This window comes from Thunnus maccoyii, chromosome 5 (assembly GCF_910596095.1).
Source record: "Thunnus maccoyii chromosome 5, fThuMac1.1, whole genome shotgun sequence".
NCBI lineage: Eukaryota > Metazoa > Chordata > Actinopteri > Scombriformes > Scombridae > Thunnus > Thunnus maccoyii.
Window position 1 is genome coordinate 10,001,124 of NC_056537.1, and position 288,358 is coordinate 10,289,481.

The 288,358-nt window shown below is 39.0% G+C and overlaps 14 protein-coding genes and 1 pseudogene across 29 annotated transcripts; all 15 read left to right on the forward strand.

Moving 5' to 3' along the window:
* The first annotated feature begins 7,562 nt into the window (after positions 1-7,562).
* On the forward strand, positions 7,563-18,777 carry hmg20a (high mobility group 20A). 4 transcript variants are annotated; one of them, XM_042412547.1, is made up of 9 exons: positions 7,563-7,669; positions 10,715-10,805; positions 10,953-11,162; positions 13,469-13,601; positions 14,152-14,189; positions 15,664-15,739; positions 16,091-16,306; positions 17,715-17,847; positions 18,199-18,777. In XM_042412547.1, the coding sequence occupies exons 2-9, from the start codon at positions 10,740-10,742 to the stop codon at positions 18,200-18,202; spliced, it is 876 nt and encodes a 291-aa protein (XP_042268481.1). In that variant the 5' UTR covers positions 7,563-7,669; positions 10,715-10,739; the 3' UTR covers positions 18,203-18,777. The 4 variants fall into 4 exon arrangements, with proteins under 4 accessions (XP_042268481.1, XP_042268484.1, XP_042268483.1 ...); XM_042412550.1 differs by having other exon boundaries at positions 15,667-15,739; XM_042412548.1 differs by having other exon boundaries at positions 7,566-7,642.
* Positions 18,778-24,990: 6,213 nt separating this feature from the next.
* On the forward strand, positions 24,991-135,830 carry peak1 (pseudopodium-enriched atypical kinase 1). Of its 8 annotated transcripts, none has more exons than XR_006096146.1 (8): positions 25,228-25,475; positions 44,953-45,062; positions 79,907-79,983; positions 103,940-107,460; positions 116,817-117,064; positions 126,257-127,083; positions 131,290-132,988; positions 134,419-135,830. XR_006096146.1 is itself a non-coding variant. In XM_042411160.1 (8 exons), the coding sequence occupies exons 5-8, from the start codon at positions 104,075-104,077 to the stop codon at positions 132,679-132,681; spliced, it is 5,853 nt and encodes a 1,950-aa protein (XP_042267094.1). In that variant the 5' UTR covers positions 25,228-25,475; positions 28,190-28,265; positions 44,953-45,062; positions 79,907-79,983; positions 103,940-104,074; the 3' UTR covers positions 132,682-135,830. The 8 variants fall into 8 exon arrangements, 7 of the variants coding, with proteins under 7 accessions (XP_042267096.1, XP_042267094.1, XP_042267093.1 ...); XM_042411160.1 differs by adding an exon at positions 28,190-28,265 and having other exon boundaries at positions 131,290-135,830; XM_042411159.1 differs by adding an exon at positions 97,050-97,118 and having other exon boundaries at positions 131,290-135,830.
* A 581-nt stretch (positions 135,831-136,411) lies between these two features.
* Positions 136,412-164,905, forward strand: syt12 (synaptotagmin XII). 2 transcript variants are annotated; one of them, XM_042412320.1, is made up of 9 exons: positions 136,412-137,044; positions 139,050-139,280; positions 150,800-150,860; positions 151,615-151,808; positions 152,414-152,818; positions 161,766-161,981; positions 162,670-162,790; positions 163,330-163,463; positions 164,292-164,905. In XM_042412320.1, the coding sequence occupies exons 3-9, from the start codon at positions 150,815-150,817 to the stop codon at positions 164,463-164,465; spliced, it is 1,290 nt and encodes a 429-aa protein (XP_042268254.1). In that variant the 5' UTR covers positions 136,412-137,044; positions 139,050-139,280; positions 150,800-150,814; the 3' UTR covers positions 164,466-164,905. The 2 variants fall into 2 exon arrangements, with proteins under 2 accessions (XP_042268254.1, XP_042268253.1); XM_042412319.1 differs by lacking the exons at positions 136,412-137,044; positions 139,050-139,280 and adding exons at positions 147,334-147,387; positions 147,484-147,590.
* Positions 164,906-169,932: 5,027 nt separating this feature from the next.
* Positions 169,933-185,429, forward strand: cat (catalase). The gene is made up of 13 exons (XM_042411457.1): positions 169,933-170,117; positions 171,495-171,666; positions 172,932-173,042; positions 174,138-174,268; positions 174,563-174,667; positions 174,805-174,930; positions 175,030-175,221; positions 176,095-176,247; positions 177,695-177,833; positions 178,812-178,942; positions 180,822-180,929; positions 182,576-182,659; positions 184,074-185,429. Exons 1-13 carry the CDS (start codon positions 170,052-170,054, stop codon positions 184,137-184,139), a joined length of 1,584 nt encoding a protein of 527 aa, XP_042267391.1. The 5' UTR covers positions 169,933-170,051; the 3' UTR covers positions 184,140-185,429.
* Positions 185,430-186,058: 629 nt separating this feature from the next.
* On the forward strand, positions 186,059-188,577 carry LOC121897145 (dispanin subfamily A member 2b-like). Its single transcript, XM_042411459.1, has 3 exons — positions 186,059-186,200; positions 186,636-186,838; positions 188,121-188,577. Exons 1-3 carry the CDS (start codon positions 186,188-186,190, stop codon positions 188,310-188,312), a joined length of 408 nt encoding a protein of 135 aa, XP_042267393.1. The 5' UTR covers positions 186,059-186,187; the 3' UTR covers positions 188,313-188,577.
* Positions 188,578-189,579: 1,002 nt separating this feature from the next.
* Positions 189,580-192,296, forward strand: LOC121897144 (annotated as a pseudogene).
* A 5,031-nt stretch (positions 192,297-197,327) lies between these two features.
* Positions 197,328-200,083, forward strand: LOC121897143 (dispanin subfamily A member 2b-like). Its single transcript, XM_042411458.1, has 2 exons — positions 197,328-197,646; positions 199,342-200,083. Exons 1-2 carry the CDS (start codon positions 197,431-197,433, stop codon positions 199,555-199,557), a joined length of 432 nt encoding a protein of 143 aa, XP_042267392.1. The 5' UTR covers positions 197,328-197,430; the 3' UTR covers positions 199,558-200,083.
* Positions 200,084-206,602: 6,519 nt separating this feature from the next.
* Positions 206,603-208,662, forward strand: LOC121897146 (dispanin subfamily A member 2b-like). Its single transcript, XM_042411461.1, has 2 exons — positions 206,603-206,957; positions 208,226-208,662. Exons 1-2 carry the CDS (start codon positions 206,742-206,744, stop codon positions 208,382-208,384), a joined length of 375 nt encoding a protein of 124 aa, XP_042267395.1. The 5' UTR covers positions 206,603-206,741; the 3' UTR covers positions 208,385-208,662.
* Positions 208,663-210,982: 2,320 nt separating this feature from the next.
* LOC121897649 (dispanin subfamily A member 2b-like) lies at positions 210,983-214,164 on the forward strand. 2 transcript variants are annotated; one of them, XM_042412291.1, is made up of 3 exons: positions 210,983-211,001; positions 211,221-211,518; positions 212,608-214,164. In XM_042412291.1, exons 2-3 carry the CDS (start codon positions 211,303-211,305, stop codon positions 212,797-212,799), a joined length of 408 nt encoding a protein of 135 aa, XP_042268225.1. In that variant the 5' UTR covers positions 210,983-211,001; positions 211,221-211,302; the 3' UTR covers positions 212,800-214,164. The 2 variants fall into 2 exon arrangements, with proteins under 2 accessions (XP_042268225.1, XP_042268224.1); XM_042412290.1 differs by lacking the exon at positions 210,983-211,001 and having other exon boundaries at positions 211,044-211,518.
* Positions 214,165-222,292: 8,128 nt separating this feature from the next.
* LOC121897697 (mannose-binding protein C-like) lies at positions 222,293-225,759 on the forward strand. The gene is made up of 5 exons (XM_042412380.1): positions 222,293-222,369; positions 222,761-222,918; positions 223,427-223,549; positions 224,332-224,397; positions 225,098-225,759. Exons 2-5 carry the CDS (start codon positions 222,786-222,788, stop codon positions 225,478-225,480), a joined length of 705 nt encoding a protein of 234 aa, XP_042268314.1. The 5' UTR covers positions 222,293-222,369; positions 222,761-222,785; the 3' UTR covers positions 225,481-225,759.
* Positions 225,760-226,991: 1,232 nt separating this feature from the next.
* LOC121897698 (pulmonary surfactant-associated protein D-like) lies at positions 226,992-230,532 on the forward strand. Its single transcript, XM_042412382.1, has 5 exons — positions 226,992-227,064; positions 227,454-227,611; positions 228,124-228,246; positions 229,281-229,346; positions 230,039-230,532. Exons 2-5 carry the CDS (start codon positions 227,479-227,481, stop codon positions 230,419-230,421), a joined length of 705 nt encoding a protein of 234 aa, XP_042268316.1. The 5' UTR covers positions 226,992-227,064; positions 227,454-227,478; the 3' UTR covers positions 230,422-230,532.
* A 1,748-nt stretch (positions 230,533-232,280) lies between these two features.
* LOC121897301 (mannose-binding protein-like) lies at positions 232,281-235,240 on the forward strand. The gene is made up of 4 exons (XM_042411706.1): positions 232,281-232,358; positions 232,659-232,853; positions 233,978-234,020; positions 234,822-235,240. The coding sequence occupies exons 1-4, from the start codon at positions 232,281-232,283 to the stop codon at positions 235,199-235,201; spliced, it is 696 nt and encodes a 231-aa protein (XP_042267640.1). The 3' UTR covers positions 235,202-235,240.
* Positions 235,241-238,187: 2,947 nt separating this feature from the next.
* On the forward strand, positions 238,188-243,163 carry LOC121897850 (collectin-11-like). Its single transcript, XM_042412604.1, has 6 exons — positions 238,188-238,285; positions 238,633-238,793; positions 240,249-240,347; positions 240,713-240,763; positions 241,870-241,914; positions 242,427-243,163. Exons 2-6 carry the CDS (start codon positions 238,655-238,657, stop codon positions 242,807-242,809), a joined length of 717 nt encoding a protein of 238 aa, XP_042268538.1. The 5' UTR covers positions 238,188-238,285; positions 238,633-238,654; the 3' UTR covers positions 242,810-243,163.
* Positions 243,164-246,887: 3,724 nt separating this feature from the next.
* On the forward strand, positions 246,888-252,632 carry LOC121897734 (interferon-induced transmembrane protein 5-like). Of its 3 annotated transcripts, none has more exons than XM_042412436.1 (3): positions 246,888-246,956; positions 249,474-249,887; positions 251,473-252,632. In XM_042412436.1, the coding sequence occupies exons 2-3, from the start codon at positions 249,681-249,683 to the stop codon at positions 251,692-251,694; spliced, it is 429 nt and encodes a 142-aa protein (XP_042268370.1). In that variant the 5' UTR covers positions 246,888-246,956; positions 249,474-249,680; the 3' UTR covers positions 251,695-252,632. The 3 variants fall into 3 exon arrangements, with proteins under 3 accessions (XP_042268370.1, XP_042268371.1, XP_042268369.1); XM_042412437.1 differs by lacking the exon at positions 246,888-246,956 and adding an exon at positions 247,481-247,562; XM_042412435.1 differs by lacking the exon at positions 246,888-246,956 and adding an exon at positions 248,891-249,361.
* A 5,796-nt stretch (positions 252,633-258,428) lies between these two features.
* On the forward strand, positions 258,429-272,376 carry LOC121897669 (uncharacterized oxidoreductase YjmC-like). 2 transcript variants are annotated; one of them, XM_042412326.1, is made up of 12 exons: positions 258,429-258,476; positions 261,366-261,548; positions 266,708-266,856; positions 267,177-267,365; positions 268,096-268,157; positions 268,328-268,381; positions 268,584-268,682; positions 269,263-269,398; positions 270,139-270,257; positions 270,700-270,795; positions 271,414-271,524; positions 271,707-272,376. In XM_042412326.1, the coding sequence occupies exons 2-12, from the start codon at positions 261,541-261,543 to the stop codon at positions 271,770-271,772; spliced, it is 1,089 nt and encodes a 362-aa protein (XP_042268260.1). In that variant the 5' UTR covers positions 258,429-258,476; positions 261,366-261,540; the 3' UTR covers positions 271,773-272,376. The 2 variants fall into 2 exon arrangements, with proteins under 2 accessions (XP_042268260.1, XP_042268261.1); XM_042412327.1 differs by lacking the exons at positions 258,429-258,476; positions 261,366-261,548 and adding an exon at positions 265,258-265,301.
* Positions 272,377-288,358: the final 15,982 nt, after the last annotated feature.

The window sequence follows — 288,358 nt, forward strand, 5'->3', positions numbered from 1 at the left end:
TCCTGCTTTACGTAATCTTGAGGCCCTGTACTGTACAGGTTCAGGATGTCAAAATCTAGCTTTCGGACATTTTTACTGTGCTAATATTGTGCATATTCCCATATTCCCGAATTAATTTGCGTTTAATCTTATTACCACACAGCAAATATAGGGTTATATAATATCCCAACATAGGAATACAGTACACAATGCACAGAGAAGGGGGAAATGGGGGATTTGTAGGAGCCCAGTGGTTTATTTTTGCACTGAGGCCACCAATCAGGTTAATCCAGCTATGGATCACTGAGCATCTAATTTTCTTTACTTATGTTAAAATTGTGCCTTTAGTTTTGTGCGTCCTGCAAGAGAAGACAATAAATACACAATTAAAGAGTATTGTATTCTTTTGTATATTAGTTGGGGTTTTTTTCTAACCCAATGCAAAGTGTTAAATCTAATGTTGCATAAACCTCCGAATAAGGCTCATGACCATCCTCCACAAAGTCAATACGGTATGCGTGAGAATAGAGCGCATTCATCAGCGCTCATTGCCATTGCCCCGTGTTTCATTCAGTAAGATTTTCTTGCTTATTGATTTTCTTTTGTCCATTATAAGCCCGGCGCTGCAACAAAAATGATAAACGTGACATGGTTGGGAGAAGCACTGTCATTGTGTATGAATTTAGATAAGACATTTAAAGCTTACTGCAGAAGCGTCATACATCAAGTTATTATCCATTGTCATCTCCTCTACCCTCTTTATCCCTTTACAAAGGGCAGTCTAGTCACTTTCGAGCCATCATTTGAAATCTGGGTTGCCTCACGTTAAAGGTCTTATCTGGTTTATTTAATCTGCCTCTATTGTGTGTTTCTGTGAAAATATGCGCTACCGAAAACATACGTCTTTAAAGTTATTTCAGTGATTCAACATAATTGTGTTTAGAGAAATCAGGTATCATCACTGTGTTTATCGTCAAGACTGTTGGGTAATTTAATGTTTCATCTTTATATGTACTCCTTTATTTTGATGAAATACCACTTACATTTCCTTTATTCTCTGCATCTCTTTGCAACTCTAAGTTCTGAGAAGCCTTTCCTTTTGTTTCCCAGCACTGCTTTATAAGTGTTGTAGCTTATTTTGTGTAGCCTCTTTGTTGAACTTGTTCACCTGTTTCAAATGCTAATTTTATTCTGGTGGTGATTAGCAGGGCGTTTTCCTTTGATAAAGATTCAGATTTAAATTTTATGAAGCATTGTTCTACATGTAAAAAAACACACACAAACACGATGTGAGGAGAGCTGCAAAATATAATAGTGCATCATACAGGGCCCTGAATCACATTAAAATTTACATTTCAATCAGTAACATCATCATAATATTAAAGGTCAAGTAACAGCATCTCAGGTAGGTGCTGAACCACTATGAAGAGAGCGTTTGTTGCACATTGGTGTGCCACTCATTTAAATGGATGTAGGGGGGAGGGGTGACCCAGGCTAGCTGTTTACCCCTGCTGTCAGTCATTATGTTGGACTGAAAGCTGAAAGCTTGAAAGTTATCAATCTTCTTATCTCACTCTTGAGAAGAAACTGAATAAGTTACTATTCCTTTAAGAGTAACTTTAACAAAAATCTTCTACTCATTACTACCTGTTTTTTTTACATCATGGAAACAAACATTTGTATCCTTTGAAAACCTTCTAAATCAAATTGCATCGATCTGAAATGTAAAGTCAGAAGTCATGAAAATAGTTCTCCTGGGAGAAAGTAAACTTTTCTGCCATTTTGTCATAAAGGCTCGACTACATGAGCTGCAAGAGCGACGGGATCAGGGGATGATGATAATGACAGTATTGAGGTAATTTAAGCTTTACCCATTGTGGTTGTGATTACATATGATACCTTTTTTAAAGGTATCTGAGCCCTTTTTTCCTGGAAGTTTCACTGATTAGCTTCAACCTGAGAGGAGATACTAATCACTGAAATCACCTGGCATAGTGTTTGATTGCAATGAAATTCTGCATACTTGGCCCTCTGTGGCACATGGCTGCACATCTGCGCTTTAGCCACAGCTTTTAGATCATAGAAAAAAAAACACCTGAGAAGACGTCATCTACCCACATCCATCCATCTTTCCTATTCTTATTTTCAATATCATGCCCCTTTGATTCATTAGGTTAGCTACCTAAGACTAATTAGATGGTTGCTTAGCAACAAGATGATGCAACAGTCCTTGCACCCTTTGAGCTCTTGTTCCCTCTGGTATTTGCAAAGCTCACAGATGCGCTTTGTGTTTGTGTATGAGAAGCAAGAGGCACTTGAGCTTCCTAATATCCTGCCATATTCACCATCATACACTGAACCATAACCAGTTATGCTGATGAGGTCATTAACTAAGCTAATGAATGCATTACTTAGCATATGTTGACACACTTGTTTTCAAACAACACGCGCTGGTATTAATATTAACTACCAATCTTAAAGCAAGAGGGCATGAGGAAGCTGCAGAGTTATTCTCATTAATATCCAAATGTATTCAGCAAGATGCTGAAAAATCGAAGCCAATTATCTACTCTATAGGGAATGGCTGTAAGCATGATCTTTATTTCATGTGATGTTTGTGTTAGTGTTCATATGGATGTGGCATCTGCATCTACATGTAGACACACCATGACAGCACCATGACTACACAACGTTGCATTCATAATGGCATGTATGTAAATATATTTGTTCTCTGCTTCACACTGCTTTTTGATGGAAAAAGAAAACATGTGACTACCCAGCATATATTAACCTCTGAAGCTGTATAACCCAATAAGTCTCTTGTTCAGATTAAAAAGGACCTTCCAAGGTTCATTTTGTATTCACTATCATTAAGCAAAGTTTCTATATGAATGTTGGCTGTACTTATATCTTTGACATAGGTCTCATGTTATGTATGTTCTCACATTGTTACTGTGTCCTACAGTACATGTTGTTACACCATGCTTTCACTTTTTCCACGATCCACTTGTCGTTACACAGCCAGCGAATGCAGGTAGACCATGCATGATGTTGTGTGTACAACTGGTAATGTTCTCCCCAGTACAAATTCAAAGACTGTTTTTTGCCATTGAAACTGTTGTTCACGTTGAAAGAGGTGGAAATTACCAATCACTTTGCTGAGTGGAATCGTTTCATTCAGCTCAGTTTGTTTCAGTCCAGTAGTAGTTCAGTCTCTTGTTGGATATTCAAGCTGTTACATTCAGTTCAATACAAAATTAGGCATACACAAGACCGGTTCATAAGGTAAATAGCTCAGCTGCCCACTATTTGTAACAGAGTTATCACATCATGATTGTTTATGTGGCTTTTGTGGTCTTTCAGCAACTTTCTAACCAGGCAGTAAAACACATGCCACACCTGAGCTGTCAACTCTCAGTCACCACTCAGAGGAGCTCCACGGTTAAAATCCATTGCTTTGGTCTGCGCCGAAGGTGATTCATTATGGTCCATTCAATTTTAAGATTCTGTGTTAAAGATTAGTTTGTACATGTATTGAAAAACACAAGTTCAAATCTGCTGTCTTTTGAGCACTAGCTCGCCACGATACCAAGAGCGTTTCATGGCTGAATGTGAGTTTCACATGTATTTCATAGCTGTCAAAGGTGATTTTGTTTTGGTGACTCAGAGCATTAAGAACACTCACAGCAGCTTAAATCAGAATTTCTCAAGAATCCTTGTAAAATAAAGGTAAGAGTGTGGTCTTAGCTCATAGAGTGGTACATCACACTTATTTACTCAGTGGCATCATTCTTAAAAAGATACTTCTCTGATTCACTATTGACCATCTATCCTCACCCTACCAGCATGTCATGTGACATTATCACCCTTGATATCCGCAGGCATGAGGAGGGCTTGATGCGTGCAGTGTGGGTGTCAAAATGTTGCCACTTTCCAGGCCACACAGGCGGACTGGCAAGGACATATGATCAACCCACAGAGGGCCAGTGGCTGGAAACCTTTCCTCTGCACTAAACATCTCAGGCTGAGACCAGATGATTTGACGTGGCGTGACAAGTGGATAACGGTACAGGGGACAGCTGGCCACTGTGCCCCGCAGGCCTGCTGGGATCTGAAGAGTCTGTAGTTCAGAGCTGATTGAACCTGGCTCGCTATTTCCTAAGCTTTGTTTGCTGTGCGACTGCCCACAATGCAGTGACTACTGATGCTGAATAGTAACAAAAAAAAAAAAAAAGGAAAAACCAAGCCAGACATGCTACTGCAGGGAGTTGAACAGCTGGCCTGCACCATTTCTGTGTTCCAAGTCAGCCAATTAGTGACAAACATGATTCCACAGTCATTGCTACCTCTTATTAATTCATGACTCTTGGAGAACTTGAATGTAAAATGTCTGCTGGCAGAGATTACCATATTATTGGCAGATGTTTTTTTTTCTGTTCGCCTCAACTAAAAGTTATCACAGTTCATTTGTGGACCTCTTGTAATTATTAGTAAATCCCCATAAGAAAACTACAACCTTAGCTAAAACAGCTTCTAGCATCTTTTAACATTTCTGGGCTGGTTCGCAATTTGCATTTTCTTTTCTTAAAATAATATAATTTGAAAACACTTCGAAAACTGTGCAGCTTCAGTAAAGTTTTAAAGCAGTTTTTTTTCCAATGTCCAAAACAAAAATACCAAATGTCATATGTTGGTGTCAGCGCTGTAGATTCACACTGATGTTCAACAATCTAACAAGAAGAATTCCATGGTAGAAAAGTCAAACATGTCAGTTTTTCCACTTACAGCAGCCTCTGAGTGCAATGCAGCCACAAGACATTTGACTAAGGGGCTGTAACTCTGCTTTTTTAACCACTGGGGGAAAAAAACGTTCTTGCTCGAATAATAAAATCGATTACATCACACTATGCAAGTACAACTAACAGCCAGATGCAGCAAGTTCAGGCCAGTTCTCAGGGGGTCGTTGAAAGGTTTTCTTGGTAATTAAGGACATTGAATCTACCTTTAGCAAATGTAGGCAAGAGAGACTTAGGAAATGAGGACAAACCAAAGTAGTAACTTTAACTTTAAACATTACATTACACAGTTTTTTTTTTTCTTAAAGCTCACTGACCCACAGGTGGACACATCATTTCAAATTAACAATGTGCAGCCAAGAAATGTTAATCTGCACAGAACCTTATGTTAAATTCTAGATGACACCTCAAGGTTTCCAAAGATACTAAATATGTCCGGCTAAATCTTTGTTAAATGTGTATAAAAGACGCATAAGACATCAAGAATATGATGGAATGGTGCACCTATAAAGAGATCCAACTCTTTTATCCTTAATGAAAATGTACATGTTAAAACAGAATATATATATATATATATATATATATATTGTTGTACAGTTTAATTTTTTTTAAATTTCTTGTTGGGAAAACAAATGAGGTTAATAAAATAAATTGAGGCTGAGCAGCTTCAAATTTTGTACAGTATGTTGATGCTGAGATGTTTGCTATTTCTTGGCAGCCTGTTTTTCTGAGTCATCTCTCAGAGGATTTTGTCTAAAGTGACATACAAATGAGGTACAATCAAAGCTACAGATCACCAGAGTACAGTCGAATATTTTTTGATTAGATTATCTATAAGATATGTAAATAAACACATGTTTTAAATGTCACCAGAATTCCTGGCTAAATGTCTTGATTTTGTTTGATACTTTACTTTCTAAACTCCGTGTGGTGGCTGGATGTACCCAACCTGTATGTAATGAACCTGAGAATTGGGTTGGATTAGGTCACTCCTGCCTGTATTGATTTGGATTTAGTTCATTTGGAATTAGAGTATTATTCTTATATTTTTCTCCCCCTCTCTCATGTTTGGGGAGGTTTTTTGAGTGGGGACCTTCATTATTTATCTTGTGTATTCTGTATTCTGAAAAGTAATGTGTTACTGAATTTTCATTTCGAATAAACCATGTTAACCCACAGAGACAAAGCTGTACTGAAAGGGGCAACAAGTCATAGAGCAGAGTGTATGTATATTCACAAATTAATAAAACATTAATGAATGTACGGGGAATGCTCAGTGCAATATGAGTATTTTATTGTTTTCAGAAGATGACTGTACCCCAGGGTTGCCAACACTGTAAATATTGCTGCTGACGAGATGTGTGTATGTGTATGTGTATTTGTATGCGTGTGTGGCACTGGCAAACACTCACACACACACACATAAACAGAGATGAGGATATCTTGAAATAACAGGTAAGGGCAGTATTACAAGTTGCAACTGCTATATAGGTATTAAGGATTGAGCTATAAAAAAATTTGAACGCTTGCCAGGCCTGCTGCAAGCATCATTTTGCTTGAACAACCTGCAAAAGTATTTTTCTGGAAAACTAATCCATCAAATGAACATGTTCCTCATCTCACCCACTTAATACTTCTTAGAAGCTACATCTGATAAATAAGGCCTGGAATTTCTCAAGGGAGCAAATGTGGAACATATAAAACTATGAACATGTAATACAGAAAATTAACAGTAGGGGGAAGCAACACCCTAAAATGCATTGGTCTCTTGTTACACGAAGAAAACGGTGACGACAAGGGAGCATAGAATTACAATGACTAGAACAATTCCCTCAAATGGGATTCAATAAAAGGAGGGGTTCACAATTTTTCAAGTCTGTCTTAAAACAATAGTCAGGTGCCCAAATGATATTTGAAACATTTGTTTTTCTTGCTGCACTCATTCCTTCTATCATACTGGTCATTAGAGGATCCCCTCATAATGCACTTGCAATGTAAGTGATGGGTGCCAAAATCCACAAGCCTCCTTCTGTGCAAGAATGTATTTAAAAGTTTATCTGAGGCTAATACGAAGCTTCAAATCAAATGGATATATTTCAACATTACAGTCTTTTTAGTGCCAGAGTCCCTCTTTTTGTTTCTATACTTCCACCACAGCTCAACCTGGGAAACTCTGTCCGAGGAAACAACAAAGATGGAATTTGATGTTAAAAAGACTGTCAATGTGGCAGATATCCACTTGACTAACTCATGACTAACTCGGACTGCTGAAGCCTCATATAAGCTTCACATAAATTTTTAAATGTATTTTTGCACAAAATGACGATGCGTACACACTGTGGATTTTGTCCCCCATCACTAACATTAAAAGCACATTTGAAGGGGATCTTTTAATAGCTAGTATGAACAGGAGGAATGATTACAGCAAGGAAAATCTCTTTCAATGTTTATATGGACATCTGACTGTTGTTTTAAGCCACACTTGAAAAATTGTGAACCAATTCTTTAATTTGTTTTTCTGGTGTTGATTATTATTGACTTTTGGTAAGCACATGATGTAGTATATGCATTTATAAAATTGTTGGTTTTGGTCTGTACCCATTAAGAGCTCTGTTAGAGATTTGTTAAAATTATAAAGGACAAGCCAACATTTTAATGTCTTAATTTATCTTTTAAAATTTTGGAGATTCTGTGATCGAATATTTCCTCGCCATTATGATATCAAACAAACACAATTAATTATTAAAACGTACATGGAGAAATTGGCAGAAAATGTGCAGGTCGAAGGACACGTGCCGATCTATGTGTTGTGCTTCTATGCAGTTGCTGCTGTATTGTTTTGATTAGGAAAATAACCATTTGGACAGGTAGAGCTACGCTTTATAGTATCTAAGGTTAGTTTCAATTAAATGCTTTTAATATGTGTATATTAAATATATCAGATAATGATGTTTCCAATCGCATGTTGTTGAGCAGGCGTTAACTAGCGGACCGTTGCTAGCATTAGTGCTAACATTAGCAGCACTAGCTATTAGCCGAGCAGTGTAATGCTAGTGCTAGACCTTTGTTTCTTGATACTGTAATTAAAGTTCAGTGTACCTTTGAGTTTCAAGGTTAACATTAGTCGTAATGATTGTCAGACATTCAGTGGCCGTGCAGCAGTAGCTTACAGTGCAGATGAAGACCGCAGTTAATTCATTTTAGTTGTTTAGATTGACGTTAGCTCGTCTAAGTTAGCTAACATAACAACGGAGCGGTTTGCCAGCTGCCCACACGGTTTGAATGAATTTCGTCAACATCTCAGTGTAATTTTACACATAATCAAGTAAAATAGGTTTATTTTGGACACTCAATTGACTAGAATATATTTGAACATATTGATCATAGCGCCTGTTTGCATTAACGTAGCGTAATGTTGACGTCAACGCTAGCCGATGTTATATACCACCGATGAGCGTAATCTCAACCGACATACAACGTTAAATTCTAACATAGTGACGCACTGTGGTGTTTATAATGAAGTCTAGCTATTTCTATGGATTGTAAAATAAAGGAATAGTTCGATCTGTGGCCTTAGGTCCCCTTGTAGTCATCCTATTTAGTTAGCCTATTTTGGGATTCAGAATTTGAAATAATGTGAGGTTAAAACTTGAATGTACAGAAGTCATGTACCATTTAAATATACATAACTTTTCAGAGTTTAAAGAGGGAAAATATCGAATATCACAAACTGGCAAACACTGATATTACATTATTCAATCTAGATAAAATCCCAAACTGATTATTATTGAATCTTGCATTGCGGACTCTCATCCAGCAGAGGACACTGCAGCTGCACTGAATTGTTTGAAAGCAGAGCAGTTGGAGTAAAGTGAATTTTATGCCGTTTTTTCTTTTTTTCGTAGCTTCTGTTTTTTGTTGTTGTTGTTGTTGTTGTGAGCATTTTACAGTTTTACCTGCAAGATTGTTGCTGAATATGTGACTCATTATGATGAAGGCATTCCTAGGCATCCAGTGGTGGAAAGTAACTAAGTAGAATTACTCAAGTATTGTACTTAAGTTCAATTTTGAGGTACTAGTACTTTATATGAGTATTTCCCTTTGACGCTACTTTATACTTCGACTCTACAACATTTAAGAGGGAAATATTGTACTTTCTACTCCACTACATCTATTTAACGGCTTTAGTTACTTTTCAGATGAAGATTTGACACAATGGATAATATAACAAGCTTTTAAAATACAACACATTGTAAAAGATGAAACCAGTGGTTTCCAACTTTTTAGCTTTTGATGTCTCAAAAAAAGCAGTGTGTAGTCGGGGTCACATTTCAGATGTTTATGAGTTGTTAACAGCTCTACCAAATAGTGATTTTTCCCTCTAAACTTCACACATGGTTTCATTTCAATAAATGTTCAAATGATCCAATATTTCACATAAAATCAAAGATTAGAGAAAAAGTCCAAAAACTGAAAACAGATTTGTGTTTCAGAACTTTGTTTTTTCTTCTTTCCTCTCCCGTTAATCATCTTATGACCCCTCAGATTTATCTGGTGACCCTTTGGCGGGGACCGACCCCTAGGTTGGGAACCACTGGACAAAACTATGTAACTGCATATAAAGTAGTTGAAACTAGCTCCACCTCCAGCAGCTACAACAGTTATGTTCTGCTTACACACTGATGCTTCAGTATTGATAATCTAATGATGTCATATATAATAATATATCAGTCAGAGGGATGAAATGAGCACTTTTACTTAAATAGTTTAAGTGTATTTTGCTGATAAAACTTATGTACTTCTACTTAAGTAGGATTTTTTTATGCAGGACTTTTACTTGTAACAGAGTATTTTTACAGAACTGTATCGGTATTTCTACTGAAGGAAAGGATCTGAATACACCACTGTAGACAGCACTATCAGCATTTCTGAAACAGTAAGGTCTGGCATGACAGAAATGTTTGAAAAAAAACTCCTGCTTACCTTAACTGTGTACTGTAGAGGGGATTTCCCCTTATATTCTCTTTCCAAACGGGATATTTGTGGTGAATTGGCTAATTCCTCTGTGACTTTTTCCCACAGTATTTAGTGGCGGGGGGGGGGGGTGAAACCACATCCAGGATACTGAGACTCACTTCCCACGCAGTGATTTAGAGGAGGTTAAAGGTTAAAACACAATCATATTGTTATTATTTTCAGAGTTCAACCTGTTTTGTTTTTTTTCAGCCTATTGTTTTCTTCAGTCGGTTTTAAGAGTCAAACTAATTTTTATTCAAAGCTAGAATTTAACACTACTAAACAGATTTCCTAATGCTGATATTTTGACTACAGAGTCTCTGTAAAGCTTAATGAAACTTCACTTCAGAGAACATTTTAGCATGTAGGCGTTCTCTTATCTCTAATTACGAGGCAGTACCAAAACACTACTTATTTCCTCCTTTTGAATATAGGTTACACTAGCATCTGAGGGGTAAGTGCAATGTGTTTTTTCAATCACTTGCTTAATAGTGATTGATAGCAGCGAGACATTTCTATTAGAGGAAATGTGGCTGGCCAAGATGGGTTGCGGAGCCAAGTTTGGGAGGAGTTTGGGAGGAAAAGCAGAAAAAGCGATACCGCTGTTGAGGGAACAGTCTGCTCTCTTATTTCCTGACCGGACAGCATCCATGGTGACAATGCGTACACATGTCAGTCCGACCATGTCTCAAAATGCTTTGAACCTACGCTCATCGAGCAGCAATAAGTGTCCCTGTTTAGCGTATCCAGCTCCTCCAAATGGCACAAGCCTTACTGTAACCAATCATCGGCCTTTCTAGATCTTATACATCTCAGTTAGATCTGTAGCTCAACTTTTTATATGTCCAATAAAAAAATGTTAGCCCTCGCTGTGCTGGTATTAGATGTTTCCTATTCTAACATCTCCTACTTTTATCCTCCAGATCTCTTCTGTTAGATTTAGAAGTCATGGATGAGCTGACAGGATCTCCTGCAGCCAATCCTGACAACAACAGCCAGAGAAATGGAGACGAGGTAAGAGGTGAACACACAGATATCAGATGGCATATTTTTCAGTTTTTTCCCCCCATTCAAAGTCCCAAGAATGTCTCATCAGTGTATATCATGGGGGGATTGCTACCTGAATTTTCAGAACATATCTGTTTTTGTTATCTTTTTCAGAAGCCTCGACGTGGCAGCTGGCCCAAGGGGAGGAAGAGGAAGAAGCCAATGAAGGACAGCAACGCACCCAAAGCCCCCCTAACGGGCTACGTTCGCTTCATGAACGACAGACGGGAGCAGCTACGGGCAGAGCGTCCAGACGTGCCCTTCCCGGAGATCACGAGGATGCTGGGCAACGAGTGGAGCAAGCTGCCGCCAGAGGAGAAGCAGGTCAGTGAAAAAGCTGCAGAAAGGATTACACACCGAGCAAATAACATAGAAGAAATGTGTCAGAGTTTGAGAATTTCTTTCCTTTCCCACTTGTATGTTGCATGATTGCATCCAAAATCCTTAAAATGTACATAGTTTTGTGCTGCAGACGTAAATAATCATTGTTATTGTTCTGAAAAAGCAGTGAAAGAAAATAAATAGACCAGAGGCGGCAGCAGCCAGCAGCAAAACCTATTTAGGTTTTTGATTAACAAGATGGTGGATTTTTAATTGTCATTACTTTTGGCTTTCAGTAACTGCAGCCACTGTGCCCCAAAGGACTGGACTGAAATATCCAGTTAGTCAAAATGATGCAAGTTTCCCCAAACAGATTTAACACTCTCTGAAATCAGCAGACACATTTACATTCATTATGAGTTTTCTCTGTGCACAAGAGCCAATGTAGGGAAAGCCCTCATAGTCTGCCTCGAAGGTGACAAGACACTGACTTACACGTGATTATTGCTGCGTTTACATGGATTCTGGCGTAGCAGACGAGAGCAGGATAGTAAAAGTAGGTGAGGCTGGCAGAGAATACTGGCAATGGTAACGGTAGACGGCATTGACGGAATTTACAACCGGATGTTACGTAGCTCCCTCACACAAGAAGAATGAGGACAACAAGAAGCTAATAATTCAATCAGAGCTTGAAATCTTTCCGAGATATTACAAGAAAATCTGAAAAGTTTGCAATCGAATATTAAGAGAAAGCTACATTTTATAGCTACATGCGTTACTAGAATAATAAAATAGACACAAAATTATTTTATTTAATATATGTTATTCCATTCTTTGTAAACAATACAATATCACCATAGCAACATATCGTCATGCGTGTGTTGTTTCGCCGTCAGACCGTTTGTTAGTTTTTCACCGTGCCGTCCAGAAGGTGTTGTCCATCTGCCGTCTACCGTCTGCTTGAATCCATGTAAACGCAGCCTCTTGATGGCCTCTTGCAGTGTTTCCTAGATCTGCCCTAAACTGTTACCAAAGAGAACAGGTGGTATAATGCTACTCACTTAAAACACAAATCACATACTGTAAGTCACTGTTGTTATATTAATATGTGTTGCTCCACTGCAGAGATACCCGAGTGTGTATGTTTCACTCAGGGAACACTTGGATGCCCTTTTAAAAATATCACAAACAAGAGGTAAACTGAATCATAATCAGTTTTACTAGTTTTGTGTTGCATTTTATCCTGATAGCACATACGCTAATCAGAAAAACGTCATGGTTATGTTATGACAATAAATTCTCCATTAGACATCTGTTGGAAACTAATATATAAATGTTTCCTTTGACTGTGCATTTAAAGCTGAAGTACAGAAACATATAAATGAACATTTGTTACATTGAAGCCCTCGCCAAACAAGTTCACACAATGCAGATTAAGCCCATCACCGCCAGGTAGATCTCTCTGTATTTCACAGTATACAGAGATTGATGCTAACTTGATGCTAACTTGAATGGGAATAAAATAATTTAATCATACAGCCTCTTCTAGACTTTCCAAATGTTATCACACCAAATGGATCAACTTCTGATAGTGAAACGAGTCATTTCACGGGGGTTGCGTGACGCTCAAACCATTTTATCCACCATTTTACAGTAACAGAAGCCTATGATGTAAGCGCGTCAACAGTGTTTTTGTAATTACTCTCACTGCCAGAAGGGGGAGACAAAAGTCCTGCACTCCACCTTTAACATGATACTAGCCCAAATGTTTCACACTGTCAGGTAACAAAATTCCTCAGGCATAGCTGCTAAAGTATTTATTATATTCAAAGTTAGAACCCGCAGACTTCTTGCCTTTCTTTCCAAAGAAGATTTGAGAAGTCTGGACATGTTTTGTTTGTAAACACAGGTGGAATAGAGCTCAGGTAACTTGGCTGCTGGTTTGTACCATGTTGTTGTCTTCCACAGAGTTCAAAACTGGGTCAGACTTGTCAGTATCTTGGGACCAGTTCTTAGTGTGAAAGCAATTTTAGTAGCTTTTCCTCTAATTCCTAAACTAATTATATTACAAGATGTTTTTTTTACAAGCCTTGTATGAAAGTAGGTTATTAATATTGGAAATTACTGATGTTTGTCAATTGAAATGGAGATCCTCAAAAACTAATCCTGATTAGGAACAATCACTCCCACTCATTGTGCCATCTCAGCCACAATTCCCCTCCATCCCGACTCACCAAATCTCATTTTCCTCCCTTTTGTTGTCTTCATTTATTCCGGCTTCTCCTCACCTTTCTTTCTTCTCTCGCTAGCGATACTTGGACGAGGCGGAGCGAGACAAGGAGCGCTACATGCGGGAGCTGGAGAAGTACCAGAAGACGGAGGCCTACAAACATTTCACCAGAAAGGTCCAAGAGAAGCAGAAGGGCAAGCGACACAGGGGAGGTGAGATTCGGTTAGAAAAGCAGTCGGGCGGCAAGCTAGCAACAGCCACTGAAAAGTGCAAATACTGCAAAGGCTTGGAAATGATTTTCGACTTGGGTTATTCACTCAAAAATGATTAAATTTTCATTATTTAGTCCAAGATAATTCATCATTCGCTTTGCATAGTCAAAGGAAATGTGGCGAGGAAGGGGAAACTGCATGAGTTTGTGTTAGGCAGGGTTATAAGTTATAGATCAACTAAAGGCCAAGGAGCTGTCACTTTGCTCACAACACATGGTCTATAAATGTCAGTCTTAATATCAAAAATGTAAATGACATAAACAGTTTTGCATTAGAAAAAAAATGAAAGAGAAATCTGCCCATCTGAAGAAGATATTCTGACTCATTTCAGTCGATTCACTGTATCTCCTATAGTAGAGCGCAGAGATGGGATGTTTTTTTGATTACTGTCATTCATTCTATCAGTTCCCAACGTAGTAAAAGCATGCTGTGCCGGGGGAAACATGAATCATCCGCTGTCTTCTTCCTTTATTCTTTCCTTCCTCTCCAGATGTTGGGCACCAGGTTGCCAACGAGGCTCTTCACGAGGTCAGTAACTCTTTCCTGCCCCGCCACTCTCACAACCACTTCCCTCCAGAAGAAAATATCATATTTAATCGAGCGAATAAATCCTCGTCTGACTGTCAGAATATAATATACGTTTACACCGCGATTTCCGTCCGACGAAGGAAAGCACAGGATCTCATCAGAATGACTCGACTCATTAAGTTCAGATTCATCTCATTTAGTAGCAGCAGCTTAAATAAACAGTACAGTGTAGAAAAACGTATGTACAGCCAACAGTAATCCTACACAGCGTTGCATTCGGTGTTGTTGCAGCTGCATAAAGGTGTTGCAAACTGTCGGAGCACTATGTCCTCGTGTTCAGTAGAATAAATCAATGACATTATTCACAATCCGTCTTATTATCTCATAGCGTGTGTGACAGTGAAACTGCTAAATCTCCGGTTATGTTATAAGTGAATAACCTTTTGCTTTTGTTTCATTACCATGTATAATTTGTGCTGATGTAACATCTTTTTTTCAACTTTCAGAGACACAACGTTCTTACTGCCTTGTTGAGAACTCAGACAACAAATACAAGTAGATTCAGATGGTTAAATAGGAAAAATAGCAGCAGAGGCTACGAACTTTCAAAAATTAAAATGATAATGTCCTCAAAAATGTGTGAAATCGCTTCATCAACATGAAACCTTAAGGTTGGTTTTGAAAATTACATCAAAAAACTCAACTGAACCTTTGCAAACAGTAAAAACTCACTAATCACTCACTAATTTCAATGATTTAGAGTTTGTGTAATCACGGTAAGAGTTTCATTTTTGCTATTTTCACACAGAGGAAGCTAGATCCGTCGTGTTCTTGTTCTTATTGTTGCATCACTAAAGCCGCCTTTAATCCGCTTTGGTGCTACGTCTGTGTTCATGATCCAAAACACTTGGCTTCTACTAAAGTGTGTAATTCATTTTTATTAAGTTCTGCATGTAATTAAGAGGTTTCCTTTGTAAGCGTTTCAGCATACTCCGAAGGGGTTACAGCCAAGGTGACTTTATTGGAATCAGCATTCCTCTGGGGATACCAGTGTTTCCCCCCCTTTTAGATTTCAAAAGGACGCAGGATTCAGCATAAATTTCATTATGTTAAGAAAGGAGGAAGGATGATGCAGGCTTTCATAGGATGGAATATATAAACGAAACCTGCTCTGTATCTCGTGCTGCTATTGTGAAGCACGTTTTTTTTATTGCAAATGTATTTCAAACCATTTCAGAGCCTTTGATATCTTAGCAGCGTTGTTGATGAAATTACTTCTACCTCCTCATTTCTTAACCTGTATAACTGTATTTCCCCCACGGCCAGGTATGAAATCAATTATCCACCCACCTACAGCCCAGCTAGATAAATGACCGTCTCTCCCTCTCTCTCTCTCATCTCAGTCTGTGTGGCCAAACATTTTCACTGTTGAGCTCATCTCTCTCGCTGTTACTTTGTCTTTGGCTGCCATTAGAAGGATGCAGAGGGGAAGGACAGAACTGTGTTTGACATACCAATCTTCACAGAGGAGTTTCTCAACCACAGCAAAGGTAAAAAGCCTGAGCACAGCCAGCTGTTTGTTGGAAAATGCGTTTTTACTGGGTGTGCTGTGACTTTTTTAAACCTCCATTTGTCTTAAGTGTTTCAAAACACATTCCTCTGCTACCTCAAGAGAACCCAGTTTATAGAGCTCCATTGTCCCAAAATAGTCCCACAGTCCGATGAACTCAGTGATGTCTTGAACTTTAAAAAGAACGCACCTCTCCGAGCAAATTAAAAATGCATGACGGCGCCAAGTGCCGTATCCCATTGTATCATCTCTTTGGACTTCTGCTCTGATCTGCCTTTGTGTCTGGTTCTCTGTCTGGATTTTTATTTTTTTTGTTTGTATTCCTCAACAGCACGTGAGGCCGAGATGAGGCAGCTGCGTAAGACCAACATGGAGTATGAGGAGCGTAACGCGGCTCTGCAAAAGCACGTGGAGAGTATGCGTGGGGCGGTAGAGCGGCTGGAAGGCGACGTGATGCAAGAGAGGGGACGCAACGGGCTCCTCCACCAACACCTGGAGACCCTGCGTCAGGCGCTCACATCCAGCTTCTCTTCTGTACCTCTGCCAGGTGAGAACCAGTATCGCTTAAGTCAGTGATCTGCGTCCATTTTATGTAGCGGAACCTTGATTTTCATCTCTATTTTTTAAAATAAAAATAGTATAAATGACTCAACACTATCCTCTATGACTTATTAATATAGAGACAGAGCACAATTAAGTCCCGCACAATTCATTGCTCTCCATTGACTTTGTATTGCGTCACTTCTGTCTGCTAGCAAACAACAGAAAAATGCCTAAAAGCTGCTTTGAGGTGGGATGCACTTCCAACAGGGTGAAGAACCCAGAACTATCTTTTTATAAGCTGCCAAACTGGAAAAACTGAGTCTTTAAGAAGACAAAAGTGGATACCGTTACAGAGCTGTGTGCCGTGCGGTGAGAGACAGACAGACCCGACCTTAGCAGCACATACAGCCTGCAGCTCCAAAACCTCCGTAAAAATGACCATTAGTTTTTGGGAACTTGGACTTATTTCTTAAAGCGTGCATGTAGCTCTCGGGCTTAAAATTTGTTGATACTGATGGATGCACATTATAAACTAGTATTGACCTGATATCCCACACCAGTAATCCATCCCAAGACACAAACATAAATACTGTAGTAGTGTCCTAGTTAAAGTCGGTGTGACATCAATAATATCGTTGGTGTGTTCATACACCTACAATATATTTACTGTGCTTATAACTCCGACGTCTCTCTTCCTGGATGCCCATATTTAAACCGCTTACCGTTTACAGTCTTTTACAGACTGCTCAGGTAAATCAGGCTTTGAACCCACATTCATTTTAACATGTTTATTGTTTAAATTTCAGGAACGCGCTCCTACTTTGTTCCCACTTGTTTAATCCACGTACAGAACCTGTGCTGAGCTCACACCCACAGATTTTTCTCTCTTTCTGTTTTCTTTCACACCTATTTGAATTCCTTGCAGCAGAGACACAGACTCTGCAAACAACACAAATTGGCGTAATTTCATAAAAGCTTGATGATGAAAGATGATTGCGAAATCCACTAAGACCTCGCCTCAGGGAAACTTGTCAGGCAGGTTCTGTTTAGAAGAAGGCACCTATATGTAAGTAACATCAGATGTGTACCTCTGATTTCAGGCTGGTTCTTTCTGTAATTGTGCCATTTCTATTAATTAATTGACAGCTCGGGACATGGTTTGATTTTGCTCGGAGCAATAACATCGGTATCGATGAGGCTGGTGTTTTTGTGCTTGGTTCATCCTACTTCTGATCTGTTTTCATTGATTCCAGCCCCCGGTGCTCAGCGGATACTTCGCTAAAAGTAAAAGACAAGATGTCAACCGCAACCTAATGACGTTGTCTCCCCCAATTTGAGTGATATAAAATCGAACTTTTGTTAGCTTATGAATATCTCACTTCTTATCACATCACACACCTGTTGTCCTACAGGCAGCGGAGAGATGCCCTCTCTTGAAACCATCGACTCCTACATGAAGAAGCTCCACAGCATCATCGTTAGTAACCCCCAAGAAAACGAGAATCTCATCAACACCGTGAGAGACGTGGTCAACCGTTTGGACAGGTAAGAGATTCTTTCCTTTAATCTAGTGTTTTATTTATTTATGAGTAGTTGTCTAGTCAATAAAATGAAAACAATAAAAATAAATACTACTCTCAAGGTAACAGGGCTTAAAAGCAGGCCTTGACAAAGCTTTCTCAGTCTGACTAATGTTACAAAATCTCAAAGATAAACCTGTTATCTGTATTGTTATTAATGAAATTTCTTGATTTTCTAATTGGCAAAACAGTCTTACATCTTTTAATCATCTGTTCTGGAGCTGATAATTGGTTGAGAGCTACTAGAATGTTTTTTGTCTTAGTCGACAAAGTAACATGACTACAAATCACAACACCAGTATGTCTTTTGCCCTAGATAATTGGACAAAGTCTCATCTTTTTGACGGATTGGGATTCACAGCGGCGCTAAGTAGACGTCATTTCCAAGTCGACGCCCGACTCCTTGACGGCGAACCTTCTTTTCGATCTGTCATCCCAAACGATTTTAAAACGTCTTTTATTACTCTGCTAAGGTGGCGTAGGTGAAGGTGATGTAGCGTCTCATATTTATTTATTGGTTTTTTTGTTTTTTTTATATACTTTCAAGCTGTTAACAATTTATTAATATAGCTGTAGTTTGTTTTTATAAAATAATCCGATGACAGAACCTGAAACCTTAACATAAACTGTTTCCTGTCACTCATTGCTTCTGTTCTGTTCTCACCGTCCATTTCTAGCAAACGCTTCCACAACAATATCTAAACTATTGTCCGACATGTTGTGTCCGATTGAAGAGAAATGTGACTTTGAAGTTTGTATTTATCATCTACACCAAGAAATATTGCTTTTTTTTTTATGCTCTGTTGAAGAAAAAAACGTGCCATTTCTTTTTTTTTCCTTTCTGTGTGTAAAAAAAAGTGTTTGTGTTTTCAATAAACTTATTTACATCATGTGAGGAGTGAGTCTCTCAGGAAAGGTTTATGACATGCTGGGAATATTCTTGCAGAGAAATGAAAATGAAAGTTAGATACACAGGGTATCATAATGCCGTAGTTTTATTGTTTTATCTCATCCAAAAAGGTCCTTTATATAACAGCCACTATCAAGTATAACAGGATCTCTCTTTGATGGCGTATCTAAATTATGCAGTGTAAATGTCAAAGCAGCTGGTTGTATTATTTGCCGAGTAAATGCTGCATTTCAGGAACGACATCAAAAAGAAATACGCTGCTAACCGTAACTTTTAAAGGTGCTCGGTGAGTGCCGAAGCTTATTTACTCGCAGCGTACAGTAGATGTGGTGTCAAACAGATTTGGTCTGGTTAAGTTAATTGAGCGGCTCTACAGTAATTTACTGGAATCTGGAGAAATTACTTTGCACTCAGCAGCTCATTTCTCAGCCACTGAGCTGCACACAGCTTTGGGAAACAATAACCTACTGTATCATGTTTGAAGGTTTCCCCCCTCACATAGCAACACTAGACCAGAGGAAAACAGCTGAATAAGGAAAAAAGAAAATGACCATGGAAGTCTCTGACACAAATCCTTTTAAATAAATCATATTTTTATTATAATTCACTTTAATTTAAAATGAATGTTCCCATTTCTTTGATCAGTAGCTGGCTAATTAGCTTGGATATGAAGTATCGAGTTGCTAATGTAGTACTGTATTTGTTTTTGACTTGACATTATGAGCCCTTCCTGTTTCCATTCACTGATGCCCTTTTCCTCTTTGCCAGCTGAGACTTCCTGTCCACAACGGCTACATGTGTCACAGTGTTATATCCAAAAATGGGCAACAATGTCCATAACAGATGATCTGTTCCCGCAGGAGAGTATGTGAGTCCATACAGTGAAGAAATAATATACAGACTCTGACTGCTACATTATACTGAATGCATGAGCGTTGGCAGAATCCATGTTTCTGTTTTACATCCACATTGCACAAGTACAAGCTCATCTCTGTCATGTGACGCAGTGCGGAGAGGACTTTGACAATTTACAGGTCGTTATGAAAGTAACATTTACAACCCGAAACCTGTCTGAATTTGATCAAATGCCAGCTTGTTTTGGTAGTAATGTCAGTTAAATGTCAAAGGTACAGTATGAGCTATAGATTTCCAGCAGTTTTTGTAGGCATTATGTATTTTAACAAGACTTTCTATAGCTATGCGAGCACCTCTGTGAGGCTATACTTCGGCACAGCAGTGCTTTGAGCTAAATGCTAACATGCTCACAATGACCATGTTGAGCATGCTGATGCCGTGGGTAGGTAGTGTTTACTATGATCACCATCTTAGTTTAGTGTGTTAGAATGCTAACATTTTCCAATTAGTACAACACACAAAGTACAGCTGATCATCATGTAGTTTGGTTTGCAGGTATTTGACCATAAACCTAATTATTGGACAAATTAAAATTTTGACCCGATGACGCCACCAGATGAAAAGCTGGGAATTCACTGAATCTGTACTCATCAAATTTCATGGCAATCAATTTAATAGCTGTCTAGACGTTTTACTCAAAACCATAAATGTGAATCTCAAGGTTGCACCAGGGGGAAAAGTTAGGGGATTGTAAAAGTCATTAGAATGAATCCTCTGGGCAACATGGATATCTATACCAAGTATAATAGCAATCCATCCAAAAGTCGTTGGGACATTTCACAAAAAAATAAGAACATCAACCTCAGGAAAAGTCAGGGGATCATTCTCTGGGGACTATGAGTGTCTGTGCAAAATACCATTGCAATGCATCCAATAGGTGTTGAGGTATTTCAGTATGAACCAAAGTGGTGGATAGACCACCATTACCATCCCTAAAACCATGCAGCTAGCTTGGCTAAACATTCAAAATGTAGAGAAATACTAGCTCTTGTATGTGGTAGATGTACTATGAGACATAAACTACTTCCAGACAAGCTCTGTGACCAGTGAGACACTCACTACCTTATTAGAGTTGTTTACCTTTTCACTTTTGGGATCATCTTTCACATATGTGCTGCTTGGTGTGTGCAGTAGGCACCAAAGCTCATTTATATAATGAGCTTAGCCACAGCCTTTATTTCGCTTTGATGTTGGCCCAAAGCTGTAAAAAAACAACAGAACTATTTCCGTCGGGGGTGGAGGGTGGAGGGTGGGGGGGGATTATAAATGGTGCAGAGTAATGCATCATACCTCGAGTTTTAAGTCCAGACGTGACCCGTTTCTCTCCACTCCACACACACCCAATCTGTGCTCTGTGATACCAAATCAAGCGGAAAATCTATAAATCTATTTTACGACATGACAGAATCGTTGGAACGGAGAAACAGTGATGTCAGCCGTGATGTCCCACCTCTTGCCCTCATCTCGCCACACCATCACACCCAGTCTTTGTCCTCACAAAGAAACACCCACTGAAATACAAACAGCCTCTTCCTCCTTATTTGGGTTGTGTCTGCATCCTTGGCCAGTTTCCTGCTCGAGGAGTGGCGGGTTGACATTAGGATAGAGGAGCCAGCTCCAGCAGAGAGCCACAGATCCTGAACCGGAGGAGGGAGGGAGTGACTCAGAGCAGGGAGGATGAGTCAGGCGACATGTGCTGATTGAGCTTTCAATGGCCTCAATGTCCTGAATGGTTTCTGTTAGCTCACACTATCACGGTTTAAATGAGACACCTTTCGTCAGTGTATTCAGACGTGGTCAAAACAGCTGATGATGTGGCTTCGCCTTGCCTAATCTATGTGGGCCAATAAACATTTATGGAAGATCTTTTTTATAATCAACAGGGATTGATTTTTAAAAATGTTTTCTAATGGCACAAACCCCCTACTTGTTTAATCAATAAAGTATTCAATTATGTGAGTCACTGCTGAAGGCCAATGTTGACCTCTGGGGTTGAGAATGATTATTTGCTGAGAGTAGCTTTCTCGTGACCTTTTTTAGGACACTTTCTGTAATTTAGTCATACTTTTACATGTGTAGGCATCAAGTTAAAGTTCCTCTTTTCAACCCCTGCAACCTCTATGACCTATTCTAAATGATTCACATGTTCTGAAAGTGTCTTTTCAAAAATAAGAAACAGATTCAGTGAGAAAGTTTTTATTATGCCCTGTTGACTTTCCTAACAGGACATTAAGATCAGACATGACAGTCAGCCGCAGAACAGCTTCGCTGCAGCTGGTGTCTTGCTCAAGGATACTTCAGATGCTTGCAGTAACACGGGCTTGAACCCAGTCTTCTTAAAGTACTATTTAAGTCTATAGGTTGTTGCCCCGGTGGCAGTTTCTCAACACATCTGAAGAAAATGAGTAAAAGTATTTGAAAGGAGACAGATATCTCCTCCAGTCTGAAAAGAAACGATGATATGAGTACTTTGAAACACAATCAGAGCACGGCATGTTGGCATTACAGTGAACAAAATATTATATAAAGGTGTAGGAAGAATAATGAGGTACAGAGTAATGAGGAATGTCTGCAAATCTATCAGAGAGAATCTTTTAGTTAAGTCTGTCAGCATGTCTTTCTTTCTTAACAGGAACATTATTGAAGATTTATTTTAAATTCTGTTTCATTATCGGGGACAAAGTCCTTTCAACTGTACAGCTGACATGAGTCAGATCAAACGTCATTACCTCTGTGTTCCAGCCAACCCTCATGGCGCCCTGTCTCTCTCTCTCTGTCTCTCTCTGTCTGTCTGGGACTGAGCTCCACCTGCGTATCAGTATTTTCTGACAATATGCACTCTACTCATAAAAAGTAATGGAAATTTTACATGGCGGCGTGTCTGGGTTTCACTCTACGTGGGTTGCTTGTATTAACGTCCTTGCGTGATTTTGAGACATCAGTTAGAGTGATTATGATGCCAGAACTCATTTTCACAAAGAGATTTTCTCAAGGATTTCAGCTCTGTTTAGTTTTCTGCACCCAAAACAAAAAACCTCATTATTCTGAGACTATTTTAAGGCTGTGACATTTGCACTTGGAGATACATTTGTGCTTTGAATGAAACACACATATACACATATTGCATGCTCTCCAAGAAATGAAAGAATTGCCTTGTACTTTACTTTTACTTTGCTGACTTGAATGAATTTACTTGGAAAGTGTTTGTTCATACAGAGAAATGTATGTGGGCACTGAAAATTATATTTTTTGCTGTAAATGTCAAGGTACATGGCTCTTTTTTTCTCCATAAAATACTGATGATAATACTTATGTCATCAAATGTAGAGCTAATAATGTGTCTGAAAAGAGAATGATGATGAGGAGGAGAAGGAGGAGGAGGAGGATTTGTCCACATGATAAAATTGTCTAAAATAATCTATTTGATCAAAACTGTACCATAATATTTCTCAGGCTAGTTGTTTTGACTTTACTTTTCTAAGAACATGTATCCCCACTATCTCATTACCCTTTAACACAGAGGAGGAAGAGCTTTTTTTTTTTTGATTTCCTGCTCTATCTTTACAATTTGTCCTGCAGCAGTGTAATAATCTCCATAGATAAGCATGTTAATCTGCTTACAGGTGAGGGATGCAGACCAGTTATACAAAGCATAGAAAAGAAATCTCACTCAATTCATTCAGTTGCAGAAACAGAGAATTACTCTTAAAAAGGCAAAAGAGGAAAATGCGAGTCATCCTCCCTCTTCCTTGATCCATCATCCGCTCCATCTCCCCCCAGCCCTGGAAAATCCTTGGCCTCAGTGCCCAGGACCGGGGCAGGGAGGAGGAGGAGGAGGAAACAATGCTTGGAATGTGCAAAAAAACTTGAGTCATTCCCACATGTCAGCCTCTGGCTCAGCTCCTCCTCCTCCTCCTCTTCCCAAACGCCTTTTCCAAATGAACCCTATCTCGCTTGTTTCACCCAATGTTACTGCTGTCTGAAACATACTGTCTTGCTTTACTGGACTTTTTTTTTTTTTTTTCCAAGGAAAGACTTACAAGAGCAGCAAGTTTAAAGTTTTCACAAACTGGGTGTGATCTTAATCTCATATTGCTTTGTGATCAATTTGAAAACATTAATATAACAATTAATCGCATCATTTGTTACATCTGCTGCCTTTATCCAAGCCTAAACATTACCTTCTGAAACTTGAGTGCCAAGTGGGCAAAATGGAGAAAATAAAAGACAAGAGTTACACTTACCACTGATCTGTGCTTTTCATGTGCACTTAGCTTTTAATTATGATTTGGATATTTCCCACAGCACCTGAAGGCAGCAGGAGAGGAGGGGATTTCCTCTCCTGTGGTCATTACCCCTTATGAGAAGCATTATGTCAGCGAGACACGCTGACTGCACTCAACGCTTTTCAATAAGTGAAAAGTGAGTGCACACACTCACTGTGGTCTATTATACAAAGACATATTAGCAAATGGGAAAAAAAGTCAACACGAGTCTTTAAAACATATTTTGAATGTATATATAAAAATTTTACATGGAAGTTCATTCATGACCATAAAATAGTAGTTTGACAAATAAACAAAAAGACAAAACAAAACAAAAAAACTCAGGATTCACTTACTGGCTTTTTCCAGAGCTTTCAATCACATCTCTTCCTCAGCAGATGGAATTTACTTAGTTGTCATGGAGATAGCTTAATTGTCAACAAGTTTCACACTTCACTTCGCATGAGATCAAACTCCATCTGCTGAGGAAGACCATGAGATGTGGTTGAAAGTTCCAGAAGAAGCTATCAAGTGAACCATGCATTAGTATTTTTTAATCATTTGAAAATTAAATAATGCATGACATAATAATACAATTAACTGCCATTTATAAAGGTAATGTCATAACGTTTTGTTTTTTTAATAGAAACATTTAAAATTATCTGCAATTAATCACTTTTGTGTTTTAAAGTGCTTCATTTTTTAAATTTATAATCAGACAATTTACAATGCAAGAGTAAAAAAGTGCAGAATTATCTGAATGGCACATTTCAGACTCTTTTTAGTTGTATTTTCAACCTTTTCACACACACACACACACACACACACACACACACACACACACACACATACATGTTTATGTATATATTTATTATACTGGGATAAGGAAGCTGAAGATGAAGCTGCCAGGCAAGAGGGAAAGAGGAAGGCCAGATAGGAGGTTTATGGATATAGTGAGGGAAGACATGCAGGTGGTTGGCACAACAGAGGAAGATGCAGAGGACAGGAAGAGATGGAAACGAATGATCCGCTGTGGCGACCCCTAACGGGAGCAGCCGACAAGAAGAAGACTTTTCGACCTTGTCACAGAGTAACTGCTGCAGAAGAAGAGGTACGTGGTATTGCAACCTCTTATCTCATAACCTGCTAGTCTTTTTTTTAAATGACAAATAGAGAAAAAAAAACAGCTTAATTTTCTTGAGTGGATTTCCACATTCAGTTTAAAGTCTCTTGTAAATTGCGCGTTCACGCGGGTTCTCCTGGCCAGCCCAGTATCCCAGTGCGCTCGCCCCCGCGTCAGGCTGTGTGGAAAAAACTGCAGCGGCTGTTACCGGAGCCACGCAGAGAGGAGCTGTGTGCGAAAAATCACTCGCACTGGCACAAGAGTTGAGCTGTACACACTCGGACTGTCGTTGTTACCGCCGAACACGACGTTGTCAAAACCGGGATTTATGGTTGCTAAGAAGCCGTAGTATCGACGGGGAGATCTCCGGCGTCTCAAAGGTATGGAAAAGTTAGCTAAGTGTTCCTTTTCCCCCCCAAAATTGAAAGTGTCTCAGCCACAAGTCTCGTCTCGGCTGCCAAGTTCCAGTTTGTACAGTAGGGGAATGCCGTGTCTTTGCGATTAAGCTAACGGCTCAGTGGGTTGTAACGTTTACGCTTATTGTCAAAATTTATGCAGTTCACATGCAGGGATGCGAGTACAGACAGCGGAGAAGTTTGCTAGCCGTTGTTTGCTTCTCAACAAATTGAATGATATCTGCGTGCCGACTTCGTAACGTTGCAACATAGCTGCTCCTTTGCTGCTGTCATAACTTGAGTGAGGGCTAAAATACCGAGAGGCAACTCAGGTTTGTTCAGAAATGTGATGCTGCTCGTCTTTGGTTTTGTTTTTAAAAAAAAGTTAGTTTGGCGTTTGTTTAGGAATGAGCCCACACCAAAAAAAACCTCTCAATGTTTACAGAATGAAATAGGCAGTTTAAGTTAGCGCTGCTGACCGAACAGGGGTCCTGGGACCACCAGGGGTCTTTTAGAGGGTAACAGTGGGGAAACGGCTTTATGTTCGTGCTATTTCTCTTCACAAAATGTTAATGTAATAAGGTAATGAGAAGAGTGTGAGTGGAAAATGAGTGTTTCACCGTTGCCAGGATCGGAATCAAAATCAGATTTATTGCGAAGTAGGTAATCAGATTACATATACGGAATTTGTCTCAGCGGTGTTGTGGTGAGTAGCAGTCAAAAACATATACAAAATTAAGAAATAATAATATAAAAAAGGAAAGACTTTACAATAGAAGAAAAATGTTAAATATATAGTATACTCTGATGAGAGGAGCAGCTACAGATTGAATTTTGAATATTAAATAATTAGATGGTTGCTCTCCTACCTGCAGAAAATACATTTATTTAAGTTATATGCAACAATCTTACAAAAAGTTATCCATTGCCAGGTTATTAAAACTCATACAAAATGTGCCTCTCCTCTCCTGTAGATTTTTATTATTTGACTGGCATATTTGTAAAAAATAATTCTTCATTTAAAAATATAGTTTACCTGTAAACAAGTGAAGGGCGTTATACTGCCTTGTCCTCCTTTTTTCCAATCAAAGAACTGTCTGTGCTCCCTAACCTAAACTTCCTAAACATGACGACCTTTGTTTGGCCCATGACGAGCCATTTACGCAGGACTGCAGAGTGGAACATGGGTTAGCTAGTGCCTTACATACAAAAGCTGCCAATGTTTACATTACATCAGGGTTTGATACTAGCATTAAGTGTATTGCATGGCATGTTTCTGCCTCTGTATATAACCGACAGTGTGAAATAACACACACAAAATGTACCCGAATGAGCACTGCATTGAATGTATCAATAAAAACAGCTTCTCTATGTTGCTTGTTAACTTCTAACTAAAAATGGAAATCAGGCATGAAGGCTCTGACAAGTGAAGACAGAAATTAAGTTTTAATGCAGGTGTTTAAATGAGCCAATTAAAAAATGTGAAAGTTTTATTTTCACCTGTCAATATCTGTATTCCCAGGTTAGTGTTGAACCGTCTTTATCTGAGAGGCTTCTACTAAAAGATTCAAGACTAAATCTTATAGTGCAGTCAGTTTAATGATAAGGCCTTATCATGAATTTAAAAAAAAGTAGCTCAGGTGTGATGTACGCATTTTAAAAGTTTAGTTTTGTGTTCTGAGCGGCATCGGAAAATATTTTGTCTTTACGTCAGGTGGTAAACAATGAAAAATGCACATCACATCTTCCTGGTGACATCTTCAGATAGCTTGTGTTGTTCGACCTACCGTTCAAAGCAACAACCAGCCAATGTTTGGCATTTTAATGACTAAAATATAATGAAAACAGCTGCAGATGAATTTTACGTCAGTCGTCTAATCAATTAATTGCCTAAACATTTCAGTTCTAGGTGTTGAGAGCTTGACAGTGAGCAGCGGAGAGTGTAATGTACACTGTATATACAGTATGTCAGCCGGCTAATTGCTCATCCAGCGTCATCAAGTCATCTGGCAGATATTTCCACAAAAGTCACACATGTGCGGGACAGGCTCGGACCTCAAGGTGGGATGTCACTTTAGTCAGCTGTAGAGAAAAAAAAAACATCATTATCAGACTCCAAAAACCCATAAATGTCAAACCCTGTGCAGCTGGAATCTGCAGTATCCTTTATTCTCTCATTAATACGCATTCAACCCCTCAGTTTAGGTCATGTGAAGAATGTGTTTGTGAAAGTGAAACATGCTTCAGTTTCAGTGTCAAAAGTTCAGGCCAGTGAAAGTTGAAGTGCATCACCGCTCGTAACTGTCCGTTCTTTGGAAACAGACACCGGGGCTCTTGATAAAAAAACGAGATCTTCTTTGTGTGCGACTGTAGTTTTCAGTTCTTGTTTTTACTTGCTCCCTGCTCTTGTTTTGATTACCACTGGTGAGTTGACAGTGTCAACAAAGGCAGGCGTCTGACATTGTTACTTCTTCACCTGTTTAAAGCGGATGAGGGGTGGGGTGGGGGGGGGGGGGATTTTGCCGAGATTTGCCTTCTGATAATTGCCCCGCGGATGCCTGTTCCCAAAGTATGCGGAACAAATATTTGTTGGATTATTTCCGAGATTTCGGGATTGTGAACATACCTGACATTCTTTGCGGTGAGCGATGGGGGAAGATAGTGATTTTGTGGTGATGTTTATCTATTGTATTCCGCAGGGCTGCAGAGGTGTCGTGATTTGCAGGATCTTTGAATGACATGAGATGGAGTCTGACATCGAAATACAGTCGTGGGGTATATTTCTAAATGATATAAGTGATTTTCACGGCAGCTGCTTAACAGTCACTGTTTTATTTGCCTTTCACCTTTTTGTTTGCCTATCACAGACATTCAGCCGTAGTATTGATCTACCCTGTGACAGCGGCGTGTTAGAAGAGATGACATTAATCTGACATAAATTACCTTTTTCATTACAAAAGGCTCTTTTTTTGTGTGTGTGTTATACAGGAATGTCATGGATGACTCACTGCGGCCTCCAGGCATATCTTGAAATGGCAGTGCAGTGAGATGTTCACAATGTGTCCCGTCACATTGTGAATTGAGATGAAAGTTGTTTCTGTTTGCCAGAAAGATCAATGACCCGGAGCTTGAGCTTATCTAAGGCTTTCCACTGTTTGTTTTTCAAATAGATACCCCATACATGCTTAGAAAGAGACTAATGCTAGTCACTTGATGAAAAAACCAAAAAAAAAAAATTAGCTTGTTTTGTTCAACTGAGTCCACGACCCGAAGGTAGAGCCGCAGAGGAGTAAGAGAACGATATTGTCTTTGGAGAAGTCTTAGAAACGACATAAACAACTGTCAAAATTAATTTGACGCTCGGAAACAGTTTGTATCGATTAATTGACGTTCAATTAGCTTCGACCCACAACAGGTGCAACCTGAGTAGCGGATCGATATTTCTCAAAAGCTCAGTATGTGCAGAGTCTCCGACCGCAGCTGGTTGTGTTTTACTTCACTCCATCATGCAGATACATTACTTGTGTTGCGTTTAATGTTTGTTTTTCTGAAAGATGGAACAAATGTTTCTATCTTCTAATACACTAATCAGCTTGAAGCTCGAAGTGTGATGGTGCTGGATATTAAAGCATCATTACTGCACAGCAAATCTGCTCTATGAAAACACATTCTGCTGTATTTTTGGCATCGAAGCAAAGCGTGTTTATTGGTTAATTTGAGTGTAATAAGCCATTTTAAGACGTTTGTGTGCAGCGCTGTGGTGCTTTTGAATCTATGCTTTTAATTTTAACACATTGATTTCCAAATGGAATATATATTCCTAAGACATAGCTAATAGTATTTTTGAATTAAACTATTGAATTATACATGTGTGCAGGCTTCAGTCTACTTGATAAACATGAAATAATGCACCACCCTTCAACAGTAAATAGTGCAAAACCTTTCAGGAATAAAAAAAAAAGTGAATTATGATAGGTAGAAAAACTGTGTGTTCCAGATAAAAGGGACGTTGCAAAACTGCAAAATGTATGATATCAGATGGAGTTTTCAGCTCTGGTATAACTGATCTCAGTGTACCTTATTCGTGCACACTCTCTCGGATTATTTGTAGCCTGGGATTAAAGGCAGTGCATGATATTAGACACCCATCATTCCAAACATGTTTGCTGGCAAATAAGAAAAAAAATGAATCTCAGAAACAGTTGTTGTCTAGAGAGCTCAGTGACATAAATAACAGATAATTCCTCGGTTGACAGAGTGCATGTGTACGTGTGGGCTCTGAAAAAGATCTGTGAAGGAAGTGTCATGTGACACCGTGACCCTCGACCTCTCCCTTTGCCCTCAGCCAGAGTTTGAGCTAGGTAACAGGTGTGACCCGGAGGTTAAGGAGCCCACACTGGCACACAAAGAGAGGCCAGTTGCAAAAGAACAGTAGTGTTACTCACACCAGATGCAGATCTCATTAATGTAGTTTTTCAAAATTGGATTTCTGTGACGCATATCCCTCATGTGATGTTTTATCCAAGTCTCTGACTCAAGCCTTTGACTTCAGCAAATAAGTCTACTTTGTGAGCTGTAATAACTAGTGTGATATCATTTAAAATGAATGGCCTCTCAATCCAAGTTCATACAGCTCTCTTTCTAAAATGTCTTTGAACAAGGCGGTGGATCTCTACTCACCCCAGGACCGCTGTTTCTGTAGCTAGACCAGCGCTGTGAAACCACCTGTGGAGGGGGACAAGTCGAATAACAATTTCTTCATGAAGATCAGCGGAGTGCCACATGAATATCTTAGTTTCTGATATTCTTGCTATTCATCCCAGTATCCCACTCTGCGGTTTTTCCCCTGTACACATGAATAAATGATCAAATTGAGCAGAAAATGTTGTAAAAACTCTCATTAGTTGACTGAAAAAAGCTGCCGTCGCTAACTGATAGGTTTGTTAAAAATGTTTAACAAACATGTGTGAGATGGGTAATTAGGCTAAAGGTCTAAAGATCAGTATAACACTCCAGCATATCTTGAATTCAACCCCTACAAAGCAAAACCGCAGTTAGGTCTTTCCAAATGTCACACTGCTTTTCGATAAACAACATTGTTCTCGTTTTACACCATCAGGAATTTGACCATGTAGTTTACCCTCAAACAAAACACTCCAGGTTTTAGAAGGTCAGTGGAGCCTGATAAAAGTGCAGTTCGGGCTGGAAGCCACGTCTAAAAAACTTCAGCTCTGTCTGCAATCAAGGCAGAGTCGGAGCCCAGTTGCGTTTTGTTTTGGCTCTCTGGCCTTGATATAATTCGTGTTGGCAGCTCCAGGTCGTGGCTTACACAGAGTACATTTTGCAGCTATCAGGCAATAACACGGCACCTACCAAAAGTCGGTGTAGTGTCATCTTAGTCATCCAGGTGGGAAAATGTCAGAACAAATTAAAGTAACCCACTGGACTCCAGGAGTCACTCAGATGAACGGTGCAATTATCATATTATTTGTTCGACACATCCAGCAGATAATAGATGTATTTGGATTACCAAAAGCCTTCTTTTTAATGAAATATAATCTCTGTTTCTTTATGAAATTATTTTTATGCTGGACTTCATCAACTGTGTAGTAATACAACCTGATCAGATGAAGATACAGTTGACATTTTCACTTGACTACTTGTATGTGACATGGCAGCAGTGTCATGCCGGGTTCATACAGTCTCAGCGTCATGAGTAATTTTCATATCAGTCTTCGATCTGCGGCTCAGAAGAAGATGGTGGATGATGAAGGAGCGGATCAGAGTGGCACTGGGATCTTATCTCAAACCAGAAGGCATCTACTCTTGTCAGGGTATTTGATCTGAGAGAGAGAGAGAGAGGGGCATTCATCACTGTCTCACCAGCCTCCTTATATTTGCTCATGTCTCCTTGTGTGTCTGTGTGACCGTTAGCGTGCTCATACCGATGTTGTAAATGTGCTCAAACAGGCATTAAAGCAGTAAAGTGAGATAAGGGCTTTGAAAAAGCTTGGCAAAGATTTGTTCCTGAAGGATGCACGTTCCCATATAACTAGCAAATTTAAATAGCAAAATAAATAGCAAATTTTCTTCTACAGTATTGCAATAAATGTGGAATTTTTACTACTAGGAACTATGTTTTATTCTTGGGATTTCATTCAATGTAGTCTAATAAGGTAGATATTAATTATCAGGTTCTGACATAACTAATGGCCCTATGGCCCAGGGCCAATAAAAGTTTATGTAGGGTAAGTTGATTGGCCAATCGGAGACATGAAAGAGAATTAATTGGGGTCACTGGCCAGGCTGCCTGAGCATGAGACCAGGTTTATGTCACCGCTAAATGATGAACGCCACTGCTGAAATTTCACATTGTACATAATAATCACAACGCATGCGAACCATGCGCACTATCTCCACTTCGAGCAGCTGATTGGAGCTAGTGGGGAGAAAATGCCGTGTTTGCCTCTCCGTCTCTCTCCTCTGCTCTCCGTCAGTGTGTGTATGCACGAGGGCGGGGAAGGGGACTTTACTGTTGTTTGTATTATCTATACAACGAATAAATCACCAAAATTATGGAAAAAAGTTATTATCAGTTTTTGGCTGCCGGGCCGGTGAAAAACTCTGATCTACTGCCAATGTTACATTGGACACTGATTATTGATAAGCTTGATAGTCAGGTGTTTTCATTCCGAAGATGACTTGCAGGTATTAATGCCACTAATTTTTACTGCATGACTTTGTTTTCTTTGTAGCATGAGAGCTGATCAGTTTTAAATAGTTTGAAATGTTTCTGTTTGACCTTTTAAAGGAATGTTGACTCGGTAATCATTAGTGAATATCTGGAAAACTCAAGGTTATGCCTTTGCTGATAAGCTATTAGCTAAGGTGTTGACCCTGAAAATTTCAGTCTAATTAGCTATTAGTTGAGGTTACAATTTTGTAATGAAATAAATAAACTGTTGAATTAATCAACAGCAATGCCAAACTGTAGTTAAGATACTCATATCTAAAAAATACTTTTACGAGTAGATTGCAAGTAGATAGGTGAAGTTTTTCTTTAATGAGTTATAATGCATTTTTCTAATAAGTCTTTGTGCCACAGCTGTTTTGTTATGCATACATATGAAGGCTATAAGCTTATGTGTTGACCTTAATGATTTAACTCAGCTTAAAGCTGGACGCTGCTGCTAACCCCCTTGTCAAACTTTGTCCTTTCACCAGAGCGTGTGATTTAAAACCGTGTCTCCTCCTCTCAGGGCAAGCAGAGTTCAGCTATTCAGGATATCGCAAAGTGACTTAATGGGCTAAAGCTGTTGGACTCAGTGATTTAATGGTGTCAGATATTCTCCTTTTGAACTGAATAGTGGGTGTGGGATAGACTACTCCAACCATCATCATCATCCTGTGGGGTCCATAAAACAAAGCTGAACCACGGCCAGCGGGTGACGTAAGGCCTTTTCATTGTTGACGTCTTCCAGACCTCTCACCTGTCTCTCCGCTTGTAAAAAAACACCATGATGTCTCGTTAATGTCTGTTTAATAGCTGATTGATGTGGGTCATGTCAGACATTACGTTAGCTGTTGCTTTTGGCAGTCAGTGGAAAGCCTAACTGATGATAACGTGGCAGTACGTAGACCGAATGCCATTTCTGATTTGAAATGACCTGATGATTCATTTCTCTCTGAAAGCCTTCTAGGAGCATTTACATGTTTGAATATGTTCAAAGGAAAACTGTAGATCTTGGCAATAGGTTGGATATATGTTTTATATATACATATATATAAGTAGCAGTGTCAGGAGGCTGTCAGCCTGCTCTTCAGCACCGGTGGCGGTGGCTCGCACAGGGCCGAAGATGATAGTGTTCAAGTGCCTCTCCTGGATTTTGTAGAGTTTAGAAATTCTCTGCTCCAACTCAGATTATCTTCTCACCGAGACAGACTCAGCTCTCTCAGCCAGACGGTGAGGTAAAGTGGAGTCATGGCTCCTTGAGCGCATTTTACTCGGACATCTCAGTAACAGCACTAATTATTAGAGACTTCACTAATTTGTATTCTTCGCATGCATCCACACACTGTATATACACACACACTCTGGCTTCAAGTAGACTCTCTGAACCTCAAAACCAAAAACTTCATTTGGAGATTCCTTCAAGCATCCACTCCAGCTGTGTCGCATTCCAAGCTTGATATGTTCTGTTATGTCTCAGGCTCCCACTAACTAACACAGCAGTAGACTGGGAATATTAAGTGATGTTGTGGCTGAATAAAAAGTGATACCATATTGCCTGGTCTGTTTGTCTGACATGGGATCCCTGTAAGTTTTTAAATGAAATGCCTATTCCTCAACAGTAGAAACTTAAAATGGGAACAACTGGTTTATAATATGTTAGTTAACTTTGCCAGCTAGCGTGCAAAAGGCACAGTCTTGTTTCTTTAGTAATTGTCCATGATATAACAGTGATAGTACCCTCTGAAGATGCCTTGTTCTGCAGTACTGCATATTCAGCTAATTGACTTAGCATAAGCAACATGCATACTCAATACTGACTTACTCTGTAAAGCATCAGCAGAAGCTGGCGAACGTAACCTCAGTGTCATCTGATGGCCAGGAGCCATTTATTATTGATTGGTTTGGATGTTTAGGCCACAGTTAACAACTCATTGACTGGTAACAAAATGACCATACAGTCTATTCAAATATCCCACCTATAGTACAAACTCAACTAGACATTAAAACCTAAAACAACTGTTGTCTGATGTCTATAGCTTGCTTTATTTCCAACTGTTGAAATAGTGTCAGAATAAAATATTGTTTCTCAGAGTTTTGCAATCCCAGGGCCTTCTACTTCCCTCAATCTGACAACTAACAGAGCTGACACCCTGAGGCTGGAACAAGAGATGGCCAATAAAAACCTAACAATATGTGGTGAGAGATCAAAATCTCTCTATGAATCCAGTTTCCAATTTCATGTAAAAGTAAAACGCCTCGAGGCTCGGTCCCACAGTTCTGCATTTCTGGCGATTAAATCTGGGTGGGGATGGATATGGGGTAAAGCAAATAACTATGAAGTACAAATAAAATCCACTATCGACATTGTGCTTAAAGGGACATGCAGCCACATGTATTTTAATCTTACCTAGCATGCATGCACACCTTCACGTTTACTCTTTTAAATTTGTAACGCTGCTATCATCATGTCTCTCTGGAACAGGTGAAAAATATCCCCCCCCTGCACAAATTGTGTTTCTCCAGTTAGGCTTTTGATCTCAACTTCTCCAGTTAGGCTTTTTTTTGAGTGTTGGCACCAGTCTGGCCCAGTAGCTACTGCTTTCAGGGACTTTTACACTGGAGAAAAGTGCTACAACTCTCCAGACAAAGCCTGTGCAGGGAGAGAATGCCTTCTCTGACTTGGGTATGTTTTCATTATAAAGCAATTTCTCACATTTCTGTGCTTCATCTGTTTTATCTGTTATCTGAATTTTTTGGTTAGAGCTTGAAAAGCAGTTTAGACAAAAAAAAAAAAAAAAAACCCAACATGATTTCAAACTTTCAACTGCCTTGACACTGTATTGAGCTCCATATATGGTAGGATAAACCTCCCTTGCAGGATATGTGATGATCTATCTACACAAGTATTTGTTTGAGTTAAGGCAAGGCATCCGTGATTGGTTGTGGCAATGATGAGGCTAAAACAATTCTGGCTCGCTCAAATGTGCGAGAGCACAGCAGGGCACTTGTTTTTGGCCACGTTTTGACCTCACTAACTCTCCTGGACTCACCCCTGCAAACCTAAAATAACTTGCTACGTGTTGTGCTGAAATCTCTCAGACATACCTTGCTGATGTTGGACTTGTTTACCATGGTGAACCTGAGCTCTGCCTGCTGTTAGAGATTACAGGCCTGGATGAGGGCTACGTACAAGCTTCAATACTATCTCCAACATTAATCTAAAGCACCCATCTTTCAAGATGAAGTGTGGAGGGTTTTCGGAGATGGCTTGTGTGAGTCTGTATGTGTGTGCTTGTCGGTTATCAGAACATTCATCAGTTACACAATTTTGCAGTAGGAAACTTCAACTGTGCTTTTTTTCGGAGCTTGATTTTTGCAGAATTTCCTTTAGTCGTGTGGATTTTATTCTATGAGGTCTAAATATTCCGTATCGTTGTTAATTTGCATCTTGATGAAGCTCAGTGGAATACAGAAGTCTTATAAATTACAGATGAGATGGATGGAGGCGGTGGGTGTGGTGCTTCTCTGCAAATCCACACTTATTAATGGCTCTTCCTGACACTGCAAATGTACAAAAACCTTCCTCCACTGTTCTGAACGCTAAACTAGGTCATCGTGACTCACTTATTTCCATCCAAATGTGAACTATAGAAACGCTTTGCTTCTTCTTATCTCTTGTTCTTACAATAAGACCCCTTGTCTTTTTTTTTTTTTCATGGCAGTTTCTAATCTTGTCCTAATTCAGTGATAGACAAGGATGACTTTAATACAGCTGTGCCTCAGCTTCGGCTGATTCAAGTTATTAGGAACATTGTACCAAGTAAGTTTTGAACCGCATAGCTGACAGAAATAAACGCTGCCAGTGCAGTGTGGCTACTTTCTGATCACAGTATTATTACTATATCAAGCTGCAGAGACCATCAAGCAAAACATAATGACATATTAACCCAACATGATTTATACTGTGGGCCAGTGTTGGCACTGTTAGAATATTGTCACCCATTAAAATAGTAAGGGATACTAGGAATTGTTAGGTAATATGGCCACTATCCCAGTATTCATGAGAACATATTCAGAACCATTATATATTGGCTTATGTATACAAAATTGTATTTGTTATTGCACTAAACTGTAAAGCTGGATTTATATATCAATTGTTGGTGGAACCACTGCAATACTGGTCAGATGTATTGTATATGACCAGTTATACTTCCCACAGTAACTGGTTCTTCAATACACTTTGTGATATAGATATATAGATATATATATATAAAGGGAAAGTTTTCCTTATCTTACTGAATAGGAGACTATTGTTGTGCAGTTGTGTGTTCTTTCATTCACTGTGATAAAGTACATACAGTGAGCAGAGGGTTTGCAGTGGCTTTGCTATGTGTGTTATTGAAATGAAGACAATTACTGACCGGTTTAAACTTGCTAAACTTCATCGTCACTATCAACAGTCTCCATCGGAAACTTCAAGGAGAGAACACACGCATCCAGAACTGACCAGTCACAATTATTGCGGTCTTCACGTGGTATCGCCGTAACTGCCGGAGCCCTGACGTGTAGTTATATTTTTGAGGGTTGGCATGTCAGCTATGGTATATCCTACAGTGTGGCTATAGAGCCTGTGCACGTAACCCCTTAAGGCAGAGCTACAGTTTAAACTCCCCTTGAGCCTACTGGAAGCAATCATCTTGTAAAATGCTAAATATTCCTTAAAGTGTTTAATTCAGAGTTGTGAATAGTGTAGACAACAGAGTATCACAATATTAAATCGTCACAATTAAATTCCAGTGGTAGACACATTGTTAATGAGTGCACACACACATAGATTTGAGAAATTTAGATTTTCAAATGAGTGTCAAGCTCAATAAAGCAGGAAGGCTCTGATCATTGAAATTATGCTTCTTTTGAATATGAACTGAGAGCAAAGCAAAGGCTGTGCAGCTAGAACAATACATTTAGTGGCAAAACATAGAAAAATCACACCTTACATTATTTGTCACCCAGCATTCCAGAGTTGTTAAGAGATTACGCAACATTCACAGCGAAAATGCATCTCAGCATTCACTACCTCACCACTTGTAAACAAACATCCCCTGCCTGACCTTGCCTGACACAGCAAGACTCTTTTCCGCAAATAATCTCGTTGGTGCTGCTCAAATTAAATTTGCAGACTCACCCCATTTTCAACCGCCCGACTGAGTGAGGGCTCATCTCAAATTACCTGTTTAACTCATAGACCCCCCCCCCACCCCTCCCCTTTTAGTCTCTCTCTCACACACACACGCACACACACAGCCCCTCCACGCTGTGATCTCATTAGCTATAATAGTGCACGCCGTACCTCTGTGACAGTACCTCCCCCCCCCCCGCTTGTGTAAGTACTTGTCGATAGGTGCGACATGATCTGGATCACATGGCGATCGAAATGGCCAGAAAACTAACAGTCCCATTCCTTCAGACCCTGGCCCACACCCCAGCCCATACCACAGCTATATCAGGCTGGAAGGCCGACGGGGGGGTGGGGGGGGCTCCTGGCTGATTGTCCGTAGGGGATGAGACGAGCGTGACGTGTCTGTCTGAGAATGGTGTGAAAGAGGGCACGTAGCCCTTTGAGGAAAGAAGAAACGGAAGTCTTTATTCAGATTAGAGGAGCAAGTTTGCTGATTCGGTGTTTTGAAGTGACTGCTTAGTTGTGAAACTTCCATGTGCGTGAGTGTGTAACTGCGATAGCAGGTGGGTGTCCTGCCCAGATATTGGCATTCAGCCATTAGATCTGGGCCACGGAAGGAGGAGGAAGAAGAGGAGGAGGAGGAGGAGGAGTTTGGAGCACTATGATCCAGAGGACTGTTGACTGACAGGAACAGTGGCTGTGCACAAACCGGCCAGCGAACATGTGGCTGGCAAACAAGTCTACAGCACATTAAGCTCCAGCATTCATATGATTTTATACGTCTGGACTCATATTGTAAGATCAAAGTGAAAACGCGATGTTGAAACATAAGGATCGCTTTATCCCTCGGTTTCTCTCTGGCACCGTTAACGCACGCTAAAGGCGGAGTTCTAGTCTAAATTGTGAAAGTGTGTTTGTTTTCTTTGCTGAAGAAGAGAAAAGATGTAAATGGAGAATATATAAACACACACACACACACTTATATTTACTCTGGCATGCATATTTCTCCCTTGTGCCAACACATCTTCTTCCCTCTGGGCAAGAGTAGAACACCTGCACCGACACGTGATGGGAACTCGGAGAGATCAGAGGAAACCCTTTCTGTGTTTGTTTTTTTGTAGTGTTAGGAAAGCACGATGGCTCTTTTGAGGTGGATGGAACACTTGAAAGGACTGAAATACCTAGGTTTGGAGATGATAACATTTCTTACACCATAAAACGTCCCTGTTTGTGTTATCGTTTCTGTTTATCGTGCCGTTGGGAATGTAAAACATATCCAGTTGTTTGTGTAAACGTAGTAAAAAAAAAAAAAGAGTGAAAAGCACCAAAACAGTTGAAAACGACTGTTTTCTTCTTCAGGGTCATTGAAATCTGCTTTTTAGACTTGCTAAACTCTATTAACTTCATTTATATTATATTATAATATAACTTAAATGTGATCTGGTTTAAATTAAACATTCATTTCCTGTATTACTGTGTAGAGAAAACACTGATTGAGCCTAAGTTAGTCCACTGTTTTTAAAGGAGCTTGAAATTGGCTAATTTACACAAGCGTGCACACACTACATATAGCCATACTCACCCTATATGCACCAACACTCCTTTTAATTAAAAGCTATCTCTTTTGCGCACATGCTCACGAATCCCCCCTATTACATCTCAGCTACTTAAGCAAGACATGTTAATTTATTTTTACTGTCTAAGCGAAAATTAGTCTCGTGTGGAAGCATGACAGAAACGAGGACATGCATATTAATCAAGCTGACTTTCTTCATAAAAGGGCTTTAATTAAACAGGTTTGTCACCGAGTCGATTTATGCGACAGTAAAGGGCATAAAAAAACGAATAATGACTAGAGCAAACACATCAAATATTAAATGAGGTCAACACTTTTGTTTCTTAGTGTGTGTGTGTGTATGCATGCTAAAAACCTAAATTTGCTCCTTGTGGTTTCAATTCAATGTCAGTTACATTTGCAAATCTCTCTCCTCCTTTCTTATTGTAATCAAATGCATCACCGTTCTGGATAGATTATATATAGATTATAACCATTGGTGATTGCTTTCAGATAATTTGCTTTCAACCAAAATAAAAGTGGCAGGTAGCTTGTATACTACAGCTTCCAACCAGCATAAATCAGAGAGCAAAGTGTAACATGTCTTAGTGTTTAATTGCTAAGCAGTGCGTTGCAGTGCATGTGCTATAAACACTCTGTTTGCTTTCGCTGAGTTTTCTTGTTGACACCTGATGCCGTTCTTTTAGTCAGCTCAAACAAGCAGCCTTGTGCAACAGGCTGCTTCTTTTCACTCACAGCTTTTACTGTAGCTTTAGCCATTCCATGTTTTATGTCCCCTTCTTATGCTGTCTACTATTCACACACATCGCCACCTCCGGTGTGTGATTGGCTATTAACTTGTCAGTCAAATCTTTGTGGGGAATAGAAATTATACACCCACGGTTGTCAAGATGTTGTGTAGATGTTTAAAAAAATGTGGGTGCATGAAACAAGTAGCCAAGGTTTTAAAGTTGTTTTTTGTTTTTTGGAGAGAGGGTAGAGAATGGTGTTCTCAGGCTGGATACAAAAACCTGTATGCCACAATACCGATGTATATTTTTGTGAAAATAACAGCAAAAAACATGTTTGTTTTTTTTTAAGAGAAACAAAAATCTAAACCCAAATCGATCTCTTTTAAAGAGTGTACTCTCTTATTAGCAGGTTGCATCTTCTGCGGGCTGGATTTTATTAGGAGGTGATGTTATTATCTCTCCTTGCACAGCAAATGGGAGTCTGTAAAAGAATATGGCTGATGATTTTCTATATTCTGTATTTAATGAGATGTTTAGAAATGGCTCCAAAGCTGTTATTAGTCATTGGAGCCATTTTTACCTAAAACTACCATAATCATCATGGTCACCAAGTGCAACGATGTGGTTCATTGACTTATTTTTAATAGTTTTTGGACAACAACAGAAGTCTACAGCACAGAGGAATATGATATATTAGGCTTTGGATGCACACATAATACATGTAAGAAGTTTGAGTCCATTGTTGGTTTACTCTGCACATGAGATTTGTTGACAATAAGAAAAATATAGAAAATTGCCGTCTATATCCTTTGAGCTTCCAACATGGCTCCAGCCTTTGAATTCCATTACTGATTCAGAATTACCAACATGGGTCTTTCACAGGCCTCTGAATTCATAAAGACATCTAGTGCAGGGATTCCCTGCAAAAGAAGCTCTTTTAAGAAGCTCAGTGCAACTTTGCTGAAAAAAAAAACTATTTTTCTGGCACGATAATGATTGTAAAGTGAGACATGGAGCTTGAGGGAGAGAGGGGGATTATCTTTGCAATTAGCTTTACAACAGCCCGTAGTGTGAATTCAACTCCACACATTGATACTCCATACGAAGGCTACATCACGCCTCCGGGTAGCAATAAAACTGCAACATTATGGCCTTGCACAAGTTAATAGGCTTCCCCAGGGAGCGTGTGCTTGATCCTGATTGATGTCTTTAAGCCACCCTATTGAGTTTACATCACTCCGTGTTTTATCTGCCTTGCTTCAAGTGGAGACAGTTTTAATGGTCAGTCTGTGTTTTTCTGTCTAAACCAGTTCTGCATTTTCTTTGTACTAACTGGAGTTTCTAGAGCTCTGGCGAGTCTGGCCGATCTGTAATTAGTGCCAACCATGAACAACCGGAATCCCGCTGAGCGCTGCCACGGGTGGCTGCCCTCACCACGACAATCTGGAGTTACCCTTTTGTCCTGGGATGTGTCTGATGTAGAGCCAGCTGCCCGCCCTGGGAGTTGAGCAGTGGGACCGATAATATGGAGAGAGGGGAACAGAAAGCTGGGGAGTTGTGAAGAGAACAGGGATGGAGAAAATGTATAAATACTACTGAAAGAAGAAGAAATGGAGGGAGGGGGGAGCTGAATGTACCTTGTAAAGACTGTGTTAAAAGAGGCACTTGTTAAGTAACTTGTATCCAGGAGATGTCAGAACCCTTTTCTGTCCTCCTGCAGAATCACATTTAAATATAGTGTCTGATGCCATCTAAATGTGATGCAGGTCCTCGGCTCTTGGAACAGCACGGATGCTTTTTTCTGCCCTGGCTCCAAGATGCACAATAATGACATCATGGTTAATGCACAGGGGTAGCTCTCCATTCCAGTCGTTTGTCTAGTCGCTCGGCTCACACGCTTATTCTTTGACAAATATTAAATCCACTCAGTCACTTGTCACGGCCTTACCCAGGCTGTATTTTCCTCTAGATGCTTGAGTCATGACATAATCCTTTCACCATGGAGACAGGTTGGCTGGCTTATTGGTGGGCTAGGTTGATTTGTGTCTGAGTCTTTTGTTAGTGGTCATTTAATATATCTTTTGTTTGTTTATTTTTGGAAGGGGGTGCAGTTTTACATCTCAGAATACTTATTTTATACTTAGTATATTATCTATTAATCACAGTACTATATGAAATGCATTTTAGATGTAGACACTTGATATAAGCTGGGATGCCAGATCAGAAACATTTGAAAATTCTTTCTTTGCAGCTGCATTGTTTCTCAAACCTTTTTTCTTTTTTATCCGGATTGTCCAACTTTCCAAACTCTCGTAAAGGTCACGCTGAACCGTAGGTTGTTGTTGTCGTCTTGGGAACAGGGTCCTGGCCTAAAGACATGCTCCGTGGACCATTGCAAACAGTCAGCTGTCCCTCCGGTGGCCTCTCAGCCCACTTAGTCTGCACACACACAACCAATCTAGTCACATTGCTGAGAGGAGGAAACATCTGTGCAATTCATGCAGACACCAGAATGTTTACTGAATGTTGAGGAGGTGCACTGTTTCTGTTCCTGTCTGTCGGTGTAATTTGATGTCTGAGAAGATACTGTATTTGTGTATATTTTCTAGGAACTGCAGTTAGCCTAGTTGTAGTTAGGACAAAATGCAACATTTTTCCTAATAACAGTTTTAGTCAAGTCAAAAAAATGAATCAGTTTCAGCTGCAGGAATTCCAGATAAAAGCTGAGCGGCATTCAGCTTAAAAATACCCAATCGCATCTACGACTGTTCTCTCCCAGAACTTTCTACTAATTTTCTAAAACTCATATTTCTTTGCAACGGTCTGTCTTTCATGAATAGGATCGTGATAAGGTAGCATGTCAATGTCTTTGAAACTTTCTCTTGCCTCACGTTCCCAACTAAGTACGATAATGTCGTTTGTGGTTTGGGTGCTAAGTAAAGTCTTTGATTCAGGCTCTGTTGAGCTTGGCATGTTTCCTTTCCATGGGGATCGCTTAGTCTTAGCTGGAGTCGAAGATCAAAGGCCCCAGTGCATGTGCATAATGTCCAAGGCTCAGGTCTTCAACTTTTTAAAACCTTTCACACTCAGCTATCCCGGCAGATCGACTCAGAATCTCGGTGACGGTCTGAGAGCGATAAAATTTTATGTGGGAAAATTGTCCGTCATGACATCATAACAACAGCTTGTGAATCAAGAATGCCTGGAGAGGCGTTATGATACAGGCACAGATTAGCGAGTGGGAATGCTATAATGCTGCTGGGATGCAGTAAAACAGTCTGCATCACAATAGCGTTAGCCTGGTGCGCACAGCTCTGTATCTGTCCTGATTGCCATTGCTTAACTGCCATACAGGGACACATGGAGTTGTTTAGTTTGCTGCCTCGTGTAGAAATAGTGCACAGTCAATTAGAGCCAGAGGAAGGAAGTGGTCACAGCTAAAACCAGGAGCAAAGGGAAGCCCAGGGGAGAATTGGCATGACTGTACTCATATTTTTTAATTTTTTCTCTTTTTAGTTATTATATGTAGGGCATTGCTGGACTTCTAGTTTGCAGTTGAACTTGAAAGTGATCGCACTGTTATTGGGACATTTGGTTGCGCTTGGTTTCTCTTATACTGTTTCTTGGTCAATCTCTCAGTGTATGATTATGTTTTACTGCCTTTCTTAGTAAGAATAAACCTCAAACATCAGTCCAATTATAAAACAGTGCCATTTTAAGCCATTAGCATGCTCTGCAAAAAGGTGATCAAGGTATTAAACACTGTCCATTAAAGTGTGATTGAAATATTATATGTACATAACATTAATTTAATCAAAATTGCAATTTGCAAATACTAGGACTCACCCAAATATGGCCATGTGCACAACACTTACACCTGCATGTGTTCACACAAACATACCCTGTTCACCTCCCCCCCCCCCCCCATCCTGCCCACCGGCAGCCAATATTAGTGTTGGATTATGCATTAAAGCCTGAGTCATGTTTAGCAAGTGGACCCTCTTAAAACAAAAAATAAAAAAGCTTTCAGTGTAAACAGACTCCCCACCTCTAAACCCTTGGCTCTAATAGTTTAGAGCCACTAGCTGTGCTCAACACTAACAATTCCTTATATAGCTTGATTTCTTGCCTGAGCAGACTACAGTATGAAGTGGGCAAAAGCAGAATGCCATGTCTGCAGGGATGAATTTAGGGCAGGGGAGTGGTTCTTGTCTAATTTCTGTTGACTCATGGCTTTTAATGAGAATTGGGACGTGACAGCGTTGCGGAGAATGGCTTTGGAATGGTTCGCTAGTCCGCCGGCGTTATTAATGCACAGTGGCTTTTTGGCTAGCTGATGTGAATGTTTATGAAGCTTATGTAACATCAAGTGGGTGCAATGTGTTGTCATGGCTCATTCTCAGCTTGGTGCCTCGTAGAGAGGAACTGCCCATGAAAAATCCCTTTTTCATAACAGCTAAACATGTGATGAGGTCATTTCAAGATGATGTGTGACCGTTTTCTTGTGGAAAAGGGGAAATTCTCTTTTTGTCACTTTTTTGCCCTCACAGATTATGTTCTTTTGCTCATAGTGACAAAGCAGTCTAGCTTTATATCATATTGAGCTGTACATGCTTGACTGGCAGCAGCTTGAAGCAGACAGGTTTTATAGGTTAGTTCTGTTATGAAATATAGGACCATGATACCTCCACCCCAGCACTGTTAACCCTCACTCCAGTCTCTTTTTCTTGTGGGAGTGATCCACATAGCACGGTACCCGCAAGCCCTCAGTTGTTGTACGAACATCACAGCTCTCTCTGTTGCTCACTTTTGTACAGTCTAAGTTTTACATACTCAAGACTTTTGAAAACAGCTCAGTTGCTCTTTCCTTGTATAGAAATTTAGATTATAGAGTAACCCAGAGGCCAAACCCTTGTGCAGGAATTACCTTTATGCACTGTTGTAATTATAGGAATTGAAGCAGTGGCACACGCTGTACCTTTTTGTGAATTTGTTTGTAATACTACAATATACTTGTCCCTGAAATTTTCTTTAGCTTTTGCTGTATTGACTATTGAGGCATTTGTGAATCATAAATTGTCCCGTGCTTCTCTTGATTTAAATGTGAACGTTAAGTCAAAAGTCAAATCTTTTTTAATGAGCCTTTCTCTGTTACTCTTCAGAAATACGTGCTCATCAGGAGCGCTTAATGGTGACATTAAGCTGACATCTAACCTCTTGTCTCTTGCTCTCCTTGTTTGCAGGCAAATTGGCTGCAGCCTTAGGATGCCCTGTGGCTTTGTCTGAATCAGCTACTTTTGTGACTTTCAGGCCAATAACACTCAAGACAACAGGGAGTCGCATAGCCTGGCAGGTGAGTCGAATCAAACTTTCTATTACCTCTTATTATCTGCAGTAGTGCTGCACAATCAATGATATTAAAACTGCAGGTTTGATTAAACCGTTATACAGTCCTTTTGCTACAAGACATTGGTTCTGTTATTGTTGAATTTGCAAGCAACTTTCTCCCTTAGCAACACTAAAACATGACAAGACTGTGTTACACCATTTAATATACTGAGGGAGTTTTTATAGAGTTTTCCCTTTTTTCTTCTTTAAGAGTTTGGTTTTAAAACCAAATTGTTACTGTTGTGGGCCTGTAAAGGCTGTTGAGACATTGTGTGATATTGGGCAATACAAATAAACTGCAACACCACAGCAAAACATAACTAATCTAAATTTGTATGTATGCAACCACCTTTAACATCACCACAACTACGCTAGGAAAATTTAGGAAAGTACAGTTTACCAGAAAATTCCTGCCGCCCGGCCACATATAACAGGAGCATAAACAGTCCGTCACATGTTTTTATTTGTTTTATTGTATTTTTGCAGAGACTAACACTATTAAAATTAAAATTAAGTATTGTACCGGAAATACTGTAGCACATTATTGGCAAAAAATAAATAAATCAACACCTTCAGCCTTGCTCTTCATGTTTTGATGTGTTATTCGTTCGGTTGGCTTTGACACCGCATAAAAATTGGAGTAGACTTAGTCTGTTATACAAATGGTTAGTCATCCTTGGACAGGGACACTCAAAGGCCATATTGTTTGTTTCAGTTTCCGGCCACGTTGCCTGGGCTGATGTTTGTTAGTCCTTTGCCTTTGTCAATGGACCTCTATAAATCTTCCTTTCTGTAACCAGTATTTTCGTGCTCCGGCACAGAAAAGGAACTACAAAGCAGTCAGATTGTTGTCATACTGCTCATGCATCACAAAGCGATAGCACCCGTGACTAAGGGGAGAGAAAGGTCAAGAATATGTCTTGGTACTTTTTTTTGAACCCACACATTTCCATCACCACAATGAGAAGAGATGACAATATTTTATTTACCTTACTAATTAACATATTGTTAAGATTTCCCCCTCCCCCGCAGTTTGATTCAAGCCAAACTCAAATATGGAGCGATTATTTTTAGTATACACTCATCTCCACCATTCTGGGAAATGATTTCATCCATTCTGACTTCATGACCAAGGTATTTCAAAATTGTAGCTTTGCGTCACCTACGAAGCTCAGCAGCTATTTTTGGACATTCTTTGTTTTTGTTCTGTTTTGGTGGTTATTACCACCTCTACTTTGATAGCTGAGACTGCTGTTTTGTGTTCTGCATTTAATGCCAACATACTTGTCATTGCTGTTCTATTTCACATTCACAATACATATTTTCCATTCCTTTGCTTCATTCCTCCTCCTGACATACTTGATCTGTTTTGTCTCACAAACATACTGTTTATCTTGTTACAAGAAGACAGTTTGATTGGTCGATGTCAGTCGGATCGTCTGTCTGTCTGTGCTGCACATGTTGAGCATCTGCTGTTTGCTTGAAAGATTTACTTTCAATGACATGACATGTTAGTTGTGATAGAGGTTTTAGCTTTTTTTATATGATGATCCCATTTAAATGTGTTTTTGTCACTAAAAATATTTAGTACTTCACTATTTCAGGGTCAGTTTGATCCAACTATTGTGGTAATGTCATGTGCATTGTGAGGTCTCTCATAATTCCAAGCCCCTAATTAGCACCATAGCAAAATCCCACATTTGTCTTTAGATGCACTTTGAAATGGCTTGAGTATAATTGGACTTGCCAGGTCTTTGGCTGAGTCCAGGCCAACCACCACACATCCCTCTGTGTTCACAAGCTCCCACAGATAGGCCCTGCGCCATCTAGTCTCATGGAGGATAAGGGGGCTCTTTGGGGATGGTGGGGGGAGAGCTTTGAGGGGTTTGTTTTTGACATAATTATCTTCTGAATGCTGATTTACTGATAGTGCAGTCATTAACTTGAATGTGCTCAAGAGGATGCAAGAATGTGGCATCCACATCTCTTCTTGATTTCCTCTGGGGAACCTAATTAGTGAGTTTGGGGAGGGCGTCTGGGGTAATAATTATCCACGAATATATGATAGCAGCAGTGGTTAGGTCAGAGCTGCAGTACAGTTTCCAAAGCTTAAATATGTACTGTAGTTGAACAACATTTACTGACAGTACAGAGTGTATTTGAAGAAAGAATTCTCCAAGAAAAGGTGTATTCAAAACCTAGACATAAAATAATTTAGTTTAAATAAATAAAAGTCTCTGCCTGCTTCTTTTCATGGTTGTTATTGCTCGGAAGTTATCCCCAAGCATCTTCAACTCTTCAGTCAATATGTGCACAAATGTATTATGGACTGTTGATGGTTCGATTTGGCTACTGAAGGGAAATGCTAATTACTTGCTTGCTAAACATGAGGATACTGCTCGAGGCAGTTTAGAATAGACAACAGATGACTGGACCAGTGAAGTTAGATGACATGAGAAACCCTTATTATTTTACAAAAAAATTCAGTGTTTTTATTTTTGTTCTGCCTGCAGTATATTAACAATCGCAGAATTTCAAATCAGCAGAGCTAGAACACCATCCAACTATTTTCATTCCATCCTGCTCGTACACTCTCTCTCTCCCTCTTTCCTCCATATCCAACATCTTTCTGGATACAAAACAGATGTAATAAAAAAAACAAAAAAGCTAAACACACAACAAATGAACACTCAAGTCCGGGCCCATCAACTCCCCTCATTTTGAGCTAATCCCATGATTATGATTGTTAGAGCAAATGCAGTGTAAACACTTAGCTCGAACCTGTCCCTTTTTGTGAACAGTTTTTCACATTTTAGGAGTGTTTAAGCAGATGATGTATTTGAACAGATTTAGAGCTGCTGTAGGTTAGGTTCATTCCCACTGGAGTTGATAGAGCTGTCAGGGCCAGTGTTTAGGACTGGACCTCTGAAATGGAGTTGCTCAGCTGATCAAGGGCCATTTTTTAAAGATGTTTTTCCTTTGAAGATGTAGGTCTTAAAGGACATTTTAAATGGTGCAAACTGTAGAGCTGCAGTGATATATTGGCAGACAGTGTTGGCAGACTAAAAGCAATACTGTTATAGGTCAGTTGAAGAAAATTCAGAATAAGAGAGCCATAGTTTGACACTTTACTCAACCTTATGTATTATGGGTTTGGTTATGATTATGAATACAGGTGACTTCCATTACTACTATTGGTTAAAGGTTATATGATTCCCATAGAAATCCATAAATATAAACCCTTTAAGAAATGATCAACACCCACAAGCAAGTCCCATACTTGAAAGTGGAAGCCAGTGCTTTCAAATGAAACCTATCATGTATCATATCAACATCATATACACGTGAACACACATATCTGTGAGAAAGTTACTATGCTGCATGGCAAAAAGCAAATCATACTTTATGATATGAACATCTAAAGTACTGGAATGCACATACAATAAAACTGACACAATATAGCAAGGTTTCTCAACACTGGGACCCCATGTTGGGTCACTTAATTGGCAATGTCTACCAGCACATCTACCACCACAGTTCCAGTATTCTTACTAATGTGAATATTTGACCATAATAAATGTGGGAGTGGGATTTTGCTGACCTTTTATTTTACATGATTTAGCACTGGAATAAAGTAACATCCTGTTTATATCCTGTTTTTTTTTAGTTGAAAGTCACTTCATTATTTTAAGATAGCCACGTGTATCACCATGGCAACCAAAAGTACAAGATTTAATTTGGTGTTTGTGTTGCAGTGGGAGAGAAGCTCCTCTTATGAGGAAACACTGGCTCATACTGGCTGCCACTCCTCTTTACTAAATAGACAATTGACTGTGAACTTCACTGCCCGTGTGATTAATGTGGACTTCCTGCATTTTGCTTGAGCTTTTTATGTTTATCTCACAGCCTCAGATCTGCCAACAGCTTGCTCCTCCGGGCCCCCAGTGCTAAGATGTTTATGATTGTCTGTGATTGTTCTTGTGTGTGTTTCTTTTAGGGTACCTTGGTGCCTGTGTTTTGTTTCTACGTTGACTTTATCTTGTGGCTTATGCTTTTATTGTTTGTATGTTTTATGGTCTTATTTTTAACTTTTATTCTTGTGAACACTTGGTCAGTGTTTAATGGGTCTCTCATTTGTCATTCTGGCAGCAGTGACACACCAGGGTAAACAGGCTAACTTGGCTAAGTCGGCTAGCATACATCCACGAGGATGCTACAGCTAAGTGGTGCGCTGCCAAAATGTTCTGGGTGGAACTTGCACGCTAGAATTATTGTTCCACATGTCGGAGTAAGTGGATTATTAAACTATTTTGACAGTGATTGTTTGGGTCATGGTGCATACCATACCCAACATCCTGTACAGTATGGTTTGGGACAAATACACGTACTGTCACACCCCTAATGTAAGATGATTTATCTATTTACCTGCAGTTTACATGAAGTCAATAAAACTGCATCAGTATCAGCTGATTTGAGTGGTAGAATGTCAGCATTGGCCTTAAATAGAAAAAGCAAACTAATTACTTCATCCCAAGGTTTTACCAGACTTGTGTTCTGTTTAGATGCCTATGGCTTTGCTACAGAGGCCAAGTGTAGCATTTAAGTCTCTGTGGAATTTGTGAGCACTCTGAAAGTTGGGGTGTATTGACTGGTAGTATATATATGTATAGAACCATTAAGATTACATGCTGTTGACTCATGGAAGCTCTTTAAGGTACTCTACTTATTGATTGCTGCATTTCCCTGCTGTGATTGTCCTTGATAAATGGATTAGGATGTGCCCTGTGCTTTTTTCCTCTAGAGTTACCACTTCTAAAACGCTCACTAAAAGTGCCCTTGCAATCTAGCCTCAACAGTAAACAATGTAAAGTTTTCCCATTAGGACCCCATTGATAAGGTTTAAATCAATTAAGCCATAGAAAGTATCTAACTTCCGGAGAAATGTAATGTGAAAACGGAGAAAGATAGACCTTGGATAGCGGTCTGTCCTTGAAGCCCATCATGTCAGTGGAGGCAAGGTCAATGGATCAATAAGTGAGTGGGTGTCTGGAACATGTATTCCCATCACACTCTTGCTCGGCCCCTCTCTCTCTCTCTCTCTCTCTCTGTCTTTCAATCCCTGACTTTCCCTTAAGGCCCCACTAAGTTGACTGTGGAAACCAGCAGCTGTTGGAGTTCCCATCAGAGCAAGAGCGAGAGTCACAGAAGTCTCAAACATCAATATCAAATGATCTATGGGTCAGCTCTCTGCTCCATTTTTTTAACCATTAGTCAGAGTGAACCTCAGAGGGATAACCAACTTCACACAGGTTCACTGGAGCTACATATTTTGTTATTGCCACATTTTTCAAATGACATATTTGCTTGATGAACCTAAAATAGGCTGACACAGTACAACTTTACAAAATGCATTTTGGTGTGAGTATACATACATAAGCACCTGATAAATGTAAAAAAGCTAAAAAGTCATATAATTCTGAAACAAAAAATGCAATGATTTACAGTCAAATTGGAGTAATCCACTTGCTTTACCCATCCACATAACATATGGATGGTTTGTTTTGAAAATAGATGCCAATTTTGCTAGTGCATGTCAACGTATTTTTGCTTTCTCTTGCCATCACCTGCTAGTGGAACAAAGGTCAAGCGGTAGAATGACGTCAAGTGACTTCCTGAACCATCTAGGTCCAGTGGCAGTCTAGGTGGATTTAGGCAGCCTATTCAAAAAGGTTTGCGAGGGGTGGGTGGCAGTCTCCCCTATATTCCACCAAACTGTGACCCCGTCCCCTTCACGCTGCTTGCTATAGTTGTCCCAGGCCTGTTTCAACTTAGTTATGACAGGAATGTGGCATTGCATGAGAAGAGGTCATCAGTCCTCATGTCCTACCATGGCTCTTCCCCCAGTCCTTAGTCAAGGCTGCTAAGATACAGACATGCTTTCCCACGCATGCAACCACCCTCCTATTCATCATCGAAGAATGTGGATATATATCATGTAGAGAGCTTAACTTTGCTTAATCCAGGCTATTTAGAGGAAGTATCAGTGTTATCTTTTTCTCCGCTTACCCATGCTATGTGGTTTCTAAATAAAGCTATGCTCAAGTTTATTGTTATTATCAGGGTAACTTTAACTTCAAATCAGCCTTAGATGTTCTGTGGTCTCCCTGTGTTAGTTATTTAATATTGTCATTTTAGAATTAGACATTTTTTATTTCTTCATCTGTGGCTCACACACCTATACACATGCCTATACATACTGCTCCTCCAAAATGCCACCAAGTCATCTTGAATGCCCTGATCTTTTTTCTGTGTCTCCATCTTGCCGGATTAAACGCTGGAGTGGATTTTGTGTGTGAGATGCTCTGGGTAATAAGCCAGCTCAGGACCTTCTAAATCTTCCGCCATTGGCTCTGGTGGGAACAAAAGCAGCAACATTAGGTAAAGCTTGTGAAGGTTAATGGTGTTTTTTCATATGTATGACAGTGTATTTACACTGATGTGACTGAAGACAGGGATATTAGTCATAGTTCAGTGAGCCCCATAATTGTAGGACTTGATATTTAATGGAATGGGTTAGTAATTTGTCCTTGTGCATAAGGAAGCAATTTGGTTTTCTCTCTAAAAATCGTGTTACCTTGGTTACCCTGTGTTTGTATTCCCAGTACTGACTATTGCTAATCATTTGAAAATGAACTGGAATAAATTGTTATGAATCGTCTAAATGATTATTAATCACTGTCAATGTTGAACAAAATCAGACTGTAAGGTCAGCTACAGAACTGCTATCCTGGAGCTGGTACATACTCAGGTCTTTTGGTCAAGCACTCTTCAGGAGGATGAATAGTTTATGTCATGGGTTGGTTGAACGTGGACTCCCAGGTGCAAGACTGGTCTCTCCAACCACTAGATTATACTGTCAGATCAGATTTATAGATTATTTTTCCAGCGTTTGATAAATTGCAGTCATAAAGTAAGCTGCAGATTAGCTTGATTAAAATTCACAGTGAGTACTAATCTATCACGGACATGGCTTTATTCTCTTACGCTATCTGCCAACCTCAAATCAGCACTCAAGGCTAATGTAGAGGTCCTTTACTTTTGAATATATATCTAGTTACTTCACTTGGTGTCATGTAATCTGTGTTTCAGATTTATTGGCCACTAGTCTGCCCAAAGACTTTCAACTTGATCTTTGCCAAGCCCTTTAGTCTTGCCACCTATTGTTTCACTGTTTAGTCAACCTTGTCTTGCCTGGCTCTTCAAACAGGCTAAAGTTTCAGCTGTTCAGCCTGTGCCCCCTGTGTGGTTTGTGCTTTGAAGATGGAATGGAACATTGGATTTCATGCTTCGGAGTTGATATTCAAGTTAAAATGGAAAATGTCTTTAAAAAAAAGTGACACTGTTTTCCAATTGAACAATGCCTCTGGCTGTCCAATCAAATAGTATTTGCTTTATTTCAGCAGTGTGGTCACAGCTCAATCAACAATCTTCATCACGTCATATTTGTGATGTTTTTGTACAACCTTACAACAAAGCTATGTAGCATCTATATTTTCTTGATTTAGGACTTCTTTATAAAAATGCTGTAGGATATTTTATTTATTTACACTATTTTGATTTTTGTGGAGAATTAAACAGCTTTAAAACACATTTATGAGGCTTTTAACACCAGAGCTTATTGACCATTTTTGTCAATAGCCCCAATAATGGTGCTCTTGTGAAATGGGAAACATGATTTCTACTTAGCTTATATGCCTCCTTCAGGGCTTAATTGGTTGAATTCAAGCTAAGATGTCTCTGTTAGCACTCCTTTGGCAAAGTTTAGTAAGACTGCCAATAAGAATGTATAGAAACTGTGAAGCATCTGATGGAAAACAACTGTAAAAGTTTTGCCATCCTCAGTGTGCATCGTACACTTACACACTCAAAGTATTTTCCCCGCTATTTAAAGTTTTTGAGCGGACAGACTGGCAGGGTCGTACTTTTACCACATGACTCGCGTTCACACAGGCACACACACAAACAAATATATGATTGATGTCACTCAATATCAGAGGTGATGTTCAAGGCCAGATGAGGAGGTGATAGAACATTGCAAGGGATTTATCATCCTGTCAGTTTTAAAGGGATTTACCTAGAATCACATTCCAATTGAAAGAAGTACCTAAACACATGTTTGGGTGCAACCAGGTTTAGCGACATCTGTACCACCCAATTGAATGAGACAACTGAAATTGTAGAATCCTGTTTTACTGGAAGGAAGTTTCGAGAGGCTGATATTATGTAGGCCTAAACTACATTGCTTCCCAGAACAGAACTCGCATGCTTTTTTAAGAAAGGGGGGGATGGTGTACATGTAGAAACTGCCTCCTCCCTCCACAGACTATAGAGTTACTGTATAATCCCTCTGTCACAATCTTATTAAGCCTTTAGCATGTGAAATACTGGCTCAGAGCAGTGTAACTACTGACCATTGTCATCAGGGAGGATGTGTGAGAGAGAGAGAGACTTACTCCATATGTAATTCTGCCTTGCTGTGACTCCTCTGCCCCCAGCCAAACCCAGTTCATCCCACCCTCTGTTGCATGTTTTTTTCTCCGCTGTGTTTACATGCCAGCTCTTCAGAATGATTGATTGATGGGTGGGGGTGCATGCCTTCCTCTGTAACAGACTTCTGACATCTGTCACGGCTTTCCATCATTCATGTTTCTCCGTAACTTTTACATAATGTATAAATGGCACTTTTAAGCTTATGTACACCTTTTTTTAAGGAAAATTATATTTTATTTATTATTTTTTTCTTTTATTGTTTGTTTGATGCTCATTTCAAACTAATTTCTGGCTTTCACATCAGAGATTTCATCAGAAGGCACTAATGACATTAATGTAGTCACATCATAATTCCTTTGATTTGCAGTAGCTGCATACTAATGCTGCATACTATGAAAAATTAGAACCACATTTTTTGAGAAGGATAGATGGTTTAACTAAGGTTGTTTCTGAGAATCTGAACAACCTTTTATATGAGTTAACTTTAATATCTCTAGTTTTTATTTAAGAAAACTTTCTTAATAAATTCAATGTTTGTAGAATTTAAATAAGGAATAGTTACTTGATCTTTTCATATCCTTTTTAAAAGGTAGAGTCAGTCATTCTGGAGAAAGAATATTAACTTAACACCCAAACAAATACGGCCCTCTCTTCGTGCTCCTTCAGAAGCTCCGCCCCCCCCAAATTCATGAACGTGCATTGCCATGGCAATGACCAGAAGAGAAATATGGTGGAATCCAGAGTGATGTGTCAGCTGTAGAGTCACTTCTGTTCCTCTCACACATCTGTGAGACTGTCTGGGATTCATTATAGATTGATACATTTAATCAAACGGAAGCATATCTGTACAGCCTCTCTCTCTCTTCAGTTCGCCAGCCCTCCTTCGCCATTCAACAGGCGCTGGAGACGGGAGACTGTCATGTCCTCACACAGACAGCTGCTCTGATGACTTCCCCCTGTCCTGTGCACAAGCACAAACGCCCCTTGCTGCAGATTGGCCGGAGCAGTGTTGAGCGGCTCACTTCGAGGCACTGTGTTTACTTGCCCATTTACAGAGCCAGAGATGTGTATGAACACCAGATTTTTTTTTAAATGCTCACACACAGAATGGACAGCTAGCAGACTGTGAGGAGATACTTGCTGAATTTGACAAAAAGTGTATTGGATTAGAATTGCTGACTTTACCTTTAAATCTGGAAGTGCCAGTCTACTATGTGATGTCTGACTGATAACATATAAATGAGATAGCTCAGATTAATCTACCTCAGAAATATTTGGATGACTTAATTCCCCCATAAACGTTTGTTGGTGACAGAACGATTGAACTGCACTGGAGGGTAAATATTCTTAATGCTGACCTTCCTCTTCTCATACATATTTCCTTCACGGCAAATAGTGCAAACCAATCAGTCAGTTAGCAAAGAAGAGAGGCATCTTAACTACATGCATTATTGAGGAGTGTGAAAATTGAGCCTCTGAGCTAAAAAGTAATCTTTCATCTGTGGTATACAGCACATTAAGTATCCTCGATCTATGAGAGCCTGCACCTTGGCCCACACCCCGCACTCCTGCTCTGTTATTGATCATTTGCGCTCTAATTTGGCCCGTTTCATGTAGAATAAATGTGCAATCTGTATGCATGTAATGCAGTAAAGCAAGGGCCTGGGAATGAAAGAGTTTGGGGGAACAGGCAATCTGTGGTGATAGATCGCCTCAAAAGGGTCAGTCAACCCCCAAGGAGATGTCAGTATGGTCACCTTCTTTCTTTCCATTTTGTTGAATTCACATCCCCATAGAAGAGTATAGGAAAATGGATTTTCTGAAATCTTTGTGAAGGTCCTGCTCATTGATATATATAGTCCACTACAGCAAACCTGTGATTTGAAGGATTTAAATTGGATTGATTCCGCATGAGTTTATGAAATATATACAACTGAGTATTCCGTTACCCAATTAATTTGATTGGTTTTGCTTTTGAGGTTATTTTGTTTTATGCATTTTAAGCATGAACTCTAGACTAACTAAGACTTAGTATTATACTGTGGAGTTGCCGTAGTTAGTGACTGTTTGTTTTGGACTTAATAAACTTTGACAAAGAGTTTTTGCACATGTTGTAGTGTAAAAATAAATTCTGCACCAATATAGTTGTATTCCATCACAATATTCCTAAGAGCAACTGTTAATGGTGTTTGATTTGACTTTGATTCTCAGTTTATGCACGCATTACCAGTCTTGGAGTCACTTAGGAGATGTTTCACATATTCGTTTATTGTAATGCAGTGCATTAGTTGAGCATTTCAGTAAATTGAAGGTGCAGTATGAAGCAAACTAATGGAACACAGTACCTGATTAGCGTAATGATCTGCTAATAGAGCGTCACATCATGAAGTCTATTCATTAATCATATTTTTATGTTGCCATTTAGTTCAAGCAATCATGACAGCACAGGTCATTTTTCAAATAAAGATGGACATTTTTGAAAAATGAGCGTGTTTCTAATAATGGCTGAAACCAGATGGTGACTCGAACTGATAATGTCATCAAGATGTTAACACTGAAGCTGTATCACTGAGAAAGAATGAGAGATGATTAAGACAGAATGATTTTTGGAGGAGAAATTGTACCTTTTTTGGTTCTTTTCTTGTATCATGAGGATAAGCTTATAAAATCAGGCTCAGGGGTTTAACGTTTTGAGTTCAAGATGTGAAGGTTGCATTTGTCTCTCAAAAGAACATGTTCTGCTGCCAAAGATGTCTTGCATGACCTCATTAGTCAGAGTAAAAATAAAACATCTTTATTTTCCATCATGTACAATGTAACTAGTAATCTTTTGTGTTGAGATGAAACCGTTGGCCTTCATGTTAGTTCAGATTGACATTGATATTTATTGGGAAATAGAGACCTGTTGTTTAAGGGCCAGTAATGGCAGATGTCTGTGACCTTCATCAAAAAAAAAAGTATAGCAACACTGATGTCATGGTTGTCATGGAATTTTAGAAATATTGGTTTGAAACCCTTCAATCCAAAAGTTTTCACAGTATCGGCTCATTCACTTTCCACAAAAGGTAACTGTGAATGCTGAGGATTATGACTGCAGGTCACGCCAGCAGGCCCCAGTGAATTGGCATGTTTAAGTGAATAGCCAGAGGCCGACTATAATATTTAAATTAATATGAAACGTATTGTAATTTGTGCCAGTTTGTGATACAAACATTGAAATACGCTGCAGCACATAATCACATATCTCCATAGAACCTTGAAAGAACATTGGACCCAAAGAATGGCATTGTTTTCAGAGGGATGACGACCAATCTGTAAAAATGTTATGTAAATGACTATGTCACGTCTCATAAGAGTTAAGATTATGGCTTCATTCCTCCAGTGTCACAAGGTAATAACATCCCGTCCATGGATTGATATTCTGTCCCTTTTCTTTGGCTATGTTGTGTGTTACCTCTTGCCAGAAGGCCCACAGAGCCAATCTTCAGATGCCAAGAGGCCAAAATGAAATTCGATTTTAGAGAGCTTGGTAGGGAGAAAGGTGAAAAAGCAGAAACTATTTTAGGAAAGAAAAGTGGGACAGGGTTAAAAATTGACCAGAAATATCAAGTAGATGAAAAGGAAATTTTGCACATAATAAAAGGTAAATCTCAGATGAAAGATACCATCTACTGCAGCAGTTTTTTTGTTGCGCTGAAGCATTACCGAACACTGAACTACTAAGCCTAAACCTAAACCTTTTGTACTCCCAGACATCCAATATGGGTTGTGGGCTGATAAAGGACCCTTCTAGTGCTCTATTCCCACCAACTACTGCCATGATGGCTGAAATCTAACTTGTCAAGACTTGAATATCCCAGGGATCAAAGGGGGAAGAAGCTAGTAAAACTCTATGATAGAAAATGATAGAAAAAAAACCTGCCATTGTCAAAGACTGTAGTGCTCCTCTACTTTGGAGATGTTATGGTTGTGAGATGTGTCAAGGATGTGTAGTCAGTCCCTCCAATGAAGACTAGAGGATCTTTTTGAAGCAGTGAAAAAAAGTTGACCTTAAAAGTTCACCTTGACATTGTGCCTAATTTCCAGATATATATACACAGATATAAAACAACAGTTGCTAGGAACTAGTCGGAGAATGAATTGAGGTCCGACCTAGACTAGCACAACGAAGAGTGTTGCATTTGCCCAGAGGTTGCACCCGCCCCAGACACACATCTGTCCAGCAAGCTGAGAGAGAATGGCTTGTAGTGATGCATTTTGGTTCGTTTGGCTTTGTCTCTGTTGGAAAAGAACCCGATCCAAGGGTAAAAACGCAAAGTTTACCAACTGAACCTACTTTTTCGGACCAGAACAAACGAACTAGAGGTTTGAAAATGCCCAAAATCAGTGGATAATGATAAAGCATGCATGTATAAATGACTTCCTTAGAAAACTTGGTAGCCATTTTGGCCTTGTGAGGATACTGTGTCAATGTTGATCATTTAACCTACAGAGGTATATATCTGAATTCAGCTGGATCTTGAGAAACCTGCTCTTCAAATCTAGTGCATTCCCTCAGTGGATCCAGATTTACATTCCAAATGATGTTGGTTTGATGTCAAAAGGCAATCCACAGTGCTTTAATCTCATCAAGACATTTCAAAGGGTAAAATTCACAGCGGTCCAGAGCTACATTGTTACGAACCCCCAAACCCTGTCAGGTTGCAACGTGATATGGCTCTTAAAGCCTTCATCGCCTGATCCATGGTTCTGGCTGCGTTGTGGCGTCCTGTTACTGCATGTCTCTCACAGTCTCAGCTGTTGGTGGAATGCAAGGCTGGTTGAGTTGAAATATTTTCTCGACAGACTGGCATAGATGTGCGAGCATCTGAGTGTACCACATCATGCCGGAGTAAAGCAACCAAGCAACAGAGGCTTTCACAAGTTTCCGGAAACAAAATACGCACTGTGTCTGAAGTTTTGGTAACAGTTTGCAGTGTTTCAGATATAGGGAGTGTGGGCACAATAGAAACGTGTACAATATCACTCAAACCCTGTTTTATTAAATCTTTTTTTCCTTCTCCCTTTTTTTTTTTTTAACAGCTGTTCCTGGAACTAACGAGTGTTTTACATCATCTTTCCATAAAGGAGTATTATTTTATTGTGGAAATGTGAACTTCTCATCCTCTTATAATTGGCTGTCGGTATACTGTACTTTTCTTGTTGAAATTAACGAGAGGACATTTGAAGTGCAGTGCTTGTTTCCCGACTAGATTGTCTTAGTTTTTGACAGACCAGAAGCAAACACACATAATGTGTAAAAATATCTGGCAGCAGCTTCCTTTGCAAACTCGTGTTCAGCAAGCCCCATTATCTCAGAACTCATTTCATTTTCCACACTGGCCTTTTGGATTATATGTACAGTGCTGCTAAAACTCATGATCCCGCTTTCCACTTGATCCACAGCGCAGCTACCAGTGACTTTGCTCATTATTTGCTGCTCTGTGAACATTACGAATTACACTTTAAAGAACTAATTTGGGCCTGACATCCTATAAATAGAACTGAGCGACACAAAGCTGTAAAACACAGCATGAATTGCCTTTGCTCACTGTTCTAATGACTTCATTTCTATGCACTGGGAGTGGCGCTGATGGATTTTGATGTCTTTCTGCTCTTTGTGATGACTCAGTCATCACATCTATGGCACTCATCATGAGGGTCAAAGTATTCTGCTTTAAGACAGTCATGTGACTTTTTAATGACTATTCAGAAAGTGGCACAATGACTATGACATGCAGTCTCACCATTTTCTTCTCGTAACCTGTCTCTACTTGTCTCATTTATTGAATAACTATCTGCTACTGTTTGAATGTCAAAGGCAGATGCAGCTTTAACTATCTGCTACTGTTTGAATGTCAAAGGCAGATGCAGCTTTCTTACATCCTCTCCAGAATTCTTTGTGAGGGCAGAGATTATTCAAAAAATCTATTTTTCGTCACATTTTTGTGAAATTCGCTCTTTGAATGAAAAATATGGCACCTGCGTGTAAATCTGAGGGCATAAGACAAGTCAAAACACATGTACCTTTTTGTTTTGTAAAATACACACTGATGGGCATCTTGACATGCATTGATGGTTGAGGATATGCTGATGTCCTCTTCCTCAGCAATGACACGCAGCTCTCCTGAAAAGCAGCAATTTTCCAACATTTGTTCCCGAGATGAGTGCACCCCCCCGCTACTGAACCTCGTATGGTGTGTCTGATATGCGATGCAGGGAACAATTAACACACATTAAAACGAAGATGTGACACGGCCTGCGTGTCGCACTCAAGTGATGGAGTTGTCAGCCATCCTCGAGTCCGGCAGAGAGAGAAGTGATCAAGTGAGAAAAAACGGCAAGAAAGAGACACATGACTGAGAGGTGAGAACAAGCGGTTGACATCTCGGTTCAGAAGTTCAGTACTGTTCTTTTCATCACACTTGTTTCCAGACCTAGAAATTGTTTTAATCGTCTCCTGTACATTAGGTTTCCTTTTCCATGTCCTTGGATGCCACACTCGGAGAGCGTACTTTAAATCCAGCAATGTATTGTGGAGACAACAGATTGGAGAGTCTCTTCTGGCCCACTTTTGCCGTTCTTTGTCTTCCCTCACAATCTTTGCATCTCGACCGCTGCCTCTTTGTATCTGCCTCATTTTGTTTCCTCCTCTTACCGTGTGACTCACATTTTCTCAAAGGGTCCTTCACAGGTTCTTAACACAAATTTCGTCTACGGCGCGCCACTCGAGACCCGCTGCAATCAGAGCAGGAAGACAGTTTGAGGAAGCAGTTCGGATTCTGTACTTAGCAATCATGACCCTCTTCTTTCTTTCCTGTCATCCATCCCTCTTCACTTGTTCACCTCTCCCCACTGTCGTTAATACGAACTCATTGTTTGTGCATTGGGTATTCATCTCTAGCTAAAATGTGGCCCTGCCGTGAAAGTTGATCTAGAGAGTATTCAATTCCAGTGAGTGCAAGAGATTTCTTTTATAGTGTTTACAGCTTATAAAGGAGCAGAGTGCTCAACTAATGTGCAAAAATGAGAAATTCTGAGGGAAGTGGGAAAATTTGAGCAAGATCAGGACGTTTTGTCTTCAGATGATGACAATAATTGTATTTGGAGCATAGGGAAGACATGATGCATAGACTAAAATTTTGGAATGAGATGCTCTCAAAGCAAGTATGTATGAATATATTGTCTACCAAATGGCATATGTTTTCAGTGTGTATGGTTAGTATTTTTATGTGCTTAACAGTACTGTGACAGTGAGTTACTCTTGTACTCATCAAATATTTTAACTATCAAATACGTAATTAATTGCAGAGTAGATGATTTCCTTTATTGAAATTACTATATGCTGTAAATTGTGAATGGACATTAGAACAATAAATGCCATATAGCAGAGGAAAAATTCAGTCAGACAGTATCGTTAGAGAGACTTCATGAATTTCATCACTAAAATGTTTTTTTCCTGCATTAATAAATCTCACTTGCTGGTCTGCAGTAATACAGGAGATGCTATGAAATAACCAACCTTCACTGCCTCATACAAACATGAAGTTAAGGGTTTTGTCCAGAAACTTTGGTTTCTTACCTTAATGCAAATACATGCAGCTCAGATGAACGGTGAAGTCTAAAGAGTCTGTAGTGTAATGTGTGTGAGTGTAGCATAGCACAGTGTCTGTATATAATTGTATGTACACTATACTACAGGTCAAAAGTTTTAGAACACCCACATTTTTCCAGTTTTTATTGACATTTAGGCAGTTCAAGTCCAGTGAATAACCTTAAATGGTACAAAGGTAATCGGTAAACTGTCAAAAAAAAAAAAATGCAATGCAGCTTTTGTGTAATGCATAGCTTCATATGTTTGATAGGGTGACAAAGAAGGAGGGCAGCAGCTAAAAATATCGTAACACATTTGCTTTTACCCAAAGTTTATTAGAATATGAGCATGATGTCACCTCAGCAATCCTAACCTCTAATGAGGCTCAGCTGTTCTCACTACGAAATGTTACTTCTATTAACAGGCTACAGGTGTGAGAAGTCTTGTTAATTCAATTAGTGGTGTTCCTGTGGCCAAATGACGCAGGGGTAGCACTGCGCATACCACAATGGTTTCTAAGGTAACTGTCGCTTGGTGCCCTTTTGCTACTGCGCCTGCACTTTTATTGCTTGCCTCCACATTCCCCTCCTGTTATGTGCAATCCTACTTTAAATGCACATGCTTAAAAACGATGATGAATAAACTGGCTTAGTAAATCTTGCTGTGAGTGACTTGCTCTGGGACACTACAACTAATTTGATGCATCCTTTTTATGATGAATATATGGCTTCATGGTTTAGATTGGACAACATTGCTGCCTGCTTTTTTTTTTGGATACACATAAATTGCATCTATCGATAATTTCCTCAATTCACTGATTAATGGTTTGGTCTATAAATTGTCAATTAGTTAAAAAAAACAAAAACCCATTGCAATTTTCTGTTGACATCACATTGGGTTTGTTCTGTCAGAATTGCTTGTTTTGTTCACCCAACAGTCCAAAAGATATTCAGTTTATGATCACATGTCATAAAGAAAAGCCACAAACCCTCACAGTTGAGAAGCTGGAAAGACATTTGTTGGCATTTGCTTGAAAAATGTCAAAATGATTAATCAGTAGTCATTGCAGATTAATTTTCTGTTAATCGACTAATCATTGTGTTGTTTCAGCCTTAGCTGCATACAGTATATTGTACCTATACAAATACTAAAAGTTAATTTCACAGCGCTCATCCCTCCTGTGTCACATAATACTGAAATAAATCTAATTCCATTCGATATTATCTTGTTAGGTGGAGTGGAGCAGGTGGACCTAAATACAAGAGACTTCAGGCTGAAGAATATATTCTTTATTAAGGCTCGAGTGCCGGCAGAGTTAAACTAAACAGAGCAGAACAAACTGAATACAGGATCCAACAAAACTGAGCTGAAAACCAGGACTTAAATACAGACAGAACTAACGAGGGAATGGGGAACAGGTGACTCGACAGAGGACTGGCAAGGAGCTGATTGGCTGGGGAAAACTCTGGGAACAGGGTAGGGCTAACGAAGCATATGCAGGGCAGGTGTGGAGGGAAAAGCAGCACAGAGACGCAGGAGGAAAATCACAGAGCAAACTAAAAACCCAGAAACAAAATCCTCTCTTCAATATATCACACTAACATTTTAAACTTTCAAACATACAAGTGAAACCAATATAAGGAACACAAATCTGACAGACTGATACTGTTGAGTAATTTTAGCATGTTAGATATTTACAGAACATCCACTTTCTGTCCACCTACAGATCCCCCTTCAATCTATCCATAAATATCGATAGAGAACAGATTAATAAATACAAAGGGTATCTATGGCAATGTAAGATCACAACACAGGATTAAACAGTCAATTAATCTTAATATTCAAAGTAAAAGGGTCTCTGGTGGACTGGTGGATAATAGCAGCTAAGGAACATAGAGAAAAACTGGGACACAACCACAACATCACAACAATTTGTGCATGCAGTCGCGCACCTTTAGAGTGTCATACGCTTAAATGAAGAAAAAAAAATACGATTTGACACACAAAAGTGTCCATAGTGATTTAAATTTTATACCAAGATGGAACAAAAAGATGAAAAATAAAGGTTGGAGGAGACAACAGAAGGGGGGTGAAGACTTTTTTCAAAACACGCATAATATTGAATAATATATAATATTGAACTACTGAAATTAACCTTCTGTCCTACTGACCTCTCTGAACTTGCACTGGACCCTTTGGAGTTGTTCTCAAATGTGGGTTTCCTATTAGAAAATTGTTTTTTGATCCCTTCCACATGTGTGCATACTTCAACTGTGACTCAGTATTTTACGGTCACAGATTGATATTGCACCATTTCATCACTCTTCACCACTTTATGTTCTCTACTCGGGTTCGGCTATCAAATATCCCTCTCTCCTGAATATTTTATGACAGGATGCCTTCCTCTGGTTTTGGTGCAATGTGCTAAGGCTGATCTTTAGTCGTTGCTTTCTAACGATAGCCTTTGCCCTTTAAGTGGGAGGGATTCTGCGATTTTTTTGACGTTACTATTTAATAGGCTCAAATGGTCATGTGAAATATTAATTTTAAATCATCGCTGTGCTCTTGAGAAGTAAAAGCGCAGCAGCTTCTGTAGAGTTAAATTACCTTGTAAATTATGCATAGTGGTGACATACATATAATGTAATATAATATCCGGTTTGGGAGAAGAAAAAGGAATCACACTCCCCCATATGTATCTCATCAGGGGATAATTCCTTGTATGAGAGGCTTTAGATTACATGGTTATTGCATTGTGTTGTTTGTCAACTGAGATAAAGAATCAAATTAGACTAACAATTGAGCCTGTAAATTGTAATATTTATGTAGTATTCATTAGTTAGAACACCCTTTTCAACAACAGACAGGACTCAAACCTGCATTAATACCAGGGTGTAAGATCCACAACATCCCCAAAAGCATGTCGGACACATAATTATTTCGATTGGCATTTACGTCTTTTCATTGACTTTGTATGCATTTGCACCATCTCTTATTTTTTGGCACGTATTCATTGTCAATACGTCATAATAGTGCATGTTTAAGCAACCTAAAAAGATGATATGTCGCATGTAGTTCAAGTAAAATAAAGAACATTAATAATAACTTCTCAATTTATACTTAGATAATGATGTTTGTTGTCATTTCAGAGGTTTCTGATTTTGACCAGACCTTCCTGAAACTCACCGTGAAGGTCAGAGTGTGTTTTTTTACACAGGCTCAACTTTCTGTTACTGGTATTTAATGAAAACCAGGTTATAGGTTGAAACTGTGAAGCATAGGGCATTGCTTTTGCTTTTAAGTGTATTTGCCATTCAACGGCACTAAAGCTGAGTGTCTTCAAGGCTTTTTCGCCATCTCCTTTAGGAATGCGAGAGTGTTCTAGTACACTTGTGAAACCCTTCACAGAGAGTCTTGTCCTACTTGACATGCAAAGAAAGGCACAATCTGTGATTGAAATTAAGCTTGTCCAAGCGTCAGTCACACGCTGTGCTCCTAAGTCTTATCCTGGAATGCATTTCATCATTCTTCCCTTGGTTTTACAAACAAGTCATCCACTGAGTGAACTGCTTCTTGTCAGTTTGTCATGCTGATGTACAGTATGTGGGCATTAGATAGTGGTATTTCAATGTTACCAACCTTTTAGCTTGATTGCAAGTGCAGTTGACCCCAGGCTCTCAAACACATGGGGTGCATACTCACCACACAAGGAAATACCCCCAAGTGTACATCACATTTATTAACTGTCTTAAAGCATACACTTACACTTGTCAAGCACCAAATTGCCCTTATCCAACTGCTAGGGTGCTTTGAACCATTCTATAGTGGATATGCGCATGTAACTGTCCATTCACTAAAGACAATCTGAGAGTGGCTAGAGACATGTAGTGGAGCATGCAATGAGCAGTTTACAGATCGTAGTTTTGCTTGAGGAAAGACATTTCCACAACATACACTGGTATCGTTGGAATTTTCCAGGCCGGAATTCAGTCCCATTCATTTTCCCCATAAACAGTGTTACATGACTCACAGTCGGAAATCTTCTACCGCTTGGATGAGCATGAAACACTCCCTGTTAAATCATCAGTACAAAAGATGAACAACTGCATTAAATAAAAAAATAAAAATTTTGTGGTACAAGTTAACTACGACTCCCAAGGTGCATTTTGGAAAGAAACAGCCAATCACAGAGCTTAAATTTTTTTCATGTGCATGGCTTAAGGCAGGCAAACGCTAAAGAGTTTTTGTTTTTTTGTTTTTTTTTTGTTTTTTTTTCTTTTGAGTGAATTTAGCAACTACGGCACTTAATTTTATTTACAACTTCAACGATGAAGTGATTTGAATTTATCACAGTTCTTATTTGCCCTTCTGGCTGACTTCTCCATAGCAACAGCAGCTGAGCCTCATGGATAGTGAAGTACTCTTAGCCGTCCACCATGTCAGAGTCATGCATAAAAAGTGATTTATCAGAAACAAAGTTGAAATAATTGAAATTGGTGGTCATAATATAAACCTATATGATCTTTACATTATCTGGCACAGTCCTGTGTTTATATGGTAAGGAATATTGAGGATATTGTTTAAAGAGAAATTAGAAATGGGAATACAGCAGCCTCTCCCACTTTGCAACTCTATGCCTTAGCTTTGTTTATATTGCCTCTCTAAATTGATATTTAAATTTCCACTTTAATTGTTCTATGAATTTGACATGGCTTAGAATTAAGCCGCTTCAAAGGACCTAATAGTTGTGAAGGCAGACATCTGTAAAATAACTTTAATTGCATAAAAGCACCTGCAGAAAACTATTTACCTTAAAATAATTCAGTCAGTTTCTCAGTTCCACCAGTATGAATCGCAGAGCTCAGATATTCCAGCGCTGTATATAGAGGGCAAAAACAATTCAGTGCTTCGCCATTATCACTTTCAGTCAACCGACTCCCCAAGCTCAACCTCACTGACGCAGAAGCCCTTTCATATGCTTTAATCCTGTTAATAATTATTTGCTATGCAGCTGAAGAAGGAGGGCAGATTGAAAAAGCACCAGAATGCTCTGCACCGATAGTGCCATCGAGAGTGAGGGGGAGAATAAGACTTGGAATGGCTTGTGGTGTGGGAGTTTCAACAGCTCTGTGTTGTCCTTCCCAGACATTTTCACTGAAGATGAAAAAAACACAGAATGGCCTCAAGGCTTCATCCGAAACTGTTTTTATGCCAAAGGACAACATTCCTGCCCTGGATAAACAATAGTTGAATTTGAAACGTATTTCTTCCTGTTTTTGCCTAAACTTTTGAAAAAAAAAAATGTTACTGATATATAAAACGTGTATAAAATCTTCTGCTGCTGACTTCTTTTTGGTGAATTCCAATTGGCCCTGTCTTATCTCTTCCCTGCCGTTCTATGCTATTGAAAAACATCCTCCTCCTGGACCAGCTCCTTATCTGGAGTGGCTCTGAATGGGCTCAGAACAGAGCTGGAATCAACATCCCTATTGGTCTGCTGGCAAGGTCGAAAAAGGAAAGCATTGGCTAGGGGCGAGAGTGAGCCAAGGAGCTAAACTGTGTCTTCATCCTCCTCTCTCCACTGGGGTTGGAGATAGATTACTATGACATTCTTCCTTCTCTCCATAGATACTAGAGCTCATACTGGCTCATACTCTTGTTATGTCATACTTACTGGAGTCGTGATCAGAAAGCTAAAACGTCTTCATGTCGCTGTGAATGAGGAAAAGTCTAATTCTTTGGCGCATGAAAAAACGTGTATAAAGGAGCTCTTCTCTCTCTCATACCCATGCATTTGAAACAGTTTTTCTCCATTCAGACATTAACATCTCACAAAACTTCCCTAAACCACCACAGCAGTGTGGATTGACCGGACTGTAATGCGGTAGGACACGGTAATCTGTCACAGCATCTCACACCTCATTGGTTCGTGGAACTTGTGAAATTTCAGCAGAGCTGGGATCCACATATCTAATCAAATCATAACTCTGGAATGTGCAATTTTTCACAAATAAATAGTAGTGATTATGTCCTTCCAGCTGTCCTTTCTTGATTCCTTCCTCTCACTCTCTCTGCCCCTCTTGGTTTATGAGTCATTCAAATCGGTGATTGATACCCTACTCTTGTTTCAACTTTAATAATGTCGTTAAAATAGACTTTTATGAACCCAGAGCTCCTTAAGACAATTGATTTATTGAGATTTCTAGGTAAATCGCCATGGAGAAAGAAGAATGATGTAAGCCTTACATCCCTCACTCACTTTATCGCTGCGGACACAACATGTAAAAGGAAGTCATTATGGTGACGGAGTCCTCCCATCCGCAGGTAGGACAGCTTCAAGTGAAGGACAGAGGGATGGATGATCCTGTTGTGTTCCCCGTCACATTCAAACGTGAAGTCGAGATAAATAAAATGGGAGTCGAAGGATTGTCTCAGTCTCCCTGATAAACAGAGGGACAGATGAGGATGACAAAGCAGGAGATGTGCCAACATACGTCTGAAGGCGGTGATAAAAAACAGCTGTTAGGTGGTATTTGTCTGTGTGAATGCACACATGACGGCAATATTTATGCAAGGGGTAGCGCCTCCTCACATACAAACACAGCTCGCATTCACAGATGAAAGGCGGTAAACCTTAATGGCAGGTTGGCTGTACATAATGGTGTCTAACCACAGGCATTTTTCTTGGAAGCCATCTGACATTATGTGTGGTCACAGACACTTTGTAATAGTTGACTCAGTGGAGTTAGAAGTCACTGAAGAATCAGAGCTCACAGACTAACCTGCCCTGTTGAAATGAGAATGACACTCTGGATGGAAATCATGTAGAATATTTATAGTATCTTACCATTTTGTTGTTATTGCCTTGGGTTCTATCAAATCTGTACAGTAGACTGTAAACAGATAGTCTACATAAACCACTCAGTTCCAATTTTGAACCACTGCAATAAGAGCATTTGAGAGAAAAAGCTAACTATTTATCATCCAAAACATATTCTTTAATTACTTTCTCTTCCCTGTATGTTTAACGATAAGGAGTGTGTTTTTTTTTTTTTAAGCACCATTATCCAGCATCTTAGTAGTGGAATACATGTGTTTATTTATGTAGAATATAGAATTAATCCTTGAGCAAAATACCAACTGTGCCCCACAGTCACAGCAAACTTCTGCCTCTATCAGCTATCTGTTTTTTGTTGGGTTTTTTTCGTGAGGACATTCAGACGGCTAATTAGTGGCAACCCTCCCCCCTTCTTTACTTTTATCCTACTGGCTTCCCATTCCTTTATCCTACTTCCTTTTCTCTGTTCTTCACAACCAGAGAAACAAAGAGTCTAAGAAATGGCGAGGTAGAATCTTGTTTTCTCCTCCTCCCTGTATCAATTCTTACATTTATAGTTTATTCACAACACGATTAAGTGCAAGCCATAAATTGTATATTTCATTGGTAACCTGATCCTCATGCAGGTAAAACTCCACTCTTTTTAATGAACTACCTACCAGTCCTTGCCTCTCTTTACAGCCAATGCCCTTGTGGGTCCTTGGACTAATTTCATCCCCAGTGCCCTGTCTTTATTCTGAATCTGGACCCTGCTCCCTCAGTGTAGAAGACATATGGTCCAGATGTCAGCACAGATGATGGGGCCATATAGACCTCACCACATCATCTGCCAACTGCACTGACATCTGGATGCATAGTACCTTTGTGGTCAATAGGAAATGGCCTCTTAAAGCTAATTTAGCACTGCTTTGCTACAGAGACTAAACACTGGAAAAAGCTGGTAGTCATCAACGGTAACTATCCTCATCCTTAGAAATGTCGTGTGAAAGCTTGGAAGCCTTCTGCCAAAATGCCTCAGATTTGTTTTGGTAATAAAACAGTCACTCATAGCGCCCAACTACTTTTAACAAATGTCTTACAAGTCTAGTAAGACTGAGTAACTTTGGAGGCAGCCCCAGGATGAGGCATGTTAGCTGTGGAAACTGTGATGGATCTAGTTTAGGTTGGGCTCATGATCTGCACAGATGTTCAGTACCGATGACCATATTGGAGACGCTGAATTCTCTTGAAGATGTTTGAGTTGGGCAAAGATATTAATGTAAATGATAACTTATTGCTTTGGCATAGATGTCACATATACATAGTAGTGTAGAGGTGCTTGAGGTCTGTAGTTATCACCAATTTGACCCATTTGTTCTGCTATCATCAGTGCTTTAAGGCTAAAAGATTGACCGAAACCCTTTAAAGGTATCTTTTATGGCAATGTTGATGTGAAGCGATGAACCCATACAGATGCTTTTCAACTATACCCCTTCTTAAGTATATGTTATGCCATTGAGCACAGTTCCCTTGTTGTAACTGCAAGAGTAAAAAAATCTCTGATTATATTTTTGTGAATACTAGCTTTCAGACTGAAAACATGAGCTGAATTGAGTTGTCATACCATAGCTATTCTACTAAGACCAGGGGAATTGAATCAGTAATCACTTTTCATGACCTAGAAATAAAGTTTCTAATAAAAGCATGTATTTATGAGACAGTAAGTGGGTCATGAACTTTGAAGAAATGGACAAGGCCCATGACATCCATAATGTACTAAAGGATACATGTATTGTAGAGAAATAAGTGTAATTTTGACTAACTATAAGTGAATACATTTCTTTGTTCAGCCATTGAAAGGGTCATAGAATTACAGTACCAGTCAAAAGTATGGACAAACATTCTCATTCAAATGAATGCAAAGCAGTGTCCAAACTTTTGACTGGTACTGTACATATTAGTAAATATAACATTTTAATAGCTGCCTGAAACTTTGGACACAGCTGTAGTCCTGCCTCAGAGCTGCGAACATTAACCAATGAGATATAAAGTGAGGAATCATTTATCCTTTTCTTTCCAGATGTTTTTTGTTTTGTTTTTCTTATATCCATGTGGTCAGGCTTTGTGAAGACATTTTATCAAGTTTTACAGCCAGGGGTTGTAATTGCAGGACCAAGAAAGGTAACACATAATCAAACACTGACATTTGGGAACTACCAAGAACAACAAAAATCCTGCACTGCTGGCCACTGGTTTGCTTCACTGGTTCATGCCTTGTATTTTAATAGTAGTTGTTTAGCGAGGAGAGAGCACTTTCTCTGTCTCTGACTCTGGACGTGAGCTCGCTTTACAAACCATTTGACTTCTGAAACGTCTAGTAAATATGCACTTAGCAGGCTGGAGGTTGACTGCACACAGGTCTATACAGTGGCGGCCTTAAGCATTTGGGGGCCTGTTTCAAGAGCTAATGTGGGGCCTATCAGTCAAAATTCAAGTTGGTTTGCATCAATAATCGTATATTTTTGGACTTCAACTTAAATGCAATATGTGCTCTCTCAGCGTCACGGACATCTGAGCGTAACATAGAAATAATCTAAACCATTCCCTTAATTAAAACCTGACACAATGCTTTGGAATGAGGAGAAGCCTCGCCCTTCTCAGCAACTACTAGTCTGCATCGAATAGAACTATGTGCTATGTATCTGCTGACACAAAAACAGTTTAAACAATTCCCTCAGATCAAATGAACAACAAAAGCAATGCCATATTTTGCTTAGGAATAAAAAGTGTCTACTGGTAGTTTACAATAAATTGCGCTTTGCAAATGGGGGGTCTTAAAACCAGGAACGGGAACTTTCCCCTCCTTTCCTCTCTTTGGGTGCTCCGTCTGTGCGTCAGTGTGACAGACACATCCGCACACACACAGACATGGAGCCTGTATGTCTGCATGACGCAGGGAGCAGCAGTGTGATTTCACTACAGAGGCCGCAGCGGAGAGGATGAAACAGACTAATAATAGTAACAACAGTATAGCTACGTTTTACTTGACGATGGCAAAATGCAGATTATCAGATTCAACAGCCGTATGTTACAGGAGAATATTGCAGCGTCCCAGAGGTGCTTATAGAGATTCTTTTAATTATCCGTATTTGCTTTAGTTTGAGAATTTACTAGTTTGCATTAGTCGACACCATTAGTAGTGTTTACAGTGAAGAAATGACCTGCCTACTGTTTTGCTATGAATGTTGAGTTGCTAACTGGTTCTAACTGCAATTAAAGCTGGCTGGTAGCTTTGAACCACAGCTTGCCACTATATAAAGTGAGTGAATTATTCAACTCTTGTATGTCAGTCGGGGGCTCTTGGAGAGGGCGGGCCTTGTTTCAATTGAAACGGGTGAAACATAGCTGAGGCCGCAATGGGTCCATATCTACGAGAGGTTGACAGCTGCTCAGCTCTGGCCCTGCCTGCAAAATGTATCGTTAAGAGGCATCATGAAACTGATAGGTCTCAACGGGAATTCAGTCTTACTGAGAGAATTCAGCTCAACCCCATTCTCTCATTTCTTCTCTCTTTTTTTTATATCCTCTCTATGTTAACCATGAGGAGCTCTTAATGCACTTTGAAGTTGTGACTGTTGTGCAGAGCTGGTCATACATAGGGACTGAACATAAACTACAACTGCCAAAGAGAGTGGAAATGCCAAGTCTATCTCTCCTCTGTCAGTCATCCTCTTGTCGTACTTCTCCCTTCAGTTTTTTCTGGGTTTTTTTCACCTTTTCGTCTTTTAAATGTGAGAAGCCAAGTCAATTAGATTCTCACCCTCATGTTCTTAGCTTTTTTTTCCTCTGCCTTTTCCACTCTCCTCTCCTTCATCTCTGTTCTGTTATGTTTTAGCTCCCTCATCATCTTCCACTCTAGTATTTGTTCCCTCCCCTCCCTCCTCACGTGGTGCTCAAGCTCTCTCACTCCCTGTCTCTCATTCATGCACCAGCTCCATCCTGACTACGTTTGTCATGTGGCTCTCTCCCCCGTTCGTCTGCCTGGCCACTGATCGGATACATGCCACTGCTGTGTAAGTAGTTAGCCACGTTTCTTTTTTTTTTGTTTACTCTTCACCTCCCTCCTCTTCCTGCTCCTCTCAAGGTCTCGAGGTTCCAACAACTGTTGCTGTCTGCTCACTATGGCAGAGGCTTGCTCGCATACTGACAGGTTCAGAGACACAGATGGACAGAGATGACCACACAGGACTTGAGAGATCCACAGGAAACAGGTTGTGCATGGAGATAGGTCAGATGAACTGAAGTCAGAGAGAAGCAGAGGAGGGGGAGTCCCAAGCCAGTCTATGCATCATTATTATTATCTCCTGTCTCAGGTGTCAAGTGTATGGAGAAGGAACTCGTCAAAGCAGGATGTTTGACTTCAGACAAGTTGGCTCACATGTTAATGAGAGCTTTTAATACACGGGAGTAGCTGCAGCTTTCCTAGTCACAGTTCAGTGTTGTGGGACAATAATGGGAGCATGTCATTACTCACAATGCTTTATTCAGACACTACTTTCTATCCATTCATGCAACTTAACCTTTTCGAGAGAGAGCATGATTTTTATGGTTTTTGTCCTGTTCAGTCTTGTCTTTTTGTACAATATCGTAGAAGCATGTGCTTCTTCTGCACTTCCTCGTACACATTTGAATATTGAATTTTGTGTGGAAGCGGCTTGATCAGCTTAAAAAAATGTTTAAAAGAGAAGGTTTATCTGCTTACAGTGACTGTTGTTTGCAGCATGACTCTCCTCTCAGCATTTTCAGCACAATCCTTTACAGGCTGTATAGAAATTCCAACCATAGTAAAAGGATTTTCAAGCGTCTGTAATATTGGAACCTGAGAGTGGAAGGAATAGAAATGAACACTGAGTCTAAGATGGGGAATGATTGATTTTGTAACCCTTTTTCTCATTTATTCAGATGGGAAGGAAAAAAGTACGTGCTCAGCAGTACAGTCAAGTTAATACAACTTGATGGGAGGTTTATCTGTGACTATTTTTGCTGTATGTATATTGGATAATCCCACCCCTCCTCCAACACATTGCTTTCTAATCAGCTCCAAGCAGAAAGACACAATACACACAGATCTATGCAGTAGCTAATGCTTTTAGGCCTGACCAGAGAGAGTGTGTTTGATGATTTGTGTTCATTTCATGTTATGAATGCAGTCAGCGTTCATCTCACTGCAGGGTGTTAGTTGTGTGAATCAATCCTGTCTTAATCTCAGTCCATTCAGATATTTCACCTGTAGTGGATTTACATCAAGAGTGATTTAGCCAGAGATCAGTCAGGTGATTAGCAGATGATTTAAATGTCTCATTTGAAAGCTAAATTGAATTGCAGGTGTAGCGAGCTTAAGCCAAAGGGAGATCATTTGCTACCCTTTTACCCCTGGTCGTGTTTTTTTTCAATCTTTCTAGTATTTAGATATTTTACTGTGACCTACAGTATAAAGTAATCCAGGGAGATTTTCAAGCTAATGTATTAAATGGCATCGTTTCAAACATTTCCTCTTCCCATTTTACCCACATGATAAACAGTACTTAGGGCAGGCTATGACAAAGTAAATCAACTATGAAACAAGCCATTTGGAAGCATTTATCTGTCAACTCTGGAGACAAATGGAGAAACTACCCACTTAAGTACCCACTTAAAAGCAGTTTTAATTTTAACTACACCAAAGTAAAAATAGAATTGATTGATGATTCTCATCATTGGTTGGATTGACAATTTCACTAACTTTTTATGACTCAAACTAGATAATGCATATCTTTATTTTTCTCACTTGTATTTTCAGTTATGTGAATCATGGAGATTACATTCAGACCTGGCATTTATAGTCTGTACACTTAACAAAAACTAAATTCATTTATTTAAAATTGTGAGCTGCAGCCACCATAATTGATGAAGTTGGAGTTCTTACAATTTGTCCATCATAAACACTTTCCAGAGAGCATACATTTGGAAATATTGGTCTTTGTTGTCCTGTGATAGTCATGTGATGAAACGCACTCGTTGTTAACGTTACTTTAGTTTTACAAAGCGCTTTTCTGTAATTAGCCTTTAATTTGTGCCATCAATCATTTTGTCAAGGCTAGTGTTTTTCACACTGTGGGGGTCTCATGTTGAATGAAACTCAAATGGAGAGCACCTTGTTTTCTCATAAAAATATCCTCTCTGACTGAAGCCTGTCTTTGCGTTCTCTAGCACACTCTTAACAGAATCTAAAGGTGAAACTTGCTTAATACCCCACAGGCTTTTTCTGATGAAGGAGTGGTGCCAAAATGCCACTCTAAGTATGGATCATGTTCCAAATCGCTGCATCTATGATGAATTATGAAGAGTCACGCCAAAGATGTGCTGTCAATTACAAGTCAGAGCCCCTGGAGCAGATTTAACATGTAATGGAAGTGGTTAAACATATTTTTAATTGTTTTCCGGTTTCGGGGTCCAAGAGAAAGTGTGAAGTAACGCTGGTGGCTCGTTGGTTGACCAATCACAGTGCCAGTTATGAGGTATTTTTAACATGTAACTGCAGTGAACAAGCAAGATGCCGTAAATTCAGCCAATACATGCTGAATGAAACTGAGCCAGACAAAAGATTTTTAGAAAGAAAACCTGCAGTCACCCTGGCCCACACTAAAAGTCCTACCTTGAACAATTTTCTATGCCAATGCTGCCCGCTCACTGTTGGCCAAGAAGGACAGAATAATCTACTTTTTTACCAAATTCTGCACTGATTTTCTTGACGACCACAGTAGAAGAGTTATTGCTATTAGTCGATGAAAGAAAGTCATTCATTATCTCCAGAAGGACAGTTTCATAATAATGGGCTCTAAAGCAATGTTTATCTACCATAATTCTCACCAGACAACTCTTGAAAAGGGAAGATTAAGGTTATTGTGATCTACTACTGTTTTTTTTTTCCAGCAAACATTGAAGTAAAGCAGAAACAGGCATAATGAGAGTTTTAAAACTCCAAAGCCTACAATTTTCACCTACAAGACCATTCTGCCAAGTTGGTTAATTAAAGTTTCCCACAAGTAGGCTACACGTTTTATAACTAATCAGATTTTCCCGCTTTAGCTCACCTGTCTGTGGTATCTGTCCCTTAATTTAAGAATAACATTAGTAGATGTCACTGCAGAGTCATTCTCACCCCCACAACCAGCAGCAGCCAACCTGTCACTGAAAATGCAGAGTAGTTTTGAGATGGTTGTTATGGAGACAAGGGCAAGGTAGAGCATAACGACAGGAAGCAACAATAAAGATGAGACGGTGGACCAAGCATAACAAGCATCCCGATGACTGGGATGTACTGTATGTGCATATTCATGAAGCTGCCGTCAGAACTGACCTGTGTGTTTAGTGTTAAGTCACAGCTGATGGTGACAATTTCCTTGTCTGTGTGGCGTCAACTCTGCCACTAAGCTCAGGATTTTAAATGCTGGTTTGTCTGTGGTTTTCCACTGAGCCCTGTTGTTGTGTAAAAGCTTTTTGTGTGTCTCTGTACTCAACCATGGACTTATACTATATCTAAAACACCATATTTAAGAAAAATACAGGTCTTACATTTTAAGACGAGCTTTGATTATAATCCCTTGAATTGATCAAAGAATGACAGTAAAAACCAGAGAGCCAAATAACAGTTTTGTACTTTGAATTTAGTGCTGTTTTATGATATTTTCTTAACAAAGTACATATTTTTGTGTCCATTGGATCATATGGTACTGTTGAAATGCCATTGTGCAAAACAGAAAAGTTGACAGTCTTGTAAATATAAAGATACCTTACAGAATAATCACCAAATAACACATGCAACTATTCTCTAGCTAAGTGGATCTGGACACTTGGTACGGTTTGCTTGTTAAATGACCTGAAGCCTAAAGTCATTATACCTTAATCCTGATTTCAGGAAGTTGTCACGCACAATTTAAGTTAAATGACTTGCTCGAAGTGGTGTTTGTACCAAACACAGACACTCAGCCTCTTTGCAGTTATTGTTAATGACAGTGAGTGAGCAAATTATGCTTACAGACACTGTTTATGTACTGGGGAAGGGGAAGGTGGTCTGGGAGATCAGGTGAAAAGACTCTATGACAACTATAAAGATGCCAGCAAACTGGTGATGATCATTCTGATATTGGATCAAACGCAGACCATCATGATCTTATGAACATTCACATAAATGTTGCATAAGTGATCAGCTAAAACCTGCAGTTTACTATATCTTGGTCAGATTGTCCTTTGATGCTGTCATTCAGTAGTGACACTAAAGAAACGTTAAACATGGTTTTGCAGTAAACAAACACTTGAACTTTCCCCCATAACATCAGCAGGCAGCTGAATCACTTACATGCACTGTAGGTATTGAACATACCTCCCAGACAACAGCCACAGCAGTAATCAGTACATTTATTTTCAAGCCACACAGCCATGCTTTGAAAAAAGCACTCAGACAGTCAAATAAAAGCCTGTTCACTGCCGAGTGTGCCAGTCGAAAATTCAAACTGTTATTATGGTGTCAAAGTATCAACACACACTTGCAGTATCCCAGGAAGTGCACCTCTCAGAGAAGACCAACCAATAGTATGCTAGAGCTGTGAGTCCTGATGAAGGGAATTTGCAGGCAGCAGATGGACTGCTGGAACCAGCTGTTGTTTACTAGGTAGAGGGGAGGGATTGTGGTCAACAGTTCAAATGGGTAGGGACATGCGTGCAACGGTACCTGCAAACACTACACTCTAATTTAAGTCATCTGAGCTGTACAAAACAAACAGTGTTGCGCTGGTACTGTAGAGGAATACCACAACACAGAGCGCTGGTAAACTAGAGGTTTGATAATCCTGTTTATGATCGCAAGGCTTCTAATTTCCAAGTTTTAAATCTAGGCAGGAAATGAACAAAAAAACAGCCCTTATTCAGTAATTGTGCTACTGTCATATGTCTACTGAGCCACTTAACTCAGGACTACTCCAACTGACCCGCTTAGGTCACTGGAGGTGGGTTTATTGGGCAGCTCCCAGGTGTGTATAGCTCTGAGAGTATGTGGGAGGGCAGAGCTGGATGGAGCGAGTCTCATCTTGCTGTACTTAATAACACTAAAAAAGACTGAGCATAGAGTGTATAAACTTGCTCTTAATTGCCTTTAGCTTTAGAAATGTTCTTCATGAACCTTTTTTCCACCATTTAAATGAGTTCTACCTGTCTAGAGGAGGTCTGCTGACCCATTAGCTGTTCTACATGACATGTAGTCAGATATTAGCCAGTGACTCACCCAGGAACACAACTCATGACATAAAAGAAACACCGTAGCTCCCGACTGACAGCTCCAGGTCTGCACTGTTAAAGGCAATTCGAAGTTTCTTTTGCAATTAGGGTCTTATTGAGTTGTTTTGGTCGTCATTTCTGACTATACTAACATTTTATTCAACAACAAAGTAATTGCTGTCATCTGGGGACATGGTGACAGAATCGTAGGGTAAGCACGAGACTGATCAGATGATCACATGACAAACCAATAGGTTAACCATATTTTCTAAACCAGTTGTTAAGAAATGAGCACACCTGTTTGTTATAATCCTCTATCCTCTACAGCTATGGTAGTTACAGTGTATAAAAGGTCAATCAAGCAATAACTCTGTAAATTCCAATGAAGCTATACACCAGCTTTAGGTGTCTTATCTTCCAAATGAGTATAATGAAGTCAAAGCTTTGTTTACAACATGTTCTATCATCAAACCGCTCATGTTGTCTGCCCCGCTGGACTCCATTGTAATGATGACACCACATCCTGAGATTGAAAAATATCACACTAAAAGGAGACTAAACCCTTGTATTGTGAGAGTTGCCAGAAATGTTCATTATATGTCATCAAAAGCTGCGGAGGTCGGGTGATAATTTGCTGCATAGCAATTTAGATTGCATAAGAGACTGGCAGGTTCATCCCATAAAATTGTTCCATTATTCTGATGTAATTGTTTCATACTGTTGGTCAAACAGTTGTAAATGTAGTATGTATAACGGGAGACGTGTGTGAGCATACAAATGAACACTTGAGCCTGCATGACATTTTTTCCTCTTCTTCTGTGCATAGACAAAAATGCACATACTAAAAAAGCTTATGCACGAACCGTGACGATTCGAAGCTCGCGATGATGGCTAAAACCAAGTGTGTTACTACCAATCCAGTCAAAAATACATAGACATGATTTTAAAGCCAACAGTAGCAGAGAGGAAGCATACACATAAATGTACAACATCCTTTCTGAAACCAAATTGCATTTATTCATAACATGAGCTCACTAATGTGCAACAACAGTTTTATCAGCACAGAACTTCCAAGGATTTTCTCTCCATATCCCCATTTTGACAGATCATTTTTCCATTCTAAAGCGAATAAATAGGCGCATAAAAAAAAAAAAAAAAACCTCAAGGCTCTTGAAATGACTGCGGCTATTTTTATCCTCCAACAAGATGCTTCCTCCTTGGATAAATTAATGCAGAGCGGTTTTTAAGATAGAATCCCTAACACGAGGAAGGAGGTCTTTGCGTTATTTTCTGAAGTTTCCCTCGGTTGCATAGCAACACTCATGGAGCCACCTATATTGTTTCCAGATACAATACCTCTGAGAGATCCTACTATGAAAGGAGGATAGCATTTGCAAATGGGCTGAGCAGTTTCAATACACTGACAGAAAATCTGTGCTCCCTTCACAGTTGGCATTAAATTGACCGGCTGGATTAGGAGAACTGTTACTGTCCAGTTTATTTTCAGCATACAGGATATTAGGACATGACAGACGTTCGCATGTTGCTCAGTTGAGTGTTGTGTGTATATTTAACAATGTACAACATGTCATAGTGACCAAGGAATTATGCACCACACACACACACACAAACAGTAAGAATCATGACTACCAACAGTTCCCAAACCACCCCGGGACCCTACGAGATAAATAAGGTCATATGCATTATATTATGTCTTTGTTGTGCCTTGGGGTGTGATGCAACAAAAGCTTTTCTGTAGAGAAGATGAAGATGAACTTCCCTGGCTGCTAAATGTACCACTAAATCTGATATTTGCGTAATGATGCTGCTTCTGTTGAGCTGCTCTGTAGAGAGTTATTTTCATCATTCAAGAGTGATCTACACATGCTGTAAAACAACACTTAGAGAGAATGTACATTATGGAATATATGTGTTCACATTTGTGGATGCCGCACATACATTTATTAAACAACAACAAAAAAAACTATATTTAATTCCTACAGAAAAGTTTCAGACTTGATCCAGGAAACCACAACCGTTGCATATTGCATGCCAAGCAGATTAAAAAACAAAAAAAACCCCTTTAAGATCTGTGAAAAGTGTTTGACCTGCAGTATGTCTGAGAAGCAGAGGTTGCTAAAAACAAGACCCAAAGGCTACTCGAAGCTCGAAATGCATCAAGTTGTGTGTATTTCTGTCTTTGCCTTTTCACATAAAAGCATCTCTGTTCTTATAATGAATTTTCTAGCGTGCTAAATGTACCGATAAATCTGATATCTGTTCCGTAACGCCATGCCAGAACAATGACTTACTCTGAAAATGAGCCATGATGTTAAGAGATCTGCCTCGGGCGAACAAAAAACAAAAAAACTCTCTCTCTCTCTCTCTCTCCTTCTCTCCCTTTGTCTCTATCACCCTCCCTCCTCATTCTCTCTCAAACACTTTTTCTCTTTGTTTCTTTTCCCTCTGTCTGTTTGTGTCTTCCCGTCATCTGTAGGTTCCAGCAGTGGGTGCTCTCCGCTTCACCAACTGGGACTCCATGGCTGCCAGTGCTGCCGCTTGATTCATTGCACTGTGAGTTTACTCCTGCTTTGTGTGTGGATGTGTGTGTGTGTGTGTGTGTTGGTCTGTTTGTCCATCTGTGTTTTTCTCATTGGCTTTTTTCTTGGCTGTTTGGTCATGACTATGCAGCATGCCCAGTTGAATTAATAGAATACCAAAAACTTTGTCCTCTGTAGTAGCTGCCTCTCTGTAACTTCACTTTTAGTACTGTTTTGAATTGTGCAGATACAATTTTGCGACTCTAAAAGCTGACGAGAGAGAGTCTAGTTACTCCCCATGGACCAGAGTCATGCTGTGTTCATTATTCTGCTGATTCTACTCCAGCAAACTCTGGCATTAGTATGGCAATGCTGCCTTTCTCCAAAACAAAAATGCATGAAGTCAGTCTTCCCAACTTAATGACTGACAGGCTGTGAAATCGATTACAGCTCCAAGCACTGCAATACTTACTAGTGTTTGATTTCAAAACAACACCATCCACATTAGAATAAAATACAGTATAATAAATGTGTAACTGAAAATATAACAACTAATGCAGTGTTATTGGACTTGAATCGATTCTTACCTGCCGTCGGACACAGCTGGATGAGCAGACGCACTATCGTCGATGCTTCTAGGAATACTGTGGCAACATTAAGTAGATGTGGATCTAATGGTTTTGGATTGGGGGGAACTTCTCTGTCAGTGAGCTTATTGTGAGGATCTTCTCGATGACTTACCTTCGCTAACATTCTCACGCACTTACTATCTCACTAATGATCTCTGTTTCCATATGTCTCGGTGCCAGCTGGGTGAAAAGCAGCCATCTGCGTTGTTGTGTCTCAGCAGGTTTTGGTCCGGCCCTGTCTGCATGTGCTTGGTCTCTGCAGCTCCCACAACAAATGTTACTCTGTTTGTGTGTGTGTGTGTGTGTGTGTGTGTGTGTGTGTGTGTGTGTGTGCCCGCCATAACAATAGATACAGTGTGAGCTATTCTTGACCTTTTACAAAGGAACACCAGACTATCTAAATATCTTCTCAGTTGTTTTTCTTCTGTAATTTCTGTTTGTCTTTGGTGCCTTGTATTGAGACCTTGAAGATACACACACACACACTTGTGCTGAACTGGGAAAGGAATAAATATGCTGTATATTCTTTGCAGTGTTAATTGGAGAACTTCATTGGGAGCAAGTGCTACAAGTGTTATAACGTCCCTCTTACATAAGGAAGTTGTGGTTTCTTTCAGGTTGCCCAGAAAAATCATGTGGACATGAAAACATTGCAAGCTCTTATAAATATCTCATGGATTGGTTGAATCTATGTTAATACTTGAGACCCCTGGAGGGATTGACAATTGCACGTGTACATTAAGATATTGATGCTGAAACGACACATATTTCATTCCTCCGCCATGGCAAGAAAAAAAAAGTAGTATGCAGCAAACTCTAGCTGGCAGCAAAAACTCCCCCTCACAACCAAGGAGCGTGTGAATCTTATTTTAAAAATATTTCTTTTTTAACGAGACCCGTCAGGCTTGATTTCACACACATGCACCGACTCAAACGGTTTAGGGCTGGTTGGAGGAAGCGAGGAGGATGAAATACTTGTTCAGGCAAAGGGAGAGAGGTACCCTACCTTGCGAGAGCACACATAGGTTCTCTCTTTCAAAGCTTTCGCCCCACAGGCAGCTGCTCGCCCGCGTCCCCCGTGTATTTTCACCTGGGAGCGACAGTGGCGTAGGCTGGCATTAGCGCTTTCTCGCTGTCTCTTGCCTTTACTGGTATCCATTAGTTTCTGCTGCCATTGGTTTGTTTTGCACTTGGCAGTTAAGAGCAGGGAGATGTTGTGTTCAGTGTAATTGGATGATATGGTATTGCCTTCCAAAGTTGTTCTCGCCAGCAGTCGTTTCTTGGCCTGTACCTCTCATCACCTTGCTCAAAGCCACTGAGGGAAATGATAGCTCACATTGCAAAAATGAAAACAATGTGTCTGTCCCTGCTCAAAAATGACAAGTTGTGTGAAAATACTGTAAACTAGGACGGAGCAGTCTGGGATTTGTCATTATTAGTATTGTAATTCTTTTGTTAGCTATTCCTGGAAGAGTGTCCCCTCTTGTGTGATCCGTCCCAAAGTTTTCTTCCAATTTTTTTTTCCCATTGAAGGGTTTTTGCAGGAAGAAAATATGCTTCGCCAACTTTTTTTGCAGGATGCAGGTCAGGCCAACACAGCTGTTACAACTCTTCTACTACTGCTGTTGTATATAATGTCTTTCTGGAGGTGATTCATTTTCAACTTTGAGATGTTACTGTCAAGCGTTAAGACAGAAGCGATGCCAACGTATGGAAGACGATCTTTGATACAAAACTGCAACTCATTAACAAATGCAGTGATTTTATTATCTCCTCTACCCTCACATATTGTGTGTTTTTTTTTTTTCATCAAAGTCTGTCACATTTTGAAATAAAAACACAAAAAGACAGCTGTGAATGCTTTCCAGACTGTAGCCATTCTCCAGGGAGCACAGTTAGCAGGCAGAGAAACAGACAAAGCCATGGTTAAATCATTAGTGAAATAAGCCTGTCCCCCATTACCTTCAGCTTAACACAGTCCAACACCATCATGGGAAAAGAAAGAAAATTTCCACACTCACAGAAACACTCTATTTTCTTTTCTTCTTTCTTTCTTTTTCTTATTGGTGGTAATTGGGAACTGTTATCAAATCTGTTCCCAACCTTCTCATTTCACCCACAGTCGGAGCACTGTAGCAGAAACGGGCGATTGTTCTTCGAAGAAAGTAGGACGAGTTTTTCCAGCAGCTACGGTTTTGTCTCGGGGCTGTTTCTGTCTTTTGTAGCTTCCTATATTTTCTGCCTATATATTCCATGGCTTGTGTCTGTACTCCGGAAGGAGTAATTAAAGCCTGTAGAGACTGCTGGTGAATGTAGAAGGAGTATCAAGGGTATTAGATCATTACCCATAGTGCATCTTTATATTTATGTATGGTCTTATGTGCACCACTGTCACAACAAAATGCCGTAGACTTCTTGTTTTCAAATTTAATGTTAATATAACTGGCTGTCAATATTTTTATATTAACAGACAAGTGAGTTTCTTTCTTTCGGATGCATTGCTGGTTTTAGATCTTGAATAGAGCAAAGAGGTTGAGAGAGAAGCCAACAATATGTGGAGCAAAAAAATAAAATATCAAATGTATTGATTCAATAAACACATACTCTTTGAAGTGAACACGTTGCTCGTCACCAGTCTTTCAAGGAAGGAAGGCAGTCTTGGCGAGTGTGTCTGTGTGTGTGATATTACAGTCCTGAAGCCAAAAGAAATTTTCTGTGATCCTAGCTGATAGCTGATAGGAATATTCAGTTCTCAGTGTGATGCTACACTCAGTGTTTCCTGGTGCCAAACAACCCTCTGTTCCATAGGGTAGAGGGAGTGGATGCCGGGAAGGTGTTAGTCAGGGGGTAGAAAACCATCATGAGCTCTCCACAGTCATCACTAACCTGCCTCAGGCTAATCACCGTGTCAGTTTTACGCCAGAGTGTGAGTGAGTAAAACTGAGAGTTAGAGTGAATGAGCGTATGTATGTGTGTGCGTGTGAAGCAGAGTATGTGTGTGTGTGTTGATGTGGATATATGGGTGAGAGACAGAGAGAAGAGAAAACTGTGAGAGAGAAAACACATGATGACATCCTTGTTATTTATAGCCCTACAGCTGGATAGTGTGTTATATAGACCAGCTACAGTTGTTTGCAAGTAATTCAGGGTTTGGATGTTTTCCTCCTTTTCCCATGACCAGCACATAAAAAAAAATAGTAAATGTGTGTTACAAATGTCTTTTTCTGCCTTTCCAGTTTCACATTTAATGCATTAAGTTATTAAACATGTCCAAAGAGGCGTAGCTCATGTTTGACCAGGGCAAGCAAAGAGCTTGTGGGTTTCACACTGAGCAGACTCAAGATCTGTTTTACCACCCTCCTCCTGACTGTTTTCTTTGTGGTTTATGTGAACAGCTCTTTTTTTTTTTTTGGTGCCCTCTATAGTTTTGCTACCACTGGGGATTTCTAGAGTACTGTTACTAAGGTAAAAATCTATCATAACATGGAATTTGCAAATGACTTTGGACGGTTCTACAAAAGCTGGAAAAGTATATAGCCAAGTCTCTCATCTGTGATGATATCATGTTGCACATTTTTACCTGCTCCAGTGACAAGGACTTGTGAACACTGTGGCAGCACACACTGTGATTTTCCTGGAATACAGGGAACATTTTGTTCCTGCTCAGAATTTATATGATCAGGTAGAAGTTATGCACAGTCTTTTTGTAAAAGCTTAGAGAGGCAATCTGTTTGCTCTGCAGAAACAGCCTTCTTTTCAATTTCAATAGAGCACATTTTATGGCACCAGTAACTACCATTAGTTTACATAAATATCCAACAATATTATATTGAATATTATAACCAGAGGTTAAACCTGAGGATTTTTGGCTTAAGTCAAACAGACAAGTATAAATACTGTATCTCTTTAGTGGACCCTTAAAATGACATCATAGTTATTGATATTAGATATAGATGGTGATATAACTCATGTTTAACAAGGCAGGTCTAAAATGAGGCTCAGCTTTAAAATGTGCAGAAACACTAGTTTAACAAAGTGAACTATCATTCTTTTAAGCATGATGCTACACACTACATATGTATTCCAATATACATACAGTATATTGGAATACAGTTACAGTATATCCGCAGGGTGAGCACCATATATTATACATTTGCATTTACATAGCCAGTCCCTGCAGATATTCCAGCTTTCCTAAAAATATCCTTAGTCTTTTATATAACTTTGGGGAATTGATTGGTGTCAGCATTGGTACATTTGGAGAAACAAAAGAAAAAACTATTTCATACTCTTGCTACATACTCTTACTGGGAATCCACATCAAAAGTGAGCAACAAGTAAGCACTATGGAAAGGTTGATCTGTTCAATCCACACAAAAATATCTTTCAGGTAGCCTCAATAAGGAGTACAGAGGAAGAAAACAACATTGGTTTTATTCAATGATTATATCCCCCCCAATGTCAATTTTATAAGCGACACTGGAGGCCATGATAAATACCGTCAATAAGTTCACAACTTAGATGCAGTGGGAGTTTTGTGTGATTTTTAATGACTGCTTAGGAGATTATGCTTCACCAAGCGCACCAGAAGGGTGTGGATTGGTACATTTATTAAACTGGAAGCATATCTGTTCCACAGACAGACGATTAACGGATGTGAAAAACACTTCAAAAAAGACACTTCTATGTGGATTGTCCTTTGGGGAAGGTGTTATGATAGAAAACACTTTTACTACATAATTCACTTTGAGTAGATGTCACATTTTTCAAATGGTGATGATTTTTGGACCTAAACTTTGTATTTGTATCTGTTTGGCATGTTAAAGCTATTTTACAGTACGTCGCTCGACACTTTTGATAAATGTTGCTCAACAGAAATTAAAGAGTCGCGTTTTCAGTTTATGTTTTGGTAAAAGGTGTCAGTCTCTATGGTAACCAGATGCTATCCTCCAGGCAGCTTGTTTAGTTACATTATATTATCCCAACTGGGAGTAATTGAACAAGGATGTTACAAGTTATCTAAAGTTACAGACCAAAATAAGGAAGTTCAGTGAAAACTACAATCTCCATGGCGGCGTGGTAACACTAGTAACACTGGTAATCACATTGCGTGACAAAATATGATGTTGTCCGCAACATAACAAAATTCTCCCGGGTCCACAACATGAAAGGGACACTTTTCTTCTGTCAAAAATGCATCATTTCTTTCGAGCAACACTTATCCAGAGTGTCAAGCGACCTACCATAAATCAGCCTTTAGTCCTTTGTGTGCATATCCATAAATCTGTGAATTGTTTTTGTGTGTATTATGCTCTCCCACACATCTGGCTTTGTCTGCTCTGCCACTCTGCTGGTGTTTGTCTGGAGGCCAGCGGGTTGGTCCCCAGAGACCTCTACTGGCTCTTTCCCAGGCCGAACTCCAACAACTCTCCCAGAGTTTACACAATACTAAACACTGGGCTGGAATGCTCTTGCTTTCTTTTTTTTTCTCTCTTCTCTCTCTCTTCTTTTTTTAGTGTTGCTCTCAGTTCACTTACTCACTCTTTGCTATTGAGATCCTATCACCGACTGTCTGTCTCTCTGTCTGTCTCACCTGAATACCTGAATACGCTCTTGAGGTTTATATTGAAACTTAACTATCTTGTGGAAGTGTTGAATGTTTGAGACTGACAGGTTGAACTGCCAAGGGCTAATGACTGAAGCTTACAACAGCAGTGAGAGAAGGCATCATTATAACAGTGTCATCTAGTTTAACATTAGCTGTTGCAAGCCGTAGCTGTCAGTGAATCAGCTATGGGAGGTGAGCTTTATAATGAGGTCGTTTGGTTGTCACATTACTCACCGCTGTCTGTCAACACCAGTACTGAAAGGGCTTGTGCAGTCCATGTTTTTAGTTGTTTACTCTGGGAATTCTTAAGGCTTGAAAGAACTACAGGGGAGCCCTGGTAAATGTTGGAGCAGATCGCAAGCTGCTAAATTCCCCCCACTCCAGGTCCTTATGGATTCTTTTGGCAGTAAAAATGCAAATAATGATTTGATTGCACACTGCAAGATTTCTTTCTGCAGGAAGTACAGTAAACATTGCATCTTCAAGAGCAAGATACCTGCATTGAGCGCGGCCCAAAAAACAGCATCTAAACCCCCACCATTCAAAGCTGTCAAAAGCTGAAAGCTCAGACAAGTGAAACATTTGTCTTCTCTTCAAACATAAAATAGACTTTTGGCAGGAACTAAAATACAACAGGGGCTTGAAGCTCATCAAATGTTGGCTGCACATATTGATGTTGTGCAAAACCCAGGATTAGAGGGATTCATATGTGCAAGACAATCTCTAATCTCCTCTCTGCTAAGAACAAAAATGACAGGAACGAGGCTGAAATCCCTTGTACTTTTCCAGCACTCAAAAAGTTTAACAGTTCTGCAGAAGTGTTCCAAATCACCTCTCATAATTCGCAGCACCATTTTTAGTACTTGAGTTCATCTTCATAATAAATGCCATGCTTATTATACGCATTGTTATTCTGTCATTTTTAAGGCTATGTGATCGTCCAGTAAACTTAATTTACTAAACAGTAAAGGTCTTTAACATATGTACACACACACACACACACTGAAACACACACATCCTTCTTCCTTTCATATGCACTCAAACACACACACACACACACACTCACACAGAGCCAGCTGTCTAGCCACTTAGTACATCAGTGGTGGATTCAGTCCATTACACTCAGTCCATCTTGTGTTTCATCAATATGGATGAGCCTGCAGCATGAACACTGTAAAGGCCAATCCACAATGAAAACTATTTCTCAAGCATTTTTATAATTTGACTTTATGTTTCATTGCGCAATTTTATTATTATTACAAGTATTAAATATCATATTTGTCCGAATATAAGGTTTGTTTTGCTGGAAATATGTCTGAAAAAAGTGGGCTCATCTTATATTCAGGGTCCACGCTTTTAAATAACAATATACATTCACAACAACAGATGGTGCAAAAAAAATCTCTAAAATGAGCGCTCCCCTCCTGACTGAAGCGAGCCACCATCCCTCACAACTAGTCTACAGTGCTGGGGGGCCTTAAAAATGAGAGAGACGCAGTGATGGTCTCGAACAAAGTGGCTCAAAAGTAGGCCAACAACTGTATAGTTGTTAACCAACAACTGAGTAACAGTAACAAGTGTTGTCGTCAACTCGACTACTTCGCTGTCTCTCCTCTGCTCCGCTGAGCGCCATGTGTGTGTGTGGAGGGGCATCCCCGCCCTCGGTGAAACAGAGGAGAGGAGAGAAACCCGGCGTAAATGAGAACAAAATGCGGTAGTCTCACACTGTGCTGAAATGAAACAAGTGCACATAAATTAGGTAAATAACATAAATAAACATATTCTCTCTCCTCTCCTCTGTTTCACCGCGGGCGGGGCTGAGCGCTCTTTGTGTGTGTGTGTGTGTGCTCTGCAGAGCAGAGCAGAGCAGAGACAGTGAACCAGTAGAAGTACTTGAGTTGACGACAACTAACTACGCTTGTTATATTACTGTAAGAGCAACTGCAAGTTTTGCGAGTAAAAAGCAAATGAGAGTAATTTGATCCAAGTTGTAGACCTAAGTCTTTTTCCAAAATTGAGTCTTGAAAAAGGGGTTTCGTCTTATAATCAGGGTCGTCTTATATCCAGGTCGATGCGGTAGTCTCTGATGTTTTACAGTGAACAGTGTAGTAATCTTCTAGGGGATTGAAGGTAGCTATGTTTGCAACACCAAAATGCAACATTCAGTACTCACTCTCATTTTTACTGTTGCTGTCAATAATTTGTTTCTTAAGGTGTGGATTTAGCATTTTATACTATTGAAATTATTGATTTACAATATCTAGATTTGCGCCATCTGTAGTTAACTGTGAGAAGATTGTTATTGACTGTCAGTAAGGATTCATCATGACAGATTAATCGTAATGCATGCATGCGGATAGTCAGAAATTGGCTCATAACACCTTGATTTTTCTACTAGTAATCTCAGACACGTTACTGACCTCTCTGCCTCCACTCACCTCCTTTGTCTCGTCTGACTCTCTTGGAGGTCTGTGTGTTGTCAGCTCACTGACTTGTTTGGATTGTAAAAGTAACTCTCAGGGGGAATTCTGTTGATTACATACCATCACATAACATCACTCACTACTACTAGTGGTGTAATGGTACACAAAATCCACGGTTTTGGGGTCATTTGGTACGATTTCGGTACAGCGGGGGGAAAAAGTAAAGATCTAATAATGGGTCATAGGCCAAAACTATTACTGAAACAACCTTTCTGTTTTGAATACATGTACCATTACACCTCTGACTACTACTCATGTGTTGGTACATCACTCATAGTAGTCTATAGTTGCGGTTTTGTTTCACTTAGCTGTGTCTTGCTGATGTTTTCTTCCAGACTATCTTTCTCTCTGCAGCTATCAGACAAACTTTAATGGTATAATTCACACATCAGCATGTAACCAAATCAGTGAAATCCAGATACATTAATCTCTTAAGCAAATTAATCTTAATTGCAAACTGTGTACTTGTAATTATTGGCCATTTATCTGTTTTATGGAACTCACAACTATTAAATAGAATTCACCACTCGCTGTGAGAATCCATCACAGGCTTTAGACGGTTCAATCAATACTTGTGAACATGGGCATCTCTTGCATATCTTGAAAACAATGCCCACCCTGGAGTAGCTTTATTTACTATGAGTAAGAGGTTGATATTTGCAGAGTAGATGTTTATTTCAGCCAAAAGAAGGTCACGTTTCTGTAGACTTTGAAGACTTAAAAGAGAACAAAACAGTATCATGTTTCTAACTTGCCTCTTGCCCATTCAAGCCTTCATCTGGGTTTTACTAGGATCAGCCGTTTTCACTTGTCTTTTAGTTAAATTTACTTACATGACTTGCATTTCTGTGTCCCTCTCAGCTTTCTTACTGTCTAGCTCCATAAGGAAAAAAGATACTTAGAGAGGACTTTTTTCTAACTTTTATTTTAGAAATGTCCATTGAACCTGTAGTTTACTCATTTCATTTCAGCTGAATAGTTGATCTCACTCAAAACACCAGTCCAATTGAGCAGCTAATGAGAGTCATGCTTGTGGAAAAGCTCCTTGAAACTGGAGTGACATATAGTGGAACCATCTTGGCAGAGTCTCTCTGTGGACAGAAGCTGAAATTTGGTAGAAATTGGGAATTATGTGGAACGAGTCAGCCATGACTCGGAGTGGGTTTGCTTCTGAAATTGAAAGCCGGTTGGCATGTGCCCGCACTCGTGTACACATACACTCACACACACGACTCTGGTACACTTTGCCCAACCTGTAATTGTCACATAGGTAATGTCATCCCACATTTTGAAGACGGTTAATGCTCAAAGTGAATTATTAGACATCATCAGCACCAGTGACTAAGTGAAGAGATTAGTCAATGGTACCCACTAACTTAATTTGAGGTGGCGCTTGCTTGAATGGCTGGAGGGGGAGGTTTGAAGGTCATCAGTTTAAATCCCTGGATGAGTTGAGAAAATCTGAGGCAAGGAGGCTATACATGCAGCCTGCACTTCATTTTCTGCTGTCAGTGTGCCCTTCAGTGCTAAACTGCTGCTCAGAGTCTGTGGTTGTACTGGCTATACTCCCAAATGTGGCTGCGTATAATGTCCCCTACCATGACCAGGTGAAATGATTTGTAGATATAGATAAGGGATGCATAGGTATGACTGTACAAATATAGTACAAATCCCAGTTTCATCTGATATGATGAAGTGGTTTTTACAATGTTACAACATTTCATAAATAATAGCAGATGCTATTATCCAAAGAAACTTGCTAGGAATCTGACAATTCATTATTGATTCCAGTTTTTAGTGTTGATTCGATTCAGAGTCGATTGTGGGATGTAACGTCCAGTAAGTTATCAGGGCAAGCAAACAATCCACAATGCCTTACAGATGCAGGTTTTTTATAATGAAACAGGCTATGTTAGAAAGAATTATTTTCTTGACCAGGTCAGAGTTGGGTGGAAGTTTTATAAAGTGGTGCAGTTCATGTTAGTCAGCTGATGTTAGAGTTTGGTGCTCCACTTTTACAAACATTAGTCTCTGGGTGGTGGGTGATATGAAGTATGAGGTATTTGTTAAATACTTTAGAGCTGCAATGAGTAGTAGATTAGTCAATCAACAGGAAATGTATTACTATTTTGACGATCGATTCATCGCTTTGAGTCATTTTTAGGACAAACTGTCCAAATTCTCTGCTTCCAGCTTCTCAAATGTGAATATTTTCTGGTTTCTTTAGTCTTCCATGACAGTAAACTGAGTATATTTGGGTTGTTACTGTTTGTTGGGGTTGGGGATGTCACTTTGGGCTTTGGGAAACAAAGTGACATGTTTCACCAATTTCTGACATTTTATAGACCGACCAACTGATCAATTAATCTAGAAAATAATTGTCAGTTTATTATTGATTGTTGAGTGATAATTAAAATAGGCTAATCGTTAGTTGCAAAACTAAAATACTTAACCTATACATCTTGCAAAGCTACTATATTTATTAAGAGAATAAATCTAAAATGTACCCAAAGACTTTCCATTTTTGAAGAAGATAACTCTTAAATGGGTGCTGCACTGTACCCGTGTGGTCATGTTCAACCTTTTCATTTCCATCAACTTTTTTCGTGACTGAGAATCGATTCAGAATCTTACAAGATAAGAATCACGATTATTATTTAAATCCATTTTCCCTGCACCCCTATTCAAAGAAAAAAGCATTGCCCAGGTATTTTATAAATCACTTCACATCTACATCTGGACATTGAACCACCAACCTTGTGATTGTTAAAAGCCTTTGACTTTTTAATATATTTTGTAATTTATAGCTAAAGGTTTCATTGTATTTCTCTTAACATTATTTCTGGCCCTGCAAGGGAAGCATGCACTTCAGTGCATTGAAAGCACAGTTGGAAAAGCATGTATTTGCTCTTTGAGAATGAAACAGAAAAAATAATGAATTGGGATTAGTGTGATAGCTTGTTCTTTTCACATTAAGCTTAGAAATGGTTTCACCAATAACAGATGGGACTGAGCAAACAGCGAGGAAATGATCAAATAGAATGGTTTCTCATAACTAACACAAATACCGTCTTAATGACAAGAAATATGAGAGTATTATGTTATTTTATAGTTTTTTATCATTAAGGAGAAGGCTAGTTGATGGACACTAAAGCATGAAGCATGGTAACTGCTCCATCATTTTGTAGCTCTGGGCCCATTTTGTTTTGTATCAATGAATAACATCTTAAAAGCTTTTGATACAACACAGAGCATATGACATTTGATTCTTTTATAAAAAAAACTAGTGGTCACAGTGGCAGATACTGGCTTACTGTTGCCTTAACAAACAACTCAGTGCACAGCTTTCTCCATCTGCCCGGCTTCTTGCTCTGCAGTTCCGTTCATATTTCATATCTGCCCTTGTCTATCCCACTGCCATGGCTGTCTTATCATTCAAGCCCTCTGCCATAAAGCGGCAGAAAATCCCATATCCCATCTTCTCATGGCTTCAGCTTTCAGCCTCAGTTATTCCACTATTATGTACCAGGCTCAGTCAGCTCCCAATGCCTCTCTACGAATGCGCTCTGGGTGGAAAATGAGCTTATGCCCTCAGCATACTGACTTTTCTCAGGGGATAAACGTCACCCCTCAGTGGAGAAGTAGAACCTGATTTGAAATTTTAAAGTGACCATTATGTCTCTGGGTTTGATGCCTCACTTCTTTACATCTCAATATCTCCAGCTCTTCTATTCTTTTCAGTTCCCACTGTTTTACTTTTTTGTCGTCTATTCTCTGTTTTTCTCATAATCTCCCACCACTCACTGGTACATCCATTATCTCTCAACACCTCATGTTAAGCTTTGGTTGACTTTATATGACATAACCAACTTGATCATATTTTTTGGTGATGTCTTAATCACTCATCTAATTTGCATTTTATGTTACATATTCATATTGCTGTTTCATTAATTAGAACGATTCTGTCTTCACTATTCTTGTAGGTACACAGTTTTGAAGTGAGCTAAACACACTTCCAATAAAGGTTGAAGACGAGTTGGCTTTGAGGATTTTTTTAGAAGCAGTTGTGAAACTGTGAAAACAGTATTGGATAAAATGCAACAAGTGATAGTGATAACGAATCAGAAAAAGACAAGATACAGTAAACAGAGTTAGACTTAGACCAAAGTGAAATTACACTGTAAAAGGAAAAGTGGATACAGAAAAAAAATAGTTAAGTTGTCCCTCATTCCAGGATAAAACAAAGTATCACCAAGATCAACATTAAGTCCCTTTAGAAATGAATCTAGTTCACAGAAGTAAAAATATATAAGTAAGATATATATAGCAGTTAGTACAACACTAAATTAACAGGTTAGCATAGAACGTTGTATTAGCACCTTACACATTATCCTCAGACAGCTTGTATAACGGCTTGGTTGGTTAGTTGGTTAAATGGAGTACCTAAAGATAATGGTCCAACGAGGACATTTATAGACTAGCTTAAAGATGCCTGTGAATATTTGTTGGTCACATCTGACAAAACAGTGAATAAAGTTATAGCAGTCATGAAACTGTGCCTGAAGTGGTTGCTACTAGCAACAGAATGTTTAACTGTTGGTGTTGGAATAATAACACTTTTTTCCAAACAAGAGTGATGTTGCTCTCTAGGTGTTCTATTGAAATGTGGGATTTAAAAAAAATTAATTGGCATTAGAAAAACTCTACCTGGGAACACCATATTGCTGTGGTATCGTCACTGAGCTACCTCCTTGATCTGTGAATATCCGTAGACTGGACTAAAAATCCTGCCCATGCTTATGATGTGTTCTCACATTCATCTGCTAAAAGTGGAAAGTTTCTTTGTGCGCACCTAAAATCTGAGCATGAATTATGACATCACAGCTAGTTTGGAAGCCAATCGCGGTCCAATATTCAAATTACATAAGTGTGATGTGGAAACTTGAAGCCTCCAGTGCACATAAACTAAGAACCGACTTTTCAGTGAAGTAGGAGACATCTTGTGTCCAGCAGTTAAACTTATGAAATGAAATATATTTACATATTCATAGATTCTGGAATGTTTAATGAGAAAGGAGGAGGAGATGCCATTTTAAGGATTTTAATGTAGTAATTATACTTTTTTTGTGGAAAAAACACATCAGACACACATTATTGTTCCAAGCAGAGTATTTTTATATGTCTCAATACTGTACATGTCTGGAGGGGATCTTCAAGAATTGTATTTGTACTTTATATCAAATGATCCTGGCTCCAGACTATGGTGTTCATTGGATTTGATGTTATTTGTCTTTTTCCAAATATGTCTGCCCTGTAGATAAAAAAGTGAGTTTGGAGGGGGTTTTTTTTAGTTTGCTAAGATATGAAGGGTAGTAGTCTGTGTTTGAATGCATTTTCTTTTAGATTTGTGAAGTCGGTGTGCTCAAGCTAAAACTGGGTGTTAAATTGCTCTTTAAAGATGCAGAGAAATAGCATTTCTCTTACTTTCTCGCCTTCTCACAAGCTCACCATCAGACACTTCAGACATTTGCATACATTGTCTCGCCCCGTCTCCTGCAGTCACAGTGTTTGTTTGCGAGCGAGTGTGTGTTTGTTTGCTGGTTGCAAACACACACACACACTCTAGCACACACCTACAGACACTATTATCGATTCCACTTCTCTCCATCCAGCCAGTCAAACTGCCATACACTCGTCTTCCGGAGTCTGGATCAGTTTAACCAAACGGGGATAGAAATGGGGTTGGAGTGGTGGTACTCTTCTCTGGCTGAAATGTACTGGTTGCTAAATGTACAGTGACATCTTCGCAGTCTGTCTTTGACAGGTCCCAAATGCTTTATCACCCTCAGAGTGAGTATTTCTCCAGCATATCAGTTCACTGAGCAATAATTGATGAAGGAAGAAACGAGGGAGACGTCAGGTGTGTAGGATGAATGAAAAAGATGAAAGGATGGTATAGGTGTGGGAGTTCAAAAATAGGCCATTTATATTCAAAAACTTCCCTTTGTGTAACCGGCATTTAAGCAAAGACACTTGATGTTGTCTAAGATTCAATATTTGTAATCGTGTAGGACTTCAAGAGGAGTCCTATGTGTTGTCAGGAGAGTCATTTTAAAATCATTCTAAAATTCCTAATGAGCACATATATTCAACTCCAATTAAATCGGGTTTGAATACAGTTTAAAGACGGTGTTGCTGTGTTACTGCAGGGGGTTAGATAGAGAAGTAGTAGTCACACTGAGTGGTTGTCTTTGTAATCTATTTCCCTATTACACAGTGATTGCATTCACCTTATTGTGAAGATCTGGGCCGGTTCACTGCTTACTGCAACTAATTTCGTGAACTGTTTCTTATTTTTAAAAAGTCACACACACAGGAAAATGTTTTATGCATTAATCTCACTGGGGTAGCTTTCGGTAAATAAAGTTCTAACCCGCCAGTCGCTCCTCAGAAGTTATTCTTATCCCGGTACAAATCTGGGTCTCACTCTGCAGTCCCACGGGGCTTGTGTGTTGGTGGTAGTGGCACCAAGCAGCAGGTGTTGTGTGATATCTCACCTGGCAAAAAACCAGACAGCGTTTGCTGCTATCAAATCATGAGCAGATGGTCACAGATCGTCGGCCAACACTGCATCTCATCGGAACTGCTAACTCTGCACTACTGAGTTGCAGTTGCAGAAAACCAATAGAAAACCTGCTCCAGAGCTTCCTGTCGTATTTGACAGCCTTTTGTTTTTAATGAGGCAAAGTTTTGTCGGTTTGTGCGGTGTTTGTCGTCTGTGTGACTGGTTTGTTGTTTCAGAATTTTTGTCATTTAGAGAAAAACCGCAAGTGACACCACTGAATTTTCAGCATTTCATAGGGAATATGGGATTGAATCATGCATGTGTTTGCATTTGTGTTTTTTTTTTTGTGTTGTGTATGCTTAGCATGCAAACAACCTCAGTTGTCTTCATACAGCTGTGAAATTTCTTTATATCTTCCTGTGGCCGACCCACAAATCAGAGTCTTTGACAGCACAGATGGGAACACTCATTTCCACTGAAAACACACATGGGAAAAAAAAAGTTATACATATATATATAAACTTGAAAGTGTTTACATTAGATGTAATAAAAACACAGTTATACAATGCTGCAATTTAGCCAAATCTGCAATTTTTGCAGATATACCAATGTGTTAAATAATTTCTTCTTATATGTTTTAACAACAATCAGTCAACAGAAGTGTAGAAAAAGGTGTTCATGAAACGCAGGTGCATCAGACACATTAACTGCACATTTCAGTGGCAGTGGGAACGGTTACAATCAGTTGCATTTTACATAAATGGCAACAAAGCTTACTGGTTGAAAATGTGGAAAAATATGTGATTTATTTATTTGCATTTAATTTATATTCAGATGCATGTTCATAGAAAGCCAAAGAGTGCCTGTCTCGAAAACATGGTGGTGAATGCAGATGTCCTAACTGCCTGCCATATACAATAGAATCACATACAAAAGTTAAACACCAGGAAAGGCTTGTTATTGGTTTTGGTTTGGTGTCTCTTGTGCCTTGAAGGTATGTTTGCTGGTAAGGACCTAGATAATAAGTTATTGTTAGTTGTCTGCGTGTGGTCACTCACTAGTTTGGGTTTTGACGGTGGTGGTTTGCAAAATTTAAGTCTGACGGTTGTATCTTGAAGTCCTGTTGTGAAGCAAAGAGGGACAGAAGGGAAGGCAGATTTACATATCTCACAGGAGAGAGGCAGCAGTAAGAAAAAGCCTAGAGAAAAAAAAACCAGCCTGAATAAAAAGTGAATAGAAAGTGAGTGGGTAGGGACAAGGAGACGGAGAGAGGCTGAGGGAAATTTTGAGCCAGAGGGGAAAAGACAAACAACAAAGAAAAACTTTGAAAGAGAGAGAATCGAGTAGGAAGAAACAAAGATGAGAAAGAAGAGTCTCATTAAATGAGGAGAAACCGTAAAGCGGTAGAGGAAAGGAGCGGACAGACTCGAGGGCAGCTGAGGTTAACAACAGAGTTAATAAATGCAACCTCTGCGATGAGGTATCATTGACCTGACCTTTCACCTCCCACAGCTCCTCGCTCCAGAAAGTTAATATGCATTGTCTGTCAGCAGCGGCTCACATACCGTACAGTGAATATGAGTATTGTTGTATACTATTTGGATCACACACACATGCACTTCTCCAATGTATTCATAGTTTCTAGAAATGCCTCTTAAGGGGAAAAAAAGCAGGATTTCTTGTTGCAATTAGAAAGTCCACATACACACACTTAAACACAAGCACTCAATTCCCCGTGTAGTATGTAGAACGGCGCTGTGTACGTGTGCTGAACATTAAAACTTCATTATTGCTCCTCTCATTCACTCGCTGTAGGTGACCTATTGACACACCAGGAGGAATGAGATCCCTCTTCCAAGCAGAGACATGGTACATAACAGCTAAGTAAGGACTAGACATAGAGACCTCTGTGTTTTTACAGACTTTTCATGATGTTATCTATCTCAAATTAAACACATTTGGTTGTCACCACCGGCAATAGACTACCAAAGTCTCACATGAACATTTATAAAATTCCTCCCCTCTAAATCTTGGGTAATATAAATTGCCTCCCGATGCAGTTTTCCTCATCTATTCATTTAATTTTGAATAAACACATGTCACTCTAATACAGTATGCAGCACAAGCAAGGCCAACATTTACTGCCTTCAACTGAAAAAAACAAGGCATGTGACACATTAATTACAAACGATCACAGGAAGTTTCCCGTTCACTTGTTGGATTTAGGTTGTTAGTCATCCATAATGTCTGACAAATACTGAATTTCTCTGCTAATTATTTTTCAGAATTACCAAAAGGTAAATTATCCATGTACATGTAACAAAAACATTAAAAATGGTGTTCTTCATCTGAACTGGCAGACAATCTAAACTCGTCTGGCCCACAACAGACACAATTATGTGAATAGGAGCTATAATGTGCGCTGCCAGATGATTTCAGCCAGTCTAACATGCAAAGCGGAGAACAGTATGTTGACACATGTAATTGACCATTCATAAAACAAAATAACTGTAGCGCAGGGGGATGCGGCATTCTGCTGGGTGAACAAATAAACTAGGCTTTAGCTCTTCTTATGAGCGGCTCGTTCCCACACACACACTGTGCTGATCCACGCTGCTTTCTCAGCTCCACACATCAACTTTAACTATCCTAATGAAATATTCGGTTGACAAAAATGAGGATGGATTTGAAGTTCTTCCAATAGAACATTATTCATAAAATCACATTAACCACATTTTCCATCATTATTTTATTAAATGCCTGTAAACACATCAATCGAAGTGTGGCAATAACCTGATTATTATTACAGCTACAGAGCTGCAGAGCAGTCACATTCTGTCCTCTGCCTTGTTTTTGTTTTTAGGCAGATTTAGGACAAATCTGGGGCCTAAACAAGAATGTGCAACTAAAACCAAAATCTTGCATAACTGCTAAAGAAATGTGCAAAATATGGGAATAACACAGTGGTTTAAGGTGCAAAAGATCTCAGCTTTACATTGATTTTGGAGCACACATAAATCTCATTTTATTTACAGAATACATATTTTAGATGGAGAGAAGTTGTTCTTTTACCTCAAACCGTAATCAGTTCATATACATAAGGAATCCATTTAAATTATCGACAGTAATTCCTCAGCCTCATCAAATATGCATGGCAAACAAGGAAATCATAAACAAAAACAAGACTGAGGAGGATAACCAAGCAGACAGGAGAATATCACACTAACGTAGACAAATTATCACATTCATTTCATAGGTTTCACTCAGTATTTGACTGTCAAATCAGAGGAAAACCGGTGGAAACGAACAGACAGAATTTCAAAGAAGGAGAGAAAATATGTCTATGCATCCGCCCCGTTTTTCCAATAATCGCTGGTGGCTTAGTGCTGCTTCATATCTCTCTAATCAAAGATGGTGCAGAGTCACACTGTGGACACACGCAAAGACTGAATCAATGAGACACAGTTAATATTACAGAACAACCCCAAACACCTGAGAAGAAAAATATAATGTTCACAGTAGATGTACAAACGAGTGTTTTAGTAGCACTAAATTGGGTTTTTCTGTATTTATGCAACATATCCCTCCTGTAAATACTGAAAATGTTTTGTGGTGAGGGTTTTATTTTGAAATCAGTTTGCTGTATCGTAATTCATCACATTTCAATTGTGTTGTGTAATATATGTTACATAATGCAAGTAACACAAAAATAGCAGTCCATTATTTGGCTGATGGCCATGAGCAGGAACATTTTTATTGCAAAGAGAGTATAACTAGAAATAGAATCATTTTCATGTTCAAACAAAACTGACAAAGGCGATTACATAAGTGAGAGGGATTGCTTGTATCAGAGAGGTTTCCCACCTCATATCATATTTAAATGATATGCCCTGCACTGTGAGCTGCGTGAACTAAAAATACTGGACTGCATGGTTTAGGAAAGGATTGTTGGGCAGATGGGATTGTTGCTGTCCCCAAGGCATAACTGTCATCCCAGATTAGATGTTGTGAGGTCTTGTCAGTAACAACATGGCACTACTTTTTTGCCTTTGGCTTAATGAGAAACTAAAATATAAGTAAGTTTCGCTGGATGATAGAGGCAGTGTCATTAGCAGCCCCCACTGTGTAGGCAAGGGGAAGAAAAAAAAAGAAATCAAAACACCAGCAGAATTTTAATGATGGCTGAGAGAAAAGTAAAATATGCTGTCACATCCGCCACTGAGGGTTTCTGTCGGCGCGTAAGTGTATGTGACGTATATTGGATATCTGATATTTCTGGATTTCCAGAAGCGTGATCAGAAACTCAAAAAGCATGAAAAACTGAATTATCTTATTATAATGCACCATGGGAGCTGCTTTTCATAATTCCATCTCACTGCTTTGAAGAAAGTAAACACAATAAGGATTCTTTATCTTGATTTCTAAAGAAAACTGTTCCCTCTCCTACCTCTTCCAGTGTCTGTCAGTGAAGAAATAATATCTTTTCCAACAAAAGTATGTCTGGTGTAGATCTCATAAAAGCAATTCAACTTTTTCTCAATGTGCAAAAAGTATTGAAATATTATCGTTAATACCGCTTTTTATGCCTTTCTCTGCTCGCCATTTTCTCATTTGGAAAATACTTGTTGTGCAACACAGCTGCATTAAATCTGTGTCAGACAGAGTCTTAAATGTGTCCTAATATGTTTCAAGGAGAACAGAGTCCTGGACTTGAAAATGATTCTGGATGCTGTTGTTGTAAATGAGCTTTTGTTTAATCTATTGAACAGTGGATTTCAACTGTAACAGACAGTGGAGAGACACACATTAGACTCAGTAATTAATTTTTTTGGGGGGCTTTTCTGACAGTTGCTCATGAAGCTTTGAAAGTCTGCCACAGAAATACACAGTACTTACATTTCACATCACCAGCAGGTTATGAATAATATTGTTTGAATTACAGTGTTTAGTTCCTGTGAGGATGCAACCTGTACAATGTGACAGGATAAATCTTCTCCCACCCATCAAGACTTGATCAGCAAACTTTCATTCAGGAGTTCCTGCTCTATTGTTTCAGGCCCTGGGCAGGTCCAGGGTGTTGTCATGGTAACATCCTTCCGTACAGGATCTGACACCCATGACCTTGTTAGATGGATGAAAAGACTGATTTACTCGTCCCTGTCAGCATCAGCCCAACAATGAGTCATAGCCTGAGCTTTATTTGATGAAATGCAGGTTTTGGTCACCCATAAAAGCACAGCAGTGATCACATGTTTTTCCTTTTGCTTTGCTTAAGGTTATATTAATTTTGTTAATATATCAGAGCAGAAGAGAAGAGAACACGGAGCTGTCATTTACTTTTTGTGAATTGAGGTCTTCAGGAAGTTATTGTGCAGTGTTAGTGTGGTCATTGTTTGTTTACTTTGGTTTATTATCGTCCAAAGTCAAGCAATGTGTAAGAATGAACTTCCTCACTCTGTGTATAGGTTACCTCCCCTGAAGTACACCATTGGCCAAACAGTGTATTCAGGCCAAGTATTGTATAATAATCTTTTGGCAGCTTTTACACATCAAACAGAGCTGAATGAGCTATCTCACCCCAGCCAATAGAATATTGCTCTAGCAGAGATCATTTAATCAGGTTTTACTGGCTGAGGGAGAGAACTGTAAACCTTTGATAGGTGTCCATGCAAGAAAAGCCGATTTTTGATAGAAGCCAGGAACAGTCTACAGCAGAAGTAGGCTTTTAAAATGTTTCTAGTTTTGAGTTTTTATTTTAATTTTTACTTTATTTTTTAGGATAACTATAACTGTTATACAAGCTCCTCGATCATTTTTGTGTTAAAATATCACCCAATTAGATTCCAAGGCTGTGGTCAAGAGAACGTGTGTGTGATCCATAGCCTCAAAGGGAACAATTAACCTCTAAATAAAAACTATTAATCTGAATGCCTTGTATCTAGCATAACCTTTATTTAATTGGGTAATATCATTGAGATCAGGATGTCTTTGTAACGATAGAATTACTATAGACCTCAATATTAAATCTAGAGGCCTACATGTTCACATTTTTACATATCATCAGCTGTACATATTATCTCAAATAATATTTTGAGATAGCTTCATGGCTTACAGTGGAGTGTATTTTTTGACTGAACTAGAAAAATGAAAACACCAAAACTGCAATTGCCTCCTTTTGACTGTATTGGACTGTATGTGACTAAGCTGACATTTAACCCAAGACAAAATCACAGAATTCACCACGTTTCTACAAGCCAACAGTAACACCACAGTATTGTGACACTTGCAGTGCTTCTACCAATTCTTTCTGAATTTTCAATTTTTTTGAATATTCATGTTTTGTTTACCTCCATCAGGCATATTCTCTTAGGAGGTTACTAAACTCAGATTTAGGCTTTATGCTCTTGAAGGCAAGGGTGATGATTTTGAAAGAACAAAATATTTTAATCCTATGAAATGTTGAAGTTATTAATGTCTTTTATTGCTTTTTGTTTGCATTTTCTCTGTATGAAATTTAATTCTAACGCAAATTCTAGTAAGACAGTAGTCTTACTTTCTACACTCAAGGTTTATATTTTATGTTGTACCCTTACACCTTAATGGTGTCCTTTGTTTAAAAATTATAATACTGTGCTTTAAGGACCTGCCCAGAGCAGGCTTCAGGTATAAAAAATACTGTGAAAACTGTACCAGGTTGTGTAGTTATTAAACAAGCTTTCATAGTATGGCTTGGTTTTATTTGGTTGTTTGAGTATCACACCACTAAGGAAAAAAAAGCAATTTTTTAATACAAATGGATTTTCCTTTTTTTCCGTCTCCAGTAGATTCAAGATTTCATTTCAAGAGTGTGACTTAAAAAAATGGTAACAAGTGTTCCACAAAGAACTTAAATCCTACGTTTCCCTTATTTAACTATAAACAGATGAAAGTAGCCATCACTGTATTTGCGCACTTCTTTACCAGTAAATATCTGTCGGACCCATAAAGTTTTACCAAAGTTGTTTTGTCTGTGTGTGATAGATGGGAAACACAGTACTTTTGAACTGTGTAATTTAAAAAAAAGAAAGGATGTGGTATCCCAATGCCACAAAGTGTGACCTGGCTGACCGAGAAAACAGGATGCACCTGATTTGCACTGGAGCCGATAACCTGAGGAGACCATGCTTGTGCTCAAGTTTTTAAATGTCAGTCTTTGTTATCTCACAAAGACTGAATGGTGTTGATTTTAAACCTATTTCTTTTGTACTCTATGTAGGTTGATAGACTATTAAACAAGTTTAGAAACAACACATAAATTATGTAGTTGGCTTTGCAACCATTTTTTTGTATCATACGTCTGAATATTAAAGACTGACAGTTTATTGCCTGTATGTAGTACAGTATTAGGAGAGTAACCCTTTTGTTTTTTCTTGTATTTTGATGTTTTGGTAATGTGCTTGTTTTGGATTTGAAATGAAAGAATTACTGTATGGTGCAAGCGCCGACCTCCATATTTGAAGTTAACATTCACAATGTTGAAATTGGAGCATTTTTTCACCTTTAGGGGTCCAAATTGTATTGATAAAACTAAAATTAAATTAAAGTGAGTCATTATGCTTGATATGTGATTGCATAGTCTTTGCAACCAATTCCTTAAGTTCTTGATGCTTGGTATGCACCTTGGTATGTTCATTGGTATGGTCTTATTGCAGCCTTCTTCACTTTTTGCTGGTTTTGGGGGCTTTTCCCTTCAGTCTGGACCTCAGCAAGCGAAAAGTCTGGGGACTGCCTTGAACAGTTGAACAGCCCGAAGAACTCCTTTCATTGTCTTTATGTTTAGGATCATATCTTGCTTCATTGTCCTAAATCTGTGGTGATTACATATGGAAAGAGTTACTTATCCTACACAGTTCCAGTGTGGTTGTTACTAAGCACCCATAATCACTTTAATCCCCTGAGTTGTTAATTGATTTCAAATCTAGTGTGCTAGAAAACAGAGCCAAAACCACAAAGCCTGGGTACCCTTCTACTACTTACAGACTGCACTGTAAATACATGAGTCTGAAAAACTCTTTCTCCATGGCATTGTCAGACCTCAGTACACGTGAACTCAGCTAAAGCACATTTTATTTCCATCCTCTATGTAACCGTTCTAGTTCATAGACTTTAAGACATTGGAAGTTTTGATTAAATGACAATATCAGTACCTGTATCTCACCTAAGCCTGGCTGAAACAGCCAACAATACAAGACAACAATTCAGAAATAAGCTCTCTTAATCCTCTTCACTTCTGCCCCTCTGCTTTTTGAGTCTTATAGGTCCAGTTGTGAGTTAGCAGGAGACAGATTGCTGCCCCATAGGATAGATTGGCTGCTCAGTAGAGAAAGTGTGCCACCTAATGGAGACAGTGTAGCACTGCCTTCCTAATTCATTCTCTCTCTCACACAGTTTATGTTTCTGCTTCCCTCTTTATTTCAGTTCAGTTGTGTGTGTGACAATTGTAATGGTATAGCGGGATCTAATTTTCCTTGTTTGGTTCAGTAGTTTGTTCCTGCATGGGCATACCTTTTTAATTAACTACATTCATAACTACTCTGTGCAGTGAAGTGATGCATTAAATTGCAACTAAATAAAATGAATGTTTTAAATTTAATTAACAAAAAATACAAATTTATTTATTAAAAATACGTTTTATTTATGCCTTCCTCTTCTGTTCTCTTTTTCAGGTCTGGTATCCCCAATGTTTGAGGCTTGAGTAAAGTTCATCATTGTTGTACTACAGTTAGTTCCTGTAGCCAGTAGCTTCATGGAGGGGTTTCCTGTCCACTGACCCAGCAGGCTGCCTCACAGGAACAGCAGCCATGTCCGCCTGCAGCACATTCACCGAGCACGTGTGGAAACCAGGCGAGTGCAAGAACTGCTTTAAACCTAAGAGTCTGCACTGTCTGGCCCAGAGTGGTGGAGGGAAGCATCCCTCTGAGCAGAGGGCTCCAGCATCTCAGCAACAGATTCCACCCCCTGCTGGAGCCAGAGCCAACCCTAACCTTGCCAACAACTCCCAGAGGGCTGGCAGTGGGTCATCCCGCTCAGGACACTTCCGTCCACCAGTGGCTAAGAAGCCAACCATTGCTGTTAAGCCAACTATGATGCTGCCCTGCTCTTCTGCAGGACTGGATTCAGATGGCAACATGCAACGACCAACAAATGTAATAGAACAGGGCAAAACATCAGCCTTCGCGGTCTGGAATCGCAATGGACTGAATTGTAAGAGGCCAGGTGGTCCTAGCAACAACAACGAAGGAGAGGATGGCGTTGAGGAGATTGAAGGTTATGGACAACTTAGCCCAAGGACCCCTAGTGGAAATAACAACAACAGTGGACTGACAGATGTCCTAAAAGAGATTGCTGGATTAGGCCCCGGCCCAAACCCCATGCATCTTTCTGTCTCTAAAGACTTGTTCTGGGGGCGAATCAGTAGCTCATACCAACGGTCCTTGGAAAGAGGCCTTCCAGCCTCAAGCTGTCTTGCCATGGGAAGCAGCAGTAGCGGTGGTGGCTCTGCTCAAAAACGGGTATCCCTTAGTGATAGCACAGACATCATCAGTGCAGAGGGGGGTCGCTTTTGCTACCCAGAATTTTCTAGTGAAGGCGAAGATGATGAGGATGAGGAGGATGAGGAGGAAGAATCTGAAAGGGATGATGATGAACATGAGAGCTGGGATGAAAGTGATGAAGAGTTACTAGCCATGGAGATCCGTATGCGAGGCCAACCACGATTTGCACATTTCCGTGCAGCCACATTGTCTCCGGTGCCCTTTGCTGCAGGAAAAAAGTGGAATACCGTTCCACTGCGCAACCGCTCACTACAGCGGATTTGTGCGGTAGACTATGATGATAGCTATGATGAGATCTTGAATGGATACCCCTCCATGGACTCCAATGGAGCTCTTCTTCCCTATGGACCTCGTGACATGCAAGGCAGTGGTTTCCTCACAAATTCAGAGTCCACCACTTCTCCAGAGTCATCGTCATCACTACCAGAGGATTCTCGGACAACCTCCAGCAGTGGGAGCAGTGTGTCCTGTGCTCTTCGAAATGGCTTGCATTCTCCCACATCCTCCAAAGCACCTGTCCCTTGCACTTCTCCTCCAAAAAAGGAGCCCGTCCACAGAGCGCTGAGTCCACTCAAGGTGGCTGAAACACACAAAGCTGTCCTGGCCATTAGATTAGAAGAACAGGATGGCAGAGAAGGTGCGTCAATGCCTCAAGCCCTTCCAGGTCAACCAGTTACTATCAGTTTTAGTCCTACAGAGGAGCAAGCTAAACCATACCGTGTAGTGAATCTGGAAAAATCGCTTATCTGTAAGCCTTATACTGTAGTGGATGTGTCAGCATCTATGGCCAACAAAGATGAACAGATTCCAGACTCTACTCCAAAACCCAAAAACCTGTCAATGCCTTCCAGCCCTACATCATTCTGTAGCACTCCTTTAGGTCAGTCCCTGTCTCCAACCTCCCCTATTTCTCCATCTTCGCCTGTGAAGCCAACATCAACCACATCTATTGCCCCCTCAAGTACCTCCCGAAAGAAATTAGGGAGCATACGCTACCAAGAAGTGTGGACATCAAGCACAAGTCCTCGCCAAAAGATACCTAAAGTGGATCTGGGGGTTGGGAGTACTCCTGGCCCCTCCATCCCTTTTCAACACTTCAGCCACAAGTCAGCTCCCACTTCTCCCATTGCTGGGCTGTCTTCCTCCCGCACTGTACCAGTGAAATCCCCAAACTTATCAGAGATCAAGTTCAACAGTTTCAATAACGCAGGCATGCCTCCTTTTCCCATTATTATCCGAGATGAGCCAGCCTATGCCCGCAGCTCCAAGAATGCTGTAAAGGTACCTATCGTTATCAATCCAAGCGCTTATGACAACTTAGCTGTGTACAAGAGCTTCTTGGGACTCAGTGGGGAACTGCACCAGCCAAAAGGGGTAGGTAGTAGGGTGACCAGTCATACTTATGAAGAGATTGGATCTTCTGAAAGTGTCCAGTCCTCCTCAACAGAGAAAACCATCTCTGGTAGAGGCACATCAGAGAGAGCTTCTTTTGAGGAGACAAAAGCTCCACTTGAAGCATTGTCAAAAGCACCAAATTTACAACCTAGAACCACTACAGACTCTAGCACTGTGACAAGCACTGTGATGAGCTCCAATGTTGGGGCTCTCTCTCCCACTGCATCAATTAATTCCCCTGCCATTCTTGCCATTACTGCAAACCTACCTAAAAACAGCCCCACTGCCAATGCTGTTTCACGCACTTGCAAGACAAGTGGAGACACTATTTACAGTAATGATGATGATACCGACTTAGTTTTGTCGTCTGGAACAGTGGTAAGCCACAGGGAGGAGGCCAGTGCTGTGCTTTCACAGATTGTGGCCTCCATCCAGCCTCCTCAGTCTCCTCCAGAGTCACCTTCAGCACATGACAAAACTTTCGGTTCTGAGGAGCTGTACGCCCTGCCACCTGATGCCATGAAGGAGACCCTCACACGACCCAAGTCTCTCTTCTCTGCAACTGATGGCTGTCTTTCCAAACCCAAGAAGGACACGCCCTCGAAAGTTTTGTCTAAATCCCAGAGTGCCTCTGCTGCTGTTACACTCTCCAGCACCCGGTCAGAGCCAAATGCCCCCTTCCCCCCTCCCAGATCTACATCTTCCCCTTACCATGCTTCTAATATCCTCCAGAGACACTTTGGCAACTGGACCAAGAGCTCCGCTTCCAGTTCTCCTGTACGACCCAGTGAAGGTGAAGCAAGTCCAGGAGGAGAGGGGAGACGTATTTCAACAGAAAGTTCTAAACCCAAACGTTGGATCTCCTTCAAGAGCTTTTTTCGTCGGCGGAAAGAGGAGGACGAACAGAGAGAGAAGGTGGAGAGAGAGAAGGAGAAAGGGAAGCTGGTTGGGCTTGATGGAACAGTCATTCACATGCTTCCACCACCACCAATTCAACATCACCAGTGGTTCACCGAGGCCAAACCTGAGGATCCCACTCAGAAACCAACCATCATATTCACCTGCAAACCAGAGAGTGGCAGCACTCCTGGTGATGGAGAAGGAGAATTACGAGTAGAGGAGTGCAGAGAAACTGCACTACTGACACCTGATGAGAGCAAGGAGCCCAGACCTTTGAGCCCAGGGCGAACACCACCATCACACACCACTGGAGGCGATCTCAACAGCAAGGACATGAGGTATTTTGTCCGGGATTTTCTAAGGTTTTATTTACTCTTCAGACACCACAATATTAAAATATGCCTCAGTGACCAGAGTCAAGCCTGTAATAGTAGTACTTCATAGTAATCAGTGTGTTTACAACTATGTTTATACAGTTGGTAATATGATAAAGATAAATATGGATTTTCATCAGAATACTTGGATTTATTTGTTAGAGAAAATATAAAGTTGCTAAACTAAATCCCCATTACAGAGAATTCACGGATAATCTGAAACCAAAAAGTGAAGTGTTTATTGTGGATATGTCTGTATGTAATTGGAAAGGGGATCAAGAATGTGTTCTTTTCATTTGCAAGGTACGCATATGTGCATGGAATAGATTTGTATACCTGTAGGATTTTGACCCTCAGACAAAATGCACTTATGCTGTTATTGAAGTCCTGTAGAAAGGGTTAGGGCTTTTGGCGTCTGTGAGATAGATATTGTTTTTTCACAAATGTTTATTTCAAGATGCCTCTCTCTTTAAGGCCTCTAGTGGAATTCTTAATAATCTATCAAATCAGTTCACACATGCCCTACCTATAGTACATCAACTCTTGCTGATCTAATGAATCATTTCGCATGCAAAGCCTGTATTACCATTACCCACATGCATTCCCTTCAGTGCACTCATGGGACCCAGCTCAAATGAAGATGCTCAACCTTTGCCAGCTGCTCCTCCAAAGTGCCAGGGGTGCTTCTCTCCCTATCATACAGATCCTTCATAACAGATTCTAGAGGTGTTTGATCTTAATTTGGCATGTCTGCTCACCCACTTGCCCAGTCAACTGTATGGGTTGTGCAGTGTATGTGGTCTCTTCCCTAATGTCATCTATTTCGTGAACAGCAGGATCTGTGGTCAGTGGTTCTCCCTCCAGGAGGGGACCTCCGTTTGTTACAAGTCACCCAACAGCAGTCAGATCGACCTTTACTCTATTAATCACTTCTTTAGATGGCATATTCCCTTCAGCTACTCAAAATGCATCAAATTCTCACTCACCCAGCCAGACACACACACACACAACACATACTCACTCATCAGTCCACTCCTGTTTAATCACTGTATTCTTGCATAATAAGTTAATTATTTGTCTTTGACCTGCTGTTGCCCTTTGTGTTTAGCTTCCTGAAGTAAGTGTGAGTAGCGTGAGTAATAGTGGCAGATAAAGATAACCCATATTGAAAGGATTCAAAGGCTTTATTGTCATATGCAAGAATAAACAAGTTATCAATGCAATGAAATTCTTAGTTCGCTATTTCTCTACCTGGTGCAGTCAATTACTCTATTGAAAATATACTAGAAACTAAATTTAATCTAAAAAAGTATTTGTAGGCAAATATACAGACACACAAACACCCACATATTCATATCCACCCATCACACACATACATCCATACATACTGAGGTAGACAAGTTGATAACAGTTGTGCTCAGAACAGTATAAAAGTATGTGCAAAATGACAAACGAGGTGTGCATATTGTCCAGATGTGTGCAAAGTTGCATTAAGTCCTTTCTTTTGTGGGTGGGGGGCAGGGGCAGTGGCTTGGAGGTGTTATGTTATGTTATGTTATGGCCTGGGGGTAGAAACTGTCTTTGAGCCTTGAGGTCCTGCATTTCAGACTCCTGTACCGTCTGCCAGACAGCATGAGTGTGAACTCTTCACACATGGTATTAGATGCACCATATTTTCAGTTCTAAATTATAAAGTTGTTCATGCCTACAGGGGACCTATTATGCTTTTCCTTATTTTCAGTCATATATATATATATATATATATATATATATATATATATATATATATATATATATATATAAAAATGTTAAAATGTTGGCTCATGACAGATTTCTTTATAGGTCATCTGCTCCACACATAGCATGCGAGTTCACTGCACTGCTCCGCTAACATTATAGCATTTTTCCATTGTTTTGGGGGTAGTCACACCGGGCCATGACTCCATTACACTACAAGTAAAATAATTTGTTTACCTGTTGGAGGTGTGCTGGTCGTCTACAGTTCTTCATCAAACATCATCATCACTGTGGCTGTTTCTGCTTATGCTATTCCTCCCTGCATTATTTCTAACTGTTTTGCTCAACAAATAGCCAAATATGTCCATATGTTGTTGTTTAGACCAGTTTTTAGCACTGCTAACAAAGCTCCGCTAATTCAGAGAGGAACATGTGTAACTTCCTGTAAATTCTTCACAATAAAAGTCTCCCATTGTTTAGTCATTTAAAAGTTTGTAATTTGAAGCAGTAAAGCAGGAAATGTTTGATTTACATCAGCGGTAATAAAATATGACTCTTATACACACTGCCCCTCAGCAGCTTCCAGAAAGCTGGCCAATAAGAACAGAGTGGGCTCATCAGGAGGGGGGCCTTAAAGAGACAGGAGCTCAAAAGGACTGTTAAGAGACAGAAGTTATACTGAGGAACTGCATAAAGGTTCAGTATAAGATAAATAAGGAGTTTTTTGACCTGTGAATCATGCAAAGCTACTCTAGTGGAGTCCAAAACTAAAAATTCAGAGCTGGAAATGAGCATAATAGGTCCTCTTTAATGTGACTTGTTTTTGTCTTAGAAGTGAAGCTAAGTGTTATTTTTCATTTCACTCAAAGATAATTAGTCAAATGGACACTGCAGTTGCCAGACAAAAACATCATTCATCAGGAAAGCTGCATACTAAAAGCACTGCTAATAATGTGAGGTATTAATCACTTAGACTGCAGGTTGGATAACACACACTGAAAACATCTCCCACCCATCTGATGGCAGTCATCGTTATTACACAATATTTATAAGTCTGTTCACAGCAGGAAATTACTTGAAGTAAAAAAATCAAGTCCACCAAGTACGTGATTTATTCTAGAGTGTATAAAGCCAAGTTAGTATAAAAAAAAAACCCCAACCTTTGTACTTCAAGTTCGTCAGTCGGTGATTCAACAATGGATCCTCTGACTCACCCTGGTGTACAGGATACATAAAAAAACTCATGTCTCAGGAGTTGTGATTTCCTACAGTATTATGAAAAAGTCGCATCAAACATGCAATATTTTCAGTGTTTATAATATTCCACAAGTGCCTGTGTACCCTACCCAGTCAATTACAAATATATAATTCATGTTAACTAATTAGTAAATGGGGCATTGGGCAGCAGGCCTTATGTGAGGTCAGTACAGCATTACCTTACCACCTCTTCCTGGGATATCATGATTTTTTTCTGAGTTTGAATGCTAAGTGAAAAGTTCTCATTATTTTGTTTAATCAAACACATAATCAAACTCAGAAAACCAGAATGCATCTCACAGCCACGCATGTGTTTAGTGGGAAAAACACCTACTGTACTGTACTTGAGATATTCTTGTTCATCTTCTCACCTGATATCTCATATGTGAACTTCCCCCTTACACTGCCTTCATCTGTGTCTTCATTTCTCTTCATGTCCCTGCCATATTATCCACATCTTGTGGGTATATTTTAAGGTGCTTGGCTTTCCACCATCACTTTCTCTGTTTTGTGTAATTTTCAATCCTCTTCCATGCCTTCCTTCCACATTTTTCTCCTTTGAGCCCCGAGCTTTGTGAACTCTTAAATATTTCACTCCTCCATCCTGTCAAGCGCACGGCCCCATTCTGTCTCTTTTCTAGCGTTGCTGCTTTTCTCTCTTCCTCAAGCTTCAGCTCTACCCATCTTTTCTTTCTTTCTTTCCAGAAGTTCCTGTCTCTTCTCGCACTTCATAACAAATGGTACCAAGTAACAAGTATATGCTAGTTTTGCTAAAAATATGTAATGTCTAGCTAATACCATACTAAAATTGGACATGATGCTGTGCTTTATGTATTGAAGGGTACCCAGTATACTGTATGTTCCCCAAAAGTTTGATGCCAAAATCCAATTCATTAGTTACAGCAGAGTTTTTTGCTGTTCTTGCTTCACACAGAGTCATTGAAACTTAAGTTTATAATGTCGAGTAAAATAACTTGATGGCTATTCAACACTGGCCAATACCATGTTAAGTCTGAAGAGCTGATGTCAGCAACAAAGATGAACTTGTTGTAGTATCCCCAGGGTATCCCTCATACACCGAATGTTTCTCCTGTTAAATTGAGCATTCAACATCAGGGAACAGCTGTCTCAACATGAAAAAAAACGAACAGCTGTTAATGAAATGTAATGAAATCAGCAATAATCTTTAAAGTTTTATTACTTTTCTAAAAACATTTCCAAAATAATAGATTAGGTTGTTCTTACTTTGTTGTCATTGTTAGTTTGCAGTACAGTAGTATATGCACACACAGTATGAGGTACATTTACACACTGTACAAACAACCATATCAGACAATGAGGAAGCACTTCAAAGCAAACCGGATTAAACAAGTCACATCACTGAAACACTGTCAAGCATTTTAACCTTTGGTCTAGTTTGCCTTATCTTCCTTACACCTACCGTCTTTTATTGGACAGTTTGTTATGTCTCTGCTGTTTACAGCAGACACTGTGAACTGGTCAATTAGTAACTTATTTATTCACTTGTTTTGTAGGATCGGTGTTACAGTGCTACTCCACTCTGTATTTTATGTTTTTCTCACATATTTGCGCATGGTTTTTGACTTGACCCAAAAACATAAAATAGCTGAACATCTCTCTTATGTTTCTATCCACTCCCAAGCTTCCTGTGGTGGTGTGGGGGAAGATGTGACAAAATCAAAGTCTACAAAGGGAATGGGCTCATGGAATGTGAATAAATTCCTCAGTGCTTTAGTAACATACGTTAAGGGGCTAGGTAGATTATTCAAACAAGTTGTCTGAGTTTATTAACTACAAGATCCCTCAAGTCAGTGCAGCTGCAAAGTACTGTAGTTCTGGAGGACTGGAGTTAGTTTGCAGGAAGTGAATGGACTTTCATGATTCATAGGCTTCTTAAAAACCTGAATGGTCCCTCAGTAAACAGACCAGTCAGGTCAGTGATTACTTGTCATGAACCAGTCACACAGATCATTCTCCAGACCTTTAGTATTGATTGGCAGATGAGGGGTTAACTGCTGTGTTTTTTTGACTGGAAGCTGTTTTATTGGCTGACAGTGGGCGTGCTCTTCAGCGCTGGCAAACACACCTCACCTTAGACAGGTAAGAACATTCAAAGAGGGAGAAGCAGAGGAAGACGAGGAAAAGACACATGCAGGGAAATATGTTTTGATTCCTCACAACAGGCCAGCCTGCAGTGACTGCTCTAGCTAGAATGTGAATTCACCTCTGCCTTGTATTCAAGGTTTCCAGATGGGAAGCTGTGTGAGCCAGTACAGTGGGTAAGCTTGAACTGAAGCCTTTTTCTTTCATTCACCTCTGTAAATACCTGTGACCATCCAGGCCAGTTGAAGTTGTTGACTTAGTTGGGAGTGGAGGTTCGTGATTTGTGTTTTGGACCAACGATTGTTCATTTCTCACAGCAGAAGTCTGAAAAAAAAAAGAAATGTACTGAGGCAGCTTCATGCTGTCTGAACAAGTCAGGTCCTGACATTGAAACGTGTAGCAGCCATAAAGGTATTTATTGTGTCAAGGGCCTCTCAAGCTGTCTGTCTACACTGAATGTTTTGTTTATACGGGAGTATATGCTGGTGATTGTCTTCTTTGTGTTTTAATGCTGTTTTGGGATGTTTTCTAGCTAATTGTAACCCATAAATAGTTTGGTTTTCAGTAGGATTAATGTTAGTTGTTCCCTGTGTAAGGTACAGTAAGGTAATTGCAGTCAAGTTGAAACCAATCTATTCACGTAGACCGAACAGGGAAGAACAGAAGAGGAAACTGAGTTAACGTGTACAAGTCAGGCAGATTTCTTATGGTAAACCATCTGTATTCCATTATATCACACTGTACTTTATGCTGTTTTGTTTGTAATTACAGTATACTCAGTTTTTATGCCTCCATCTCTTCATGGTTTATTTAATCCTTGTTTTCTAGTTGGCTCACAAACCATGATGGGCCTTTTATATCAATTGTCTACTGCTGGCAAGTGCTAAAGTAATTCACTGTGGCAACTTGGAGGCTATCGATTGACTCTCTTTTAAAGAGACACAGAGGGATTATGGTCTACAAAGACAGATCATAAACATGTCAGATCTGATGCTTTCTTCAGACATAGTGCCCCAGGATACAGACAGACACTTGAGCAACTGGATTTTTTCTTTGAACACTCGCATTTCTATCATGTCATGGTCAAAATATCACAGATTCGTGTTCTCCTAAAGAACATCACTGCTTCAAAAATAACAGTACGATATAAGATGTTTCTACTGCAGAAGCATTTCTAGGGAACCTCTTAAGATATTCAGAAATAGTGATTCTCAAGAATGTGAGTTTGATTTATCTCAGTATCTGTTTCTGCCTGAAAATGTTTACATAGAAGTTGATAATCATCTTTAAAGCGAAAACTGGACAGTGTTTTATATTACTGAATATTTAAGTTTTTCTCTCTAGTCATTCATCTCTTTGTTCTGTTGATAATACATACCTTGTGTATTGCTTTGTTTTACCCTTTTTTTCTTTTTCTTACTATTTTATCATTGTTTTAGATCCTGCATGTTGCTATTTGTCAGCACGAATGATTGTGAATTTTAAGCTAAGTTTAGTATTGTCTTTGCATCACACGTCTTCAAAGTGCCTAAAACAATTATTCAAAGATCTTTAACCTTTTATAAAAAATGATCTAGACACACTTGATTTAGTTGGTGATAGACTAAGAAGAATATTAGTTTATTTTACTTGTGCACTACATGTTGTAAAAGACTATGCTACATGACTAAAATATTAAGTTGGACAAGCCCCCTATAAGTTCTGTCTTGAGATGGGACTTTTTATTGACAGGGACTTTTGCCTATGATGGCATAAATCATTAGTCATATTTGGAACATGTGTTTCCAATATTGCAGTCAACGGAAATAACACGTGTGATTCAGGATAATACAAACATATTGCCAACCTGCCCCACCCATGACAACCCCTGTGGCAATGTAACCAGCTCTTTAAACTCTGTGTGACCTTTTTTCCTATTTATGTTCCCGTCAGTTTTACTTTGGGCCTATATGAAATACTTTTTATTTATTATTCACCACAAGGACAAAAAAGATAAGACAGAAGAGAAAGAAGTATCCAACTGCAGTGTCAGGATAGTAAACAATATGTCACCACAAGAAAATTTGAAATGTAGTTAAGAACAGATGGTAGTCACTGTGGCAAGAGCAGCAGCGGGTATTTCGTGTATCACAATGGGGGTTAAAATCTACTGTAGTTTAGAATGTCACCCTACCTGGGTGGCCACAACCCAGGTGGTCTGAAGCTTTAATCTCTCACACAGGTTACTTTGAAAGGCTGCGACTGAACTGTTAGAGATCAGGGGTCAGTAACCGGGTCGCTTTGAGTATCTTATTTACTGTGATCAGAGGGGCAGACTGATCCCAGATGGCTCTCAATGAAACACCAGCTGTTGAGCTTTTATTCAGCGTAGAACAGCGAGACACAGTTATCCAGGTGACTGTGGAAAAAAATCTGTCTTGATGTTCTGGTTAACAAAAAGCTCTTTTTTTTTTTTAGTTGCGCAAATTGGCTCTTGCCTCCCCGCTTCAACCAGCTGACATAAAGCTTTCTTTTTTACTATCACGTCGTCATCGTCAGTTCTACTGCATGTTTAATGTTTTGCTCTTGTTACTGTATTGCATCATTTTACTCGATGATTCGTTGTAGTTTTGTTTCAACTTGTTAGCCTGGTTCTCTCAACTCCTGTATGAAAATAATTGGCTAGAATCAGTGTTTGGATTGGAAGTTATTTATAGGATTATCATTTAATTATTATATTGTCTTGCTGATTGTGACTTTTTTTTAAAGCTGGTCTTAATTCTAAATTGATTTAGGAGATTTGGAACAATGCCTATAATTTGGTCCGTATTTGACAGACAAGAATCAATCTGTAGCTGGTCAGAAAAGTTTTTGTTTTTTTTTACAGTGCAATAATATGGTGATGCAGACAGGCCCCATGGGCCAATTGTCACGCTGTCACTTCCTTAAGAAGACACATTGTCAGATTGTTCAACTTGCATATCTGGCAGCAATGAGTGTACGACAAGTCTCTTCATAACATCCCCGGGTACTTCACACTGATTGCACTCTCCAATTTCACTCTCTCGATGATAACAAACTGTAAGATATGACCCAGATTTCTAGTTCCCACAACTCTATTGGGCCACTGTCAGTACATTATGATGATATGACATCCATTTTTAAGATGCTGTAAGTCATTCTGATAACAATAGAGACATTAAATGCAGAATATCATAAAGAAGGCAGGCACTTTGTTTCATAATATCACATTCCTCTATGCTCACATACAGCTCTTGAGGTGACAGTTTGCGTCAGTGTTGCTGCACTTTAAATATGTGAGTCAGGAGAAAACTGACACAGTTTTGTTTTTGTTTTATTTTGTCAAGTCAAACTTTTATTATCCCACCAGGGGAAATTTTGTCGCAGTTTATCTTGTTAAGCTTCATGGTTCATTAGACTATCCCTCAGGACAACCAGAATTCTTTCATACACTCCCGGAGTTTTGTGAAGTATCAGATTTTAAAAAAGGAGATGGCTAATAATCACATTTAAGTCAGTCACTGTAATATGACACCTTTTCATCAATCTGTTGTGGCAGATTCAGATGAAATTAATCGCACCTCTTTGAACATCTCAAATCACAGCCACCCACTGTCATAGAAGGATCTTCAAAAACGTATAAACACACTGCATTGTGACCTGCTTAGCCTTTTTTCCTCCATCTTCCTTCAGGCAATGTATGTGTAGTTGCATCTGAAATGCATCAGACTTCAAAAGCCCCCCACTTACAGCAGTGCTGGCTCTAATACATCACTTGCTGAGAAGGATGTGAGTGAGCTGATGAAGCGAGCGAGCAGTGATTTGAGAGTTTGAAAAATTACAAATATCAAAACTTTGTTCTATGTATTTTGTTCATATCTTGTGATGTTAAATACTGTTAACTATCTTAGACAAGACGAACAATGACAGACTGAAGCGCTTATCAAAAGCAGCTCATTTATTTATCTATAAACTCTTGTCTCTGCAGCACAGCTCACTATTATCACTCTGCTTCTTCTCTAACTTGTTTTGCAAACAATTCAATGTGGAATCAAACCTTGTCATAAGCAGAATACGGAATAAAGTCATAGATTTCAAACAAATCGAGAAAATAAACAAAATGATTTAATTGCACGGTAAATAGATCAAGTATTCCACATTTTCATGACTAAACAAGCCATGTCTTTCTCTGTCATCTGCAGCCAGGTACCAGTCAGTGCCAGCAATGCCAGGGATCGGGAGCTGCCCGGTGCTGCCTCCCTGCCTGCCAGAGTGAATCTGGGGCTGGTGCTTGGGGAGGGGGAGGAGGGCCGCACAAACCAGGTTGCCACACCAGCCTCAGCCAGCGAGGGCAGCGCCAGCCTAGGAGAGCCAGAGGAGGACGGGAATCACTCCCATCATTCCCACTCTCCCGCCTCCAGCCAGTGCAGCGCTACCTACAGCAACCTGGGTAAGAAAGACACGTCCAAGATAACTCGTTGGTTTCTGAAACGACAGCTGACAAAATACTTAAAACATTACTTACTGTGCTGTAACCGTGGGCATTATAAAGTCTGCATTACCTTGCCAGACAGCTGGATTCGCAAGATCATGACATCACAAAATCACGCAAGAATCCATCTTCTCAGGCTTCAAGTTACGCGCTTGTGTCCGAACCAGCGACGTGATCTCGTGAATCCAGCTGCCTCCCAAGATAAAAAAATTGTGATAGGCGGTGATAGACAGATGGTTCATCCAATCACCTGCCAAATATTTTATGAAAGTGCCTGCCCTTTTCCAAAGTTTTCAAGGACGACTTCTCAGTTGGTTCTGCGTAATAAACCATCTGACTTGTCAGGTTTAAGTCTGCAAGATTTTATTGTCAAAATGAACATGTTCCTTCCATGTACAGTACGCTGTCTTTCTAAGATGACAATATAATTATCACTTTGTACGCATAAATGGATTTTCATCTTTATTTTATATCCCAACACATCTAAAACTTGTTTGTTGCCTGCTGCCAAAAGACACTGTTTACTGCATTACAGTAAATAGGGTCCTGTTGCAGCCAGTATAGCTCACAATATGCTTCACATAAAAAAGTGAAGAGAAAAATGGAGAGAAAATGCAAATTAGTTGCTGATTATGCACCAAAATCCCTCTGAGCAATAAAAGTATACACAGTTAAACACCAGTGTTTGTGCTGCAAATGTTATCTGATTTTTTTTAATCTGATTTTTAATAATTTCTTGATTATAAAACAACAACGGAATGTATTTTTAGAGAAAACATAGTATGCCTCTATATGGAGGTTCTATTTAGTGTTGTTGTAAGGGTTTCTAACTTGGGTTTGTGGATGCATGTTGACAGTTTGTGTCAGTTTGTGCAGTTCACTTCACTCCTAAATGTCTGATTTAATTTTCCTCCGGCATCAGCACACCTCCACATGTGATAAGTAATAATTTATTCCTCGCTAAACCAGCCGGAGCACAACATCTCAACACATCTTCTCACCCACTGTACAGCTTGCAACTTTGAATCTATAATAATTTGAAATGAGTTATTTAAGCTGAAGCTTGCAGTCTTTGTCTCTGACAGTTTTGCTCCTGTTTGTGTCACATTTTTAGGAAAAGCACAGATGTAAGGAAAGTGGATCACCCACTCTAAGAAACATGTTTGACATGATTTATGAGTTTTGAGTAGGGCTTCACTATTAACCACATTACCACCTTACCACAATACAATAACATGTACCGCATGACTAACCACAGTACTGTCTTTAATGTCATGAATGCTTTTCGATGGGAGAGAGGAGGAACGCAAGTGTGAATACTCATAGCCACGATGCAACACTAGTTTAATAAGTTAAACAGACATTATATATGGGATAGGACACAGGTGTGCTCTGTCATGGGGAGGAGTGTCCTCAAGCACATTTACATACTGTAGGATGAGCAAGTACCTGATTAATATGCCATTTAAAAATCCCATTAGAAAAGCACAATACAGTTGATAAATAGCTCAGTGTATACAGTATATCAAAACACGTCTCCATATAGATATCAAGAAACAAGTAAACATTAGAAAGATACAATACAATTGATAAATAGCTCAGATTATGCAACGTATCAAAAAGCGTCTCCATATAATTATCAAAAGACAGATAAGAGTCTGTAACACAGCTTTATCAAGACACATAATATTAGGAGAGACATAGCAAATACTATTTTAAGGAAAACCAAACACCCCCAGCTCAGACAGGCTTCCTAAAGAGGAGACCACACGGTATAGACATTATATCTCACAAGTAGATTTAGGATAAATATATTAGAAATATACTAGGAAAACATTTTTTTTAATTGAAAAAAATAAATTGTAGAAAAGGTTAAGGACGGAGATAGAGGCAAGACGCCTACGAGACGATAAACCATAAATGAAAAACCAATGTTTAGGCCATTAGGGACAAGGGTATTTAAGGAATAGATCCATTAAGCCTCTCTTTTCAACAACCTATCAAGGTTGTCCCCTCTTCTAGAAAAGTTCATTTTTTTCTATGGCCATGTACTGGAGAGCAGAAATTGCATGAGCAGCCTCAATGAAGTGTGCTGCACAATAGGTAATATTTTTACATCTTATGAAGCTGCGATATTCCGCTATACACACCTTAAGGGCACATTTAGTTTTGCCCACATAGTACTGCCACATGGACATGAGATAATATTTTTATAGTGCAAGAATAACCCCCTTATAGGGGTTTTCTTACCTGAATGGGGTGTTTAAAATCAGTACATTTAAAAGTACTCTTGCATTGCGCACAAGCACCACATTTGTAATTCCTATCAGGGATAGGGGCGAGCGTGCATTGTGGCAGGATTTCTGGAGGAGGCAGGTCAGTACGGACTAGAGCATCTCTATGGTTTCTACCTCGTGAGAAAACTACTTGAGGGGGGTCATTGAAAACATTATATAAGTGAGGGTCTATACACAACAGGCTTTATCATTTCGGCACAACAGGAATACTTGATGATGAATAAAGGAACTAACCCTTTCCTACTTTTCTGGACGCCCTTGAAAAGGTCCACTCTAAATATCTCATTTATCTTCTCAACAGCAATGTCCAGTTGTTGTTCTTTGTAGCCACGTTTGTTAAATTTGTCTTTCATTACATGCATATTTCTAGTAAAATCAAAAGGGGCTTTACAGATTAGTTTCAACCTGCAAAGCTGACTACAGGGTAGACTATTTTTTTAGAGAAACAGGATCACAACTGTCAGCTCTTAAAAGGCTTTTGCGATCAGTGGGTTTGGTATACAAGTCAGTGTACAATATATTGTCTCTACGGATGATCCAGGTGTCAAGAAAGTTGATTCTCTGTAAATCATAAATTTATAGTGAACTTGAGGTGTTTCAGAAGCTAAATTTAAAAAGCTGCAAAAGGACTGTAGTCATACCTCTTGTAAACCAGAATATTAGACAGAAAGGGTTTGGCTGCACTATTAAGTATTTTTATTTTTTCTAGATATCTCACATACAAGCTAGCAACATTACAAGACATATTGGAGTCCATAGCCACACTTTTTTCGTTGCAGGAAGAAATCATCCCGAAACATAAAAAGTTGTGAGTAAGGACCATCTCAGCGAGGGTAGTAATGCAATGATTTGAAAGACTCAAGTACATATTACGTGATTGTAGAAAAAATATTCAAGAGCTTGAATATCTCCTTCATGGGGACCATTTGTGTACAATGTTTCTACATCAAATATGATGAATATGCAATCTGTAGGGAGGGGATCTAGGGGCTCCAAGACAGAAATCATGATCTGTGTCTTTAACAAAAGAAGGAAGCTGCTCAGCCAGTTGTCTGATAAAATAATCAACAAATGTGGAAATAGCAGAAGTAAGAGAGTCAATGGCCGACGCTATGGGGCGTCCAGGTGGATTTGAGGGGCTCAAAAAACCGTCTAGTACCCCTGAGAAAATGACTTTAAATTGGGGGGTAGGGCCACCTGGTCAATGAATATAAAAAGTAGCATTTTGCAGTTGTCTGGAGCACTCTGCTACATAGTCATTTTTATTGAGAATAACCAAAGCCCCACCTTTTATCAGCTGAGCGAATTATGATAGAAGAGTCAGATGGGAGATCAGACAGGGCCTGTCTGTCTGCCCTACTAAGACTGTCAAATGTTTGATAGTCATATCCAATATGCAGTACATCTTCAATATCTCTCTCAACTAGTCTACAAAAAGTAGAAAGCTTTTATCTTCATGTTATATCTGAAACTAATTATCATGCTGTCTGTGTTCTGGAAATGTTCCTCATTGTCTGCACTGACACTTAAACATTCAAGTCCAGTATGAACAAGGCACGAAAGTCTCTCTCTCCTCAGTCTGAATCGTTCACTTGGATGCGTTTGACTCATTTTCAAGTGATTCTTTTGCTTGTAGAACACAGATCTAATCTTTTCTAGCAAGTAAACCGAACTTCCAGACAGAATAAAAAGAAAGACAAATTGCGTAACCTGATCTTTGTAGTGTAAATGGAGTCAGCGCAGGGTAGAAATAGAAGTTAAAGGAGTAAGTGCTTGTTATCTCATTCTTAAGTTCCATAACATTATTTGAAGTCAAAGAGTGACATAAAAATGTTCTTTTTGAGGTGAAAGCAAGAAATCAGACAATCATCAGGAGGCAACATATACTGCTTATCTATACTTTTTTTACTGGTACTACATAACACTTGTCTAATATCTTTTATCACAAAAAGGCAAAAAAAAAAATCCCTGCATGTTGCTGTTTTGTTCCCATTTGTATCTACATGACAATGCAGGAAAAATAATTTTGCTTTGAATACTATGAATGTGAGTAGTGAAATCCATATACATGTACACTCGGGGAGGAATTGCGAGAGAGACAGTGGCTTGCTGAAATGTTTTATTTATTTATTTTTTGTCCTTCGAAAGCAACAAAGACAAATTTGGGGAGATTTTTAAAAATAATTCTTAATTCTTTAAGCTTTTTGTCTCAGCAGCCCTCGCCAATTTCAGATTTAGACTTAGAAAATAGAAAATAAAAATATCTAAATCATACAAAAAATTACAGAAGGGCCCATATACCCTCCTCCATGGTTTGCAATACTACTGCAGAACAGACATATTTCTCTTAGACCATGATGAGGAAATTTTTCTTACTTAGTTCCCATTTGGAGTCAGTTTGTGACTAGTTGACTGTCAGTGGACATATTATCAGTAGAGTACAATACATCACAGGTTTTATTGTGGTGGAACAATGAGTACGTTAAAATCAGGCAGCCTGAAAGCAACAAGAGGAAGAGAGAGAGGTAGGCACAGCTGTCAAACATACACAGCAGGGTACTTAAAACATGAAGTTGTGTGTGTGGGAAAGCCTATCGCTGTGATCACGTGGTGCGTGAGAGAAAAAGAACTGGAAGTGATGGAGCGTGGAGTGTGGGTTTGTGGAACAGCGTTGAACAGATGCGCTATCGAGGTGCTTCGCTGTTTGTTTACTGTGAGGGTTTTAAAGGTGCGTGGGTCTTTGTTTCTTGTTAAGGATTTCGTCGGAGACTGTTTGTATGTTGTTGCGCTAATTAGTCTTCTTTTTACAAGGACGTATGCAAATTTGGGTATGCTCTGTTTGTGTTTTTGTGAGGTTCACAATGCAGACCAGCTGTGTAGATGCATATATTGTGATTGTACTAAAAGCTCCCTGGATGACGCATGATGAGCCGCCTGCAGCCGAATTTCACCCCTCACTCTCTTCTCTAATGAGAAACAAGGCAGGAGTGTTTGTTTGTGTTTGTCTGCCTTCATACATCAGTACTTCATTTTTTTGTTTTGAGAGGGTATGTGGGCTTCAAGATTAACATGACAGCCGCTAAGTGTGATGCCGCGTTGAAGTTTTCACATCTATCTTGTCTTTTCTACATGTCAGAATTGCAGAAACAGAATTGATTCGCCTCGCACTCCCCCCGTCTCTCTCTGACTCTTTCACTCTCTGCTGTCCACTTTTAGCTGCATTAATACATTTTCACACATTTTAGAAGAGACTCATTTTGAAAGCATAAGTGTCTCTCTCTCTCTCTCTCACTCGCTATGTATACAGTATACACACACACACACATTTTTTTTAAATCAGAGCATCAGGCAGTAGGAGGCAGAGCGCTCGCTGCCTCACTCAGTGAGAAATCTCCAGTATTGGTGGGAACATTGAGCCTGCTTGTTGGCACCAGCGGCTCTGCACAGACTCTCAGGGATGGAAGCACAGAGAAGCAGTTCACTCTGCATCTCTTCGCAGCCGCTCTGCCGCATTTACCTAAAAGGGCATTAGTGGAACTGAGGTAATCTCGTTTAGCTTGTTTGCCTCTTTATCTCGACGTATTCATCTATTTCATCACATGTCTGTTGTTTATCTCTCTGTTATCAGGTGTCTCCGACTCACCTTTTTTTTTTTGTTGTTGTTTCTCTTTCTCTGTCACTTCCCTCAGTTTTACCACCTCTCGCAACCCACTCCGCTGCTCTCGCTTCGTTCCACCCCTCTGTTCCTCTTTATTTTACCACCTCGCCTCCTCTTGTTGCAGTGTCAGTTAGTTTTATTGCAGCACAATGGCTGAACAATAATCCCTCTGCTACAGCAACAAGTTCCTTCATCTCACAAACAAATGTTAGATAACACTGGTCTCAGTTTACTGGAATTGTTATGGCATTACTTAATATGGCATTTTTAATTTTGTTTTACTTATATAATTTATTGTACATCAAGGTTAAGAACAAGTGATTTTTATTTCATTCTAAAAAGTTAATATTGTTTCAGTAGTTCCATATCCAGTCTTTGAGGAGATGTCTTTACAGTAAATGGATTTGCTACCATCTGTGAGTGTTAGTGTCAATTTATATTTCAAATATTCTTAAATAGTGAAATTATGAACCCAGCCCTGCTGGAGAATCTGCTTTCTTTTTACTGCACCTGCCTCTATAACCTTTCATTTGTGTGCATGTGTTTGATTTTTTTTTTTCTGTGATTATAATGTGCAGCAGGGACAATGTGATGCATCTTAATTTGCATATATTGTTACTCAGATTGGGACTTATTGAAATAGAAAGCAGAAGCAGAAGAATAGTTTCAGACACATGAGGTTCTGTGCTCTGGAGGAGAAGAAAATGCAATTAGCTATAAAAACCTGTGCAGATTTTGGGAGGATTGGGACTCTCTGCTGCTTTATCCTCTGGAGACAGACGCTGGTCATAAAAAAGTTAAATGTAACAGCAGTGTGTTTTAAATTATAAGGAAATAACTTTGTCATTAGCATGATCCATGACTAGTCACCGTGCAGTACTTTTCCAAAACTTCCATCTTTTTGTAGTATTTTTCAATAACAAGTATTAGTGTGTTTTTGTTCTGTTCTTTTTTTTCTCCAGATAGCTTATTAGACACGTTTGTTCAAATGGATCGCTTTTAAAAACAATCCCTTATGAAGATACAGTAATATTTTAATATCTTAAACTGTTCCTTCACATAGTTTGTTTACCTTCATTCACGCTGAACTCATCTGTCCATGCAGTACAGATCTGGAAACAGGCTATCTGATAATCATTTGAATAACAGCATTCTGTGTCGTTATATTAAAAGGCCATTAAAAAAATTGTGCAAGTTGCAGAAATGGTTCCAACAATGTTAATGTCAGTAAATATAGACATAGCCCCAAACCACAACTTTGTCTCAGAGGGCTTATGTATTTTTCTTGATTTTGAAATGACAAACACAAACTGAGTTAGCCTTATGTAATAAGTTAAATCACAACCACAGTGCTGCAGTAAGACTGGACGAGGGGAGCGGTTGTTTTCTGGGATGGATTACTGCAGATTGGTGGAGGAACACATTAAATATATTCGTTCCAGGAAGGATTAACAAGACTCATTTACTTCATCCTGACTACTCTTTCTTAAGGCTTTCCTAAGATGATGGCAGAGTGACGGTACACGTGAGGAGCTACTCATACCGTTTTAACAAGGAAATGTTATTAGAATTTGTGATCAGTGGCTTTTGAACTGTGCGAAGAGAGAAAGGATTTGTTAAAGTAAAGCTTCCTACTGAAGAAATGGGAAAAGTAATTTGGCAGAAGGATGTGACTTTGAAAGACAGAATCTTATAACACTCAGCAGCCTCTCATCGTGATCTTCCTAGAAAACGTGGTGTTCCCTGGTGAGTGAAAAACTGCACAGTAGGGTCGTCTGTGACCTTGTGCATCCACTCATCTAAAACCACCAGGCTGTTTCACTCCCATCATGCAAATGGCACGACTCCTTTATTCTCTTCATCTTGTCAGACACTTGTCTTTGACCCATCTGCCTCTGTGGTCCTCAACTCCAGAGAACACTGAGGCAATGCAATCAACCCCATCACCCCTCCAATTCCCACCCACCGCCATCCCAGAAAAAAATAAGGTCACTTCAAGCCACTGATAAATTTGCTCTCCACGCTGCCTCTTTAAGCCTCACTGCAGAGCAGAAGTGCAGATTGAGTCGGGCAGCTGGATGGTTGGAGGGACGACTTGTGCCCAGCTGTCCCGCTCTCTGGCTTCAATTCTCCTCAGGGCCACCAGTTCCCTCACGTGCCGCAGCACACAACCTCGTGTTTAGCCCTCTCTTCCTCATGAGAGGCAGGAAGACAGTAGGCGGCTGGAAAACGCCATGTGGGAGGAACAAGTAGCACTTAACTGCTGGGGGAAGCTAAGGATGCGAGAGAGTGGAATTACTTGTGTTTCTGGTTTCATGTTTATCCATTTCAGCTGCAATGAATTCTTTTGAATCTCTAAACCAAATTTGAGGAGTTAAAGCTGTTACAGATGCTTAAAATCTGTCTTCACAGCCAGAAATCACAAACCTATGAAGTCTGATTTGCCTTTCCTGGCCATCAAAACAAATATAAGAATAAAAATTGAAAGTAAAATCCAAAAAACTGTCATCTGAACAGCAACAGGTGACAATGATCCAGGGAAAGACAGACTCACCAACTCTAGATGTTTTGCGTCTTTCATGTATTTGGTATAAACTGATCACTGACCACTGCTATCGGGAAACGTGAGCTGTTGTTTGCAACTTAATGAAGCAACGTTCTCACATAATTTGACTTTCTGGGTATTGAATTTTACTTCTCCTGCTGTCATGTGTTCAGCTTTATATATAGTGCAATTGTTTAACACCATGTTTCCTTTTCCCCTTTCAGTTGTTTTAAAGTTGGTAATATAGTTTTATTACACACTGTCCGACAGTATCACACAGTATATTCTTGTTACAGCTCTTCAAGTTATATGATATTTTAACTGGGTGAAATTTTCAAACCCTAGACTCCATGTTTTTTATTTCTGCACCATTCCATCAATAGAAATATTTTAGATGTCTGAACCCTTTTTTTATACACATTTCTCCAAAATTCACCCTGACATATTTGGTATCTTTGGAAACATTGGAATTTCCACTAGAAAGTTAAATGAAATTGTGTTTTGCAGCACAGCCTGAGTTTGTGTTGACCGCCCTAGTCTAGCAGTGGAATCGAAGAGATAAATCAATCTTTCAGTCTGAATTGCACAGATTTTTTTTTTATTATTATTATTCATACAATAAATACAATGTGATCCTTCTTCCTCTCCAGGTCAATCCAGAGCCAACATGATCCCACTGAAACAGCCAAGGAACATCAAAGCATCCAACGACACTCTGGCTTCCATCGACCTTGATGGCCCAACGGACCAGCCAGCCCCTAAGGCCACACCACCACCACTACCTAAAAAGGCTGTTCCTCGCTCCAGCACAGAGCCCAGCCTGGGAGGTAAAGAGCCAACCCAGGGAGCCCTGAGACCTCGGGCTGAAGCCAAACCTGGGGGCACCAACCTGAGTGTGGCCAACCCCCTCTACGACTTGGACTCCACCTGGGAGACAGCCAGTCAGAGCTCCTCTCTCAGCTCTGAGCCACACCGAGCCCATGAACACGAGAGCGGTGACTCCCTGGAGAGGCCATCAGTTGCCACGGCCACCAACAAGGGTCGCCCGACTAACAGCATGTCCTCCCTGGTTCAGCAACCCGCTGCTGCCCTCAGCGCCACCAGAGAGAGGAGGGCCTACCCAAGTACAGAGTCTCTTGCAGGGAGGGGTCGGACAACCGGTCGAGGTGCTGCTGCTGCTGCTGCTGCTGCTGGAGGAGGTGGCTCCAAGCCCCAGAGACCTGCTCTTTACAGGGGGTTGGACAGCTGGGATGAGGTGGTGGGGAGGATCAGGGGGCTCCACACGGACACGCTGCGGAAGCTGGCATCCAAGTGCGAAGACCGTTTCATGGCTGGCCAGAAGGATCACCTGAGGTTCGGCACTGACAGCTGGTCCCACTTCAGGCTGACCACTGGGAAACCTTGCTGCGAGGCTGGAGACGCTGTATACTACACTGCTTCCTACGCCAAGGACCCGCTGGTCAACTACGCCATCAAGGTGAGATGTCTGGTTCTATTTAGTACTTTATAGATCTGAAAAATGTTTCCCATGTTACTGTGAAATAAATGCAATGAGAACAATCAGATTGACCTGTTCAGTTTCCTTACCGATAGAAAGAGAGATTATAATATAAATGTTATAATTGTAGGCATATAAGTGCCTAGAAAATGTAAAACAAACTGACATTTTGAGTGAAGGTAAAATACATTTAGCAGTGTGCCATGGTGGTAAAAGAGTCAAAGACCATCTGCATGATTTGTCCTTTGCAATGGTATTCAGACAACTTAATTTGGTTATAAAATTTCTTAATTCTCTGCCATTTATGTAATATAGTACCATATTCCACACATTGCATTTAAGCACATGTCATATTTAAAGTCCTCAAACTGTGTGTGACTCTGACACATACACTAACTGAAGCTAGTTTGTCCCACTTTCCAGTCAAAGTATTTAAAGTTTTTTTCCCACGTAATGCAGCTACCAATTTTAGGCCTGACCCAAAAAAAAGCTACAGTATATATACTCTAACCATAGTATTTCTACTATTTTTCTGTATCTTATTGGTTGAAATTTACAAGTGTGTGTTTTTATTTATTTGAATCCTTATTTCTCATTGCATTGTTAGGGTTTTTTTTAGATAAGTTTGTAGTTTGGTGGTTGCTGTCCTTGGAATAATTTTATAAAAAATCCTTGAATTTTATTTTTTCTGGCTGTTGAATCACCTCCCTGAGCTGAAGCAGAGGAACGTGTTTGTGCTGAAATATTAGCACTTAAACTTTGAGCCTTTAGGGCATGACCTTCTGCAATAAAACCTGTGTGTGCATGCATTCGTGCCTTCTCTATATAATTGTTTGAGGGTAGCAGTTATTTATGTTACTGTGTGTGTGTGTGTGTGTGTGTGTGTGTGTGTGTCAGTAAGAAGGAGAGAGAGGTGGGGGTCGGAGGGGGTGGGGGAGGCGGGCGAAGCTTGCCGGAAGAGTTTTGAAGCTAAATACAAAGCAGATATGGATGAAGGTTGCATTATTCACAGGATATGAAACTCTGCGCTCCACAGCACTTCAAAGCTTTGCCTTCATATTAGCAGCAGGCTCAAGAGAAAGACTTGTTTTTTTATGATGCTCATCCATAAATAAGGCAACCAGGAGCAGCAGAAGCAGCAGAGCACAAACAGGCCCCAACTTCCCAATTAAACTTTCCCCAGCTCTCCCATTTTTTAATGCAGCCCACTCGCGCTCCTGCCTACCTTCACCCGCAAGTGCAGTTGATCCTCCTGCAAATGAGATTTTTACATGCTGTGATATTTTTAATGCGGCGATAATTATTCATAACCCACCTTTAGCATGTCTGTGTGAAATCTTGACTCTCCAAGGAATTCAGTGAATGAGGTCGTGTGCTTTAAAGTACCTCCGAAATGTCAGCATTAAGGAACAATAAATGGAACTGATTCTGAGTGTCCATTAGCCCTGGAGGTCTGTGTTTACAATCTGCAATACAGCTTACAAAATATGGTCGTGAAAAGCAGCGAACAGAAGTCTACAAATGTATCCTCAAAGTTGTTTTGCTCAAAAAATGATAAAAGGCAGCTGTAGCCTCAAAGCTAACGTGTCAGAACAAAAATCCAGTGGACCTGCACATTCCTAAAGACTTACATTACTGTACAGAGTGTGTTTGAAAGGAACGCAGTGAGGAACACACTCATTCATCTCACATCACTATCTAATAGACGGACATAAATTATGCGAGAGACAACCAAGGTTAAAGTCAACATTAATAGAAGTCATAAAGTGAAGTTGACAGTAATAAAAGAACACACTCACACACACACACGCTTCATCGCTGCCATGTGTGTTACCCGAAGACCGAGGTCAAAGACAAGTTTTTGAAGGTGCTGATAAAACGTTGGGCTGTAACTTAGTATTTACTTTTAGTGGAATCCTGTTATGATGTTATGATCATATAATGTCATCATAAAATCATCATAAAATGTCATAAAAAAGATTGAAAACTGCCCTTTTGCCCTTAAACCCTCATCAGATTGTTTGTTTTTTCCAACCAACAATCTAAAACCCAGAAACAGTTCAGTTTGTTGTTACATGAGATGAAGAAAAACTACAAATACTCACAACTTATATGCTGAAACAAGGGAATGTTTGGTATTTTTGCTTGAATTATTGTCTACATGTTGTAGTTTTCTTAAGCAAGACAACCAAACTACTGTAATGTACTGAAATATTGATATTTCTTTTGGTTTGTTTGTTTGTATTTTAATATAGATCATGATAAGTATTTCAGCCATATCAGCCAGGGTTAGATTGATGGCTACTTATTCAATAAATCAATCCAAGGTTGTCAAGAAATGGACATTAAAGTGTGATTTTTAGGCCATGTCTCTTTTAGTACTGTATGAGAGAAAGCAGCTAACATCTTGCTCTGAATTTAGATTTTAACGATATTCTAAATGTCAAACACAGAAGTCTACAAATGAAATGTTGCATTTTCAACATATTTTGTGCAGACAGTGTCCAGGAACTCATTACTTTCTTTTGCTTTTTACTTTCTCATTACGTTCTTATGTTCCTCTGTTCCTCTGTTCCTGTATACCTGCTGTTTGTTAGACTAAAACACTCAATTTGATCTTCCAAACAAATAAAAAATGCAATGCCCCTTTAAAATAATAATAATGAATAATAAACACATTATAATTCATGTCATCAGAAATCATAGCAAGATTTACTTCCCTCGTCAGTAAATTATTATTATTATTTTTTGCTCTAATGAATTATTTCTCTGAATCTTTAACAGTTAAACATAATTTGAAACATGAAATGTTTGTAATTGATGGTAATATCTGCAAATATTTAAGTAAATTAGACTGTAATTCATGTACAGGTTAATCTCTGTAAGATAATTAGAATATTCACGCTTATCATAGATTTATATGAAACCCATCCTCCAGCCAAAAATATCTTCAGCTTAATATGTTATGACTTCATTCCTTTTTTTTGCTGGTATTTTAGTGAATGTTGTGATGTCTGCAGCGGCTGATCCTACCCTTGACTCAGCTTCTCCGCTCTGCGCTTTGATCAAAGTGAAGAAAGACAAGAAGAGCTGCAGAGGCTGTCACTGTGGTTTAGGAGACAGAGACACGCTCTCACTGCAGTCTGTGACAGCCTCAAGTCCGCTCTCCGTTCCTCTCGGCTCTGTGTGTCATTAACGGCATTGAGCTGAGATGTTCTGGAGAAACGGAGCGGGGCAAACGGAGAGTTTTGAAACGGGGAAAAAAAAACCTCTTTGATCTTTCGGTTCTCTTGTACGTTCTCTGCTAAAATGGTGTTTTGTTCCTGATGTTGCAGAAGAATGCTGTTTGTTTAATAGGCACTCGAGGAGCACTTTTCTGTCACTGGTAGAGTTTATTTGATTTCACTGATTAATAGCAGTCATATATCAGAATATCAGAATTACAGAAGTTTTTACAAGTGCTTGGCAGAGAAAAGAAAAAAGAAAAAACAAAAATACAAACTTAATCTTTCATAATTTAAAGGTTATTGATGTTTCATCCATATTAAAAGACAAGGAAGGCGAATCCGAATTTTTCTTATTATCAACAAGTACCAAAAAAAGACCAAAACCAACATGTTAGTTAGTCTCTCATTACTTTCCAGCCTGTGTGATGCACTCAGCCTCTGTGCTCATTCGTTCCTTCTGAAGACGTAAATCTTTAAAACTGGTCACGTTATATATATATTGTTTTGTCTCAGAAATTTCCTAAAACAGTTGGGCCTTGTAGTTTTTAGAAAATGTTACTCAAACAGGAGCAAACAGTGCATTTGTTGGGAACTGATATCAGCTGTGTATTAATACACATTTGATGCTCTTGTGAGTATTTAGAACGTGTATGTGGTTAACTCAGAATAAACTAGTGTGTTTGTGTATATGATAAGGGGGAGGGTAACAGTTGGAGCTCTGTGGCTCAGGGTAATAAGCAGTATATCAGGTTTTGACACACAGGCAATACCTGTGAGTAGGATGAACTCATTGTTTTGCTTTCCTTGTGGGATTTGCTGACAATAACAAAAACATAAAATATCACCAGACTTCTCCTTTAATAGCAATATTGTCAATTTAGCATTTAGCTTCATCACAGTTGGTTTCTCAGTTCAAAAGCAAACCTTAACACTCTCTTCTCTATCTGTGTTTATGTAGATTTGTCGGAGCAAAGTGAAGGAGACCCAGCAGCAGTTTTTCCACAGCCTGGCAGTGAGGCAGAGCCTCGCCGTGCACTTCAACATCCAGCAGGACTGTGGACACTTCCTGGCTGATGTCCCCACCCGCCTGCTGCCCTGGGAAGAGGAAGAAGATGAGGAGGAGGAAGAGGATGAGAAGGAAGATGTAAACGGGCTGAAGGAGAAAGAGAAAGGGATTAAGACAGAAACCAAGACGACGGACACCAAAGCTCCAAACGGTAAATTAGATGAAACCCCAGCAGCAGGTCACATGACCGCCGCCGGGCGCTTAAGGAGCCGAGTGGTGGTCATCACACGCGAGGTGCCCTTCCAGACGGTGGCTGACTTTGTTCGAGAAGGCGTGTCCCGACATACCCATAACCCAGAGCTGTACGAGCGTCAGGTCTGTCTGCTGCTGCTCCAGCTCTGCTCTGGCCTGGAGCACATGAAACCCTACCATGTGACCCACTGTGACCTGCGACTGGAGAACTTGCTGCTGGTCCACTGCCAACCTGGCAACCCCTGGAATCTGGACATCCTGGAGCCCAACAACAACAGCAACAGCAGCAGCGGCGGCAGCTCTGGCGCGACCTCCGCTAGTGCCGCCGCCGCAGCCGCCAACGCCACCTGCCCCGCCCGCCTCATCATCAGTAACTTCTCCCAAGCCAAACAAAAGAGCACTCTCATGGCCGCCGATCCTGGTACGCTGCGCGACCAGTCACGGCTGGCGCCCGAAATCGTCACAGCGACTCAGTACCGCAAGTGTGACGAGTTCCAGACCGGGATCCTCATCTATGAGATGCTGCACCGGCCGAACCCCTTCGAGGAGACGCCGGAACTGAAGGAGCGGGAGTACACGTGGGCCGACCTGCCGCCGCTGCCGGTTCGATCGCTCTATTCACAGGGCCTGCAGCAGCTGGCCAGGTTACTGCTCACAGTCAACCCCTCTGAAAGGATCCGGATGTCCGAGGCCCGGGCCTGCCTGCAATGTCTGCTGTGGGGCCCTCGGGAAGACTTGTTCCAGGCGCTGGGCTGCAGCAGCACAGGCCCCATGTCTGCAGTCACCTCCAGTCAGCGTGAGGCAACACTCCAGAACTGGCTGGACCTGAAGCGGACACTGATGATGATCAAGTTCGCCGAGCGTTCAATGGACACAGCGTGCGGTGTGAGCCTGGAGGACTGGCTGTGCTGCCAGTATCTGGCGTTTGCAACCACAGACACCCTGAGCCGGGTGGTGCACATCCTGCAGCAGCCGCAGCCACATCCTCCGTCCCAGAACCAGACGCAGCCAGCGCACGCAGCACAGAACCAAACCCAAACCCAAACACATCTAGCACACTCCTTCCACCTGACTCAGTCACAGCCACTCTGAGTTCCTCTGCTGGTTGTTACTATGGTAACAGATCCAACTTCCCCCCCCCCGTGTGGTCCCTCTGCTGACGCTAATGTGTGATGCAAGCTAATAGTCAGCTTTGTCGCAGCAGCCACAGTGCTCACCTAACACTAATAGCTGGTTGTGCAATGTGTGTGTGTTTTCAAATCAATCCACAGAGTGAGAGGCCGTGCTCCCATCAGACAGCTTCATGATCGAGGGTTTTCAAGAGGCTCAGATTACCATCAGCAGGAAGTGCAGCAAATGAAGTGGCTCTCTAACACCGGCCAAGATAATATGAAATACGGTAGCAAATGAAAGTAATTTTTGGCTCTTGACAGAGAATTGGCAAACATTAGCAGCTCATCCTGTGTGTTCTAACACTCCACTAGTACTTGATCAAAGACATTCACCAAATGTGTGAGGGATTTTTAGATTTGTGTGTTTTTTCAGCAATGTTCTGCAAGATTACGGAGTTGTGAGAGCTATATATTAGATACAGTTTGCAGGGCGGCTGTCTCAACGGTTTATTTGAGACAGTGTCAAATGGAATAAATCTGAGATTTTATAGTTACACATTAATGTTACACATTAGTATTTTATAGAAAAGTTTCACCAGATTCACATTTAGATATTCTCAAAGTATTTTGTGTCTGGAGAGGAAACTTGAGATTTTTGTCCCAATTATTCAACTCATTATTGCATAGTATTGTATTTTAAGGAACAATTCACTCCTCAAAAGACACTGATTGAATTATGGAAAAACTAAGAAGAGAAATGAAGGGAGAGCATTTGAAGTGAAGGGAATGGGGGGAAAAAGCTATTAAGTCATCTTAGAAATCAAATCTAATCAGGTTGATTAGGCCTAATCAGATTTTTTTAATTAAGAGTGATGGGAAAAGGGAAATATATTTCACCAGTGAAGCCAAAGATCTGCCACGAATTGTCCATTTTAACACGCTAAAGATATTTTTACAAGATTACAGCAACTAGTCACTAATTAAATATTGGTTAGTCCCAATGTTTGCACAGATCAATGAAATGTCATTTTTTTATGTTTAAAAAAAGTTCTAGCCTGTCTGGAGTTGTTGCTGTTGTATCATATCATACTTTTAACACTTCTGCACGGGGGCTTTGAGCGAGGTAGGTGATGAATGTTGAGCTAAATCTGGCTTTGCAGTTTTGTCAGTTAACAAGTTTTAGACGTGTTCTCTCTCTTTCTCTCACTCTTATTCAGGCTTTGAAGTTAAAATGGGACACAACTCTCCCCAGCTGTTGGTTTGGTTTCTAGTCGGAGTATGTGCAATTAATATATTTTGTTTTGTTGTTGTCTTTTAGAGGTAACGGTAACATTTTTAACATGTTATGCCGCCTTTTACTAATTCTTTCTTCCTTTTTTTGTTTTGTGGCACATAAACTGATTCACGTCAGTTCAATTCTGCAACTGTAGAAACAAAGTTAAGTTCAGTGTAAAGACTTTCTTACAGTGGATGGGAGACAGGGATGTTTCAGGGACTGCCAGAAGGCGGTTATTCTTTGTCTATTGTGTTGTTTTTGTCAAGTTGTTTTTGAACGGTTCTGCGTTACGGATGACATTTGCACATTCAGTCTGAACGTTGGCGCTCCTCGATGGAGACCGGAGGACATGATGATGATGATGATGATGATGCAGGAGAAACTGAGGAGAGTTCCTGTGAATTTGAGGAACTGGAAATGATTTTTTTTTTTTTTTTGCAGCGTGTGGAATGTAAAAGTTTGCCTGGACTGAAACGGACATTCGGACCTGTTCTCATCTGCTTTCTGAACACACTCATCTTCCGACTGAACCACTTCTGTTTCACATAGAAACTCTTATGTGTACGAAACAACCACAGCCTCGAGACAGACAAACAACCCCAAACACTGAGACTTGCTTCCATTCCACCTGCCTTGTTTACCGTCCTCTTGTTATCCAGCTTAACAGGATGGCAGATCGTGCATCGATGCTCACCGCTTGTCACTCTACAGATTTATTCTGCTTTAATTAAATGAGCTGTGTGTTATTGATCAGTACCTTCTAGCCTGGAGTCAGTGGAAGTAACACATTTACACAAGCCTCAGTCTCCACATGTATGCACATTGGTTTATTTATGGTTATGATGAACAAACACTGTAAAAAGCATCTTAAGCTCAGTGTTCTTTTTGTGCAGAACGTTCCCTTGATATTTATCCAGGTGGACGGATGTTTTCAGACCGACACTGCAGAAAGGCTTTGCATCCACAAGTTTACTTTATTGTCTTCGATTGCGCTGTTGCTCTTTTGCATTGTCACCACCTCTGGGTTTTCTTTTCATTTTCTGAAATACTGCAGCAGTTCAGCTTGTCACTTGGGGAAAATGTACTTTTTGGGATCAGGATCCTGTGTTAGTTTTACTGCAGATGTACAGCACAAGACTTAATGGTCCATGGAGCGCAAATGAGACAAAGCAGGTGTGTGTGTTTATTGCTGCGTTTAAAGGGTTTGTGTACTAAGGAATGTGTGTGGACGGCACTGGTGGCTGTCCTTGTATCTAGAGATTTAAGCCTTTATATAGTATATATATATATAAATATATATAACCTTTATCTATTTTAATCCACACACTATTTTGTCGAGTATGGAGCACCTCTATTTCAGTCTTTAGAGAGTCTAAATATCATTTATTCACTTGTAAAGCTTTACTTGACTTTCTTCAACCTTGCTTGTTTTGGGGGAAGAAAAAAAGGTGAGAAGTTATCACTGTCCTAAACACAGGATAAAGAAAAATAGATCAGAGGAAGGAGCATTAATATACAGAACAATGTACAGTATTTTTACCCCCCCTTCTTGTAAATTTACCTGCTTAGGAGTTGAACCACTTTGAAAAGAGGCCGAAGGATAGCTTTCGAACGCACCATTGAAACCCAACATTTCATTAACAGCGACTGTACAGCCTACAGCGAGTATCATTTTCTTTTTCTCTCTGTTTGCTCTGGTTTTCTCTTTGCATTGTTAATTGCCACTGAACAGAAAAACAGAATCTCTGTAAGGCTTTCTATTGATATGTGTACAGTATGTCTCCTGGCCTGCCGCCATTTATTGTTAATCAAGTTAACCGTAACAGAACAATAAATATATGTTTTTATATATACACTTTGTGCCAGTTTTTTATTGCTGTTGTGACTAGTTTGTGCAGTGAAATCTTATGTTATTCAGTCATTTTTGACATATAGTCTGCAAAAGAACCATTCTTGAGTGTTGGGCTCATAATGAGCCTTTAAATTATTTACAGTGATCATACTAAAATTGGAAACATATTCATCTTTTCAGGGGTTTGGAATATAAATTTTCTTTTGTAAATTTTAAGAACTGGTACATCCAGTCTTCCTTTGCAGCTTCATATCAGCAGAGTCTGTGTAGATGAAGAAATTCCCTCACTGCTCTCAGAGTCAATAGAGTTTTTTTCATTTATTAATTACATCAAGTCTACATGCTCAGATGGACGTTTTCAGAATCTTAGATTTTAAAGGAACACTTTCTCATTTTGATAAAGTGCCCAAAAGTATCACAGAATTTCCACACAGCTCACTATTGATCAACAGTGACATTTTGGGATTTGGCGGCTCTTATTGAGCACTTAAACAAAATCAGGGAGCAAATACATAAAGAAGCTCTGTGCCTACATCAGTACAGTGATTTAACCACCAGAGGGAGCCATTCAAAAGGCAATCAAAAACCAGACTGCAGCATCCTCCTGCTGTTAAGCCTCTCAAGTAACTGTCTATTATAGTTTCTGCTTTTACTTGTACTCCTGCTACGTTCAGTTCCACATGTATTAACGGTGACTGAAAGCTGTGTTAACATGCTTGTGTGAATTTAGCTGTACAAATATAAACATGTTGTATTTACGGTACCTCATGGGGATTTGCAGTCAAGGAAACTCCCATCATTTAGCTTTAACCAAAAAGATGAGATTATCCTGTCTAGGCTGAGATTATACTCTTATCCAACATAATATGTCTTACTCTGCGGTCTCACTCGTCGTCTTTAATTGAAAATGAGAAAAGGAAGGAGATGAAGTCCTTTTCATCCACTACAGTTCTGTCATAACAGAAAACTAGTACCCTCATGTTGTATGTAAGGCAAATTACTGCAAGTAGAGCTTCACTTCTAAGGTAAGAGAGGCCTGTTTGATCAGACTGCACCTCCTTTGGCAAATAAAGTGGAGTTTTAATCTCAATTCCTGTTCATCATGTACTGTGTTTACTTTTCTGTCCTCACACACCCTAGTGGCACAGCTGCAGCTGAGGACACATTCACCAAACAAAAGCCCCAAACCTCGCTGTGGATGCTGTCAAAAGAAAGGTAGAAAAGTCATCAGAAGCCAAAAGATGTTATCATAACTGCATCCTGTGCAATGTTTAGGGTATGTTCTCAATGTAAACCTATAAATAATGTTGCAAAATGTTGGTTCCCCAATCTGAGGAATAAAATCTACCCTTTGTTGACATGACAACATCTCACCGGTGTCTCCTCCAGGACCCCCTGTTGCTCCGTTCACCTTAGTTTAAAATCTGCTGCAGTAAGCCGTGGTGAATATTTCTTGCGGGCAGTAATCATCACGTTCATCAGTCTGGATCCAGAGTGATGCTCCACTAGCTTTATTACCTGTACTGTGAGCCATTGCTTAATCAATAATCTTGTTAAATGATGTCAAAGCAGGGCAAACCGGGGGTCAGGGAAACTGAAGGGGGCTGCAGGGGATCCTCAGAAAGCACTCACAATCTGTTATAGAAGTAAAAAAGCACCTTAACAGCATATTTCTTTGGTACAAAGGATCAAAAGTCAACTTCAAGGAAATATCAGCAAGAATGAAAGAACAAGGACATTATTGTCAACATACTGGAGAAGAAATGTGAGATTTTTTTGAGTATTAGCTGTTGCGTTTATCAAACAGTAAAAAGCATAAATGAAATTTAACTTTTGAAATTTCCTGTGCAGCCTAAAAATAAACCGTCCTCCACTGACACCGTTTTGAAGATGAACTATTGGCGAAAGTGTTCTGATGACAAGTGACATTTAGGTTCAATCAGTTGCAAATTCTGTCAATGATGTGTCCTATATGTGATCAATAAGTAAAAGTGGGGAGGTGTGTTTAAGATGCAGATTGGCAGAGATGCAGTAAATGATAGATGAAACAGTTCAAAGTAACTGACGATGCATGTAGTTACACTCCTTTGTAGCATTTTGCTACATGTAAATAGCTTAATAAGATGTAAAAGCATGAAAAAATAGATATTTCTCACTGAAATGTGGTAAAGAGTAATATAAAATACTCAATAAAGATAAAGGTATTTCCAAATGTTACAGCTATACATAGGGATTACAAATTGTGTCTAATGGCTAATAAATAATGTATTAATCCTTTATAGATCAGTAATCATTTATTAATAAGAGCATTTGGGTTGCTATATTCATAAAACTCTTTGACTGTTTATTCTCTAAACATAACTGCATGGATCTATAATGCATTCATAAATGATTTATTAAATATTTAAATATATTCGTTAAATAAACCCTTTATTAGAAAATGACACCTCATTTTTTTTCTTCAGCCACCTCAGTGATGTGTTGTGACTTTATGCTACTAACAGCGCGGTGAGGAGAAGTTTTATTTGCCTTTAATTTAATTCTCTGGCCGCAGCAAGAGGAGGATTAAAGATGATTGTTTTGCTATCTGAGGTGTCATCACTGAACCCTGCCCACCTCCAGTATAGACAGTTATGTAATTTCACACTGAATCATCCCTAACGGCTCAAACCTCAGATGAGGAGGGGAGGAGGGGGAGGAGGAGGAGGAGAAGGAGGAGGAGGAGGAGGTTCTTGGGGCAGAATTTGATCAGTTTTGGGGGTGGGGGGGGGGGCGTTAGATTATGGAGGGCAGCTCGGGGAGACTTTAAAAGTTATAAACTCACACACCTCCCATCCTGGTCTATCCCCGTGCACCCGTTGCGTAACATCAGGGTGTGTGTGTGTTTGTGTGTGTGTGCAGCAGTCAGGTCCTCTCCTGTGCTGCTGCTGCTGCTGCTGCTGTTGTGGAGCTGTGAAGGAGGAGGCGGTGGTCGTGTTATTGAGCGGCCCGGCGGTGGAAGTTGCGCTGCAGGGGTGGGACTTTTTTTCTGCAGTCGGTCAGTCGGGGGTGATCTGCGGCTCACACAGAAATGCAACTGGCAGCAGCTTTCCAGACTCCAGCGAGCAGCAGCAGAAACACACGGACACCTCCGAGCTGAAGATAAACCCTCCTCCTCCTCCTTCTCCTCCTCCTCCTCCTCCTTTGCCTCTTCATCCCTCTGCTCATCTTCCTCCTTCAGCCGGCCGCTTCTGAAAGCTTCCGGATGCGCTGAAACGGGAGGAGTGTGAACGCCGTTTCCCTCCCCTCCTCCACCCCCCGGGACAGATAGACCGGACCGGCACCGGTGCCATTGGATGGAGAGAGGCGCCTGAAGAAGGGAGAGCGGTGGAGTTGGTCAACCCCCCTTCTCCTCCTCCTCCTCTTCCTCCTCCTCCTCCTTCTTCCCTACTGCACCAAAAGAAAACTCCGGGTAAGAAATGCGTGTTCACTCAGGCCGTTTGGCCCCATCGACCACCTGGCGTAAACCGCTGCGCTCCTGCACTCTCGGTGCACTAACACGCAACATGCATCATGGCGAGACTTGGGACTTGCATGTGTCCCTTTTTTTTCTCCTCGGTTCTTTGTTGAGAGTAAAGGATTAATTTAAAGCACATTAGCCGCGCTTGTGAATGCATCTCAGCAGACGGGGTGACAGGAAATGCCTGCCATCCCGTCTTTCAGTCGACCCAAATGTTGATTCGCATTGCAAGTCGACCTGAACTAGGAGCGGGTTATTGCTGAGGGAGTGAATTGATGCTCATGCAGCTTTCACTGGCTGCAGAGGTTAAAGGAGCTGTCCAGCAGGAGCTATCCATTCAGCACCACTCTGCTCAACTCAAACTAGAAACTGCAACTGTGGCCTTAAAAAAAAAACTTAGTGCAGGTTTGATGACCAGTTTCAGGGATTTAAGTGTAAAGTGAAGTCTAGTTCACACAGTCTTTTGTTTGCAGGATAGTGTTTAATCGGCTTATTAGGGCTGCCATAAATCTTTGCGTCATAAATACTTTCAATTCCTGTGTTTTGGTACCAACACCAAGGTGCGTTTTTTACCCCCAATACTTTTGTTTAATTTGATCTTAACAAACAGCTGTTTAAGAACTTTGCCTCAATAAAATGCAGCACACAACTGTTGAGTTAAATCTAAATATATCTGATTAAGCATGCATTCAATGCCGTCCTTTGTTACCTTTGATCAAATTTTGATACCTAGACTTAATTGTTAATAGTGTCAAATCAATGTGTTTGCTTTTGTGCAAGTTGATCTTCTAAATCATGGGTTCCCAACATGGGGGCTTGGACCACACCAAGAGTCACAAGACAAACCTGAGTGGCCACAAGATGAATAACAAAAGGGGTAACAAGCATTTTTCAATTTCTTGGGGGTTTTCTTTTTTTAGACATATGCAACCTGTGAGAGGTCGTTGTGAGGGGACACAATCCAAAAAGGCTTAGTAAATATGGTAATGAAAAAGACTAAATGTTACTAGTTACGCTTGTTAACCCCATAAAGTGATACAGAAGATGATCTTGTTGCTGGTGTGTTTGGTTGCTTAAATGCACTTTCCCATAACTCAAGTTAACTGTTTGTCTCTTTAACACTTCCTTGACTTTATAGGCGCCAGATTTTTTTCTTTGCTTTCTCGCTGTACTCTGTCTTAAAAAGTGACAGTTGTGTGCAAATTACCTGGAAAGCTTTATGCATCAATTAACGGTAAAAAGATGTGTGGGAGTATAGACTTTTCCCTCTCAAAGCTGTGATTCTTAGCACATTCAGGATCTAAAAGAAAAACGTTCACTTGAAAACTACCCAACTTTGCTTTAGACATTTCAAACTTAGACGGAGGAAAAAATCTTGTTAACATTAGCTCACACTCTGGGTCCTCTCCAGCTCTTTGAGTGTTTTCTTCGGAGCTTTCTAATGATGCTGGCGGCCTGTGTGAAGCGGCTCGGCAGTAGAGGTGAAATAGCTGTGTGTGTGTGTGTGTGTGTGTGCGTGCGTGTATGAGTGTGTGTGAGTGTCACTGGGACTCTCGCCTCCTCGCCGAGCTGAAATACGACCTGCTCAGAATTCAATTCTCCACCAGCACTCGCAATCATCTCAGCCATTCGTTTAACACCTACTCTCTCTCTCTCGCTCTCTGTCATGGGTTTCCCTTGCTTACACACACACACACACACAAAGCCTTAATACACCTACTTCCACTTCCTGTGCCCGTGTTGAACTCGTCAAAAGAAAAGTGTTATTACATTAACAAAACTGAGAGCACTTAGATGAACACTGAAGACACATGGCTCTGTGAGTCCAACACCTAAAGGCCCACTGCCATTATCTAAATGGTCTTTCCAAACAAAGAACGGAGAGTTACACCTTAATGTATCACAGCTAATATTTCCCGAATAGATCAGGTAATGGATTGCCTCGTTTTCTGGCGAATGCCTGTGGTCAGAGCAGTTTGCTGCCAAATGTAGCTACAGCTCACTTCTCTCATTGATGCCTCGAAACACAGCAGGCTGGAGAGAGAGAATCATAATCTATCATAAGATGTGTCATATTCATGAGCTAGAAGTTATCAGGTGTTAAACAGTGTTGGCAATATATAAAACTGGTTGCTTTACTGACAATAATCTCAACTGGTTCTGATTTAACAAAACACCTTGCAGGTGCTGAACTAAAGTGAAAATGAACATATATTTTTGTTAAATAATCAGTCTATATACAGTATGTTGATGTTTGTTTATATATGTTTTTGCAGTGATAGTGGCCCCTATATTAGCGCTGTCCAGGAGGCGTGAATTTTTGGTTCCTACTGACAGTGTCAGTCCTGGTAATTTGACGGTTGCAATATCTGTGTGGGCAGGCACTAAAACAGTTCGTAATGTAATTTGTAACTTCAATTACAACAAACACACAGGCAGTTAAAAATGGCACATTTTGCCAACTTGAATAAACAGCTCCATGCGGCAAGTTAACAAAATATAATGTGTACCAACTGCATCTTAAACAATACAGACTAATAAACACACATTTCACATGGCTTGCTGTGGCTGAATCTAAATAAAAGACGTACTGTGGTGTCTATGCTAACACTTAAAAATGTGAGAAGATGAAATTGATATGTTATTATCAGCTGACTTCCATCTGCACTCCATTTAAGCTGATTTCCTTGCCCAAGTGGCACGCTGGCACAGCCAAATAGAGCACAGCCTGTGCTAACATTGGCAAGATAGGCTAACTAGCTTCCACTTCTTGAGTTGTATACAAACTTAACAGCATAATGGGGCCTCCCAAATGTTGCATTCTGCAAAGTGACAGAACTATCAGTTGATAACCAGTGCTATATGGGATGTTGGAAAAAGGAGCTCAAAAACGGTGTTGTTTCAATATTTGGAGGCTGTACAATGCTAAGACGTACTACTATCAATAGCGTACCATGGAAGTTAACAGGGCGTCTCCAAGCAATGCCGTTTCTTAAAGGTGCAGTGTGTAGGATTTAGTGGCATCTAGTGATGAGGTTGCAGATTGCAACAAACTGAATAGAAGAAGAGGACCTGCTCCCTATGTAGATATAAAGGGCTCATTCTAAGGTAACAAAAACACAACGATTGTTATGTTCATGGGATTATACACTAATGAAAACATACTTATGAACAAGTCCGTACCACTAGATGCCACAAAATTCTACACACTGCACCTTTAAAATCTCAGTCAACAGAGGATTGAAGCTTAGACACTGTTTCCAAAGGAGTTTTTATACTCTTTAGGAAAAAAACTTCAATATTCATAATAGTTGCAGTATCATCATAGTTTATTTCCTAACACAAAAAGTTAATTAAAATGTAAGTTTGGCTTTAAAACTGAAAGTCTGCAACTTAACTACAGTTAAAGTAAGATTTAACCTACAAAGAAGCAAGGGTGCAGGGGTGAAGCATAAAAACTGTGTTACTGTCCAAATACCTTTGGCTCCCTCTGCAGTTACTCAATAGTTAATCAATAAAGCCGTGGCTTGGCTTCAAATCACTACTCTTCCCCACTTTGGAGAATTTAAGCTTCCACCCACTTTCGCATTAAAGAGAGTGAATGGACCTTTTCCAAAACATTAAGTCAGGTCTGAGAGACGTTTTCTGCAGCACTAAGTGCTTTCCCTGTCCTGTATTAGCCTAATTGTGAGGTTGTTAATCTAATAAGTTGTAGGTATAATGACTCACACATGATTTAGCTTTTCAGTCTTAACATCAAGACTTCAGACTGAGGCTTCAAGATTACAGAAGTGATGAAAAATTAGTGGCCTGGAAAAACCCGCCCAGGTGTGGAAATAAATGGGCAACTCTCAGCAACTTCTTTAATTACCCTAACATCTATGGTTGTGTTGTGAGACACTTAGATATATGAAACTGTGACTCAAACAAATGTTGTAAAATAACGTGCAAGGTCATCATTTACCAGGATTAAAAAAGAAGAAAATGACATGATTTTTGGTAACTGTTCTGTAGTTATTTAACCATTTATCTGTGTTTGTACAGTTTTATCTACTCTTTATAGTGGCTGTTTGGACATTTTAGTGTTTAATGTGGTTTAGAGTGAAGTCAGCAGGCTTTTTCTCACAACTCATCACTAGATTCAAAGAAAGCTTTCCTCTGTCTTTAGCAAAGAAAGAAAGAAAATATTTAACTTCCAGATTTTAGGAGATAAATCAAATTCCACTTGCGAGAGTTGTTTAAGTAGCTCTCGACTTTCACTACCAGACAGAGTGCAAACAATTCTCTGTTCGCTGTCACAGTCAAAGATGCCTGTTACACTATTTCCATTTTGCGTTGAGTCAGTCTGCAAACATAAACTTGAGTCAAGTCTTTATGGTTAGTTTTGGTTAAAAAAGGGATTGAAACTGATCATGAAGTGAAAATCAAAGACATTTTGGTGGTCATCCATCATCACCCTCAAAATCTAATCTTTTGTTTGGTGAACTAAGGATGATCTGTGCAAGTTTCATTCAACTCTGTTTATAAGTTGTTGAAACATGCACCCAACAAACAGACCAAGTGACTAAAATGGGTGAAAAAAAAACTCCTGGCACAAGTAAACATTTTAAAGAATAGATTAACAGTTTAGTCTGTCTTAAAACGATTGTCAGGTCTCCAAATGAACACTGAAACAGCTTTTGCTTGCTGTAATCATTGTCCCTCTTCTGACCATTGATTCTCTCCAAATGCACTTACAATGTAAGTGATGGTGGACAAAATCCACAATCCTTGTTTTGAGTAAAAATTTTGCAGTCTTTTTAGATTCCCTCTTTGTGTCTTAATGGACATTGTAGGAACAAAGAAACAAAAAGAGGGAATTTGGCATTAAAAAGACTTTGAAACATATTGACTTGATTTGGACTTGGACGTTGGATGGCTGCAACCTCATATTATCTTCAGATAAACTTTTAAATATATTTTTGTATATAAGGAGGGCTGTAGATTTTGTCCTCCGTCACTTACACTGAAAGTATGAACAGGAGGAATCATTACAGCAAGAAGAACATGAGCAATGTTCATTTGGGTACCTGACTGTTGTTTTAAGACAGACTTGAAAAATTGTGAACCTATCCTTTAATTTTTAGACATCCTTTGCCCAAATCTCAACATATTTCTTTATGTTTTCAGTGCGTTTACATATGCTATAGTTTTAGCTGCCTTTAGCTGAAAAGTAGTGGCAGTATTTTGAGTCCAGGTTTTGTTATTCTAACTCTGAGTGATTGAGCTGATTAGCTGCAGCTTGCTGGTTCTTCCTGCCTCAGCTGGCGCCATCGCTGACATTTAAAAACCGGCGCCGGCCGGTGCGATGCTACTTTTATTTAACCGTGCATCAAATAAGCTGTCCAAACCAGAAAGTCAGAGTGTAGCTGGCATTGAAACAGGCAGATATACGAAGAGGCAGGAAAGAGAAGGAGAAGAGAGAGAAAGAGATATTGCTTTGCGGCCTGAACACAGATTGCTGTGCGGTGTCATATTGTATCTGGCTGTTTCACTGAGCGCAGCAGTGAGGCAGTTAATTTGATTATGAGAGTCATTGGGCAAGATTAAAAGCAAAGTTGATTGATCAGTTGTTGGGAGTTGTTGCGGCTCTCTGTTTTCTTATTGCTTCTTCTTTTCAACACACACATCTTTTTTTTATTTTCCTCAATCAATTCTTTCTATGATTTCATCCTTGTCTCACTTCTCTCCTTATCTCTCCTCTCTTCCTGTTTTTATCTCCTTTTTATGTGTTTGTGGGTGTCATAAATCAGTGTGTCTGTTGTTATTGATCAGGCCTGTTTTAAGATGCAGCTCCAATAGGGGGGAATTTCTTGTTTTCCTTCTTACTCGCAGTTAGCAGCAAACAGCAGCAGCCATGCCGTATTTATATCCAGTGTGCAGAATCTGGGTTCGCTATTGGTGTCTGAGCTGTTTTGGTTTCAGCAGGAGACACGCAGGCTGCCTGGTTTGCATGCAGCAGCCACAGCGTCTGTTTCCTCCCCAGTCATGCTGGTTTTTGTAGGCAGTCCTACAGGGAATCCAAGGAAACAAAAGAGCTTTTCACACACACAGATACATGGGTTAGAGCTATTATTTATTATTGGACAATATTTTCACTGTAGTTATGTGAAAAGCAGCATCTAACTTAAAAAAAACAACCCAATTATTTGGCTCTGTAAGAGTGAATGTGACTGTGGCTGCATTAATAATTACAGTACCGTAAGGATGTGACATAACATGCTTTTTGTGATTTTCTGTCATTCATATACAGTAATAATGTTGGATGTCTATGTTAAACATGGTCAGAGTTCCCAAACATGAGGTGAACATATGTAAAAATGCTCCCTGAAAGTCAAAAGCCAGTCAAGGGCTTCAACCTGTCAATTCTGTGGCCTTTGTTGCTAAGGTTGTTCCAAGCGTTGTTTGTGATGTCCACGCGCTTATTACGAGTCAGATTTTGCCTCAAATTTATATGGATGTGTTTGAGAAGTTTCCATTTTGAGTGAAGAACAAGAAAAAGAAATGAATTCTGACTACTAGTGTTTTTTTTTACATAGCCTCCAGTCTCCAGCTGGCCAATCAGAAGAGATTGAGCTCTTCGGGAGGAGGGCCTTAAAGAGACAGGAGTTAAAAAACAGCCTGTTTCAGACAGAGGCTGAACTGAAGGGCTGCATAAACAGCCAGTATAAGATAAATAATGAGTCTTTTGAACTGTAAATCATGTAACGATATTCCAATAGAGCCTCAGAATAGAAATATAGACCTGGAAATGTTATTTTACTCTCATTTTGCTAGTCTGGTTAGTGGTCAGAATTGGAAAAGCTGTGCTTGACTATTATGGATGTAACTACTGTGTGGGATATTTTGTTTTACAAAAAAATGAAGTCAAGGTTCTCTTACTAGCTTTTTCTGCATCTCAGAGTCTTCTTCATTCATACCCATCCCTTAAGTTTTACCCTGAAAACACATCTGTCGAATCTCCTTCTCTATTCTTTGGCAAAAGTCCTGACATTTAAAAAAAAAAAATTATTTATATTATTATTTCTCAGAGGCTTTTAACAACAGATCTCCACAGATTTGACCCAGGATTTTCATGAAGTTTATGTGTGACCACATTTTTTGTTTCCCAGAAAAGTAAAAACAGCCTCATTAAAATGTTGACGAGAAAGGTTTTCAGCCTGTACGTTAATAAGCTGCCGCAAAAGAAAACTAACAAGCCTGAATACACAACCTTCAACCAATCTCAGTGGTAAAAAAAAAAAAAAAAAAAAAAAAAGATACCTCCATCTGCCAGATCAACGCATGAGTTATTTTATCTCATTTTTCAACAGCCTGAAGCTAATGCAGAAAGTAGACAGTCAATACTAGTGTCCTGTGCTTGCTCTATTCAAATACCTTGGATACTGTATCTGTGAAAGGCCAGTATTAATGGAGAGATTTGATACATCTATCTGGCTCACACACAAGCGGGCTCAGACAGTGTGTGTGTGGGCTGGGGTTGTCGCTCTGCAGGGAGTCTGAGTGTAGGTTTAACATTAAGATGTGGCTGATGAGAGCTACACACATACACACACACACACACACACACACAGGACTGCATCCTACTGTAAGTGCCTGGAGGAAAATGTTTCCAGGAAGAGTCAGGTTTTCAAAGTTTTCCCAGTAAAGCCAAATAGTCTGAGATATTACTTAACCCTGCAACCTTTAAGATAGATATTCATGATTTAAGTATTTAATTGTCGATTAGTATGCATAATTCTTAACTCTGTTTATTTTTCCACCCACAGGCCCATTACTGTTCTGGAAAATTGTATTCCACAAATTTCACAAGCTCTGTTCCATTGCATCGTTCACTTGCCACTTAACGTTCTTCACAGCTTGTTTTCCAAGCTGACATAGTGACAGGACATTCATTTCATGCATATCTCGGTAATTGAAAAAAAAAAAGTCCTTTAGACAACTCTCTGTGCGCTGGAGGCAGACAGTCTTTTTAGACCTGATGAGGAATATTATCAGACACAGAATCCCCGCAGCAACGGTGAGATAAATCTAAAGATGTGAGAGACCATGTGCGCATGAAGATGACACATCAGTGGAAAAGCTTTTATGTAAATGTTCACCTTTCCTTTCACAGTCATGTGTTAATGAGCTGTCAGCTGGAGGAAAGTCTCCAATCTGAAGGAGAGCGTTGATGTGATATCAAATCACTGACATGTTGATATCATGAAAATAAGACATACAGTAAGTAGTTTACGTTGAGAAGTGTGTTTCATGCTCCAGTTCTTTGAGTTCCAGCTAAACGATTGCCATTGTGGATAATATGAAAAATATCAGTACTCAAGTGTGTAAAAATTCAACCTTTTTATTTCTTCTCTGCTGGCATCTCTCTCTCTCTCTCTCTCTGTTTGCCTTTGTTTGTCTGTCTCAGTTTATTACACAAACTATTTCTGGCCTTTGTCCTCACACCATCTTTCTTATCTCGATGGTTTTCTGAGACACCTCTGCACAGATTTTATGTGATAGAAGGTGACAGTGAAAATTGGAAAGAGAGGGGATAACAAGCAGCAAAGGTCATGATCCTGATTCTACTCTTCACTCATCGGTGTACATGATGGAACCCACCATAAGGCTGGAAAATGCTTCTCTGGGCTGCACGTACTATAAGTGAAAGTGCACGGGTGTTATTAGGAGACGCTCGCATTGCTCTATTTTTAACACTTGACATTATAACACTGCTCTCTGCAAAGATCCACAGAAACGTTTACAGTATTTGTATCTTTGCAGGACTAATTACAGCCTTAAACTGGCTGTCTACGGTACTTGTTGCAAAAAAACACACAACAAGACATTTGCTGACCGGATCTAGTTTGAGCATAAGTGCAACTCTGGTCTTAAATTTCACATTAGTGATTGTGTAACATTGAGTCACCTCAATTTCCTTTGCAGGTTCGTTCCTTTAGATCCTGCCTTTGTGCTCCCATCTTGAGGTCAAAACTTGAATCACTTCAAGATTTGGTCTGCTGAGTTTGCAAGAACTGTGATTCCCAATCAGAAGTACATTATACGCCGGGGGTGCTTTTGCGGTTGCCAGTGGGTACGTGGAAAGACAGTGAAATAGGTAGTAGAAATTCTGTCTGTCTGTAAAAATATATCCACATATTTATGTTTAGGAGAAAAATAAACATACATATAATATATTTATATTTAATACATTGTCACAATAACCAATAAACTACCACCAGCAATAGGCCGATTGCACCGGACACATCTCCATCCAACCGGAGTCAGTGGTAACACCTAAAGACCATGTGCTGCTCATCAAAACTAGTTCAAAAGTAAGCAGAGAATTCAAAATAGCTTAAAGTAAAAAAAAACAAATTGTTGAAATATCCGTCTTCTGCTGCTGCAAGTGGAAGGAGTATAAATGCAAACTTGACCAAACCCACTGAAAAAACAAAGACCCTATCTACTTTAATTAGTGCTAAATAACATCAAATGTAATGTTCAATTTAAACACATCTGAAACATGACAGCTGGTGTCGATGGAGGGGTACATCTCACCTGATAGGATGGTGGTTTGTTCATCAGACAAAAAGGTTCAGAGCCACTGTGTAAGCTGATGTGACTGATTAAATGACTTTCAAAGCCTTAAATCCATTGGCACTGATCTCAAATGAGCAAACATTAACAAACAAAGCCAATGCTGCCTCATTGTTATTTACTAAATCTGTCTGAAACATTGTCTTGTTCTCTCCCTCTTGTTCTTTCCCTCCCCTGCCTTGATCTCCCCTCCCTCTTCCTCCTTCTTTTAAGCTTCCTCTGGACCTCCTCTACACTCATATGTTACCTTAAGCCGAGCTGAGCCAGGCAGGGCCGAGTTGGCGGGCGATGCTCAGTGCTTCCCTCTCTGCCAGAGATTCCCCATGCTTTGTTTAATGGCACATCAGCAGCTGTCAGTGGGCCCTGCACTGCGTCAGCCACTTTAATTGGCCCGCATGGCTATGGTCTGCAAACCCCCACCCGCTGCCCCCTCCAGCCTTTTGCTATATCATTAGTGTAATGCTCCCTTTCCCCCGAGCCGCTGAGATATGGGGAGATTCCAACAAGCGGGGGAGAAAGAGGGGAGGTTGGGGGGAGGAATGAGTCACACTCCAGCAACCTTTTTTTTTTTTTTTGCAGTTTGTGAAGGAAGAAGAAGGGCACAGGAAAATATTGTTCTCCTTTGTCTTTTGAAAAACAGCCGCTGATGCAATTTTTAAGAAAAATTGAATTGATTTCTCATTGTTAACCAAACAAACCTGATGACTGCCTCTGAGTGAGTTCTCCCAGAATCCTTAATGCAAGGTTGGGAGAGCAACACATTTTTTCTGTTTGTCACGGCAGAATGATTGGAAAATAACATAATCTGTGTTCTCTTAGCGTAGATTTCAAAGTAGTGGTCGCTGGATTACTCACATTACTGCCTCAGGGCCACAAATCATCAATTTCAATCAATATAAATGTTAATGCAACAAATGTAGGAGTCCCAGAAACAATTGGGGTCTAAAACACAATTTGATATTATTGTATATAAGGTGTTTTCCTCCATTCAGTCTTAAATCATGGCCAGATTAATCTACTGGGAGAGGCAGGGCAAAAAGCACCATGAGTCTTACATCCCCTCTTACTGGCGTTCAGACCTACGCAAGATGTTTCCAAGAAATTACATTCATATACATCTAAATTGCAACGGCAAACACGTTTTGCTAGAAATGTAATGCTGGCTGATTAATTTTTCTCTCAAAATAATGAGAAAATGTTACGTATTTGGCAAGTTGCAAAAATGTTGATGCTAAATGGATGAGGGAAGTGTTCAGTGATGACGTAGTTCTTTTTTTTCCTACCAAATTATCTGATCTTGCAACACTCTGGCAGGACTCAGGATGCGAATCCCAGTCTCTGTTGCCAGAGTCCTGCATCTTGTACACCTGCCGTCCACCTCAACCTCCTCCCTCCGACTACAGAGTGATACATAAACGTGGCATTTCAGTCATTCAAAAACACACGTCTGAGAACATAAATCCAGGCAGCGATTACCTTTGCCAATGCAACATAATTGAGAAAACAATTTAGTTGTATATGTATGTAATTTCTAATAGACAAGGTTGGTCCTGCGTTAAAAACTCTGTAAAGTTGGCAGAGGAGGTTGTTGCTTTAAGTACTGGAGGTTCGGTTTGAATAAAAGAACACTGAAAAAGCTATCAAAGTTGGAATAATTTTGCTGTAGCCCTCTTTGTTGGCTCTGGGTCAAAACAATAGTCTGTGTTGTCAGTAATTCTGTGATTTGTCTTTGTGCAGCTCCCTTTAAGTCCGAGTCTGGCAACAGCTCTGAGGGTCAGACTTTACTCTCTTATGCTCCCTGATGTAAAACGCCACTTGAACAGATTATTCTCTGGATGTTTTTTTTGCAGGCTGGCTGCAGCACCATGTCCTCGGCTCAAAGTGGGGATATATCAGGCTACCATCTGAGCGGTGAGTGGACAACACTTAATGTCCAAGATGGTTTCAAGCAAATTCCTTTACTGATCTTGTCTGCATTGAGTATCATTGTGTGGATGAATGCTTGACAGCTGTCCTTTTTCATCCACACTGTTGTAAATGCCTGTTTATATGTGAGTGTGTTTGAGACCATGACAGATGATGCTGTCTATAGCTTTTCATTCAGTGGTGTGCGTATGTATTTTGAGGTCACATTTATACACAAGCTTTACAATGCCTGCGGCCTCATCTGTTGCTGAAGGCCACTGATGTTTCAAGACATTTTAACTTGCACTATAATTGGTTTATCTCTTGTGTTAAAAAGTAGAAATAAAGCTGTCAAAGTCCTCCCACAGATGCAATTCATCTTGAGAAAGCCAGCTCGGCACCCTCATAGTTCCTCCCTAAGATACAACATGAGCTTTAATTCAGAGTGGCATTTCAATTTATCTGTCACATTTCGCCAGATTTCGTCTGAAACTATTAGCTGATTTACATAAAACTTCATGTCACGACTGTTTCCCAAAGTCATCTCACTGCTAAATGACAAGAACTGAGGCTGCAGCAAACTGTGCTCTGTGATCATGAGATTGTTAAGAATCCTGCTAGTCTTAAAACGAAAATGTGTTCTCGCATCAGATATGACATACAGACAGTTATGAGGCCAAAACTTTATGCTATCACTGATGAAATGGAACTGTATAAGGACAGCTTTAAGAACTTTTTGTTTTGTGTGTGTGTGTTTCAGTGGTACGTAACCCGCCGGGCTGGGAGGTGGGAATCTACCTAGTGGGCTTCTTCGTGCTGCTGGGTGTGGCCGGACTCAACATCTGGAAGCTGTGGAAATCTGGAACCTTCCCCACGCCATCCCCCTTCCCCAACTTTGACTACCGGTACCTGCAAGAAAAATATGGAAACTCCTTCTCGGAAGTCAGGCAAAAGGTACATTTAAGTGCATGCTATGTAGAAATGTGAAAGATGAACTGGTTTGCCTAGAACAAGTGATGAGCAATAATGTACCACTGAGGGTCAAGAGTCTGCAGGTTTTCTCTCCACTTGTAGTGTATTAAGTAGAAATAAGTATATTTTCTCTTCTGTTGCTGAAAGATTTTTGAAATTTACTGGTCAGATTTTATTTGATGTTGAGACTCTTGAGCTACCTCGAAGCAGAATTCCAGGGTCTTATTTTTGTAGTTTTGACCATTATTTCTATCTGTTAATGTTAAAATTGTACTCACCAAAGCAATTTTCTGAGATCTGTAAACACAGTGACATCACTACAACAAAGTACAACAAACAACACAAGAGTTCAGATGATCAGACAGTTTGTAAATAAGCACTTTAGCCAGAATATCTGCTGCAAAACCTCCTTATTTGGTTTAAAACCCAAAGTGAGGATACTAAGTGTTCATCCTTCATCACTCAACTACAATAAGCACAGCAGGTCAAGGTTGAACCAGGAGGTCAGTTTGTAAACATTGTACCATTTTTTACCATCCTAGTATCTTTAAAAAGTTCTTTATCCTTTACTTAACCCCTTCCTGAAGAGAGTGGCAGCCAACAATCACCGGCGGGCCTCCACCACCTCTAGCCGCAAGCCCAGCCTGGCCCTGGGTGACACCCCAGATGGCTTCAGAGACCTGGGTCACCTGGAGCTGATGAGCAGAGAGCTGGACCCGACTGGCATGGCCCAGCTCAACCGTTCCATCTCCACCGATTCGCTCAGTTCCATCTCCTCCATCGCCAACAATTTTGGCCATGACTTCACTGTCGGCCAGCTGGAGGTGACTCTGGAGTTTGAGCAGTCCAGGCTGCCAGGTCAGGGAGTGGGAATGCTCCACATCAGCCTGCACCAGGGCAAGGACCTGCTGGAGAAGGAGGAGGGAGACTTTCCAGGCTGCTTCATCAGAGTCTCTCTGGGGCCAGAAGAGCTAAACGTGGGAGTCACAAGGGTAAGGGAGCTGTGTGTTTTTGTGTGTGTTCTTGTATTTCTATGCTTACTTGCGCCGCCTCAATAAAGTATGACTCTACACTATATGTGGATATATGTTAGTTGCAACACACAATTATTTTTGTTCTGAGAGCTATACGTGACGTCCTCAAATTGCTTGTTTTGTGGCACCAACAGCCCAAAACCAAAAGTTTTACATTTACAATGATATAAAACCAGAGAAAAACTGAATTCTCACATCCGAGAAGCAGCAATTCTGAGCAAATTTGGGGGATTTTTGCTTAATAAGGATGGATCAATGGATCAACTGTTGATTAATCGACTAATCATTTCAGCGTGTGTGTTGTAAGTGTTAGCATATGTGCATTTTAACATATGATAATTAAAGATGAGGCAGTTCCTCATTAGCTGCCACTATCGCACAAAAAGAGGACGGGAGACTTTCAACATAATTACAGCTAGACTACTAATGGAGCAGTGATTCAGGATTGGGGCAAAAAATGAAAGGGACAGCTTCTCAGATGGGTAATTAGCAGTCAAGCCATGACAATTGAACTAGAGCAAAGGACTGAAGATAAAAGTCGACCCTGTCATCGTGGGAGAGCAATAAGGCTGTAGTGTCTGAAACGTTCTCGCTCAGGGGGCAGCTTTGGCTTGCTTGAACTGTGTTTAAGATTTTAGCGCTTGCTAAATTTGAGACAGAGACAGTGATACGATGCTTGATGCTGCAGCTTGACAAGCCAATCGTTTCCTGTCCCCCGGAAGAGCCCATTTCATTTGCTTGAGTGGCAAGCCCCCTGGGAGCTGGATGTAGTCAGCATTGGTTGATTTCACATCCTTTACCTTCATCAGGAGTAGACGTGATTGACTTTGAGGTCACTCAGTTTGAGTGATTCAGATTTTAACTGCAGTTCACATTATAATGATGATGGTATGTGCCATTGTGATTATGTTATATGATATTATGATTATGATATGTGGCATTATGAATGTTTATAATCCCTTCTCACATTGAGAAGGGATTCATTTTCAGTTCATCTGGTCTGAAAATGCTACAGGTCGCATTAAAATAAGGGTCGGTGGAGATGAGATAATAGGGTTGGGTGATATGATGATAGACTAAATAAAATTGTCAACCATAAGAGATTTTATCATACTGTTCATACACGGGTAGATATCCTGTAATTTCTCAGGGTGTAATAGGTCCTTGGGGACAGTTCTGCAAATCAGCAGGCAAGACAATGTGATGAAGTTCACATATTTAAGTATTTGAGTTTCTGTATTAGTCAAAACTAATATTTCGATCTGGTTATTTTTACATAAACTGTTGATCAAAAACCTTCCAGAAAATGCAGCTGAGGAAAAAAATGATGTTCATTTAGACATGATCAAATTAAAAATACTCATAGTAACTGACTTAGCATAAATTTGAGCAGAAATTATGAGATAGAAGTCCAACTTTTCACTGTGAGTATTTTTTGTTTTAATCATGCATATTTTTAAAAATCTTTTTTTAGCAGAAAAGTGCTTCCATACATATAAGATGAGATGTGATGAGAACATTTTTTTTTAGCCATGGTACTGCATGGCTCTATGGATAACAAACTCAGTCTTGGTCGGTCCAGACTGAAATATTTCAACATCTACCAGATTGATTGCACAAAATTTTGTACAGACATTCACGGTTCCCAGACAATGAATCCTACTGATGTTTGTGATCCCTTGACTTTTCCTCTGGCGCCACCATAGGGTTTACTTTTGTGATTTGTAGTGAAATGCCTCTACAACTGTGGATTGCTATGAAGGTTGATGAAGACATTCATGTCCCCCTCAGGATGAATTGTAATAACATGATCCCCAGATTTTTTTTGCGCTATCATTGGGTCAAAAATTTAATTAGTCCAATACTTTGTTTTATGACTAAATACCTGCAAAACTAATCACATCCCCTTCAGCCTCAGCTGTGCTTTGTGTTTAGTGCTAATTAGCAGCTGTTAGCATGCTAACACGCTGAACTAAGATGATGGACATGGTAAAACTATACCTGCTTTGCATCAGCATGTTAGCAGTCTTATGTTAGCATTTAGCTCAACACATCACTGTGCCGCAGCCTCACAGAGCCACTATAGCATGGCTGTAGATTCTCATGTTTATTGTTCCCTTGGTAGAAAAGTATCTTGAGTATTACTTCCTATAGCAAATTACTTGAATCCTTCACTGAAACAGTTTCATAAAAGCTTAAATCTATGTGACTACTCTGACAAGAGAAGAACAGGGCTACATTCTTCCATCTGCTACACCTGCCACTTGCCTTCTGCTCTTAGCTACACGTTGCCAGAAAATTTACTAATTCCTGCCTGGCTGTGAGTCATCAGCATAGCACCTCCTGTGACTGTGGTTTTGTACAGGCTGCCAGGGACGCCACACTGAGTCATCAGGGCTCCTTTTACTTGAGCATGTTGTTTTGTTGTATTAATGTGCTCAGGCTGGGTGTAATAATAGTGGAAGCAGCCACTGATGCGACGGCTTTAGTGGCTCCTTCTTTAATGTAGAGGAGAGGTGAAGACCAAAGGAAATGCTGACATCAGCTCCACTCACCCTGATGGCCAAGCTAGCTTTTCGCTCCCTCCCTCCCTCTCTCTGTTCCTTTGCTTTCTCTCACTCATTATATTCTCTCTCTTTTTTCCTGCATTTCTTTTCTGTCACTGTTTCTTGTTTTTGTGCTGCCTGTCACCTGTCTATCACTCTCTCTGTCTCCCATGCCTTTCCTTGCCCATTTTCCCCTCATCTCGTTTTCCTCCCGATTTATTTACTGTCAGTGCTTCTTGATTTTGTTTTGCTTGAAGTAATGAGCCTGCCATTCTTCTTCTTTCTCATTCTCCCTTTGTCCCTTCCTCTGTTTACCGTATATTAGCAAGATGGCGGGGGTGGCGGTGCATGCATGTGCTGGAGGCGGTGTTTGCTCTCATACAAAACCCGAGATTTATAAAATGGCTGGTGGCAAGGTGATAGTGGAAGAGGAGCTTTTGAACTTCCTTGTAAGCTACAATGAAATTATTTTGCTGGCTTCAAACAACTTCTCATCTGAGTGGATTGAAGAGTCCAAGAGGCTTCTATTTGAAGTCTGTCCGAAAACTATGTAACGCTATGTCTCATACAAAGACTCACAGAAGGACATTAACAACATCAGGGCAGAAAATATTTCCAGGTTTGTTTCGCACTACTTGGATAAGCTTCCACCTGTCGGGTTTGGCAGCATGGATGCATCAGCGCTGCTTAGCAGCGTTGAGCATTTGAGCCAAGGAGTTTCTAGCTTGAGGAGGGCCCTGGAAGCACAGGCAAGTGTGAATGAGAACCTGGGGGCGGCTACTGCAGCTTTGGATTGCTGGATGTCAGCAATGAAAAAGTAGCGTGGTCCCCCTGGCTTGGACCCTGAGACCTGTGCATATCAGGAAAGAGAGGTGCACAGACCATGCTCCGCTCGCCAGGAAGAGATATTGGATGAAGCAACAGTGAGCACACCACCCCAAACACGATCATGGTCCCCACAGTGGAGCATTATTGTGAAAGAGGGACAGCGACTAAAGCACGTTTCCCAAAACACAGCCATGCAGCCAAAACCCTGCGCTATGCAATCTCATTTGAAACGAGAGAAGAAGAAAATGAGAATAATTGATACCGGCACTGAGAGTAACTCAAGTGGTTAAAACCATGCTGGTGAGTGTGTTTGCTACAAGATTCTCCCCTAATCTTGATGCTGACACTCCTAGTACTTATTTGACTGAGAAATTGGACAGTGTTGGAAGATTGATTCAACCCGGAGCAGGTTCACCTTGTTTCATGTCACTGCTGAATGTTACAAAGTTGCTGATATGTACGATCCACAACTTTGGCAAACTGAGACCTATGTCCATCGTTATTATGAGGCTTATAGACCCAGAGCTGAGGCCTGTGGATCACCTGTGGAGCGCTCTGTGATTACACCTGTAGCTCCGCATGGGATTTGCTTGGGCAAATGACAGCAGCCAGTAAAGACAATGTAGTTAACATGAAATGAAATCCCCTATATGAAAATCAGTATTGTGTCATATAATGTGTGAGGACTGTGTGTTGGCCACAGTGAAGTAGACAAATCACGTTGTGTTGTTGTGGACAAGCTCTTGGAGAACTGTGACATACTGTGTGTTCAAGAGACATTCTTAGCTAAACACGACTTGGAAAGACTACATTCTTAAGATAAAGGCTTATATGAGGCTGGTGAATCCACTACTGACCATAGCACTAAAATAGTCCAAGGCATGATACCAGGTCTCTTTATCTCCAGCAGGCCTTTTAAATAAATTAAAGACTAATGTGTACAATGCTAAGCCAGGTTGGAATGAATATGTAGAGGAGCTTCATGCTTAGGCTAGAAGGGCTTTTAAAGCATGGGTTGAGTCAGGTAGAAATAAATATGGACCCTTATTTGAATATAAGAAACGTGCAAATGCAAATTTTACATATGCCCTTCGATTTATCAGAACGAATGAGAGTGCACTGAGGTCTGACTCACTTGCGAGGAAGTTGCAAAACAATAGTCTTAATGATTTCTGGAAAGAAGTCAGAGTTATGAATAATTGTAAAACATCTCTACCATTGAATATTGATGGAGTAAGTGGCTCAAATAAACTTTCTCACTGGTGAAACATTAATATGAATCTGTTCAACTGTGTTAAAAGCAATTTGTTTATAGTGGGCAACATAGATAATAATGAGGATGTGATTGTTACCCCACAAGAAGTCCATGATGCAGTCATGATGGAGATAATAAGGCATGGGGTATGGATAATATAACTGCTGAACAGTTGCTGGTAAAAAACTCTATCCTCTGCTTGCTATTTATTTTATTGGGTTTATTAGTCCATGGTATTCTACATGACTCTATTTTATCTGTTATAATAGTGCCTGTCATTAAAGATAAAGCTGGTAAACTAAATAGTTCAGAGAATTACAGGCCTATATCTTTAACCAGCATTTTATCCAAAGTGCTGCAGAGAACTCTACTTAATAAACCAGTTTGGTTTTAAACATAAACATGGCACTGATATGTGTATTTTTGCCTTAAAGGAGATTTTAGATGAATACAAAAGGAAAAATCACACAATTTTTATGTGTTTTATTGATGCCACTAAAGCTTTTGACCATATAAATCATGAAAAATTATTTAACAAATTATATCAAAGAGGGGTTCCTAGATTTCTAGTGAGAATCCTGGTTTTCTGGTATGATCATCAGACGATGCGAGTTAAACAGGGAAATTCTTTATCTGTTCTGTTCCATGTGAAAAATGGAGCTCGACAAGGTGGTATTTTGTCTCTTTTTCTTTTTAACATCAATATGGATTATCTGTCAATGCAGTTAAAAGGATGTGGAACAGGGTGCATGGTTGGTAATTCTCTCATTAACCACCTAATGTACGCAGATGATTTGGTGATTTTCTTTCCATGTAGTGCTGGTCTTCAACAGTTATTGAGGGTATGTTCACAATATGGTATAGATTTCAACATCAGATATAATGCAAATAAGAATAATATTATGATTGTTAGAAGTAGGGAAGACAGAAAATTAGTATTTCTTGATTTCTTGAGGTCTGGCATTGCCCTTAAAGTGTGTAATGAGGCTAAATATTTAGGCCATTACACAACCAATGATCTATCAGATGAAAAGGACATTTACAGACAAATGTCGAAAGTTGTACGCACAAGCAAACATGTTGGCTTGTAAATTCAGTTTTTGTTCAGTGACTGTGAAGACCTCTGTTTTTAAAGCTTTTTGTACCCCACTATATATTGCCCACCTGTGGCATTGCTACAGAAAGGGCAGCATGCAGAGGCTCACAGTGGCTTATAATGACAGTATGAGGCTGCTGCTTAAAGCACCAAGAAGCTGCAGTGCAAGCCAAGGTTAAGGTTTAGGTTTGTTAATGTTGGTGCACCAACACCTGCTCTGCTGTAATAAGAAATATTATATATAGACAGATGACAAATAAAAGGTCAACATAATGTCTTAGTAGGGTGTTGGGCCACCATGTGCTACCAGAACAGCTTCAATGCACCTTGGCATTGATTCTACAAGTCTCTGAACTCTACTGGAGGGATGAACACCATTCTCCAGAAAGATATTCCCTCATTTGATGTTTTGTTGATGGTGGTGGAGAGTGCTGTCTAACACATCGGTCCAAAATCTCCCATAGGTGTTCAACTGGGTTGAGATTTGGTGACTGTGAAGGCCATAGCATGTTTCAGCATAGGATAAAGGTGATCACTCAGAACAACTTTGTATTGATTTGCAGTGACCCTTCCTTCTAAGGCGACAAGTGGACCCGAACCTTGCCGGCAAAATGCCTCCAACAACAATAACAGAGCCACCGGATCCCCTCACTGTAGGGTCAAACATTCAGGCCTGTACCGTTCTCTTGGTGTACGCAACACATGCACTCGCCCAGAATATGGTGACTCATCTGACCATATCACTTTTTTCCACATCTCTGTGGACCAGTGCCTATGATTTTTGCACCACTTAGCTCTCAAATGTGCATTCATCTTTGTAATGAGGGATTTATGCACTGCAGCCCTGCTGTAATATCCCTCTCTATGTAATTGCTGATGGACTGTTCTTGCTCAGACATTCTGATCACGTCCTGCATTGACATTCTCAGTCACCTGAGGAAGAGTTGCTCTTCTGTTTTTTCTTACATATCTCACTAATGCACGAGCATCACAGTCATCAAATATGCACTGTCGACCACAATTTCCGACCCTATTTACTGATGTCTTTCCCATAAATCTAAATGCACGTCACTTCAGTCACTGTTCCTATTGAAACAGTGGCCAGTTGAGCAGTCTTTGTGACTGAAACTCCTGCCATCCATGCCCAAACAATGAACCCTCTTTCAAAGTTCACTTAGATCTTTTCCTCTTGCCATCTTGACACAAAATCAGAATAAACCTGGCATTTTTAAACTCAGCATTTTTATACATGCCACAGAACATGATTGGATGTTAATTGCTTAATCGTACCATGCAGTGCGCCTGTGTGGAAGCATCTGCATTTGTTATGTTTCTCCACTCAGGTTTTTCCTTTAAATTGTCACCTGTCTGTAGGTGTACGTGTAAGTTATCTGATTCTGCAAATGGTATTATTTCAGCCTTATCTAACCCTGAACTGAGTCCCATCAGGTTCTCGTCTAGAATGTGGAACCATTGGCATTCTAGCCTGTATGCAAATGTCTGATCACTGTGGATGTCTTTTTTTGTGGATTTCTTGTTCTTTTTTTCTTTTTATTTTTTTTTTTAGATATTGTTCATTTATTTATTTATTTTTCCTCTTTGTATTTTATTTTGCTATGGATCCCCCATGAGCTGTGTCCTTAATGAAGTCTGAATTGAATTGTAGCTCACACACACACACACACACACACACACATGTGCCTGTCTCTGAGCTTTTTATTGCCTCATTTTCACCTCACACCTCGCCATTGTTATCCCATGAATGATAAGCCAGACAATCATATATTGTGGATTGAGAGCAGGTCTGTATGCTTCGGCTGCCAGAAAGATGTACATATTTATACAGCAGTGAGGCTGTAGGTGTAGGTGGATGTATGATTATGACGCTATTCAGCTGTTTGATATGAGGCACAATCCAAGGTCAGCCTCACAGGCTGATTTGTAGACCCTGTGCTGTGAATTCACAATCCTTTTATAATACAGAGAGTTACTATTTTACTTTTTGTCGACAACAACTCCTGGTGACCTTGCACAGCACGTGCTTTTATAATTTTACTGGGTTTCACTGTACTTGTACAAAAGAAAGCTGTTCTTATTTCAGATATATTTAGCAGAAATGTTTACCATTGTATTTCACACTTCAAGAACAAACACTGGTGAGAAAAAGGGCTATTATTAAATCCACTCTCATCATTACATGCACATTACTAGTTGCCTGGTAACTTCTGACTGCTTTGTAAATCCTGGTTTCAACACGTGCTTCAGCATCTGATGGCTGAAAATCAGCATTAGCCTCAAAGCAATTGTTGGTCATTCTGGCAGCAGAGTCTCTCACTTTGATCTAAAATACTGCTGGACAGGCCAAACTGCCTTCAGATTATATTTTTCATTTTAAAAGCTGTTTTTTGCTGCCAAGAAAAGAAATATAATAATCATTAGTCATTTGAATCCCCTTGACTTTGTCACTGGTTGACAAAAAAATACAGAAAAAATAAAAAATCTCATCCTCCAGGATGATTCCAGTAAAAACATCTTTTAGCAGCATACTGAAGAAATGTGCAGTGTTTAGAGATGTGACATGATGGGGAAGAGTATCCCAAGTACCACAACAATGGAGACTACAAATGTTTATCAGGTAACTCTGAAAAGAAAAAGTGTAGTTCCCTCTCTGCAGCCTGTAGAGTGACAGTGCAACATCTGTTTAAAAGTATATTTATGAGAAATAGTTTAAAGAAAAGCTGCAATGCTGCTTTGTTGATGTCTGTATGTGATGCTGTGGTAATGACTTTAGGAAAAATAAATGGATATATGTGGACATAGACTGGGAAAACAGTGAATGGATCCATTTTACCTCAGTGAACAAGAGTTTTTTGTTTGTTTGTTTTACAATTGACTGAGTTATTATCTAATAAGGAGAAAGTGTTTGATACTTTTGTGCTTGTCAGCCTGACATCAAACAGGTCAGGGAGAGGATGAAGAGAAGAACAGATGTTACAACCTACAAAACATCTTTTCTTGTAAAGTTAGACTCACGCTTTGTGTAATTTATTTTATTACTGATGCAAATAAGGTCTGATTCAGGTGTTTTTATTACCTCTGTGTGTGATTATGTAAAATTCCTAAGGAGCAACTCAAAACAGTTTAAAAGCCTACATTTCTACTATCTTCTGCTTCCCGCAGGTCCAGACAAATGCATACACCGTGATTTTTGATGAGCGCTTCTCCATCCCTCTGGACTTGTCCAGTCTGGATGAGTGCAGCCTGAGATTTGCTGCTTTTGGTATTGATGCTGATGAGAGAAATATCAGTGCGGGGATAGCAGATCTCAAGCTGTCAGACCTGGACCTGACCATCAGACCGTTCAACGCCTGGCTCTACCTTCAGGATGTCAATAAGGTGAGTTGCATTACAGTACTCATTTACAAACTCATTTCCAGTTTCTGCACTATAATTTCACAACAAACTAACATAAACATAAGTGCATAAATACAACGTACTGAACATTATAATGTGTATAGAAAGCATTGTGGTGTCTGGGACCCCCTGCTGGACATTCAGCAAAACACCACCACTCACATACAGTACAAGGATCAGAGTTGAGTGGCTTACTTGCAAACAGCAAATCCTGAAATATTGATTATACATACTGATCTTTGTAATGTAATCCATTATAATAAAAAATATATTCAATAAATGCATTTATACTATGTCCTCAAAAGTGCTTCTTTCTGATTGACTATGTTAAAATTGTATATCAAGACATCACAAATGTGGTCCCAGTTTAACCATTGTTCTAATTCAGTGCATGATGTACTGATACAGTACAGATATTGAAATGTAGGTAACCATAGCAACAATGTTGATGCTTTATGATACTATCCTCCTTATCAAATAAACAAAATGACACACTTGGAGCGTGTTGAACATCACAGATGCTATTTAACAGCTCCGGATTATCTAAGGTTGAATATTTGCAAGAAAGAAGATTCCTGATTCTCTAAAGTGCTCTCTGTCAGAGCATCGTCCACTCTGGCACATGTCATGTTATATTTCATATCTGCCGTACTCTGGTTTGACTCTGCAGGCTGTGGATGCAGTCGGGGAGATCCTGTTGTCTCTCAGCTACCTGCCAACAGCAGAGCGCCTCACAGTGGTTGTGGCCAAATGTAAGAACCTGGTGTGGACCAACAGCAAGAACACTGCAGGTCAGGGACACTCGTTTGTTCGCCTTGGTGTGTGTTTGTGTTTTATTTATGAATGTATGTCAAAGTGAGCGATCTGAGTTTGTGAGTGTCTGTGTGTTTATCTCTGTATAAACTATGTTCTATCTGTCTCTTTCTGCCATTAAGTCTCTCTCTAGTTTTTTAAATTATGCATATCCCGCCACTGAGGAGAATACTAACTGATTCAGTAATAAAAGATGCTTAATGCCAACTCCCAGAGGATTCATTTATCTTCATCCAGACAGGCAGATGGGACTTAAATCACTTGTTCATCACATTAAATGTCCACATTAACATTGTACCAACAAAGGTCACCTATTGACACACTGTCATTATCATCCACAGAGCTAATTTTGCATACAGGACTCAGCTTCTAGTTGATTAATCTTTAATGAGGAGTTTATTGCATGCTCTACACACTGAGTGTGTGTACATGTTTATTACAGGTAGTCTGTTTTTTAGAGACCTGAAAGATGTACAGTAATGCTGTCCTCATCTAATTCTTCCATTCTCCCGATCAGACCCATTTGTCAAAGTGTATCTCCTGCAAGACGGCAGGAAGATCAGCAAGAAGAAGACATCCACCAAAAGGGACGACACAAACCCAATCTTCAATGAAGCCATGATCTTCTCTGTGCCATCCCTCGTCCTGCAGGTAACACTTCAGAGTTAGACTGTGGCCCAAACCCTTCCTGAATAGGAAAATGTATTCATGCAAAAGGGGAATTTAGATTACGGAAAAAAGATAAGATAAGGTGCAAGTACAAAAATAAAATAATAAACCAACACTGCCAACAGTAACAACAGTAATATAATTCATAAAGCAACAAAAAGAATATGAACAGTTGTGTCCAAACAGATCATGAATAGTTGTGTAGTTACATGTTTAGTTAAAGCATACAATAAACAATACAATGAAGCAAACAATGCATACTGTATCATGTAATCATGATTATAATAATAATACTTAACAGAGCTTTAAATAGTCCTCTCTCCATCATACCTCTCAGGTCCTATCTTATTGTGATTTATGTGAATGTGTTTTTTGTGTAATTATATGCTAACTAATATGCTTCTATTCTTGTAAAACAAATAATGCATTTAATACAATAAAACAAACATTAGTTTGGATCCAGAAGTAGGAAAGAATGCGGATATAAAGAGAATTAAAAACATAAGGTTCCTGTATTATGTAAAGTGCCTTTAAATGCATGGTTCCACCTGTAAAAAATGTTAAAGCCCAAAGATAATGTAATTGCTTTTATAGGCTTCTGGCTTTTTACAAAGTGAGCCAACTAGACAGTAATAAAATTAAATGCTTGTAAAAGGTGTTGAGGTAAAAATGCCAAGAACAATAAAAAAAATAGCAATATTGTTATTAAACATATTCATTTAACTTAAGTTTTGGATGAACCACGCTGTAAAGAAGATGCAGAGTCATGCTTACATAGCAGGTTGTGTAACCATGTAATACTGTTTGCAGGAGCTCTCCCTGAGGGTGACGGTGGCAGAGGCCACAGACGACGGTCGGGGCGAGAACCTGGGTCACGTGATCATCGGTCCAGAGGCCAGCGGGATGGGGATTACCCACTGGAACCAGATGCTGGCCACTCTGAGGAAGCCTGTGTCCATGTGGCACCCTCTGCGCAGGATCTAGTCCTCTCGACTCTTGCGCATACCCGACCTGTTTCAAGTAAAACACCCGCTTCTTCATGTTCCTTTCACCTCTCCCCTTGTTGGGTGCCATGTTCAAATCTGTAGCATAGAGTTTACATTGTGGCCCACAGGAGGATACTGCGTGTGGTCTGTGTCACTCTAACAAATTGGAGTAAACACCTTATCATCATATAAGGGGGAGGAATCTGATAAGCTAGTGTTTGACCCTGAACTGGGTCTATTATTGATCCCTGGATCAATTACACACTTTCTATTATTTGGCTCCATTCTGTCTCTGCATTATGGGTGAGGCTGGCGTTTATGAAGGAACAGCCCATTTCCCAAATTACCCAGTTCACCTGCTCAAAGTAACAGATGAGGTTTTAAAGGATATGGTTGGTGATTTTCTGTGTTTTTATTATTGCCAACAATAAAAAAAAAGCAGAGCAAAACCAACAATAAATTGCTCTAACTCACAAGTATTGTGTGTTTATCCAAAGCCTGATATATCGTATTCCTCTGTGTCGTAGACCTTCGTTTTTGGCGAAAAACTATTAAAAACATGTCACACCACACCGTTGCACTGGGCATGACATGTTCCTTTGCTCCGAAGACAATGGTTGCCATGGTTTGTTTAGAAACGGCTCCAAAGAGTAATAAAAACAAACACATTTTCACTACAAGGAGAGTAGTTCCTAGTGAAGCTCTGTAAACAGAACTGCATTCCTACGCATGCGCAATGGCGTCTGCCGTACAACAAACTACTCTCCTTAGACTGAAAATGTGATTGCTGTTATTACTCTTTGGAGCTGTTTCTAAACAAACTAAGGTAGAAGTTGAATAAAAATATAGAAAATCGCCAGTCTTATCCTTTAAATTGTGTAGTTCCCTCATTTCTATCTTGTTCACTTGGCTTTAGAATCACGCTGAAACCCGATTCTCCACTCCAACAACAGCAAAGGAGACATGAATATGTGGATATTTTTTTCCTTTTCTCAAAAGTAAAGAAATCAGAAGTTGCAGTTTGGACTTTGCAGTGAGTTTTAATTGAGCCCAGCCTTTGCAGGCGTGACCCCCCTTTCTGCATGGTGCCTACTCTGGTTGTAGCCTATTATATTGTCTAGAGAATGACCGACTGGACGGAGGAGTGAAATCACTTCTCTTTCAGGAAAACACTCATTTGTCATTGACTGCGCCTCCTTGATTGATTTCGTAGCGGTTTTAGAGCCGAGTTGCGTTAGCTCTATTGGTTTTGCTTGTGTAATTTGTTAACAGTGAGACTGATAAATAATAGAGGTTTTGGTATGTTCAGTATTTATTGTGCTTTTGAAAAAAAAAATCCAGGTACTCTTATCCAGGTGAAATAATTGTAATTTGTAGCAGTTGTTACAGGGTGGCCAAATCAGATGTAATCAGCATATTAATATCATGTTATATTGTTCTATTTTTACCATAATTAATGCAATACAAGTTGCATAAGCTTAATTAACAGTGTAAATAGTGTACTACAACATTCTTCTTATTGCCATTATTATGTTTTTCTTCTAAATTCTGGGTGCAAAGTCATGCTTTCCATCATATTACACTTTAATAAACATCCCAGACAGTCAGTCCATTCATACCTAACTCTATATTCAACACCAATATTGTTGCTGGTCAATTAATTACTATCAAAACACCTCTGGGAATTTAACATGTGATATAAAGTATACTAACCCCTTTAAATGGGTTTACAGTTCCTTTTATGTTACAGGAAACGCCACGACATTCTGAATGTGCAGACTTCTTGTTAGCATTAAAGACGTTTCTCCAATAGGTACCTCTTTGCAGCTGGAATGTGAATGGTAATATTGCTAATAAGCAGTTTTTCAGTTAAAATTAAGATAATGACAAGGGTCTGGTGAAAGCCAGAATGTCAAGATGGCTTTTTATCTGTCTGAGGTATTCTCTACGACATTGTGCAATAGTGCTGTTTTGTTGTAACTTTTGAATGTGACTTATCACGTGAAATATCTGCGAACTAAATCATCAGCCTTACGCATTATTGTGATTTTGGATTTTTCCAAGCAGAACCTACTCTACGTTTTTGGTCAAACTCCAACTGCATTCCTCACCTCACTTTTACAATCGTCCAAAAATAATACACCTGTGGTCATACAATAGACAACATTTCCTACTGTGCCAAATAATGAAGCAATATTTTCATTTACAATCAGCATTTGCATTCAATTCAACAAAGCTGTAGCCTACATTCAACCATGCATGAAGTTATTTAGCACTTGATGTGAATGTGCCTCAAGAATACAGTGTATTGTGTGAATGCTGTTTGAAATAAAAGCAATTCAACAGTAACAGTCTGACCACTTGTTTATCTTGTTGGAATGACCTGGGATTGCTGGGGTGCAGACAACTGTTGCAGTGAGATATGGTTTACAGTTGGAGATATCATCTGTAAAAACACTGCCAGCTTGATTGAATATTACACCCCAGCTCAAACACCAGGAATGACAACCAGCGTCTGTGAATGGCATATAAGGCCCAGGAGCACCCCAAAGACTCAAGGCTATCTGCCCTGCACATCTGCATATTTGCATTTGGGCATTTTCAAAATTTTATGACATGTATGTGACACATGTATATTTTACATTTTTATTTACTGAAAAATTGCACAGCCCATCGACACACTGGCCCAAGGTATACGTTTGGTACTATACATTTATTTTAAAAATGTACCTTTAAATTTTATATCCCTTTTTCCATTTTTATTTTTTTTAAACTCTTATTCTAATTATTTTTCTTTAGTGCTCACACTTTAGCACAGCCTCAAGAATTTGCCACAGTGTATTTCACTGCACATTTTTATGCGCATGTGACAAATACAAGCTTGATCACAGAATAGCACAAATGACAGGTATAATACGTATGAAGTATAGAAAAATAGTTCGAGGATTTAGCGCTATGCTACTTTTCTTGGCTGTGAATGCAAATTCTCCAACTTAATACTATTTTTCAGTGGAACTAAAAGTTTGAAACTTTTGTATCGTTGAATTATTAAGGGCCTTTTAGGTTACAGCTAACAAGGCTGCCTGTATGTAATGCCTGAGTGCCTGCAGGTAAAATAGTTTATCTTTATGGTAGCATTGCTTTAATGATAATCAACACATCAGAGTAACAGGTGTAATTATACAGTAGCCTTCTTGTGAGGTAAATAAATAATTAAACAAATATGGAGAATAAGTGTTTAATCTTCATTGCAAGTTAATTTTAGGTCATATACCACCAAATGGATCTGTCTCGCTTTTATCAATAATCAGATATTTTACGTAAGTATAAGTGTCAGTATGGCAATATGAAAATACTTCCTTACATGTAAAGTCCTGCATTCAAAGTCTTATATAAGTAAAATTACAGAAGTATTATCTGTAGAACATAGTTAGAGTTTTCAAAGGTAAAAGTACTCATTATGCAGAATAGCCTCTGTCAGTGTTATATTATATGTATGTCAACTGATTATTATTACTGATGCGTTACTTTGTGGCAGCACTTTAATGTTGTAGTGGGTCATGGTGATGCTAATTTAGCTATTTTATATACTGTTGGGTAGTTTAATCTAACATTTTATCATATTTTATAAATTATATGATCATATAATTTGTATGTACAGAATATCTTAATCTACAAAGTATAGTAGCTGTCAAACAAATGTAACATTACTTGGGTAAAAAGTACATTAGTTCCCTTGAAATGTAGTGGAGCAGTAAGCAGTGGTGGAATTAAATACATTTACTCAAGTAATATACTTAAATATGATATTGAGGTATTTTTATTTTACTTGAGTATTTCCATTTTATGCTACTTTATACTTGCACTCCACTACATTTCAGAGGAAAACATTGTACTTTTTTACATTTATTTCACAGCTACAGATACTAGTTACTTTTCAGATCAATATTTTATATGTACAACAGATGATGTATTCTTTATTTTTTAAATTGGTAATTAATTTAGATCACTTTGTAGAGATCTGTTTTCATCTTGACATTAAAGGGTCTTTTTGTGTTGATCACTGTCAAATAAACCATATTAAATCCTCTTTGATTCAATGTTTTAAGACAACAAAACATGACAAAACACTCCAAGAGTGGTGAATACTTTTTACAGGCACCATATATCTGTATGTATAATAAATATAACACTGAGTGGGGACATTTTGCATAATGAATACTTTTAATTTCAATACTAAATTTTGCATCTAATACTTCTATACATTTACATGCGGGACTTTTACTTGTAATAGAGTACTTTTCAAGCTGTGGTATTGCTACTTTTATTTAAATAAAAGATCTTAATACTTCATCCACCACTGTCAGTAAGTATAAAGTAGAAGGAAATGTTCAAATAAAGTGCATGTAGCTACAAACACGTGTTGTGTTGCATCTGTTCAGTGATCCAAATGTTTAGTAATAAATATTTGAACTTGTGCTTGTATGAGGTGTTTGTATCCGTCTTCTGAAGACTATTAAAGCATCTGATTCAGTGTTTAGCACTTTGTATGTAAAGACAAGCATCGGTGTTGGAAGAAGTACTCAGATCCTTTACTTAAGTGAAAGTATTAATACCACAATGTAAAATTACTTCATTACAAGTAGAATTCATGCATTTAAGATCCTACTTAAGTAAAAGTACAGAAGTATTACCAGTAAAAGTACTCGTTTTGCAGAAAAACAGCCACTGTGACTGTGACTGATGTATCACTCTGCCACACAAATTTTTCAGATTCATTTTTCAGACTTCTCTCTTTTTTATGAGAAGTTGGAAAGTTTTACCTCTTTGGGCCTCAAACGATTATTTATTTGGTAGAACTACTAACAACTCAAACATCTGTGACATGACAGTGGGCCACAACTACACACAGGGGTTACAAGCCAAAAAGTGAAGTTTTAATGGCATTTCCTCCTCCCTCATTAAAAATTCCTATAAATATGTAAATATATTTCATCTCAGAGCTTTAATTGCGGGACACAAGATATCTCCTATTTCACTGTAAAATCCATTCTCAGTGTATGTGCACTGGAGACTTTAAGTTTCCACCGAACACATTGATATTGGACCAGGACTGGCTTCCAAACTAGTTGTAATGTCACAAATCATGTTCATGGGCCCACTTCTTAAAATTATATTTTAAATGAGCACGGAGAAACTTTCCATCTTCTACATCAATCTGCACAGTGAAGCTCAAACATTCAACTGTAGGAAAAGGGAGAATAACACACTTTTGAGCAGAGGTGGACTTTAAAGAGGCACGAACTTCAAACTCTGCTGTTACAACTCAACAAATACAATTCTGCATTATGCAAACGTTATAGACGATCTTTGCTTTGGTGCTTTTTTTTTTTTTTTCTAGTCTCAAAAGTAGGTCAGTTTCCTCCCAACAGCCAATCAGAGGAGAGGGGTGCAGGAGGGGGCGGGGCCACGCAAAGCAAAGTCCAGGAAGAAATCTTCAGGAATCGGGATAATAACCTTTTTCCTCCGCAGTATCCTGTCAACAGTGTGTGGTCTGAACGTCCGTCAGCGCTGACCTGTCAACATGGCTGAGAACAGAGATAAAGCTACCGATCAAATGAAGACATGGAAGGAGAACAGAGTTTCTCAGGTCTGTATGCGCCTTGTATTTGAAGTGTTTTATGGTGCGCAGCGCTGCCTGACTTTGGGTGAGAGGTCGTCTGAGGTAACCAGCTAACGTTAACAGCCAAACTCCAAAGCTAGCTTGTCGGTAAAATTAGCGTTCAGCACCGAAGCCTGAATGTGCAGACATGTAAATAAATATTTTTTAAACTACTTTACGCTATTATAAATTAGGTTGGCTGGCTTATTGTTTGTTTTTGACCGTTAGTATTCCTTATTATTGTTGTGCTCACTAGCAAACCTACCAACAGTCGTTTGCTAATGTTGCAGGTTAAACTGGCCTCTGTCGAAGAAATCAAATAGCGTCTAGCAGTAAGTGGCCACCAATCGTTTCTCAAACCTTTTTAATTAACAAAATAAACATGCAAAAACCTGAAAAGTCCTTAATGCGGAGGAAAGATTCGAAGTAGGTCATTGTCCAGAGGCATGCATTGTGAATGAACTTCAGCCCTCTCAGTTATATAACCAGACCACATCAGAGTAAATAGCCACTATCACCGAATGTAACCCTTATTGAAGTCCACGTCCCTCCAACCACTCACTGCATGTTAGCTTGGATTTTGTAATGTCTTACTGTTTATTGTTCTTGCTCTTTCAGCAGTTGTGCAGGTTTCCAGAGCATTCTGAATCTTGTGATAATACTCATGACAAGCAGAGTGCATCTTTGACAATAAACAATGAATAGGAAACAATAATGTTTAGGAAATTTTGCAGGATTTCTGCACAGACGTTAATTTTGTGGACGTAGTTTCTTTGTTTTTGGTATATCTGGTGCAACACTGCGAACATCAATGTCATGCTTGTTGCTGAAATTCTGCTTGTAGTTGCTTGTTTGCATACCATATTTTTTTTAAAAATAACAGATGTTTGATTTTCTGTCAGTCAACTCATCTGTTAGATAAAGTAATCAAAAAGCTGAAACAATTAGTCAATTAATTGACAAGTCTATCAACATAAAATAAATCTGCCACAATTTTTAGTTTTGATTGTTTGATTGATTGTTGCTTAGTCAAGCAAATATTTACTAGGTCCAACTTCTTAAATGTGAAGTTTTGCAGTTTTTTGTGCATATTCTGTAGTATTTTTAATTGATAAATACAAACAAAACATGACATTTGAAGATGTCACCTTGGGCTCTCCCAACTAGTCATTTTCTTTCTTATTGTTTTGACATTTCATAGACTAAATTAATAAAAAATAATCGACAGATGAATCAGTTATGAAAATACTTGTAAATTACAGCCTTACTAAACATAGAATTTCATTCATTTGCAACATGGGTACATGAGACTCTTTGTAATTGGCCTCATGTACATATCTCTAATGTGGATGCTGTTTGCAACAGAGACCAGACACACTGACCACAGGGGCTGGCCATCCTGTTGGAGACAAGCTCAACCTGCAGACTGCAGGACCAAGAGGGCCGCTGCTGGTTCAAGATGTGGTCTTCACAGATGAGATGGCCCACTTTGACCGGGAACGAATCCCAGAGAGAGTGGTGCATGCCAAGGGGGCAGGTAAGTGCAAAGTAGTAATCAGTCTCATCTGTGTCGCTAACTTTGTGTGTGTTTGTGCAACAACAATTGGTGCTCTTCCTGGGCTCCACATATACCGTAATGCATTTACAATACATAACATCTAATATCCACATATATATATATATGTTGTATATCCTTCAGATAAACTTTAGAATACATTGTGGTATGGAACAAGGACTATGGATTTTGTCCCCCGTCATTTACATTGCAAGTGCAGTAGAAAGGGATCACTTAATAACCAATATGAACAGGAGGAATAATGACTGCAAAACCTATTTCAGTGTAAATATGGGTACCTGACTACTGTTTAAGATATAATTAATAAAATTTTGAGCCTTTAGTGTAGTCCTTCAACACTTTTGTATTGTACATATGGCACACTAAGGACTGACCCAAAATTAGAGACCAGGATTTGTCAAATTCAATAAATTCTACATTTGAATAACAAAATGGTCTTGGGCATGGAAGTAATTTATATTTATTTATTTTGATTCCCCTCCCCCCAATAATAAACAAAACATCAGTCTCCTTTACAATAATTCTTTTAAAGCAAGTTTCAGAGCATCTAGCCTAAGTCACGATAATAAGCAAACAAAAAAATATAATATCAACAAACATACAAAAAAACTAAAAAAAAACCCAAAACAGACCCTCTCAGCAACTGTATTCATTTTTTTCCCCTTGCAATCCAACAAGCAGCCCAAACTTGTTTTACATGAATTTAAAAAGTTCAATCTTTACCACTGGATCACTACGTGTGACAAAGTAATTTCAAAATCAAGGTCCTTTTTGGTGCTTTCAACCACATCTCAGTCATGAGTGATGAAGATGAGATTATTTTTGTCACACAGCATATTATGTCTTTTGAACCATTTTCTAAAACAACGTATAATATTTGGACCAATTCTTGACATCGGAAAGAAATAAATAACACTAGTGCACCTCTAGCTATATTACCTGCCAAAGTCAACAGAACTGACTAAAAAACTAAAAAAACAGGCAAAAAGCAAATGAAGGTCATTCTTGTTTGAGGATTAGCTCCTGACAAATGCTAATCTTTGCAAGCTTTACAGATCAAGGTCAAAGACTGTGGGGCAGATATTCATAAAGTTGTGTTTGTTGGCCTGACAACCCACAGTTAGTCTGAGCAGTTAACTACAAATATGTGAGTCAGACAACTCTAAGCTGATCTGAATATGTGAACCAAACAAAGACACGTCTTACTTTTTTCCTTCCTGATGCAGGTGCATTCGGCTACTTTGAGGTGACTCATGACATCTCTCGCTACTGCAAGGCTAAGGTGTTTGAGCATGTCGGCAAGACCACACCTATTGCTGTCCGCTTCTCAACTGTAGGTAAGAGCAACCATGTAATGTGTGTACGTATGACTTATGCCTTAGGGTTTGTATTGTTATTGTTGTTTACAGATTGTTTCCATTAAAAAAATCCAGATTTATTTACTACAAGATTGCGTTTTCCCCTGGATTTTATATCTCAACACACTGTCATGTTGCCCGCTGCTAATGTATGCTGCAAACATAGAGTACGTTTGTAGTAAAAGTGAAGAGAAAAATTAGGGGAAAGCATGCATGGTCTGCTGATTATGCAGGTCACTAATAATGATGAAATAAAAACACAATAAATGGTTCTATTTTTATAGTTTGATTTTTTTCACCTCAAAATTTGTGCTATTGATTTACACTTGTAACCTTTTAATATTTTATTTCATGGAAAAAGTGGCTTCCTCAGATGTTTTCACTGCTCTAGACACTGTCAGTTTAACTATATACAAATAAACCCTGTCTTAGGAGAAAACTTCTGACACTTGAAAATGTGGTGTGATGGCAGTTTCTTCTCAAGCTACTCTTCACAGAACTGTCAAAATAAGATTCAGATATGTAGAGCTTGATTTAGATGATGACTTTTAAAGTATAGTATGAGTTGTAAGTGATATGTTTTTACATAGTATAGTATTTGAGTAAGAAGTATCAACTGAGTAAAAATAATTCTTGATTTTGATATATATTTAAGACATCCATAGTCCAAGTATAGGCCACTTTGGGAGTCGTTGCTTTCATTAACATTGCACCACACTGGTTATCTCTATTCAACAGGTGGGCTGTGCCTTAAGTATTTTGGATTGATACACATATTGGCACAGATAGTTAATAAGATTAGTATTGGTAGCTTCAGAAGCTGCGAGGTGCTGCTCAAACTTAAAGCTACACTTGCAAGGGTGTTTTGTAAAATTGCACTCACTTACAAGCTGGGATCACAACTACAAAGACAATCACTTCCCCTCTAAATCAGACTTAAATGCTTGCTTTTGCTAATCTGATGAATGAGCCTCAAAATTAATTGTAGAACTGCAATTACAGATTATTTTTCATGATCAATTATTTTGCTAATTTATGAGTAAAATGTTATCATTTATGTGCATTTTATTCCAGCTGGGGAATCAGGATCAGCAGACACAGTGCGAGATCCTCGAGGCTTCGCAGTCAAGTTTTACACTGATGAAGGCAACTGGGACCTGACAGGCAACAACACCCCCATTTTTTTCATCAGGGATGCCCTGCTGGTGAGTGGGTGTAGGTGGTGTATGAGCCAGGATTGGTTTAGTAGTGAAGGGCCACAATTTTATTTAAGAACAGTCTCTAGTTTCCCTCAAACATGCAAATAAATATAGGAACAGTTTTTAGAACTAATTTCATCAGTCATAATAAGCTATCAAATGAACAACAGTTTAACGTATTTCAAAAACAAACACAGATAGAGACAAAACATATAAATTCTCTAAGTTTCACAACACTTCTGTTGACATGAAGCAAGTATAGAAAGCATTGCATTGACCTGTGTCTTTTACCCCATGTAGTTCCCGTCCTTCATCCACTCCCAGAAACGCAATCCCCAAACCCACATGAAAGACCCTGACATGGTGTGGGACTTCTGGAGTCTGAGGCCTGAGAGTCTGCATCAGGTAGCTGCTGCTGAGGCTTTTGTTAACAAGACAGACTAGTCGAGATCATTTCTAAAAGGACACTTGACTAAAATCTATGAGTTGTGTTGTGTTGCATGACACTGTCTTGTGTCTTCTGTCCCGTATCTCCTGTGCAGGTGTCCTTCCTGTTTAGCGATCGAGGTTTGCCTGATGGCTACCGTTTCATGAATGGCTACGGCTCTCATACGTTCAAACTGGTAAATGCTGGTGGAGAACGTTTCTACTGCAAGTTCCACTACAAGGTCTGTTTGAGCCCAGGTTTCAGCCTTATTTAACATTACAGTTGTACTTCCTGGGATTGTGACATTACTTACTTATGTCATATGTCATATTTTTTTTAGACTGATCAGGGAATTAAGAATCTGTCGGTGGAGGAGGCAGAACGTCTGGCTTCCACCAACCCAGATTATGCTATTGGAGACCTGTTCAACGCTATTGCCAATGGCAACTTCCCGTCCTGGACCTTCTACATCCAGGTCATGACCTTTGAGCAGGCTGAGAAGTTCCAGTTCAACCCCTTCGACCTTACCAAGGTACCGCATCCCTCCACAGCACAACAAACTGCACTGTAAACTTCACTCCTGTAGTTGTAGATGCAATGGCATTATAACCTCTTGCAAAGTACTGTCATGCGTTATTGCAAAGAACCGTTGACATTATCAAAAGTGTGTTTTTAGATTGACAACTGTTTGCAGTTTTTACTGAAGTGTGTATCATAAAAGATCCATCAGGTTGAATGAGGAACAGTTCTTCAAATAAATGTTTATGTTAAATCAATACAGATGTTCCTGGTTGAAAAACAGTGAGATTACTAATAGTAATAGGATTTCTTGAAATAATACCACATTATATTTGTTGATATTGCTGTGATGTCAGAGCAGTGAATACCATTATGCAGAAATGAAAATAAAATTTTTGACGAAGTTAAAGCAGCCCTGTAAATGAATTTCCAACACAGATTAAGATTTTTATCACCATATTGCAGTAACCTAGTAAAGAAAAACCGCACAAAAGTCAAGCTTTATTGTAGTATGTTTGAGTTCCCCCATTTATGAGTTTATAGAAAAGTTGTTTATTGATGAATTGCACATCTCTGGGGCAGCTGTAAAATGTGTATTAGGAGAACTTAAACTTGACAGAATTATTTCTGCATTGTGATCATAACTTTCTGCTTAGTTATAATTTACTTTCCAGTTAATAAAAGCAGTGTGCATGGAAGTAATTTTAGTGGCCAACATCAGATGTCTAGTTTTGAATGTTTATACCAATATGAAATGTTGTGCTGTTGAGAAAGGCCTTGAATACATGACAAATAGTTGGATGGATCCTGGATTTGTCAGTTCTTTCTTTGGCACATCCAGCAGTAGGTGTCAGTATATTTCAGCTAATGGAGTTCTCTCATTCAGGTTTGGTCACATAAAGAATACCCATTGATCCCTGTGGGGAAAATGGTACTCAACAGGAACCCAGTCAACTACTTTGCAGAGGTGGAACAGCTGGCCTTTGACCCCAGTAACATGCCACCAGGCATCGAGCCCAGCCCTGACAAGATGCTGCAGGTAACCAACAGTATATTTTCACTTGATTGTTTCTCTGTCAGTCTTCAATGAAAACTTAAATAAATCATTGAATTGCATGAAAAATGCTATATTGAATTTCACAACTTTTTTTTATTAGGAAACCTGTAATATGATGGGTTCATCGCTACCATCTCATGGTTTCTTGTCCTAGCATTTACAGATTCTTGGTATAACTATTTGCCTGAATATATAATGACATTTAGTAAACAGTTAATATTCAACATTCACATAAATGTAGTTGTATTCACTGTCATCACCCGATGAGCATACATAACACATAAAATACAAGGAAAGGAAATATGTATGCTTATTGTACATATAATCTTACATTAGGCATTAATTTAATTTTTTAATTTAATGTCTGACAATAATAACACAAACACAATGATAACATCCCTGCTGACTATAGTTAATGCAGATCAATTTGATGCTAGGAATTCAGATTAATTTAGCTTCTCTCCCACCCTGAACATTAGTCCTGTGCTACACTATTAACACTAACATACACTAATATGTTGGTATAAAACCAGTTTTAGGAATTAAATCCGTGTGGGTTTCAGTGCTGGTACTTGCCTTGGACTGCATCTTGTTTAGGGTAGTTACTTTACCGCATAACAACATGAGCTCAAATGGCCTTTTTATTTTTACTTTTTAATCAAATTATGCTACTGTCCTTTGCAATATATTACGTTTAGATCACTAATTCTGTCATACAATGGCTTTTAAAAAGTATTTAGCAAACTGAATTTTGTGATGACAAAATACCATTTGATGAAGGTGACCTTCATGTGAATCAATACCGGTATACCTTAAAAGAAGGCATAGTGCCCATCATCATGTAAAATCATACAATATTTCAAGATGATCAGCTGCTAGCGTTACACACCAGCTGCTAAAGATGCGCTTGGGGGAAGTTGATAGAAGGTAAAGGAACTAAACTCAGTCGAATAACGTACAACTATTCGCTCAGCCTGCATAACTGGGTGTATATACTTTGCCTTCGGTCTTGCAGGTTAAGCAGATACTTGAGGACTGTGGTTTGTCTTACACAAAAGAGTTACATAATCAACTGATTGAAACAGAAGAGAGGCTGAAAGATCAGTTCATGCAGAAGTAGCAAAGTGAGTTCAGAAGTATGACATTATGTGATATTTATGTAGAATTTAAACAAAAGCTTAAACTGGAAAAGTGTCTGTTTTACGAAAACCAAAAGTCCAGACAGGCTGTTTGTAACTTCAGGGTGAACAACACCAGAATCCCCAAGGTCATTGGAAGATATAAAGGGCTGGGTAGAAACCAGAGGATCTGCAACCTTTGTAATGCAACCGTCTGGGAGACGAGTATCGTATTTTGTTAACACATTTCCTCTTAGACAAGACAGATCTTTGTTGCACTGCATATCTCACTGATGTATTTCTCCCTTTAGGGTCGTCTCTTCTCCTACCCAGACACACATCGACACCGGCTGGGAGCCAACTACCTGCAGATCCCCGTTAACTGCCCCTTCAGGGCCCGTGTGGCCAACTACCAGCGTGATGGTCCGATGTGCATGTTTGACAACCAAGGTAAGTTACAGTCCAGCTTCCTTACTCCAGTCAAATTAGGTTTTTCTTTTTCTGCACCCACCTTTTGTGTGTGTGTGTTCCTTTGTTCATATGATGAGCATGCGTTTATGCTTTTTAAATGTTAAGGCAAACATAATAATCTTGACTAATATATTTGTTAAAACACATTTTATACTACATCAGTACAGAAACATTATTTTTAGTGTAGTTAAAAGAGCTGAGATAATGATGATGATGATGATAAAATGTGCACAAGTACAGGGAAATTATTTTGTTCTTCAGAATATCAAGACCAGTGATCATTATCACTAGTAAGCACAATTTGTTTTGACTGCACAACAGAAAACAATCCATGAAGCTGACTTTGAACCATTTAGGTATAAGCAGTAGTGATTTTACATTGGAAACAGACTACTCAACACAGTATCAACCTTTCAAAGCAAGAACACGATGGATCAATGCATCACTTCACACCAAATTTACATGACCATTATAAACAAGGCCTCGTAGCTTCAAAGATCACTGTATTGCAGGCACTGTAGATGTTTAGAAGTAATCAGATTTATAATATACGCTAAAAAGATATCAGTAGTGACAGCTGTGAGACCACTTATATCATTGTTTCATTGATTTTGGTCTTGTATTTAATCCTTTCCTACAAATGTAATACCAATGGCTGCCCACCAGATGTCGCCATTTGGACGTTTTATTTCTCCCATCACTAGTAAGCGGCTATAAGAAAATATATTTTCAGTTTCTCATCTTATCCAAACTGTTCAGAAAATATGAATCCTAAGCAAACACTATCTGTAAACTAACCTGATGGCTGATGTGTGTCTGGTATCATTCATTTTTTTCTCACTATAAATAACAATCTTTTGTCATCTCAGTTACTTCAGTATTTTGCAGAATTCAACCTTCAACAGCATTTTTTTCCTCATACCTGACTCACTAGTGTTTGGTGTGTCTTGCCTCTAGGTGGAGCTCCAAACTACTTTCCCAACAGCTTCAGTGCCCCAGAGACCCAGCCTCAGTTTATGGAGTCCAAGTTCAAGGTGTCTCTAGATGTGGCACGTTACAACAGCGCAGATGATGATAATGTCACACAGGTAAAGATAGCGTCACACTTTTGTAGGTGTGTTTTCTGTGGCCAAGCCATTTGTGCCCACAAGAGCTGAATAAGTGTATTAATAACATTAATTCACACACTTCCCAGCTGTACTATAGTGTGTCAGAATATTAAAGTGACCAGGACAGAAGGGCCTTCAGTGCACATAGACTGAGAACGGACTTTTCAGCAGTTTAACTTTTGAAATGAAAAATGAAATGAAAAAATAGTTTCTAGATTTTTCAATGGGGGAGAAGGAGGAACTGTAATTTAACAAGGCAATTTAACTTTTTTTAATGGAAAAACCACATCAGATGCAAATTTATATTCAAAGCAGAGTACTTCTATATAGTATTTCTATAAAGAGTATTTTTATATATATCTTAAAACATGTCTGGAGGGAATCTTTAAATATAGGGACAATTCTCTTAATTGTGGTACACTGATTTTGATGCTTGTGATATTTGTTAAAAATTAGCCTTAAGTACTAAAGATCATCGCTAATACACTCCAACCTTGCGGTAATAAGCCCATAACTCTTGGATCAATTGGTCTTATCAATAGCTGTAAAACTAATTACAACCTTCAACTCATCTCTGATTATATAAATAATCAGGTTATGTGATACGTTTCAAAACAAGTACAGTATCAGTTAAATGTTTGAACACACTTTCTCATTCAAGAGAATGGGAATAAGTTCAATGCAAATGACATTTTTGTGTTTTGCGAACAAAAGAGTGAAAACGACAAAAAAATTAATAAATAATCGACAGAGGATTAAAAACAAATTAAAAACACACAAAGAAGAGGGGTTTCAAATTGCTTAAAGTTACTACAAGGAACTTTCATTCTGTGTTGATTTTGGCGGCCCCTGTGGACAAACACGGTAGTGTTACCTGGAATGAATAATGTATTTCCCATGAGCACCACGCCTGTGTGTCATAAAAATCTTAGCTAGCATGTGCATTTGCTTTGGGAGCATGTGAAAGAAAGACACTACTTATTTTTAGTATTATTTTTCTTTTTTAAACACAGCTGTTTGCAGGATGCATAGCGATGAGGTAATGTATCTATGTGTGGCTATGTAAGATTAATATTTGTAATATGACGATGGTGAAGCAAAGTAAACTTTGTTTTAGTACAATTCATACACCTAGGTTACATGTAAGGCTGCATTCACCAAAAAATCTGGCAATGCGGCACCTTCCTGCAGGGCTGTGTGGAGGTGTGTGCATGTTTGTTTGTGTTTTAGAATGTAACAGTTATCCAATGTCACTTCTCTGCCTCTCGCTCTTTCCCACTCAATACGCAAACATACTCCTTAACGGAGCCACGCTACCAATAGTTTCCCAGGCAACGACAGAGGTTGACTCACGTACCGGAACAGCGCTGCACAGAGACTCCCAAACACTATCGATTTCCAAATGAATGGATATTCATTCGGATATCAAATAATAAAAAATTTTTTTTGGCCTGGCGGGGGTTCTCGTTGTGTCATTATGGAGAAACACAGATTCAGTATATATATATATATATATATATATATATATATATATATATATATATATATATACACTCCTGACAGCTAAGTATACGGACTTACATTTGTTGGGTGGCCAGAGATACCACTTCAAATAAGTTTATATTTAATACAATAATGCAAATAAGGAAATTTATCATCCATGCTTTGGCTAAAGGGGCAGTAAATATGCTTCTTAGTATATTCAGCATATTGGCAGGGCACTTGGTTTGTGATATAAGGGTAATCATAATTAATAATAGTTCCTTTTTAAACAGCAATTCCTTTATGAAAAAAAATTAAATTAATCTAATTTTAATTTGACCCTCTTTGAACAACTTTTCTTTGTGTTATATTGCAGGTTCGTACCTTCTACACTCAGGTGCTGAATGAAGAGGAGCGCCAGAGACTTTGCCAAAACATGGCAGGGGCCCTGAAAGGGGCCCAGCTCTTCATCCAGAAACGCATGGTGAGTCATTTATAGTGTTGACTCAGTGCAAGCACCGCAGTCTGTCACCTTATTGCCTTTCATGCTGTTGTGCTTTTATTATGCAGTGATGAATAGTTTCAAAATGAAATATAAATATTGATGTTTACTTTTACAAAGTAATTGCACAAAAGACAATGATAGTTAATTATTGGATTGTTGAACCAATTGCATATATTCAGAGGTGCTGTATGATTGCACCACAGGATGTTGCTCTTAGAAATACCAAATGGTACATTTAATCATACACAGGAAATCTGTGGTTATGTGGATGCAAGGCAAAACAAGTGTACTTATATTGCAGAATTCAAACAGAACACACTTTCGAAGTGCTGTACCAACATTAAAACTTAGTAAAAAGAATAAAAACAATAAATTAATACAATTGAATAAAAGTAAATATGAATATATATATATAAACTTTGAGGTATTCCTCGTATAAAAGTGACAACATAGACATACAATAAAAGCAATAAAAACACAACATTAGAAGAAAGCTTCTAAGGCAGAGTTGGGGCACACCTTAGATCATCAAGTTATTTGTTCCACAAGTATGGTGCAAAGTAACTGAATGGCTCTTCTCTGATCTTTGATCTCACTTTCAGAACAGTGAGCACATTTTTTTTTAACCTGTTCATATTGCACAAGCAGGTCAGCAGTGTTAAGCGTACCAGCACAAGTGACTTTAGTTTTGTCCTTACTGAGTTGGAGAAAGTTCTGGGACATACATTCATTCATCTGGTCAATACTGAATACAATACTGAATCAGTTCTTCATCAGGATGGAAGTTGTCAGGTGTAAGTGATATGTTAAGTTCAATATTGTCTGCATAATTATGATATAAAATATTGTTATTGTGACTTTTATGACCCAGTGAAGAATGTAGACAAGGAACTTTACAGGACCAATAATTTAACCCTGTGTAAGTGTTGTAACAACAATCATGACAACAGAATCACAGAAACCAAATTCTTGAAATCTGGTCCAGATTTATTTGGTTTGTACTTATTGTGTTGGTCCACCAAATTATCACACAGAGAAGCACCAGAGATTTTTGAAACATGATACAATAAAATCCAAAGAGTCATTTAGCTTCCTTTTAGACATTTAGATGTACTGTCTTCTATGCGTATGTCAACCACCCCAACCATCACCAACCCTCAGAAACTTTTTTGCAGATGTGGTTGGAGCTTTCTGCTGCAGTACGTGCATTTTCCATTGTGGTCAAGTGTAGTTTATCACCTCACAAAATGTTATAAACTTACGAGAAACTCTGAGGTATGATGTTTGAGAAACTTTTAAAGCTCCTGCAAACTTGGCTTCAAATCTTAAATATTTCTCCATAACAATAAATAAATAAGCAACAGTTGAAGTTAAAAAATATTATTTATAAACAAATGAACACTCAGCCGGTCCGCTTCATGAGAACTGTGTGGTTATGGTTTGATACCTATTTCTAAGTAAGCCCTGCAAACTTCAAACCAGTGAGAAGAGCACAGACAAAAAAAGAAATACAGACATCTCCTGTGAGAATAACAAATACTGCTCTCACTTCGACACGTAATAGTGTATTTATAGTAAAAGTGTTTTCAGGGCCTGTAAGTCTCATTGTCTGGTTCTTTCTGCAGGTCGAGAACTTGAAGGCTGTCCATCCAGACTATGGAAACAGAGTTCAGACCCTTCTCAACAAGTACAATGCAGAGGCCCAGAAGGTAAACCCGGTCCTTGTCCAGTCAAATATAAAGTCTTTGCCCAGTACTGTTATTATAATAATAATAATAATAATAATAATGATAATAAATTATAAAGCGCTTCTCAAAGTAAATGTTACAAAGTTCTACACAAAGCAATAAAAACAAGACAAATTAAATAAAAGTAGTGACAGTAAAATAACTATGAAGACAGAACAGTGCTAAGATAGATATCAAGAACAAATAAAATATATTACAGATATATGTGTACACATGGATACATATCTACACATTAGCATAAATACACTTGCAGAAGCATACACACACACACAAAAAGCCATCTTAAAGAAGTAGGTTTTTAAATGTTGACACAGATGTCTACAGTCTGTCGTCTATAGGAAGTACATTCCAGAGTGACAGCAGAAGCCTGATCCCCTCTGGTCAGGCTAAAATTAGAAATGGAAACAACGAGAACTAACTGATTAGATGATCTAAGACCACGTTCAGGCTCATAGGATGTTAAGAGGTCTATTATATATAATAAGGCCAGTCCAAGTTGTGCTTTAAAAGTAAGCAATACAATTTAAAATCAATTCTAAAATCTAAAGGAAGCCAGTGCAATGATGCTAAGATGTGTAGTGCTCCATCTCCTAGAGATACAGTTGTGGTCAGTCTATCCATCAGTCCACGCACCACTTTGTTCCAGAGTGGAATATCATGACCAGTATTTGGTTCAGACATTCACAGTCCCCATAGAGAGAGTCCTATTGACTCTGGTGATTACTTGACTTTTCTTCTAGTGCCACCATGATTTTGACATTTCTAATTTTGAGTAAAATGTCTTGACAACCATTGGATGATGTTGGATGGATTAACACAAAATGTGTGTAGAGCTACAACGATTAGTTGATTGACAGAGAATTAATGTCATTTTTTGGTTTTCTTTGTCTGCTTTGATGGTAAACTGAATGTCTTTGGGTTTTTCAACTGTTGGTTGGAAAAAAACAAGACATTTTTTACTATTTTCTGTCATTTTATAGACAAAACAGTTAATGGATTAATCAAAAAAAATATTCTGCAGAAAATAATCGATAATGAAAATAATTAATAGTTTCAGCCCTAACTAAGTGTAAACTACGGTTGCTCTCACATGAAGTGACACCACTGTAATTTTAAATGGAGCTATTAGAAATAGATAAGACCTCACTGATCCTCAGGGAGATGTGTGTGTGTGTGTGTGTGTGTGTATGTGTGTGTGTGTATATATATATATATATATATATATATATATATATATATATACACACACACACACATAACTCTGAAATAATATTAAATAGTTAATTTTATAATGATACCAGTTTATTGTTCACATGCTGCACATTAAAAAAGCTTATACCATCTTTCTCTCTCTCTCTCCTTTCCACTTTCACAGAACACACCTCTGCATGTCTACAGCCGTCCAGGAGCATCGGCCATCGCTGCGTCCTCCAAGATGTGATGCCTTAAATTTCCACAGGGGGACCACCCTTCATTTATCTGAGAACAAAATGCACTTACATAATTACCAACTGCTACTACCAGTTACAGGATTTGTATTTAACTTGCCAATCAGAGACAAGACTGAAATACTAACCCTGTAGTGTCAGGGTTAGTTCATTATTAATTCAGCCAATTCAAGCAGCTAATGTTTTTTCTAATCTATAAATATTTGTTTGCTGTGAGTCAAAATATATAATGCATTGCCTTAAAAATAAGTTCTAGTAATAGAATATAGCATAAACACCAATCAATTCATCAATATGCCTTGGCTCTCTGTACAACTCAGTCTAAGGATAAAACCTTTGAAGTTACTTTTGTCTTGATTGAACAGAAGTTTAACATCAGGATTTTTTAATAGATTAAAAAGTAGTCCACAATTAAGTCTAATTTCGACCAATGACTAGTTATACCAAACACCTGGTTGGAGTTGTATGTGCATTTTCATATGACTTCATTAATGACTGATCCTCAGCCCCTGATAAATGCTATGATGCGTGATGAATGTCTCTAATAATTCCTCAGGTTGTGCGTGTACTACTATGTCATGTTTTCTTTTGCTAAAGTTAACAAAAATGCCTCCAGAGCTGTTCTAAATTTCTTCTGATAACATTCAAATAATATTTGTGAAAAAAAAAATTGGATCAGCTTATGACAGTGTTTTTCTTTTCAATATGGGTCATAATTAGTTTTGACCACTTTTGTTTATGCCTGACTGAACCATTGATCATATGAATACATAGCAGACTATAATTAATTATGAGAAATCCGGATATTTTTGAAGTTTTCACCACTTATTCACGAGTAGAAAGAGACTGCCATTAGTGACCTAATGGTGAAAGATATTGTTAATTCTGCAGTGTCTAAGAAAATGTATAGAATTTTAAAATGGAAAACAGCTCAGAAAGTCCTGCTTTTCTGCTTTTATCAGGTTTAAATGGCACATTACAAAATCTGACGACATTTGAGGCGGAGCCTGATTCTTTCAGACCAAGTTCACATTTAAAGATATCATGTAGGTCACTTTCCTGGAAAGAGATTACAAAGATTCCCAACAGGATGCAAACAATCTAAAATCAAATGTATAACAGTCCATATGAATTAGTTATATAACCTGCCATTGATGTGTATTCGTAAATCTGAATGTAACTGATGTTTTTATTAATATTCAAGTTGTGAACTTCTTTCAGATGAGATGTGTATTTAGTGCCTGTATCAATAATTTGTAATTAAAGCTTATCAGCTACTTTCATTTGTCTCCATTTCTTCTGCTCTAGCTGTCCTTTTAAAGCAGGTTTGTATCTTCATGGATATTAAGATGGTACGTTGCGTGAAATTGAAACGTTATTGAGCTTACTTGAGTGAAAATGTGCAGTTTGATCAAATGTCCGCACAACAGGTGACACCTGACACGAGAAGGCTTCCTGCTAAGGCGTTCAGTGCTTGATGTTTTGTTAACTACCGTTTTGTAAGCTAGCGGGTGTCTACTGGCCCGAAGGCTTTTGAATCTTCACTCTAGTAATTTTCTAGCACACTTATTGCCAACAGCTTCTAAACTACTGATTTCAGCTTATCTGTGTATTGGGTTCTTTGATCCAGATATATCCAATTCTACATCTCAATAAGAGTAAGAGTGTACCGTCATGCTAGCTGATCTGTCAGGTGGTACTTATGTTTAGCAGGGGCTTAAATGGTAATGCGAATATGCTCACAATGCTAAATGCACAAAGCACAGTTGAGGCTGGTGGGAATGTCCTTACATTCACATGTAGCTTTGGACATCAAAACCACCAAAATGATCATGCAACCTGAACCCTACCAAATTTTGTGCCAATCCTTCGAGTAGATATTTATATTTGTCAGGTTAAGTCAAAACTTTGACCTGCTGGTTACACTACAGGAAAAAATCAAGGGGTCACCAAAGTAGGATTCATCCTTTGGGCACCATCAATGTCTGTACAACACTGAACAGTAATTCACTGGCAGACCAACATTACCATCCCAACTGCCATGCTGCTATATGGTAAAAGATGTAAATGAGATCAAATTTTACATGCCTTTTTCAAACAAATCAAACTAGCTTCCCATCTTGGCTACTACTTGTTATAGGTTTGCTTTTAGAAATGTGATAGTTGAGTGAAACTTAGGATATATTCTGTTTATTAATCTGGACATTGAACGATCCTTTGATTTTGAATTAAATCTGCGAACTCTTCTGAACAAAAAAAAAAAGAAAAAGAAAAAGAAAATCAGGTACTGAATGTTTCAACACACTGTGGTTGGCCTGCTTTTCTCTCATTGGCTCTCGGTGAAAGAAACAAACAAACAAACAAAAAACAAACAAACCAACAAGCCTGCTGACCCCAAAAGCTAACACGAATTACACTGAAACGATCAGTTCTTGCACACCTTCCTCCACTCCAAACCACAGTTGAGCTGACAGCGATGAATCCTTCAGGTTACCCGGCTGAATTTATTCCACTGCAGGGGGGGAGGCAAGATGGGCTCCCTGGACAGCCCAGTGCACCTACGATGGTTCAGTACACCACTGTGAACATCACCGCTGAGCCCCCCCCGGACCACATCATCTGGTCCCTCTGCTGCTTTGTCTACTCAAACCCTCTCTGTCTCGGACTGGCAGCACTCATCTTCTCGTTCAAGGTGAGCTGATGTGCAACTGACTTTCTTATGAATTACATTCTTTGTGTACCAATCATCTGTTATTATTTAGTTTTAGTAATATCTAATATATGTACTGTACATGTATCTAACAGTCACAGGGTTTTGCATGCTTCATTGATATCTAACAATCTGACCAGCTGACCTTTCTGATCTACATCACTTAAACTGCACTCTTAGGCTTTTTCCATAACAGGATCATTGTTATGGATATTCCATAACTGACCAGGACAACAGAATGTCAAGCTGTACTCCTCTGTTCTCTCAAACAGAAGATAACACATGTTGTTTAATAAACCAGGAGCCTCACAGGCGAACCAAGGCCAGAATGCAGGTCATCATCAGACGCAACAAGACAAACCAAAGATACAGATTTAGGTCATAGGTTTATGATTCGGAACTGACGAACTAGTTTCTATGATTGGCTTAAAGGCTGGTTTTGGACTGTGTGGGTCAGACGAGTTTGGGGACACCGTACGAACAGGAGGTGTCCCTTGAGTCGCTCTCCCTTGCAAGGTTCTTCATTAAAGTTTTCCCAGAATCATCATACGAAGTTTGGTTTGGTCTTCTCTTCTTCAAACTGACAACTGCCAGTGCATCAGCTCCGAAAATCCACAACAATTATAAAGACACAATAATGCGGGACATGTGTTTCAATATACAGTTAATATTCAGATGCACAACACACGTCAGATATTCTGAATCTATCCATGTAAACTGTAGGCTGTGTGCACAGTGTTGGGGAGTACATTACTAGTTTAATTTTCCAGTAATGTTCCTGTTGCCTAGCTATTATCAAAATCTTGTGTGTCTATATTTACAGTAGTGAGCAATTTTTTCAGTATGGCGGATAATTTTACCCAGAATTAAAATTAAAAGGGACCATAGAGAATTAAATTACCACCACGCAATAAAAAAGATTTTTAACCTGTTTTACAAGGTGTGACTCTGTTTCCTATCCAGGGAACCACCAGCTACCATCTTTCTTTGGATTAGGAAACAGAGTTGCACTGGAGATACCTTCAGAAAAGCACTAAGTGTTATTGAACAACATTCTGGGTTTTTCATAGATGTGCCAAGTATAAAAATATTGATAAAAGAAATAGAAGGTCAAAGACAACTATGCAAACAAAACTACATGTGAGAATGGAAATATGGATAGAAAAGGAAGAAAGCAACTGAATTTGCTGCATGGAAATAGAGCAAACAAGAATGTCTCAAAGGTTTTGGCTGAAATCTATGAGATTTGCTTTTGCTTTTACAGGCCAGAGACCGAAAGTTGGCTGGAGACCTGGAGGGTGCCAGAAACTACGGCTCCACTGCCCGCTTACTCAACATCGTGTCCACTGTGCTGGCTGCCGTCATGATTCTTATTGTTATTATTACAGTTATTGTATTGTGTGTAGAAGCGAATAGGTACACATACCAATACCGCAGCAACTATTACAGATATTAAAAAAAATGGCATAATTTCAAATAGTGTTAGAGTTGCCTGCTGCTGTGGCTTGGTGATACTTGTGGTTCTCTGCTTAACGCACATGGCACAGTTTGTAACTTTTTATGCCCTTTTACTTATACCCTTGAGCAAAACAGACACTTAACATTCATTGGTGTTAAAAAGTCCTAAATGTAACTCCACATTTCCTTAACAGCAGCCTGTAGTCAAGTTTGAATGCAAGACTTTGTTATTAAAGTCAGATTTCCTGTCAGGGAGGTCTGCATCTCAGCAACAGTTTCATTTTTTAATAAATGGAAGTTTGTCTGCTTCATTATTCTTTGAAATGTGGTTGTGAAATTTTGAGGGTGAAAAGATTGTGGTTGTTTTCGACACTTGCATTTTTTCCTAGTTACACTTGTACTGTGTTGAAACATATCATGTCCCTTACAGCCATCTAACATCTCTGGTTTGTAGACCACTGGCCTGTAGCCTGTTGGACCTGCCCTCCTGTAATTTTCCAGTACACGGACAGTTATCACTAACAGCATCTGGTTTAGTATATACCTGTGTTTTAGGCTCTTTGATCCAAACTTTCTTGCTCTACATTATCACCTCTAAAAAAAAAAAAAGTGAGAAGTGGCCTCCCATCTGGCTGTTCTTTTATTCATTTTTAGAGGTGTACTTTTGCAAATGTGACAGTTGAAGGCTTCAAGGACAATTTAATGTCCAGTTCAGTTGAAAGAATGTACTCTAATTCTCAGTTAAAACCGCAAACTCTTCAGGACTTCACATTAAAAGGATAAGTTCACAATTTTTCAGGTCTGTCTTAAAACAACAGTCAGGTGCCCAGATGAACACTGAAAGAGGTTTTCCTCGCTGTAATCATTCCTCCTGTTCATACTGGCTATTAAAAGATCCCCTTCAAATGTGCTTTCAATGTAAGTGATGGAGGCCAAAATCCACAGTGTGTCCACACAGTCATTTTGTGCAAAAATGCATTTGGAAGTTTATCTGAAGCTTATATGAGGCTTCACCAGTCTGAGTTAGTCATATCAAGTGGATATCTGCTACATTTACAGTCTTTTTAGCATTAAATTCCCTCTTTGTGTTTCCTCGGACAGTGTTTCCCTGTTGAGATGTGGTGAAAATATAGTAACAAAAAAAGAGACTTTGGCACTAAAAATACTGTAACATTGGACACTGAATGTTCCAACAACTATCACACAGTGTGGTTAGCTTGCTTTTCACTCATTGGCTCTTGGTGAAATAAAACAAAAACAAAAAGCAAATCTGCTGACCTCAAAAGCTACCACAAATTACACTGAAACAATCAGTTCTTGCACACCTTCCTCCACTCCAAACTACAATTGAGCTGACAGCGATGAATCCTTCAGGTTACCCGGCTGAAGTTGTTCCACTGCAGGGGGGGGGCGCAAGGTGGGTTCCCTGGACAGCCCAGTGCACCTACGATGGTTCAGTACACCACTGTGAACATCACCACAGAGCGCCCCCCGGACTACATCATCTGGTCCCTCTGCTGCTTTGTCTACTCAAACCCTTTCTGCCTCGGACTGGCAGCGCTCATCTACTCTATCAAGGTAAGCTGACGTGCGACTGTTCTGACTTGCTTATGAATTACATTCTTTGTGTACCAATCTTCTGTTATTTTTTAGTTTTAGTAATATCTAATATATGTACTGTACATGTATCTAACAGTCACAGGGTTTTGCATGCTTCATTGATATCTAACAATCTGACCAGCTGACCTTTCTGATCTACATCACTTAAACTGCACTCTTAGGCTTTTTCCACTACAGGATCTTAAAGACACAATAACGCAGGACATGTGTTTCAATATACAGTTAATATTCAGATGCACAACACACGTCAGATATTCTGAATCTATCCATGTAAACTGTAGGCTGTGTGCAGTGTTGGGGAGTACATTACTAGTTTAATTTTCCAGTAATGTTCCTGTTGCCTAGCTATTATCAAAATCTTGTAATGTTTACAACAATGAGCAATTTTTCCCACTAAATGATGAGGCAGTATGAAGGATAATTTAACTCAGAATTAAAATTAAAAGGGTGAAACAAACAAAACACCGGCGCTCACGGATCTATCTTATTATTACTTATTGTGGACAGAAACAGCACGTTTATGCTGATGATGGCTTCTGGCTGAAATGCATCCATTTCTGCCCACAACAAATAATAATAAGAGAGATCTGTGAGTGCCGGTGATTTGTTTGTTTCATCCTTGCTACAACTGTGCACCCGCTACTCTGGAGCTGTGTGCACTACTTTTAACCTTAAAATTAAAAGGGACATAAAAAATTAATTTACCACCACGCTATAAAAAAGATTGTTAATCTGTGACTCTGTTTCCTATCCAGGGAGCCACCAGCTACCATTTTTGGATTACGATACAGAGTTGCAACTTGGACAGTGGGTTAAAAATCATTCTTTTTATTGTGCAGTCAATGGAAAATGTTTTCATCAAGCAATCAATGTTTTAAAGATATGCTTACAAATTTACAAACTAATGACACAATAAGATACAAAAGACATATAAAACGAGTTTTGTAGTTTTATTGATCATTGTTAATATGTAGATTACGCTAAGCTAACGTTAGCTACTGAACCATGGCAACAGTAAACATTCATGTTGTGGGCTGGGGCAACGAAAGCAGGGTATTAACATAAATCAATGAATGCACGTTACTTATCGCTGATTATTAAAAAAAATAAACACAAAAAACAGCTCATGGAAAGACTGTGTGCTCTTACTTTGAAATGTGGAAATGACATTGTCAGCAGGCGATCACGTGCCATCCGAAAATGACTGAGTGACACAAGTGGATTTTCGCTCGGACCGGCGGAAAGTTTGTTTCAAAACTCTGTGTGTAGAAAGCAAATCCACACGCGTAGAACTGAGATCCACAAATGTTTTTTCGATTCACAAATAAAAACTGAGGTCACAAATGCCTGTTGGAAAGTTGTAAATGTTAGGAAGATATTCACAAATGCTTTTCATTTATTTGTAAATGAATTGAATGTATTCACTGATATTTTTTTATTTGTGGAATTTGTTTGTGTATGTGCAGATATTCATATTTGCAAAAATATTTTTGTGAGTTTACAAATCTTTTTTTATATTTGAGGAAGGTGTTTATATTTACAGATTACACATTTACACACAGATTGTTGATCTGTTCACACAAATCATTATGAAACAAATCTCACTCCATAGATGTGCTTTTGCATTTACAGGCCAGAGACCGAAAGGTGGCTGGAGACCTGGAGGGTGCCAGACACTACGGCTCCACTGCTCGCTGCCTCAACATCGTGTCCACTGTGCTGGCTGCCGTCACGATTCTTATTGTTATTATTACAGTTATTGTATTGTCTATAGAAGCGAATAGGTACGTATACCAATACCGAGGCAACTATTACGGATATTAAAAAAAATGGCATAATTTCAAATAGTGATAGAGTTGCCTGCTGCTGTGGCTTGGTGATACTTGTGGTTCTCTGCTTAACGCACATGGCACAGTTTGTAACTTTTTATGCCCTTTTACTTATACCCTTGAGCAAAACAGACACTTAACATTCATTGGTGTTAAAAAGTCCTAAATGTAACTCCACATTTCCTTAACAGCAGCCTGTAGTCAAGTTTGAATGCAAGACTTTGTTATTAAAGTCAGATTTCCTGTCAGGGAGGTCTGCATCTCAGCAACAGTTTAATTTTTTAATAAATGGAAGTTTGTCTGCTTCGTTATTCTTAGAAATGTGGTTGTGAAATTTTGAAGGTAAAAAGATTGTGGTTGTTTTCAGTGCTTGCATTTTTTCCTAGTACTATAGAGTTGCACTTGTACTGTGTTGAAACATGTCATATCCCTTTTGCCTGTCTAACATCTATGTTTTGTAAACCACTGGCCTGTAACCTGTTGGACCTGCCCTCCTGTAACTTTCCAGTACACTAACAATTGTGTACTGGAAAGCCAAAATCCACATTGTGTCCACACAGTCATTTTGTGAAAAAATGCATTTGGAAGTTTATTTGAAGCTTATATGAGGCTTCAGCAGTCTGAGTTAGTCATATCAAGTGGATATCTGCCACATTTATAGTCTTTTTAGCTTCAAATTCCCTCTTTGTGTTTCCTTCTTCCTTGTTGAGCTGCGGTGGAAGTATAGTAACAAAAAGAGAGACTTTGGCACTAAAAATACTGTAACATTGAAAGATATCTACTTGATTTGACTCATTTGGACGACTGAATTAGTTTCAGAAAAAACTTTTAAATAAGTTTTTGCACAGAAGGAGGCTTGTGGATTTTGGCCCCCATTATGAAGGGATCTTTTATATATTATATAGATTACAGCAAGAAAAACCTATTTCAATGTTCATTTGGACACCTGACTATTGTTTTAAGATTGACTTGAAAAATTATGAACCACTCCTTTAAGACAGTCTGTGACTGCTGCCAAAGCAACAGCATGTTTCAAGTCATTGGCTTTGACAAAACCATCAAAAGGAAACAGACACTTGCAGTGACATTCAAGTTATTAGTATATTGCACACCTTCCTGCAGCCTCCACTCTAAGCTACATTTGCACTGCAGGGGGAGGTATGATGGGTTCCCCGACAGACATGTGCACCTATGTACAATGGTTCAGTACACCACTTTGAACATCACTCCTGAGCCCCCTCAGGACTCAAACCCTCTCTGCCTCAGACTGGCAGCGCTCATCTACTCTATCAAGGTGAGCTGACGTGCAACTGTTGTGATTTGTGATCATTTGTGTTCCAAACATTGGTTCTTGCCTATTTAAACAGGAAAAAAAAGAGTTGAAGCAATATCAAATAAGATTTTTAATATTCTTCTTATATCTAAGAATCTGACTGGCTGCTCTCATTGATCCCCGCCACTTTATAACATAAAATGCACTAGTTGCACCAAAATAAAATGCGAAATATATATTTAAATGGTCGGTTCTTGTTATGGTTGCTATACACACACACACACACACACACACACACACATACACACACACACACATACAAATATATATATATATATTTGTGTGTGTGTATATATATATATATATATATATATATATATATATATATACACACACACACACACATATATTGTTACAACCCAGCTCACTAGGGGAAAGGGAAGCAACATAAAAGCAGATGTTTTTGGTTAAACAGTTATTTATTACTGGGAAGGCAGGTAGTTTAAAGAAAACACATAGCTACATAAGAGGCAAACTACTGACTGAGGAAGAAGGGCCTGTGGATGCTGTTCAAATCAAAAAGTTAATATAACCAAAAGAGGACTCCTAAATCAGAGCTAAAACTAACCAACACAAAGAAAACAACAAGAATAATACCTCACTCTCTAGACCTAGTCTTCAGTGGTTTAGAAAAGATAAACAAAATAAGAACAGCACCCCTGCTCGTGATGAGGCTATCAAAAAAACAACTAATGTGTGTGGGTGCAATGAGTGGCACATATAACTACATCTGGCCCAGTCCCCAAGTAAAAAGTGAGTGCCTGATATTAGTTTCAAAACAGATATCAACACACAACAACAAGACAACACACAACAACCGCAGAAGCGGTTGGACCTTTCTGCTGCATTTGGTGCTTCATTTTCCATTGTGGTCAAGTGTAGTTTATCAAACTTATGAGAAACTATGAGATTGGATTCTTGGGAAGCTTTAAAGCTCCTGAAAACTTAACTTCAAATCTTAAATATTTATCCATAATAATAAATAAGCAACAGTTGAAATTAAAAAACATTATTTATAAACAAATAAACACTCAAAAACTCAGCTGATCCGCTTCATGAGAACTATGTGGTTATGGTTTGATACCTGTTTCTAACTGAGCCCTGCCTACTTCAAACCAGTGAGAAGAGCACAAATAAAGAAATACAGACATCTCCTCTGAGAATAACAAATACTGCTCTCACTTTGACAGGTAATACTGTATTCATAGTAAAAGTGTTTTCAGGGTCTTTAAGTCTCGAGGTCTCAACAAGGGGAGTCACATCCACCTGCTACATGATGCACATTTCCTAATTTGGACGTCACTCCCAGAGTTGGGGGTGTTCCCCGGAGATAAAGCTGAGCTACTGACACATGCGAAGTGCTCCCAAGGGACTCCATAAGTTGTTGTTCCCCTTCTCCTTTCTACAAAGGTAGGTTGTAAAAAATAGGCAATGGATGAAAAGTGCAAAGCAATAATTGCCTTTGAAGTTGCTCCCTACACGTTTGACGCTGTGCTGTCTCTGTGTTATGGGTGTATAAATAGGTAGAGGTCTGTCTGCAATGAGGCAGTGAGTAAAATTTTAGCTCAGTAGTCAGAAGTATATGTATATATACTTATATATGTATACACACACACACACACACACATATATATATATATATATATATATATATATATATATATATAAACTTAGCACAAAAAGTAAGCACATTTATGTTTGGTAGATTATTTCTTTGTTGTAACAATGCTTCTTGGCAATAAATTTTATATCGTTGGAAAGCCTGTTTATTTCCCTTTTAAATGGTGCCACATTTGTAAGGAACATGCATTTGTGGAATGAGCAGCAGAGCTGAGTATGTTGGTTGCGCCCATGAAAAATTTGCCAAATCTTCTCTGCCAATGTCAAACAGCTTATTTTGCTGTTGCTATCGACTCTTGTTTTGAGCTTCTGGTACCCCCAGGTGCTGCCAATCAGCTGCCAATCAGGCCATGTGAGTATGGGCCCTGCTACAGTGGTCAGTAGGTGTCTGCTCCAAGAATCAGCATGCCACGTTTGACTGATCTGGATAGGGCCTGTGTGATAGGGCAACTTCAAGCAGGTGTTCCGCAAAACCAAGTTGCAGCATTATTTGGAGTGAGCTCTAGTACCATCTCCAAAGTGAAGGCCAAGTTCCATATAATGGGGGATGTCAGAGACAGGCCGTGAAGTGGGTGTCCCAAGAAGACGACACCCCAAGAAGCCCGTTTCCTCACCCTGTCAGCACTTAGGTACTGTAGGCTGTCTTCTACAGATTTGCAGTCAAGGTTTGCAGGATGATATGGCCCACGGCTCTCTGCCCAGACAATCCAGAACAGACTGCACGCAGCCAATCTCCAGTCTCATAGGGTTGCCAGGAGGCCTGCCATGACTGCCCTTCACTGTCAGGCCCGTTTGCGCTGGTGTCGGCAACATGTGCACTGGAACCATAACATGTGGTGGAACGTTATGTTCAGCGATGAGACCAGATTCTGCCTATGGCAGTTGGATCGTAGGGTCAAAGTGTGGTGAAGACGCGGAGAACGTTATGCTGATTGCTGCACCGATACATCTTTTGGTGGAGGCAGTGTGATGGTGTGGGGCAGCATCTCCCTCACTGGAAAAAACGAGGCTTGTCATCATTGGAGGCAATCTCAATGCAGAGAGATATCGAGATGAGATTCTGCAACCAGTGGCAATCCCATATCTCCACAGTCTGGGATTGAGCTCTATCCTCCAAAATGACAATGCTCGCCCCCACAGAGCGGGGTTTATCAGAGACTACCTCCAGAATTTGGGAGTGGAGAGGATGGAATGGCCTGCCGGCAGTCCTGACCTCAACCCCATTGAACACTTGTGGAATCAGCTTGGGCATGCTGTTCGTGCCAGAGTGACCAACACAACCACGTTGGCTGACTTGTGACAAATGCTGGTTGAAGAATGGGATGCCATCCCACAGCAGTGTGTGACCAGGCTGGTGATCAGCATTAGGAGGAGGTGCCAGGCTGTTGTGGCTGTATATGGTTCTTCCACACACTACTGAGGCTCCTGTTTGTTAAATGAATAAATTGTCAAATTGCCAATATGTCTACATATGAATACATAGCAGACTATAATTAATTATGAGAAAATAGATTATTTTTGAAGTTTTCATCACTTATTCATGTATAGAAAGAGACTGCCATTAGTGACCTAGTAGCGAAAGATTTAAATTAGTATCAATTCTGCAGTGTCTAAGAAAATGTATAGAATTTTAAAATGGAAAACAGCTCAGAAAGTCCTGCTTTTCTGCTTTTGTCAGGTTTAAATGGCACATTACGAAATCTGACGACATTTGAGGCGGAGCCTAAGTCTTTCAGACTAAGTTCACATTGAAAGATATCATGTAGGTCACTTTCCTGGAAAGAGATTACAAAGACTCCCAACAGGATGCAAACAATCTAAAATCAAATGTATAACAGTCCATATGAATTCGTTATATAACCTGCCATTGATGTGTATTTGTAAATCTGAATGTAACTGATGTTTTTATTAATAGTCAAGTTGTGAACTTCTCTCAGATGAGATGTGTATTTAGTTCCTGTATCAATTAATTTGTAATTAAAGCTTATCAGTGTCTTTCATTTGTCTCAATTTCTTCTGCTCCAGCTGTCCTTTTAAAGCAGGTTTGTATCTTCATGGATATTAAGATGGTATGTGATGTGAAATTGAGCTGACTTGAAAATGTGCAGTTTGATCAAATGCCAGCACAGCAGGTGACACCTGACACGAGAAGGCTTCCTGCTAAGGCTACAGAACTTTATCTGTTCAGTGTTTGATGTTTTGCCAGCTTCTGTTTTGTAAGCCAGCGGGTGTCTACTGGCCTGAAGGCTTTTGAATCTTCACTCTAGTAATTTTCTTGCACACTTATTGCTAACAGCTTCTAAACTACTGATTTCAGCTTGTCTGTGTATTGGGCTCTTTGATCCAGATATATCCAATTCTACATCTCAAGAAGAGTAAGAGTGTACCGTCATACTAGCTGGTCTGTCAGGTGGTACTTATGTTCAGCAGGGCTTAAATGGTGATGCTAATATGCTCACAATGCTAAATGTACAAAGTACAGTTGAGGCTGGTGGGTATGTCTTTGTCTTCTTAACAAAATAAAAGTCACGTACTGAATGTTCCAACAACTATCACACAGTGTGGTTAGCTTGCTTTTCACTCATTGGCTCTTGGTGCAATAAAACAAGAACAAAAAGCAAATGTGCTGACCTCAAAAGCCAACACGAATTACACTGAAACGATCAGTTCTTGCACACCTTCCTCCACTCCAAACTACAGTTGAGCTGACAGCGATGAATCCTTCAGGTTACCCGGCTGAAGTCGTTCCCCTGCAGGGGGGGAGGCATGATGGGCTCCCTGGACAGCCCAGTGCACCTACGATGGTTCAGTACACCACTGTGAACATCACCACTGAGCCCCCCCCGGACTACATCATCTGGTCCCTCTGCTGCTTTGTCAACTCAAACCCTTTCTGCCTCGGACTGGCAGCGCTCATCTACTCTATCAAGGTAAGCTGACGTGCGACTGTTCTGACTTGCTTATGAATTACATTCTTTGTGTACCAATCTTCTGTTATTATTTAGTTTTAGTAATATCTAATATATGTACTGTACATGTAATATCTAACAGTCACAGGGTTTTGCATGCTTCATTGATATCTAACAATCTGACCAGCTGACCTTTCTGATCTACATCACTTAAACTGCACTCTTAGGCTTTTTCCACTACAGGATCTTAAAGACACAATAACGCAGGACATGTGTTTCAATATACAGTTAATATTCAGATGCACAACACACGTCAGATATTCTGAATCTATCCATGTAAACTGTAGGCTGTGTGCACAGTGTTGGGGAGTACATTAATAGTTTAATTTTCCAGTAATGTTCCTGTTGCCTAGCTATTATCAAAATCTTGTAATGTTTACAATAATGAGCAATTTTTCCCACTAAATGATGAGGCAGTATGAAGGATAATTTAACTCAGAATTAAAATTAAAAGGGTGAAACAAACAAAACACCGGTGCTCACGGATCTATCTTATTATTACTTATTGTATGCACGTTTATGCTGATGATGGCTTCTGGCTGAAATGCATCCATTTCTGCCCACAACAAATAATAATAAGAAAGACCTGTGAGTGCCGGTGATTTGTTTGTTTCATCCTTGCTACGACTGTGCACCCGATACTCTGTTCAAGACTTGGAGCTGTGAGCACTGCTACCTTTTACCTTAAAATTAAAAGGGACATAAAGAATTAATTTACCACCACACTATAAAAAAGATTGTTAATCTGTTTCACAAGGTGTGACTCTGTTTCCTATCCAGGGAGCCACCAGCTACCATTTTTGGATTACGATACAGAATTGCAACTTGGACAATGGGTTAAAAATCATTCTTTTTATTGTGCAGTCAATGGAAAATGTTTTCATCAATCAATCAATGTTTTAAAGATATGCTTACAAATTTACAAACTAATGACACAATAAGATACAAAAGACATATAAAACGAGTTTTGTAGTTTTATCGATCATTGTTAATATGTAGACTACGCTAAGCTAACGTTAGCTACTGAACCATGGCAACAGTAAACATTCATGTTGTGGGCTGGGGCAACGAAAGCAGGGTATTAACATAAATCAATGAATGCACGTTACTTATCGCTGATTATTAAAAAAATAAACACAAAAAACAGCTCATGGAAAGACTGTGTGCTCTTACTTTGAAATGTGGAAATGACATTGTCAGCAGGCGATCACGTGCCATCCGAAAATGACTGAGTGACACAAGTGGATTTTTGCTCGGACTGGTGGAAAGTTTGTTTCAAAACTCTGTGTGTAGAAAGCAGATCCACACGCGTAGACCTGAGATCCACAAATGTTTTTTCGATTCACAAATAAAAACTGAGGTCACAAATGCCTGTTGGAAAGTTGTAAATGTTAGGAAGATATTCACAAATGCTTTTCATTTATTTGTAAATGAATTGAATGTATTCACTGATATTTTTTTATTTGTGGAATTTGTTTGTGTATGTGCAGATATTCATATTTGCAAAAATATTTTTGTGAGTTTACAAATCTTTTTTTATATTTGAGGAAGGTGTTTATATTTACAGATTACACATTTACACACAGATTGTTGATCTGTTCACACAAATCATTATGAAACAAATCTCACTCCATAGATGTGCTTTTGCATTTACAGGCCAGAGACCGAAAGGTGGCTGGAGACCTGGAGGGTGCCAGACACTACGGCTCCACTGCTCGCTGCCTCAACATCGTGTCCACTGTGCTGGCTGCCGTCACGATTCTTATTGTTATTATTACAGTTATTGTATTGTGTGTAGAAGCGAATAGGTACGCATACCAATACCGAGGCAACTATTACGGATATTTAAAAAAATGGCATAATTTCAAATAGTGATAGAGTTGCCTGCTGCTGTGGCTTGGTGATACTTGTGGTTCTCTGCTTAACGCACATGGCACAGTTTGTAACTTTTTATGCCCTTTTACTTATACCCTTGAGCAAAACAGACACTTAACATTCATTGGTGTTAAAAAGTCCTAAATGTAACTCCACATTTCCTTAATAGCAGCCTGTAGTCAAGTTTGAATGCAAGACTTTGTTATTAAAGTCAGATTTCCTGTCAGGGAGGTCTGCATCTCAGCAACAGTTTAATTTTTTAATAAATGGAAGTTTGTCTGCTTCGTTATTCTTAGAAATGTGGTTGTGAAATTTTGAAGGTAAAAAGATTGTGGTTGTTTTCAGTGCTTGCATTTTTTCCTAGAACTATAGAGTTACACTTGTACTGTGTTGAAACATGTCATATCCCTTTTGCCTGTCTAACATCTATATTTTGAAAACCACTGGCCTGTAGCCTGTTGGACCCGCCCTCCTGTAACTTTCCAGTACACTAACAGTTGTGTACTGGAAAGCCAAAATCCACATTGTGTCCACACACATTGTGTCCACACAAATGCATTTGGAAGTTTATTTGAAGCTTATATGAGGCTTCAGCAGTCTGAGTTAGCACTAGTTGCACCAAAATAAAATGCGAAATATATATTTAAATGGTCGGTTCTTGCTATGGTTGCTATACACACACACACACATACAAATATATATATATATATATATATATATATATATATATATATATACACACACACACACACACACACACACATATTGTTACAACCCAGCTCACTAGCGGAAAGGGAAGCAACATAAAAGCAGATGTTTTTGGTTAAACAGTTATTTATTACTGGGAAGGCAGGTAGTTTAAAGAAAACACATAGCTACATAAGAGGCAAACTACTGACTGAGGAAGAAGGGCCTGTGGATGCTGTTCAAATCAAAAAGTTAATATAACCAAAAGAGGACTCCTAAATCAGAGCTAAAACTAACCAACACAAAGAAAACAACAAGAATAATACCTCACTCTCTAGACCTAGTCTTCAGTGTTTTAGAAAAGATAAACACAATAAGAACAGCACCCCTGCTCGTGATGAGGCTATCAAAGAAACAACTAATGTGTGTGGGTGCAATGAGTGGCACATATAACTACATCTGGCCCAGTCCCCAAGTAACAAGCTGGTGCCTCATACTAGTTTCACAACAAGTGATGTCTACATCAACGAGAAGCACACTTAAACAGCGGGTACTTCGTACTAGTCTCACAACAGATCAACACACAACAAGAGGCACCGTGGTGAGCTGTTCACAGTGTCCCTATAATATATATATACATACATACATACATACATACATACATACATACACACGTATATATATGTGTGTGTGTGTGTGTGTGTGTGTTTGTGTATACATATATATATATATATATATATATATATATATACACGTGTAATATATATATATATATATACACGTGTATATATATATATATATATATATATATATATATATATATATATATATATATATATATATATATATATATATATATATATATATATATATATATATATATATATATATATATATATATATATATATATATATATGTGTGTGTGTGTGTGTATGTATATATATATGTATATGTATATATATGTATATGTATATATATATATATATATATATATATATATATATATATATATATATATGTAGTTACGACTGACACAAACTCCCTGCCTTGTATGCATGTGTGCAATCATTTTCTTTAGCATCTTTTTTTTTCACGTCAAGCAGTCTCCAGTCTCGGCGGTGGTCCTGATCGGAACGGCCACTGGTCCAGCCAACCCTCCAATCCTGAAGAAGCTTCAATACATGGGCCGAACTGATAAATGTCTGGCCAGCCTGCCAGTTGGCCCGGCTGGGACACTGTGAACAGCTCACCACGGTGCCTCTCATTGTTATGTGCTGACATCTGTTGTGAGACTAATACGAAGTACCTGCTGTTTACGTGTGCTTCTCGTTGATGTAGACGTCAGTCGTTGTGAAACTAGTGTGCCAGATGTAGTTATATGTGCCACTGATTGCACCCATATGTAACCCTATATGTAACAATATAGACAATATAAATCTTATTTGATATTGCTTCAACTCTTCTTTGAATTCAAACATGGGTCACATTTGACCCATGAACACTAAAGGTGTAAACCCTCTTCTAACACATTAGGAGGGTTAAACACTGGCTGCGATCCTGGCCACATGGATCTTCTGGGGATCCTAACCGTCCAGATTGTGGCCTTTTCTCCAGGTTGTGGTCGAGAGGGGGTTCTGTGTGAACCGGGCCAATGCTGAGGGGCTTAAGAGGAGCTTCTACCCTTGGGCCACTGGGATTCTGGATGGGATTGCTGCCTAGGACTGTCCTGCCAGGCTGTTTATCATACCACAGAGCATGCCTGTCAAAAACTGCGTCAAGTTTAAAGCATTTTTTCATCAGCAAAAAGAACTGGGCTGTGTTTCATGGAGTGCTTTTTGGACTGCTGTTGGTACTCGCTGCTGTATGCGTCTGTCTGGCCAGAGCAATCAACACTGATTGAAAACAGCTCGGCCACCACGTACTCCTGGGCTTGGGACAAATGCTGGCTCATGGCCAGTAGAATCTCCTACTGTGAGTTTCCATCACAATTTACTGGGATATTTTGCAATCTATACCTCTGTCCTCTGGTACAGATGAGCCCAGGTACTAGAGCGAATCACCGATCCAAAGGACCAGTCATCTGCCACCCAGGTCTCCACTTCATGCTGCTCCTGCTCTCCAGAGATGTTCAGCTAAATCCTGGACCAATGACCCCTGGAGCGCTGCAGAACTTTGGTACTGATTTGCGCCCGAGTGTGTCTGGGACTCTTCCAATGCCGGTGATGAGTGAGCATCTACTTTCTGAGCCAGGCTTCCCCTTTAACAGACTAAACTTTGTTAACACCAGGCATGATGTCTCAATGAATAACTTTTTTGCTACTGGACTGTGGAGACCTTGATAGGTCCATTGTCTCTCTCACAAAATCTCCACTGTGTGTTGAAACCCTGCAGTGAGGAGGCAGAGGTTATTCAAAACCTTCCAAACTGTCAATCATGCAAAAGTCTGGGACCCGAAACTGAAACCGAGGGGGCTATTTGGTGGGCATTTTAAAATCAGAAGCATTACCGCAAAGAGCAATCAGCTAACTCATCTTCTGTCTGACTCAAATCTGGACTTTCTCTCTCTGATTGAAACATGGTTTAAACAAGCAACTCCTGCCAGTGTTCACACTGCCCAGATACCAATGTTTTAGAAGAGAAAGACCTGATGGAAGAGGAGGAGGGGTGCGAGACAACATGTGAGAGACAACATCAAATGTGAACATCAAATTTACTCACGAACCAGAAAGAATAACTAAAAGTTATAATTTAATCCCTGGCTTTTCACATCTTAACCTAACCCTATGTGTGAGAAAACTGACTGAAAATAGATTTAGGACCACAGCAACTAAGCCAATGATCTTTCAATGCATACCCAGAGCTAAGCAAGAGGAATTTGCCAGTGAAATTAAGAGCTTGAACTGGGATGATGTACTGTCCTTTAATTTGGACTATAGCTGTGACTTTTACAGATTCAACTCTGTGAGGGAAAGATTTAATGTGAGGATACAGATAAAATCCAAAAATAAAAAACAATTTACTGTGGTTTAATGAAAATTTGTGAAAACTAATGAAATCTAGAGATGCTGCACTAAGGAGGGCAATTAAAACTAGAAGAGACACTGACATGCTGATTTATAAATTTTTAAGGAACAAAATTATCCAAGAGCTAAGAGAAGCTAAATCTCATTTTTATTGCAATATACTGAATGAGGCAAAAGGCAACAGTAAATTGATAATCTCACAAGGAGGGAGCCAACATTTTTAGGAGTTTTTAAACTCAAAGTACAGGGAAAGTTAATTGAAGATCATCTTTCTTTTGTTTCTGTCTTTAATAACTTTTTTCTATAGATGCTACAGGCCGGGTTTTTGAGCTAGAGACTAATGAGTTACAAGTAAACAAAATCATCAGCTCCTTAAAAAGCTCCAAAAGTAGAGATGCTTTCCAATTTGACACCATGTTTGTTTAATCACACAAAGCTATTTAAACTCCCCCCATTGGTCATTTAATTAACTTGTCTTTTAAATACAGCTCCTTCCCTGATGACTGGAAATGTGCCATTGTCACGCCTATTTTTAAATCTGGAGACCGCCTTGAAGCTAGTAGCTATAGACCAATAAGTATACTGCCAGTACTCTCAAAGGTTGCTGAGGAAGTGGTCATTGAACAACTGACAACATTTCTTAAAACAAGCAATTTTGGTCTGCATCGTATGCATTTTGGCTTTAGAGCAAATCAAGTGCAAACCTTGCACTTAATAGAGCAAATTAAATCAAGACTTGATAAGGGAAGAATAGTTAATAGTGCTGTATTTTAAGATCTGCATAAAGCATTTGACACAGTCAATCATGATGTTTTATTATCGAAAGTCTCTAAATTTAACTTCTCATCTAGAGCACTGGCATGGATATCTCTAATAGGATACAATGTGTTAAAGTTTGTGATGCATTGTCCAGTAACATGAAATGCAAAATGGGTGAGTGCCTTTAGTCTATATATTAATGATCTCCCTCAACAGTGTCATGATGTAGAACTGCAAATGTATGCAGATGACACTGTTGTGTACACACATGTGAAAACAGCTGAGTGAGCAGCTGCTAAGCTAACAATTGCGTTGGAAAGCATCACACATTGGCTTCATCGATAATGTCTAGATGTAAACAAGACAAAAGGTATGTTTTTCTCTAAAACCATGGTAAAAACCTCCTGACGCTGATATTCTCATCAAAGGTGAAAGGATTGACATAGTCACTGATTTTAAATATCTTGTTGTGACACTGGAACCAAGTATGAACTTTAAGAAACATGTTTAAACCATAAAGTAGAATTTAGCAAATTTTAGACATATTAGAAACTGTCTCTCTTTGGACACAGCAAAGATATTTATGTATGCTGTGATTCTTTCCTGTATGTCTTATTGCATCACATGTTGGGGGCAGGCTGGAAAAGCAGCCATAAAACCTCTTGAGTCCTTATACAAACAAACTCTAAAAACTCTTGACAAAAAGCCAATGCATCTCCATCACTGTAGGGTACTGGAGAAATACAACTTACTGAGCTTTGAGAATTTTAGATTATTTTCAAATTTGTGCCTGCTTTATGAAATTTTAAATGGTCTGGCCCTTTCTCCACTATGTGACTTTGCGTACACTCACTCAGTAAGTTCTATCAGATCTACCATTTCCTTGCACTGCACTTGGGCAGTCAGCATTCTCTGTAAAAGCCACAACTCAGTGGGAGGCCCTACCTGACGATATGAAGAGCTGCAGTTCCATCAGTACGTTTAAAACCAAATTCAAAAGTATGCTAAAAGCTACTCTGTAACCACTGACTCTACATTTTATTTCATGGTCTTCCCATGAATGCAAATAATCTTGCTTCGCTTTGTACTGTTTGTTATTGTTCTGTTATATGTTTTAATTGTAACCTGCTGAAGGGACTGCAGATGAAAATGAGCTATAAGCTAACTCTGGTACAGTACATCAAATGGTAACATTTATGTTTAACACTGTACATGGTCCCAATAAATAAGACATAGACAGTAACTAAATTCTCTAAATCTGGTCCAGATTTATTTAGTTTGTATTTACTGTGTTGGGCCACCAAAGTATCATACAGAGAAACAGATTTTTGAAACTTGATACAGTAAAATTCGAGGAGTCGTTTAGCTTCCATTTAGACATTTAGATGTAGCCTACTTTCTTCTATGCGTCCCTCACCCACCCCAACCATCACCAACACACAGAAACACCTGTGGTTTTTGCAGAAGTGGTTAGAGCTTTCTGCTGCAGTTGGCACTTCATTTTCCATTGTGGTCAAGTGTAGTCTATCACTTCACAATTTTTGAAGTTTTCACCTCTTATTCATGTGTAGAAAGAGACTGCCATTAGTGACCTAGTACCTTAAGATTTAAATTAGTATCAATTCTGCAGTGTCTAAGAAAATGTATAGAATTTTAAAATGGAAAACAGCTCAGAAAGTCCTGCTTTTCTGCTTTTGTCAGGTTTAAATGGCACATTACAAAATCTGACAACATTTGAGGCGGAGCCTGATTCTTTCAGACTAAGTTCACATTTAAAGATATCTTGTAGGTCACTTTCCTGGAAAGAGATTACAAAGACTTCCAACAGGATGCAAACAATCTAAAATCAAATGTATAACAGTCCATATGAATTAGTTATATAACCTGCTATTGATGTGTATTTGTAAATCTGAATGTAACTGATGTTTTTATTAATAGTCAAGTTGTGAACTTCTTTCAGATGAGATGTGTATTTAGTGCCTGCATCAATAATTTGTAATTAAAGCCTATCAGTGTCTTTCATTTGTCTCCATTTCTTCTGCTCCAACTGTCTTTTTAAAGCAGGTTTGTATCTTCATGGATATTAAGATGGTATGTGATGTGAAATTGAAATGTTATTGAGCTGACTTAAGTGAAAATGTGCAGTTTGATCAAATGTCCGCACAACAGGTGACACCTGACATGAGAAGGCTTCCTGCTAAGGCTACAGAACTTTATCTGTTCAGTGCTTGATGTTTTGTTAGCTTCTGTTTTGTAAGCCAGCGGGTGTCTGCTGGCCTGAAGACTTTTGAATCTTCACTCTAGTAATTTTCTAGCACACTTATTGCTAACAGCTTCTAAACTACTGATTTCAGCTTATCTGTGTATTGGGTTCTTTGATCCAGATATATCCAATTCTACATCTCAAGAAGAGTAAGAGTGTACCGTCATACTAGCTGGTCTGTCAGGTGGTACTTATGTTCAGCAGTACAGAAATGGTGATGCTCACAATGCTAAATGTACAAAGTACAATTAAGGCAGGTTAAAGGTCATGTACTGAATGTTGCAACACCTATCACACAGTGTGGTTAGCTTGCTTTTCACTCATTGGCTCTTGGTGCGAAAAAAACAAAAAGCAAATCTGCTGACCTCAAAAGCCAACACAAATTACACTGTAATAATTAGTTCTTGCACACCTTCCTCCACCTCAAACTACAGTTGAGCTGACAGCGATGAATCCTTCAGGTTACCCGGCTGAAGTCGTTCCCCTGCAGGGGGGGAGGCATGATGGGCTCCCTGGACAGCCCAGTGCACCTACGATGGTTCAGTACACCACTGTGAACATCGCCGCTGAGCCCCCCCCGGACTACATCATCTGGTCCCTCTGCTGCTTTGTCTACTCAAACCCTTTCTGCCTTGGACTGGCAGCACTCATCCGATCTATCAAGGTGAGCTGACGTGCGACTGTTCTGACTTGCTTATGAATTACATTCTTTGTGTACCAATCTTCTGTTATTTTTTAGTTTTATTAATGTCTATATATGTACTGTACATGTAATATCTAACAGTCACAGGGTTTTTTATGCTTCTTTAATATCTAACAATCTGATCAGCTGACCTTTCTGATCTACATCACTTAAACTGCACTCTTAGGCTTTTTCCACTACAGGATCTTAAAGACACAATAACGCAGGACATGTGTTTCAATATACAGTTAATATTCAGATGCACAACACACGTCAGATATTCTGAATCTATCCATGTAAACTGTAGGCTGTGTGCACAGTGTTGGGGAGTACATTAATAGTTTAATTTTCCAGTAATGTTCCTGTTGCCTAGCTATTATCAAAATCTTGTAATGTTTACAATAATGAGCAATTTTTCCCACTAAATGATGAGGCAGAATGAAGGATAATTTAACTCAGAATTAAAATTAAAAGGGTGAAACAAACAAAACACTGGCGCTCATGGATTTATCTTATTATTATTTATTGTGGACAGAAATAGCACGTTTATGCCGATGATGGCTTCTGGCTGAAATGCATCCATTTCTGCCCACAACAAATAATAATAAGAAAGATCTGTGAGTTCCGGTGATTTGTTTGTTTCATCCTTGCCACAATTGTGCACCTGATACTCTGTTCAAGACTTGGAGCTGTGAGCACTGCTACCTTTTACCTTAAAATGAAAAGGGACCATAGAGAATTAAATTATCACTACACAATAAAAAAGATTTTTAACCTGTTTTACAAGGTGTGACTCTGTTTCCTATCCAGGGAGCCACCAGCTACCATCTTTCTTTGGATTAGGAAACAGAGTTGCAATTTGGACAATGGGTTAAAAATCATTCTTTTTATTGTGCAGTGGATGGAAAATGTTTTCATCAAGCAATCAATATCTTAAAGATATGCTTACAAATGTACAAATTAATGACACAATAAGATACAAAAGACATATAAAAACAATATATATATACATAGTCAAATGAGATAGAAGTTCGAAGAAAACATAATTTAAATCTGTCATAAGTTTTGCTTGACATTCTTGAAGACAAAGAGTCAGAGGTGGAATGACTATGCAAACAAAACTACATGTGAGAATGGAAATATGGATAGAAAAGGAAGAAAGCAACTGAATTTGCTGCATGGAAATAGAGCAAACAAGAATGTCATCAAGTTTTTGTTGAAAAATATGAGATGTGCTTTTGCTTTTACAGGCCAGAGACCGAAAGTTGGTTGGAGACCTGGAGGGTGCCAGACAATACGGCTCCGCTGCCCGCCACCTCAACATCGCGTCCTCCGTCCTGACTGCCATCATGATTGTTCTTTTCATTATTGCAATTTTCAGAATGTCTGGAGAATCAAATAGATACTGAGGCAACTATTACGGACATTAAAAAAAATGGCATCATTTCAAATAGTGTTAGAGTTGCCTGCTGCTGTGGCTTGGTGATACTTGTGGTTCTCTGCTTAACGTGCATGGCACAATTTGTAACTTTTTATGCCCTTTTACTTATACCCTTGAGCAAAACAGACACTTAACTTTCATTGGTGTTAAAAAGTCCTAAATGTAACTCCACATTTCCTTAACAGCAGTCTGTAGTCAAGTTTGAATGCAAGACTTTGTTATTAAAGTCAGATTTCCTGTCAGGGAGGTCTGCATCTCAGCAACAGTTTCATTTTTCAATAAATGGAATTTTGTCTGCTTCATTATTCTTAGAAATGTGGTTGTGAAATTTTGAGAGTGAAAAGATTGTGGTTGTTTTCGACACTTGCATTTTTTCCTAGTTACACTTGTACTGTGTTGGTTGGTTGTTGTGAAATTTTGAGGGTAAAAAGATTGGTTGTATAGATACTGGCATTATTTCCTGGTACTATAGAGTTACACTTGTACTGTGTTGAAACATGTCATGTCCCTTACAGCCGTCTAACATCTCTGTTTTGTAGACCACTGGCCTGTAGCCTGTTGGACCTGCCCTCCTGTAACTTTCCAGTACACGGACAGTTATCACTAACAGCATCTGGTTTAGTTTATACCTGTGTTTTAGGCTCTTTGATCCAAACTTTCATGCTCCACATTATCAACTCTAAAAAAAAGTGAGAAGTGGCCTCCCATCTGGCTGTTCTTTTATTTATTTTTAGAGGTGTACTTTTAGAAATGTGACAGTTGAAGGCTTCAAGGACAATTTAATGTCCAGTTCAGTTGAAAGAATGTACTCTAATTCTCAGTTAAAACCGCAAACTCCTCAGGACTTCACATTAAAAGGATAAGTTCACAATTTTTCAGGTCTGTCTTAAAACAACAGTCAGGTGCCCAGATGAACACTGAAAGAGGTTTTCCTCGCTGTAATCATTCCTCCTGTTCATACTGGCTATTAAAAGATCCCCTGAGAGATATCAACATTCAAGGATGAACAAAGAAGGGTGAATTCGAGCTCTGACTCCTTCAATCAGCCACTCTTCACAATATTACACACAATAACGACGGAAGAACTTCTCTTTAAAGATATAGCAGTGTTTATTAAACTTAGCAAAATTAACAAAGTTAACAAATGCTTCAGTCAATAAACAACTATTCTAAAATCTAATTCTACCAAACAAAACACAAAGCTATGTACAGGGTTGGACACATGCAGGGGAATGCGTGCACGTGTGTGTGACAAGGTGGCAACGGGGCCTGACGTGATGACGTCGTCGGTCTGCGACGCGGACGTGACTATGGGAGGAAGTCACGACGCACGAGAACCGGATGGCAGAAATGTGGCGGTGTCTTGGTTAGACAGAAGCAAGGCGGCGCAAACACAAAACAGTCTAGTGTGGTGAACACAACTAAACAGGCAGCAAACTTAAAATACTCCTAAGAGTAACAGAGAAAAATGGACGCGGCGGTCCGTCAACAGCACAACAAAACAATAGCAAAGCTAAGAGCTAAATGCTAAACAACAGCAACTGATGCTGATAAGAACACACAATTAACACTGCCTCTGCCCAGACTTATGCCTCTTACTTGGGTCGCTTCAGAAAGCGAGCAGGGTGTGTGTGTGTAATCCGTCATTATGTCCGGCTTTGTCCTGGGCTCGGATGCAGACGGTGGCCGTTCTCGCACGGTCGGCGAAGAGCACGGCAGCTGGCTCTCGGCAGCGTGGCGGAGAGAACAGCAGAGTCGACTCGGTGAAGAAGCGTTTCTTCCGTCTCGAGGAAATTGAGGACGCTGGTTGCAGCAGCGGTCTCTCTCGGATCCGGGAATGTGTTCGGCTGAACACAAGCGAAGTCTCGTCTCGTCCGGCGAGGGGAGTCTTCGATGAGGGGAAAACATGTGCGTGGGGTACCCCCTTTAGTCAGCTGACTCCAAGAGGAACAGGAGTTACCCCTAGCTCAGTGACATGGGAAAGGTGTGTGCTTCAGGGCACGTTCAGTTTTTAAAGGGGCGGTGATGCCATCATCATCAGGACGCTCCGCTGTGCAGGAACGTCTCCGCCAATGAGACTGTATGTTGACTGCTCCCTGCTGAGGTGTGAAAATCGCAAAGCATCCTTGGAAATGGAGTTTGCAATGGACTCCCATTGTCTAAGCAGCATTTTTGGCGCTATTCCTTTATCTCGGGGAAAACAAAGGAATAAAGCACCTCGTGGTCAGGCCTCACAGGTTACATGTAGGCCTTCTTTGTGTGACCTCATGGTTTGAGGCCCAACACTTATATGAGGCTTCAGCAGTCTGAGTTAGTCATATCAAGTGGATATCTGCCACATTTATAGTCTTTTTAGCATCAAATTCCCTCTTCGTATTTCCTCGGACAGTGTTTCCCTGTTGAGCTGTGGTGGAAGTATAGTAACACAAAGAGACATTGGCATGAAAAAGACTGTAAAGTTGAAAGATATCTACTTGATTTGACTATTTTGGATGGCTGAAGCTTCACACTATCTTCAGATAAACTTTTAAATACATTTTTGCACAGAAGGAGGCTTGTGGATTTTGTCCCACATCACTTTCATTGTAAGTGCATTATGAAGGGATCTTCTGGTCCGTATGAACAGGAGGAATGATTACAGCAAGAAAAAACGATTTCAATGTTCATTTGGACCTGACTATTGTTTTAAGATAGACTTTATAAATTGTGAACCACTCCTTTAAGACATCCTGTGACTGCTGCGAAGGAAGCAGTGTGTTACAAGTGTGTTTTTGTCTCATTCGCTTTGGCAAAACCGTCAAAAGGAAACAGACACTTGCAGTGGCATTTAAGTTACTGCACGCCTTCCTGCAGCCTCCACTCTAAGCTACATTTGAGCTGGCAACGATGAATCCTGAAGGTTACCCGGGTGAGGCTGTTCCACTGCAGGGGGGGCGGTATGATGGATTCTCTGGACAGCCCAGTGCACCTACGATGGTTCAGTACACCACTGTGAACATCACCACTGATCCCCCCCAGGACCACATCGTCTGGTCCCTCTGCTGCTTTGTCTACTTAAATCCTCTCTGTCTTGGACTGGCAGCGCTCATCTACTCTATCAAGGTGAGCTGATGTGCAACTGTTCTGACTTGTGATCATTTGTATTCCAAACTGTGTTTTTTGCCTATTTAAACAGGAAAAAAAGACTTGAAGTAATATCAAATAAGATTTTTAATATTCTGCTTATATCTTTGTGGCATTTATCGATTTTCTCGTATACTTCTCGTAAGGTACGAATGAAATTTATGATACTACATGAACAGATCATCTCTGTCTTTCTTCACTGGGGAGAAACACTTGTTTGACTTACAATTATAATACATACACAATTGAAAGGAATGTCATGCAAAATCTACATTCTGTTAACCACATTTTCATTATCATGGCAGATTTTATTAATTTTATGGCCAAATTTTGATGCAGCAGCTTCTACATTTCAGTAGTTGCTCTGATTGCTGCCTCTATGTCCCTCTGCAGGTCTCTGTCCAGCATCATCTTGTGTTGCAGCTGACAGTGCAACATCACCTGTAGACTATAATATCCTCCTCTAATATATCTGTGACTGTCACATGACCGCTTCCCATCACGGAGCACTTTGTTTTAGAAAGATGTTTTTTTTAACATCCAACTTCACATCAAATCATTCCCTCTTTATTTCTGTCACAGCGCAGAGCTGTTCTGATGACACATCAGCTGGATTCATATTTTCTAATTGTTTTGGGTCTCCTACTGTCACTCCTAAATGTTTTTTATAATTTCTGAAGGCAGGACTTGAATTTGAGTGGTGTTTTTACTCTTTGAGAACTTTTTTGTGAATGAAACTCACCCACAAACAGAACAGAACATGGAGCCTAATATGGCAGTTTTAGGGGTGTGGATTATGCTAATGATCACATCTCAGGAACACACCTCCTCATGAACAGGTGGCAGTCAACAGGCTGAAATGACCAATTTAAGACAAGTTCAGGTAGTTAAGAGAGTTTGTTGAATCCCAGCTGTCTTATTGCTTTGTGCCAGAACAAATATAGCTTAAGAGAAAAATAAGAAAACATTCATGCATGAAGCCCATGGAGTTTAACCATAAAAGTTTCAGTTCCTCAAGGTTGAACGAAACAAGGAAACTGCTTTTAAAATCCGCTTTGGTCCTTCCAGGCTAGAGACCGGAAGGTGGCTGGAGACCTGGAGGGTGCCCGACACTACGGCTCCACTGCCCGCTGCCTCAACATCGTGTCCACTGTGCTGGTTTCCATCACAATCTTTACTGTCATTATACTTTTCGCCTGGATTGTAAATGAGATTAACTACTACAGATACCACTACAACTTCAAGCCAAATTTCAAATAGTGTTAGAGTTGCCTGCTGCTGTGGCATAGTGATATTTTTTTCTACTTTACATGCATGCCACAATTTGTAAACTTTTATACCTTTTTACTTGCATCCTCAAGCAAGAAAGATACAAATCTTTATTGGTGTTGCAGAAATCTTGAATGGAACTCATCCATGTATCTGAAGTCAGGTTTGACATTTCTGCCAGACTTTGTAACTGAATTCTTACTAAGAGAGTAAGTCAAAAGAGTTTATTTTTAACAGTTTAATTTGTCAATAAAAGCGTCCTGTTTCTTTAAATTGTTCTTGTGAGATTTTGAGGCTTTAAAAACCGGTTGTGGTTGCACAAATGTGTTTTTTCATGCTTACACCCTCAAACTGTAACTCATGGTGAAAGATAACCATTCAGTTTCCTCCAAAAACCACAGAGGAAAAAACACAGCACATTTGTGAGTGAGTGGGTAAGTTACTTTCCGTCAGTTGGGGTTGTGTGTCCGGTATTCACATCCTGACAGCGGTTGGCTGCAGAAACTCCTTTATAAATAACACACACATTAACTAAACATAATAAATCAATGCCAGAGGGGGGGAAACAGTTTTTGTTTTGTTTATAGTGCAGAGGACAAGTGACCAACATAAAACAAACAAACAAAAAACAAACAAAAAAACCCCAAACATATGACATAGCAGAAGACAAGAGGGAGAACTAGACGAAAAAGCAAACAAACAAACAAACAAAAAGAAAAAAAAAGGCATGAGGTTTGGCTTAGATTTTCTTATTGTTGTACGCATGTGTTTCGGTAGGTGTGTGTGTGTGTTTTCTGTTTGAAAGATATTGTAGGGGGAGAGAGCATAAGGGGGAGACAGTATTAACCAAAGGAAGAAAGAGATTTTTGTGGAAAATTCATAGTATAATGCAGTTGTTTTTGATTATGTGTCGAAGATTTATGATGTAATACATACATACTCTCTAAGCATACATATATTCTTTAAGTGCATATATACACATGTATTCTTAATGCCCTAGATATATGTTCTTTATTTGATTGCTCTATACATTTATTTTGAAGCCCATATAGCCTCTCTTGTTGTTGCAACTGTTTATCTGACATGACACAGAAGTGGAGTTGGTGAGGGGCAGGGTGCAAATCAAAAAAAAAAATCAATAGTATGCCAAGCATAAACAGACAAACTAAATAAACCCGTGAGCTACTCTTTAATATTATAACCAGTGATATTTTAGGGGAGTTACAGGGATAAATAAGAAAAGACCAATGAGAGATGTGTTCGTATCATATCATTCTAAAAATATAAATCAGACTGTATTGCCTGACAATGTCAGTTGCTCTGTGCAGAATAACTCAGGGTTTTGCATTTTGTCAGTTCAATAAAGACCTTATATTTTTCTGACAACTTCGCCTCTGAATGATTTTTGTTTTCCTAAAGTTCAATAATTCTCCACCACAAGATAAAAAAAATAACATAGCTAGAATGCAGCACGGAGGGCATCTCTGGTTGGGCTCCAAAGACAAAGAGGTGTGGATCTGGGGTGGGTCAGGTCAGGACAGTTGGGTCAGGGCAGAATTTTATGTATTTAGTTAGTTTTTTATTTTCCCACCTGTAGCCCCCACCCCTACAGGAGGGGTCTGTTCAATCGGGTCTGAGGGGCAGCTTTCTATCGGGAGAGAGGTCTAACGGGGATCAGGTCCTCTGAGTCCAAGTTGTCCTGAATTAGTCCAGTCCCTCAACCAGAGCTGAGGTGAAAATAAGAAAATTATTAACTATATTTCAAATTTATATATTTCAAAAGACCAAAATCTGATTATGTTTCAGGTTACCAGTAATATTTAAGTGATGTTTTTCTAATCACTGTGTCTTGCCTACTCTAGTAATTGGCAATTTACTGCAACATTAAAAAGTTGCAGAAGTTCTGCATTCAGAAGTTGAGGCTGTGTATCTGTGGGCCAAAAAGGGGTTTGTTGCATCATCTGTTGTCATTCAGGTGCAGTTCCAGGTGCATACAGCCAACGCTTAGAGGCCCAATGTGCAGCTGCCCTAGGGTCACCACCAGCTAAGCGCTGGACATCAGTCCGATCAGAGGAATAACCATTTCCACCATGACACTACTGGCTGTCTCCACTCGCTGTAGCAGGCACAAAAGCTGCTTTACATTCATCTGATACACATGCATTACTAATGCATGAATCCAGGTGGAGAACAAGACGAAATTCATTGGCTTGGCTGGAGATGCACTTTCAGTGTGATGGCAGTGAGCCCAGACATGTACATTTAATTACCAGAAAAGTGCAGTCTTAGCATTTATGAAGTCATGGGGTGAGAATCAGCCAATTGTCAATGTAGGACAGAACTCTCCCCCCCTTCTGTCTCTGGGAGGGGTGTGGTAATCAGTCACAAAGTCAGTGCAACAGCAGATGTTACAGCATGCGATAAGCTGTTTTGTGACATAGCAGTAATGGTAATGGTTTTGAAAAAATAATTTGAAAACACTGGTACATTTTGAGCTCAGATCCACTTCTTAAAAATTAATTTAAAGATCCACCCAGAGTAGAATACAAACGCCCCCCTAACCTCCCTTGATTCTCTACCAGAGAATTATCAGTGTGGCTCATGCACCCAGTGCAATTTTACATATAAGTGTGCCACATACAGTATACCCACTTTCGATAAGAGGGAAAATAATGAAAATAAGAAGCAATATATCTTGTTCCACAAGAAATGTAATTTATTTGATCAAATCCCCATGTGGTTTAGCATATGTACTGTAGGTAAAACACAAAGAGCTCTAAAAGTCAGGGCAGCAAAACACATGAACTGTATTCGAACCCAGGACCAGCATAACCCGATGACAATGCATTTCAGTGAGGCAAATCACCCAGTAGCCTCTCTCAGCTACACTGGCATCAAGCACGTTAGATTTCTGAGAACAGGAGTGATGTGAATACCCTCCAAAAGGAGAGTTTTTATATTTTCACCCTTGAGACGCCTAGAGGTCTGAATCAAGAATATGAATTTAAACATTTTCTCTAAAGTATGAAAAATCGTTTATATAAAAATATATAAACGACTTAAATCACAAATGGCAATGCAACGATATGTGTGCTTGTTGAAAAATGAAAAATAAACGAAACAAATTGTATTCATGTATGTCAACCACTACCATGTGAAACGCCTACAATCTTACATGCCATTTCCAAAAATATGTTCAAAAACTGGTATTCCTCTTTTCTAGAATCAGTACACAAAACCACTGGAACCACAGAAACTGACATCACATCTCCAAACACCAGCTCTTTTGTGAAATTGAAAAATATGCACAATAGCCGTAGTATCTTCATAGACTATATGTCTTTCCATTCATACCTATGTTTGATTTTAAAGTGGTCATGTCAGTGGTTTGTAGACTATGTATGCTAACTTTTCCTCTATTTTCTGTCATATACCAAATTATATCATCAACATAAACCACAACATCCGTTGTTCACCTGGACTGAATTTGTCACACATAACTTCTAATCATATTCTCAGTATCAGTCTCAACATCCTGCACTGTGCTTCACACAGTGAGTTTCTTTATGTTTGTTACTATCGGTATGAGGTTTAGTGTTATGAAGATTTTCCTGAAGTATCACAATGAGCTGGGAAGTACATATAGCAACATAATTCTTAGCAGTATTTCAAATACTGTAGATTTCAAAGCACCAAAACGTAACTCAGAGATTATGCTTCTGAAAGTTTTGATCACAGGGGTATGCATTATTGATTAGAATGAAAAACAGGTTACTAGTAATGTTTAAGTAAAATTTTCTAATCTCTGTCAGAAAATCTTGCCTACTCTAGTGATTGGTAATTGCTTGAATAACAAAACAATACAATGGGTAATATTGACTTCACTGCGATCATGCTCCTTACAACATTCAGTCCAGACATCAGTGATTGTCTAAAATCTGGCAGCCCTTCCTGTACCCAGACAGGAAGATGAGTTTGCTTTTAGCCACAATCCTGAAACCTCTCTCAAACCTCCCCAGATCCTTTCATGTCACCTTCCTTATTCTTTACTCTCTATGTCAGCTGTCACAGAAGACTGATATTGAAATCTCTGAATACATTCATGCTAATCAGAGGATAAACTCTCATGACTTTAGGGTACACCACGGCTTGTCCTCTGGCGCCATATTCAGGCTAAATATTGTAATTTTTGTCCCCCTATGCATCTGAGCAATGCAATTATGTCAATTTTTTACAAAAAGCATTATGTTTCTTTGTATTGTGAGTCTTTCCCTGTTCTTTTGTGGAACAAGGACCTCCTGGACCAATGTGACCCGCTGGAGCCCCTGGACGTGATAAATTGGCTGGACCCTTTGGTGCCCTTTGACCTGCTGTAATGTGTGGACAAGGTCAAATAACTTTCTAAATTTTAAAGAGTATATATGTTTTACTGAATTACTTTCATCAGCTGAGTAGTTGCGATTTGTCATTTACTAAATTGCAGGATGCAGCAATAGTACAACTTAAACAAATTTCAGTGTGAAACTTGAGGAAGCATGAACACACTAGTCTAGTCAGATAATGTGTAAACACATACACAAGAGGCACACAAAAAGATAAACACTTATACAAATTCAGTTCAGCAACAATACCTTCCTGAGGCTTGAATGTTTGATTTTTGTTGAAGCTGTTTCTGTGAGATATTACTTCAACTTGGTTATATTTTGAGGTCATAGTTTGTAAATACTCAAATACAATGCAATTTATAGGGGTACACCCCCAATTTTATACATGAAGATCAGTTTCCTCATCATGATGAGTACTACACAGTCTATGAAAACAGTTATATGTGTTGTCTCTTGCAAGTCTCCCAGCTTAATGCAGGTATAATATTCATTTGTCTTTAATCAGTCAGAGACACTGGTGTCAAGAAATTAACCAGTTAAGATTTTGTTTGAAAAATGACAAAACAATTCATCAATATAAAATGTTTGTTAATGAATTTTCTGTTGATCATTGAGTCATTTCAGAAAAGTAACTCAAATTACAACATAAATCTTGAACAAAAGGTGGAAACACTTAATACATGCAGTGGGTATTGAAGGCCTTTATATTGGTTTGCATTATATTTTAAAGTTTGCCTGCTATTGTGTCCATGTGTGCTCTGGTTTACTAGCTTTGATCTGCTGTCATGGTCAGTAAAAATTAATGACTGTCTGTCATTGTCACCTGTAACAATCTGGAGACAGATGTGAGGTCCAACTTATTTGCAGTAACTGTATTTTATTTGTTTGATCCAGATCTACTTGACTTTGTTTACCAGGACCTTGAAGCCTTAAAGAAAAGCTTTTCTAAGTTGGATCTGGTGAGTATCATATTCAAGAACTACAAGTGAGTGTTACAGGAAGTGACATCTTTTGATGTATGATTAACCCGTCTTGTTGTCTAAGAAAGTGAAATGCTGCAATAGTTGGCTTCATTAATATTAATGTATCTGTGTATGTACATACTGCATTATTATTTTTGAAAAGGGCAATTCAGAAACATGTAAATAATTGCAAATATTACAAAATATATCTTGAACAACAAAAAATTGTAGTTAAGTGGACAAATGACCTTCTTACACCTGTGTGAGAAGCTAAACAAATACTAATTACTAATTACTGATATTCAGTCAGAGGAAGAAGAGACATGTAAAACTAAGTGTGTTTTGACAAAGACTTCTGAATAGAGTTCAAGAGCCAAAATGAAAATTCAGTTTGGGGCTTGTTGAAAACAGAATATTTCTTAAGTCATTTATTTGTATGGAGCTACCAAAGTCCTGAGAGATGATATGAACTTGTGTGGACAAGTTATTATCTTGTTTACCACAACTTAAGAGTCTTTGTAACTAAGTTATTATCTTGTTTACCACAACTTAGGAGAACTTATCTTGTGTTTAGTTCATCACAACTTAAGAGTCTTTGTATCTAAGATTGCATGTCGTGTCCACAAGATAATTACTTGAGTGAACAAGATGGATCACTTTTGCCAACAATATCCATATCTTATGTGCACAAGATAAAAAATATTATGTTTTGGGGGGGTTCCCGGTTCTCCCGGGCCATCGAGTTCTGCTCCCAACAAGACTTAGAGCTAGCTTTGCCCCAGAACGAGGAGGAGAACAGTGCACTGACTCAGTTGCTTGGTGAAGTGGACAAAATGGTCTGGATCAATGTCAATAACAGAAAAAGCAGAGGGTAATTTTGAGTCAGATATGAAAAAAAGTCCTCTGACCTTCACCAAATGGGGTGAAGGGTGGTTGGGATGGTGGGGAGCAAAATAGTCGACTGGATCAGTCAAGCCAAGGGAACTATGATGGGATCAATTCACACTTGCTGCAAAGATCAGTATATGACTTGCAGCAGAGACTTTGTAAACCAACCTTAGTGATAGATGTGGTAAATTTACCTTAGCAACAAACATTTTTAATAATTTTATGTGTGCTTGTAATTCTTCAATTGAGTAATTTGAATTCCATGTGTGCTTCCCAGTCTGCTCAAAATTTAGTCCAGGATCTGAAGAAAATATAACAAATAATTTCTCTATAGTTACACATGTGATATGTGATAACAAGCTTACATCACAATGTGCTATGTCCACACCATACTTTCCAAATGTGCAGTAAATATCCTTAAGAAATATTTATCTACAGTTTGCATTTAGATGTAGAAATTCAGAATAATAGAGAGCTAAAAGATTTTCAAGGTAACAGAGATGTTGGTAGTCTTCCTGTCAATGGAAGACTTTTCAAATATATTTTATATTTAGTACAGATCAAAACAATGGTTTACAAATGAGGGAGCAGCAGATCTTTTTGTTGCCTTATTACCATATAAGAAATCTAAAAAATCTCTGCTAGCTCCAACTTTCAGAATGAAATAAAAATTTTATTTTAAGCAATGTTTTTATGAGTGGGTCCCTGTTTTAGTTGTATCTTCCATGTGCACAAAGATGTTTGAGATGTGTGATTGATTGATTGAATTATTTATTGACTGGGACAGTGTGCAGTTTGAAACATTGAAGATGCACTGCACCAGAGTTAGCTTGAAGCTAGTTTGCAACTGTAGTCCCCAGCAAAAAACATACAACAGCACAACAACAAACAGTACAAAGCAAAAAATTGAAAAATTAAAAAATTAAAAACAAAACAGAACACACCATACAAAATACAAAATACAAAACTACACACAGCACATCACATACACCCACAATGTCCATTAGAACTTGTCAAATTTAAATCAAGTCCATAGATGGAGTTTAGACTCAATGGTCAGCTAATTGGTCTTTAGTAGATTTTTTAATTTGGACTTGAATGTATTGATTGAACCACAGTTCTTCATATCATCAGGTAGGGCATTCCACTGAGTTGTGGCTTTCACAGAGAAAGCTGACTGCTGACTGCCTAAATGCAGTGCGACTGGTATGGTACAATCTTGTATAGAGGATATTCAGCACACTAGCACCACAATATCATAGACTGGGGGTCTGGTATTGTGGTAATTAGGTTCAACAATGGGCCAATTTTTTTTAGCACTATTTATTGAGGGGCCGACATTTTACCGGCATGTGGCAATACAACTCAATATGTTGTTAATATGTCTTGTTGGTTTATTTCTTTTAATTCATTTGGTAATAAAATTGATTCATAAAACAGTTTTAGGGTTGTATCTAAGGGCAAATGTCATAACTGTCATTAGTAAGCAATGGCAAATAGAGAGACAATATCTTCTGTTGATACTGATTTGACAATAAATTACTCATAAATATGAACATATATGAGCAGTGTTGGGGTCGTTACTCAAAAAATGTAATGTATTACACATTACTCGTTACTTTTTTAAAAAGTAATGCATTGCTTTACTTTATTACTCCCTGTGAAAGGTAATTAATTACACTACTCATTACATTACTTTTGCATTACTCCGCAACAACACCTGAGATGCATTGTCGTGTAATTGCCAGTTACCAATATAATGTTAAACCTTACATATGCCCACATATCAGAGCAAATCCCTATCTTAATAAGGAGGACATACAAAAGAAAAAGTTTTCCTGTCTGATGATGGTGGCCGTCTGTTCCCTGTTATTGGTATTTTGCTGAGTATGTTTCTGAAAGACGGAGATTCCACTGTAGAAACAGGCAGCGTTTCCTCTATTATGTATGATGCTACAAGCATATTCATCTCTGCTTTTGTTAACGTTACCTGTTGAAAATCAAGCTTTGGCTGCTTGGTTGGGGTCAGCATACTCAGCTTGAGCATCACTTTGGGTCTGGGAGTCCTTGGCTACTAGCTTTGTGTTAGCATGTTGCCTTTGCAGGTGCTGCTGTGTGATGTTGTGTTCACAGCAGTGGATAGTTGTTTCTGGCCTAGGCACAGTTTGCACTTTACTGTCACATTCTTGTCCTTTCGTGTAACAAATTCGAAGTAGTGTGCATACCTCTACCACTCAAAAGTTGTAGACCGCTCTGCCATTTTTGTCTTTTCTCCCACACGTGTGTGTGCGTGTGTTGGAACTCAAGCCAAAGTCATGTCATGAGAGGTCAGGCGATTGTTGCGCAAGCGTGCATGAAAGGCACCTCTGATTATTTTTTAATGCAGATAATTGAAGAACCTGTGTAACGCAAGTAACGACAGAATTTTTTGATTAGTAACTCTAATGTGATTACCAAATGTAGGAACAGTGACACGTTACATTACTGCTTTACAGACAAATGTAGCATGTTTACAGTTACTGTAAAAACTACTTTGTAAAACTACTTTGTAATGCGTTACACCCAACACTATATACAAGACTACAAATGTAATTGATAGCTTATTCTCACACAATAAACAGTGGCTTGTTTCGTTCGTGGTTGAAGCAAAGTACTGTTACTGATACAAATCTGTTCTGGTCAGAACGGCCAAATTATGTTGTGTACCTGTGTTATGTGTCTTATAATTTCATAAGAGGTTATCAAGTCATATTTATTGAAATTTACAAGGGCCCTGTGTTTACATCGTTATCTACTGCAGATTTGTGAAAAACTTTGTGAAAGATTTGATATAATCTGTAAAAGGGAAAACTTCAGCTTTTGTTACGGGGCCAAATATTTTTGTTTGACGGCCAGATTTAGCCCATGGATCATTATTTGCCTACCACTGCCATAGACTGTATATAAAGATGGATGAAGCAAGGTGGGATTTCACTCATTGATTTGCATTGGAGCTGTTTTGAAAAATATAGAAAATAGCTGCAATATCTTAATTGGTTATATCATCATGTGTCTTTGTGGTTATCATGCATTTAAAGGAAATCCTTCCACATTTAGCTCTGCAGTCTCACAGAATTGCTGGTTAAACTTAAGGGAGGCTCTAAGACTCAGCTTTTCTTCTATCTTCTATATCATACACCACATGATGTCATCAACATGAACCACAACATCCGTTGTTCACTCTGGACTAAATTTCTCACACATAAGCTCAAGACACATTCTCTGTCATTTTTCTTTGGAGGTAGCAAAAAAGTGGAATATCCTGCAGATCACTCCTGGTACATACAGTGAGTTCCTTTCTGTTTATTACTTTTTGGTATTAGATTTAATGTTATCAAGATGCTTTAATTGCAGTGAAAATCTCATCAATCTTTCCTGAAGTATTACAACCAGCTGGGAACTACTAGAGTCATATCATTTGCAATAAGTGATAATTCTTGTTTGCTACAGTCTTTAAATTGGTGGATGTAAATTATAATGAAATACTATTCCTTGTGGGGCCTGAAAATAGGAAAATATTTAACTATATTTCAAATATGTGGATTTAAAAGGACAAAAATCTAACTCAGAGAATATATTTAAGAACATTTTGATTCCAGTGGGATGCATTACTGATTACAAAGACAAACAGGTAACCAGTAATGTTTAAGTAATGTTTTTTTCTAATCACTGTGTCAGAAAATCTTGCCTGCTCCAGTGATTGATGATATTCTGCAACCAGAAAAAGTTGTGGAAGTTCTGCATTCACAAGATGAGGCTGTGTCTCCTACTCTGCGTCCTCTGCCTGATGACTCCTGTTGGCTACAGTCAACTTCCAGGTCCCCCTGGTCCCACAGGTGAGACAAAATCTCCTGGGAAACCTGGTGTGGGTGGATTTTCAGAACAATGTGATAGGACTTCACTGCAGTCATGCTCCTTACAACATTAGGTCCAGACTTCAGTGATTGTTTGTCCAAAATCTGGCAACCCTCCCTGTTGGACAGACAGATGAGTTTGCTTTTAGCTACAATCCTGAAACCTCTCTCAAACCTCCCCAGATCCTTTCATGTCACCTTCCTTTTTCTTCACTCTCTGTGTGTCAGCTGTCACAGAAGACTGATATTCAAATCTGAATACATTCATGCTAATCAGAGGATAAACCCTTATGACTTTAGGTTACAGCATGGCTTTTCCTCTGGCGCCATGCTCAGGCTATATACTTTTTTGTCCCGCTAAGCATCTGAGCATTGTAATTATGTCAATTTTTCATTCACAGATTTTTTTCAAATAGACAACAAGCATAATCTTGGCTATGCATTGTAAGTCTTATTTTATGTCTCTTTCCCTGCTCTTTTGTGGAACAAGGACCTCCTGGACCAATGGGACCTCCTGGACCCCCTGGAGCCAAGGGACAACGTGGAGACATTGGATTCATGGGATTCCCTGGACTCCCTGGAAGCCCTGGACTTGCTGTAATGTGTGGACAAGGTTAATTAACTTTCTAAATTTTAAATAGTATATATATTTTACTGAATTACTTTAAGCAGCTGATTAATTCCAGTTTGTCATTTCCTAAAATGCAGGATGCAGCAATAGTACAACTTCAGCAAATTTCAGAACGCATGAACACACTAGTCTAGTCAGATAATGTGTAAACACATACACAAGAGGCACACACAAATAGATAAACACTTATACAAATTCAGTCGAAAGTTGTACTATTAGAAGTGAGGGTTTCAGTATTTTTGGAGGTTGACCTATACTGGAACCAAAAGTCAGAATTTCTCAGCCTTTGCTTCATTTATTTTTACCCATCTTTTTAAAAATTGTCTATTGCAAGTTCCTCAGCTTAATGCAGGTGTAATATTCAATTGTCTTTATTCAGTCAGAGACACTGGCATCAAGGAATTAACCAGTTAAGGTTTTGTGTGATAAATGATAAAACAAGTAATAAATATAAAATGGTTGTTGTTTCAGTTGATCATTGAGTCATTTCAGACCAAAGTAACTCAAATTACAACCTAAATCTTGAACAAAAGGTGTAAACACTTAATACAGGCGGTAGGTATTGAAGGCCTTTGTATTGGTTTGCATTATATTTTAAGGTGTGCCTGCTATTGTGTCCATGTGTGCTCTGGTTTACTAACTTTGATCTGCTGTCATGGTCAGTAAAAATTAATGACTGTCTGTTATTGTCACCTGTAACAATCTGGAGACAGATGTGAGGTCCAACTTATTTGCAGTAACTGTATTTTATTTGTTTGATCCAGATCTACTTGACTTTGTTGACCAGGACCTTGAAGCCTTAAAGAAAAGCCTTTCTAAGTTGGAGCTGAGTAAGTATCATATTCAAGAACTACAAGTGAGTGTTACAGGAAGTGACATATTTTTTGATATATGATTATCCCGTCTTGTTGTCTGAGAAAGTGAAATGCTGCAATAGTTGGCTTCATTAATATTAATGTATCTATGTATGTACATACTGCATTATTATTTTTGAAAAGGGCAATTCATAAACATTCAGATAATTGCAAATATTACAAAATATTTTTTATCTTGAACAACAAAAAATTGTAGTTAAGTGGACAAATGACCTTCTTACACCTGTATGAGAAGCTAAATATATGATACTGATATTCAGTCAGAGGAAGAAGAAACATGTAAAACTAAGTGTGTTTTGACAAAGACTTCTGAATAGAGTTCAAGAGCCAAAATGAAAATTCAATTTGGAGCTTGTTGAAAACAGAATATTTCTTTTCTCATTTATTTGTATGGAGCCACCAAAGTCCTGAGAGATGATGTGAACTTGTGTGGACAAGTTATTATCTTGTTTACCACAACTTAAGGATCTTAGTATCTAAGTTATTATGTTGTGCTCACAAGATTGCATGTTACGCCCACAAGATAATTACATGAGTGAACAAGATGGATCACTTGTGCCAGCAATATCCATATCTTATGTCCCCTTTAAAAAGTATTATTATTTTGGGGGCTCCGTATATTCCTGTTATCAGGCATGTTGTTTTCTTTTTTCAGCTGTAAACTACGAGTTTGTCCGGAATGTTGGTCAGAAATACTTCGTGTCAAACAAGGAGAGAGGCTCTTTCTCCCGGGCCTTCGAGTTCTGCTCCCAACAAGACTTAGAGCTGGCTTTGCCCAAGAACGAGGAGGAGAACAATGCACTGACTCAGTTGTTTGGTGAAATGGACAAAATGGTCTGGATCAATGTCAACAATAAAAAAGCAGAGGGTAATTTTGAGACAGATATGAATAAAAGTCCTCTGACCTTCACCAAATGGGGTGAAGGGCAGCCAAACAAATCTGTCGGGGATACAGGCTGCACCATGCTGTCAGAAAACGGTGTCTGGCGAGTGTCACAAGATTGCTCTGTGAATGCTTACATCATTTGTCAGATATAAAAATATATTGTATCCTTTGCAAGTCTTGCTTTAATGGAAAGTTTTTCATGTACTCAGTCTTATCTGGTGTATGATAAAGTATTGCTTAACTGTGTTGACGCTGTGCAGGGGAAGATGCAGTTGCATACATACAGATGCAAAGTGTCCATGCTTCATATATTTACCACAGACAAATTGTCCAGCAGGATGCAGTTTTTTGCCAGATTTGCTACTTGAACATGACACATGTGTAACCAATGCTACTGCAAAGTTGTATTCAGTATAAATGCTTCTTTCAAAATAAACAAGCCTTTTTGTTATTCACATTATTTTGCTTCTCTTGCTTTGTTGTTATCAGTTTTAATCTCAGTGAAATCTATCCTATTAGGCCCTTGGGATAAAGTTTTAGGGTAAAATTGGGTGGTCAGTCAAACCAAGGGAACTATGGGATCAATTCACACTTGCTGCAAAGATCAGTATATGAACTTCCAGCAGAGACCTTGTAGATCAACCTCAGTGATAGATGTGGCAAATTTAACTCAGCAACAGACATTTTTAATGATTGTATGTGTACTTCTAATTCTTTAATAAAGTATTTTAAATTCCATGTGTGCTTCCCAGTCTGCTCAAAATTTAGTCCAGGATCTGAAGAAAATATGACAAATAATTTCTCTACAGTTACACATGTGATATGTGATAACAACTTACAGCACAATGTGCTATGTCAACACAATACTTTCCAAATGTGCAGTAAAATATCTTTAAGAAGTATTTGTCTACAGTTTGCATTTAGATGTAGAAATACAGAATAATAGAGAGGTCAGAGGTTTCAGAGGTTTTTAAAAATAACAGAGATGTGACTGCCATCAAAGAGTTTTACAAGAAAACTCAACACAGGGCATCTTTAACTGTACAGTCCTCCCTCATGTTAAATGTTTGAATTGCTAATGGTAGGCTACATGCAACGAAAAGTGTGCTTGTTGTAAACTGGAAAAAAAAACCCAAAAGTAAAGTCTTGCATATATGTATGTCAACCACTGTCATGTGAAGCACCTTCAGTCTTACATGAAATTTCCACAAATATGTGCAAAAACTGTTTTATTCCTCTTTTCTCAAATCAATAGCGCACCAAAGAGACTGAAAGCATGTCTCCTACAGTAACACTGGCTGTTTTCAAAAATATACAAAATAGCTGCAGTGTCTTCATTGACTGTATCACCTTACATAAGGAGAGAATTCATATTTCAATTTGATGTTAAAGTGACTACATATATGTACTGTACAGTGTGTTAATGTACTTGTAATTTATTATGTATTTAATTTTAGAGAAACATTGTTTGTGCGTGCATTTGAAAGGAAATCCTTCCACATTTAGCTCTGCAGTCTCACAGAATTGCTGGTTAAACTTAAGGGAGGCTCTAAGACTCAGCTTTTCTTCTATCTTCTATATCATACACCACATGATGTCATCAACATGAACCACAACATCCGTTGTTCACTCTGGACTAAATTTCTCACACATAAGCTCGAGACACACTCTCTGTCATTTTTCTTTGGAGGTAGCAAAAAAGTGGAATATCCTGCAGATCCCTCCTGGTACATACAGTGAGTTCCTTTCTGTTTATTACTTTTTGGTATTAGATTTAATGTTATCAAGATGCTTTAATTGCAGTGAAAATCTCATCAATCTTTCCTGAAGTATTACAACCAGCTGGGAACTACTAGAGTCATATCATTTGCAATAAGTGATAATTCTTGTTTGCTACAGTCTTTAAATTGGTGGATGTAAATTATAATGAAATACTATTCCTTGTGGGGCCTGAAAATAGGAAAATACTTAACTATATTTCAAATATGTAGATTTAAAAGGACAGAAATCTAACACAGAGAATATATTTAAGAACATTTTGATTCCGGTGGGATGCATTACTGATTACAAAGACAAACAGGTAATCAGCAATGTTTAAATAATGTTCTTCTAATCACTGTGTCAGAAAATCTTGCCTGCTCCATTGATTGATGATATTCTACGACCAGAAAAACTCGCGGAAGTTCTGCAATCACAAGATGAGGCTGTGTCTCCTACTCTGCGTCCTCTGCCTGATGACTCCTGTTGGCTACAGTCAGCTTCCAGGTCCCCCTGGTCCCACAGGTGAGACAAAATCTCCTGGGAAACCTGGTGTGGGTGGACTTTCAGAACAATGTGATGGGACTTCACTGCAATCATGCTCCTTACAACATTAGGTCCAGACTTCAGTGATTGTTTGTCCAAAATCTGGCAACCCTCCCTGTTGGACAGACAGATGAGTTTGCTTTTAGCTACAATCCTGAAACCTCTCTCAAACCTCCCCAGATCCTTTCATGTCACCTTCCTTTTTCTTCACTCTCTGTGTGTCAGCTGTCACAGAAGACTGCTATTCAAATCTGAATACGTTCATGCTAATCAGAGGATAAACCCTTATGACTTTAGGTTACAGCATGGCTTTTCCTCTGGCGCCATGCTCAGGTTATATATTGTAAATTTTGTCCCGCTAAGCATCTGAGCATTGCAATTATGTCAATTTTTCATCCACAGATTTTTTTCAAATAGACAACAAGCATAATCTTGGCTATGTATTGTAAATCTTATTTTATGTCTCTTTCCCTGCTCTTTTGTGGAACAAGGAGCTCCTGGACCACGGGGACCTCTTGGACCCCCTGGAGCCGAGGGAGACCGTGGAGACGTTGGACTCACTGGACTCCCTGGACTCCCTGGAAGCCCTGGACTTGCTGTAATGTGTGGACGAGGTTATTTAACTTTCTAAATTTTCAATAGTATATATATTTTACTGAATTGCTTTAATCAGCTGATTAATTCCAATTTGTCATTTCCTAAAATGCAGGATGCAGCAATAGTACAACTTCAGCAAATTTCAGAACGCATGAACACACTAGTCTAGTCAGATAATGTGTAAACACATACACAAGAGGCACACACAGAAAGATAAACACTTATACAAATTCAGTTCAGCAACAATACCTTCCTGAGGCTTGAATGTTTGATTTTTGTTGAGGCTGTTTCTGTGTGATATTACTTCAACTTGGTTGTATTTTGAGGCCATAGTTTGTAAAATATTAAGATACAATGCAATTTATAGAGGTACACCCCCAATTTTACACATGAAGATCAGTTTCCTCATCACAATAAGTACTACATAGTCTGTGAAAACAGTTATATGTGTTTAAAAGGGGCATTCAAAAGTCTGAGAAAATAACTGGGAATGTCATCAGGGTTATCTGGGTTTGTGATTTCAGATTTTTATCAGAGAGCTTGTTACACACTCAGGGCTTGGAATTTGAAAGTTGTGGGCATTGATCAGGCACAGAAGGTCAAATAAAAGACACACTGAGTTGTACTATGAGAAGTAAATGTTTCAGTATTTTTAGAGGTTGACCTGTCTTGGGACTAAAAGTCAGGATATATCAGCCTTTGCTTCATTCATTTTTACCCATCTTTTTAAAATTGTCTCTTGCAAGTCCCCCAGCTTAATGCAGGTGTAATATTCAATTGTCTTTATTCAGACACTGGCATCAAGGAATTAACCAGTTAAGATTTTGTTTGATAAATGACAAAACAATTCATCAATATAAAATGATTGTTATTATTATTTATAATTACAACAAAAATCTTGAACAAAAGGTGTAAACACTTAATACAGGCGGTAGGTATTGAAAGCCTTTGTATTGGTTTGCATTATATTTTAAAGTTTGCCTGCTATTGTGTCAGACAGATGTGAGGTCCAACTTATTTGCAGTAACTGTATTTTATTTGTTTGATCCAGATCTACTTGACTTTGTTGACCAGGACCTTGAAGCCTTCAAGAAAAGCCTTTCTAAGTTGGAGCTGAGTAAGTATCATATTCAAGAACTACAAGTGAGTGTTGCAGAAAGTGACATATTTTTTGATGTATGATTATCCCGTCTTGTTGTCTGAGAAAGTGAAATGCTGCAATAGTTGGCTTCATTGATATTAATGTATCTATGTATGTATATACTGCATTATTATTTTTGAAAAGGGCAATTCATAAACATTCAGATAATTGCAAATATTACAAAATATTTTTTATCTTGAACAACAAAAAATTGTAGTTAAGTGGACAAATGACCTTCTTACACCTGTGTGAGAAGCTAAATATATGATACTGATATTCAGTCAGAGGAAGAAGAGACATGTAAAACTAAGTGTGTTTTGACAAAGACTTCTGAATAGAGTTCAAGAGCCAAAATGAAAATTCAGTTTGGGGCTTGTTGAAAACAGAATATTTCTTTTCTCATTTATTTGTATGGAGCTACCAAAGTCCTGAGAGATGATATGAACTTATTTGGACAAGTTATTATCTTTTTTTTTTTTTTTACCACAACTTAAGGATCTTAGTATCTAAGTTATTATGTTGTGCTCACAAGATTGCATGTTGTGTCCACAAACCAATTCTTTGAGCAAATACAAAATGTATTACTTGTGCCAGCAATATCCATATCTTATGTGCACAATATAAAACATACTATTCCTGATATCAGGCATGTTGTTTTGTTTTTTCAGCTGTAAACTACAAGTTTGTCCGGAAAGTTGGTCAGAAATACTTCGTGTCAAACAAGGAGAGAGGCTCTTCCTCCCGGGCCATCGAGTTCTGCTCCCAACAAGACTTAGAGCTGGCTTTGCCCAAGAACGAGGAGGAGAACAGCGCACTGACTCAGTTGTTTGGTGAAGTGGACAAAATGGTCTGGATCAATGTCAACAATAAAAAAGCAGAGGGTAATTTTGAGACAGATATGAAAAAAAGTCCTCTGACCTTCACCAAATGGGGTGAGGGGCAGCCAAACAAATATGTCGGGGATACAGGCTGCACCATGCTGTCAGAAAACGGTGTCTGGCGAGTGTCACAAGATTGCTTTGTGAATGCTTACATCATTTGTCAGATATAAAAACATATTGTATCCCTTGCAAATCTTGCTTTAATGGAAAGTTTTTCATGTACTCAGTCTTATCTGGTGTATGATAAAGTATTGCTTAACTGTGTTGACGCTGTGTAGGGGAAGATGCAGTTGCATACATACAGATGCAAAGTGTCCATGCTTCATATATTTACCACAGACAAATTGTCCAGCAGGATGCAGTTTTTTGCCAGATTTGCTACTTGAACATGACACATGTGTAACCAGTCCTAATGCAAAGTTGTATTCAGTATAAATGCTTCTTTTAAAATAAACAAGCCTTTTTGTTATTCACATTATTTTGCTTCTCTTGCTTTGTTGTTATCAGTTTTAATCTCAGTGAAATCCATCCTATTAGGCCCTTGGGATAAAGTTTTAGGGTAAAATTGGGTGGTCAGTCAAGCCAAGGGAACTATGACAGGATCAATTCACACTTGCTGCAAAGATCAGTAAGTGAACATCCAGCAGAGACCTTGTAGATCAACCTCAGTGATAGATGTGGCAAATTTAACTCAGCAACAGACATTTTTAATAGTTTATGTGCACTTCTAATTCTTTAATAAAGTAATTTGAATTACACATGTGCTTTCCAGTCTGCTCAAAATTTATTCCAGGATCTGAAGAAAATATAACAAATAATTTCTCTACAGTTACACATGTGATATGTGATAACAGCTTACAGCACAATGTGCTGCACCTCCTGATTTTGCCAAGTGGTTGTTGTCCTGAGACAAACATTTTGTATGATAGTCCTTGGACAACGACCTCCTCAGCCAATCAACATATGTGATGTCATCACAGAGAGCCCTGCTGCTGCTGCCTGCAAAATTAATTTTAAAATAAAAGGAGGTAAAAACATCTGTGCAAAGATTTGGAAATTACAAGGTGCTATGTCCAACATGAAAGTTTTAAAATTTATTTCTAAGATTATACTTTCTCCGTGGTTTTTATCTTAACTTACATCAAAAGCAGCTAGCTGGCGGACAGTAGGCTTCTGCTCCTCTGTGCAATGTACTGTACACTGATTGAAAGAGGAGGAGCTGCTGCATTTGCCAAATGCACTGCCACTCATAAAATCTGACCTATCAACATCATCATATGGTTAACAAGAAGCAAGAAACAAGAATTGTTTTATTTTTCATTTTCTTTTTCTTTTTCATTGATTGCTATTCACTGGATGATTCAACAACAAAGGAAGCCTTCTGATTGGGTGGGTCTGAGTGCCAAGTGGGTGTGTCCCGACCCACCCACAGCTACACGCCAGCCATGAGCCACAACATCCATTGTTCACTTTGGACAAAATTTATCACTCATAAGCTCGAACCACATTCTCGGTCATTTTTCTTTGGGGGTAGTAAAGAAGTAGACTATCCTGCAGATCACTACAGGATATTATACAGTGAGTTCCTTTCTGTTTATTACTTTTTGGTACTAGATTTAGTGTTATCAAGATACTTTAATTGCAATTCTTATTTGCTATAGACTGAATTTAACACCTTTGATTTGATTTTATAGACTTTAAATTAATGGATGTAAATTATGATGAAATACTATTCCTTGTGGGGCCTAAAAATAGGAAAATACTTAACTATATTTCAAATATTTACATTCCAAAGAACCAAGACCAAACTCAGAGTTTATGTTTAAGAGGGTTTTGATTCCAGTGGGATACATTACTGATTACAAAGACAAACAGGTTATCAGTAGTGTTTTAGTAATGTTTTTTTAATCACTGCATCAGAAAATCTTGCTTGCTCCAGTGATTGGTAATTTTCTGCAACCAGAAAAAGTTGTGGAAGTTCTGCATTCAGAAGATGAGGCTGTGTCTCCTACTCTGCATCCTTTGCCTGATGGCTCCTGTTGGCTACAGTCAGCTTCCAGGTCCCCCTGGTCCCACAGGTGAGAGAAAATCTCCTGGGAAACCTGGTGTGGGTGGATTTTCAGAACAATACGATGGGTAATGTTGACTTCACTGCAGTCATGCTCCTTACAACATTAGGTCCAGACTTCAGTGATTGTTTGTCCAAAATCTGGCAACCCTCCCTGTTGTACAGACAGATGAGTTTGCTTTCAGTCACAATCCTGAAACCTCTCTCAAACCTCCCCAGATCTTTTCATGTCACCTTTTCATCCATATTTTTTTTTCTCAAACAGACAACAAGCATCATGTTGGCTATAGATTGTGAGTCTTGATTTTTGTCTCTTTCCCTGCTATTTTGTGGAACAAGAACCTGCCGGACCAATGGGACTTCCTGGATCTGCTGGTGCCCCTGGACCCCGTGGATTTCCTGTACTCCCTATGCCACCTGGACCCCCTGTACCCGCTGGACCCCCTGGACCTCTTGGACTCCGTGGATTCCCTGGACCTGTCGGACCTCCTGGACCTCCTGGACCTGCTGGACCTCCTGGGATATGTGGACGAGGTTATATAACTTTATAAATCTTAAGCATCTTAAGCAAACTTCACTGTTGACATTGTCCTGTACAAAGAAATATCAGAATGCATGACCACACTACTCAGGTAATGTTTAAACACATACACAAGAGGCACACACAGAAAGATAAACACTTATACAAATTCAGTTCAGCAACAATACCTTCCTGAAACTTGACTGTTTGATTTTTGTTGAGGCTGTTTCTGTGAGATATTAGTTCAACTTGGTTGTATTTTGAGGCCATAGTTTGTAAAATATTAAGATACAATGCAATTTATAGAGGTACACCCCCAATATTACACATGAAGATCAGTTTCCTCATCACAATAAGTACTACACAGGCTGTGAAAACAGTTATATGTGTTTAAAAGGGGCATTCAAAAGTCTGAGAAAATAACTGGGAATGTCATCAGGGTTATCTGGGTTTGTGATTTCAGATTTTTATCAGAGAGCTTGTTACAAACTGAGAACTTGGAATTTGAAAGTTGTGGGCATTGATCAGGCACAGAAGGTCAAATAAAAGACACACTGAGTTGTACTATGAAAAGTAAAGGTTTCAGTATTTTTGGAGGTTGACCTATGCTGGAACTAAAAGTCAGGATATCTCAGCCTTTGCTTCATTTATTTTTACCCATCTTTTAAAAATTCTCTGTTATAAGTCCCCCAGCTTAATGCAGGTGTAATATTAAATTGTCTTTATTCAGACACTGGCGTCAAGGAATTAACCAGTTAAGATTTTGTTTGAAAAATGACAAAACGATTCATCAATATAAAATGGTTGTTAATTAATTTTCTGTTGACCATTGAGTCATTTCAGACCAAAGTAACTCAAATTACAACATAAATCTTGAACAAAAGGTGTAAACACTTAATACAGGCGGTAGGTATTGAAGGCCTTTGTATTGGTTTGCATTATATTTTAAGGTGTGCCTGCTATTGTGTCCATGTGTGCTCTGGTTTACTAGCTTTGATCTGCTGTCATGGTCAGTAAAAATTGATGACTGTCTGTCATTGTCATCTGTAACAATCTGGACACAGATGTGAGGTCCAACTTATTTGCAGTAACTGGATTTCATTTGTTTGATCCAGATCTACTTGGCTTTGTTGACCAGGACCTTGAAGCCTTCAAGAAAAGCTTTTCTAAGTTGGATCTGGGTGAGTATCATATTCAAGAACTACAAGTGAGTGTTGCAGGAAGTGACATATTTTTTGATATATGATTATCCCGTCTTGTTGTCTGAGAAAGTGAAATGCTGCAATAGTTGGCTTCATTAATATTAATGTATATATGTCTGTATATACTGCATTATTATTTTTGAAAAGGGCAATTCAGAAACATGTAAATAATTGCAAATATTACAAAACATTTTTATCTGAACAACAAAAACTTGTGGTTAAGTGGACAAATGACCTTCTCTCACTTATGTGAGAAGCTAAATATATGATACTGATATTCAGTCAGAGGAAGAAGAAACATGTAAAACTAAGTGTGTTTTGACAAAGACTTCTGAATAGAGTTATAGAGCCAGAGGGCCAGAATGAAAATTCAATTTGGGGCTTGTTGAAAACAGAATATTTCTTAAGTCATTTATTTGTATGGAGCTACCAAAGTCCTGAGAGATACTATGAACTTGTGTGGACAAGTTATTATCTTGTTTACCACAACTTAAGAGTCTTTGTAACTAAGTTATTATCTTGTTTACCACAACTTAAGAGTCTTTGTAACTAAGTTATTATCTTGTGCTCAGTTCATCACAACTTAAGAGTCTTTGTATCTAAGTTATTATGTTGTGCTCACAAGATTGCATGTCGTGTCCACAAGATAATTACTTGAGTGAACAAGATGGATCACTTTTGCCAGCAATATCCATATCTTATGTGCACAAGATAAAAAAATATTATGTTTTGGGGGCTCCATATATTCCTGATATCAGGCATGTTGTTTTCTTTTTTTAGCTGTAAAGAACAACTTTGTCAGGAAAGTTGGTCAGAAGTACTTCGTGTCAAACAAGGAGAGAGGCTCTTTCTCCCGGGCCATCGAGTTCTGCTCCCAACAAGACTTAGAGCTGGCTTTGCCCCAGAACGAGGAGGAGAACAGTGCACTGACTCAGTTGTTTGGTGAAGTGGACAAAATGGTCTGGATCAATGTCAACAATAAAAAAGCAGAGGGTAATTTTGAGACAGATGTGAACCATCCCCTGACCTTCACCAAATGGGGTGAAGGGCAGCCAAACAAATCTGTCGGGGATACAGGCTGCACCATGCTGTCAGAAAACGGTGTCTGGCGAGTGTCACAAGATTGCTCTGTGAATGCTTACATCATTTGTCAGATATAAAAATATATTGTATCCCTTGCAAGTCTTGCTTTAATGGACAGTTTTTCATGTACTCAGTCTTATCTGGTGTATGTTAAAGTATTGCTAAACTGTGTTGACGCTGTGTAGGGGAGGATGCAGATGCATACACACAGATGCAAAGTGTCCATGCTTCACATATTTACCACAGACAAATTGTCCAGCAAGATGCAGTGTTTTGCCAGATTTGCCACTTGAACATGACACATGTGTAACCAGTGCTACTGCAAAGTTGTATTCAGTATAAATGCTTCTTTCAAAATAAACAAGCCTTTTTGTTATTCACATTATTTTGCTTCTCTTGCTTTGTTGTTATCAGTTTGAATCTGAGTGAAATCTATCCTATTAGGCCCTTGGGATAAAGTTTTAGGGTAAAATTGGGTGGTCAGTCAAGCCAAAGGAACTATGACAGGATCAATTCACACTTGCTGCAAAGATCAGTAAGTGAACTTCCAGCAGAGACCTTGTAGATCAACCTCAGTGGTAGATGTGGCAAATTTACCTTAGAAACAAACATTTTTAATAATTTTTTGTGTGCTTGTAATTCTTCAATTAAGTAATTTGAATTCCATGTGCGCTTCCCAGTCTGCTAAAAATTTAGTCCAGGATCTGAAGAAAATATATTTAATAATAATAGTTTTTGGCTACTATTAGGGCTATCAAGCAATGTTTGTATGAGTAGGTCCCTGTTTTAATTGCATCTTCCATGCACACATAGATGTGTGAGATGTGTGAGAGCACACTAGCACCACAATATCATAGACCAGGGGTCTGGTATTGTGGTAATTAGGTTCAACAATGGGCCAATTTTTTTCAGCACTATTTATTTAGGGGCCGACATTTTACCGGCATGGTGACAATACAACTCAATATGTTGTTAATATGTCTTGCTGGTTTATTTCTTTTAATTCATTCATTTCTTTTAACAGTTTTAGGGTTGTATCTGAGGGCAAATGTCATAATTTCCATTAGTAAGCAATGGCAAATAGAGAGACAGTATCTTTTGTTGATACTGATTTGGTAAAAAATTACTCTTGCATACTGTCCATGCTTCACATATTTACCACAGACAAACTGTCCAGCAGGATGCAGTGTTTTACCAGATTTGCCACTTACTACTTACCTACTGCAAAGTTGTATATAGTAGAAATGCTTCTTTTAAACTAAACAGGCCTTTTTTATTAATCACTTTATTTTGCTTTTCTTTTTTGTTATCAGTCTCTGCCTCAGGAGTGAAATCCATCCAATTATATCTTTGGGATATTATTTTTGAACTTGGTATTGTTATTTGTAGAGGTAAAATGGGTCGCTGGGGAGGCGGATGGTTGGGTTGGTTGTGGGGAGGAAAAAGGCCAAGAACAGGATTAATTTACCCCTGCTTCAAAGGTCTGTAAATGAACTTGCAGCAGATACCACGTAGTAGACCAACCTCAGTGAAAGAGCATCCATCAGCATCCACTCGTTTGGGTAGGTGGTAGATGTTGCAAATTTAAGTGATTTTTTTATTAGTATCTGGTCTGTTCTGGTTCCTGTTTCTTGGTGTCACTACTCAATTCAGAACCGATTCTCAATTTAAACTGGTTCTCTGAATAAATAGAAAGGGAGGCACTATTTTTAGGCTCTTATCACCTTACTCCACTTCACTGTGGGACAAAACATTAACTCATGTCATTAGTCCACTGAACTGAAATTATGAAACATAAGGTTAAGTCTTGATGAAGGTCACCGTCTAACGAACTGAGCAAAGACGTGTGTGAGAGTATGAATCTTTTAGATTTAGAAGAGTTTACTGCATTCATTTGAAACCATCTTTCATCCAGTTTTTTGTAAGTGTTGCATTGTGTTTTGGTTTGTTATTAAATCGAACATGTGCCCAAACGCTTGCCTTTTTCTTTTGATGATGAACTACAAGAGTTATCTTGACTGTACACTGTCTGGCTGTCTACCTTTTTTGCTCCTTCAGCAAATATCTAATATTGTTTATGCATTCAACCACTTGTGACTAACGTTGAAAGCTCAAAAAAACCTACAAAGTGGACCTTGAGTTGAGATTTTGTCACACAATGTCAAATTTAGCTTTGAGAGAGACCTCTGAACAGAGCTTGAGAGTCAGTGGGCCAAAATTGAAAATACTGTTTCTGGTTTGTAAAAACAAATGTGTTCACTTGCTTATTTATTTCCAATTTGCAGCATGTTGTCTTTTTTCAGTCATCATTTTTTTCAGCCACTATGCCTTTGTGCAGGAAAATTGGTCAGAAATACTTTGCATAAAAAAAGAAAAAGGTTAGTATCCTCCCATGAATACTTCTGACCAGACTTCAATCACCTTGAATTACATTACATTTAATTGACAGATGCTTTTGTCCGAAGCAATTTACAATAGTGTATTTAACCTCAAAAGCAACAAGAGCAAGATGTTCACCTCAAGTTTTGGAACTTTGATCATGTTTAGACATAGCATAGACATCCAACATCAAACAGTATAAGATAACAGAAAATCCCTTTTTTGCCCAGTTGTAGTGAACAGCTTTCCAACTTTTCTACTTGGAAACTCCAACTCTTTAAAGCACTGCAGAAAAAAAAACATACTCAGCAAACCCTGACTAAACCATTCATTTAAAACAGGTTAGAAACTGTTTGGCTAACCTCCAACTGTTTAAATCCATAAATCATGATGGTACACACACTATGGTTTCTCTAAAAGAAGCTTTATGAGGCAAATTTGTCATGTCAACTTTAATCATTAGGGTCAGAAAAGAGGTTGTAAAATAAATCACGATTTTATGTTTTTTCAAATATTTGAGTTCATTTTTATGTGTGGTATTGTCTTCTAAAGAAACTGTCGAAACTAAACTCTGCAGCGTCAGACTCTTGTTTGTTAAAAAGGAGGGACGCTCTTAGACCTAGTTTATCTTCTTTCCTGCGAAATTACCCAAAGGAGAATTTCCATCTGTTGTTTACTCTGGACCGAATCCCTCATACATGAGTTTTACCTAATATCTCAGTCATTTACTTTTGAAGTAGCAAAGAAGCACCACGTCCAGCAGATCCCGTCTTGTTCATACTGTGAGTTACTTTGTTTATTACAGTCGTTCTAGATTCTATGTTATTAACACTTTTTGAGTAATTTTACAGCATAATGTTTATTACTTTTAAATACACAATACAAAAGAGAATTATAACTTGCAGTTTATCTGCACCCATTCACATTTGTGTGTATTCACGGTTGTTTTGAATATGGCAAAGAACTTTTGGAGATATGTAGGTTGCAGTAAGTTGTAGTTATTTGTCATTGTCTACATTGTGAGATTAAAACTTTTGATTGCACTTCATACAGTTTAATGTTGTCAATTATGATAATTATTCCTGATGCAGCCTGTAAATAAGAAACTTCTTTACTATATTTCATATAGATTTCAGTTCTGTGCTCAAGAGATGAGGCGGTTTCTCTTATTCTGCACTCTCTGCCTCATGGCTCCTATTGGCTACAGTCAGCTTCAAGGTCCCAAAGGTGAAATAGGATTTCCTGGGGCCCCTGGACTTCAGGGACCACCTGGTCCATCTGGACCACCTGGTGAGTATTATCAACTTCTACACAATAGCGCTCAAAAGAAGTTATTTCTCACCAAACTTCAGCCATCATTTGTCTGATTTCTGGCACCTCCATATGTACAGGTAAATGAGCTTGTTTTATGGCCACAATCCGGCAATCAGCCTCTAACCTACGCAGATCCTATGATGTCAATGTCCTTATACAGTTTTTTGATTGGCTCTCTGTGGCAGCTGGGCTGGCTCACAAGGCCACCCCAAGATCCAGTGTTGGGGGTAATGCGTTACACTACTTTTCGCAGTAACAAAGAAATATAACACTGTACTACTAGGATTTTGGTAATATCGCAGTTACTATGTCAAGTAATGCATTACCACTATCTGTGCATGAACCAGAGAGCTGTTAGTTTGTTCAAATGGCAGGCGGAAGTCGCTGGTTTCCTGCTCACAGTGAAAAACTCCTCACATTTAACAGCGCCGCTGACTGGTAACAGTGTAACTTTCCGCTAACTGCTGACAGCTAACTGCTAAGCGTGTTGTCCAACCTGGTGACCCGAAGCTTTAAGTTCACAGCAGCTACATCAACTCTTCTGGCCCAAGACAAGCCAGTGCTTCAGAATGAGCACCAGTTGTTCCACTTTGATTAATTTCTTTATAACAGTACTTTAGTTAATTTAATCTATTTTGTTATTTCAATCTTAAAAAGATGTTGTGCATACACGTTGCCCACAACTGGATTTATAATGAACTGCAATGAACTTGAGCTTCTGTGCTTTGATTACCCGCTATGAAACAACATTACACTCTTCCATTTTATAAAAGTCATACATCTGGGGTTATTTGGTGAAAGTAATGCAAAAGTAGTGTACTAAGCAACACGTTACCCTACACAGACAGTAATATTGTAAAGTAGCATATTACTTTATAATGAAAGTAACTAGTATTATGTAATATATTACATTTTGAAAGTAACTTGCCCAACATTAAGATCAGACTGTCAACTCGGTACACAAAGTATCTGAAAATACACAGGGATGATTGTAAGGACATTTGTTGAGCAAAATTATTCTCCACTAAAATGAAACCTTTCCATGTGACTTGCAAAATGTATGATCATTGTATTTGAGTGAGCACTTTGATGGTTCAAAGAAAATGAGCCCTATGTATTTTGGTCACTCTGTTACTTGTCATCTACTATCACACAACACTGACATTAATATATCTGAATACTTTCATGCTTGCCAGAAGATAAACCCTTTTGATTAAGGTAAAAACATGAGCATCATGTCATTTCTGGCACAACCCTCAGTTTTCCCACTAATGGTAAGGATTTAAAATAGTTAAGTTGTTGCTTTTCGCAATTTTGACCTATCCAACATTTTTTAGCATGAGCATGAGCATTATGATCTCACATGACAGCTAGTGTGGCTATGCACTCTGAGTCTTCTTTAATGTCTGTTTCTCTGCTCTTCACACACAGGACTGACGGGAAGTCCTGGAATTATGGGACCACCTGGACAACCTGGACAACCTGGACAACCTGGACGACCTGGACGACCTGGACAACCTGGGTTTCCAGGTAAAAAATGTTTTGGTATTATCAACTTCAACACAACCTTTCCATTTGACTTACAAAATGTATGACCATGTCTCTGAGAGAGCACTGTGATGGTTCAAAGAAGATGAGCCCCATGTATTTTGGTCACTCTGTTACTTGTCATCTACTATAACACAACTCTGACATCATGGCATTTCTGTGGCACAACCCTCAGTTTTCCCATTAATGGTAATGATATAGTTAATAGTAATAGTTAAGTTTTCACTTTTCACCAGTTTTACCTAGCCAACATATTTTCTATAAGTATTAAAATCTCACATGGCAGCTTGTTTGGCTATGGACTTTTAGTCTTATTTAATGTATGTTTCTCTGCACTTCACACACAGGAGCGCCTGGACGTCCACAACCACTTGGATCTTGCGTAACGCATACACAAGGTGACATATAATGCATTTTGTATAGTATGCCTGCACAGACACACTAGTTGAGAGTTGATAGATAGACAAGGGATAGACACAAAAAGATGACATTGCACTCCAGCAACAACAGTGCATTTGTGTTTAAGAAGCTTACACTGTTCATTTTCGTTGAGGCTGAGTTAGAGAGGTGTTGGCTGAACTCTCATAGTAAATCTTTCTAAATCTTTCAATAAAAATTTAAAAACGCAACATTTACACTGCAACAATTATTTTCATTATCAATTAATCTGGTGATTACTTTTCAATGAATCGATTAACCACTTAAATATGTAAAAAACCAGACCAGATTCAGCTGAACGACAAATCCTTTTAGCCCATAAAAGTTAATCCCCACCTCCATGACACATGCTGAACCAAAAGTGAATATTATAGGTTCCATAAGGACAATCTTTAGAGGCTCTTGTACTCATCTGCATTATACTCTAAGGCAGGGTGCAAACTATGCCATGACTTTAAGAGGTGTTCACTTGGGAGAAATGTGCAGACTGAGTGGGACTAAGAAAGTTTGTTGTTTTCTGATCTTTGAGTTAAAGTGAATAAATTTTATGATATTGTGCTGCCATACTTCGATGGTGATGGCAAGAATAGCATGCATGCCAGTATCTTTATTAAAGTGAAATAGTGATGAATCACCCTTATGCATGAATCATACATCGATAGTAGTCTCATTTTATGCACGATCCATGATGATGAAGATACAGAAAAATAGAAGTGCATGGCAAAAAAAGCATATTGTCAATATTTTAGACACCCCCCCCCCAAAAAAAAAATTTCACAAATCATGTTTCTCCCCTGTAGTTTGCACCCTGCTGTAAGTTGCACATATTATTGTGCCGATCTGTTCTCTGGTACACTCTCCTATTAGTCTGCTGTGATGGTCAGTAAATATCATTCACTCTGTTCAGAGAAAGAAAAAAATGCTAATAATAGCATAAATGAAGCTGACAATGAAAGATACTGTAAGTATTTCAGTTTGAGGAGGTTACATATCTCTAGAGTTAGACAAAGATATCAGATCCAAATTAATGCAAAGTTTGATAACTACATTTGATCTTTTGATCCAGATTCAACTGGCTCCAGTTGCCCAGACCTTGCTAAGTTGGAGTTGGGTAAGTATTCTTATCAAACACTACAAAGGAGTATTACAGGAAGTGTTAACTAAAAACTGATGAACATATTAGTAAAAAGTAAAAAGACTAACACTAGCTCATCAAATCACTCAATCAGAATGATAAAACTAAAATAAACATTGTTACAACATTGATGTGTGGTCGACATATTCATCACTTTATAATGTCCCAATAAAATGTCCATTTTGTTATGTTGAACTTGCAACATTTCCTTATTTGTTTGAGTTTTCTGTTTTTGCAGTGCATTTGTATCCATGTATGTCTTGTCAAATAAGTGAATGTCTTTCTTAATTTATTTGTTCTGCTTATTTACAGCATTTTTTTCTCTAAATGTGACAAATGTGTAGTCAAAATGAGGATTTTTTTTCCCATTTGCTCATGTTTTAAGTTCCAGTGTGAGCTCTCTTGTGTATCATACTCACAACAAAATGTGCTCATTTAATCAATTTAACTCCTTTTGTTTGATGCTGTGTTTTCTTCTTTTTTTCCAGCCATAAACTACGACTTTGTCCGGAAAGTTGGTCAAAAATACTTTGTGTCCTACAAGGAGAGAGACTCTTTCTCCAGGGCCATTGAGTTCTGCTCCCAACAAGGCTTAGAGCTGGCTTTACCCCAGAACAAGGAGGAGAACACTGCACTGACTCAGGTGTTTGGGGATGTTTACAAAACGGTCTGGATCAATGTCAACAACAAAAAAGCAGAGGGCGATTTTGAGACTGATATGAATAACCGACCTCTGACCTTTACCCAATGGGGAGAAGGGCAGCCAGACAAATCTGTCGAGGATACAGGCTGCACCATGCTGTCAGAAAACGGCATCTGGAGAGTGACACGTGAATGCTTCCTGAACGCTTACATCATTTGTCAGATATAGAAATGTCTCAGATCCCTTGCAAGTCTCGCTTTAATGAAAAGTTTTTCATATACTCAAACATGAGCCTGCAGTACTTCATAACTTTCATAACTGTAGGTGGGTAGGGGGGCAGTATAAACTGTAGGAGAGAAACTCATCTTTATGCTTCGTGTCATATCCAGAGAATTTTTAAAAATCACTTGGAAACTGCGTCAAGGACCCAGTTCAGGAGCCATTTCTATGATAAGTATTTGCTTTCAGATGTAATAATTTCCAAAAACTATTTTACATGTTAATCTAAAAAAGTATAATTGTATCAGTACTGTTACATGCAAGGACATATTCCTATAGAAACAAGTATACAATAAAGTGTAACAGCAGTTAAATAGTCTACTGTCATTCATTCATTTATTTAAAGTCAAAATAACCATTTATTTTTATGTTTCATGTTATGTTTTACATTTCCTGTTATCTGTTTCTAATAAACATAACATTCTTGTCTAAAGGTAGCAGCACCTCTGAAAGTAGATGGAAAAAGCTTAGAAACGGCTCAGACCCACATGAAGACAGGGACATCTGTGACTCTTATGTCTTTGTATTAGACATGCAAAGGGTAACATGTCTTACAAATTTAAAATGGCTTTTTACCATTTACATTTTATCATTTCTATTAAGTTATCTGTTATATCGGCTTTTGACTCCACCACACCCGTGAAATCCATCACCTTGTGTACAAGGTGGATATAAAATGGCGGAGCGAGCACAAAACCTACTCAAACTGATTCACTGGCCTTAAGTCATGCATCCTTTCCACTGAGGACAGTACATTTCTACACAGTTCTTGGCAGAGAACAGTTGTAAACAGTTTTAACAGTTGAGTAACAACCCTGGTCCCATGAGCGAACCATGAAACCCCTCCTTTCTCCATCTGAGATGCGAAGTGACAGTGAAAAACAGACTGTATTTGTGTGAAATGCTGAAAAATAAAAACATTCTACAAACCCTGGCCATGATAAATAAACGTTTAAAATAAAAAAAAAATGGTTGTAAACTGTTTACAGCATAAACTTTCAACCCTGTCATTGCATTAATACGTCATAACGATGTCACAGATACATCATGCAAACATAATATTGTCAGGGGTCAGGAAATGGGGTGTAAAAGCAATCAATGATTTGTGTTATTTTATATAAAAGTCACACGTGGTAATAATATTAACCTAATTCACACTCTCCCACCTCATTAGTTTGCTTTCCTACGCAGGTTAATTTCATTTACAGTCAACCACACCCAAACAATTAACACCACACAGTTAGTTTGATTTGGAATCTTTTTATTCACTTTTAACCTTACATTGTTTTATATGGAGTGCACACATTTTAACATTGTAGGGTTACACATGCAATTTTCTGTTATATTAATCATTTGTCTCTTTGTCTTGAATTACTCTGGTTGTTGAGGGACATCCTTTCCTGGTGGAGTAAAAGGTGTGTTTTCACCAGTGTGTAGGATTCAGTGGCATCTAGTGGTGAGGTTGCAGATTGCAACCCCTCACCCTCACCGCTCCCTTTCAAGCATGTAGGAGAACCTATGGAGGCCGCGAAACTCACAAAAAACACAAAAATCCTCAAAAACCAGCACTCACAATCCAGAAGTGCATGCTAAACCTACTACCAATACATGTTACATGACTACAGGGGGACTACAGTGGATGTTAAATACAACCTTTCAAGAGTCAATGCTTTGTCATTGCACACAACTTTTTATGTTGTGTAATGTTCAATGAGCAAAATATGATCAGTCAGCAACAAAATAACTACTACTACTTATATAATGCATGGGATGGGCAAATATTTGAATTTTATTTTTCTTAAACATTGGATTTGAAACTGCGCCTATCAGAAGAAGAACAAACTTGCACTTGAGAGTCAGGAGGCCAAGATGACACAATAATTAGGGGTTTGTAAAACCAAATGGTTTAATTTGCTCATTTGTTTCTTTTTTTGCATATTGTCTTTCCAATTTTAGCTATAAACTCTTTCTCCAGAGCCACTGAGTTCTGCTCCCAACAATTCTTAGAGCTGGCTTTACCCCAGAACGAGGAGGAGAACAATGTGCTGACTCAGGTGTTTGGGGATGTTTATGAAACAGTCTGGATCAGTGTCAACAATAAAAAAGCAGAGGGGAAGTTTGAAGTGGATATGAAAAACCCACCTCTTGACATTCACCAAATGGGGAGAAGGGCAGCCGGACAAATACATCGAGGATACAGGCTGCACCATGCTGTCAGAAAACGGCATCTGGAGAGTGACACACCCATATGCTTCCTGAATGCTTACATCATTTGTCAATTATAGAAAAGTTATGCTTTTGCTAGCTTATCCAAAAAGTGATGAGACGACCCAATGCGAGCTGACAAGAATATGCATACCACACAACACTCACAATGTGTGACGCAGGACGTGAGGCACTGCCTCCGGCAAAATACCAAGTTTTTAGGGGGTCCTTCTTGAGACGGGTCTGATTGCTATCGAAAGCCAAAAGGGTCACAATTCATCCATATATTGTCTGCCTTGATTAGTTGTCTAGCTAACATTTAGTGATCTTTATACAGACTATTTAATATTTATCAAGAATTATGAATTCTTATATGAATTGTCACTCTTGGTCAGGACACTGCTAAAAAAGACTGTTAATCTCAACGAGGCTTTCCAGGTTTAATAAAGTTTAATCAAAAATAAATACATTTATAAAAACAACAACAATAACAATGTCTTTAAATTGTAGATATCAAAACTATTCAAGCCAGAGCAGTCCTCTAAATTTTGTAGAACATAATTTTACCATGTAAGAGTTTGAAACATTGGAAATTTTCTGACAAATTTGGACAAATTTTTCATTAATTTCTTTATATTGTCACTGTTTTCAAAATGAAACAGAACGTAGTGACAAAGGTCAATGACTACGGGAGAAACTATTTAGATATTTCCTATAAGATGGTGCATGGTAGCCGCATAAAAAAACATCCAGACTAGATTCGAATTTATGCCCGCGAAACAGCAAGAGGTTACTTCCGGTCATGAAAGCCCTCTATTTTCTACACCTAAACATCCATGATCTGGTAGAATAAGGAAAAAATGGGCGTTCTAGTACCCCACGAGCCAATCATAATAGTGAGCGTTCTTTAATATTGGGCGTTCCTATACTCTACGAACCAATCAAATTAGTGGGCGTTCCCGTACGAATGCTACGCCGCGGCTGCAATTAGACTCCTACTATCCGTCACCCATCTTGAACAGTTTCCCTGACGACGAACACACATTGTGAGCGTAAGGACTGTAGTAAATAGTAACTTTGGACGTTTTACATCGACAAAACCTATTCAAAAAGTTATCAACACTGCCTATAATAACCTTTAAGTAGGCTTCCGTTTACAAATTTCAAAAGACAGCAGAGTGGCGCAGCGGAAGCGTGCTGGGCCCATAACCCAGAGGTCGATGGATCGAAACCATCCTCTGCTATGTTTTCTTTTTTCTCTTCGTACGTTGTTCCATTATTTCGTTCACAATGTCAGATTACCTATAAGCTCCATAATAATAACATATTTTTATTGCATTTTGTTAAGACTTGATATTGCTATCCAAACATACCATAAACACGCTATATGCTTCACACACACTAAAAACTCTCAAGGACGAGACTGCACATCTATCAACTCCACAATAACTCCACGACTAATTTTGACTCCCCATAGCCATTAAAGTTAGCTCTCTATTTATACTTTTAAAGGAAAAAATAGAAATTTATTTTTTTAAGTTTTATATCACTTAATTTTCAGGGCTCCAGCACTTTGCTGTGTAGCTGCTAGTATTTACACCATGTCTGCACGTTATGTGTTTATGTTTCCTCAAAATGAGAAAGTCTTTGCCAACATATATTGTATCTATATGACAATATTAGGAGGTACATATTGGCCATTTAGATTAGCATTGATGCTGAACATGTCAGCCATAATTTAGACAGCTGTATTCAGCCAGCAGAGGGCAATGTTGTTTCATATTTCATTTGAACATCTCCAACTGTCAGAATCAGGTTTATTGCCGAGTAGGTTTGCACGTACCAGGAATTCGCCTTGTTGTTGTGGTTTATTACAATCAAAAAATAGAAGGTAGGAGAAAATAAGTACCACCACAAATAATATAAATAAAATGTTACAATAAAAGTAATTACAAATGCATTCAAATTGAGTGAAAAAACGTGTCAGAGTTTTAAAAAATATCATATAAGATATTGACTGGGAACGTGCAAATGTTCACAGTAGATAAAAATAGTACATTACAGTAATGATATAAAGTAGAAAAACTATAGGCTACAGTACTTCTGCTCATGTTAATCTTCAATGAATTTTCACCATTTACTTGTCCATTGTATTTTTAAAATGTTTTATGTTTTGTTGTTGTTGTTGTTGTTGTTGTTGTTGTTGTTTTTATTCAGCCATAACTATGACATCCACAGGCTGGGGAATAACGGAATACGTGGACCGGCGTTACGTAATTAGTACAAAAAAGGTAACTGTATTCCGTTACAGTTACAGAAAGAAAGACTTAATCAGGTTATTAGCAGGATTACAATTTTTAAAATAACGAACGATATGCCACCATGGACTGTAAAAGTCCCAAATGTAAGCAGAGGGCAAAATAACACTGATCCACGATGTTGTGAGTAGAGGATATTACCACATGGTGCGCGCAGGTGCGCGCAGTGGGCACACGTGGTACGTACACACGCTTTAACACACAGTGAATTTAAGAGTAGGCAGGGACGGTTGTTACGCACTGTGGTAGTTCCCAAAGACTCGTACAAAAATGTTACAAGAGAGCTTGCGTATATGACAGCTTATAACGCACATAACGGTTCTGCACCGAGATGACTGTGTGTGCGTAAATTGCCCAGAGCTGACAGTGTTTTCAGTGGTCGCCGAGCACGTTCAACACTGAATGAGTTACAGAAAACTCAGACGTATCACGAAGTCCACGATACCGCCGTGTATATATCTGACACTGCCATTTCTCTGAGGCTGTGGGGTCTTCCCCCGCTGCGACATACAGTATGCCTGTGTGATAGCTTCAGACAGCCAGTGGGCCAAGTTTCGTCAGGGGCTTTCTCCGAGAATGTTCTTTGTAATGAGCATCATATATTGTGCGCTTTCATTGTAGGTCTATAGGTTACTGTCTGAATTTGCTGACTGAAAAGCAAGTTTTTCTTTAAAAATACACTGAGTAGACGACACATTTTTGATGCTAAAAATCTTGGTTACATTGTTCTGTTGTCATACAGAATACACTTAAGTAAAAGTCATCTTATTGATGCTTCTTTTCTCTTCTCTTTATTTGCATATTTGGTAAATAATCCAGAAGTAACGGAAAGTAATCAAGTTATGTTACTTTAATATTGTGATACTTGGATTATGTTACTGACTACATTTTTAACTGGTAATTAGTAATTGTGCCAGAATACATTTTTAAATTAACCCTCCCAACTATCCATCGATTATGCACTCTGGACATCAAATCCCACTTGAAGCACAAAACATCCCCAAACTATAAAGCTAGAGAAGCAGACTATCTACATCTTGCCAGAGTCAATCCTTGCTACTACCCTGACTGGGAAAATCTGTAAGGCTATGAGCGGTGCTTGTTTTCCTCTAGTAAGGCAGACTGTGGTTGTACTTGGAAACTTCATTGTGAGTAACTGTATGAATTGAAAGTGCTGGAAAATAGAATACTAAAGCATCGCTGTGCTGCCAAAAGAAAGGCTTAAAAAAAAAGAAAGCAGATTGTAACCTTGCTGTCGAACACCCAACTCTCTCAGTCAAAGATTTGTTATATAAGACAGTTTTTAATTTATTTTTTAACCATGCTGCCTTGTGCTGTCTGCCACTAAAAAATATTTTCATTATTGATTCATCTGCTGAATATTTTTCTTGATTAATAATTTTATATTTGTCTATAAAATGTTGGAAAACAGTGAAAAAAGCCTGTTATGATTTCCCAGAGACTGAGGTGAGAGACATTGTCCAACCAACAGTCCAAAACACACAAACAAAAATCAGTTTACATCATACATATCAGAAAAGAAGGCTTTGAGAAAAATGGTTCATCAATTGTCATAATATTTGCAGGTTAATCTTCTGTTGATTGACTAATCTACTAATCAACTAATATTTTTAGCTTTAGCTTAATCTAAAGCAATGGTCAGACTGGAGGATTTCTGGCCAAAACATGTATTTGATTGTTTTACTGTAGACATAAAAGCTCAATGGAGTTGTCATATATTTTACAAAATGTGTTATAAGAACTCTTTGCACCAAATGGTGGCTGTTCCACTCAGTTCCCTATGAGACCACATCACAGACATGTCCCTCAAAGATTCTTGGAGAGAACATATTCGATTAACTCCTCCTCAACACCTTCAAAGCTTGTGAACAGCACAACTTTGCCTTAACTCTCCTCTCCTACCACCACTCAGCTCAATCACCTGACCTCCACCACTAGGACCTGTAAGAAAGCTGAGGTGATGAGTACTTTGGTGGAAGTTTGCTCTTATGCCAACATTTTGCCTTATGTTTTCTCTCTTATTCAGCTCTCTGTCTGTCTGTCGGTCTGTCTCTCTGTATCTATTTCAGTCTCTCTCAGGGCTGGCCACATAATGACAGACCTGCTGTATATTAAGGGACCCTGCCCATGCGTCCTCTCCCAGTCACCTCCCTTTTCACGGGCCCATATAAGCCTCTTACCCAGGGGGGGGGGCACTACTTTCCAAAGAAGGACCGTGCGCAAGCATTTGGAAGGCTAGCTAGTTTGCAAAGTCGATCTCCTGACTAAACCTAGCCATGGACAACCATTCGTACAACTTCCCCTCCGACTGCACCCCGCTCACCAACTGCAAGTCTGCCCGTAAGCCAGCTGGATCCACCGTGGTGAACATGGGCAACACTGGCAAGAATCCTCCACGGGACTATCTAGTCTGGTCGCTGTGCAACACCTTGTATGTTAACTTCTGCTGCCTGGGATTCATGGCTCTCGTCTACTCCATCAAGGTGAGGTGTTGCGTGTTACTTTTGTGCCACTTTTAGCATATAAGTTTTGACCATTTTCATGGCACATGCAACATCCAAGACATTAACTGTGGTATCAAAAGGATGAAGATAGGAAGATGCTGCACTATGTGCCCAAACAGTGATTGGAGGAGGATGATGATAAGATTTCGGGCATAATCCAGACAACACAAGGTCCAAACTATTGTTCACTGCCATGTAAAATGGTTTTATTTATCATATTTTACATTGTTACACTAACTTTTTTAATGTCAGATAAAGGCCACTGTAATTTAAACTCAAAACCTGCGTAATTAAAGTGACTAGTGTTTTTGAACACATCGTAGACTCTTATAAACATTGATGTATTCTTTGTGAGAAAGGAGAACAATTTCAAAATCATTTACAATTCTGCAATAGGACATTTGGTCTAAAAGTGCCAGTTGGGTACCACCATATCCACAATATGAACATCTCTTTGATTCTGCTGATTAATATTTGATGCCTTCTTTCATGCAATTTGGCAGAAACAGGCAAAAGGTGGGTCGTGGGCATGTGGCAAATGCCACAGACAAATGCCAGCACCACAGTGTACTTTCTAAAAAAAAAAAAAAAGTACCCAGCCATGACTTTTCAGCCAAACTTAATTTTGGCACAGCTAGATTTTTGATGCCAGATTTGTGCAACCGATAAAACACCGTGAAAATAAGGTACATTGAAAATGCATTTCTGTCAGGAAAACTTTTGTTATAAAATGGATAAAAGCAATATATTTCCAACATTATATCCACTTGTTACAGTGTTCAGCTCACAGGTCAATTGCCACATACAATAGACAGTTGGTGTGTCCTTTACCACAGGAATGAGGCAGTGGAGAAACAGGAATGTAAACCAGAACAAACACATTTCTCACTAAAAGACAGCAAAAAGTTCCTTGAAACATAGGGGTGGACAAAATGTATGACTACCTGAATTAAACGGACTTTAAAAATTCACCACAAAAGGGTGTGTATACCCTTCTTTTAATCTTCTTGCACAGGGTGCAGCTCTGAATCACAGGCACAGTATTGGCCAAGAACTCAAATTAAAGACAGTGACTGGCTGCTTGTCTCGGGAGTTAAAAATGGCGTAATTGGCATCTTCCTAATGGGCAAGTACTCATGGGAAATTAGAGAGTGCTAAGGAAAGACTCAGCCTGGTCTGTTCCAAAATATACAGATATGCTTAGAAGCAGCTCGAGGATTTTATACAGTATTACTTCAGCCTTGCTCAGCCTGGAACCAGGAAAAACTGTGTTTTTAAAATGAAATCTGTGATTAACTGACTGTAAACAAAGACAAGGCTGAAAGTTATAATGTGTCTTTGTTTGCCCTCCTCCTCTCACTATTTACAGTATACATGGGTGTAGACATTAACTTAGCATTTTTGTTCTCTATGTGCATTTTGTCCGTAGAAATATTTAGCTGGGCCGTGCAGTAGAGACAGACCTTTCAGAAAACTGTTATTCTTGATTTCTGTATTTGTTATAACTGACGTAATTGGATGCATACAATAATGTGAATGTGTTTGTGTGTGTGTGTGTGTGTAGGCTAGGGACCAGAAGACTCAGGGTAACCTGCAGCTGGCCCAGGAGTGTTCAGACAAGGCCAAGTGGTACAACATCCTGGCGGCCGGCTGGAACCTGCTGATTCCTCTTCTGGCTGTCGTCCTGCTCGTCCTCCTGCTGGTCCACCTGGGCACGTCCCAGGGCTCCTTCGACTTCTTGGGAGAGGATGGCTTCCAAAACTTCATGAAACTGTTCAGCTGGTAGATTGAGACGAAGTGAGAGGAAAAGGAAAAACACATCGGTCTCCAATTCAACCCATTTACACTAACCATCCAGAGAGAGCATTTGATTTGATTCAGCACATGAAAGTTGACATAATAGCGTGCTAGCCTAAAGATCTTAGTGCTCCTTTTCTACCTGGAAGTCAGGCCTTGTGCTGAGCTTCCCAAATCTAAGAAAAGCAAAATTGTTCTCTGCTACTTTCATACACAAGTACAATTCAAAGGATTGTGGATATGTGTGTAGAAAACAACAGATACAATCATACTATTTTTGAACCAGTGACCTAAAACTATGTAACCGAAGTTTATGTTGTACAATAAAAGCAATACACCAGTTTGGTACAACACCAATCAGAATGTTAGTATCAGTGCATCCCTAATTGTAATGCCAGTATTAAAGGGAGTTCAGTTTATACCTGCCAGTCTGTCAGAAACTGTCCGTAGAGATGTGAAATTGTTCAAAGACTAACTGAAGTGTGAAATGGAAAAGAAGGGAACAAGCAGAGTTGAGAAAGACTAAGAGATGAATCCAGGATGAGAGGTTGAGAAAGCGGCTCCTGTCTGTCATATTTGTTGTTATTTATTGTATTTATGTTGAATGGAAATTTAGATGACAGCTGAATTTACAGTATCTCTAGTCAGGATAGAAAGAAAAGGAGGAGTGGAAAGACTGTGGAGCCAAAGTCTGAATGACGCAAACATGAGAAGCCACTTGGCAAAGGACAATCAACATTCACCTCCCAACGTTTATTTTTCTTCTTTCAGCCATTTTTAAAATATTATTACTGTTACAACATACATATATTTTGTCATTATTCATGTACTTTATTTTAGTATTTTGTTGTTTTAAGTATTTTTTGGTTTTACATCATCTTAGTGCCAACTTCTTGTGAGCTAAATAAACCAGATACTGTTAACTCAGTATTGCATTGAAAAAGATGAGCTTTAATTTTTTTTCCATCACATAATGCTTTTACTCTTTTCTCCTTTGGTGCTGCACAAAGTATTCCATAATAATACATGTCAACAATTTCCAGGTCTTTTTCAGGTCAGCTTTGCTAATGAACAAGACTGATGAAGAGAAGATGTTTGCTCAAATGGCTCTTGCAGTTCTGCTGCTGCACCTACACCCACCTTTGAAGTGATCATTTTCAGCTTCATAGGTTTGATTCTTGGGCGGGTCTGAGGGAACGGGCAAGGCATGGTTGGTTTCATCCCAGCTGTGAGCCTGCTGCTGTACAAGCTATATACAGAACATCCCATTTTAGGAAACTGTATAAATGTGCCCTTAGTTGTAAAGCAGGGCCGCCCTGGCAGACCACTACAGAGGAGTCAACAGCCATGAGGAGGCCTGCAGCAGGAGTAGATGGCTCATTTCCATTCAATCTGTTCCTGGTCAGAGGAATTATCACTGATTGAATGGTACACATTTCTGGGAATTCCTTCCATTGCTGGCTGGTTAGAGTCCCAAGAAACTAGGAGCCTGAGCCAATGTATATTTATTAAATTTCTGCTAAACCTTTGTAACACTGCTTGATCCCACCTTTAGGTTCACCATTTATCATATGTTGTGCTGCAAAACCACATACTTCTATATTGTATTCCAATATTTTGTAGCAAACATGCTATGCTTAATTACATATATACAACAATGTTGGCACACAGCTACAAGACATTATTGGCAGGTACAAATCATGTTTTGTAGGGGTGCATGTGCCAACATTGCTGTGCCTTTAAGGACATGGTAACTTCTCTTACCATATAATTTTATTATTTGGATTTGGAGAGAAATGTGCACATGCAGCTATACAGTATGCTGTGAGAGGGAAAGGTGTTGAAAACATGCAAATCAAGGGAGATGTAACAGTAGAGAATGAATCAAGTCTAGACACACACATGGTATGTGAAATTCACCTAGATGCCCTTGAGCAATTCAGAGACTAAATCTGAACATTCTACATAAACATACATACGCCTTCATTTGCCCTTTTGCTTCTTGTGCCTCATCTTTGATGACTTGGGTGTCCTGTTCCTCCCGACCTCCCACCCTTTGGACTCCCTTCATATTAGTAGCCTTTCCTGTGCTCACAACTTTATTTATATGCACCCAAATCACAGCCTCTAGCTTCCAACTTTCTATTTTCCTCCTGTGGTCTGAGAGAAATGGTTACAGATGTCTGTGCCGTGGAGAATTACAGGCTAGGAGGCAGCACTGCAGAGGGAGGTGGCGCTAACTGCTCTTTCTGGGAGCTGCTGGCGACGGTTGATGCCTGGGGAAGACATGTAGAAAGGATACATACAGTATACAGATCTTTGCATTAATCAAGTTGTGATATTGTGTGAGTCAGATCCAACAAACACATCTTACCTTTTAACTTCAACCTGAACACATCCCTCACTGTTAGCCTAACTGAAACTCTATCATGAAAAAAGAGTTTTATAAAAAATAAATTTGGCAGGTAGTTCACTTTTGATCAAACCAAGCAACATGTTTATGGCGTATATTAATACATGAACAATCCCAATTTAAAATGTTGTCTTCTTAATTAAAACATTGCTTCCTCAAATTCCTTGCTTTCTGACTCAAATAATATTACACATTTATTATTAATGTAACAGGACTTAAGACATATATAGCCAAATATAATTTCCAACAGCAGTCCCTTGATGGGCATTGATTATATTATACAAGCATACACAGACAAAAACATGAATTCGCATCCAGGTATTTGTACACTTAAACAACATTTTAATCCTACCTGAAAGATCAATTGAAAACTTTGATTCTAAAGCTCTTGAACAGTTTGAACAGTAAAGATATACAGATATGTAAAAAAACTGGATTATTTATGAAACATGGTATATTTTCAGGAAGACATTGGCCCTCACGGCCGTTATTTTAAACATGTCAACTGCCACATTAATGCAAGCTAATCATCTTCTGCTTCAACAACCCGGCTACACAAAACCCATTTGAGCAGTAATTACAAACTTATGAACTGCCTTTTCTTGTTTAAATTTGTCCCACACCTGGCTCTTGAGGACTATCAATTTCCAGCATGATTGCCTCAGGGATGTACTGTCACTCCAGATGTTTTCCCTGCTCTTCATATTAACTTGAAAACAGGTTGAATTACTTGGGTATTATTATATGGATCGACCTTTCAATAGATGCATGACTGTACAACAAGATTTTCTAAATAAAAAGGCACATTTATCACAGCAGTACAATCATCCATACTGTTGGTGAGGCATTTTTCAACAATTACTGGATTAGGAGTTTTACATCATCAGTGTGTCTGAATGTTGTAAGTGTATTGTATGATTATATAATTTAACCTTCCTTTTGGGGTCAATTTGACCCCATTCAATGTTAAACATCTCTAAATGAATTATTGACTTTATTTTTTTTGCTTCATATTTGATGACTTTTTCTAATTTGACAGGGACAACTGGGTAAACATAAAATCAACATGATATGTTTTCAATGTCCTGTACACATTTTTTATGCATCAGTGTTCTTTGAAGTCTATGTGCTCTCTCTTAATGTTTTCTCTCAATTGAAAATGACCTCTAAAATGAGGTAGTGTCACAGCTGTTTGACAGTGAAAGTGACAGAGGAGAATGTGTCTGAGACAGGAGATAATGTTGAGGAGGACCCTGATTATGAGGAATCCTCCTCTGATGAGAATGAAACTAGTGGTGCTAATGTCATCAAAATGGTTCCAGGCCCCACCAGATACACTGTCAGCAATGTCCAAGACATAAAATCAGAATTTGAGCTCTTCGTAACACCGTCAGTCGAAAGCCACAAATACTTGAGATGACAAACTTAGAGGGAAGGCGTGTATATGAGGACAGCTGAAAAGACTTGGATGTGACCCAGTTGCAAGCCTTCATTGGGTTTCTCATTTTGGCATGAGTGTACAAGACAAAAGGCAGAGCGACAGCAAGACTCTGGAATGCTGACATTGGAAGGACAATATTTCCAACCACCATGTCTCTAAAGACATTCCATGTTTTCTCCCATGTCATATGCTTTGAGACAGAGAAACAAGGCAGGTCCGACGACAGTGTAACAAACTCACAGCAACACAGGATGAATGGGACAAGTGGGTTTAGCGATTACCCTTTCTTTACAATCCAGGCCCCCACATGACTGTGGATGAATGTCTGGTTGCATTTTGTGTGCAATATCCTTTCAGACAATACATACCAAAAAAACCGACCACATACAGTATGGGCAGCATGTGATGCACAGTCCAGCTATGCCTGGAATATGTAGGTGTACACTAGTAAATCCCCTTCGGATACAACCTGAAAGAAAATCAGGACATGAGGGTGGTACTAGACATGGCTGAAGGACTGAATGGTCATAACATTACATGTGATAATTTTTGGATGGACTGGCCATGGACCAGCCCTATAACCCCGAATGTCTGTCTCACAAGCTGGGTTTCCATCCAAATGTATTACAAATTTAAACCGAATCTTCAGAAAATCAGCAAAAGAAATTAGAATTTATGCTCATTTCCATCCACTACTGTTAGGTGAATATTAGGAGTTGGTTCTTTGAGATAAGCAGCAGGTGGCGCTGATTCTCCAGTTGGGTGCCATTATACCACTGCAGAAGAAAAGGAAGATAAACAAGCAGAAGTCAAACCTCAAACAGTGAATAATAACATAGAAAATGTGGTGGAAGTATGATATTTCTGTTTGTTTCAAGTAGTAATTTGGGGAGTGTGAGTCTCATTGCTTCACACTGATCTACTGTTTTCACCTGCCGTTATTTTTCGTCTCCTCAGCAGAGCAGAAACCACATCAAGTGAACGTAAAAACCTTTTTTTTCTAATTTTGCTGCTTCCATCAACCTTTTCTAATGCATAAAAATACATTGGATGGAAATACAGCTATTGATTGATGGAGTTGCACTACTGGTTGGCCGCCCCAGTGTTGGTGTTTCTCCATTGGCTGTTGCTCTTTCAAAATGAATTGCTGCGATCAGTTTCTAATACGTCCTCAGGGGGCGTTTACAGTGGCGCCTCAAGCGCAGCTCACTCTCAGTAGGAACACAGTCCTGATATAAGTTTTAGTTAAAAACATACATTTACTGACCGAAGCATCTCACATGGAGGCTGTGACACTGACAGGAGCCCCAACCCCCAGATACAAAGAGATGCAACGGATCCATTTTAACATTGTTAGCATAGCCTTGCCATGCTGTGTGTAGCTCAGACTGTATAAAAATAAGGCGTAGCCACGGTGTTTCTGATTTCAGTAACAGGTGTGTTTACAGTATTTGTGTGCTCTGAAAGACATCACAGCGCAGATATAAAGTCACACGACTGACGGACTGTTAGCCTACCATGCTAATCCTACGTAAACATATGGATGAGACTGTATGTTTACAGACATCCGCAGATGGAAACAGATGGAAGAGCCTGGACAAGGTCACAGCCACATACAGCTGCTGACGCATGACTGCCTGTTGGCCTCTTGTAATTTTCTTCAACATCATTGATGTGAGCACTTACAATGCCTTTGTAATATGGAATGAAATAAACAAGGACTGGAACAGTGGAAAACGGAGTTGAAGGAGGATTTTCCTGGAGCAGCTGGGTTATGCAGGTGAAATCTCATATGAAGAGAAAATGGTGCCTTCCAAGAGCATCAACAGCTGCTGCAACTGTTGTGAAGGACATTCAAACAGAAACACACACTACAGCTCCTCCAGTGGTTCAAACTGCAGGCAGGAAACGTGACAGGTACCAGATCTGTCCCAGCAGAAATCAATCAATCAATCAATTTTTATTTATATAGCGCCAAATCACAACAAAAGTCATCTCAGGGCACTATTCACATAGAGCAGGTCGAGACCGTACTCTTTAATTTACAGAGACCCAACAATTCCCCCATGAGCAAGCACTTGGCCTTGTTGGTAAGGAAACTTAAACTTAAAAACTCCCCTTAAACCGGTAGAAACCTCAGGTTGAACCGGTTGGGTTGAGAGAGAGAAAGAAAGAGGGGGAAGGGAGAGGGGGAGGGGAAGGGGGGTGGGGGGGCGGAATAACAATAATCTTAACAATAACAATAACATTAGCAATAGCAGTAGCAATAGCCAGGGAAGGATGCCAACAGGATTGCGAAGGACCCTAGGTTGCAGGCCGAGACCAGTAACACCTGTGTGAAATGCAATAGAGTATGTGTGTGCGTGTGTGCAACATACACACACATACTTTCTGTACATTATGTTCACAGTAGATGCAGCTGGAATTAACCCTCTGGGGGCTTGTAGGAAAATAATATGCTGTTCATACTCTGTCTATCCTGTTTGAACTCTGTCAAACTCATTTTGGTGACTACATAACTTTGTTTTTTACTATCTCACACATACTTATTTACATACACTTACAGTAGCATAGAACAACACGTTCTTTGTAAATAAATGACTATTATGTGTTCTTTACTGATGTTCTGATGATGATGATCTGTTTTACAAATAAAATCCTTCTAAATGTTTGAAATTGTGTTTGTTTCTCCTGGGGTAAAATTGACCCCAAACATAATACATGTTACTATCCTTGATAACAAAAATGAATGGGAACGAACTGAGACTGAGACCGGTAAATGTACTGAGGAGCTAATGAGGGAATAGGGAACAGGTGAGTGGGAAGGACGAGCACGTAGGAGGTGACTGGCTGGGGAAAACACTGAGCACAGGGCAGGGCTAATTAGGCTTGATGCAGGGCAGGAGGGGAAGCAGAGGTCAGTCAATGAGATTTTACGGTGATTTGTATATTTTTCCATAGTCGCATAATAGGTATTTTGGATGTATATGGGGGGCTGGGATTATATTTTATTTAAAGGGCTATTTAGGTAGTCAACAAAGACATATAAAGTACCTGACACATAAACTTGGGTAACAATTTTAATTATAATTATTTTCTGGAGGTTTAAATTGCTTGGATCAAATTGACCCCAAGGATAAAAGATGTTAGTAAATTTGAAGATAACAGGAGCGTTCATACCACTTTGTGAAATATGAAAGCAAAAGCTTCTGTGGAATTTAATTTATTCTGGTCTTGGATAAGCGCTATAGTAGTTAAACTGGTTTTTACACCATTTGTTTTCATGCTATTGTCCCTCTTCCATTCACAACAAGTTAAGTCCACATTAAGGATCAAAAACAGACTGCAGTGTAAATGAGGCCTAAGTATCTCATTAGCTCATTTTTCTCTCATAAATACCAGAATAATTAAAGCCAAGCATGAAGTCAATTCATTCACCACCAAATTATAGTAGCTTTGGTGTGAGCACAAGACTTCAAAGATCTGAGATTCATTATGTTTGTGCCAGTATGTGTACAGAATGTCTTGACACAATAAGTTACGTATTGCATGAATCTACACCACTCACATCTTATTCACACTAGCTCCTATGAGTGGCCTGACCCCTTGTGGCCTGCTGGACTTCACTGACTTGAAAACAACCACCAAGTGCTAATAGGGAAAATATAATAGTCCCAATAGATGCATGCCACAGTGAGTTTACACCTTGGAAAAATTTTTCTAATAGTTTGTCTACCTTATTTACAAAGAAAAATGTTACATCTTAATATGTAATGCTATCAAACACCACCACTTATTACAGTTTAAAAAGTGAATCAACACCTCTCTGATACAGTGTCAACAACGATTGAAAATGTAAAGTTTCCCCAATATGAAAGAAGAATCCCTGAAAATACCGTTAATTTCTCCTTAATTTACCCCAGAAAATATATAATTTTAGATTAAGGCATTAAGTATGGTAAGAGATGTCTTAATTTGTTTATTAATTTGAAAAGGCCCAAACTCCTTAAACACCTGAATTTGAAAATCCCTTAATTTACTTTTTAAGTACCGTTTAAGGGTACATAATCCCTTAATTAATTCAGTCCTTTTTAAGGGGTTTTTTAAGGGGCAAAAAAACCCAACTTAAAATGGACCAATACATCGATACATAATTTTCCCTTTAATTAGAAAATTAAGGCATTTTAATGTATAATCCATTAAAAATTATCCACATTTATTTAAATCCATTAATGAATCAATTAATTATCTCCCTAAAACTAATTAATAAATACCTTAATTCCATCATTATTTATGGATAAATTAATAGAATATTAAGGTAAAAAACTAAGGTATTCAGTTTCATAGTGTTCCCAAAAGTAATATTTATTACAGGACTGTTGAATTGGATTGCATCACTCCAAAATACATGGCTTTAAATTTTCTGGTCATAGTTAGTTGGCCTGTATTTGTTCTTGCTTGTAGTTTGCAAAAGAGAATAGATGAGCTCACCTGACGCCTCTACCAGACACACTGCTATGATGCAACAATCTCAAGTCTTCACCTGTAAGACTGCCAAAGACTGAGAGAGCCAGACTGCATGATGAAGGATACACAGCCACAGCCACCGTGGCTTCTCTGCTGAGCTGTTACATAGCCTATGTTTGTTACATAATTATCCAATAATGGTGCTGTGTATTATACAGGGTATATATGGTGTATATAGAGTAGAACATGAATTTAAGCCCAGTTATAAGTTGTGAAGAGATCAAGTCCAGTCTGCATACCATCCTTTGTCCCTCTATGGTCAGTTCAACATCATAATGTAGTCAGGAATTCAGCTTGTCAAGAAAGTTAAGTACAATTGTTAATTGTAAAAAAAAAGATTAAAAAACATAATCATTTTAAATATGATTGATTAAGAAAATATTTATATAGGTGCTTAGTTTCAGGCTTCATTCCGCCTTCTGTTTTATGTTTTCTCTGCTCCTCCTGTTGCCATTTTCCAAGACGAAAGCCTCCAATTTGGTTGAGAGAGAATAAACAGGCAACTTCCACATTCACCATTAGTACAAGGAGTACTTCTTAACACTTAATCTAAGACAGATCCACTAGAGGGAGCAATGAGTTGTGATTTGGAACTTTTTTTCCCCCACTCATCTTCTTTGTCTTTCATGCAACTGGCTACACCTTAGCCTAAAGCCATAACTTCACAAGCAAATTGCCTCTCAAACAGACTGTAGAGTCAATTGTAAGGTCTTTGTAACTTCAAAGGAGCTTCATTCATGTAGAATGTATTCAGTATCATTTATTATATGTTCACCTAGTATATTTAAGGGTTTTTATTAACTTATTTATTTGCTTTCAGTTGTTTGTTTTGGGCAAGTACAAAATAAGCCATTTTAATTTTGGTAAATCCTTGTTAATTTTAGGTAAAATAAAAGGAAATGTCTAATCAGTGTTGCACTACATCCCACAGATAAAGAAGAAAGAACTAGGGCATTTTAAAATAGGTTTTAATATGCAAAATTTGTTCCCTTAAAGCCATAAAAACGCATGGTAGAAAAATAAACCATTAGCAGTCAGAATGGTTAATAAAGTATTCCTTGTGTGAATATTACAGAGATATTTATTATGTCAGGGGACTTTATCCTCCAGCACACCATATGCTCCCCAGAGGTAGACTATCTATCATGTCAAACAAGAGAAAAAGTTAAAGTTGACATAATCAGGAGCCCCATGACCTTTCCACAGAAGAACAGGTCTGTGAGCTGGCGCGCAGAGAGACTCCCCCTCACTAAAAGCCCCTCCCCCCACACGCCCACAGAGATACAGACAGTATACCTGATAGACTTGACAACACTGGGTGTCTCCAAACACTGCTTGGCTTGAAGAGCAAGTTGGTGTAGTCACTGTGGATCATTGAGACCGGCTGATCATCATCAGCAAAGCTAAGACAGACAACTCATCGACCTGAAAGAGCACACAACGGAAGAGTCAACATGAGCAGGTAAGAATGTAACTTGCTCTTCAATTAAAGAAGATCAAGGATTAAAATGTCAATTAATGTTTGGATGGACTGCATGGCATTACAGGCAACTGAAACCAAAACCTTTTCTTGGTGATAGAAATGATAAGACTCGTATGACCTGGTCACATTCCTTACATGTTTTGGTGTAATGTATTTAAACTGACATTAGATGTATTTAACAACTGCACTTGAGTCATTGTGCTGCTCTTTGTCTCTGTTGAGTGCAGTACGGACACATTCTCCTGGATTTAATTTGAACAATCTTAATTTGTAACTCATTTATCATCAGTATCATTAACTTTATTCAGTGAACACAAGAATGTGATCAGCATTTAAAATGAAAACAATAAAGTGAAGGAATTTAGTACATGTTTAAATGTGTTTTGTTGTGTGCAAAACTGCTTAGAAGTCAACTTTAAACCCCCACTTTGGAGCATTTTCTGCTCATTAACTCTGCCTGTCTGCGCCTAAAGCAAAGCATGCTCTTTGAAAAATTTAAAGACCTGTCTGTTTTTTTATGCTCCTCTACATGTAAAAAACATTTTCTTTGTGCTATTTATCACCATGACTGTTACATGTGCTGATTGAGACCATTGAAACCTATTTAAAGTCATCTACTTATGTGTAATTATGTGAAGCATTTAAACTTAATGTGTTGAGATATTTTATTCAAATCAACACCTCCCACTACTGACAGGTCAAGTTTCTTCCCACCACACCTCATTTCCATTCAACTGACTTTACTTCATTGGGGTAATCCACTCAATACCAATACTTCTGTCCAGGGATTATTGAGCACATACATTAAAAACAAACAGTAAAACATTTAAAACATATCAAACACCAGTAACAACCCATACAGTCTGTCAATCAACTTGTCTCCGGACTTCAGTTCACATTTGTAAGCCTGTTCACAGACCAGTTTGTTCCTTTTAGACATGTCTAACAGTTGTCAGATAGTTCAGCAACAAGTAGGCACACTTATACACACCCTTTTGCACACATTCAAGAGGATCTTCAAAGTTACATGTTACCTTTTTGATGTGACTAACCTGATGTGCCAGATGGTTTGTTACACAGAACCATCTGAGAAGTTGTTCTTGGAAGGTGTTTGGAAAAGGGCAGACACTTCAATGGCCAAAGCGCAAAACCTCCTATCTGAAGAATTTTCTGATTGTCATATTTCACTTTGGATGATGAGAACAAGCTCATATTCACTCATATTCACTCATATTCAGTCTGTCTGCAAGATAATCCCACCCTTCATTGTGACAGAAAGGTCACCTGATGAAAACCTCCAATCAGGTTCGCTGGAAACATGTTGAGGCACAACACCTATTTGCATCAGCACCAGACCTAGCTGAATTCTGACCCTAGTATACTACAATGTAGTAACTATTACATTTACTACACTGGCCCATCTTGGCCCAGCTGTGCAAAGGTGAGAAAGGAGTCAGGATTTTAACTTGTCTCTCAGCTCTCTTTTTACACTGCTGATATAACCATTGCAGTCACTTTTAATGTGAATAGCTGTGCGCAATACTATGAATACCCTCCAAAAGAGACTGTCTAAAAATATGTGCCACCATCACCGCATTAAACAATATCACATTGGGTAGGTTTTCTTGGTAAAAAAAAAACAGCTGATGAGCACATTTCACTAATTGTCCTTACACCACATTTTCAATAAAGGTGGACTGAAACATTTAAAAGTTTCAAACAAAATGGTAGGTCATAATTTAATGCATTCTTTGAATTTTAGAAAGATGCCTCAAAAGGACAATTCACTTCAAGAATTTAAATGTGAAGCTCTCAAGATTGTAATGTGAATTTCTTGTCAGTCAGATAATCATGCTAGAAACTAGAGCCAAATATTTTAAACCTGCAGTGAGGAACTTTTACATATAAATGATTATGTTACATTCAAGCCCTTGCCAAACAAGTTCACACAATGCCGATTAAGTCTATCAGGTAAATCTCTTTGTATTTCACAGTACACTGGATATTTTAATCTGGTGTTGGGTTTGACATTCCTGCGCTGGCTGGGTGAATTCATACTGTGCATGCTCTATGGGCAGAGCACACTCACTAGAGATTTCCACTGGCTGAGTCGGCTAACCTCCAGTTAGCTTTCTGCTAATTTGAATGGGGCTAAAATAATGTAATTGTGCAGCTCTTATAAACCCAAAGGATCAAATTCTGATAGTGAAATGAATCATTTCGTGGGGGTTGTGTGATGCTCGCAACAATTTATCTATAGTTTTCTACTTTACGGAGTAGGCTTTGTCAGAGCCTATGATATAAGCACATCAACAGTGTTTTTGTAATTACGCTAACTGCCAGAAGAGGGAGACAAAAAAGTCCCACACCCCAGCTTTAACAGTAAGTTAGGTGGTGCAACACCCAGGCACAATGCCATGAGGTGCAGAAGATTAAAGGACTTGCATCAGCTGTTTAGAGCAAAGCTGTCTGTAAAGAATACAATGTTATTTCAGAGAGGAACTGTGACTCATCTGGATACGATTATGGTGCATTCCAAAACTTATAGCTTTTTTCCTCCTCTCTCTAATCACTGAATACCACAAAGTAAAATGGAGAAAACATGGGAAGAAATTGAGAAGAACGAAAGGAAGTAGAGCGCAATGAGTCCAGCATTAAACTAGAAAACACTCAGAGACTTTATTGTCAGCATGATTTATCTGATTAATCTACTTCTCATTAGTTGTCCAAACATGTTTCATCACATCAAGACATTTAATGAACAACTCCTGGAAAGATTAAACTTTAATGGATATTTTTTGAAGAACATTTTGCAGTTTTGGAAGCTGTTTCACTTCATCTATATTTTACATCTTAAATTATCGTTTAACTGGTATTAAATTAGTAGAGAATACAAGTAAAAAAGCCAACCAGGAAAAACATTTTCTGGGATTTGACATTGTGACCTGTGCTAAAAAGGTGCTGTTTGGTGGAGTAACTATTGGAAAATTCTTCATGTTTAAAATGTTTAACATTTTTTCTTCTATACAACAATCATTACTCTGCCACAGTTGTGATATAACTATTTGCATCTGATGCTTATTGAGGGAGCATGTACTGTTCATTTAGAGCATGACAATTTAATTCATAAATCGGTTAAAAAAAGAAGGGAGCAGTTGGGTGCAAAAAAGTGAGAATTTATTTATGCTTAATATGTAAAAAGTCACTTAATCAACACGGAAGAACACAGAAAACACCTGGATTAACAGCTACTATGGATTACGGTTTGATTTCTGTCCAAACACCAAACACTTATGAAATTGTTCCACGCAAAAGAACATTTTCTTTTGTATCCCAAAAAGTTTTTTCCTTGACATGTATTAACCAGTAACCATCTCACTATATTCAACACGACATCTCCTTCATGTCAGGCATTCTGTGTAATTATTGCAGTTTTATTCTGAGGGTTTTCATGCATGTGACTTAAATTTTGACAGAGAAACTCAGTCAGAGACACCGCCGTTCATGACACTCTGTAGAAAGAGACATTTTTTTTCCCCCAAAAACATCTGGGGCCAGATGCATACGCGATGCATACACACAAAAACCATGCATACGCTATTTCCCACACATAAACTGATATTTATAAAAGCAGAATGTGCGCACCTCACGCATTCTTCAGACCAGACGTACACATGTTTTTCTAAAGCGATCTGAGGGTGATGTGATAAGGTGGTGATTAAACAGCATAAGGTGAGAGACAGAATCTTTCAGTAAAACCTTGTTTAGGTTGATAACCAGCTGCACTGATTGTGTGATGTTTGATTGCGTTTACACAGAGATTTGTCAAATGCCAATCAAAGACGCCATTTATCAAGGTAACATTGACTAATCACTTTGTGTGATTGATGTTATCATTCTTTTAATTTACACAGGAGTCAACATATTTTATCCTTAGTTGTGACATATCTTGTAAATCGGTTTAGATATGAGCACTGCAAACTATGATTACACTTCTGAGATATCACTGCTGATGATGGTTTTCAGGTCCATGTGATGAATTAATTATATGGACGCTATAAAGAGCCGCATGGCTTTATGAATCTGATGAAAAGCATGCGTATGCATATTTCTGGCTTTGTGCGTACACACAGTTTTAGTCATGAAACTACACAGAGTTTTATGCATTTGGCCCCTGGTGCATGATATTCTGCTAGTTCTCATATTGACTCAGATGAGCATCGCTTCGTAAAGTTAACAAAAAGGTTGCAGTTTGTCTACTGAGTATCAGAATTTCACTTTTGAGCTCGGTTTTCCATAACAAATGAATGTGGTGGAGCTTTACTGTCATGACTTACTTAATCTATGTGGTTACAGGTTGTGCAATCACAGTTGTAAAGATGGACTTCAAACTCTGAATCAGCATGGGGCTCTCCATTCTGTCAAATGTCACAGAATGGGGGCAACAGAAAAGTTCACTACCGCTGGAGTTTGGTTTAGGACATATTTGACAGCCTTGCAGTTGGTTTGGTTTACCTTTGCTTTTTAGGCCAAAAGTCAGACACTCTGTTCTGTTCTTGAAATCATTGTTTGTTTGAGAACCAGAAAACCAGCCCAAAAATTATTGTGTTGACTTTTTTTTTCTTTCAAATAAATGTAGTGGAGTAGACAAGTACAATATCTCCCTTTGAAATGTAGTGGGATGGAAGTACTTTTTAATACATATTTTATTTATTTTCAAAATGCACACACACATTAACATAAAAAAGAAAATACACACACAAAAAAAAAACAAACAAACAAAAAATCATGACAGTACCTAAATCAAGAATCACAGCCATGTGACAACATTAACATACATTATAAGACTAGTATGGACTTGGACTTGAGTATTTCCATTTTTGCAACTTTATACTCCACTCAAGTTCCTCAAAATTGAGTAAATGTAAATACCTAAAGGTTATTGTTCAAAATGGACATCATTTTGAGGTTCCTAAAAACTAAAAAATTAATAATCGAACATTAGACAAGTTAAATCTTATTATTCATATTGTTATTTTAACACTTACTGTGGCAATCCTATAACCTGATTCATTGCTTGAGATAAAATGTGTATTTGAGGATATAATCATGTGATTATAAACTTTCCCTCTTTGCAGATGTCTAATTAGCCAGGCGGAGGTGAAAGGCTTCATTGAGAGGTGTATGATAGCTGTGGGCACCAAGCAGAATCATGCTAACAGCCTGGCCGAGGTGCTGGTGGAGGGAGACCACAGGGGCCACTACAGCCATGGACTGAACAGGATGGGTGAGTGGGATGCTTAAATTTACCATTGCACCTGCATGTTTAATTTAAAGGTTGAAAATAGCACAGTTGTGGTGGTAAAGAAGAAAAAACAACTGTGACTTATAAGCTAATAAGCCAAATGTAACTATATTTTCATTCATTTTATGTGTAAGGCAGAAATTTACAGTAAAAATTAGGTAGGTAGTGTAAAAACAATATATTAAAACACTCAGCTTCTCCACTTATTTACTCATCAGGTAGCCTTTAACTCCTTAACTGGGATGTTTTTGTGTCTTTAAATATGATTTTGTTTGTGATGTTGTCTCCTTACTTTTCGACAGACATGTATGTGAAAGACATCAAATCAGGAATCTGTGCCAAGGACGGTGAGCCAGAGATAGAGAAGGAGAGTGCAGCCACAGCGTTTGTGGATGGGAAGAACCTCCTGGGCCCTGTGGTGGGAAACTTCTGCATGAACCTGGCCATAAAGAAAGCCAAAGAGGTCGGCATAGGCTGGGTGGTGGCACACGGTGAGTCCCATTTTCTCCAAACACGAAAAGGAGAAGTTAAAGGCTGATGCAGTGACACAGGCCTTTGGGACCTCGATATACTGAAATGTACGAATATCTACTGTTCTGTCTGTCAAATGCAACATCGTAGTGCAGCATCTTAGGCACAACAGGTCTTATTTTGACAGAGGAAATTATTTTCACATTTTGATGCAGTGTGGAAAAAATGTGCTGATTGGCCTGATGGGTATGCCAGAGTTAAAATGTGCCTGTAACTGCTGCACCACTCACCTTATTTCATGTGTTTTGGTGTCTTACTGTAAAGATAATAAACATGTTATTACTCTGTTCACAGTAACATGTTCAGGCGTGAGAGACATGTCTGTATTTGATTGGACTGAATGTTCAGCATTCAAAAGGGGGATTATTTTCACTGTTGAGAGATTAGTAGAGTGTCCGGCTCATATAACAGGCAGTTAAGCATGAGAGGAGAGAAACCACAAACTGCTGTAGGCCAAACTGATGAATCCAGAAACAGTCAGTGAGTTGGACTTGAATCAATATAATTTACTCAAGGAGCAAAAAGTATCTTTATTAGGTTTTGTCCCTCATGAGTTAATCAAAGGGAACATTTTACTTTACTGTAGTGGCTAAAAACTGCAAGCGGTAAACAAATCTTGACAAATAAAACAATGAAAGCACAGCCATTGCTATAAAACCATTAAATGTTTGTTGTCCTTTTCTATTTTAGGATCCAACCACTATGGTATTGCTGGATACTATGCAATGCAAGCTCTGAAGGAAAACATGATCGTAAGTGAAAAGTTGAGATTGTCTATTCCTCCACCAGTTTGTGTTATTTTGTTTCAGTTGAGTTCTTTTCAGATATGGGAAAGCTATAATAATCATCTGTTTTAATTTATATGATTTATATGATAATACCAAATGGCTTTCTTATTCTTTTCTGATCTGATCCACAACAGGGCATGTCATTTACCAACACGTCCCCACTGGTGGTCCCCACACGTGGTAAAGAGGTGAGAAAATGATTTAAAATAAATGCTTCTATCAAGTTATAACTTTAATCTGACAATCCACCGTAATATAAGATTTAGTCGTCCAATGCATGTTAAAATACTGAATGACTTCTTATGTACCCAGAATGTTTCCTAAAACCAGTAAAGAAGAATCTTGCATTTGAAAATGGGTCCTGTTCTAATACTGTGCACCTGTTTCCAGTGCACTTTGGGCACTAACCCTCTCAGTGTGGCAGCTCCTGCTAAAGATGGAGACAGCTTTGTCCTGGACATGGCCACATCAGCAGCAGCGCTTGGAAAGGTAAGAACAGATTTATTGTGATAAATCATCAGGCATTCCTTACATGCAGAACAGAAATCCCTCAATGCCAACAGACATTACCTGCACTAATGGAGTTGGTTCTGGTTGGTTTATTTTAAGTTTTTAAGTTTGTCTATGTGATAGCCAAATATCTAAAATGTTAATAACACCATCAAACTTTATGTGTCAATCAGCAAAAAAAGGAAGAGGTAAATTGTGTGTGATTGCACTGGAAAGCCCAAAAATGTATTTTAAAGTTGGACGTAACTGCCCAACCAGCTTTCCTGAAACTACTGTAGGTGTAGTTGCATAAGCATAATCCTAGTGGCAGCTGAATCAGTGTGGAGTTGAAAGCCCTACAGCATGATGATTATCATCTACTGAAATACTTAAATCAAGTCTAGTATTTCGGCAGGTGTATCGTATATCCTGCTGCAGATATAGTCATGAAAAGATTTGCATTACTGAATAAAAAACAAGTTAGTAATGGGATGTAGAGGAAATTCTTCTTTGGTAAAAGATCCATATATTTTGGTGAGCAGCATTGTAAGACTAATTGCTCATTGTTTAATGTGTACAGGTGGAGCTCCATGAGCGCCGTGGAGACGACATCCCCGAGGGATGGGGCTGCGACGCCCAGGGCAAGATCAGCACAGACCCCAAGAGAGTCCTGAGTGGAGGAGGACTGGTGCCAATTGGCGGCAGTGAAGCTACAGGTCGGAAGTGAGCTAAAACTGCTGACAGCAGTCAGCTTAGGGATCCTGTCAGTTTTATCAGCATATTGTGGCAATATAAAGAAGTTGTCCTGCTTTTTGTTTGACATTTTAGACATTCAGCCTACACTCAAATATCATGTGTTAAAATACTCCTCCTGGTGTACTCTGTCCTCACATACAATATGTGTAACAATCAAGGATTTGTGCAGTGTGTAGTCCAAATTCTGCTCTGACTGGCTGATTGTCAGTCTATTATGTGCAGCATCTACAGTTAAAAAAGGACTCATAATATTTCATACTGTTTTTCTGACTCAAACTATTAATCTGTGCTTTCATTTAATGCTTTCATTTACTCAAAAAACAATTACAAATTAAAAGTTCTCGGCCAGACCCATATCAGGAGTGACTTTTTGCCAGAAGAACATATTTCAACTGAGTTTGCTCCTAAATTTTTTTCCCTTTCCGTTTTATTAATGTGTGTACTTAGTTTAGTTAGTGCACAGATTTCCACAACTTTGTTTTTTTCATGATATGACCAAAGTGGAGCTCAGTAGGGACATGTAGAATTGAAAGGAGGGATTCAGGGAGGGGCTAAATATAGTTTTTTGTGGAGTGATGTTTTTTACAGTAACAGTTGGAGACAGAAATTGTCATATATGTTTGTTTTGCATTCAGCCTCTCACTACATGAAACAACTGAATTGAATTTAGGTCTTGTTATGTCTTTGTTGGTTCTTTCAGGAGGGTACAAAGGCTACGGTCTGGGAATGATGGTAGAGGTGTTCTGTGGTATCCTGGCCGGTGCCCAGTACAGCAAACACATCCGCACATGGAAAGTAACTGATCGTGTTGCCAACCTGGTATGTTTTTTTTGGCTTGTGTGAGGACATCCTAACCCCATTTCAAAAGATGTGTGTCCTTACGGTTGCTCCTCTACTGACTAAGTAGCTATTCAAATAATGCAATACTTTGGGCATTATTACATAACTAAGCAGCAGGATGATCAATAAAACATTCCAAACAATGGTATTACACTTGTCTTGAGTAGATTCATTAGTTTATAAGATCCATTTACCAGACTGTGATGATTAGTAGACCTGAAACAAAGCAGATATTATCTAAACACAAAGAGCAACGTTTGACATGTTAAAACAGCCTTTGACAGCCATTTATCTCGAATAGAAGCACAATTAATGAATCTGATGTAGGCCATGTAATGTTACGTCACCTCATGACTCTCTTTGCTGTCTGCATTGGATCAGTTCACAGTGAAGTCGTCACCTGGCTGTATTGTGTTTACAGGGTCAGTGTTTCGTGGCAATAAACCCAGAGAACTTTGCTCCCGGGTTCAACAACAGGATGTCAGACCTGCTGTCCATCCAGAGAGGGTTGGACCCTGTGAGTAGATCCTGCTGCTGCAATGAGACGCTGCGAATCTCCTCTGTTGTTGAATACAGTTGCATAAGTAGGATAGACATATTGAGGATATAATATAAATGGAAATTACAAAAACTTTAAGTCTAAAAATCAGCCCAGCAATGTAGTGCTTACTGTAGTGTAGCGTGCAAGTATGATAACATCTGCTAGTTAGCACTGAATGCAAAGTGCAGCTGAGACTGTTGGGAATGTCATTAGTTTTGCAGATATTTGGCCATAAACCAAAGTATTGAACAAATTGAAATTTTACCTGATGATGGCACTGGAGAATTGTTAAAGTTCATCCTGGGGAAACATGAGTGTGTCACCACATTTCATGTTGTTGAGACATTTTACTCAAAACCAAAAATGTCAACCTCATGGTTGCACTGGAGAATAAGTCAGGAAACCACCAAAGTCAGTAGGACTATGAATGTCTGTAAACAATTTCATGGCAGTCCATCCAAAAGTTGTTGAGATATCTCAGTCTGGGCCACCCATTTTCATGATTTAAAATGAAAACAAACAAAACCCTTTAACCCATTCAAAGTTCAGTGCTAGTTATTTGCTTTGATGAATGAGGTTGTTTCTCTGCCATAGGCCGACCCTGGTTTTCCTGTTTTGGCTGCTGGAGATCCAGAAAGGATGAACATGGAGAAATGTGAGAAGATGGGCGGGATCCCCTATCACCTCAATGTTGTCAACTACATGGTAAGAGCGGGAAATAAAAGACAGGAGTGCTAAGAGCATGAAACATTGTCAGTTAGTCTAGAGAATTTTACTGACTGATGCTCTCCTGTACAGTGAAAGGAATATACTGGCTATTATTATAGATGTGGATATCAAATGTGGATAACAGATCATTTGCCTTACCAAGTTTTTTCTTTTTTCAGAACGAATGTGCTAAGAAAATTGGTGTCAGCCCTCTTCTACCATGTGACAAGCTCATCTCCAATTAGACTGCCCAATGAAGATCTTTGGAAATTTAACACTTCTTCTCCTCTTGAAGTTAACATTGAGCAACCTATGAATGCACATCATATAAGCTAACAGTCATTTTTTATTGATTTTAACCAAACATGCCTGGTATTTTAATACGTATAGTTTGAATAAAAAACACTTTAACACTTTCTTAAAATTTGTGACGACAAAGATGAAAAATATCAAATATTTTTCCTTTTGAAGGGACTCCTTAAAACAAGTTTTTAATTATATTTTTTGTGTCTTGATATGCTGTATCTACTGACATTAAAATGCATATTTAAATATGTCTTTAAGATGCTGTATTTCTGACAGCTAAATACGCACATTTTTTGTCTGAAGTTGTTGTGAGTTGTAGCCTTATGGCTGAATGTGAGAGGAGAGCTAAATGCACTGTGGTCTGTTGTCATTCCCTGTTACTGAGCCATTTTACTTTGCTCCGACTCTAATGCAGTGCAATTTTGTTACTGTACACTAATCGCTTCAGTGTGATATAGAATTTGTTTTAATGCTGAAAATCATTTTAAATTGATCTTAAGAATATTTTACTACTTTTATAAAGTTCAAGCCCTCTTTTTACTCTCAGGTAATTATAAAAACTAAATTCTTATGTGCCCTATTCAGAATAAAAGTCATATAAGAGAGACTTTGTTGGTCTGAATTTGTCCAATATCTCATGGATTTAAATTACACATGAATTATATTGCTATTTTTGTGCAGATCATATAACTATGTACTGAAAATCTCATCTACAAAAGAAGCGTCCTAAAACATTTCACCACCAGATGGCGATGTGAGCTGCAAAGTTTTAATTTAACACCTCTCCTTTCCTTTCTGGAAAACAGAAACATCACACATCGTCACATCATATCTAATCAATCAATCAATCAATCAATCAATCAATCAATCAATCTATCTATCTATCTATCTATCTATCTATCCTTATATATACATACAATTAAGTAGTAAGACATTTTAACGAATAAGTAGCTGCATATCAATATAATTATCACTATAATTTATATGTATATACCAATATATCTATATACCAATCTTGAAACAATAATTTATATACATATTCAATCTCCATGACCTAAGGAAAATCCAGATATTACAGCTTGCATGTATGAGATTTCACCACTAGATGGAGACATAGTATGAGTAAACTCCTGAGTTTACTTTTTATTAATGTTACACTCATTTAATTGATTCTCTGATGTTAGTATTGTTGAGGTAAATTTATCAAGGCGAAGTTAAGTTCACCTCATATCATTTTATTTCAAAATGTCTAAAAAGTGTTACAGTCACCAAGGAAAAAGGTCAAATATTGGATGTTATGCTGATATGTGAGCAGATGTTAACACACCACATGATTATTGAGAATTTAGGTTTTCTTTATTCCACAATGACCCCTGAAAGAGGAATATGGATATGATGGACACAGTTACACATGAAAAAAGAATGAAATAAAGTGGACAGTGACACTTGTTTCTCAGTAATTGGGAAATATAAGTAAAATAAAACATGTCCACTTTTCAAATTCATCAGTGTTTAGATTAATCCTGTAGTATTTAACTAATCAGTTTCTCTCACTGTCAACAAGAAGACAAATTAATATACAATTGTAATGATACTCCTGTCCCAATCAAATATGGTTTTAGGACATTGTCACATAAATATCTCACTTAGGTGGATCCTTATTTCTAATATAGTTTTTAATATACAGGTTTATGTGTCTTTGTGTGAAATACTGGTATCTACTCATTAGCTGTGTACATGAATATCATGCATGGATCTGTTTCTGTGTGTGTCCCTATGTGCAATATGACAATACAAACTATTTTTAAAAAATTATATATTTATAAACTGCTGGTCTGCTCTTCTTGCATGTGAGGCAGCAAGAAGACACAGCGCAGCACACACAGGAAAAGGCCTCTATCAAAGCTGTGAGGGAGAAGGGGGACTGGGCAGTGACAGATGCCCAGATCAGGACCTTAATCTCCCATGCCAAAAGTCCTGGCACTGGGCCTCGAACCCTGGATGTCCCGTTAACACTCGGCCGGCTGCAGACAAAAGAGGAGAAATCAACAAATCAATGGGCTTTCAGCCCCACCGGGGGAGGGGAAAGGAGGTAGTGGAGAGGGGGCGAGTGTGCGTTGGGCTGGGCCGGGCCAGGTCTGTGAGTGGTTATGAAGGGGATGCATGGAGATTAGGTGTGGGCTGAGGGGGAAGGTGGCTGTGCGCTTGGTCCAGGGCTCCGCCAAGTCCAAGGATTAAGAGGCCGATTCAAACAGTCGTTATAGGGGGCAGACACGGAGGTGTGTGTGCATGGATGGATAGATGGATAGTGGGGGTCTAATCTGCCCTGGCCTTGGCCCGGTGCCCTTGTGTGGATTAGATGGGGCCCCCAAGAGCCCAGAGAGCAGGGCTGCTGGTTAGGATTAAGCAGATTCTAACAGGTGTTTTCTTTTGTGGTGCCAAGGGGGGATCTGTCCGTCACTCACTGAACGAGCAAATCATGAAGTGATCGGCTGTTACTGATGGGGCGAGTGATGCCAAAAGGGCATGTGTGAGTGTGCGGGTCAGTGTTTGTCTTTGGACTTGTATGGAGTATCAAATGCTGCTGGCTGCTTAGTGATGAGGATGTGATGACGCATTTTACATGGTCATAGCTGCAGGAAGTAAGTGAGATGAGGTATGAACGATGTGAAAAAATGTAACTAAACTGTTACTTAAGGGTGAGATTATTCACAAACACACCTCGAGAAGGTGACATCCTGATGCAGCTGATCAGTCGTTATGACTGTAAACGAACCCTACAGCAGCTCTACAGGATTCCAGTGTGGAGGAGATTAGGTTTGCTGCTGCCGGAGAGCAACACTTTCACAATAAGGAGGATCAGATCAGAACAGCTTAGTAATTACAGAGCTCGTCACTGACCACTTAGAAGAACCACTAAGAATTAAGAATATACACACACAACACAGAGAATCATATACAGTATTATATACAGCACTACACTGCAGGCCAGATAGTTGCCAGCATATACATAGATAAATAGATTGGTAGATGGATTCAATCAAATCCTACTGACTCCTGATGATATCAATCCATGTGATTTGCCAGATATTGTCCTGCCTTTTTATGGTAAATTGACACTTTTAAATCCCCATAATGTGTACAGCTGATTTGATAAAACAGTCATTTCTGTTAGGGTCTAAATTCCTGAAAATATTTGTTCAATACGCTTCAGATATCAGTCTCTGAGATATCTACCACCACCCTAAAACAATAGAGCTGAATGAAATTTAATTTTTGTTGCTCAAAGCATAGAAAAATGACATTTGAAATTTCACTGGGACCTGTCTTTTTTTGTATTTGGGCAAACTAACTCCAATCCAACTCAGATCCATGATTGAGAGAAGTACACTTTTACAGACTTGCTCCTTTATAGTGTTGAACCCCAGATAAATAAATACAGTACAACGTCATTGCCCGCATAGCAAAGTATCAAAAATAGTATCAGTAATAATAAAAAAATCAAGGATAAAACTCCAGTTTAATATTCAGCACTCTAATTGGAGTGGAAGTGGATTCTACATTGCTGCCGAGGAAAGGCGTGTATTTGTGTGTGTAATGACAGAGAGAGAGTGGGAGGAGCGCTAGAAAAGCTCTGCTGCTCTCCTGCTGGGTCTTTAATGAAGTGGAGCGACTTCCTGGTTTGTTCCACCCAGCTGTTATCCCTGCAAAGCCAAGATATTTGGCCTTGGCTCTTTGTCCTGCTCGGGCTACCATACCTCCAAATGACCGAGTGAACACATAAAAAATAAAGCAAAGCATCTGGTGTCTTGATCTCTCCAACTCCTCGGGAATGCAAACATCTCTCCATCTGTTGCCTCCCTCTCTACAGAGGGTTTGGGAGTGGTACTCGTTGTTGGTGCTGCCCAAAAATCTAAGGGCCATGTTGATGGCGGGGTTTAAATCAAAGATGAGAATATTATAGTGTGGCATCGTGGATAAATGCCTGCTTGCTAACATCTTTGCCTCTACCTCCCACAACCCTTAACTCTTTATTTTATACTCCTGTACCCAGAATATACAGTATATTCCTTTTTTTTTAAATCAACTTTCTTTGGGAGCTGTAGTCAATACTCTGTAAATATATTGAAATACAGAATAAGCCACAGAATGAAGTAATGTTCCTACATTTTCATTACTGTGTGATGCCCAACCCACACGAGTATACAAGACGCCACAAATTATATAAGCCAGGAATGCCACATCTTCAAACAATACAAAGAATCCAAACTCTTTGGAATCAAAGTTCTCTAAAGCTTCATGTCTACAAATTAATTCATACATCACTAACAAAACATGTATCGTAATAATGATAATCAACAGAACAAATCAGAGTAAATACTAAATAGTCTATCTTGCCTTTTCTTCCAGGCCTTTCAGACATCAGGTGTCCTTTTTAAAGGAGAAAGAGTCAGTAAACGCTGATCTAATAAGAATGTTCTCTAACCAATCCAATTTAGTTAATTGCAGGAAACTTGATTTGTAGCCAAAATCAATTATAAGAACAGAGCTACAGAATCCAAGGTGAGGTTTGAAGATGTCTGACAGCAGATAGTTGGTTTAAACAGAGTAGCACATTACCTACACGTTATTATACATTTATTTTCTTGCAACATTTATTCGTGTAAATGTATAATATGTCAATTTAATTAGATATTAATTTAGTCTATTTTTTTATTAATACAATTAAATGTAAATACGTTTAAAAATTGAGAAAATTAAGACACAAGTCTCATTTTAGGCAATATTAGCAAATACATATTCAATATATAAAAGGTACATAGTATAGTATAGTTTTGCAGTCAAGCTCCTTATGTGAATGTGTGATATGAAAGGGGAAATAGAGATAGAGAGCAAGTGCACGTATGCAGCAGTTTATTTTGGCCATCTGACAAAAAAAGTCCCTACCAGAGTTAAAACCAAACCTACACCCTACACGCTTTCAGACTAAGTTAGCAAACTTAAATAACATCAAAATTTAACAATCATCTGTACACCAGAATATTTAAAGGTTTCGTCAAGCCATTCTCATGGGAAAAAACTGACACTCTTAACTCATCACAGTATGTAGACCTATAAATTGATTTGATAAAACACTGTCAAGTCTACATTTCGGAACAAACTTGAACAAATGTGTTACCATGGCAACAATGTGTTGTCATTTCTGAGTCTCAGGTGCTGACAGTGTGGCGGTTCAGGGGAAATGAACATGTCAAATTAGAAAACTATGTTAAGTTAATTTATGTGATGACATTATTTGACATTCTGCCACATGATTACATCAAAGACCATGATAGAAGGAAATGTGTGAGCATGTATAAAAATATGTTATGATTATTACTTTCACATACACTAGTCACAGTAGGCCTTGGGGTGAAAACCTAAAATCTGAATTCCTAAGGGTTTGCAGATTGGTGTAGAGGCAGATGTTTTGTATTCTAAAATCTCTGGAAACTGGACTGACTATAAGACAAAGGATCTAAGTCAAACCTTGGTCATCTGTATTGATGACTGTATAAATATATAAATATATATTTATGAGAAACTTCTCATCTGCTATCTTTCCAAAACAGCAACAAATGACATCTTTCGTTGTGTACCTTGACTGCAACATCTGGCTTCCTCTCACCCATGTGAAACTGACACAACAAAGTTTACAATAGTGTGAAGAGGGGAAACTACTTGCACTGCCGGAAAAGTACCAGTCTCACAGGCTCTATGTGTGAAAGAGGCTTTTCTCTATCCTCGTGTAAACCAGCTGGTTCATGTGTTAGTCTTTTGAGCTCTTTTGGTCAAACTGAAATGAGGCGAAAACAAATAAAATCAGGCAGGCAAATGTCACCCAAAGCCCCGTTTTGACTGAAAGTCCCAGGTACTTTGAAACCACAGGAACTAAACTTGGAACTAAAAGTCCCTGCACTGCAGTCTTGTTCGCGTTTCCTTTGCATCTGAGGTATCAGGTAGATCAAATTAGACCCATGAGTAATCAAAAATTATGACGGCACATAAAACGTAGCATTCATACATAAGTAAAAAAAATAAGAGATTTGTCCTGTTGTTATTTGTATTTACTGCTGCATGAGTTGGATGTAATGAATGAATGAAAAGGAGAAAGCATCTGTCTCTACAGTGAAACATCAGCTGAGTGTTTGATGGTTTTATTTCTGCTTTAGAAAGTAACTGTCATGAAACAATCAGAAAATAATGTTTTATTTCATTCTTTTATGGACTTTGTTCTATCTACCGCCGCTCCCTCTCCTCACTCGACCACTACCTCACTGTCCCTCTCTCTCTCTCTCGCTCGCTTGCGCTCTCAGCTCTCTCTCTTTTTCTCATACTCTTTTTAAAATGAGTCAGGAAGTCGACAATAAAGCCTAACTTTACTTTAACATTCACAAATGAAGAGAATGTTCTCCCCTTGTCCTAGACTAGTCCTAAATCAATACTAGAGTACTTCCTTGCTTTGTGAATGAAGCGATAGCTACACAAGTTGAAGCAACCACGCTGTGTGTGTTTGACCAATCAGCAATGGGCATCCCTGCAAATCCCACCCCCAAAGTTCTTGTACTTTTGGAAAATACTACCCCGAAGCAGGGACTTTTTGGGGGGTAAAACAGTCTCCCTACTTTAAACCCTGGTCCCTCCATCCGGTAGAAACACAGGTAGAGTAACTGAGTTCCTCAAAAGGTTCTTAGTCCCTGGGGAAGTTCCTTTGGTCAAAACATAGCTTAACACCCTCTTTTCCTCTCTTCTTTTCTCATTTGGATCACTTTGTGTTGACAAGTGGATTTAATTTCCTCTGTGTGGTTTGCACACCTCTGGATATTGTGACCATCAGCTCCTGGCTCTTACACCCGCATGTTAACAGACAGCTGAGGTGTTGGATGGCCTTTGTCTGTGTGTGAGGTCCTAATGACACTTTAACAGTTGTTTCCATGTGTTTTCCACTTAGGGTACTCCTGGGTCATTTTTTTCATTTCTCATAGTTCTTAGACTTCACTTTTGTAGAGGGAATTTGTGTCTACATCCTGTCTAACTCAGTTAGATTAAAAACCTATTTATGGTAGTTTATGTGTCCTTTTACTGCGTTACATGTAGTATTTTAACATCAGTAGATCGTTAGCACATAAGACATTAGCATAATTTCACTAAATAAACAAGGCCATTACCAGAATCGACAGTCTTTATTGCCTCCACTAGGCTGCAATGTCAAATATGTTAAAACTAAGGTTGCAAATTGTGCTCAATCAAGATAATACAGTTTGACGTCGTTTAAATTGAAATTCCCAATCACTTCACAAGCTTTAGGATCAGATTCATTAATCATTAACCACGGTATCTTTAACCTGTCAGGACTTGTTACATCTTTTCTAGGTCAACTCTGAAAGCTTAAACAAGCTTGACACATTTTAGTTGCTCATCTCAACTATGCTGTAGCCATTTTACTGTCATCAAGCCACACCAAGAGGATGATTTTCATAAGTCTGTCCAACATAAAAATGCTCTATGCATGCAAAAACAGAATTGGACAAGCATCAGTTGTCACTTGCAAACATGCAACTTCACAAACTTTGCATCTGTTATTGAGCGACTGACCACAATTTACAAATGCTGTATCTGCTGCTTTGGTAAAAACAAAAACAGGTGGCTTCCTCAGTGTTCCTGCATTTGCTCCACATTTCTCTCATGTCTCTCATCTTCACAAGCTACGGTAATATACTGGCAGAGTTAAACCCTTCTAATGGTTGAACTGACACTTCCTGTGAACAGTCAGCTCCTGTGAGTCGTGAAGATTTTGTCACTTGTCGGCACCGAAGCCAACTGGAACCCACACCACAGCCATGAGAGGTGACATCTAAGTCCTGAAACAGAAGCGTCACAGAGCAGCACGGCGTTGTGACTTCACGCCACACACCCTGATTTCCTTCAAGGGAGTTGACAGGAGCCTGCCGTGCCCTGTTATGAGGTGACAGGTATGACACGAGGCTACAAATAGTCATAATCTGAGTTCTTTGACTGCAATTATTACTTAGCAAATTTCTCACCAGCAGCAGCAGCAACAGCACTCTGAGCTGATTCTGATTTTCACACCAAGGAAGAGAAGAGAAGACAATCAATCCACCATTTTCTAACCAGCTGCTGAATGATTGTCCTTGCTCTCAGCCCTCTATCAAATCAATTCCATCAATACTTTGGATTAAATTAATGCACCCTGAGAAACAAATTACAGAAAAAAAATGATAATTGATTGAGGGATTAATCTCAACTAATCTATCGACCCCAAATGACAAAAATGGAGGATTATATGTTAGGGTTTTATTAAGGATTTTGCTTTTGCAACAAACTCTCCAAAATTGGGCAATTCCCAACTTTGGCGTCCCTCAGTGGAAGAATCCAAAACACCAAATGCACTGAATGCAATTGACAGAGAGTATGCACCCTTTTATCACTGTGATGGGCTCATTTTCCCACAAACAAAAACTAATGCCATCAAAATAATTTTAAAGATAAAAATTAATTCACTTTGAAAAACTAATTGGGGAGAAAGAATATTGTCTTAGAGGCTAATATCCAATGAGGATTATATGTTACATTTTGGTTATTGTGACTGTGCTGTTGCTGTTTGACTGGAGCAACTGGCAACGTCTCAGAGAAGCCAAATTAGTACACATCTTTGAAAAGCATCTTAAAACCCACATGATTTCTTCGGCTTTTTCTTGATTTTGTAACATCATATTTTGCGCCTCATACCTATTCTGTTCTCCTTGTTTGTGTATTTTCTTCTTTGTCTCTTTTGTTTCCCTTTTTTCTTGTTTCTTTCTCCTATTAAACACAAATTAAATTTGCTAGCTTACTATTATATATTTGGGCTTTTACTGGGAAATATACAAAACAATTTTGACTTTATTATGTGTCCATAAATTAGAATTATAAATCTACCTGTTGCATAAAATATTTCAAGAAAAGAAACAAAGAAAACTTAAGCAACACTGATTGACTTGAGTACGAGAGTTCACATCAAATACATTATGGAAATGGATCAATGAGATAACTTCAAAGCATGAAAGGATCATTAACTCTGGACCAAACAAAGACTCATATTGCCGCCCCTTCCTGCTAAATGACAGCCATTTTCCTTCTTGCTTTGAGGTCTGCTAACCTCTTACCCCCCTAGATAAAAAAGCTGCATGTACCATTGTGATTTGGTTTATATCTTCCCTCTGGGGAAAAAGGAAAACCTTCATCTACAGTAGAGAGGATTGGTGTCTGGATCCAGGCAAGAAACCAACCCTAAACACACTCACAGAGGCAACCCCCAACACACACAGAGGATGCTCTGCTCCTTTAGTCCTGCTCTTTAACTGTTTGTAGCCAGGAGTCAGAGGACTGCTGATGTGTGACGACTACAACAGGTGACAGGTGAAGGAGGGAGGGATGGGGACAGCAGCTCACCTTTCTCTGTGGTCACTCAGTGTTGGTTTAGGGGCTCCCAGGCCAGCGCCCGGGGCCTCTGTGATGGATGGGTACAGCTGAGACAGTCCTGGTCGGGGGAAAATGATCAAATGACGGCCGGGTGGGGGCACAAACTGACCCTGAGGACACCCCAACCCCAAACAGCCATTCTGAATTCTCTTTTAATTGTGCTCACTCACTGTAAAGTAGGAATGTATCAGTTTGCTGGACAGTTTATAGGCTTTTTATTAGATATCGGATATCTGCTGGTCCGTATTTACTGCTGCTGACATGACAGAGGCTCCTCCCTGTACAAAAACACTTAAACACAGTGTGTAAAAACAGCAATCAAATAACACGTTTTTAGTAGTTCAGATATATTTAATTTTATTTCCTTTTATTATCAATGGAGATTTACTGCAGACACAACATTATATTAGCATAAGCTATTGTTGGTATACATAAAGTGGCAACTGAGTCTAGTTTTGTCCAGTATAATACATCCTGTATACTCTCTGTCAATGTGCCATTTGACAGCCTTTTCCTGCAAGGTACCAGAATTTTTAAAAAAGGTTTGAATACAAGCATAATATTCTGGTTTTCATTTGTTTAAGGTCCATTAGCTGAACCCTGCTCAATTACTGGATTAAATTAGTCTCACAGCTATGATGAGCAAAGATCCAGAGTGACTCTTTATTCAAGTATACACTTAAGTGCACTTTACTTGCACTTTATTCTCATTCATTTTAGAGTTTGGAATAGATTTGGAATTTTATTGGACAATTGAGAACCAAAGAGCAGCTTCCTTTCAGAAAACAGAATGAGCTCAGTGCATGGAGGGCCTCAAAGAAACAGGAGCTAAAATGGCCTGTTTCAGACAGAGGCTGAACTGAGGGGTTGCACAAAGGACGAGTATAAGTTAATAAAAAGGAGTTTGTTTTTTGTTTTTTAACTGTAAATCATGCAAATATGTTCCTGTAGAGCCCCAGAATATAAATATAGACCTGGCAATGTGCATGATGACGTCCTCTTTAAGATTAACATTTGCAGTAAGCAAATACTCTGTTGGAGAAAAAATGAAATTACACTGTAATGTTGATGTACAATTTCATTACATGACATTAGACTGTAATTTCATTTACAAATTTTATTACGAGAAAACACAGAGTAATTTCATTTGGTGTCAGCTGGATGGACGGCTGTGTCAACAGCTCTGACCCTCAGCCTCCCAGTGGCATGTTACTGTGTCTCTGCCATGCCCCAGCCCATAAACACACTTCCCATCCATTATCCATCTGGGGCCCTTACCTCCCTCACACACACACACGCACACAATCCTCTCGCTTGGTCACCCGATCGGTTCACCTCCCCCATTCCTTTCCCCACAAACACATGAGGACACAGAATCCTCCTGTTCCATCATATCAAGTTATGCATGCATCTGATATCCTTTGACAAACAATTGATCACCAAAACCCCTGTACATTTCATGTTTCTTTGTTGCTATTAGCCTCTGTGTATTATTAATTTGTTAAAATCTCTTTATTTATTATGCATACTTCAGAGAAACCACAGCAAAGTATACTAAACAATAGCACAAGTTCTTCCATATAAATATATACACGTACACGTTGACGTGAACACATTATTCTAAAGTTCACTGGTACTGGCAGGTTTGAACCCAAAAGCATGACAAAGAGACAGACAAAGTTACACGGAGAGTTTACTTAATCCACAGGCAAGGTCAAAACCGGGAGATCAGTAACTCAGGCAAACAAAGCGAACAAGGAGCAGACAGGGAATCCAGGGTCTAGAAAGCTGGCCAGCAGGGTCAAAACAAGCAGGTCAGGGGAAAAACCAGGAACCAAGAATGCTGGAAAGCTCGGTGAAACACACAACACAGTCTGGCAGAGAACAAAGGGAAGTGGACTGGTATTTATGCTGAGGGACTAATGAGGATATGAGCTGCAGGTGAAGAGATGGGCGGTGAAAACCAGGTGAAAGGAATGATGTGATTGTGTGGCAAGAGGGAGTGACCTGATCTGAAATGACAGGAGAGTTAGTGACATGGCATGAGAACAAATGCCAGATGAAAATAATTAAGAGTTAGTGAGATTTGTGACAATTATGCAGAATATAACTCTTCGCATCACTTTTTAAAAGCTTATAAAGTACAATTTCTGCCTAAAATATAGTCTGATCAGATAAAAGAACACAAACTAAGCATCAATGGTACCATAGAATTGAGTTAACACAACTCTGATGCACATTCAACATAAAAGTGAACAATCTTGCATAACAGTAGTTGAGTTTCTTCCAGATAAAAATATAATTTTAGGTCTCTGAACCTGTATCTATTAAGCCTTAGACTGCTGTAACAAGAGAAAAGTTATAAATGTAAGTATTCAGAGAATAAGTCATATAGATTTAAACTACATTTGCTGATTACCCAAACAGCTGCCAGATTGTTGCCAGTGTTTGTGACTCTTTGACAAATACAGGTTAAAATAAATCAAGCTGTCAGACAGGCATCATGTCTCTGCAACCTAATGTATTTGTCTTGATACTTCAGGTCTGTTTATCCAGCTGTGCTAATGGACTAATAAAGTGTAACTGAAGTGGATATGACTATGGTCAGTATATGTAATTCTTTGTTACAGACACAACATCTACATTCTCTATTCAGTGTGGAGTTTTATATCCAAAGAAGAGCAAAATTGCAAAGTGGATTGAAACACAAACTTTAAATCTTTAATGGTAAAAGGCTTTGTTAACTAGTCTCAAATGAAGGATGCAATATTGCCTTTTGAATGCTGCTTCAGTTATGTAATAAATGCATATTTTCCCAGCCTAAATTTGCCTTGAGTATACATGCACTTCAGCACATATACAATACATTCATATAGAGCTAATATGTGCCTAACACTAACCTTAGCCCTAACTGATAAGTGAGAGCATGAACAAATATACTTATCTTACATTGATATATCTTCACTTGCAACTGGGGCTGGGGGAACCAAGTGTTATGCAACAAACAGACTGTATTTTTTTAGTTTTGTGGGAGTGGGTGGAACTGCAGAGTGGTTATGATAATATACACTTCTAAACTTCAAAGAGATCTTGCAAAAGAATGTTCAATATTCCAAGTTAATCTTAGAAAGGCAACTTGAATTGCATACTTCCTGTCTTTGTCACCACTGGAAGAGTCATAGGGGTTGCATAGGTTATACATTGATGAAGTAAATAAGAATCTAAGGGGTGTTTTCATATGGATATGTCAGACAGCTCCAAAGACTCAGTGTTAGTTTTGTGCTTACAGTTTTTTTCTGCACAGGAGACGTTTCAGATGTTTTCAGCAGGTGCACAAGAAAAAAGATTTAGGATGTGCCTGAAAATCACTGCCTTGTTCACTCACTCACAGCCTATATAAAAGACATTCAATAGTTTACGCAATAGTGAGCATCAAATTGATATTTCAGACGCTTCTGAAAATTTGTCGAAGTAGTGGAAGGTAAATATAGTGCCATATAGAGAATAATATTTAGCCCATTTAAGTCTAAAAATCTAGTTGCTGCATCACTGGAACCAAGGCTTATGTTTCCAAAGCAACAATCAGTATAACCTGCTGATGTTTTTGGTTTACTACACTCAGTAGTCCACATTCTCATGCTCAGATTTTGCTTATACATATCATTCAAATCACCTAAATCTATGTTTATATTGATATTGATGTCAGTCTGTCAAACTGTTTTCTATGACTTCTTTCTTCTTGCTTTGTGGGAAATTAAAAAGTGACACTGCAGTTTTCTGTCCTCATTATAAACATGAATGGGTATCTACTACCAAGATAAAAAACAAAACAATTTTTTTAGCATTAAACAACAACAACTCCCATGGAACTTTGTCATAGACCTGCTCTCAAAACCTCATGGGATCTGTAATTGCTGAATGCTGACAAAATATTAATGGTTTATCATGGTTAAAATAAGGAGGTGCTTATATGTTACAATGCAGTACAGCACACACAACAATTCAATATGGATTATAGACAGAAAAGCCCAGTATTATGTTTGTAAGGGTTGTATAAGAAACACTTTATGAGGATGTACATTGTAGTTTAATATTGCTGTAGTTTCTACTAGCGGATATTGTGGTGCAAGATCAGATATTTTGGTGGGAAAAAAAGAACTAAGTTGAACATTTCACTCATACATCCAGTATCAACATTTTTGCAACTTTGCCAAATATGTTAATTAACAACATTTTCCTATTATGTTGAGAGAAAACGTAATTTTCTCTCTATTTAATTGTATATGAACCATAATTTTTAGGAGACAGGGTTGATCAGTTCAACCCTTGTGCGTGTTGTGTGCGAGCCAGTGGTCAAGGGTCAAAAGGGTCATTGTGCATTTCCAGGCATGTTTGGTCTGGGATAGTTTTGGTCTGGAATAGTGGTGACGGAGGGCTGGGGGTGTCAGCTGGTCCATACAGTGAGACTACACTACTCCACCTCCACTCCTTCCTTAGCCAACCACCACAGTGAGGAAGTTCCTGGTCTGTTTGGTGCGATCATCAGGACAGCTGGTGCCTGGGCAGCTGCACGGCTGCGGGGTGGCTGGGAAAGAGCTCGTCCCAGGCAAACCCAGGAGGGGCTTCTGCATCTGCTCAGCTGTCGACCCACCCACCCCCAACCCTCTTTCTTCATACCCCCCCCATATCCCAGTACTCCATCAGCTGAGAGCAGCAGGAGAGACAGCTGGCCGGTGCTGCCAGGGAAAGAGGAGGGTGAGGGTGTGTTTATGTGTGTGTGTGTTGTGTGGGGTGGGGGTAGACCAGTGACATCACTGCCAAAGTGATCCATTTAAACACATGCACACATGAATACTGTTTTGATCCTGCTCATTGGCTGCAGTGCTGTGGTCTCTCAACAAGTTATTGCATCAAATACCTTTATTTGCGTTTAAAAGACAAGGCGAGTGATATTTCATATTTTTCTTGCTGTCAACAAATCCCATGAAAACACCAAAACAAACGATGAATTGATCCTACAAACATTGTATATTCTGTGTAGTCAAAGCCTAAAGCTATTACAAAAACATCAATGAGCCACACTGCTGCACTGGGTAACACATTTCTTCATCACCTGAGTACTGTAATTCATATTAAATCGCTCTTGCATACAGTGTCTTGCTGCCAGAAATGTCTGTATTAATCTGTGACTGAAAATAGTCCCCAGCGAATGCACTCTTTACTCCTGTTTGAGTTAGTTTTCCTAAAAACTATAGTGCCCAGATATGGTAAGGCATTTCGTGAAATTCTACATTTGGGACTCACTTTTATAGATTTATGTCTCCAGTAGGAAACAATGGGCTTGGTCAGAGTGCCAGAGTAGCAGAAAAGTATTTTTGGTTTCGGCCTTTTTCATAGGATTTGTAGCCAATAAGAAAACTACAGAATAACACCGACGTTATCCTTTGACTGTGGTTCAGTAAAGGCATTTTAACTTCTGCACTATGTCACCATGTCTTCATTTGTCTTCTCTACAGCTCTGAGATTCATGAGCAGATTGGAGTTTCACATACACAAACAAGATTTCTTGTCAAAACACATTTAAAGTTGTGTACAGTATTTTTGGGAAATATCATTTGCTAAAATTATTCTTTAGTCTTAGTTAAAGCCTCAATATAAACAGTGCAGTCTATTATTAAGTTTTGTCATGATCAGCCAAACTACAACTAGAGTTATTTCATATGTAAAAACATAAAATGCGTATAAATACTTCGAGACTGTTCTCCTAAGACAAACGACAGCATCAATTGTTTCAGCAAATCCCCCAAAACAATATATGTTATGTTCAAGTGACAAAACCTTGTAGTGGCAAAAGGAGGAAGTCAGATGACGTTATTATAGAGGGAAAAAGTCCTTAAAGGGAGGAGGTCAGGGTGGATGGATGGGACAAAAAAAACATTGGACTTAAACATGCATTGTCCATGTGCTGTTTCCTACCGACAGTCAGTTAGTTTTAACCATGACCACGATTTTTGCCTGACCTTAACTGTGTGTCTGTAATTGTAACCATGTTGACGAAGTTCCCATAAGGAAGTAGTAATCTTGAACCAAACCACAATGTTTTCCTAGCATTAACAAAGTACCAATTTTAACCCAAACCACAATCTTTCCTAAAGCTAACTACATCATTTTTGTAACCAAACCTTAAACCTTGTCAGATCATAAAGCCAGTTTTGGAATACACAGACAAATGATGTCATCCTGGCATCTATGCGTCATTCTGGAGGGCACAGACTAACAATGTATTTTGTCGTTTAATTTGGAGGATTAATTCAAATTTGTTGCCATAAATTATCTAAAATTTCAAAAATACAACACTCCTATATGATGAAAGATCTTTTTCTTTTTCTTTCTCCAGTGTTCTGTTAGGTATGTGGACCAATGAACTGGGCTAGTTTTGAAGTCCCCATCTATTTAACTACGCAGACATTGAGTCAACACTCACTGACTATAATCAGCAGACACAGAGGATGGACTGGGTGTGGGGGATGGGGTGGAGGTTGTCTTGTTGTGTGTGTTTGGGGGGATGGGGGAGTCTGGGGAGTTTAAATGAGCAGAAGTCGAAGTTGAGGGGAGGTGGGGGGAGGTGGATGTACTAGAAAGCTAGAGTTCCTTTGTCCTCAAAAAGGTCTGGCCAAACAGAGGTCAGGAGCGAACCTTGGTTCAAGAGAGAGGCAAAGAAAGGAAGAGAGGCTAATGTCATGCTGAGCACAGTTGTTCGGTGATTACTGAAAGAAATCACCTTCAGCATATAAAAAAAAGTTTTTTGGAATCATAATATTGGCAACATGTTAGGGGACAAAAATGTTATTTTTTATTCACATCTGGCAATAAATAAATTATAGACAGGCCCTGAAAAGTCACATAAAATCACATGAACACATTTATGAATGACATAGAGATTTGTATTCAAACAAATGTTATGTTTGAGGGAACAGACATCAACTGTAATAACTGCTCTTGT

What these genes read in the sequence shown, in the direction of transcription:
- LOC121897734 (XM_042412436.1), top strand. Translation starts at nt 249,681, where the DNA reads ATGGACAACCATTCGTACAACTTCCCCTCCGACTGCACCCCGCTCACC. An exon ending in CTCTCGTCTACTCCATCAAG is followed by an intron (nt 249,888 to 251,472) that starts GTGAGGTGTTGC and finishes GTGTGTGTGTAG; the next exon opens with GCTAGGGACCAGAAGACTCA.
- LOC121897145 (XM_042411459.1), top strand. An exon ending in CACTCATCTTCTCGTTCAAG is followed by an intron (nt 186,839 to 188,120) that starts GTGAGCTGATGT and finishes TTGCTTTTACAG; the next exon opens with GCCAGAGACCGAAAGTTGGC.
- LOC121897669 (XM_042412326.1), top strand. An exon ending in AGGCTGGGTGGTGGCACACG is followed by an intron (nt 267,366 to 268,095) that starts GTGAGTCCCATT and finishes TTTCTATTTTAG; the next exon opens with GATCCAACCACTATGGTATT. An exon ending in TGGCGGCAGTGAAGCTACAG is followed by an intron (nt 269,399 to 270,138) that starts GTCGGAAGTGAG and finishes TGGTTCTTTCAG; the next exon opens with GAGGGTACAAAGGCTACGGT.
- LOC121897143 (XM_042411458.1), top strand. Translation starts at nt 197,431, where the DNA reads ATGAATCCTTCAGGTTACCCGGCTGAAGTCGTTCCCCTGCAGGGGGGG. An exon ending in CGCTCATCTACTCTATCAAG is followed by an intron (nt 197,647 to 199,341) that starts GTAAGCTGACGT and finishes TTGCATTTACAG; the next exon opens with GCCAGAGACCGAAAGGTGGC.
- LOC121897850 (XM_042412604.1), top strand. Translation starts at nt 238,655, where the DNA reads ATGAGGCGGTTTCTCTTATTCTGCACTCTCTGCCTCATGGCTCCTATT. An exon ending in TGGTCCATCTGGACCACCTG is followed by an intron (nt 238,794 to 240,248) that starts GTGAGTATTATC and finishes CTTCACACACAG; the next exon opens with GACTGACGGGAAGTCCTGGA. An exon ending in CCTTGCTAAGTTGGAGTTGG is followed by an intron (nt 241,915 to 242,426) that starts GTAAGTATTCTT and finishes CTTTTTTTCCAG; the next exon opens with CCATAAACTACGACTTTGTC.
- cat (XM_042411457.1), top strand. Translation starts at nt 170,052, where the DNA reads ATGGCTGAGAACAGAGATAAAGCTACCGATCAAATGAAGACATGGAAG. An exon ending in GCCCTGACAAGATGCTGCAG is followed by an intron (nt 176,248 to 177,694) that starts GTAACCAACAGT and finishes TTCTCCCTTTAG; the next exon opens with GGTCGTCTCTTCTCCTACCC. An exon ending in ACAATGCAGAGGCCCAGAAG is followed by an intron (nt 182,660 to 184,073) that starts GTAAACCCGGTC and finishes CCACTTTCACAG; the next exon opens with AACACACCTCTGCATGTCTA.
- LOC121897649 (XM_042412291.1), top strand. Translation starts at nt 211,303, where the DNA reads ATGAATCCTGAAGGTTACCCGGGTGAGGCTGTTCCACTGCAGGGGGGG. An exon ending in CGCTCATCTACTCTATCAAG is followed by an intron (nt 211,519 to 212,607) that starts GTGAGCTGATGT and finishes TGGTCCTTCCAG; the next exon opens with GCTAGAGACCGGAAGGTGGC.
- syt12 (XM_042412319.1), top strand. An exon ending in ATCAGGCTACCATCTGAGCG is followed by an intron (nt 150,861 to 151,614) that starts GTGAGTGGACAA and finishes TGTGTGTTTCAG; the next exon opens with TGGTACGTAACCCGCCGGGC. An exon ending in CAACAGCAAGAACACTGCAG is followed by an intron (nt 162,791 to 163,329) that starts GTCAGGGACACT and finishes TCTCCCGATCAG; the next exon opens with ACCCATTTGTCAAAGTGTAT.
- peak1 (XM_042411162.1), top strand. Translation starts at nt 104,075, where the DNA reads ATGTCCGCCTGCAGCACATTCACCGAGCACGTGTGGAAACCAGGCGAG. An exon ending in CTCAACAGCAAGGACATGAG is followed by an intron (nt 107,461 to 116,816) that starts GTATTTTGTCCG and finishes TGTCATCTGCAG; the next exon opens with CCAGGTACCAGTCAGTGCCA. An exon ending in CGCTACCTACAGCAACCTGG is followed by an intron (nt 117,065 to 126,256) that starts GTAAGAAAGACA and finishes CTTCCTCTCCAG; the next exon opens with GTCAATCCAGAGCCAACATG.
- LOC121897698 (XM_042412382.1), top strand. Translation starts at nt 227,479, where the DNA reads ATGATATTCTACGACCAGAAAAACTCGCGGAAGTTCTGCAATCACAAG. An exon ending in AGGTCCCCCTGGTCCCACAG is followed by an intron (nt 227,612 to 228,123) that starts GTGAGACAAAAT and finishes TTGTGGAACAAG; the next exon opens with GAGCTCCTGGACCACGGGGA. An exon ending in CCTTTCTAAGTTGGAGCTGA is followed by an intron (nt 229,347 to 230,038) that starts GTAAGTATCATA and finishes TTGTTTTTTCAG; the next exon opens with CTGTAAACTACAAGTTTGTC.
- LOC121897301 (XM_042411706.1), top strand. Translation starts at nt 232,281, where the DNA reads ATGGCTCCTGTTGGCTACAGTCAGCTTCCAGGTCCCCCTGGTCCCACA. An exon ending in AATCTCCTGGGAAACCTGGT is followed by an intron (nt 232,359 to 232,658) that starts GTGGGTGGATTT and finishes TTGTGGAACAAG; the next exon opens with AACCTGCCGGACCAATGGGA. An exon ending in TCCTGGGATATGTGGACGAG is followed by an intron (nt 232,854 to 233,977) that starts GTTATATAACTT and finishes TTTGTTGACCAG; the next exon opens with GACCTTGAAGCCTTCAAGAA.
- hmg20a (XM_042412547.1), top strand. Translation starts at nt 10,740, where the DNA reads ATGGATGAGCTGACAGGATCTCCTGCAGCCAATCCTGACAACAACAGC. An exon ending in GTTTCTCAACCACAGCAAAG is followed by an intron (nt 15,740 to 16,090) that starts GTAAAAAGCCTG and finishes ATTCCTCAACAG; the next exon opens with CACGTGAGGCCGAGATGAGG. An exon ending in CTCTTCTGTACCTCTGCCAG is followed by an intron (nt 16,307 to 17,714) that starts GTGAGAACCAGT and finishes GTTGTCCTACAG; the next exon opens with GCAGCGGAGAGATGCCCTCT.
- LOC121897146 (XM_042411461.1), top strand. Translation starts at nt 206,742, where the DNA reads ATGAATCCTTCAGGTTACCCGGCTGAAGTCGTTCCCCTGCAGGGGGGG. An exon ending in CACTCATCCGATCTATCAAG is followed by an intron (nt 206,958 to 208,225) that starts GTGAGCTGACGT and finishes TTGCTTTTACAG; the next exon opens with GCCAGAGACCGAAAGTTGGT.
- LOC121897697 (XM_042412380.1), top strand. Translation starts at nt 222,786, where the DNA reads ATGATATTCTGCAACCAGAAAAAGTTGTGGAAGTTCTGCATTCACAAG. An exon ending in TGCTGTAATGTGTGGACAAG is followed by an intron (nt 223,550 to 224,331) that starts GTTAATTAACTT and finishes TGTTTGATCCAG; the next exon opens with ATCTACTTGACTTTGTTGAC. An exon ending in CCTTTCTAAGTTGGAGCTGA is followed by an intron (nt 224,398 to 225,097) that starts GTAAGTATCATA and finishes TTCTTTTTTCAG; the next exon opens with CTGTAAACTACGAGTTTGTC.